General features: G+C 43.2%; 2 protein-coding genes across 6 annotated transcripts; both read right to left on the reverse strand.

Moving 5' to 3' along the window:
* Window positions 1-18,129: 18,129 nt before the first annotated feature.
* Window positions 18,130-116,801, reverse strand: LOC144691756 (sorting nexin-9-like). Of its 4 annotated transcripts, none has more exons than XM_078560187.1 (18): window positions 116,684-116,783; window positions 111,507-111,590; window positions 104,677-104,751; window positions 83,349-83,432; window positions 81,462-81,501; window positions 65,495-65,582; window positions 58,245-58,326; window positions 55,966-56,091; window positions 52,789-52,906; window positions 47,999-48,129; window positions 47,101-47,201; window positions 46,554-46,654; window positions 40,715-40,792; window positions 32,643-32,719; window positions 32,391-32,480; window positions 22,676-22,790; window positions 21,264-21,355; window positions 18,130-18,578 (listed from the first exon to the last, which is right to left on the reverse strand). In XM_078560187.1, exons 1-18 carry the CDS (start codon window positions 116,693-116,695, stop codon window positions 18,534-18,536), a joined length of 1,539 nt encoding a protein of 512 aa, XP_078416313.1. In that variant the 5' UTR covers window positions 116,696-116,783; the 3' UTR covers window positions 18,130-18,533. The 4 variants fall into 4 exon arrangements, with proteins under 4 accessions (XP_078416313.1, XP_078416310.1, XP_078416309.1 ...); XM_078560184.1 differs by lacking the exon at window positions 18,130-18,578 and adding an exon at window positions 19,126-19,877 and having other exon boundaries at window positions 40,715-40,789; XM_078560183.1 differs by lacking the exon at window positions 18,130-18,578 and adding an exon at window positions 19,126-19,877.
* A 4,927-nt stretch (window positions 116,802-121,728) lies between these two features.
* On the reverse strand, window positions 121,729-177,497 carry paxbp1 (PAX3 and PAX7 binding protein 1). 2 transcript variants are annotated; one of them, XM_078560180.1, is made up of 18 exons: window positions 176,895-177,497; window positions 170,161-170,286; window positions 168,224-168,397; window positions 167,509-167,724; window positions 162,279-162,382; window positions 161,353-161,573; window positions 159,339-159,525; window positions 149,588-149,711; window positions 148,395-148,497; window positions 147,427-147,542; window positions 145,792-145,991; window positions 144,391-144,538; window positions 142,966-143,087; window positions 141,801-141,877; window positions 126,330-126,396; window positions 125,339-125,485; window positions 123,243-123,397; window positions 121,729-122,339 (listed from the first exon to the last, which is right to left on the reverse strand). In XM_078560180.1, the coding sequence occupies exons 1-18, from the start codon at window positions 177,343-177,345 to the stop codon at window positions 122,222-122,224; spliced, it is 2,856 nt and encodes a 951-aa protein (XP_078416306.1). In that variant the 5' UTR covers window positions 177,346-177,497; the 3' UTR covers window positions 121,729-122,221. The 2 variants fall into 2 exon arrangements, with proteins under 2 accessions (XP_078416306.1, XP_078416307.1); XM_078560181.1 differs by lacking the exon at window positions 125,339-125,485.
* Window positions 177,498-288,358: the final 110,861 nt, after the last annotated feature.

Consider the following 288,358-nt stretch of genomic DNA (forward strand, 5'->3'; position numbering starts at 1 on the left):
TTTATAGTTTTGTTTTCAGAACTACCAAGGTAGTTCAAAGTAGTCTCACTGATGCTTGAGAGCGTTAATTTTGTCTCCTTGAAATTGCATTTGTCTTTTAAATTTTATCTTACACAGTCAAAGAGTTTAAGTACTTAGCCAACTATTTTATTACATCAAGATATTTTCCAGAGAATTGAAACCAGAATTTAAAAGTTGACATTTTAATTTATGTTTATACCACCACTTTCTGCTGATGTTAGAAGCTTGGATTTTGAAAAAAGAGGGCTTCCCCTTTTACCCTGTATTGTTGCTGTTAAATGCCCCCGAAAAATTTACCCCATGCTGATGAGGTGTAATTCAGTTTGTAACGGCATGCTAAGTCATAACCGCTTTTGAACACTGCAGCAACTCACAAGGGATCTTTCGACAGCACCTTCCAAATCCACAACCTCTATCACCTAAAAGGACAAGGGCACCAGATACATGGGAATGCCACCAACTGCAACTTTCCCTCCAAGGCACCCACCATCCCAACTTGGAACTACATCACCATTCCTTCACTGGGTCAAATTTGGAACATCCTCTAACAGCACTGTGGGTGTACCTACACCACATGGACTGCAGTGATTCAAAAATGCATCTCACCATCAGCTTCTCAAGGGCTGTTAGGGATGGGCAATAAATGCTGGCCTAGCCAGCGACATCTACATCCGTGAAAAAATAAAAAAAGCTGTCTAGGACTGGAAAACTAATTTTAAATTTGTGTAATGTAAAATGTTTCTGTTACGATAAAAAACCCTTTTATCATCTGATAGATTTTTCATGAGGTTTGTTTATGATATTTCAGCATCTAATGTGTATGTCCCAATCTTTATTTCACTCTCCATTTTTATAAATTTATAAAAAGTGTAGGATAATCAGTGCATTTTACTTCCTGATTTGCTGTCTGTTAAGCTGCTTAACCTGCTTGATGACATTACTGTTGCCGGATGCCTGAAGATCCCTTGATTTAGATTAATGTTGGGAAAGGTGGAATCCATGCCCCAGAGATTGTTAAATTTTTATGGGCAGCTTTCTTCGAGGTCAACGGTCAACACCATCACTTCGCCGCTGTCCGTAAAATTCAGACCATTGAGCTTTGAAAGTTATAATTGCTGTGTTTTATTGGTAATGATTGGCTATTTGTGGGCGTGGCCTTTTCTGGCAAACTGAATGTTGAACCATCTTAAAAATCGTGGAAAACACAAATGATAAGTTGTTCTGGGTGCAACTTTTTTAAATCCACATTCTTTTGCACTGATTCAGCTGATTCCTCCCAAATAGCTTAAACAAGTGGAAATTCTTATATTCATCAGCTGACCATGGGTGATGCCATGTGTAATTTAGTGGTCATATAAGTCTATTTTCAGTTGAAAAATTAGTACGTAGAAATAAACTCTTCGCAATTAGGGAGATGCAGGGAAGAATTTCTGTGTTGGCTAATTTTAGCTAAATTCTCAAGAGGTTATTTGAGATTTTGCTTTGACTAGTAAACAGGAGAAACCTTCCCGCATGACTTAAACAAGAGGTTCCAAAACCTCTCTTTATGGTACTGGCAAATGTTGCTGCTTTTAGGAGGATCAGCCCAAACGTCTGGAAAAACCACGTCAGGTACCCAAAAAAAATGGTTCTATTATTACATATGTGTTTATAAGTCATAAAATTCAGAAATCTGATAAATGACAGATAAAAATATGCTAACTTTAGGGACCCCAACGAACCATTTGACAATCTATGGTTTAAACTTTCTCTCACTGCATTACCCGATCTTGACTGTAGGGGACGCATGCAGCCTTGTGTACTGATAGATATGAGAAAGGGACTTTTAACAGCTGTTGTTGTAAAATCTCCAGGAAGCTGGTGAAGCTATGAGGATGCATTTCAATTTGAACATATTCCCATTGTTTCACATAAACATATTGAACTCCATTTTGTTGAAAACTTCCTGAGAGACACAGAACAGATTTAAAATTATTATCTAAAAATTGGTGGGCATTACAACAACAACTTATATTTATATAGCACCTTTAACATATTGTTGAAAGAAAGAGACATGTCTCAGCTTTTCATCTTGCACTCATCAGGACACTCGCAAGAATACCAAAAAAACAAGGAAAACAACAATTTATACTGTATGTGAAGAGAGAGCTGATTGGTTGGCAAGTGGTATTGCCATGGAGAATGCACCACTGATGGTGACTGACAGTTAACTGCCAAGCATTGTTTGAAACTTAAACCAGGCAACTTGACCCTGATTGGTCAAGGCATTGCCCTGAGGAACGAATCAGCAAATGGCTGTCACTTATTCTGTTTAACTGAAATGGGCACAATGTATGTACATGTTCTCTCTGTTTGCAAAGAACAGGGCCCCATTTATTATTATATGTAGCTTCCAGTACACGCAAATGCATCACATTGCGAGTCCGACTGACAATCCTAAATTGGTTGTCAGTGTAATTCTTAGCACATTGATGTTGTCCAGTCACGGATTCACATCTAATGTCCTGATGAATGCAAGATGAAAAGCTTAGAGATGCCTCTTTTTCCAGCAATACTCAAGTTCTGTGCTATCAAATGACTACCTTTAACATAATGAAATGTCCGAAAGGCTCTTCACAGGAACCTCATAAAAGCAAGTATATCATCGAGCTGGAGGTGTTAGGCCAGATGATCAAAAGCTTGGTCAGACATAGCTTTTGAGGAGCATCTTAAAGGAGGAAATCAAAGTAGAGAGGCAGAGAGGTGTAGAGAGGGAATTCCAAAGCTTGGGACCCAAGTAACTGAAAGCACTGCCACCAATGGTGGCTCGACTATAATTGGGAATGCCCAAGAGGCCAGAATTAGAGGAGCACAGTTATCTCAGAGAGTTGTGGGGCTGGAGGCGATTACCAAGATAGGGAGGGTCAAGACCATGGAGGAATTTAAAAACAAGGATGAGAATTAGCACAACAATAAGCCATTTCAGGGGCTCAATTACTCTATCCAAACCTTTAGTTTGAAATTATTAACATCCTGTCAATAAAATTCCTGATTCATTGATATTAGTAATTTATATAAAAAAACGTATTTTATTGAAAGGTTTTAATTATTCGAAACTTTAAAGACCTTAGCAAAATGGAAAGGGGAAAATGAAAAATCATTTGGTGGATTCTGCTCCCTCTTGCTAAACCATTACCGATGTAATCAGTTTGAGTGTCTTGCCTTTGTAAATCCCCTTGGTAAAGGACCAGGGTGGGAGAGAGTGGGAAATCTGGCAAATAGAAATATTCGGGAGAGAGAGTCCAGGGACTTGCGTTCTGGAAGGACGTGACTTGATGACAATGAGCAGTAGGGTTGGGTTGGATGCAATCGGCCACCATGAGCACTGGGATAGGAATCAATGAAGATTAATAAATTCATAAAAGTTGTTGCACAGAAGATGATCGTTCATGCCATCAAACTTTGGGTGTTGCCAATTCTTCAGCTGGAGCTACCCACTTTATCCAATTCATTTCTCTGCTCTCCTCAAATCCTTTTCAGAACTCAGCATCACCATCACCTTTCTCTTTTAGCTTTTCCATGTTACATGGGGTCACCACAATGCTGGTTGATGACCCATCAAATGAACTTTAATTTTTTTGGATTTGGCAGGAGGTTTTGCAGCTGGATGCCCCTCTCGTGGCTAACCTTCCCCATTTATTTGGGCTGGGGACTGGCACCCATACTCGTTGGCTTTCCTGCACCAGTGACCAGGCACTTTTGTGACCAACAAGTCCTAGAGTGGGACACAAACCCAGGACCTTCCAGCTCAGAGTCAGGAGAGCTACCACTCGGGCTCCTAAGAGTTCATTGTTATCCTGGGCGGGACGGTATGCAAGGGGGTGGGAAATCTAGGAAATAGAAATATTTGGGAGAGAGAGTCCAGGGACATGCATTCAGGAATGAGGTGACTTGATGACAATGGGCAGTGGGGTTGGGTTGTGTGCAATCGGGGACTGTGAACACTGGGATAGGAATCATTAAGGTGAGGGTAAGGAAATGAAGCTGAGGCCTCTGCTGAGGACTGATCTTTCAGTGGCCAATATCCACTAAAAATCGACCAATTCCCACAGGTACCCTGCCTACACTTCCTCATACTCTGCTTCCTGTAACAATCTGTTCAGGTGAAACAGTGATTCATTTGGATTTCTTTCAATTTAGCATACTTCATCCCCTGCTCACGATGCAGGCTTCTCCAAGGGGAACAAAAATTAGGCAATCATCGTGTGGAACACTTCTGTTCAGCTCACAAGTGTGGCCCTGAGCTTCGGCTTGCCTCGCAATTAAATTCTCCACCTTGCTCTCACTTGGGACTCTCTGTCCTCGGCCTTCTACTTTTTCCAAAGAAGCTCAACATAAGCTCATGGAACAGAACCTCACCTTTCGATTGGCGACTTTACAGCCTTCTGACCTTAACATTGAGTTCAACAATTTCACACCATAACCCCTGCCTCTTTTGGTTTGGTTTTGGATGGCAGTTATTGATAATGATTCCGCTTTCCCACTTCCACCTTCTCTAGACACAACCTTTGTTTCTTTACTTATCCCATTATCACCCGCTTTTACCTCGCTCCACCATTCCTTTTGTCATTTACTCATACCTGCCTTACACCCTCTCCTTTTCTTTTAGCTTCCCGTACCCCTTTCCCCGCCTTGTTACTTGCTTTAAGCCTGTCACATCTCTAATTTTTTCCAGTTCTCCTGAACAGTTAACTCTCTTTCTCTCTCCTAGATGCTGCCTGACTCTTTCCAGCATTTTCTGTTTTTATTATAAAACATTCCATGTTTAATAACTCCTTAACTTTCTCCAAAATGCAACATCCTATTTACAGTATCATTATTTACTGTACACTTAGCTGTACAGAAATGTTCCAACCTTGAAGAAACAATGTCTTGTACAAATTCAAACATCACTCCCCTGTTCTTTGCTTACATGCCCATATATGTACAAAGGACGAATTTACCACCCCTTCAATGTTCTAGTTCAAGAAACTAAACATTACAAACAAATAATCAAGAAAGGTGACAATAACAATTAAAAGTCAAAATAAAAAAAAGAATTCAGGCTTGCACATTGTGCCAAGCTCTATCCTTGTGCAGTTTTCTGGATGCTTCACTATGGTTTGCAATGTTGCCACCTAATTAGGATTGTTAACAAATTACATTCTTCTTTCTTCAGTATCAATCTTCCTGTGCTTTTCTACGTGTTCATTAATATCATCTCACGGTAGAAACTCATACACAATGGAGGCAAGACTAGTTGGAGCAAAATTTCCTGCTTATTCTTTTTGTCTGTCATTCTACAATCACCTAGCTTAATTCCCATGTTCAAGTTTTTTTAAAATTATGGTTGTGGGGAGTGGTAAGAGGGAGAAGAAGAAATGAGCGCAAGGGGCAGCAATGAGATTAAGGGATGGAGAAGCCTGGAAATATACTGCAAGACCAGATGTAGGAATATAGGATTGCACCAGACTCAACAATAGCTAGCAGTGGAGCAGCAAAGTGCCCAATCAGTGAAGCAGTAGAGACTGGATATAAAAGCAAAATACTGCGGATGCTGGAAATCTAGAACAAAAACAAAAATACCTGGGAAAACTCAGCAGGTCTGACAGCATCTGCGGAGAGGGATACAGTTGATGTTTCGAGTCCGTATGACCTTTCATCAGAACTAAGACATATAGAAATGAGATGAAATATAAGCCGGTAGAGGGGGGATGGGACAGGTAGAGCTCGATAGGGGGCCATAGGGAGACTGGAGCAAAGCAAGATCCAAAGATCAATGGTACCTTGAAGTTAGGGTTGTTATCAAGGGGAAGGGGCAGGTGATATCTGGGTTTTGCAGATAGAATGGAAAACACAGAGAGAGGGGTCTAGGGACAGGATTTTCACCCGGGGATGTTGAAGTGTGGGCGCGCAATTAAGGCCCACCCAGCGTGACGTCCGCACGGAAGTGCTATGCGCTCCCTGTACGGGCAGAGGGGGATTCCCTAAACCTGAGAGTGCGCTCTTTCGCGCATGCACATGAAAGAGCGCACTCACCTCCCTGAGGCTAAGTGCTGCCTCAGGGAGATCGCTGTACAATAAAAAATATTAAAAATAGAAAAAAAAAATCCCTGACATTAGTCAGGGCATGTCCATAACTTTTTAGAAAACTTTAATTAAATTTTTAAAAACCTACATGAAACCTCATCCCACCTGTGGATGAGGTTTTATGTTCTTTCTGAAGCCCGTCAGGGTTCCTGGCCTGCCCACCGACCTTAAGGTTGGATGGACAGGTCCTTTAATTACTTCAATGACTTTGTCAATGGCCTCAATTTGCCATTGACAGGTCGGTGGGCGCACAGCTGATTTTGCTGCGCCCCCGCCTACCTGAAAATTTAAGTGGGGCGCGGTGACGTCATGAGTTCCGCCCAATGTCACCGCGCATCATTTTATGCGTCGGCACCACTCACCGACGGGAAAATCCTGCCTTAGGTGTTAAAGATATCAGAAAAGAGGGAGAGTTAGAAATTCATTGCTTGGCGTTTCGAGCAGAAGGGCAGGTGGACAAAATACAGGACAGAAAGTGACTGACAAGTTCATCAGATTCTAGGGTCAGGTTTTTAGGTATCGCCATTGGAAAAGAAGCTGCACAAACTCTTATTTATTTATTGCACAGAGAAGGGGATTTTGTGAGAAGCAAAATGGTGTCAGGCATAAAGTTCGTTCCTTTCTAGTTGTAACAGACTGTAAACTGAAGTGGCATAAAGCCTTGGAAATATTAGCTGGAAAGCCCATGTAAGAGAAAGCTGCACAGTGCTTTACTCCTGAGGCAGTTTGGCACTTGCCTCCAGGTTGTCCACACAGTTTCAGCATTGGTGTGGCATAGAAAGTTATTGTTGCCTTCTGATTCTCTGGGAATGGGGAGTGAAGCCATCTCACTTGCTTTGTAAGAAGTGATAATGGAAGGCAGCTTAATTAAATATATTTCTCCCATCTAACTCAGGTTTATTTATTTGTGTATAGTTGTTCTTTTTGATTATTACACACAATGAGAATGTGGGCTGTGTTATTTTAAATGTTCTTAGTGGGTTCCAGAGTCTGCTTCCAGATGCTTCCCAGGTTCTGGAAGGGTCTATAATTCTCCCATTCTATTGGGCTGACAGAAGAACCTTAGTCCTTGTCAAGACTTCTATCACCACAACTTCGTGATTGTTTGAACTTATTATTGACTTTAAGCTTGTTTTGAGTATCTAGCTGTACTTAGGTTTATTAGTGTTGCAATGTTGTCATCTTGTGCATGTCATAACGTTGATTGTTTTAGATATTTTTTTTATTGTGCTTTCATTTGGGTTGCTTTCCTCTTATTGTAGTGGCTGCTCTGCAATTCAAAGTTTTCAAAAAAAGAGTTTAAAAAATAGCATACGGAAATGTTTATGATCAGTAATTCTTTTTCCTAAGTTCAAACCTGTCTATTTCGTTTTTGCAAAATGTAATCAGCATCGTAGTTCTGCAGCTTGTGTCAAGTGAAAAATGAATTAAGCTGAGATTGCATAGATGATGGGTGAAAAGGAAATGGATGCTAAAACAGGGATGTCGATATCAAACTGGGGCGTTGTAGCAGAGTGGTTCTGTACCGGACTATTAATCCTTAGACAAACTATCTAGAGGACAGAGGGCTGGATTTCAATTCCAGGATCCTGATCTGGATGTCGGGCTCATATTCGGGTCAGGAACTCGGAAGTGGCTATGGCACAACTCTGGAGGAGATTTTCAAGGAAACAGCCAATTAAGAGGTCGAGGCTTTTGGGTGGGGGGTGGGTAGGCAGACCTACCAGGAGAGGTGCATGCTGCCAATGTGGGTGGGAAAACGAGAGGTCACCTCAAGATGGAGGCACCCTCTGAAGACTTCAGAAAGTTTACAAATAAAATGTGGCCACAGCTATCAGGTCATCATTGTGGAGGTGGTGATGGGGTGGGCACAAGTTGGGGGGGAATTAAAGGAGAAATTGCTGGTTGGTTGGCCTGCCACCGGCAGTCTTCTATCCATCTGCTGGGCTTCAGCCTCAGCGAGGGGCCCATCTGGAAAATTCCAAACGGTGTGTGAAGAGTGGCCACAATTAGCATTTTTAATTGGCATTACTGGCTACTGGCTGCTGGGGGCACCCCTCACCCCCCAGAAGCAGCCTTTAGGAGGGAGGAACATGCCAGCAAAACGCCACACCAACCGAACACCACACCAATACTGCCTCCAAACTTACCACCTTCAGAGAATAAAAATCCAGCTCATAAAATCAAATTCCACCACAACAACTAGGGCATTCAAATTCAGTTAATTAATCTGGAGTAGTGACCATTAAATTACCAAAAAGTCGTAAAAACTCACCTGGCTCACTAAGGGAAGGAAGCTTGCTGTCCTTTACCTGATCTGTCTCATGGGTAACTCCAGACCCACAGCAATCTGGCTGACTCTTAACTGTCCTCGCAAACAGCCAAACAAGTCACGCAGTTGTCTCAGGGGCAATTAGAGATGGCTAATAAATGCTGGCCTGGTTAGCGACACTCATATACCATGAATGAATAATAAAAATGAGCAACACCATCGTTTTTGGCACGCAGTCTGAATATTAAAAAGGAAGTTCCATAAACTTGAATGTTATGGATTATAACAATCTAAAGTAAAGCTGAGAAGTAACAGATATTTTCTTCTGAAGCACAAAGTAATAACAAAAATACTGTAATGTGTAGCAAAAATATAAAACTTTATTAATGATACTCCAAACAAATTACAAACTGTAATATTTTCTGTCTTACTATTCTAGGATCACCAAAACATAGCTGAAATCAACAGAAAATATCACAAACATATTTAATCATTTTTGTTTTGTATGTTAATATTCTTCAAAATATTTACAGTGAAGTACAACCAAGTGGTGAGTAAACAAAGCAACATATCTGGTAATAATAGCAAAAATATTTTAAAATCAGTATTCTTGACTTTACAATGACCAATTTCCCCTTACACGTGAGCATTCTGAGCAGATTTTTTTCCTCCTCCATTAAGTCTCCCAGATTGCGCAGTTCCCCAGATAAAGAGGGAAGAAAGATATTTAATTTCCCACTCATGTTAAACTTCTGGAATGCAAATTGGCTATCAAGTCCCAAAGTGACTCAGAGGCAGAATGGGACAGACATTTCTTATTCCTCTTGGCTTTTGGTCTCAGGTTGGATCCTGATGCCCTATGAAGTCACTTTGCACTAATTCTACATTATTGTGTGAATGCACATTTAGGGCTCTGACTGAACTGCTATGTGACTGAATGTTAAGAGATTTTCCACCCTTTCCCTCTTCCAATGAAGAAGCCCTCTATCTTTATCCATTACAGCTCCATAATTGACTTAAAACCTCACCACCTAGTGGGCAGAATTTTCCATCCCAGGACTAAGTCCCATGGCAGGGGCGGGAACCGAGGTTGTTACCCGCCACGAAAGCTGGTGGGAATTAGCACCATACCGCCTCGTTAATTATGCAGTTGAGGGTTTCTCAATGTTTTTCACGGCGGGGAGTGGGCTGGATGGTGTGTGCCCCACCGTCATATCCAGGCACCATACTTAACAGCTGCCCAGGCATCACACTTATCCACTGCTGAAGGAGGAGATGGCCCGCCGATCACAGGGAGCTCCGGCCCACAGATTCAGTGATGCGTCCTTGGGAGTCCATCTCAATGCAGTGGAGGCCAGGAGGGCTGCCCTGTACCCCGAGGATGGAAGGGGGAGGCGTGACCAATCCAGCATGGGAGGAAGTCTCCAGGGATGTCAGTGCCCAGGGCCTTCACCAGAGGCCTGCCCTGCAATGACGCAAATGGATAAAGGACCTCATCCACTCCGCCAGGATAGGTGAACCCTCAACTGCTCACACTCACCTTACTGAATGGTAGAGACATGTGCCTCAGTGACAAGGGCAGCATCCGTGAGGCCCATGCATAAAAGAGCTACCCAACATTATAAGGTGATGCCTTATAGCTCCATTGCGGTCCATCCAGTCTGCAGGTGAAGAGGCCGCCCCTGACCCTTTGACACACAGAGCTCAGATGCTGTCTGGGAGGGGAGGCGGGGGAGAGGGGATTAGATGTTGAGGGCATCAGCAAGTACTGCTAATTGCACGCCTCTATGAGCCTTATCCTTCTACCTGCATGGGCTCACTGCTCTGGAGGATGCTACCCCAGAACTCTTCTGGACAACCTGCAGTGTATCAATCACATGGCACACAATCCAGTGGGTTATTTTTAAGACTGTAAGCATGAGAAAGATATCTGAAAACCAACTGCTCTCAACCTCATCTTCTCTCTTTGCACAGGAAAAGTTGAGGCACAACAGGAGAGAGAGAGAGAGAGAGAGAGAAAGAGCGTGAGTGCAAGGCGGGCGAGAGAGAGAGAGAGAGACGGCCTGACCTCAAGAACCTCACCGAATCCGAGGAGTGAGCAGCCCAGCTGGCTGGTGAGGAACCAGACTGAGCCTGGGGTGATGGAGAGATTGGTGGGCAGCCTCCATTCAGTAAGGATCCATGCATAATGTAATCACATAGAAACCTAAGGGTCATGTCGAAGGCAGCGCATGCAATTACTCGCTCTCTCCTCTCTCACTTACAGGTGCCAGCAGATTGAGGGCAAGAGAACAAGAGGGGACCCAGTCCAGCAGTTCCTCCAGCCCACAGAAGACTGAGGGCATTGGGGAGGAGGAAGAAAGTGCATCTGTAGAGGCACCACAGCAGTTATCTGCACCCTCCACCAGTGCAGAGACACAACTTAATCAGTTCAGGCCGGGTCTCACATTCTGAACATGAACACGTGTCCACAACAGGAAGAGGCAGAGTCAGCCAAGCTCACTGACAGTTGCAGCACAGCTGGGGAAGAGGCATCTTTGATGTCCAAGTCAGGTGACGTGTGTAATAACTCGATGGAGCAGCAGGTTTGGTGAAGAAAGGATAAACTTTATTTAGGAGACATGTAGAGGTGTTTACACACTAGACACAATCTCGCATTGGAAGCCCCGCCCACAGGATTACCCACACAATAAGCTTATTGGTCGAAGCCCCTGTAATTGCATCGCATGATGAGTGATTAACAGGGGGGAGGGACCATACATTAAATTACTACATTTCCTCTCCCTTTAAGTTTCTTACATTTACAATAAAAAAACTGTCCGGAAAACCAGCAAACATTAATACGGTCTCTGGTGATTACAAAGTCAAGTTTTTGAGGAGCTCTGCATAGACGGTTAGAGCAGCATAGCTCTACCGAAGAAGGTTCCTGAAAAGAATTAATGGGATCTGGAGCTGCACTAGTAGATTCATCATTGGAACTGGGTAGTTCTGTATTTGGAAACTAGATACGTCCAGAATATCAGCTCTAGGACGATCACACTCCTCAGAAGTTGGCGGTGAAACATCAATCACAGGTTGATCTTGTGTTCATTGAGATGTTTCTCTAGCTTTAATATGATCGACGTGTTTACGTACAATTCTATCTTCGACTTGCACTTGAAAAGATAATAGACCAGTCTCTGTAAAGATGGCTCCTGGAGTCCAATAGGGTCCATTTCCAAAATTACACATGTACACAGGATCGCCTACACGGAACGTATGAGCCTTGCTGTCTAGATCGTGGTTCAATTTTTGATTATTCTGACTCTGTTACCTTCCCGTCTAGATTTGGAAACAGCAGGTGTAAATGCGTATGCAAATAGCGTTTCATCAGTAACTCCGATGGTATTGAGCCCGTAGTAGTATGTGCATTGTACAGTAATTTGGGAAAAATCTGGAAAGGTGAGACTCCGGGGTGCCTCCGGATAACTTCTTCATACCAGCTTTGAAAGTCTGGACAGCTCTTTCGGCGAGACCATTGGATGAAGGATGCCAGAGAGCGGGTCTTTATGTGCCGGATGCCGTTCGGGTCTGTGAATCTTTGAAATTCCACACTGGTGAAAGCTGTTCCATTATCCAAAACAATAATCTCAGGTAAACCATGTATACCGAAGGAATGACGCAGCTTTTCAATTGTTGCAGCTGAAGTTGGCATTTTCACTTCATAGACATCAAGCCATTTTGAATGTGCATTGACGATTAATAGGAACATGGTGCCTAGAAACGGTCCCCCATAGTCAATATGCAGTCTAACCTAAGGTCGACCAGGCCATTCCAATGGGTGAAGAGGAGCTGAAACAGGTAGCTTCCGGTGTTGCTGGCAAAGGGAACCGTGTTTAAATATGCTCTCAATGTCACTGTCTATTCCTGGCCACCAGACATAGCTACGTGCCAGCATCTTCATCTTCGATATGCCTGGGTGTGCACTGTGGAGCTCTGCCAAGTGTGACTCTTTATTCTGTGATGGGACCATAACTCTTGAACCCCACAGCAAAATTCTGTCTTGACAACTCAGTTCAGTGTTTCTGGAATAAAATGGTTGTAAGTCATCTGGCACAAGCGTTCTTGGCTATCCTTGTAAAACAAAGTCTTTAACTTTTGACAGTACTGGGTCTCTGTTCGTCCAATTCTTGATCTGTCTGGCACATACAGGTGATGAATCCAAGAAATTTAACAATAATACTAACTCTTGTGGAATAGTTGTATTGACAAGATGACTAAGCGCAGCTTCATTGGCTATATGCGAGCCAAGGTGGTACATGAGTGTGTACTCATAAGCTGATAGCGTCACAGCCCAACGTAGGATTCTCGCTGAAGCTATAGGCAGAATAGCTTCGTCTTCGCTGAACAAACCTGTCAGTGGCTTATGGTCAGACATAATTGTAAAATGTTGCCCGTGCAGGTATTGGTGAAACATCTTGACACCAAATACAACTGACAATCCTTCCTTTTCTAACTGAGAGTGGCCATCGTCAGCTTGGGAAAGTGTTCTAAAATGTTGCCAATGGGTCTTTCTGATCCGTCCTCCATTTGATGTGATAGAACAGCTCCTACACCATAAGGAGAAGCATCACATGTCAACACTAGCTCTTTAGATGGGCCATAATGTACCAACAAGCATGATGACTGAAGCAGTTTCTTCTTCTTGCTATGAACCCCATGACCAGCGGTGGTTCTTCCTCAGCAACAAATGTAGTGGTGCCAGTACAGTGGGTAGATTAGGTAAAAAACGGCTATAGTAATTAATCACACCTAAGAAAGATTTAAGCTTTGTCACATTAGAGGGTGATGGTGCATCTTTAATTGCTTGGATCTTGTCTTTAACAGGACGCAACCTCATGGTGTCCATTCTGTGACCCAGGTAGGTTACCTCAGATGCCTGAAGTGTGCATTTTTCTTGCTTCAAACTCACACCTGATTCCATAAATCTTCTCAGCGCTTCCTCAAGGTTGGCTAAATGTCCAGCTTCGGTCAGTCCAGTGATGAGAACGCGATCTAGTACACAACCACGCGTGGAAGTCCCTGCAAGAGACTATCCATGGTTCACTGAAGAATAGTGCATTCTGACAAAACTCCAAAAGGTAATCAGGTGTACTGGTAGAGGCCTTTATGGGTATTAATTGTCACTTATTCTCTTGACATACTCTCCGATTCAAATTGTTGATAGGCATGACTCAGGTCTGGTTTTGTATATGACTTGCCTCCTGCTAACCTGGCGTACAAATCATTGATTCTAGGAATGGGGTGCTTGTCTAACTTTGCTGCTCTGTTGAGTGTCAGTTTGTAGTCACCGCATAAACGTATAGTCTGGTCTGGCTTGACAACTGGGACTATGGGTGCGGCACACTCAGAAAACTGGAGAGGCTGAATTATTCCCAGGTTTTCCAACCTGAACAACTCTGCTTCCACTTTTTCTTTTAGTGAGTAAGGCACTGGTCTGGCCCTGAAGAAATGTGGTGTTGCCTGGGGATCGATGTGCATTTTAGCTTGCATGCCCTTCAGTTTTCCCAATTCATCTTGAAAAACAGTGTCATATTTCTTGAGCTCTGAAATTCCATCGAACTTCAAATGGAATATTTCTGACCAGTCAAATTTCATTTCCTGCAACCAATCTTGACCCAAAAGACTGGGCCCCTCCTGCTTTATGATTATCACAGGCAGTTGGGCTGTCTGTGGTTTGCAGCAGACTGGGACAGCAGCAATACCTTTGACATGAATGGATTCTCCAGTGTAAGTTCTCAGCTTGGTGGATGTCCGCTCCAATGGCAATGGCTGACTCCCTTCACTGAGGTACTTGAACACGTGCTCCCCAACAACAGTAGCTGAAGCTCTGGCATCCACCTCCATCTGCAGTTGCTTGCCATTCACTTGCACTGTCACTGTAATGGGCTTAGATTTAACAGCAGTCACATGATACAATACATCAGTAGTAGCAGCTTCAGCCTTTGCTGGATCAGTTTGATCAATCAGATTCATTTGTTGTTTTGCCTGTTTGCCTATCCTTTGTTCTGCACTACCTAACCAGGTGTCCTTTCCTGTGGCAATAATTGCATTCTGCCTCTTTGAATCTACAAACGTCTGCTCCATGATTTCCTCCACATCCGTAGCAAATGCGAATCTTATTAGCTGTCGTGTTACCATTAGGTTTCCTAAGTCTTCACATAGTGGGCATAGAATCGCATTTAAAATCTGTTCTGTTTTTCATGCCATGCGCAGGGACAGGTTGCCACCCAATATGGAGTACAGCGCCATTAGCCACATGCTGCTAAGCCTGAGAGTCTTTTGTGGCACTTTTCATAGCGAGAGAAAGTTCCAGGATGCGCTTGAAATCGATGTCGGATTCAGCTAGTAAGCGGTGCTGTATGATGTCGTCCTTGACTCCGCACACAAGTCTTCCCACAGCATATCATTCAAGGCATCCCCAAACTCTCAGTATTCAGTTAACTGTTTCAGATTCACCACAAAAAGTAGGAATGGACTCTCCCAGGGCACGAACTCTCGAATTAAACTTGAAGCGCTGCATGATCACAGACGGTTTGGGTTGAAAGTGTGATTTCACGAGTTCCACTAACTCACTGTATGACTTCAAACTGGGTATGTTCAGGGCAGTCAGGTTTCGAATCACGTTATACATTTTGCTTCCACATGCACTCAGCAGGATAACTTTACGTTTTTCTTCAGCAGTAATCTCATTCACAACAAAATAGAACCCAAATTGCTCGATATGCTGACTCCAATCTTCAATGTCAGCATCGTATGAATCGATTCTTCCAAACAACGGCATGACTGGTAATTATTGTTCAATTTCGTTTTAGTCACATCAACCAGGGTGAAGTATGCAGCAGCAGCAGTTGGTTTTACTCCCGTCACCAAATGTAATAGTTCGATGGAGCAGCAAGTTTGATGAAGAAAAGGCTAAACTTTATTTAGGAGGCATGTAAAGGTGCTTGCACGCTAGAGATGGTCTCCTGTCGGAAGCCCCGTCCACAGGATTACCCACGCAATAAGCTTATTGGTTGAAGCCCCCATAATCGCATCACATGATGAGTGATTGACAGGACAGAGGGACAATACATCTAGTTACTACACCGAGTCTCTGAGATGCACCTTCCATGAGATACTGGGGAAGGGAACATCAGGCAGAGGTGTCAGAGGCCCTCAACAGAGTGGCACGTGAGGCAGAGGAGTTCATCCACCTGCTCTCTGATGAAGCGGTGCTGACATCTGTGTGCATCAAGGTCTCCATGGGGAGGGTGGCAGACATCGTGGAGACCTAGTCCAGCAGAACGCCCAGTTTATGCTGGAGATGTACACAGACCTGCACTCCATCACTGTAGCCATGGGTGAGCTTTAGCAATGGCTATGTGAGAGGGGGACGGGGCACCTCGACCTCCCTCCAGATGCCCCTTACCCTCACTCCAGGTGCCCCTTCCCCCCAAGGAGTCAGGCAAGGGCTCTCAGGCGCACAAAGGATGCAAACAGCTGTTGGACGCCCCTGGGACCTCCACTCCTGACTCTGAGGGTGTCCAGCTCTTCCGAATCCCCCTTGCTTGTGACCCCTTCAGCTTCATCCTCTGTGACCTCAGAGGGAACAGCTGCCCTACAGCAGGAGAGCCAAAGTAAGCCAGGCCTGCAGGCCTCAGGTCTCCATAAGACATCCACCAAGGTCATCCAAGATAACAGGACAAACTGGTCAGCAGGCTGCCTCCACCCCTGCTGTGGATGTTGAGGGGGCACATAGAAGCAGTGATAGGGAATGAAAGATTAAGAAGTTTTGATGTCACATGTGGTTGCATGGGTGCACTATGATTGTTAATTTTATGATATTTTTGTAAATATAGTCCACTTGCACTTCAATGCGATCTGATCTGGTTTATTTGTGATGTAGTCCTTAAGCCTTTGCGTGCCCACCCACCCCCTCTGACCCCACCATCTTCCAAGGGACACCCCAGGCTGGATCTATGTTCCCTGAAGCCATGCATGTGCAGGGAGGCAAAGGTATTTGTGAGCCATGTGCAAGAAGTCTCCCGCGCATGCTGAGCCTATGCCATTCACACGATCAACAGTCCCAAGGCCCAAGCATTGTAAATACTACATGCTGAGGCTCCCCTTCAGTTGTCCAGTTAAGCTGACCTGCATCTTCGCTCATCCCTGATGACCCAACTCCCAAGCAGCATCTTGAGGCCTCCACCACAAGGCTCTGCATAGTTTGAAGCAGCCACGGTTGTCGTGACCTTCAAAGTCAAGTCGAATACATTTACCCCCTCCCCGTCACCTACACCCTCCCAACACCACCCCCCCCCTCCCCCCAATAACCACTAACCCCCCCCGGGTGCAACATTTAACCTTCCAATAGTTACTCTTCAACCCTCACCCATTATCCACCATCACATGCAGGTGAATGCTGAAGTCCCCTATCTTCCCGAGGAACCCACACCCTTGACAATAGATCTGCCCCTCCTCATTCTGCCAACCCCCAGAATCCACTTTTCCTTCCATATCCTCTTAAACAACCCTTAGCTCCCCTTCACCCACCTCATCCTTCCACCCTACCAACTCCCACTGCCCCCTTTAACCCTCACCATCCCTTCCTATCACCACTTCCCTGAGTTTGCCTCCCAGGACTCCCCAATGACACTACAGACCCCTGCCTCTTAACCCTTTTCCTTCCTCACCCCCCCTGCCATGCTCATTCACATCTGCACAACCTCCCCAAGCCCGTTCACACCTGCACAACCCCCCGCCCTCACTCCAACACGATCCCTCCCACTCTCCCACTCCATACCAGCTTACCTATTTAACGCCCTGCAGCATCTCTCTCTTTCCCTTACCACTGCCAGCCCCCCGCCCCCCTCACCTCTTCATTTCTCTCCTCCCAATCTAATCCCACCCCTCCCATCACCCCAATAGAGACCATCAACAGCCAACAGTACCTCCTGCAGCTTTCCACCTGCAGCTTGAAGGTCCACCTCCTGGAAGTTGCTGCAGCTGGAGGATCCACATGGTTGAAGTTTCATCCACCCACTGCTGCATATAGTGTTCCAGGGTCCACGGTCGCTGGAGGCATCCATCCTGATCTCAGCAGGCTGCCTTGGGCATTCTTCAGGTAAGTGCCAACATTTACAACCCACTGGCAGCACGGGTAATTGGGCAGGGAGGGACGATTCCAGTCAGGACTTCACTTACATCCCATTAACGGGATACAAAACGGTTTCACACTGACCTCTGGTGGGAATGGTGACCTGACAGGACGGATGGGAGCGCACGTTTCCACTATCATTCTACGCAGGTGGGAAACCAACTTTTTGGCTCCCGCTGTATTGTTTCCCCACCGCCCCCTCCCCCGTCCACTATTAAACCTGCTGCCAGTGGGGGCTCTGGAAAATTCTGCCCAGTGTTTCAGTTGAGCATGCAGTGGGGTCATTGACAACAAAAGCCTCATCAAGGTGCTGTGACATTCCTGCTATGCCATCAATACAGATTTACACTTGATCACAATTTGGTCAATAGGAACAACTTAAGGTATGCAATTCTTCAGGAAATTCCAAATTTAGCTAAATATTTAAGTTTTAAAAATTGAACTCCTAGCATATAGGGAAGTTACAAAATGTAAGCCTATTGCAGAAAACATACACATCAGAATTAAGTTTTGGGAGTATTTATGAAGATTCTGTGTTGCACACAAAGAGTTCCGTTATAACAAACTTTATTTGTATTTCTCCCAACCCAACTTATTTCTGAAGCCAGCTATTTGCAGTTATGGGCAAGTGGAATGGAACCTTTTGTTTTTGCTTCCCTCACTGTGTGAATTGCTTGGCACTTCTGGTGAAAAGCCTCAGAATATTCGGATCTATTTGTCTGGAAATGTTTTATCAATGCTACAGAGGTTCAATCCGCATTAGGAGAGCAGATAAAGAAATAATTATTGGAGCTGGTATCATAATACTGCAAACAATTCAATCAGTATTAAAATAGAAAATATAAGTTAAGAATAATTGGAGCTGAAAGATGAGAAGGGCCTTGACAGAAAATTCACATACCAAATTACGAGAATAGCATTTTTTGAGAAGGCTAAGGGGTCCCATTGGAACTATTAAAATTCGAAACGAGCATAGGCTTCCCTCAGCTTATCTGTTATCTGAAAAAGAAATAAAAATTCAGATTAGAAATTTATTTGTTACTATTGAGTCTCCTGTTGCATTGCCAGGGGTTAAAATAGTGAATGTAAAATTATCTTCCTCCCACTATGGCTTCTAGTCTTATGTTAATTTTTCTTGCCTTCTTCATTGTGTTTTTGCCTTCCATCCTTTCTGACAAATCCTCCCTCTCTTTGGTATACAATAAAATCTAGGACTTTAATGGCACTGGCAAGGCAATATTTTTATAGTTGCCCGAGGCCATTAAAGATCGGCCATTTAGTATGGGCTGGAGTCACATGGGCACCAGATCATTAGAGATGGCAGGTACTTTTCCTGAAAGACATTAACGAACCAGTTGTGTTTTATGACAATCTGACAGTTGCATTGTATTTTATTTTTTTGGTGTCAGCTCACAAATTCCCACATTTTATTAACTCAAGAACATAAGAAACAAGAGTAGGAGTAGACCATACAGCCCGTTGAGCCTGCTCCACCATTCAATATAGAATTCACCAGCATCTGACATCATGATACAACCCACAAACGAATGGTGGTGTCGAATGATTCAAAAGGATGATCGAGGACAGTCTGAGAGCCAGTATGTCAGAGGGGAAAACGTTTGGACAATCCATTCTTATCCTACTTCACACATTTTAATCCATCCCACACACTCTGATTGGAAAGACTGGTTAAACATATGACAGGTCACATGCTGCTGAACATTCTTAAGTCATCACCACTATCCAACAAGAATGTCAGAGTTAATTCAGAGGAAATTGCTAAAGCATACTTTGACAAGCGAACACACTCAAGGAGACCAAGGTTTTAAGTTGGAGACTGGGTTCGCATCAGATGGCCAAATTGTAACCACAAACTTGCATCATCTCTATCAAGGGCAAAGCAGATCAAATGGTTGCTTGGTACCAACAGTTATCTGTTACATGACAAGCTTGATAGTGACCAGGCCAGAATATTTCGAGGATAGTGATCATGAGGATACATTCCCTTTTCTGATGAGTGACTGCAACGTTGATAATTCTCCTCATCGATCTGATCATGCAGAATGACGACTTCAAATTTGTAGATCTCAGCGCTGTTATCAACAACCTCCAAATCTCAAAGAGTACTTCTGCACTTGGAGAAAACAGATACGCTGAACTCTGAGCTTGATGTTTAGGATAATTGAATTTAAGATAGGGTCTTTTAGTTTTGCAAGGGGGAAAAGATGCAGTATTCAGTTGTTTGGCATTTTGATTGTGTGCATCTGTTAAATGTTCTCTGTGTGCTGTTGGTTGAGCCTAGGTGTGGTTCACAAAGAAACAGAAACTAAACTGAAAGCATGAGGCTGTAAGCATGAGAGCAGACATTTTAAAAGCACTGTAATGATAGGTAATGTTTAGACATAGAAACTAGTGTGTGTTACAGACAAGGGAGGAGACATAAACTAAATCCCCAAATTCCCTTGCCTTCTGTCTGTAGTGAGTTATTGAAAAGCTAGATGTATATTTTTCTAAACCTCCATCAGTGTTAGGTCAGTTTAAAGGTACCAGCAGCAGTCTTTTATGGGTTTACACAAAGACAATTATCTATTCTCACACTTACCCTGAAAGATCTAAACGCTACATCAGTCACACACCACACAGTCAAGGGAGATATAATTAAAGAAGATAGTGCACTTCTACAAGTAGTAAACCAAAAGAATAGTTAACAGTCCATGGGTCTTTGCAAGTCCAGTGAAGAAGGATGCCTTTCCCACTCTTGAATTATAGTTCAGGTAAGTCCAGTTGGCTGAGGGTCAGGTATCAGGATTACTTCTAAGAGAACAATGTTCAGCAGGTCATGAAATCAGGTACCATGGCTGTTTTATCAGGAGGTCCAATTCCTTTACAGGTGGACTCAGAGCTTTGGAATCAGGCTAAGAGGCTTTTGAAAAGACATTTAAGCCCCTTAGTTCTTAAAAGACAAAGATCAAAAAGCCTTTTACTGCAGCTGTTGTCTTATCAGTGTTATTCTGCAGACTGACCCCCAGGTCTCTTCTGAGTGTTGGGATAAAAGAATTTCAATATTAGAAAACCAGTTTTAGTCACATTGTCAATGGCCATTGATGTACAATACAAGGTAGATTATGGTCTTTCACATTTAACATGCAAATAACTGATCTCTTAGCTTTCCTTTGTTACATTGCAAACCTGGAGACAGAGTCTAAGAGTCCTTTGTCTTTGTTTAGGAGTAAGCTTCAAACAATGTCAGGTGTGAATTCCACAAAGGAGTGCTTTGTCCATTCAAGGGGGAGAGCCCCACCCATTATGATTAACTTTGGAACTTTCTGGAAACTGTGCTGGAACTGCAAAGATCACCGACCAGCTTGGCAGCCATCTTAAAAGTTAATCAGTGTCCATTTTTAAATAAACTAAGGCAGTTCCACAAGCTTACATTCGAACACAGTCCAAGTTTAAAGTTATGAATATAACATGTCTTTTTCTGGGCATGACATATGCCATCTCCGCTTATCACCAAAGGTATAAAGCACAACACTGAGTTTGGAAAATAAATGACCCAATATCCCGACTTCTACTTCTCATGGCTGTTTAAGCCCGGAATATATTTCAGTCAATTTAAATACAGAAAGAGATACAAAATGTTCAATAGGACTGAGGAGTAGTCACATAGATTTTGGGGTTTACCTTGTTATACATCTGAACCTGTTCATACAGAAAGTGTTGAATTGTTTCTTTGTAGTCATTAGTAAGTTCATGGTTAAAATGGTTGATTTCAGCTGCAATCACAAAAACAAACAAATGTACAGTTACCGAACTGAAAATTCTCAAATACAGCTATTAACTGAAAATTTCTCATTTATAAATGTGAGTCTGTTAAGAGACAGCACTTGGAAAATGCAAGCATTTATAGCAACAGTCTCTTCTTTCTAGTGGTGCAGTATTCACAAAGAAATGTAGCAACCAATGATTCTTGTATACCGAGGCTAATGTGAAAGGTTAGATCCTTAAAGCGATGATTGATCACTATATTTACATGCAGACAGCTTTTTTTTTTGCCTCCTTTGTGCTTCAAAAGTGATAGTTGCAAACTTCATCAGGCAACATTGCTTGGGAAAATTCCTGCAATAGTCAATCTGATTAATCTGGGGCACATTCATTTGATAGGTTTATCTATGTGTTTGTTCAACTGCCATAAGGTGGTTTTGGGCTTAATAGCTTCTTTTGGGTCTTTATCATCTATTTCTAAGTAAAACAGAGAATTTGCCAATGTAACAGAGAACAATCAGTGCAGTCTCCCAAAGGCAACAGTTAAAATAGGTTTAAATAAAACCAAAGAAAAATGAATTTTTGGAAGGAAATGGATGAAGGAGAGAACTGTCTGGAAGTGCATTATTAATTAAGGTGGACGGGGGACCCTCTGTGGCAATGTCATTAGTGCTTTCTCAGTCGTTTCTATAAGACTGATTTCAACTCTGGGCGAGAAATGGAGGTGTGGGGAAGCTGAAGGAAATGGGGAACCACCTTGTCCACCCTGGAGCAGCCCCCATCTGACCCCACAATGGCTCCTGCCTGAAGCCAGTGGGACTGATGTAACTTCCAGCAGAAGGGAGTCAAAATTGGTGAGTACTCAGGGCGCTGCTGGTGATCCAGAGTAAGGTAAGTAAGGATTTGAGGAGGGTTGTGGTAAACAGGAGAGGCCAAAGGTACTCTTGTAGAGCTAAGAGAAGGACTCTTGTTCTCTTGTTTCTCCTGACCCCAAAAAACCAGTAAAAACAATTAGAAATCACTTGCTCAACTGTTCCCAAGACCAGGATGTCCATTGTCACCATTGGGTCAGTGATTAAAATGGCATGTGAATCACAAATAAAATCAGCGGGAAGCAACTCTACCTTTTGAATTAGGACTTCTAGGTCGGGCAAGTAAAAATGGTGGGGGATGGGAACATGATGCAAAGCCCCCTCCCCACAGTCCCCCACAACCACCAACTTTACCTACCTTCCCACCCGCTCCATTCCTGACAGTTTGATGAGGGGATTAAAATTGGCTCTTAAGAATTAAATTTCAAGAAACCCTAGAAGATTTGAAAGAGCTCATACCCTGTATGGCTGAAGACACGATTCTAGCTTTGAAAACTATGGCTTCTTTCTCTTTCACTGTGACTTTGTTGGCTTGAGAAAGCTTTTCATATTCATGAGCCTTTTCTATTGCTCCCTGTAAAGATAAAATGGCAAAATATTTTTTTTCAATTGAAACAAGTCTGCAAAACAGCTTAGGGTTTTAAAAAGATGTATTCCTTAATTGACCTCATGGTAAAGGTTATAATTTGTGGTACTTAAAAATAGAAAACAATAATTGGCTGCGTTAAAGTCAGGTAACAATAATTTTGAAGATGACGGTAAATCCTAGGGCATTTGTGGAAAGCCAGCCTTTGTCCCTATTAGAAGAAGAGGGTGTAGTAGTGGGCTCCACAGCCTCTCCTGAGATCTGAACTGATCACCAGATAAAAATATTGCCCCAGTCTGAGATCTAAATAAAAATTTCAGGTTTATCTTTAGGGTTCTTCTAACCCTTTTAAGTGATGCTCCTCTTCTTCCTGGACTGCAATAGGCCTCCTGCCAGGAGCCCACCCAACATGCTAAAATAGCCCCAAACCAGGAATCATGGGCCAGGGTTACAGCAGGCCAGGTCAGTGGGTGGAAGTTCTACATACGAACTAGGAGCAGGAGTAGGCCACTCGACCCCTCGAGCTTGCTCCGCCATTCAATAAGATCATGGCTGATCTGAATGTATCCTCAACCCCACAATCCTGACTATCCCTGATAACCTTTCACCCCCTTTTTAATCAAGAATCTATCTAGCTCTGCCTTAAAAATATTCAAAGACCCTGCTTCCACCACTTTTTGAGGAAGAGAGTTCCAAAGGTTCACAACCCTCTGAGAGAAAAACATTCTCCTCATCTCTGTCTTAAATGAGCGACCCCTTATTTTTAAACAGTGACCCCTAGTTCTAGATTTTCCCACAAGAGGAACCATCTGCCCTGTCAAGACCCCTCAAGATCTTAAAGGTTTCAATTAAGTTGCCTCTTACTCTTCTAAATTCCAGTGGATACAAGCCTAACCTGTCCAGCTTTTCCTCATAAGACAACCCGCTCATTCCTGGTATTAGCCTAGTAAACCTTCTCTGAACTGCTTTTAACACATTTACATCTTTCTTTAAATAAAGAGACCGATACTGTACACAATCCTCCAGATGTGGTCTCACCAACTGAAGCATAACCTCTCTACTTTTGTAATCAATTCCCCTCACAATGAATGATAACATTCTATTAACTTTCCGAATTACCTGCTGTACCTGCATTCTAAACTTTTGTGATTCTTAAGTCCTGCCTATCCCTCCTCCTGCCCCAGAGGAAAATCCAGCCCAAGCCTCTTAAGTTTGTCGCATGGCAAAATATACCAGCATTTTGCCTCCAGAAAAGCATAACAGAATTTTACTATAAAAAAAGAACTGGAACCTATGTGGAAAAATTACTAAAATTGACAGAGCTACTAAAAGATTGTGAAGTGTAAAGTAGATAAAATAATAAATAGGTGTATATGAAGTCAACACAAGACTGACAATATGGTGGCCTAAAAATTCAGCCATGTAACACCCATTTCTCAGGAACTATGTGACGTCCCAAAGCCTCCAATATGACGGGTTAAGAGACACATGCTAATTAAGAGCCGGAAAATCAAAACATTGCTAAATGCCGAAAATTATACCTGCACTGTGTACACCTGAAACAGGTAATAGGCCTTAACGGGCCTAATACATGCTTGATTTCCCCACTGCACGATTGGTTTGCCCTGAGAAACCCAGGGCGGAATCATCCCAGAAATCGGCAAAGTCCGATATCGGGCAGGGAAGCGGCATTTGACCTGTTAACGGCAATGGTGGCTTTTTCCGCTGTATTGTGCAGCACTTTGTTTCAAAAATGCAGAGGCCCGGGTTTCACGTCTGATGGCTGGCAGGGCGGCCTCCAATTCGCCCCCCCTGGCCATCACCTCAGGCCTTCAGTAATCCAGGCGCCATATTTAAAGGGCACCCATGCACAGAGCTAGCAATGTCTAAGGCATCGAGGGCTGCTGGAAAGTCATGGCTGCCAAAGGGAGGGAACATGCTGTTCCCCAAATTTAGTGACGCCTCCCTCGAGCACCTACCAGAGGCATTGGAGGCCTGTCGCCAAGTCCTCTACCCCCTCTCTGGATGAAGACCAGCAATTAAGGTTACCAATACAGCATGGGTGGCAGTGCTGGTCAGTGCCAACACCCTGTAAAAGGGGACAACCACCCCATGCGAAAACAGGATGAATGATCTCCTCCTTTCTGCCAGGGTAAGTCACTCTTCTCATCACTCTCAACTCACAAACCCATCACACATCCACAGGGATCTCACTCACTGCCAGTTCAAGGGACATCACCATTCACTCTCTCACACACACCCTCATCAGTCCTGAGGATTGTGTCCTCATCCAGTTCATGGCACCACTCACCACCCACACATGCCAGGCATCCTTCTTATCTGACTTTGCAGGTGTCCTATTTATACTCTCCATTTGTATTCATGTAGGACAAGCTGGCACACAACAAAAGATAGAGGTTGCAGGCTGGTGGAGGAATGCCCAAAATCAAGGTCCTCACAGACTTTGAAAATAGAGCCATCCAGCTGGCTCTGTAGGGTTCATCTTCTCTGTGTGCGGAGGAGGCAGTGCTGCCCCTTGGTCTTGAGGATTTTGTTGCTCCCTCTGTCGAGCCAGGTGCCTCCATCGCATTTTTATCCTTCTTCTCCCCTGCCTATAAGCAATCAGGCAGACAGCGAGATCACCAGGCTCCATGTTCCTGATGGTCTCCTCACTGCAGTATCAAAGAGAGAGACGTAAGGGTCAGCAATTGCCTCCAATGGACCACTCTTGGTCAAGTCATCGTCCGCGGCTGCTTCTCAAGGCCCCTTAATGCAGGAGAGTCCAGGCCACCACATGGATGCCCAAGTGTTTAGTGCACATGTTGCCTCACCATGCCCACACCCAGCACCGCCCCACACCACATGACCGAATGGCAGCAGCTTCGGCCACTCGACTGCATCCTGAACTCTCATCTCAGGCGCAGGCATTTTCCTAACCTGGACTCCGAGACTTCACAGTTTGCTTGGACCACGGAGGTGACTTTTCAATGTCAACTGAAACATAATGCAAGGGACTAGGAGCGCACCCTTCCGTCAGTGTTCGATAGCCGCCTTTCCCAACAGGATCCTCATGTTTGCCCAATTGCGCATAGGTTCCACAGCACCATAGCAAACATTTGAGTTTGAAGTGTGCGCACGAGGGGTTAACAGTAGAGGAGCAATCATTGGCACTAGGATCATCACGAATACTGCACAAAGTTGTGTGCCCTCGACTCCGAGTTGCCCTCAAAGTTGAGGTTGCCAGGTTCACACCTTTTAAAGGCAGTTGCAAATTACACCATCGTGGGATTTAAATTTGACATGTGGGAATGATTCTGGCCTGTGTCCACAATGATTATATGCAATTTGATCCCAATTAAGTTCCTGATGTTCAACAGTGGGAAAGGCGACCTGCCATTGACGGGGGAGGGGACAATCGCATCCTGGATTTACGTCATTGGGAAACTTGACTAGGGCCTTCTCGTGAGATTCTCCAAACAGGGGCGGAAACTCCCAGCCCCAATGTCAGTTCCAGCTATGCTCAGGTAAACCAGATCTGCATGTGACCTAACAGATAGTCCGTTAAGGGATAGTCTGTCAGGTCACCACCAACAAGGCAAGTTTTTTTTCAAATTCTTAGCTGCATATGGAGCCAGGATCCCACATTTAAAGAACAAAGGTCCTTGCCTGCCAGCGCCATCCAGTCCACCAACCCACACCTATGAGACCTGCTCTCTAGCACTCCACCCTCATTGCCATTATCCGCAATCCACCGATTTTCCCCCCTGTCTCCCAACCCACTTGCCTCTTCTTTCTGGCTGCTCTCCCTTCTTCAGTTACCTGAGGGCTGGCAGCAGCCCGATTTTCAATTGCCAAGTCCATGTAAATGAGACCCAATGTCAGAGGCATTTGGAGCCTCAGAATAATTTTTAAGAATCATTTTTTGCAGCTAACAAAAGTGCAAGTGCTAAAAGACATCACAGAATCACAGAATTGTTACGGTGTAGAAGGAGGCCATTCAGCCCATTGTGTCTGCACAGGCTCTCTGAGCATTTTAACTTAGCACCAATCTCCTGCCTTTTCCCCGTAACCCTGCGCATTGTTTCTATTTAACTAATCATCCAAAGTCCTCTTGAATGTCTCAATTGAACCTGCCTCCACCACACTTCCAGGCAGTGCAGTCCAGACCCTAACTACTTACTGTGTGAAAGTTTTTCTTCACCTCACATTATTTTTGCAGAACACTTTAAAACTGTGCCCTCTGGTTCTCGATCCATTTACAAGTGGGTACAGTTTCTCCCTATTTACTCCATCCATACCCTTCATGGTTTTGAAAACTTCTATCAAGTCACCTCTTAGCCTTCTCTCCAAGTAAAACAGTCACGACTTCTCTAATCTTTCCTCACAACTAAGTGTCTCACCCCTGAAACCATTCTCGTAAACCTCTTCTGCGCTCTCTCCAAATTGTTTGCATCCTTTCTATAGTGTGGCACCCAGAACTGTACACAATACTCCAGCTGAGGTCTAACCAGTGTCTTATATAAATTCAGGGGACAATTTCAAAGTTTGTGGGTGACACAATACTTGGGAGAATTGTAAACTATAAGCAGGACAGTGTAGACCTTCAAAAGGACATTGACACATTGGTGGAGTGGGCAGATAGTGGCAAATGAAGTTCAATGCGGAGAAGTGTGAGGTGATACACCTTGGTACAAAGAACATGGAGAGACAGTATAAAATAAAGGATACTATTCTAAAGGTTGTGCAGGAGCAGAGGGACCTGCGTGTATATGTACATAAGTCATTAAAGGTGGCAGGACAGGTAGAGAGAGCTGTTTCTAAAGCATACAGTATTCTAGGCTTCATTAATAGGGGCATAGACTACAAGAGCTTGTACTCTTTTCTGCCTAGCTCCCTAAATTCTGATTGCAGGACCACATCCCCCTTCCTATCTATGTCCAATGTGGACACGACCTCTGGCTGTTCTCCCTCCCCCCGCAGCCGTTCTGTGACATTCTTGACCCTAGCACCAGGGAGGCAACAAACCACCCCAGAGTCACGTTGATGGCTGCAGAAATGCCTGTCTGTCCCCTAACTGAAAAATCCCCTATCAGTACTGTCCTGCTGCTCTTCTTCCTCCCCTCCTGTACAGCTGGGCCACTGGTGCCACAGGCTTGACTCTTGCTGCATTCCTCCAAGGATCCATCACCCTCAACGATATCCAGAATGGAAAATCAGTTAGTCAGCGGGACCTCTGGGGACTCCAGCTAGACCTGCCTGTTTCTCTTGGACTGCCTGACGGTCACTCATTCCTTACCTGCCTGCTTGCCCCTAACTTGTGGTGTTACCACCTCTCTGAACGTGCTATCCACATAGTTCTCTGCCTCATGGATGCACCTCAGTGACTCCAGCCGCTGCTCAAGCTCTGAAACATGGAGCTCAAGCCTGTGCAGCCGGTGACACTTCCTGCACATGGGCTCGTCTGGGTCACGAGAAGTGTCCACAACTCCCCGCATGCCACAGGATGAGCATTCCACTTGGCTGAGCTGTTCCTGCCATGCCTCAACCTTAAACTTTTAAATCACTTTTTTTTAACTTAAACTTTAGTTACTTTTACTTACTTTAATTTTATACTTGTACAATTAACTATAATCTGGAGATGAATAGAAAGTAGAAATTCTTCACCCTTATTCACAAATCAGCACCCTCTCCTGTGCCTATAAATTCTTACCTTCTGTGCACTTGTTTAGAAATTTACATTTCTGTATTTACGCTGTTTTCAATCTCCCAACTGTCTCTCCACTCATGCTGTTTTATCTCCCTGAATTCTCGCTGTTTTATCTCCCTGAATTCCCGCTGTTTTATCTCCCGAGCTCTCACTGGTTTATCTCCCGAACTCTCGCTGTTCTATCTCCCTGAATTCTCGCTGTTTTGTCTCCCGAACTCTTGCTCATTCAGTTCTCAAAAGGGTTAATTTACACCATTTCATTTCAGTGATATGTGGTTGTGGCAAAACACTTACTTTGGCTATTCCTTTCTTATTGCAGTTTGCTGCTGTTGTGACCAGTTTATTCTGAACTTTCTAACTTTTTTTGAACCTGACTGTATGTTAGCAAATCCAGAAATTCTAATCAATGGGCTTGGAGTATGGCAAGATAGAGTGCAACATATTCAGGGCTGCCGTTTCCGATTTGTAGTGAGTGGAGGCACCGTTCTTTGTGTGCCCAAATGGATGCACTCAAATTTCTAGGCCAGCACATCTTCAAAATTCCACCAACACACTGAGCATATATTTCAACAGAGTAAAGGAAATCTACTGTATGGGATTAGCAATTTGTTTTATCAAGGGATCTCAACATATGTATTTATAATAATTTTAGACCTTATTTTTCAAACAAAATGTACTGAATTTTCAACCAAAATGGTGATATGATTGTGACATATAGTGATGTTAGCTTGGAGATATTATTCAAGGGTGAATTCAGTTTTAGTTGGTATGAGATAGAATTATCCTATTTTCAATTGTAGGACATCTGAAAGCAGCTATCTTGAATGAAAGATCATTATTAAATAAGCCAATAAAAGCCGCATCACTTGGTGCCAGGTTTTCATTTATTCAGCGTACGAGCAGTCAGCACTAGAAGTAGGCGGGAAAATTCCAGTTGTGTGTGGGAAGGAGAATTAAAGTGCAAGCATTAAAGTGAAGTGCAACGGAGTGAGTTTAAAGTTATTTTAAATTTTATCTTAAAAGCAAGACTTTTTAAAAAAAATATGGGTGTTTCAAGGAAGAGGATTCCCATTCTGCGCTGGTTGGAACTACTGCTCAGTTTTGCCTGTTTTTTCCTCTTCAGTCTGAAAGGTCCAGTGGATTTTGAATGGACAGCGTTCTGTCTTTTCTGTGCTGTATTGTGCATTACAATGAACAGCACTATTCTCTTCCTGGAGACTGGTGCTAGTAAGGATCAATGTCGTCATCTGTCACATTTCACAGAAGTGGGCATTTTTAGTCTTGCTGTAGCATTCACTACAGGGGCTGCTGTTCAAATTATCACTGCTGTTGAGATGGGTTTGCTGTTGCAACCTGACCAGTATCATTTTAAATCTACTCCAACTTGGCTGCCTGACTTTCACTTTATAGTAATCTCAACTTCATGCATATGCTTTGCTTCTTTACTGTACTGGATGGACCATTATCACCACAGACATTGGATTATGCAACAAGGACTGATTGTTGTTACACCAAAATCTATATATGGAATGAAATTAACATTTTCTTTTATTCTGCTGCTGCTACTGTGGGATTCTGAAGAAAAGGGAATCTTTTCAACGATCTGCTTTTACTTAATAGCTCACATTATTTCTGTATTCAAGGCTGCTACATTTATGGTTCCTTCAGAAGTGTCCAAACTAAAGGTCGGATTAGGAATCCTTTGTGCTAATGTAGTGTTGATCATTGTTCATGGCCAGACCCTGTTACTGTGGCCCGAGCATGTTTTGATGCAATGCAGTAACGAGGTATACGTCAAACTATGCGCTACAAAAGAAACTCACAACCTGTGTATGATTTCCTTTTATAATTTATGTGCTGGAGGAGTTACCTTCACAGTACTATCAAGTATTAATCTCCTACTGCTCATTTATGATTCAATATCCATACTTAATTTTCATAAAACCAATGTAGATAATAGTATCCAAAATGAAACAGCGTAATGCATTCTATTTTAATGTATTCTTGGTGAGTAAATGTAAAAGATTTACTGATTTGGAGAGCCTATCTTACTAAAGAACTTAAAGTTTAAGGTGAAGGAATAGGGTTCTGCTAAGGCAGCAATTATCAGCAGTAGAACAAAAAAATATGGAAAATTATTAATGTGCTCATTAATAATATGACACAATTTAGCACAATTTCAACTACAAAAGAGGGAGTGAAAATGGATGTCCCTAAGAAAGATACTTTTGAAAGATACTATTGAAAAGAAGCTATCAAGAAAATACAACTGACATATAATGCAAAGCAAAACTAATTTTAAAAATAAATCTTAATTTCGGTTTGCAAAACCTAATTTGAGAGTGTTCTATATTTCATTTAACACAAGATTTAATTCATAATGTAAACATTCACTGTTACACTGACCTGGATTTTCCAGGTGAAAATCACCTGATTTCAGGAAGAGTGTAAGGGAAAATGGGGAGGGGGCTTTCTGCTATGTCACTGCCCCAAAGAATGTCTGTCACAATGTCCTTCCTATTGCCTTAGCTGTCAGTACCACCACCCAGCTGCTTATAATCAAAGGTGGAGGGATTTGTCCATCTTCCCTCAGAGATTTGCTAAGTTAACATTCTCGTTGGATATCTTTAAACGCCTCAAAGTATCTTGTGTGACTTCATAATGTATGAGTATTTAGGGTAAAGGAATACACCACTCCTTGATGTGCCAAAAGATTCCCCAACATTTGCTTATTAATGATTTATACAGGATCAGGAAAGAAGCATTTCTTGATTTCGTTTTAGGGAGTGAAGTGTGACATATAACTGAATTGAGTATTTGTGAGAGGCATTTTATAAATAGCAACCACAATATAGTAGGGCTCAATGTGAAATTGTCATTGAAGAAAGACAAGGAAAACTAAACTGTCCTTTGGTCTTTCTCATGGTGGTACTAAATGACTGTATCCAAGGTAAAGTTGACACCCTCCAAAGCTCTAAGCAATGTCCATTCTATCTTCCAATCAGTACTGTTTAAGATCCGCTCTTGAGCTGTGCAGACACACAGTACTTTTTACCTGGAGGCATTTACCACCATATTCCACTGGCTGGCCCATTGCTTATGATAAGAAGTGAACTGCACTCACTCCCCAACTGTCATTCTTTCAAAATACCTGCAACAGAAAATCTGAATCTTTTTAGCACATTAATGAAGGCCTTGAATAGGATGAGTCACAATGGAAAGCTTGCCTCACTTCTCTTTTGAGAGAAATAGGTTCATTGAGTCTCCCGTTTGCTCTCACACAGAATTTGTGCAACACAATCAACCTTGGGAATCTCTGGCTCCTGAGGGTTCCTGCTACTGTTGGTTGCCTAGTGATCTCTGCTGAAATTAGTGGTGTAATTACATTTAAGTCGACCTTTGAAGCCTTGAAAAATCCCTCCAAATACAGGGGTCGCCTTATTTGCCAAGTATAAAAGTGAACCACTAGCATGTTTGTGTGTGTGGCCGCCATTTTGAAATGTCATCGACATCCCGTGCAAAGAGTGGGCGTGTCTTAAGCTCCTACGCATCTTTGCAGCACAGCCTGTATTGCCCGCTTGATTCCTTGTGCCCAGTTATAAGATACAGATAAGTAAAATTCACATTTGTGGGGTAAAACATTGAGGCTGCCTACTAATGCATAGCATGTCATAACTGAAAATGGGTGCTGATTAATGCATCGAGTATACACAAAAACATGATTTTTGGGGCCAGAGAAATAGGGCCATTTTGAACACTGGGTCGACCTACACCGCGATTTACAGTATACTCTAATAACTACATAAATTTCTAGCAATCGTTGTTAACCTCTTTAAGCACACTAGTTTTATAATTCAGAAAAAAATCAACCTGTAACTAACCTTGAGGACGTGTATAATATCAGGGAAACAGGTCAGCAGCCCTTTGTATTCTTTACTGATCTCAAGCAAGCAGTGGACATCTTTCTTTGGCTACAAGACAAACAAGGATCATGCCAGGTACTTATAACATTGCAATTAACTATTTATGAAACCATTCATTTAAAAAAACAGCAGAGTTTAATATGAATCAACAAAGAATCAATAAAATGAGATAACATTTTCAAATAATTACATTTAATTATCCCAATTTACCTGATCAAAATAAAGATTCCCAATATCATCATATGTTTTTCCAACAAATGACAACGCATTTCCAATGGAGCCTTTCCCTTTTGAAAAATAATTTTAAAAAGTTTAATCTGTATTATGCTGATATCAATGACACCTGCAAAGTAGCATTCAGCAGTACTGTTCTTTAGTGCTGCATTTATACCTATCTTGCAATTTTTATTAGTGGTTCTGGTCAAGCAGGATCTCATTTACCTGGCTACAACTTCAATCTCCACTCTCTGAGGTAGATCTACACATGTATAGACGACATGCCTAGAAATTTAATTGCTCAAAAAGCTCTGGATCTGTGTCTACACTCTGTTAGCACTTAAACACTGTGTCTCCTGCCAACGCAACATGGCCATTGATACCAATCTGCACATGTGCACTGGTCCACGCATGCATAGAAATTCAGTAACAGGTTAGAAAATTAGGGCTTCAATGGCTTACTTTAAGAAATAGGCTATTATCATTGGTAAAATATGGGCAATGTATGTATTGATGAGTAATCATTGGATTGTGTACACTTGAGCTGCCAATCCATGTACCCCTGAGTTCCACTGAAATCATTTGAAAGAGAGAGTAAAACGGGTTTCAGATGCACTATCCCTCGATTTACACACACACCCTTAGACCTACCCCACAAACAGCGAATCAGCTTGAAACAGTCTCTAAGCTAGTTGCTTTTACATTGCAATGGCTGCTAGTTATGCCTACTCTGACGCTTGCAATTACGTCATGGAGTAAGACACCAGGACTGGGCATGCATGACGTTGGCAGCAAACACAGCCACACTTACATTAATTGCAGGTTGGCTCAAAATGTGCACAGTGGTCTGAGGGACCTGTTAGACATTGTGTAAATATTATTTGTCACCCTTTTCAAGTTGCATTCCATATGGTGCCAATCCCAAGTGGTGTGAGATCACCTGCTCTTGCACCACTTCTCTCCCAACTCTGGGTTTATATTGATTTGCTCTGCAGGAACAAAGTTGCACCATAACTGTATGTGAAGACTCGACATTCACTGCTAGATGATGCGTGAATTCAACAGAGGAAAAGCGGTTTTAGAATTCCTTTGTTTATTTGTGTTGTTCAGGTTGCTTTCCTAGAGCTACCCATCCGACTGTGTTACAGTTAGAATTGGCAAGTTGACCAGTGAAAAGAGGTCAATAACTATACATTACCAATGTTGCTGTGATAAAAGCAAAATATTCTGGGTGCTGGAAACCTGCATTAAAAACAGGAAATGCTGGAAAAACTCAGCAGGTTTGGCAGCATCTGAGGAGAGAGAAACAGATGGCAGAATTTTCTGTGTCCACTGGCGTCAGGCGTGTTCGGTGGCGTGAGCAGATAATATAGTGAGAAGGCCAAAAATCGATTTCACAACGTTGTGAAACCAGTTTGCGATCGTCCACTCAGCCCATTGGTGGCGGGCTGCGTTTCCTGCCATCAGACATTGGGACCTCATTGTAATACATCAGCATATCATTATAAGGAGAGCCCGCTGGACTCATTCCCCACCCGCTGGATTATCCGCCCACGTTGGCGTAATTGCACACCGATGTGTTTCACAACAGCATATAAAATGTATGCACTTGGCAGGCTGCACTTTGAGGGGAACTCGGAGGTCAGTGCACAGTAACGTTACGGAGTGCTCGCCAGAGACACCTTTTGAACTCCAAGGTTGTTGGGGGGGGCGCCCCCAAGGTTGAAGGTAGCGCATAAGCACGTGTGGGGTGGGGAAGGGGTGGCGAGGGAAGTGGCCATGCATTAGGGACACAATGTACATAGTCACCATTCCTCTGTAGCTGAGACAGTTCAGGTACAGCCACATTGATATGATTGAAGTCGGGCCTCCAGCTTATCTGTCCACTCAAGCAACGCAGAGGCATGAAAGTGCCACCAAGTGCTCCAGAGCTTTTCATCCCTTGGGCACAGACTGTAAACTAATGAGCGTTTTAGTGGACTGCAGAACAGTTGGATGACTGGGCACATTGTACAATCTCCTTGCTAAAGCTGGCCATGGAGCAGTCACTGGTGGAGGTGCTCACAGACCCTTGCAATGTCATCATCCCGGTTTGGACCAGTCTCCCCCATGGTTCAAGCTAACAGTGCAGCCTTGCAGCAGGGGTTAGGAGAATGCCTGTGTCTGAGCTGAGAGCACAGCATGCAGTCCAATGGGCAAAGCTGCTGCCAATCGGTCAGACAGAGTGCGGCGGAAGAGGGTGGGGTTTCAGACAGACATGCAGTGCACTAATGTCTGGCCATCCAAGTGTTGGCCAGTACTCTCCAGAATGCATTAAGGGGCCTTCAGACTTAACCAAGAGAGGTACTCAGTACACTCAAGCTAACTTTCATCCTGCAGGAGGAGTAAATCATGATCGTGGAGCCTGGTGAACTAGCCATATGCCTCATGGCGTACAGAGAGCGAAGACAACGGGGGAGAGCAACTGAGGCACCTGGCTGCAGAGGGAAGAGCAGCACTCTCAGCAAGAAGGGGCGCTGGGGCTCCTGCACATGCCGCTAAAGAGCCACAGCAAGCCGTCGCTGGTCAGCACCTAGCTGGACCCAGGGTCTATAGACGCGTCTTTCATTCCTGCAGATGACCGACAGCCAGTGTTGCCAAAGACTGTGCATGTCTAGGGAACTGGTCGCTCACATCTGCCAGCCTACTGCAAGATTTGGCGCCACGTGGACATGGAGGGCATCCACTGCCAGTGGCTGTGAAAGTGAAGAAGTGAGAAGTAAGAAGCTCAATTTCTATGCCAGTGGCTCCTTTCATGACTCTACAGGTGACCTCTGTAGGATATCAAAAGCCTCCACCCACAAATGCATCCATGAGGTCACGGATATCATCTTTGCGAGGCTACACAACCTTGTGCATTTTGCCTGGGAGCAGGAGAACCAGGATGTAAGAGCGATTGGATTTGCCCAGATCTCAGTTTGCCCACAAGTGGAGAGTGCAATCGACTGCACTCAGGTGGCACTCAAATCTCCATCGCAACATGTGGTCAATTATGTCCAGTGCAAGGGATTCCGTTCGCTGAATGTTCAGCTGGTGTGTGACCACTACAAATGCACCCTGCAGGTTTGCGCATGGTTTCCAGAGAGTGTGCATAACTCTCACATTCTCAGTTGGTCACAGATCCTTGATATCTTCCAGGGTCTACAGAGGCTGCAGGGATGGCTCCTCGGGGACAAGGGCTACCCGTATACGAAGTGGCTGATGACACTCATGCAGCAGCCTCAGACTGCAGCAGAGCGAAGGTATAACGAGGCTCATGCTGGTGGAGCAAACCATCGGGATGATGAAAATGACGTTCTGGTGCCTTCCTGCAATATAGTCCACAGAGGGTGTCACGCGTCGTCATCGCCTGCTGCACTCTTTACAACTTGGAATGCAACAGGGAGAGGAACTGGCTGAGGAGGAGATGGAGGAGCTGGATCCCCTCCGATGAGGAGGAAGTCGACAGTGATGAGGGTGAGGAGGTCCTCAGAGGCGACGATGATGGCGATGAGGCCCTCGCACTGGCCAGATGAGGCAGGCACACTCAGGAGGCCCTCATAGCTTCTAGATTTATGGAGGATGATGACGACATGCAGTGAGGATACACCATAAGATTCTCACATTGCATCTATGAACATTTGACTCCAATCTGGTTTATGGCAGCGCACATACCCTCTGTGACAATGCTCCTGCCATGGAGATGCAGTGGAGGCCCTAACAGTCACTCGATTGCAGGAGGATGATGAAAAAATGCAGTGAGGACACTCCACGGATCTTCACATAACCTCTGAGAATGTCTGACTCCTGTCTGGCTGAGGGCAGCTCGCTTGCACTCTGTGTTCAGGGTCATATCATAGGGACGCAGCCATGAAACTTTAAAAGCATCTGATCCTTTGTCAGCCTTCAGCACCTGATCCCTTCAGGAGCACAACATCAGTGGTCACAGATACTGAAGAGATGGGGACCAGCTGAGAGCACACAGAGAGAATGACGGTACACTGTGATGCCTGCCCACAACACTCTGGCAGCAATGACAAGAACTGTCGAGGTGCAGGCGTCAGCAGTGTGGCCAGGGAGTGAGAGACCGGACCATCACTTTGGTCTGAAGGCTGCACAGAGCACAGGGAAGAGGCCCTGGACTGAGACATCTGCCTTTATCTTGTGCAGAAAGGTTTCACATCCAAATAACACGAACACTGCTCATCAGAACAAGGAGCCATAGGCAGGGAGACATTCTTGGGAGTTTATTGACAATAGTGAACACTATGTACAAGTGATTAACATCCGTGCCCAGGCTGTGCAACTAATTCTCCTTAACTTTTCCTACCCTGCCATTACGTCTTGGAGCTCCACAGACATCCAAGTGGAGGTGGAGGCAGCCTGCTGACCGTGTCGCCCCGTCTGTGATGACCTTGGTGGGCATCCTCTGGAGGGCTGAGACCTGGAGGGCCCAGCCTGCTTTCAGCCTGAAGGCAGATGGACTCCTCCATTGTACCTTGCAATCTGAGGAGTGCAGCGGACATCCCTTCCTGATGTTGCCAAGCTTGCCTTTGCAGCTCCAGCAACTGAGGTATGATCGAGGCTCATCATCTGACTCGGACTCAGCAAATTTCTGGCATCCAGCAGGCCTTCAAGTGCCAGATACCTGGGAAGTCCCTGTTGCCGCCTGCTGTGGATCAGAAAATGTGGTGTGCTCGTCAGATTGTGACCCCGAGGCTATTCTAAAGCTAGGTCTCACTGAGGTGTGTGCCTCAGCGCTGGTGGAGGGTGTGGGTGAGCGCTGTGATGGGATTTCAAGGAGGGTGCCTTCAGATTCCTCATCAGAGGTGTCTTCGGGGCTTGACTGGAGGCCCTGGGTCATGGACTCTCATGGACTCCCTTGGCTGCGGAAGCAAGGGGAGATAATTAGTGCATGGCAGTGGCCTGTGAAACAGGACTCATCACTCACAGCATGGTTGTCTGATGGATGTTGTACTGTTGGACCCTCACTTGGTAGAGCAGTGCCGACCTCACTGTCAGCACAGGAACGATCCAGGTCGTCACCAGCCAGCTGAGTGGCTTTGTTTTCAAATTGGTGAGGACCTTGATCTTAGGCATTTCTCCATTGGTCTGTGACCTCTCTCTCTTGTTGTGTGCCACTTTGTCCTGCATGAATAGAGATGGAGAGAGCATAAGCAGGATGCCTGCCAGGCCAGATGATAAGTATGTTTGGCGTATGTGGGTGGTGAGTGGTCCCATGGATGGGATGAGGACAGTGAAGGTGTGTGTGAGAGAGAGAATGGTGATGTCTCTTGAACTGGCAGTAAGTGAGGGCTCTGTGGATGTGTGATGGATTTGTGAATGTGTGAGTTGAGAGTGATGTGAAAAGTGACTTACCGTGGCTGAACAGAGGAGATCATTCATCCTCTTGTGGCATTGGGTGGCTATCTTCTTTTGCAGGGCATTGGCACTGATCATTGCTGCCACCACCTCCCAAGCTGGATTGGTGATATTGCTGCCCATCCGGCGGCCAGACCGAGGGTAGAGGACATCACGGCGAGCCTTGATGGCATCCAAAATGTGCTCGAGGATGCGTTATTGATCCTGGGTGTTGCAGTCTGTTTGCCTTTCAGGGCCATGTCTTCTTTGCAGCAGCCATGGGCTGGAAGCACTGAGAGGTGTGTGTGCACGGCTGCACTTTAAATAAGGTGCCTGGTGTGATAATGTGGTGAGATGATGGCACGGCGGGCAAATGAGAGCTTGCCCGCCTAGGAAACGGCATGTTTCCCAGGAATGCATAATTACTACAACAGGAGGGAGGATACGCCGTGAAAAGCCGCCATTGCAGCCGGCTAATAAAACGTCATTTTACCCACTCACTACCGCACTTTGTGCGAATCTGGGACAATTCCGCCCAGAGTTAACGTTTCGAGTCTGCATGACTAAGGACTCGAAACATTAACTCTGTTTCTCTCTCCACAGATGCTGCCAGTTCTGCTGAGTTTTTCCAGCATTTTCTGTTTTTATACCAGCGTTGCTGTGTTGTGGTACCCAACACCGAAAATCATCCAATTCTGCTCATGCAGATGTTTTTGAAATCACACATTGGCTGTTGCAAAATGACTGGGCTGGATTTTGCTCTGAGCAGAGCAGATATGGTGCTAGCTATTCATCGCACTTTCCTAGTGGTTCCCCTATCGAGCAGCTGGGACCTGTATGAACTGGGCAAACAACCATGTACCCCCTTAACCAATCAGATCGATGAATCAATAATGAGCAATGCAGAGTCTGAACTGAGAAGTGTCATTTAGAATATTGAACTCAATCTAAAGTCAGGCCCAGGAAGCAAAATAAAGAGGACAAGAAAGACTGGATAAGAAAGAGAGAAAAAAGAGACCGAAAGAAAAAGTAAAAGAAAACAGTTTGAAAAATCTCCACCATTCATTAAAATCTGAAGAAATGAAGCTCCACTTTGGTGAAGGTTAATTTTCAGTGCTAGAGTGCTTTTTTTTGACAGTAATTAATACTTATGTCATTAAAGGGGTATTTCCACTGGAATAGACAAGTCTTAAATTTTTCTAGTGAGTTTAGTTCGTGTCTATGTTGCAAGTACATCAACTTCATGCCATTCAATGTAATTAAGTGTAGAGTTATATGGCAAGATGTTATTTCTGTGAAGCTTTTGGAGGTGATGTTGGATATCGGTCAGCCACTTCTGGAGTTCTGCATTTAGCTATGCACATGCTGTTGCCTGAAGTCGCTGTCCAATTTACAAATAAGTAACAGTGAATACTGTTAGCCTCATTGATATTTCTACAGCAAAATCTGGTCCATAGCTCAATGTAATTTTCTCTTTTCCAAATTTTTGTTAATCACATGGCAAAAATTCCAATTGAATTGGATCTACTTCAATGGTAATTAACACAGTATGAGCTGTTGTGTGTCAATCTGTATGATTCATTACGAAAATTCTGGTGGTTTTGTAGGCAGGGTGGCTTGTTAAATCCAGATGGCAACCTGCCCACTGCCTACCTGCCCCCCACTGCAATTATACCAGTGGCAGGGGGTGGCACTGGGCAGTCCATCCATCAGTGGACCAATTGAGGCCCTTGGGCAATTAATTCCCATTTAAGTGCCTCATCCCTTAAGTGCAACCAGGATTTAACCGACGGCGGGATGCCAAGCGCCAGCCCGGCAGGTTTCCCTGTGCAGACTGGTAGAGGGCAAGGGATTTGGGGAGAGGGGGTGCGGGGGAGGGCTCCCTTCCTTAACAGGCCCCCTGGGTCCACTGAGGGCCCCCCCAAAGTTTTACCACTTCACCAGTTGCCTTCCCCCCATTGGCCTCTCAAAGCCCAGCCCCCCACCACTCTCACTGTAGCCTGTCAGCTCGGCACCCGGTAGAACCCCCAAACATTGGCCCAAATCCTGCTCCAATGCCGCTCGCCTTGGTCCTGAAGTACTGGAGAGCTGCTGGCCACTGACTGGCTGACAGCCCTCTGAGGTGGGACTTATTCCTTTTCCTGTGGGGCAGAAATCCCGCCTCCAGTGTGTTAACAGTCAATTGGCCATTAAGTGGCTCCCCTCGGTGGTTTCCCCCCCGCACCCACTCCCCCACCACCGACTTTTTAGCTGGTGAAGTAGGGAATCCAGCACCTCATAGAGAAAATGGACAAGGCCTAATGTTTGCACTGCAGAAGTGGGAAGAAATAATTTTAGTCATTTTCAAACAAGAAAGTAACATATAAGATATGATGTAACCATTGCACAATGACCAAAATAGGTGTATTATTGAAGAGATATAAAGGTTAATGTTTTCTAGAGTCTTGCTAGCAGCTTGAAAGGCAGTGGAGATCAAAATCAAAGCATCCAAGCTTCATCCAGCGAGTTGGCTACTTGTTAGTAAATGGATGCGTATCACTTGCAGCTTTACTATGACTGATGTACCAAATTGAGACACACAGGGGTTAACTCTTATTTTTCTAAGCAAGGTATTAAAATTGCTGAAACTAGATCCTTGTGCTTATTAATAAGGTAAGGCAGAAATAAAACCCAGCAATGTACTTTACCATGATAGGTGCTTTTCGCAAATGATGCTGAGAAATTGGAGAAGGCCTTTCCTATTTTGAGATATTCTGACTTCACTGCTGGAAAAAGAGGTTTAAAGATGGCATCATAAAATCCATTTTAATAAAATTCAAAGCATGCTGCAGCGACACAGAGAATATCACCATCTTACCAATTTTGCATAAATTATAAAATTAATAATGTAATTTATCTGTACCTTTGAATAACCCAAGTATCCATAGTCATATGTAATTTTTACAAGCTATGGTTACCTGACTATGATGTAACGATTGGTGCAACAATAAGAAATTCTTGATGAAAATTTCCAGTGGTTTAGTGGCCAAGTGCAAAGGGTACTCATTGGTCTGCTTTTTTAAAACTTATTCTTTCACGGGATATGGGCATTGCTGGCTGGACCAGTATTTGTTGCTCACCCCTAACTGCATTTGAGAAGGTGGTGGTGTGCCGCCTTCTTGATCCACTGCAGTCCATGTGTAGGTACAACCACAGTGCTGTTAGGAAGGGATTGCCACAGAATCGCAGGGTTGTTCTGGTGTAGAAGGAGGCCATTTGGCCCATCGTGTCTGCACCGGTTCTCTGAGCATTTTAACTTAATGCCAATCTCCTGCCTTTTCCCCATAACCCTGCACATTGTTTCTATTTAAATAATCATCCAATGCCCTCTTGAATGTCTCAACTGAACCAGCCTTCACCACACTTCCCGGCAGTGCATTCCAAACCCTAACTACTCACTGTGTGAAAAAGTTTTTTCTCACCGCGCATTTGCTTCTTTTGCAAAACACTTTAAAACTGCGCCCTCTGGTTCTTGATCCGTTTACGAGCAGGAACAGTTTCTCCCTATCTACTCTGTCCAGCCCCTCATGATTTTGAAAACTTCTATTAAGTCTCCTCTTAGCCTTCTCCTCCCAAGAGTCCCAACTTCTCCAATCTTTCCTCATAACTGAAGTGTCTCATTCCTGGAACCATTTTCGTAAACCTCTTCTGCACTCTCCCCAATGCGTTCACATCCTTCCTATAGTGCGGCACCCAGAACTGTACACAATACTGCAGCTGAGGTCTAACCTGTGTCTTATATAAGTTCATCATAACCTCCCTGCTCTTGTACTCTTATGCACCTGTATATGAAGCCCAGAATCCTGTGTGCTTTAGAAACAGCTCTCTCTACCTGTCCTGCAACCATTAATGACTTATGTATATATACACCCAGGTCTCTCTGCTCCTGCACACCCTTTAGAATAATATCCTTAATTTTATACTGTCTCTCAATGTTATTTGTACCAAAGTGCATCACTTCACCTCACCTCATGCTTCTCCTAGTAGAGGTTGCAGATTTGGAAGGTGCTGTCGAAGGAGGCTTGACGAGTTGCTGCAGTGCATCTTGTAGATGGTACACACTGCTGCCATTGTGCGTTGGTGGTGGAGTGAATATCTAAGGTGGTGGATGGGCTGCCAGTCAAGCTGCTTTGTCCTGGATGATGTCGAGTTTCTTGAGCATTGTTGGAGCTGCACTCATTCAGGCAACTGGAGAGTATTCCACCACACTCCGGACTTATGCCTTGTAGATGGTGAACAGGGTTTGGAAGTCAAGAGGTCTGTTAGATCCACATGATGGAACCAGTAGGAGGAACAAACTATTTTTTATGGTTGGATCTTATTAAAACAGTCAACAAGCTCCCAGAGTTCAATGGTGGGGGTGGTGCAGTTTGGGGTGGAGGGGGGTGCGGATGGGGAATGTAAAGCCTGGCTGCTGTGCCGTTAAGCCAGAAGCAAACCTTTAATTTCAAGTGGTGGCAGCAACTCGTCACACCCCCTTCAACAGAACCTTCTAAGCCCGCGAACTCCACCACCTAGAAGGACAAGGGCAGCAAACACATGGGAACACCACCACCCGCAAGTTCCTCTCCAAGCAACACACCATCCTCACTTGGAAATATATCGCCGTTCCTTCACTGTTGCTGGGTGGCAGTGAGGGGAGGAGGCAATCCTAGGAGGCCAACTGAGCAACGGGATTGGTGCAAAAGTTTTTTTGTGGGGCCAAGAGAAGCATGAATGTGAGGAACCATTTTGAGTTTCTTGGGGTGGACTGTAGTGAAATGCCCGATAAAAATTGTGTCAGGCTCCTGCAAGCTGATATTGTACCCCAAATTAAATATTTCAACAAGGCTTTTATCTGTTTCGAGCGATTTCATGCCCTGCTCAAAAAATGAAGTCGGGAAAGTCTCAGCTGGGCAGTGGGCGACAGGCGTTTAAAATCTTTTTTCATGTCTGCTTCCCACCCCTTTTCTCAATGTGAACAGGATTTTTCTACCACTGAAATTAATGCAATACTGTTCCATGGCTCATACTATCCTGCTCATGATCTATATTAGTGCTAAGTACCTAGTACACATTTTATTAGTACTGGAAATTCTGGAATCAAACTTGTCCCAGTGGTGCCATCTCTGGACTGTTGTTGGAAGTATACCACAAGACAAGATGATACCTGGAGATAACGATATTATATCAGAAGTGATAGCAGTAAAATATATTCAGTAAGTACAGCAGGCCAACATATTGGGCTTATTTCTACTGAATTCTTTCAAATTCAGTGGACCTAGCAACCTTTTGCCACTCTTTTGGAAACACTTCCACATTAAAATACATTCAACCAATGCTTTAGACAAAGTTGTAATTAAAATTTGCAGAATTGGAATTCCCAACATTTCATGAGTCATTTATGGCACAGGAGGAGGCCTTCTGTCCCATTTATTTTAATATATATCTTTACCAAGTAATTATATACAGAACCTATACTTTGTTTTTATTTGAATGTAATATGCCTTACTAAATACAATAACTGACAAAAATGCAAGAATACATAAGAAAAGTTCCATTATGTTCAGCTGTCTGATTCTTATTTATTGTGGTTAACTAAGTGAAAGATTGTATTTATATAGGGCCTAGTATGCCCTCAAAAACTCCCAAAACATTTTACAGCCAATGAGTTCCTTTTGAAGTGAAGCCACTTCTGTAATGTAGGAAATTAAACGTTCACTCGGTTATGCTTCAATTTCTCTAATCAGGTTCCCGGCCCTGCCATAGTACTGAAGCAGCATTAACAAAGTCACAAATCACATCCTCCGTGATCATGACTATGGTACAATATCCCTTCTTGCCCTTCTCAACTTCTCTGCAGCTTTTGACATGGTTGATCTGGTCCTGATATGATCCTCTAACGCTTCTCCTCAGTTACCAACTCAGTGGGATTGTCCTAGCTTCGGTTCCACTTTTACTTATCCAGTTGTGGTCACAGCATCTCCAGCAAGGACTTCTCTTCCTATTCCTGTACTGTTATATCCAGGGTTCCCAAAGGATTTATCCTTGGCCCTCTCCTCATCCGCATACTGCAACTTGGTGTTATCAATTAAAAGCATTAAGGTCAGTCTTTGCATGTTCACTGATGATACCCAATTCTATTAATCCAGCACCAAGCTTTGCTCAATCATTTTGTCTTTGCTGACCTACAGTGGCTCTAAAATTCTGGAGCTCTTTCCATATCAGCATTGTGAAAGCACCTTCAAAACATGGACTGCAATCTTTCGAGATGAAGGCTCACCATTACCTTCAGAAGGGCAATGAGAGATGGTCAATAAATATTGGTCGACAGTGATGCCCAGATCCCAAACATATTTTTTCTCACGAGGTCATGTTTTCAACTGTCTCGGCCCTTGGATCTGGAATTCCCAATCCAAACCTCTATACCTCTCTACATTAGGGTCCACCTTAAAATTCAGTTTTTAAAAATAAGCTTTAGGCATCCCTAATATTTCCTTCTTTAGGCCACTGGGGGAGAAAATTGTTCACAAAGGGTGGTGCTACACAAACTCACCATTGATCATTGAAGAACAGTGCACAGGCAGGGCAGATAGTGGGTCACAACACTGCCTGCTCCCAAGGAGCTGATCTCATTCTGTGTTGGATGCACCACACAGATAAATTTCTCCCACAATATCTATTGTTGTTTGACCACAGCTCTCCAAAGCACTTTGACATATTATTCTGTGTCAAAGATGCTAAATAAATGCAAGCAGTTACAAACAAACAAAAAATTAAAAACATCTAAAAGAAGCTAATAAGAAATTAAAGTTAATGGTTACACTCAAAATATAAAATAGCACATACAATGTGTGGCACCAGGCATATGAGAATCTGCAATAGATACCCTTAACATAGGACTTAGGAGCAGGAGTGGACCACTTGGCTCTTCAAGTCTGGTCCACCATTCAATAAGATCATGGGTGACCCGGTTGTGGTCTCAGCTTCACTTTCCTGTCTGCCGCCCCCCCCACCCACCCCCGATAAGCCTTGATTCCCTCTACCAAAAATCTGTCTCACTCAGCCTTGAATAAATTCAAAGACCCAGCCTCCACTGCTTTCTGGGAAAAAGAATTCCACAGACTAACAGCCCTCTGAGAGAAAAAAATTCTCCTCATCTCGGTCTTATAAGGTCTTATTATTCTTAAACTATGTCCCCTAATTCTAGTCTCCCCCACAAGTGGAAACAACCTCCCAGTGTCTACCCTATCAAGTCCCCTCAGGATCTTATATGTTTCAATAAGATCACTTCTCATTCTCCTGTACTCCAGTGGGTATAAGCCCAACCAGTTCAACCTTTTGTCATAGGATAAGCCCTTCATCCTAGGTATGAGTTGAGTGAACCTTCTCTAGACTGCTTCTAATGCAATTATATATTTTTTTCAAATAATGAGACCAAAACTGTACTCAGTATCTCAGATGTGGTCTCACCAATGCCCTGTAAAGCCGCAGTAAAACTTCGCTATTTATTTATTCTATTCCCCTTGCAATGAACACCAAAATTCCATTTGCCTTCCTAATAACTTGCTGTACCTGCATACTAACTCTTTATGATTCAAGTACCAGGACACCCAGATCCCTCTGTACCACCGAGTTCTGCAACTTCAAGTAGTGTAATGCTTTTCTATTCTTCCTGCCAAAGTGGACAAGTTTACATTTTCCCATATTATATTCCATCTACCAAATTGTTGTTCACTCATTTAACCTATCTATATTCCTTTGCAGACTTTCTACCTCCTCTTGAATTTACTTTCTTGCCTATCTTAGTGTCATTGGCAAATTTAGTGACCACACATTCGGTCCCTTCATCCAAATAATTGATATAGATTGTAAATAATTGAGGCCCCAGCACTGATACTGTGGCACTCCATTAATTACAGAAAAAGACCCATTTATCCCTACTCTCATTTCCTGTTAGCTAACCAATCCACTATCCATTTTAACATTGAAAGCAATAACAGTGCCATGTATACGTGTGACTAATAATACAGGTTTATAAGGTTACATAAGATTTTCAATGAAACATGTTCTCTAAACACTCTATTTAATATATAATAGATTCTCAATTGTTACTGCATATTTTTTATCCTACTGTGGATGAGACAGACTTGTGCTGGGTTATGGAAAAGGCAAAGCATAAGGCTTAAATATATATATTCATGTCATAGGAATACCATTTGATCGAAATCTACATTGTGTTCACTAATTAGATGTTAGCAAGAGAACAGATTACTTTTTAACCACCAATATCTTTGTCCTAAACTGATGAAATTTAAAACACTTTTACTGATTGGTTGGTTGTCGTGTTTGACATTGAGGATACTGGTAACACAATAATTATTGTTAAATTTTAGTTACAGATATATTAGTGGTCTCAGTACCACTACTGGGGAATACTTGTACCATTGTATTTGGGCTAGTACTGAAGATGCCAGTTTTACTTTTATCAAACATTAATATACATACTTCCAGTGCACCGTGCCATGTGTTCCTCTGTCACTGTTACAAGATTTCTAACGCTTTCTCCCATGCATTTGGCAAAGGTCAAATATTTTTCTGTTTCTTCTCTGCCAATTGAAAGAAAAAAAAGTCAAAAAATAAAAAGACCTGACCAACCACGTTGAACATTTTAACAGACAAATGTTTAAACCTTAATTAATATTTTTACTTTCTTAGCTCGTTATATTTTTGTGCTACAGTATTATTAAAGTGCACTTGGTACCATCCCAGGACAGCATGACAGAGATAGAATCAGCAACTTGTGGTATATGCAACTTAATGTGCCATATAATCAACCTTAATATGTGGACAAAGAGGCACCTTGTTATGCATCAAAGAGGCCCACAAAGCTATGTTTTGCAAACTGCTTTTTTAAACCATGAGAATTTAGATGTATTCATACTTAATAAAAAATCCTGCTTTCTTTAATCCTTGCAGTAGTTTCAGAACTGATAGCTGTTGGAATTTATTGTTGATCAAATAGTTTGTACCTGTACGGAAACAAAACACTTACCCATCCAGCAGCCTAAACTCTGATGATGGCATAATTTCAGAGAATATCATGCCTCCAACAGCTTCATCTTTCTCTGCACTTCTTTTACCAGCTTTCCATTCCTAGAAGGGATTAATGCTACAATTTCATTCAGAAAAATGCACAGCAGTAAGCAAAAACCTGTACAAATTAAGAAACAATGATCACAAAGCATTGCTGGGCTTGATGCTGAACAGTGTGCTGCTACAATCTTTTCAATAGTATTACTGATTTTCTTAAGTTTCTATCTTTTTTGTGAATTGTCACATGAATGAAAGCAGAGGAATTACTTTACCATTGTTACTACCCAATGTCATAATCAAGGACTCTCCAGCCAGGTTTAGCACAGAGAAAATGCAGAGGGTTTATCTGATCTCACATACACGGCAACACACACACATTTCAATTCAGGTATTGGGCGTGTAAAAAAAAATGTGGATCACGTAAACGTAATTCTCCATTCCAACAATCCCCTCTTCTTGGGAAACAGTGCAGACATCACTTCACAAACAGTTTGGATTGGGAACTGAGTCGAGTGGGATTCAACCCTCCAGGGGCCTAGCTCCATTGCACTGAGCAAATGGCGTGCTATTGCCCTCAACAGTGATGGTTTTGTCCACCTCCTAACAAAATGTTCCTGGCTTTGAAAAATTGAGCATCTTTTACCTAAGCTATTTAGATGTATATTAGTCTATTTTAGTTTGGGCTGTCATTGATTATCCCAGCTCAGAATATCAAAAGAGCTTAATAGGGCTAAGTGGGAAAGCTGTGAATAAATATGAAAACAAATATTCAAGGCAGGGTAGGCCACTTCAGAATGATTTTCTACACACAATGGTGGTTTTCGCTCTTTAAAACATTGGTTTAAGTACTCACTCACTTTTTCATCTTTTCTTCTGATAAAGTGTTGAAAGATTTCACTCTGGGAGATAATAGGGTGACGAGATATGCGGCTAATCCAAGCCTGCAAGCCACACATCCGAGCCTGAACAAAATCATCACTATACCTCCCTGCAGATAGCAAGTATTAAAAAGAAAATCATTCAAAAGTATAACATACAGTAACAGTTCAATCAGTCCATGGATAGTAATAAATTGTTTATAGCATCTGAGAATCATATGGCACAGAAGGCAGCCTTTCAGCCCATAGTGCCTATCCTTGTTCCTTGTAAGAGCTTTCCAATTAGTATCTTCTTTATATCTTTCCCCATATCTCAGTAAATCTGTCCTCTTCAAGTATTCATCCAATTCTCATTTGAAAGTTCCCATTGAATCTGCTTTCACCACCCCTTTAGGTATTCCAGGTCATAACAATTTTTATTAGCTGCCAACAACAGAAAAATTTGAATATTAAATAGTTTATTTGCTTTGCTTTTGTCATGGCGATGGACATAACTGAGTGAGATCTACCTATAACTTCACCAGCTAACCACAGACAAATTGAAATGTTTAAAGATGACCTGTTTTTTAAAAAAAAACACAAGTAAAGATACTGATCAAAAGATGGCTGCCACGAGTCACTTGATGGCTGATACTGTAAAATTGACCACTTCTCTGGCAAATCTACGTTAATTGCATTGCAGAACTGTTACATGGAATTTCATACCTGGGGGATGTCAAGGCCCACTTTAAACAGGGACTCTTGAAAGGAAGGCATTAAAATGCAAAGTACTGGACTCTTAATCCACTGAAATTCTATAGAAGACAATGGGACCTGCTACCCAGCAAGTTACACCCTGGACACTCAAAACCTCCTGCGGAGGATGAAATAACCACATCTCCTGCTGATTTATATCTCAAAAATGTGTCAAAAGGTTTCTGAGATGAAAAATCAAAATACTGGGATTACTACAACACTGGATGCAAGACATGCTAATTGGATTCCCTTCTGGGAATACACAGAAATGAATTTAAAAACTGGCTCTGCCAAAAAGCAGAGAGGGGCGCAAGCTGGATGAAAGAAACATGACAGTCATCTAAGAGCTCTGCTGGAAAAGAGCAGGAAAGATCTCTCCATCTCTCTCTTGGAAGCCAAAAAGTAGTATCTTCAACAAAGTATAGACCAGAACAAATTCAACTCCAGGATTCTACCATAAACTACCAAACTTCAACGACCACAACGTTCCATAATCTACCCTTCACGGGCGTGGGTGTGCATCTGTGTGTGTGTGTGTCTATCTTTTCATTTTTTTTTTGGTTTTAGTAACTAATAAACCTGCTCTTTCTTTGACTCAAGAAAACATGGTTTGATTGGCTCCCTGTTAAAAAGTAAATGCATTTGGATTGGAAAAGCTATCTACCAGGCAAAAGAATTTTAAAAAAACCTTTGTTGTGACCAACCAATAAAAGGGGAGCCAGCTCACTCCCCCTCACCCGGTCGTAACAATATCAGCATCAGGCGCTCTCTGATTATATTAACAAACAAGACAGATAGAATCAGAGAATTCTGCAACACAGAAGGGGGCCATTCGGCCCATCTTGTTTGTGCTGTCTTTTTGAAAGAACAATTCTGTTAATCCCATTTCTCAAAAGATTTGTCCCAAGTAATTACCCAATTGTCTTTTGTAAATTACTAATGAACCTGTAACCACACCCTTTCAGCCAGTGCTTTCCGGATCAGAACAACTCACTGTGTGAGAAAAACACTCTCGTCATCCTCCCTCTGATTCCTTTGGCAATTATTTTAAATCTGTGTCCTCTCATTCCTGCCAGTGGAAAATGTTTCTTTCTATTTAATCTATCAAAACCTTAATAATTTTGAACACTTCTATTCAATCTCTCCTTAACTTCTCTGCTTTAAAGGAAAACAATCCCACCTTCTCTATTCTCTCCACATAACTGAAGACCCACATCCCTGGTACTATCCTAAAGTGTGATGTCAAGAATTGGACACATACTGAAGCTGTGGGGCCTAACCAATGTCTTATAAAGGTTCAGCACAGCGTCTTTACTTTTATACTCCATGCCTCTATTTATAAAGCTATAGATCCCATTTAGACTTTTTAAACAGCTTATCAACTATTCACAATGCCTTCAAATATTTGTGTCCATAAATTCCCCAAGCCTCTCTCCCGTTAAAATTGTGCAATTTTGTTTATATTACCTCTCCTCCTCCTGACATTTGCTACTCCTCCTCACTATTTACTACGTTATTAATGTAAATTATTCACATATTTAGAGAATGTTTGGGGGAAGCTTTACAAAAGCAGGAATGCCACCATTTACTACTGAGCAAAAAAACCTCAGCTCTGTTAACGTTGCATTGTCCCCTCAAATACTGCTTTCACAGAGTGGTAAGGGATTGTCATCAAAAGGAAACAATAATCCAATGATTTGGGCTGAATTTCATTAGAATTCATTTCAGGGCCATTTTATGATCCAAAAACTGATTAATCCACAAGTTAGTGGTTAAATGGGAAAGCAGTCAAGCGCGTAATTACAAAAAAAAGGGAAAAATAATATCTAGCTGGGAATGGTTTTGGAGATTATTGGGGTAGATAAAAACAAGGGTCCCCAAGTTGCTGAGGCTGAGAGCGTAGGAGTTTTTTCTAAGCAGGGCAACAGGTCAGCAGCCAATAATGAAGATAGAGTTTCAATGAACATTCTGGAGTTGAGTTTAAAATAGGCAGTGCTTTGAGAATGCATACAGAGTGAATAGCATCACTAGCTTTTGGTGAAGATTTTAAAATATCCACCACCTTTTTACCTTTTGGCCAATAATACAAAACATATTTTGTTAAAACAAGTGCTTATTAAATACAAGTGCCCACAGCTCTGTGACAGATGGAAGCTCTGACCTCCTTAATATCACAGGATTCCATAGAACCATAGAAATTTACAGTTCAGAAATTGGCCATTCAGCTATTTGTCTATACTGGCACTTTGCTACAGCAACCCTTAGCTAGTCCCAAACCCTTGACCCTCTAAATACCTTGCTTTAAAAGTTTAACCAATATTCCCTCAGAAGCCACAAACTCTCCCTGTGGCATTGTGTCCATGCTGCAACAACCATCTATGTAAAATTTCTCCAAACCTCTCTTCTCACAGACCATGACGATTTTACATTGATGATTCCTTATCACTGGCTTGCAAAATACTGAGCACGGGGTGGGGACGGGAGGAGGGTGAACATGGAAGTTTGCGCATACGTGCACTGAAAGCCCCCTGACGCACAGAGCTGCCTCACAGAGCTGAAGATTTTTAAAAACGCAAATAAAGATTTTACAAATGTTAAAAATATGTCCCCTCATGTGACTCTGTCACATGTGCAGGGACATGTTATAAATGATATTTCAACATTTTTATTTTATTTTTAATTCCTGCTGGAAATCTCATCCCGCCCGTGGATGAGGTTTCATAAAAAGTCCAAAAGCTGCCTGGCCGATTCGCCTGCCTGCCAACCGTAAGGTACATTCAATTGTGATTTCAAAGGCCTTAATAGGCCTGTTAATTGTCGGCAGGCACGTGTGGGAGTTGGCGAGTGTGCAATGACGTCAGGACGCTTGCCCAACATCATCGCACGTCATTTTAAACTAGAGCAGGTCGGGCACATGCTCACCCACTCAGCGAAAAATCCTGCCCATGGAGATGGAGATAAGCAAAGAAACATTTACCGGCAGAGAGAAATCTTTTTATGTTGATTATGAGCAATGCCATTGGTGACCAGTTAGTTAAATTGTAATTGCAAAATTTAACATTTTACATCTGGACATTGTTGTAAATCTGGTAACCAAATTTAGTGTTCCAAGTGATTTACTGTGGTTTGGTCATGGACAAAATATCTTAAGCTCATTTAATATATTATGTATTCTGTACTAAATATCTTTATATGTTTCATGCTATTCTGTTTGTCACTTGCAACATTTGATATATATCACTATTTATTTTCGGTTTACTTCTCTAATATCATACTTTTGAAGGGTGTTTTCTTTTGTAGCGAAAAAACACCAGTAAAAACTGTTACTTTATTATTGTAAGTAAATTCCCTGCATTGGTCAAATGATCACCAGCGACCAAGGACAGATGGGATGTGTTTATTATACAAGGGGTGAAATTAGTCAAGGCTGGCAGTGCAGAACAGGTCAAAGTGAACTAGCAGCCTGATTTACACCCCACCCAGTTTTGTTTCGCATGGACTTCAAATGAAATTTTAAAATCAGGCAAGGTGGAGAATTGACTGCCAATAAACTATCGGCCATTTTGCACTGCCATCCAAGATCAGTTTGGTGATTATTGTCCCCATGGTTCAAATACAGCATTCAAAAAAAGCCCAAAAACAACATTCAATAGATTCAACTTTTTAAATCCAATAATGAAGTTGGGTGTTATTATTCCATGTAATGAAAAATATATCATTCTGTTGCAAATGTGGATCTATGTTCCTTTAAGGTCATAAATTGTAATAGCTGTTAAGTAAATGTTTACTCAATTCGAGTTCAATCAGATTAGGTCCATCAAATTAAAGACTGAAATTATCAAACATATACTAAGTATGTATGTAACGTATATGAATGCTAGATATGAGTAGACCTAGTAACTGAAAAATTGTTATGTTTTCTCCTTAATTTGCTAATTCTGTAATTTCAGTTCTATGATAAGCAGGTATTGATGGTGGTAGTCAGCATTAAAACACACAGGATCCATTCATGACATATTTCATTCGGTACTTACATGGAATGTCTTTTTCTGGAAGTAGAGGGATTGGGATTACGGACCCAAACTTCTGTATTAGTCGACAGTATAGCCAGTCAAAATGTTTGTATCGATGGTAAACTGAAACACTTGTGTCCTATAAATGTTGACAAATTAACTTTAAGAACATTCTGAGAGCAAATTATTTTATGCGAAAATATGAAATGAATGTGAATATTAAATCCAGGCATTTTGATTGGCAAAATAGCAACAGTTCAACACAATTTTCAAACATGGCACCAAAATGTCTTCCGGATTACCAAATTCAACATTCATCTGTGTTAAAGCAAAGTTTTTGTGGTAATACATTAAACCCGGCACTTGAACATATGATCCACTTGTGATACATTTGTGCTGTGGATTGCAAGTTCCAAACAAATGTTGATCTGGGAAAAATCTGAAGAGGATGAAACTTGTATAACTGCCTGTTGAGAAACCAAAGAGATCTAACTGTAGCTATTCACTAAGTTGCACAAAGGTTGCCTAGACAATGATTCGAGCTTCTCATATTTTTACTATTCCACTTTTACACCTTTCCTAACTACTTCTTTGTTTTTTCTCGGCAACATATCACAGCTTTGCTGAGATCACAAGATGGTTTGTTTCCAAGCTTCTGCAAATGTCACAATGTAACTAGTAGCTAGAAGATGCGCTTAGTCCCTCTGTTTCATCATCCCTGAAGGTGAAGCTGCAATGAAGGAATCTTACGAACATATGAAATAGGAGCAGAAGTAGGCCTTTTGACCCCTTGAGCCTGCTCCACCATTCAATAAGATTATGGTTGATCTGTTTATGTTTCGAGTTCCACATTCCCATCCACCCCCATTAACCTTTGATTCCCTTGCCGAACAAGAATCTATCTACCTCTGCCTTAAAAATACTCAGTGGCCCACTGCCTGCTGAGGCAGAGAGTTCCAAAGTCGCAAAATCCTCAGAAAAAAATTTCTCCTTATCTCTCTCTGTCCTATAAGAGCGACCCCTAATTTTAAAACAGTGCCCCCTAGTTCTGGACTCACCCACAAGAGGAAACGTCCTTTCCACATCCACCTTGTCAAGACCATTCAGGGTTTTATATACTTCAATCAAGTCACCCCTCACTCTTCTAAACTCCAGTGGAAACAAGCTCAGCCTGTCCAACCTATCCTCATAAGACAACCCGCTCATTCCAGGTATCAATCTAGTAAACCTCCTCTGAACCATTTCCAACGCATTTACATCCTTCCTTAAATAAGGAGACCAAAACTGCAAACAGTATTTGAGATGCGGTCTCACCAATGCCCTGTATAACTGAAGCATAACATCCTTATACTTTCATCTTGAATTCCTCTTGTAATAAAGGATTAACATTCCATTAGCCTTCTTGATTACATGCTGTACCTGCATACTAATTTTTTATGACTCATGCATGAGAACACCTAGGTTCCTCTGCATCTCGGAATTTTGCAGTCGTTCTCTGTTTAAGTAATATTCTACTTTTGTATTCTTCCCGTCAAAGTGAACAACTTCACATTTTCTCACATTTGCTCCATCTGCCAAGTTTTTGCCCACTCACTCAACTTATCTATAAACTCCTTACGTCTTCTTCACAACATACTTTCCTACCTATCTTTGTGTCAAATTTAGCTACCATGCCTTCACTCCCCTCAACTAAGTCATTGATGTGAATTATAAAAGGTTGAGGCCCCAGCACGGATCACTCCATTCGTTACATCTTGCCAATCAGACAAAGACTAATTTATGCATACTCTTTATTTTCTGCCAGCCAGCCAATCTTCTATCCAGACTAATATATTACCCCCTACATCATGAGCTCTTATTTTCCACAATAACCTTTGATGTGGCACCTCATCAAATGCCTTCTGGAAATCCAAGTACACTATGACGTTATCCATAGCGCATGTTACACCTTCAACAAACTCTAAAAAAATTGGTTAAACATGATTTCCCATTCACAAAACCAAGGTGACCCTTCCCAATTATCTTGTGTTTTCCTAAGTGCCCAGCTATAACCTCTTTAATGGTCGACTTTCATACCTTCTCCACGATGGACGTCAAGCTAATCTTGGGCACAAGCTTGTCTGCGAGTGGTCTGTGGCAACACATTGACAATCTAATACACTGTATTGCCCACTTCACCTGCTATTGGACTTTCAGAAGATTAGTAATAACCTGACCTAGAATCATAGAATGGTTACAGCACAGAAGGCCTTTCAGCCCATCGTGTTTGGGCTGGCTCTTGGTAGGAGCGACTCATCTAGAGCCAGTCCCCTACCTTCTTCCTGTAGCCTCCAACTCTTCCTCAATTAAACCTGCCTCCACCAGAATCTCAGGCAGTGCATTCCAGATCTTAACCACTCACTGCGTGATAAAGCTTTTCCTCATGTCACCATTGATTCCTTTGCCAGTTACACCTTAACCAATTAACTCTGGTTTTTGATCCTTCACCATTGTGAACAATTTCTCCTTATCTACTCTGTCCAGTCCCCTCACCAAATCTCCTCTCAATCTTCTCTTCTCCAAGGAGAACAGTCTAAACTTCTCCAATCTATCTAGGTAACCAAAGTTTCTCATCCCTGGAACAATTCTCGTGAATATTTTCTGCACACTCTGTAATGCCTTCACATCCTTCCTAAAGTGTGGCACCAAGAATTAAACATAATACTCCAGTTGAGGCCTAACCAATGTTTTATACAAGATAACTTATTTTCTTTTGTACTCTTATGTCCCTATGGATGAAGCACAGGATACCATATGCTGTATTAACTGCACTCTCAACCTATCCTGCCACCTTCAATGATTTATGCACATATAAATCTAGTAGTTATTGGTATATGAAAATATAACCATGAATTTAGTAGAAATTTTCCAATGCCCTGTTACATAGTTGTTATAGGGAATAATGCACTGCTATAGGGAATAGTGTTTAGGATGAGTTTCAGATTATAATGTAGAAACTACAGAGGGTGAGAATAATGGTTGAAGATTAAAGGCATTCATATGGTATTCTACTCTATTATTTTGATGCTGGTGTTAATATTTTAAATAAGCATGCTAAACTTTCATCCAATCCTGCAATAATTTCCAGCCCAATGATTTGAGCAGTTCATTGTGAACCCCATCACACACCCAACTATATAAAATGTCACTGATACTTACGTTAGGTGTAATTTGATAAGAAATGTATTTCTTCATCCCTGAATATTTAGTTTCTATCTGAGGATTGGCTATCATGCATTCCAATGGTACTATTGGATACACCCAGGATGCACCATTTTCATTGAACTAAGGCAAAAATAGAACAGTGATAATTTAATTCATTTTGGATATAAAATAATCATACAGACAGCATATATGAGCTAAGGCAACCGTCTTACAAATTATCAGTGTGCATATTATTATGAAGCATGATGAGAATATATAAGATGGGTACAACCATGATGAGAATTAATTAAAAGAAACATTTTGAAAATGCTAGCAATTTAAAGGAATGCCTCACCATAATGTTTTGATACTGGAGTTATTGTAATTTTGGGTCCGCCTGATTGTAAAATCAGTGTCTTTTAAAAATAAATGGAGTTATGTAAATTAAAAATGACAACAGTCTCCGATTCTGTAGCCCTCCACTTGATCTCTAATTTGAGGGAGTTTGAGGCACACTCTGGTGATTTCTTGGCATGAAGCCATTTTGAAACCTCCAGTGGTGAAGTTTGTCTTTGGAAAAAACGTGAAAGGAAAATCAGGCATGGCGTAAAACCAGCTGCCGATTCATGAACTCCAGTGTTACATTTTTGGCAAAGACCAATTTCAAACACGATTGTGGCAGCACTAAAAAAAGTATCCAATGGCACTTTTTCAAAGAAAAGCAAGAACTCTCCCAAAGTCCTGGCCAACATTCATCTCTCAACAAACACTACCAAAACAAATTAACTGGTAATTCAGCTCAATGCTTGTGTCTCGGGGTGGAGTGGGTAGTGAGACAAAAATTTAAAAAGCTTCTGGCAATCAGTAAAAGGCATCCCAGTGTAGCGCATCAAAAACATTTGGCAGAGCCGAAGGGGCATGGATGAAAGGAACTGTCGATGCAGGCGTAACCTGTAGGTAACTGAAAATACAGCCCATCATTAGCTAGGCCTTCTCTTTGACAAACGCTGAAGTCTAGGTGGTGCTGCCCAAACAGCTTATCAGGAGGGCTTCCTTGGCAGCACTCTACAGAAACAGCCCATTGGTCAGTGCAGCAGCAGCCCTGCAAAAAGGTGCAATCAAGTCTCCGGCCACAGCTGATGTTTACTATATGCCCATAACAGCAAAATACCATGAGTCACTTCCCCACCCAGCTTTGCATATCACTCACTCCTGCTTTGACTTAGGGTATGAATAGTGCAGAAGCAGTGGGAGTTCCAAAAGGTGGGATGCAGCAGCTGAAATATCTCCCATCAATCTTGCATTAGAAGGGGTGATGCACTGAAGGCTGTAGTCAGAGGACACAGGAAATGATAATGGAGAGATTTGAAAAGTATTTTAAATGCAACACATTTGGAGCCAGGGAAGCAGTGCAGATTAATGAAAATGTATGTGTTAGGTGAGCAGCACGTAGTGTGGAACAGGATACAGGGGTGTATGTTTTGAATGAGCTGGAGTTTATGAAAGGTGGATTGTGGCAAATAGAAGTATGGCAAGGAGGATTTGGAGAAATTAGGTTGAGAGGTGACAGAAGTATGGATAAGGCCATCAGCAGTGGAAGGGGAAGAGAGCAATCTTGATGTTGGTCAAGATGTTGGTGTTTGAAGCCAAGACCTGAGTCAAACAAGATGCTACGGTTTTGCAGAGCTCAATTTAGCCTCAGCATGTGGAAGTGGTGTTATTGAGAGTGAGTGCAACAAGTTTGGAGTTCATGGCAGGGACTGAAGATAATGGGACAGGGGGATTTCAACTTCGGTACAAAATGAGTGGGAGTCAGCAGTATGCTCGTCCAAGGTCACAGTCAGGGGCCCAAACCAGTTCTGGGTGTGGGTGCTATTTGAATATGCAAGTTGAGGTTCACATGTTTTTAGGAATGTCTAACGAACACTTCCACAAGCTGAGTCGTGGTGATTACAACCTAGAGCCAGAAATCACTGAACGTAGAAGTAACAGCATAAGAAAAAAAAATTAACAGATTTTCATTGACATGACCTCCTCTTGGATGCTAGTTATTGTTAAAGTCCATGATATCCTCTTTTTCACTAAATGGGCAAAAGATGATAATATTGAGGAATAAAGAAACTGTACTTCTCCTTTCAATTCATCTCAGTACTCACAGGCCCCCAACAATCTGGCACCATTTCTGAAACATTACTGGCTGCACTAAGTGAACAATTTATATCACAAATTGTACACATGCTAGAATTTAGCATCTAATTTAAAATAACAAACCCAAAGATAAAACTTTTACTTACTGTCAGTTGAATTTTTGTGGTTGTCTTTACAGTTTTTCCTGCTATGAAAGGCTCTGCTTCTGTTTTTGTAAAATGGTACAGTCTACAAACGTCAGGAAAAAGTGCTTAACTTTTCATTCGGAACCAAGCTGAAACCTGCTTTTAATACTGAGTATAATTTTCATATGCGTACAAAATAAGGACAAGGATAGAAAGTTTGTTTCTAATTGCTTTTTTTAAAAAAAAATTATGGCACAGACACAATTTGGAGTTAATTAAGGTGACAGGTAAATCGGCAATAACCTGCATTATTGAGTATCTTATGCTTGAGGCTGTCTTAGGAAAAAGTGGCTACAACCTATATCAAAGAGGAACCTAGGAACCATGGTAAAAGTATCTAGTGGAACATTTCAGTAGATTTGCAAACAGAAGGCATGGCAATGAGAATCACATGGGCCTTGTATCCAAGTAGAAATGCTAATTTGCTATTCCAAACTCCATTCTATCTTGGAATTGAACAGACTGTTTAAAGTATAACCATTTATAAAACCTGCCATTCTTAATAGCTCCCTGTGAGTCTTGGAGACCAAAGCCTGAATTTTTACTCGCAGAGTCAAGACACCTCCTGGCTCCGCAAACCCGACCTGAGAAAAAGTGCCCCGGAAGATCTGATTTTCGGCCTTGTGGGGTCAGGTGAAGATTGAAGTCATGGTGGGTGACTCTGGAATGAATGCGTGGGCTGCCGATTAGGGTGTGGGCTGGGCCTTGGTGCACCGTCACTGCGTCAAAGATTTTTAAAAAAAACAAAATATAAAATAGCCCTCCAGCCCTCACCCCTCATACCCTGTCACTCACCCCACACACTCCCCATGCCCCATGCCAACTCATCTCAACTCATGCCCCCACCCACCTCTCATATCCCACGTGCCAATTTATGTGCCTCTACCCAACCCCATGGGGATTGGTTAGCTCAGATGGCTGGACAGCCAATTTTTGATGTAGAGTGATGCCAACAGCATGGGTTCAATTCCTGTACTGGCTAAGGTCATCCATGAAGGCCCCGCCTTCTCAAACGCACCCCTTGCTTGAGAGATGACGATCCTCAGGTTAAACTCACATTGGTTGTCTCTCTCTCTCAGACAGCAGCCAATGAGAATATGGGGACTTTCAATTTCACCAAACCCCATGGCCCCTCATACCCTCCATGCCAACCTATACCCATGTACCCATCCCCAAGGCACTTTATAGTTCATTTGCCAACCCATGCCCCCAACAACCACCCTTTGCCCTTACATATACCATGCCAACACACCCAGGATCTACCAATGGCAGACCCATGCTGAGATGAGATTAAATAAAGTTCTTAAGTGTCTACTGAAGAATCCACTAATTTAAAAAAAACACTCATTGATAAAAACCCATTCACTACATTTAGCTTCCTTTAATACCTTATAAAAACAAGCTTTGGAATTTATAATCCCACATCAAAGCATATATAACCACCTGGAGCTGTCAATCAAACTCTAAATTGAGGCACCCCACTATGATAATGGCAGTTTGTGAAATCAGTCATGCAGCACTCATCCAATAATGGAAACCTTTAGGATTGAAAAGACAGAGTAAAATAGCAAGCACTGATCTTTTTTAAAGCTGCAGGTATTTTTTTCTCAAATATTTAAAGGAAGGGGTTTTAAATGTCTTGACAGCTTAACAGTTCCTTTTGATAGTTCATTTTGACTGTTCCATTGAGCTTGAAAATTCCAATGAGTTTATACACTTTTTACACAAATTCATGTCTAATTTTAACAATCGTAAAGTGCATCTTACCCCTCCCAAATGTATCCTGGGAACATATTCAAAGGGTACCTTACCTCTCCAAACTGGTACCCCACCTATCTAAGCAACTCCGCAAAGTTCAGATCTGCTTCTACCAGATATAACCTGCACATGTCATGTTTCCCACTCTTAGCTGATGAAAATCTGACATGACTGCAGGCAGCTGCTGTTTTATATGGGCAGCTGCCGAAGCTAACCATGGATGTCCAATTTGGAACCCCACTCACCCCCACCCCCCACCTGTGAAAATAGTTCCAAGTAGGTGTTAAAGTTGTCATCTTTACGAAACTTCAGACCCAACAGTTCTCCCACAGTTAGCACAGCTGCTCTTGCTATTGTCTACAGGTGGGAACATCTAGCACTTTCTTCCCATTAAGACAACTGCACCCTCTGCCCCCCATTGTCTCCATAGCAACCAAGTCACCCAAGCTTGTTGTGGGACAAAATTCAGAACAGGTCACATGATCTCCTTCACTATTCCATTTTAAATTAAAGAAATATTCCTAAAGCATAACCATCTCATAAACTTTGCATTCGTAACAATGGCACAATAGCAATGACAACACCTTGCATATGGTGCCTTTAAAGTAGTAAAAGTGTCCATTGGCATTTCACAGGAAAGCTATCAGACAAAATTTGACACCAAGCCCAAGCCAATGGTGGGTGATGAAAATAAAAAATGCACAAGCGGCAAGAATTGGAGGAGCACTTATATCCTGCAGGACTGTAGGGCTGATGGAAGTTACAGAGATGGGGACAAGGCCATGGTGGAATTTGAACACAGGGTTGAGAACCACCATATTTATCTCATTTTACTCACATGAGTAGCACTTGGGTAGCCCTCACTCTTTGTCCTTGCTTTCATCCTTGCTTTCTCTCAATGGAGACTGAGGATAAATTTTGGCTTGGTGGCATGCTGGCGGTGATGGTTTTCAGTGCTTGATCTCATACAGCCAGTGGCAACACTAAAACAAGCTTGCCATATTTACCGAGGGTGATTGCAGGGAAGACTTTGGGCTGGATTTTCCCATCCTGACACGGTTTTGGTGAGTGGAAATGGAGGCATACATGTTCTGCATGTGGAGCTCCTGCCCTATTCCTATTGCAGCTATTTTGGTTTATTGGGAAAGGGGCAGGTCACGAGCCTGAACACAGCACTCTTGTCCTGGCTGGCTCCATTGTGAGTGTGGCCATTTTAGAGCTCCCACTATCTTCATAGGGTTGTGTCGGATTCTGAATGTGATGTGGTTCACAACAGTTCAGAGGTGTCATGAACCATAGGGAAACCCCGTATTTGGGAACCTTTTGACGGGTAGGTTCAAAAGGTGTTGACAACTTCACAGGTTACAATGCTCTTAGGTAAGTTAAGTATGTTTTTAATGCAGTGATTAATGATAGGGATTTTTTGTTAAAAGATATGAGACCATTAAATTGACCAGCATTGTGAAAATAGAAAAATGTTCAGATGCATTGGAGTACATTATCCAATGGATAAAGTACTCTTCTGCATTGAACAACACTGATATTTAGATATGACTGTCTGTTGTTCCCTGTGATTTAATCTTTTAATTGATTGACAGGTCATACATCTGTTCTCCTTTTTAGTTTGAACAAATGGTTGAGGTCTTTCACTAACTTCAAAGGTTTTATTGTTTTCAGCTCTGAAGGCTTTGTTCATACAGTTGTGCAATGGCATCCAATCATAAATGCTTGAACTACAAACCAAATAGATTCAGCTCAGCAGGAATTATTGACACAACTGTCAAGGGGACTGAGAGTTTATTTACCTTGACAGTTTTATGAGCACTTAAGTAGGTTATGTTTTTTGAAGTGGTTTTTGAATGAGCATTTATCTTAAAAGTTTCATGCACATCTCAAAGACTTATCAATGTTATTAAAGGGCTCAAGAGTTCCGTGCATTGTGGATACGGGTGAGTGGGCTTGGCAGGTTGACGAGGTATGAGGGTTGGGTGAGTGGGCATAGGGATACGGAGGAATAATGGGAGGCATGGAGGTGTGAGGGGAGGAATGGGGGACAAGGGGGTGTTGTTGGGAATTTTCAGTCAGGGAACATGGTTCCTTGGCTGTGTGGTGGTCCCCCCCGACATTAGCTAGACGAAAAGGTATGTAGGGACAACGCCTTGGTGCCGGTGCTCAGACCCCTGCTGCTCGTGAGCCAACCTGGGGCAGTTGAGAACAAAGGTAATAGGCTGAGCTAGTTAATAGCGTAAATCTGTGTAAGATAGGGACAGATGTTGCATGTGTATTTTGTGTGTTTAAAATAATCAGGATCATCTGGGCATTGTGAACCTTGTTACGAGAGGGCAGTTAAAGAGAGATGGATGTCTGTAAGTAGACAATAGTAGACTATCAATATTCATCGGAGTTCACCTCCGATCATTAACAGACTATCAATACTTATCAGAGTTTACCTCTGGCTGCATTGTAACATGAACTTGACTATGTACAATCGTTAATTTGAAATGGGAAGCAACCTCTGTGTATTGTTTACTATCTCCGCTGTATTGTTAGCCATAGCAATGAATGAAGCGGTCTTACTATAAAAACTGAATACATGCTTGTATTCGTTAGATGTGACTTATTGCAATGATAATAAAATCAACTGTGTCTTCGCCTCCAGTTGGGGTTTCGTGGCTTTCTCTTGTTTTCTCTAGGCCGCACTAATTCGACAGGAAGCCCTCAGCAAATGAATAGACCCCAAGAAGTGTAATTGAGAAATCCCACAACAGGGGTGAGGGTGGGTGATGAGATTTGGGAACAAGGGTTAGGGGGCCTCACACTCATCTACAGAGCTGGGCTGATGTCCCAGTGTCCCCTGCTCATCAGCCGCCCATCTCCATTCTTGCCTAAGCCCTGCTTCAGGAGACTGTGGCCCCGACTCCAATCCGCTCCCGACTCTTAGGGGGAAAATATGGTGAGCGGGAATAGCCATTCAGGAGGTGGGATTGTGGCATCAGGAAATGGCCCAACCTGTGATTCCCACGTCAAAGAAGAAAATGTTCATGGCTTCTGGCCTTAGTGATTCCAGCTAATTTATTGTGGAATTCCTGCCAGTTGTCCGAGGTCCACACCATAAGTCATTCACTCCTGCATTCCACAAAATCCAATGTAAAAATAATCATAACATTTTGGATCCATTGCAGCCCAGTAGTCTATGAGTGCAATAGCATTGGCTACAAACGATTTGTTGCATACAGTTTTGGAATTAATTGTAGGTTGGGTTGGAAATGTACAAAATTTGTCAACAAATGTGATTGTTGTACAATTAAATTTACCTGAATTCATCCCCAAAATGATGGGATCAGATCATTCTCAAATGAGAAAATCACAAAAGCAATTTTGCAGCCCTTATTATGTATGGTATAAGCATTGTATTTCTAAATGTAGGAGGTAACAGAAAAATCGTATTACAAAGCTCTCGAGCAGATGCAGTGGGTGGAATTTAATCCAGGCAACAGTCGTTTCACCTGCCAGCTGGAGAGCTGGCAAGAGCTCCGCATTGCCTCCTTGATGAGGGCCTCCTAGACAGGCACAGGCTCCTGGCATCACCCGAGCCTGAAGAAAGCTGCACATAATTCAAGTTTCCACATTTATTTACAGTAGTATTAACTTTTCAGGGACTTAAGTGGCCAGCAGTGGACCTTCTCCAGGATCAAGGACCCTGGGAGGTGGAAACTCCGCTCCTTGAGAGTGTCAGCCAATCAGAGACCAGCAGCTCCTCAATGCCACCGGTGCCACCTGGGGAGAGGCAGTAGCTGCCAGCCATGTGAGCACCAGAGGCCTAGGGCCAATGAAGGTCCAAGGCCATAGGTGAGTGAGGACAGGATGGGGGTCACAGGGAGGAGGTTGCGAGCTGGAGAGTGGGGGTAAGGGGGGGATCAGAAGAAAAGGCAGTGGGGTAGCTCACAACCGGTGCCCCCTTTCCCGATGCTGGGTCTCTCGATCAAGCACTAAATGCCTTTGAACAAGGGACCCCTTCACCCTGGAAGCCCACAAGCAAACATAATTGTCCAGCCTGCCATAGGTTGAATACCAACGGCTTAGATGAGGCCCTTAAGTAGGAATTAATTGTCCATTTGAGGGCTTCAATTGGCATTGGAATGGGAAGGCTGTCCATAGGCCCTCCTACCCAGGACTTAATAGGAGCAGAGGCAGGAAGATGGCGGGGTTCCCACCTGGCATCCTCCCACCCAATTAAATGTCTCCCCCACCGCCAAACTTGCCTTCGGAGAGGGCATTAAATTCCACCTAGTGATATAGGCTGGTGCATACCATGGTACGGTCATATGCTGTTGGCCTCATAGTAAACTATGAGGCTAAACAAAAACTTCTTTCCCTTTATCTTCAATAAAATCCTCACTTGATTGTCTAATGCTGCTATGGCTATATTTGTTTTCAATGATGGTAGAATGTCCCATGACATCAATTTAATATAGCCTTAATTGTGTTTGTAAGCTCAAAGACCCTTGACACAGATGACAATGAGGTATTTATCATAACATATGATAGGGAGTCTGAGCCACACTTACAAACATAGGACATGTTGCCAAGGTTGAGATAATCAATAGAAAAGTGAAGAACTAGAAAGACTGTGGATATGAAGAAGCAAAGTCTTCTGGAGATAACATTCATTGAAATAACATTCATATAAATGTAACAAGCAGCGAGTAACAAACTTCAGCTGGCATGTTATAAATAACTGTAAGTATCCCAATAAAAATAAATAATTCATATTCTTATAACGCTATCACTTCTCGTCCTGTATTATTTGAAGATTACACTATCCTCTTCCTTAGCAATTGATACAGAGTAACAGTAACTGCAAAATCATCATCTCCTGCAATAAATAAAGTAGAAATTCAATAGTACCATCACTCACTCTTAAAAATGCTTCCAATTTTATGAACTGCTTAAATTTTAGCCATATGTTATTGTGTGCTATTTGGTTTTTCTTTACTATGCAACAAAAAACAATTGATCCTTTCTGACTATTTAAAAAAAAAAGTCCCTTGCAAGTTGATTACCAGAACCGGCGTTCATTAGGAAGCTAACCTGTTTGGGTAGTTGATTTTGTATGGCATTTAGGAGCTGCCGGAAGAGACCTTTTGTTTAATTCCAGATAGCCAGACACGAAGGATTGATCTAGAGTCGAGTCTTTACACACACAAGTTTTTATTTGCAGGGACACACACATTAGAAACATAAACCTCCAACGCCAAGCAACACAGTTTCAGTCTGCTCCCATAGCACAAGTGAATGCCCACTTAATCAGAACTGAACGAAGGGTCATCAGCCTGAAACTTTAACTCTGCTTCTCTCCATAGATGCTGCCAGACCTGCTGAGTATGTTAAACATTTTCTGGTTTTATTTCAGATTTCCAGTGTCTGCAGTACTTTGATTTTGTATCTTTTACCTGGATATCCTTTTAGGAGTTGATTCGTTACTGCTTCTCTTGTCCTCTGGCTGAGGGATTATCATCTCATAATCTTGGTCAATTGATTCTGTATGAAAATGGCAAATACTTTCAGGCACATACTGATAACTTCAAATATTGGCATTTGACTCAGCCTTTATTTAGTTCTTTTCCAAGAATTTCTCTTCTGAGACACAATAGCTCATGCTTTTATATGTCGGAACTGTAAAAACTGCAGTTTGAAAATTAGTGTAGGGTATATTTATATACACAAGTCGAGACCATTTTCTTGTCTCTTACCGGTTACAACATGAAGTTATTCATTGTAAGTTAGTTATAGAAAGCTAAAAAATAAAAATATTAATGACTTTACTGTAAAATTGTTCCTCGGCAAGAACATATATAAGGCAATGATGACCTACGTATCAAAGATAAACATAAGAATACAAGAATTAAAGCAAAGAAAAAGGCCATTTGGTCCTTCAAGCCAGTTCTACCATTCAATATCATCATGGCTGATCATCTACCTCAACCTAATTTTCCTGCACTATCCTATTATCCCTTAATTCCCTGGTATCCAAAAATCTATTGATCTCTGCCTTGAATATATTCAATGATTAAGCATCAACAACCCTCTGGTGTAGAGAATTTCAAAGATCCACAATTCGTTGAGTTAAGAAATTTCTCCTCATCTTAGGCCTTATTCTGAGAACATGGCCCTCGTTCCAGATTCTACAGCAGATGAAACATACTCCCAGCATCTATCCTGTCAAGTTCCTTAAAAGTTGTGTATGTTTCAATTAGATCACTTCTCATTCTTCTAAATCCCAGGGAATATAGGCCCAATCTATTCAATTTCTCCTTATAGGACAAACCCTTCATCCCAGGAATCAGTCCAGTGAACCTTTGTTGCATTGATAATTTGAAGGCACAAATAGACAGAGGTAAATGGGTATAACTTAATTGCCATTGGTTAGAAGGTCACCAAGACTGGGAACTGCATATTCAAAGATGTTCGTCATTTAGGCAAAGGATAGGCAAAAAGGAAAAGGAGGCAGGGTAGCACTGTTAATAGGGGATGAGATCAGTACATTGATGATAGAGGATCTTATTTCAAAGGATCAAGATGTAGAATCAATTAGGATGGAGCTAAGAAACAGCAAGGGGGAGAAAACATTGGTGGGAGTTATTTACAGGCCACCAGGCTGGAGTGGTAATGTTGGGAATGGTATAAATTAGGAAATTAGAGCTGCATGTAACATGGATAATACAGTAATAATGGGCGACTTCAAGTTACCTGTCAGTTTGGCGTCAGTAGTAGGGAAAATGTTAGAACCTATTATAAAGGATGTGATAACTGGACACTTAGAAAATAATGATATGATTGGGCAGAATCACCATGGATTTATGAAAGGGAAATCATGTTTGACAAACCTGTTGGAGTTTTTTGAGGATGTTACTTGTAGCATAGATAAAGGAGAACCAGTGGATGTCCTGTATTTGGATTTTCAAAAGGCTTTTGATAAGGTCCCACACAGGAGGTTAGTAAACAAAATTAGAGCATATGGGATTGGGGGTAATATACTGGTATAGATTAAGAATTGGGTAACAGACAAAAAACAGAGAGTAGGAATAAACAGGTTATTCTCATGATTGCAGGCTGTTACTAATGGGGTACAACTACGATCAGTGCTGGAGCCACGGCTGTTCATAATCAATATTAATGATTTGGATGTGGGGAACAAATGTAATATTTCCAAATATGCTGGTGACACAAAACTAGGTGGGAATGTAAGTTGCGAGGACGATGCAAGGAGGCTTCTAGGGGAATTGTATAGGTTAAGTCAGTGGGCAAGAGCATGGCAGATGGAATATAATGTAAATAAGAGTGAAGTTATCTACTTTGGTAGAAAAAACAGAAAGGCATTTCTTAAATGGTGAGAGGTTGGGAAGTGTTGATGCCTAAAAGGACCCAGGTGTCCTTGTTCATGAGTCACTAAAAGAATACCATGAAGCTGCAGCAAGCAATTAGGAAGGCAAATGGTTTGTTAGCTTTCATCACAAGGGGATTTGAGCAGAGGAGTAAAGGTGTCTTGCTGCAATTGTATAGATCCTTTGTGAGACCGCATCTAGAGTATTGCGTACAGTTTTGGTCTCCTTATCTAAGGAAGGATGTACTTGCCATAGAGGGAGTGCAACGAAGGTTCACCAGACTAATCCCTGGGATGGTGGGACTATCTTATGAGGAGAGATTGAGGAAACTATGCCTGTATTCTTCAGAGTTTCAAAGAATGGGAGGTGATATCATTGAAACTTACAAAATTCTTAGAGGACATGACAGGGCAGATGTGGATAGGATGTTTTCCCTGGCTGGTGACACAGTCTCAGAATAAGGGGCAGGCCATTTAAGACTGAGATGAGGAGGAGTTTATTCACTCAGAGGTTGGGGAATCTTTGGAATTCTCTACCCCAGAGGGCTGTGGAAGTTCAATCTTTGAGCATGTTCAAGACAGAAAATGACAGATTTCTGGATACTAATGATATCAAGGGAAATGGGGATAGTGGGGAAAGCTGTTGTAGAGGTAGATGATCAGCCATGATCTGTTTGAATGGCAGAGCAGGCTCTTCAGGTTGAATGGCTGAATCCTGCTCCTATGTTACCTCCAAGACTAGTTTATCCTTCCTTAGGTAAGGAGATCAAAACTGTACACAGTACTCCAGATGAATCCCAACAAGGTCCTATACAATTACAGTAAGATTTCTTCATTCTCATACACTAACCCCTTTGTAATTAAGGCTAACATCCCATTTGCTTTCCTAATTGCTTGCTGTATCTGCATGTTAACTTTCTGTGAATCATGTACAGCGATACCCAGGTCCCACTGAATACCAGCATTTTCCAGTCTCACCATTTAAAAAAATATTGATTTTCTATTTTTTTCTTCCAAAGTGGCAAACTTCACACTTCCCCAAATTATATTCCATCTGTCATGTTCTTGTTCACTCACTTAACCTGTCCATATCTTTTTGCATCCTTCTCACAGCTTATTTTCCCAACTAACCTTGTAGCATCAGCAAACTTAGATAAAATACACTCTGTTCCCTCAGCTATGTTATTGATATCGATTGTAAATAGCTGAGGCCTAAGCACTGATCCTTGCTGGTTACATCCTGTCAACCCAAGATTGGCCCATTTATTCCTACTCTCTGTTTTCTGTCCATTAATCAATCCTCAATTCGTGCTAACATATTATCCTATGACCCCCAATTTTGTCTAATAAATTCTTGTGTGGCATCTTATCGAATGCTTTTTGAAAATCCAAATACACCACATCTATTGGTTCCCTTGATCTACCCAGCTAGTTACAATCTCAAAAAACATGGATAGATTTGTCACCAAAACCATTTCGGTTTCATAAATTGGTGTTGACTCTGCCTAATCACGTTATGATTCTCCAACTACTCTGTTGTCACATTCCTACTAATATTCCATCATTTTCCCTATTATTGATGTTAGCTAGTCTGGCCTATCAGAATCACATAATTGTTGCAGCCATTTGGCACGTTATGTCTGTGGTGGATCTCTAAATGAGCAAAGCACCAAGTGCCACTCCCCCACCTTCTACCCATAATCCTGCACATTCTCCCTCTTGAATGCCTTGATTGAACATGCCTCTATCACACTCTCAGGCAACACGTTCCAGATCTTAACCATTCACTGTGTGAAAAAGTTTTTCCTCATGTCTCCATTGCTTCTTCTGCTAATTAGCTTAAATCTATGCCCTCTCATTCTCAATCTTTCCATCAGTAGGAACACTTTCTCCCTATCTACCCTGTCCAGACCCCTTATGATTTTGAATACCCCTATCAAATCTCCTCTCAACCTTCTCTTCTCCAAGGAAAACAGTCCCAACTTCTCCAATCTATCTATGTAATTGAAGTTCCTCATCCCCGGAACCATTCTCGTGAATATTTTCTGCACTCCCTCTAATGCCTTCACATCTTTCCTGAAGTGTGGCACCCAGAACTGGATGCAATACTCCAGTTGAGGGTGCACCAGTGTTTTATCCATGTTTAGCATAACCTTCTTGCTCTTGTACTCTATGCCCCTATTAATAAAGCCTAGGATACTGTATGCTTTATTAATCACATTCTCAACCTGTCCTGCCCACCTTCAATGACATATGCACATATACACCCAGGTCCCTCTGCTCCTGCACTCCCTTTCAAATTGTACTCTTATATTGTCTCTGTGTTCTTCTTACCAGAATGAATCACTTCACATTTCTCTGTATTGAATTTCATCTGCCACTTGCCTGTCCATTTCACTAACTTGTCTATGTCCTTTTGAAATCTTGCACTATCCTCACAGCTCACAATGCTTCCAAATTTTGTATCATCTGCAAATTTTGAAATTGTGCCCTGTATATTAAGGTCTAGGTCATTATTGTTTATCTGGAAAGGCAAAGGGCCCATCACCGACCCCTGGGGAACTCTGCTACAAACCTTCTTCCAGCCCAAAAAAAAATCCATTAACCGTTATTCTCTGTTTCCTGTAAATCAGCCAGTTTCATATCTATGTTGCTACTGTCCCTTTTATTCCATGAAGTGTAAATTTGTTCCCAATTCTGCCAAGTGGCTGAATTACCTCCTCCTTCACCACGACCTGGACAGCATCTTCTTCCTCGGCAAAGACAGTTGCAAAGTATTCATTTAACAAATGTAACAAATGTATTTTGGAAGTCACGTACACCACATCAACAGCATTACTCTCATCAAACCTCTCTGTTACCTCTACAAAAAACTCCAGCAAGTTAATTAAACAAGATTGTCCCTTAAGAAATCCATGCTGGCTTTCCTTAATTAACCCGCATTTGCCCAATTGACTATTAATTTTGTCCCAACTTATTTTTCTAGTAACCTACCCACCACCGAAGTTAAACTGACTGGCCTATAGTTGCTGGGTTTGTCATTACACCCTTGTTTGAATGAGGGTGTAACATTTCCAATTCTCCAGTTCTCTGTCTGGGTCTCTCCCCTGAGTCTAAGGAAGACTGGAAAATTATGGTCAGTGCCTCTGCAATTTCCAATCTCACTTCCCTCAGTATTTCATGATGCCTCTGGTCCTGGCACTTTATCAACTTTTAAGTACCGACAGCCTATCTAATGCCTCCTCATCAATTTTAAACTATTCAAATAGCTGAATTACCTCCTCCTTCACCACAACCTGGACAGCATCTTGTTCCTCGGTAAAGGCAGATGCAAAGTATTCATTTAACACCTCGGCTGTGCCCTCTGCCTCCATGCATAAATCTCATTTTTGAGCCCTAATTGGCCCTGCTCTTTTTACCACCCCTTTTACTATTTATATACCTATAGAAGGCTTTGGGATTCCCTTTTATGTTAGCTGCCAGTCTCTTTTCATACTCTGTCTTAGCCTCTCTTATTTACTTTATCACTTCCCCTCTGAAACTTCTATATTCAGTCTGGTTCTCGGCTTTATTATCCACCTGACATCATCATTCACCATCTTTGCTCTTCCTTCTTCCTTGATTAGCAGGGTTACATTTGCAACTTTCCAATCCATGTGGTTGCTCCAAAATCTAGGAAATTCTGGAAGATCAAAATCAATACATTCACTATCTCTATTCCCATCTCTTTTAAAATTCTAGGATGCAGGCCATAATGTCCAGGGGATTTGTCAACGTTAGGTCCCATTAATTTCTCCAGTACTATTACTTTATTAATAGTTATTCTCCAAATTCCTCACTTTCACTAGACCTTTGGTTCCTCACCATTTCCGGAATGATTTTGTGTGCTCTTCCATGAAATACAAAGCATTTGCTTAATGCCTCTACTATTTCTTTATTCTCCATTATATTAAAAGGCCAACTTGAAAAAATGTATCTGCAAAATGTGATCAGATGTATGTGAAACAGAAACTTGTGTTTATATAGCACCTTTACTGTAGTTAAATGTCATATGGCAATTATTAAACAAAATTTGACACCAAGAGTGTCTTAAAGGAAGAGAAAAGGACAGAGACGCAGAGATTAAGCCAATAAAAATGACAGAAATATAGTCACATTTGTTGCAATGCACCCTATTTGAATTTTGGATGTCAAGGATTCCTGTTAGGATGCTAACTCCAGGAGCTAACGTCAGCAGAGGTCTCTTCAGAGAGGAGCTGATACATTCAAACCGCAGGATCAGCATTTAAAAGGAAAACTTAATTTTTGGACAGGAATTACGTTCCCAAACCCACATACTTCACTGCATAGTATAACGCAGCAGTAGAAAAACACCACACTGTGCCACTGCACTCCATTATTCATGTATACTATCTGTCGAACATTAATGTAATGCGCATTACTTTGTATATAATCAAAGAGAGAGAGCTTCAGCTGTCAGCTGAGGTCTTCAAAGCTGGCAGACATTTCCTCACATCAAGGCTCCATGTGCTCATCCTCCAGATATGGGGGAAAAAAAGAAGTCCCACCCACCAACTTCAGGAATGCGACAATTGTAACCATCTTCAATGAAGGGTGATAATTATGCTGTGGAAACTATTGAGGTATTTCCCTCTTCCCCCATAACTGGGAAAATCCTGACGCATATTCCCCTGAATCGCCTACTCCCTGCGGCTGAGGTAATCTTTCCAATGACGCAATGTGGCTTTACACCTTCCAGAGGGATCTCCAACATGGTCTTTGTTGCTAGACAAATCCAAGGAAAACATTGAGGACAACACCAGGAATTCTTCATTACATTCATCGACCTGACCAAAGCATTTGACTCAGTAAAATGTGAGGCTCTGTGAAGTGTGTTCCAAAGATTTCGATGCCCAAGAAACCTCATCACAATCCAGCAATTTCTTCATAATGGTAAGACTGCAGCTGTCTCGAGTGGGAGATCTGAATCAGACACCTTTGGAATCTGGATTGGGGTCAAGTGAGGCTGTGTGATAAAGTCCCAATACTATTTATAATTTCTCGGACAGTGGCTATTCGCCTTAACTAAGATGAAATGCCCTCTGGTGTCTGTATCAACACGATCTAGAGTTTGTGAATGACTGCAGTGTTGTTGCCCACTCTACACCAGATTTGCAAGCCACTTTGAATCTCTTCAATTCTGCATATAAGAAACTTGGCGTGCCTTTGACTGTTGTCAAAACAAAACTCATATCAACACATATCTGGCCAGGTAAATATTCCACCTCCCATACATGTTGAAGGAGAGACACTGGAATATGTTGAGCTGTTCCCACACCTTGGCAGCCACCGCAGTGTAAAGGCCACCCTTGACAAGGAAATCCAACACCGGATCAGCTGTAAAAACAGAATTACCTGGAAAAACTCAGCAAGTCTGGCAGCATCGGCGGAGAAGAAATCAGTCAACGTTTCGAGCCCTCATGGCCCTTCAGCAGAACCAGTTCTGCTGAAGGGCCATGAGGGCTCGAAACGTTGACTGATTTCTTCTCCGCCGATGCTGCCAGACTTGCTGAGTTTTTCCAGGTAATTCTGTTTTTATTTTGTTTTGGATTTCCAGCATCCGCAGTAGCTTTTAGCTTTTTGTTTTTAACCGGATCAGCTGTGTCAGCTCAGCCTTCTATAAACTACGGCAGCGAGTGTTTAACAACAAAGGCCTCCGCAAGTCAACAAAAGTTTTAGTGTACAGAGTAATTGTTGTCACCACACTCCTGTACTGCAGTGAGACCTAGACTGTATATCAGCGACCAGGACCCAGGAGAGGGGTTGCCCAAGGTGCAAAACACCAGGGCCCAGGGTCTAGAGGGGCCCAGGCTCATTACCATAAAGTGAGAGCTGATCCAGAGGGATCTGCAGAGCTCTCTGATCACCCAGCGGCCTTGTTGTTATGGTTGGTGCTGCCGCCAGGGTTTCACTGCATGTTGGTATAGAGCGAGCTCAACATTTTTTATTGAAGGAAAGAGAGAGAGGGAGGCTGAGCCTGAGAGAAGCAGGAAAGAAAGCAGATAAAAGCAAATGAGTATAGGGAGGGAGAGAGAGAGAGAGGGAGGGTGTGGGGGGTGTGGAGGAGGAGGAAAGGGGGGACGGTGTAGAAGCAATCAATCTCTGAGTGATCAAAATCCTTCAGAGTGAAGAGCATCTGATTCCCTGTTGGCAAGTAGCATTCTTTTTCTGGGAACTTTGGCCTGCTAAGGGTATTTGCCTATCAGAATGGTAGAGTGCTGCTTCGATTTTCTACTAGCAAGAGAAGGTGCCTTTATTGCATCTTTGCAGACATGTGCCCTCAGACCCAATATTAAAGGCTCCAAACAGTAGTAACCTAAGCCTCGGCTAGAATGGAAATGATTGGGCCATTCCCCCATCAATGACAATCTGCAATTCTGTAAGTAGCTAGGTAGCTATCCTTCACTTATTGCATTTTGTTGGAGAAATAATCCTGTTGCATAGTTACTTTGCTCAATAGTTTGAAGACTCACAAGTTCTGCCCAGCCTCCATCTCGCTAGCTGATACAGCAGAGTCAATGTTCTGTTTGAATATTAAAATGACCACATTCCTGGGTCTTTAAGATCTGGTCAACAGCCTGGGCACCTGGCAGACAAGGGCCTCCCCTCTTCTCACTTCTGGTGGCAGAGTGGTAACCCAGCAAGTCTGGGCACATTTTCATTACTCAAGGCCATAATGCTGCTACATTCTCATCAGTGCAACCAATAAGGATTGAGGATGGAGAGTGCACAGCCTATCAGAAATTGGGAGTATCTCAAGCTGCCACAATGTAGTTTATACAGGTTGAACAAGGATTATCCTCAATGCAGCCATAAGATTTCTGTAGGTTTGAATGAGGGGTCTGGAACATCTCACCCCGATTGAAGTGAGTGAGAATCCAGTACATCAAATATGACAGTGTGGACATAGATGTGTTGGGTAAAGTGCTGAACCCACCCAGGTGCTGATTACAGTTGAAAACAAAACATCCAGGAACTGTCACAGAACCTGGAGTGTGCAAGTATGGAAAGAGACAAGAGAGAATAAGCTGGAGTGGGATCAAAGCAGTGCAGGAGAGGCTCCCAAGGTAGGAGCCTGAAACCTAGGCAGTGGATAGCTCCTGGGAGCTGATCCTGGAGCTGCGGGTCCCCCCACTGCCTTTGTCTGCTTGTGCCAGTGGGAGGGGGAAGCTGTGAGTACAGCACAGGCTGTGGAGTGGGAACCCAGAGCCATTTTGCCCAAGTGGCTGGGGTGGGGAGGGGTGGTCTGTGTATAAAATATATAGTATATTCCCTCAGTGACTCTTCCATTCTTCCTTCCCTCCCCGGCTGGCAGCAGGGTATGGCTCCACCTGGCTGAATAGCTGACTTCTCTCTCTCTATCCTTTTGATCGATGCAACCCCATGCCATCAGCTACATGATGGGGTTGGCGGGTAGGGGCGAAGCTGTGAGTGGCCTCATTGACTGTTCCTGTCCGGAGAGGGAGGAGGGAGCTTAGGCAGCAGCAAGTTAATGGGACCATCCCCGCTCCTCCTCCCATTCCTCCCTCCCTCCCTTCTACAATTCTCCAACAATAAAACAATGCAAGCTACAGCATGGAGATGCTCTTTCTTTTCTATACAGAACGGGTAGTCAAAATATAGAAAACAAAATCTGAAAGGTTTCCTTGCAATCTGTGTTGCATCCTTTCTCTGAAATATGAACAAACTGTTCTGATGAAAGGTCGTCATCCTGAAACACACTGTTTCTCTCCACAGATATTCCTGACCTGCTGAGTTTTCCCAGCAAATTTTGTTTTTATTTCAGATTTCCAGCACCTTTTTTATTCATTCACGGGATGTGGGCTTTGCTGGCTGGGCCAGCATTTATTTCCCATCACTAATTGCCCTCGAGGAGGGAGTGATGAGCTACCTCCTTGAACCGCTGCAGTCCATGTGGTGTAGGTACACCCACAGTGCTGTTAGGGAGCAAATTCCAGGATTTTGACCCAGTGACAGTGAAGGAATGGTGATATATTTCCAAGTCAGGATGGTGAGTTACTTGGGAGGGGAACTTCCAGGTGGTAGTGTTCCCATCTCTCTGCTGCCCTTGTCCTTCTATATGGTAGTGGTCGTGGGTTTGGAAGATGCTATTGAAGGAGCCTTCGCGAATTCCTGCAGTGCATCTTGTAGATGGTACATACTGCTGCTAATGTGCCTCAGTGGTGGAGGGAGTGAATGCTTGTGGATGGGGATGCCAATAAAGTGGGCTGATTTGTCCTGGATGATGTCGAGATTCTTGAATGTTGTGGGAGCTGCACTCATCCAGGCAAGTGGGGAGTATTCCATCACATTTGTGACTCGTGCCTTGTAGATGGTGGACAGGATTTGGGGAGTCAGGAGGTGAGTTACTCGTTGCAGAATTCCTAGCCTTTGACCTGCTCTTATAGCCACTGTAATTGTGTGGCTAGTCCAGTTTAGTTTCTGGTCAATGGTAACCCCCAGGATGTTGAAAGTGGGGGATTCAGTGATGGTAATGCCTTTGAACATCAAGGGGCAATGGTTAGATTCTCTCTTGTTGGAGATGGTCATTGCCTGGCACTTGTGTGGCATGAATGTTACTTGTCACGTGTCAGCCCAAGCCTGGAAATTGTCCAGGCCTTGCTGCATTTGGACATGGATTGCTTATATACTGTAGTTTTTTGTTTACGTATTTACTGTCACTGTGCATGGTGTCACTGTGTATGGAACAGGTTAATGAGGCTGAAATCAGAGTTATCATCTGCACAGTGTGATAAATAGCTAATGGAATATTTTCCTGTCATATTAACAATATTGCACAATGCTGCTAAAGTAAAATTTGTACCCTCTTATTTGTTTAATGCTTGTGGTGCGATCACCTGTAGGGCACACACAAAATAACATTATTGTTGCTGATCTTAATGGCCTATGCGGGATATACATCAGACAATATTTGTAACTGGATGCCAACAATGAGCATTTAACTCGGACCTTTCTGTGATCGTTTGGTGAATTGATTCATGAATAACATGCATGATTGAGGGGGAGAGTTTCAGCTGGAGGAGGAGGTGGGGGGATGTGGAAACAGGAGAAGCACAAAGGTCCATGACTTCTCTTCTTGGCCTTGTCTGCGACATAGAAGAGAAATTCCATCAATAATGCCTCTGCCGTATCCTTTGGATTTAATAGGAGGACCATCAAAAAAATACTAGCGTCCTTCTTGAAGCCAGCTCTGCAAACATTCAGGAAAGACTCCTGCAAAGTTAACTTCAATGGACTGGACAGATGGCTGAAAACCATCTCCCCCATCAGATCCTGTTTGGTTTTGAACACTCAAATGGCCACTGTTCCAGGGGAGAGCAAAGAAAATTCTTCAAAGACACTCTGAAGTTCTCCTTGAAGCGTGGCAGCGTTGGCCGTAACGATTGGGAGGAGCTCGCTACCAATTGTTCAGAATGACGACAACTTGAGTCACAACGTCTTAACAATAAGGCAGAGCGATGGCAGAGATAGAAAGAAAAGGAAGGATTTTTAAAATTTGTTCATGAGATATGTGTGTCGCTGGCTAAGCCAGCACTTATTGCCCATTCCTAATTGCCTTTGAGAAGGTGGTGGTGAGCTGACTTCTTGAATTGCTGCAGTCCATGTGGTGTAGGTACACCCACAGTGCTGTTAGAGAGGGAGTTCCAGGATTTTGACCGAGTGACAGTGAAGGAATGGCGATATATTTCCAAGTCAGAGGGGAGTTTCAGGTGGTGGTGTTCCTGCACTCCGCATCCCACTACCTCATGGGGCGTCCTTCCCCATGTACCCAAAGATCTGGGGACTGGGGTTGGGCTGGGGGCGGGGGGGGGGGGGAGGGGGAATTGGCCTGCCTCAGTCACATGAAAACCCATAGCAGAAACTTGTGACGATGAGTAGATGTCATCCTTGAATCGAGGGACAGCCTATGACTGAATCGAAGTACACTATCCACATATAACAAAAGAAACTTAAGAATAATGATAAAAATTGGCATAACACTCCAGTGTTATTCAGGCTGTGATGCATTGCTTAATGTTTCAGCTATACAAACCCTGGGACAGGCCATTCTTGGAACACTGTGAGCAGTTCTGGGCACCACACCTTAGGAAGGGTATATTTGCCTTGGAGGGAATGCAGCATACATTTATCAGAATGATACTTGGACAACAAACCTTCTGCTGTGGAGGTTGACAAAGCCATCAAACTCATACCGTCAAGGAGATCTTCCAGCTCAGATAGGATCCCAGTGAAATTTACACACCTGGGGGATCCCAGCCAGCTGTCAAAGTCACAAAATTATATTGTAGAATGTGGGATTAACAGACCATTCCCCAGGAGTTCAACGATGCCATGATTGTTCACTTATACAAAATGAAAGGACAAAAATCTGTGTGCGGCAATCCCAGAGGATTCTTGCTGCTTGTGACAGCTGGTAAGATTCTAGCAAAAGTCCTGCTCTACAGACCGGAAGCCTCATAGTAGAAAGGGTACCCTCCTAGAAAATGAAAGTAGGTTCAGGAAAGGCAGAGGCACTTGCGACATGATCTCCACCCTTGGGAAAATACAAGAGAAATGCCACGAAAAACAGATGGGATTCGACTTTTGTTGACCTGGTGAAGGCCGTTGACATGTTAAATAGAGAGACCTTGTGGAGAGTCTTAGTGAAACTTAGGTGTCCTGATAGAGTTGCAAATCAGATGCAGCAATTTCACCATGGAAATACGGCCAGAGTCTGTGACAAATCCACTGACCCCTTTGACATAACAAGTGATGTTAAATAAGGATGTGTCATGGCCCCTGTGCCCTTCAGTACACTCTTTGCTGCCATACTTTGGACATTTGGTGGAAATACTGATGGAATATACATGCAGTTCAGAACAGAAGGCAATCCCTTCAACCTGAGACAACTGAAATCCTCAAATAAGGTACCAGAGATGATGATATGAGAATTGCTGTTTGCCGATGACTGTGCCCTTGTGTCATGCTGTGAGCATGGCCTTCAATGGATCATGGACTGTTTTTCAAAGCAGCTGATGACTTTGGGCTAACCATCAGCTTAAGGAAGGCAAAGATATGTACCAATCACCACCAAATTCTGACTATACTACATCTACTATAATTACCAATGACACAACCCTGAAGGCTGTAGATAACTTTACCTATCTCAGACACTGCCTGAGATAGGCCAATATCAAAGTCCAAGGAACCCTTGAAGACAAACCTCAGGAAGTATGGCACGTCCATCATGGACTGGGAGAAAAAGGAAGAACTACCTTGGGAGTGATCTCAAGTAGTGGTACTGCTTCCTTCGAACAGCAAAGAATACAGATAGCTAACAAAAGGCAAGCTAGAAAGACTGGGCAATCCCAAAAAAAAACAAATCAGACAATTCATCCTTGCTCACAATTTGTGAAGCTGACACAGCATTAGAAATCACAAGAAATCTACGAAGGAATGTGACCCAGAATTGTGTGTGTGCTAACTAGTAGATCTCCCAGGACAATCATTATGATATGTAAGAGAATAGCTAACTTTACAAAGACTATATAATGTAGTGCACAATGTACTGTTCTTCTTCTATCTGCTAAGTGACAGCTGTGTGTAAAGTTACCTGTTCCTTTAAGGCCATAAAGTCCATTTGCTGTAATATCCTACGATACATTAGAGACATGTTACTTTTAGTGATATTCTGCTGGTTTGTAGGTTGGAAGTGGCTGAGTTTACTTTTTTTTTAAACTGAAATGCAGAAATTTGCATAGGCAACAGTGTAACACCTAAAGTGTGACAGTCATACATGAAAACTTTGATTTTAATCAATTTTAGTTCAATGATGTGAGCATCATTTTTCGTTACTGCAAAATGGCCCTATAATATACAGGCTCTTGCACACAAAATTAGTATTCCATCCCTTGAGGGGCCTGGGCAGAGTAACTAGGGAGAAACTGTTCCCATTGGTGTAAGGATCAAGAGCAAGAGGGCACAGATTTAAGGTAATTGGCAAAAAGAGCAGTGGCGACATGAGGAAAAACTTTTTCATGCAGCGAGTGGTTAGGATCTGGAATGCACTGCCTGAAATGTGGTGGAAGCAGGTTCAATTGGGGCATTCAAAAGGAAATTAGGTTATTATCTGAAGCAGAAAAATGTGCAGGGCTACAGGGAAAAGGAGGGGGAATGGCACTAGGTGAATTGTTCCTTCAGACGTGCACAGACATGACAGGCTGAAAGGCCTCCTTCTGTGCTGTAACCATTCTATGATCTGCTGAGCCATACAGCACAGGAAGCTCTTCAGATTGATCTCCTTGCTCTTGCTGAAGTTCGACGACATCAGCCAAGTTGGCAGGAGGACTACTACAGTTGGCCTCAGTGTCCTGGGTTAAGGAGAGGGAAATCCGTCAGGATTCCTACCCTTGATTGCTAATCTCTGACACAAGTTGGAAGTCCATGTTGGTGATCATGAGCTGAGGCCAGAACCAGACTCCGTTATGTTAATTAGTTTTCTGTCTCCCTATCTGTCTAGGCTCACTTCCGAAGAATGGTCACTTGGGTGAGCGGCAAAAGTACAACCAGCTCTTCTAATACCAGACCACATTAAAAGTCAACTTATTCAGAATAGAAAACGTGGACAAGAAGAAATTGATGGAGAAACAAAAGTGCTAAATATCTATGCAAACCTATTGATTCGGGTTTCTCACAAAATTGACAGCTGAAGTTTGCAAGAGAACCATCAACAATTTGATTACAGCCTTTGAAAGGAACTATGTATTGACAATACTCATCCCACAGGCCCAGGACTGATGCCACTCTTCCTGCTTCTTATCCAACATTAAGAATTGGATTAGCCAAAATTCCTAAAGCTAAACATCAGCAAAATCGAAACCCAGAGGTGTGGGGCCTTTTGTCTTGCTAGACCTTAAAGCTCAGCTTATTCCCCCACATCTGATTTATAACAAAGACTGTTTTCTTTCAGTCTTGAAACTTTGCTCAGCTTTACTCTGCTTTTACCTCTCCATCTCTGTCACTGAAAACATAATCCAAGCCTTTATTTTTCAGTGCTATCCTTTCTGGCCTTCCCAATCCTACTCTCCATTAACTGCAAAGCACTGCAGCCTATGTTATCGTCTTGCATTAAGAACATCACCACGTCCTTTAGCCAGAGTACTGATTTTTAAGATTCTCATTGTCACCTTTGGATAATTCTATGGTTTCATCCTCCCTGCTCCTCCTTCCATAAATTCCTACATGCGATCTCCACTCTTCTTATACTGGCTCACACGTTATTTCCTGTTCCCTCCATCCCCACCCTGACCATTCCTACCCTTTGGAATTCTGTCCTTCAGCATCTCTATGTTATCGCTTACCTCACTATATTCAAAAGCATCATAAATTGACTTCTCTTTGAGTAAGCATTTGTTCTCCTCTCATTCTCCTTCCTTCTCAGTGTTAACAGGTTGCCTACTGCCCTGTAAGGTGTTCTGAGATGTGTTTAATTTATGCTTTCATGGAACTTGGGTGTCACTGATAAGGCCAGCATTTGTTGCCCATCTCTGGCTGCCCATGAACTGAGTGGCTTGCTAGGCCATTGCTGAGGGCAGCTAAGAGTCAACCACATTGTGTGGGCCAAACCAGGTAAGGATGGCAGATTTCCTTTCCTGAAGGACGTTAGTGAACCAGATGGGCTTTTACAACAATGATAGTTTCATGGTCATTATGGAGATTAGCTTTCAATTCCAGATTTATTAACTGAATTTAAATTCTACTGGCTGCATAAAGGGGTGTTCTAACAATGTAAGCTGTTACAAGTTATCCAAAATTACTCTCATCAACTCCTAAAACTTGAGTGTAGAGGCTCGGAGACAGGTTGTCTCACAAACTTTGTGGCCCAGGACATAGACCAAGCAATAAATAACTGCAACAATGAGAAAATAAAACTAGATTAAAATAAACTCAGTAATATAAGAATGCAAGGCACATACCAGAAGTGTCCGAATAACTGTTAGAGTTCTTTGATCTGAACTGTTGGAACAGGAAACATTGTAAGAAAAAAAATGTTTGCTATTATCAAGTGAAAGAAACACACTGTGGTCAACCACTGACTTAGTGGAATACAAAGAAATCCACAGTGATTTACACTACTCAGAATGACCATGCTTACATTTCCATTTAAGCATTGAGAGTTCCAGGAATAACAATCCTCACTCAAGAGGGACAGGAGTTCATTTTGTTTGCTTTAGCAGGCAGCTTTATTTGCGATATTAAAAAATTATTTCGACTGTGAAGATTTAGAGGCATAAGACTTATCTCAGGGTTATAGCAAATGAGTCAATGTTGTGAAATTTTATGTTTCCAGTTTAAGATTCCAGAAGCTGGAAAACTACATTTAAGTGGGTATGCCGTGGAGGAGGTGGGGTGGGACCTCCTCAAACAGTAGGACAAAATACCATGGCCCAAGACGTCCTGGTCAGCAGAGAAGGGATGGTGCTCGCCACTTGAGAAACACTATCCTCAAAGATTTAGTGGCCTGCAGAGCATCAATTCCCTCTCCCCCGACATGACTTTAAATCTGGTGCCATCTAAAGGGAATCTGTGGCAGGCTGCAAGAGTGAAGTCATCAGGCAAGCTGATCAGCCAATTAGATAGAAGAACTCTCACAGAGAGCAAAACCTGGAAGAGCAGCGATTATAATTCATTTTTAATCATTTTACAGAAAGGGAAATAAAGATTGAGAGATACACATGGAATTAAGGTAGAAAATGAAATATCATAAATATTATTTTAAAAATGGTGTAATTTTAAAATATTATTCTGAGGGAATGACACTCCACACTTAGATAATTAGCTTTTTGGGGCCAGAGAAGTTGTTCAACAGGGACTATGACCATTAAAAAACTCAGTTAGGCTTCATTCAACATAGCTTAACATTTTCAATTGTTTTTTTAACAGTGAAAATAGTGAATAAAAAGTTGAAGTTCACATCAAATGACTGTTTTGTGTTCATTGCATCTGTGAAGACTACAACAGCGCACCCTGTGGAGAGGCAGGGTATTACTGATAGCAACTTCAGGATTTCAGCATTTAACTGCACAGGTGCAGACGCCAGAAGTTGCTGTCAGTTTTACGTAGCAATGTCGGCAAGGGCTGACAGTCTAACCACAATTAAAGCTGCAAATTCCAGGCCCATATTGTGCATCCTGCATGTGGTCAGGGTTCAAGGGCCCTGAACAAGAGTAATGAGCTGTGTTTAACTTAATGACCCTGAATCATTTGGAGAAATAAAAAGAGAAACATTGTTTCATAATATGGAAAGGAGAAAAGTGAAAAGAAACAAATAACAGAGGACTATAAATAAAACTGTGTGTTATGCTGATGTTTCAGTCTATTCCCTGATAAAAGTTGCGTGTCAAAACTGCAGTATTTACCACTGCCAGGCTTACAGTTTCAATTTGAGAACAGTACTTTCCTTTTGATGCTACTGGGTTGATTCAAAATGAATCCAAGGCTGTGATGGTTCATTTGCTTTACTCAGAATCAATGTTTGTTGAATCTGTTCACAAGCATTTTGCCACAGGTTACTTTAAAGTGAACTAATAGGGGCAACAGGTTCAGTTGTAGGCACGAGCATGCCTGCTGTATTCGCAGCGTCATTCTGCAATGCTGCTACTGATCTGGCATGGAAGACCTATGCACTATCTTGTTACATGCAGTAAAAATATAAGTGCATCAGGACTATATTGATGTGTCCACTGTACATAGCTCCTGTGAGTGTTACAGTAGTGCATCAGGAAAGCCTATTTAACATCTCCCTGATCAAAACAGAAAATGATGTAGCGTCCCCTTAATTGTGTTTTTGCATCTAAACATACCTCAACTACATCTATTTCTTCATAATTTGACTCGGCAGCACATGTTTCTTCAATCTCAACAGCTGGCACAGAGTCCATCACCAACTAGAGAATGGTTTAAAAAAATGACATTTATATGTTAATCATATGAAGTATTGAATAAACAACTACAAGAACAGTACCTACAGATTAATACATTTAGAAAATGGTCGTTTGCTAAAGGAAAGGGCCAAGTAAAGTTGACAAATGTAATTAAGAGGAAGCTAGATAAGTGCACAATGGAGAAAGGAGTAGAAGGATGTACTGATAAGGTTTGATGAATTGGAATGGGAGGAGGCTCATATGGAGCTAAAAACACCGCTTGGGTCAAATGGCACGTTTGAGGAATAAAAACAGAAAATGCTGGAAAAACTCAGCGGGTCTGGTAGTATTTGTGGAGAGAGAAACAGAGTTAACATTTCAAGTCTGTCTGACCTCTTCAGTACTGAAGAGAGGTAGAAATGTGATGGTTTTTATATTGCTGAAGTGGGGTGGAGCAGATGGAGCAAAATAGAAGGTCAGGGATGGGTGGGAGCTCAGGAGAGATTTGACAAAGATGTCATGGAATAAGACAAAGGGAGTGTCAATGGTAGTGTTAAAGACTAAAGAAGGTGCTAATAATGGCATAAAGGTAAGATAGCAGAATGTGTTAATAGCAGGACAAGGGTCAGTGCTCTGTGAAAGCAAAGCATAAGAACAGGTTATAGGTGGCCTTGTGGGGGGAGGGGGTTGGGAAAAGAATTAAAAAGATCAAAATGGAGAACAGAGTTCATGGTCTGAAGTTGTTTAACTCAGTGTTAAGTCCAGAAGGCTGTAAAGTGCCTAATCAGAAGATGAGGTACTCTTCCTCCAGTTTGCGTTGGGCTTCACTGGAACATTGCAACAGGTCAAGGACAGATATGTGGGCATGACAGCAGGATGATGAATTGAAATGGCAAGCGACAGGAGGGCCTGGGTCATGTTTGCGGACTGAGTGAAGGTGTTCTGCAAAGCAGTCATCCAGTCTGCGTTTAGTCTCCCAAGATAGAGACCACCACACTGGCAGCAACAAATACAGTAGACTAAATTGAAGGAGGTGCAAGTGTATTGCTGCTTCACCTGAAAGGACTGTTTGGGACCTTGGACAATGAAGGGGGAGGAGGTAAAGGAGGGAAGGTGCTGTGGGAAGGGGATGAGGTGTTGGGGATGATGGAGGAGTGGATCAGGGCATCACGGAGGGAATGGTCCCTACGGAATGCTGACAGGAGAGGTGAGGGGAAGATGAATTTAGTGGTGGCATCATGCTGGAGTTGGCAGAAATGGTGAAGGATGATCCTTTGATTGTGGAGGCTGGTGGGATGAAAAGTGAGGACAAGGGGCACCCTATCATGGTTCTGGGAGGGAGAAGGGGTGAGGGCAGAGGCGCGGGAGATGGGTTGGGTGCTGTTGAGGGTCCTGTCAACCATAGTTGCGGGGAGATCTTTGGCTCAGGAAAAAGGAAGACATGTCAGAGCTCCATTTTGGAAGGTAGCATCATCGGAATAGGTGCGATGGAGGCAGAGGAACTGGGAGAATGGGATGAAGTCATTTCAGGAAGCAGAGTGTGAGGAGGTGTAGTCAAGGTAGTTGTGGGAGTTGGTGGGCTTGTAATGAATATTGGTAGACAGTCCATTACCAGAAATGATGACAGAGAGGTCAAGGAAGGGAAGGGAAGTGTTGGAGATGGACCATGTGAAGGTGAGAGAGGGGTGGAAATTGGAGGCAAAAAAAAATACCAATACATTTTTCCAGGTCCAGACAAGAGCATGAAGCGGCACCGATACAGTCAGCAATGTACCCAAAAAACAGTTGTAGGAGAGGGCCTGAGTAGGACTGGAACAAGGAATGTTACACATAGCCCACAAAAAGACAGGCGTAGCTGGGACCCATGTGGGCACCCATAGCCACACCTTTTATTTGGAAGAAGTGAGACAAGTTAAAGTGGGCAGCATGTTGGCGCCATGGTTAGCACTGCTGCCTCACAGCTCCAGGGACCCAGGTTCGTTCCTGACCTTTGGTGTCTGTCTGTGTGGAGTTTGCATGTTCTCCCTGTGTCTATGTGGGTTTCCGTCAGGTGCTCTCATTTCCTCCTACCACCCAAAGATGTGCTGGTGGATTGGCTACAGTAAATTGTCCCCCAGTGTGTGCGAGTGTGTACCCTGTGATGTACCCTGCCTAGTGCCCACTGTCTGTCAGGATAGGCTCCGACTCCCTGCGACCCTGAGTTGGATGAAGTGGTTCTGGAAAAAAGTGAGTGAGACAAGTTAAAGGAAAAATTGTTCAGTGAGAGAACATGTTCAGCCAGGCAGAGGAGAATGATGGAGGATGGGGACTGGTTGGGCCTCATTCAAGGAAGAAGCGGAGAGCCCTCAGATCATCCTGGTTGGGGATGGAGGTTTAGAGGGATTGGACGTCCATGGTGAGGAGGAGGCTGTTAGGACCAGGAAACTGGAAATTGTTGATATGATGAAGAATCTCAAATGTAGGTGGGGAGACACAAGGCAGGAAGAAATGAGTTCCGTGGGGCAGGAACAGGCTGACACAATGGGTATACCAGGACCAGGACAATCCTGTTTATGGATTTTGGGAAGGAGATAGAAGCAAGCTGTATAGGGTTGGGAGACTATGAGGCTGGAAGCTGTGGAGGGAAGATCTCCAGAGGATATAGTGACAGCCCCGAAACAACAGCTTGGTGTTCGGTGGTGGGGTCAAGGTCCAGGGGGAGGTACAAAAGGAGTGCTTGATAGTTGGCGCTCAGCCTCTACAAGGTAGAAGTCAGTACACCAGACAACAGCACCACCACCCTTGTCAGCAGGTTTGATAACAAAATCAGGTTTGGACTTGAGAGAGCGGAGTGCAGTACTTCCAGAAAGAGACACGCTGGAGTGGGTGAAGGGAGCAGAGAAATTCAGACGGTCGATGTCACGCCGACAGTTCTCAGTGAAAAGATCGAAAGCAGGCAAGAGGCCAGAGGGAGGGGTCCAGGTAGAGGGAAAATACTGGAGGCGCGTGAGAGGATCTGTTGAATGGAGAGAGGATTCCTGCCCAAAGAAGTGAGCAGGGAGACGAAGGCGACAGAAGAAGAGTTCAGCGTCGTGCTGAGCCCAAAATTAATTGAAGTGAGGGCATAAGGGGGTGAAACTGAGTCCTTTGCTGAGCACTGAATATTCAGCATCAGAGGGAAAGGTCAGAGGGCATAGTGAATACACAGTGAGAGCTGGGAGTAGAAGGGATGGGGTTAGAGGGACAGGACGGATTGGAGGGTCCTGGATGGGTGTTGGTGTCCATAAGCTGTTGGAGCTTGCGTTCCTTAACATCTGAAAGGAAGAGAAAAAGTTTCTTGTTAAGACAAAGAATGAAATAGGACTGGGGACAAGGGCAGCTTTGAGATAGGGTGAGTCGGTGCTGCTGGAGAGAGGTCAAATGTGTACATATGGTGATGCACGGCACTGAGTGTGGACCTCAGGATGCAGCGAGAACAGCAGTCTGAGGAACGTTGTATGTTATATCCCGGAATCCTGGGTGGATTCGAAATATGAAGGATGGAACTTCAGTTGGAATCCACATGAGGTAAGTTGGAGACAGAGACAGTCACTGAGGAAGGAGATGTGGCTGTGAAAAGCAAGTTTTGGTAAACACCTTATCAAACACCAGGAGGGAAATGGAAAGCAATGAAGAAGGAGATATATTGCCATATTTCAAGGCTGTAAATTCTATGTAAACCTATGTATTATATGCACCGGAAAACTTGGGAATGGATTTAGTTACTACAAGATGGATCTGTAAAGGAATGAGAAAAAATTAGCGGTGTTTATGCTCTACATCTTCAGAAAGAAGATTAGGGAGAGACCTCATTGAGTTATATTAAATTATATTATATTCTATGTTGTAACTTCTACATCATAACTAGAAGGACAAGAGCAGCAGATACACTTGGGACTTGGAAATATAATGCCGTTCCTTCACTGTCACTGGGTCAAAATCCTGGAACTCCCTCCCTAACAGCACTGTGGGTGCTACACCACAGGGACTGCAGCAGTTCAAGAAGGCAGCTCACCACCACCTTCTCAAGGGTAGTTAGGGATGGGCAATACATGCTGGCCTAGCCAGTGACACCCACATCCCATGAATGAATAAATAAATAAAAATTTCAACTACACTTTGAAAGTACTTCATTGATAGTAAAGCAATTTGAGATGTCCTGCAATCAATAAAAGTGCTGTATAAATGCAAGTCTTTCTTTTTTTCTTGATATGTTGGGATCACTGTGATTGTCCATACCTAATGTAGAAGGTGGCAGTGGAAACAAAAATTCCTCTCAAAAGCATTCGAGGTACTGTACCTGTTAAAGTTACAATCAAAGATATTAGGGTTGGATGGGATGAAGAAATAAATGGAGAAGCTCTGATAGACTTTTATTCATCCTTGCATTTTGTATATTTCTTATGTAAGTCTGTATTGGAAAATTGCTATTTAAAGATCAGAGGTGAGAAATTCAAGTGTCCTGGATTTTGGGCATGGGAGCTGCAATGTACATTGTGCCTGGCCCAGATTGGGATTAGGTGGGCAGCATGGGAAACTGGTGTACCCAGTTCATTTCCATGACTGTAGCAATGCCCCGAGAGGCTCCTGTGCTGCATTCCCCTCTGCAATGTGGCCAGAGGCCTCTGCACAATGTGGGGGCTGACTAGCATGGAGAGAAAACCACATGCTCCAGGCAGGCTTCCTTTTAACAAGATACAATTCCTGTATAAGGGAAGATGGACTAATTGACTGAAAGCAGCTAGATAATCTTTGGAGCACTCTGGGTGAAGCGAGCTGTTCCAGCATGCGTGGCTCCCCCCTTTCAGCAACACCACCCTGAAAACAATGGTTTGAGAAGTAGAGCCTGCGAGAGAGACCCTGAGAAGGGAATGGGAACGTGTGGCAAGGGCGATTAATGTTGCTCCAGGCCAAGGCAGTGGTGTCAGAAGAAGTTTATTGACCTCACTCCGGTGGTCAAAGCAAGTCTTTTTTGGCTGGGCCAGCGTTTATAGCCCATCCCTAGTTGCTCTTGAGAAGGAGGTGGTGAGCTGCCTTCTTGCAGTCCATGCGGTGTAGGTACACCCACAGTGCTGTTAGGGAGGGAGTTCCGGGATATTGTCCCAGCGACAGTGAAGGAACGGTGATGAATTTTCAAGTCAGGATGGTGAATGACTTGGAGGGGAATTTCCAGGTGATGGTGTTCCCATCTATATGCTGCCCTTGTCCTTCTAGATGGTCGTGGGTTTGGAAGGTGCTGTCTAAGGAGCCTTGGTGAATTCCTGCAGTGCATCTTGTAGATGGTACACACTGCTGCTACTGTATGTTGGTGGTGGAGGGAGTAAATGTTTGTGGATGTAGCACCAATCAAGTGGGCTGTGGTCAGTGTCAAGCTTCTTGAGTGTTATGGGAGCTGCACCCATCCAGGCAAGTGGGGAGTATTCCATCACACTCCTGACTCGTGCCTTGTAGATGGTGGACAGGATTTAGGGAGTCAGGAGGTGAGTTACTCGTCACGGGATTCCTAGCCTCTGACCTGCTGTTGAAGCCACTGTATTTATATGGCTATTTCAGTTCAATTTCTGGTCAATGGTAACCCCCAGGATGTTGATAGTAGGGGGATTCAGTGATGGTAATGCCATTGAACATAAATGGACAATGGTTAGATTCTCTCTTGTTGGAGATGGTCATTGCTGGACACTAGTGTGGCACGAATGTTACTTGCCACTGTCAGCCCAAGCCTGGATATTGCCTGGGTTTTGCTGCATTTGGACATGGACTGCTTCAGTCTCTGAGGAGTCGCGCATGGTGCTGAACATTGTGCAATCATCAGCAAACATCCCCATTCTGACCTTTTGATGGAAGGGAGGTCATTGATGAAGCAGCTGAAGATGGTTGGGCCGAGGATACTACCCTGAGGAACTCCTGCAGTGATGTCCTGGAGCTGAGATGACTGATCTTCACTCAAAACCTTTAGCAGCACACAGCAATGCAAAAAAAAAAGGAACTAATTACCCTTCTGCAGCTGTTTAGTGCCTGCCTTACAGATGCCTATGCACCTAATGCTCCTAATGCTCCGATGCAGCCCCACTCCAGTCACTGCAGCATGACTGTGAGGGTCACTACAGATGGCCTTGTAGAATGACCAGGAGTAGCCCTGGGCGTCCCTGGACTGCACCACCTTGGCATTGGTGACAGCAGCCTGGTTTGCCTAGGAGGCAACTGCAAGGGCACTGACGGAGTTGTAGTCGTGGGAGCACAAATGTCATCCTGGGAGAGGGCAGCAGGTTCTTACATCACGGAGCCACTGCCACTACCACCCCCAACTCCGGAATGGCACCTCTGCAATCCTAGTAATCTGCTGGAGCATAGGTTCCTGGACTGCTGTGGGAGGCTGAATATCTTTTTGAGCACTGGAATGTTCACCCACAATGGTAGCAGTCTGAGCCTGAAAGCAGCAAGCATGGAACTCATGACATCTCGCTGCACTTTCAGTGCATGAGTAAAGCACTGGGGGCCTCCACCTGTGCTGTAATTAACAGTGGCCAGCAGACGTCCTATCATGGGTATGGCCTGGCAACACTGCCATGGAGTTGCCCACAAATTCTACTGTAGAAAGGAAGGCCTCAAAACTCTGCACAAAACCAGCAGCCACACTGGTGCTGGGTTCCTCAATGCTCCCAGCCAGCATCTGGAGGCTATCTAGCAGGCCATGACTGAGGATGCCCCAGTCATCTTGGTGTGCTTCATCATCATCAGCTTTTTCCTGTACCCTGCCCCAACAAGTTTCTCATCTGAAATAAAATCGAAAATGCTGCAAAAACTCAGCAATTCTGGCAACATCTGTGGAGAGAGAAACAGAGTTGATGGGCAGGATGCACTGGCGTGGGGTTGCATCGGTGCATCAGAACAGGCAAAGACGCCTGTAAGATAGGCACTAATCAGTTGCAGAAGGGTAATTAGTTCCTTTTTTTTGCATCGCTGATGCGCTGCTAAAGGTTTTGAGTGAAGGTTTTTGCTTTTGGCCTTTATGAATTGATAGTGACCAACAAGGGCTTTACAATGGAGATTGTCACATACTCCCTTTGGGGACTAATGGTTCCATGTTGGGTTGGGAAGGTCCTTTTAGCTGAAGCGCAGCCTCACAAGATGGTCCCTTTCACTGCATCCTGTTGTATGTGGTCTCAACCCTGCCTCCTCTTTTCCATAGCCAGGTCATATGACAGACCATGAGGTACTGCAACAACTGCCCCTATTCCCGCCTCCCTCATTTCCTCCCTCACTGTCTACAGCAAACATCTCCACATTGCTCCAGCAAGTCAAAACAGGGCTTCCACAAAGCTTGCCTTAGCAAAAGGCGCTCAGATATATCTCTCCTACAATTTGCTGAGCGAGATTTTAAAAGCCCGATGAACAGGGTCCATCTTGCTTTGTGACACTGGCCGTTTCAGGAACAGAATAACTGAGGCGAGTTGCAAATACGTTGCCCAAATTTGGTATCCTAGCACAGCATCATCATGTTTAGATCACTCATGTCATGATAACGTCCGGGGGCTGCACTTGCCTGCACCACTTCAATTCATTAATGCCATGTGGGCTACGCATGAATTGGCCTATGGCGCATTGGAATCCTAAGGGGCACATGAAGGCCATGAGGAGACCAAGCACGCTCGGGCATGCAGCCAGCTGAAGCTGTATTGTGTATAAATGTATGTTATTGTAACTGCTCTTTGAGATGCTTCAGTTCGCTGAAGCATTCCCCTGCATATTTGTCATAAAGATTCCCGAACTTTAACCAACTCCACACTCCAAGTGGCATTTGTCCCACAACAACTTGGCATCATGAATAGGATTCACTCATGGCTCGATTAAAGGAAAGTCCCCGCAGTCAGCAGACACCAGGGTGATTACTGTTTATTTTATACCACCCGTGTATAGTTAGGTCTAACTGGCCGCTGGGACCTCCTTGGAACCTCAGGGATCCCGAACAGTTTAACGGAGTTGGAGTGGATGAAAGTAAGAGGGGGGAAAAGGTAAAGAATAATAAAGTGAGACAATGTTGGGTAGAGTATCGCCGATGGCTGGCAGAAAGCCAGGCGAGGGGGCTTAACAGACACTGAAGTGAGGGACCTCATGACTGTAATGATGCTCTGATCCAGGGATGGGCAGGTGGGAATACTAAATGGTGTTCTCAAAGGTGAAGGGCCTTGTGCATAGGATCGCTGACAGCTGACGTACAGGCTGGAAGAGGGAGGCTTAATGGGTGCCTCTTTGAGGTGAAGAGTCTCGCGACTGTTAGTCACCCCAAAAGGGTTGAGGTGGGAACACTTAACAGGTGCTCCCCAAGGTGAAGAGCCTTGTGCAGGAGAAGAGACAGGTTGCAAGCACTAGACAGGCGAGAGCCAGTCATGCTACAGAACATAACCTGACAGTATGGCAGGAGATGGGCACTCAGGGGCCCCTCACAGAATACCTGCTAGGGAAATTCAGAAAGGTAAAGAACAATATGATAAAGGATGGTTGGGACCTTGGCTGGATCGCAGGCCAACAAAAGGGATAAACTTGTGTAAGTTGCTGTTTGTGTATTTCATGTCCTGAGATTTTCCTGTGTTTGCATGTCAATGTCAAGCATCTACAAGTCTCTGCACTAAAGGTGCACTTTTGTGTTCTGGTCTTCCATGTTGTAGTTTTTTAAGTGGTTGTATTTTAAATTGGTGTAAGTGAAGGAGAATGGATGTTTCAGTTACTGCAGCTTGATATTTCGTTCGGAGTATGTTTTGAGAATATGAAAATTTTGTGAAAATTTACTTTTCATCTTAGTTTCAATTGCAGTGTTATTTGAAGAAAGAAAAATCAAGACCACCTTTCTTAAGTTTTGGGTTGTTAAGACAGATGTCATATGAATGGAGAATGGAAAGTGTGTAATAAAAAATCTGTGTGGATAATGTGTGCGTGTGTGAGCTTCAATGTGTTTTCTTCCCTAAACTGTAATTTTGCATAGGAGTCTCAGCACTTGAGAATGGAGCAGTTTAATGAGTTGGATTAAAGGAAAGCACAATTAAACAAACCAATATTTTATGTTATAAGATTCCAATTGAGATTTATGGTCTTAAATCACAACTCGAATGTGTTGATAAACATGTGGGACTTTTAATCTGGATACTGATTCACACATGTGACAACGGGGCAGTTGAAATATTCCATAGTGTAAATTCGAATTTTGAAACAATTGATCCTGAGTTGGATGGATCTTGGGTTAGAAACTTCTTACAAAGTTTAAAGATTTAAGGTTTGGTTCCTGACAAAGTTCTCAAAAGAGGAAAGGGAATTTTTTTAAAGTTTGGAAACAATTGACATTAATGTAAAATGCTGTGGGTTCCCATGCTGAACTTAATAAAGCAACACAGTTTCTTCCCAAAATATTAAGATAAGCCTGAAGGCTTGAAGAAGTTTGGCAGCAATCCAATTTGAACTTTGCAAAATATGAGAGTTAAAAAAGAACTGTTAAAAATTAAAATTAACGATATGTTTTATTAACTATTTCTTTTAAATATGGTTAAGTGGCGAATATGAGTTGTTAAATTGTTTTAAAGGAGGGAAAGGATAAACTCAAGAGATATTGGGCGGAGTTTTCAGTACCCGCTGGCAGCGGGCATGATAGGAGGCCTACGCGGACATTATGGCCGATCGGTTACACAACGGCGAGAAGGCAGGTCAGCCCACTGGCGGCGGGCCACGTTTCCCACCAACGGTCGTCGGGGAGCTCATTGTAATACATCAACTTATCATGAAAAGGCCATCCTGCCTGATCGCCTGTCCACGTCGGCGGGAAAGCACGTCGGTGTGTGTCACAACTGCACACAGGCTGTGTGCACTTGGCGGCCTTCATTTTGTGGGAACTGAGGTGAGTGAATAGCATCGTTTTCCACAGCTCGCCAGGGTCGCCTGTTGTTTTTCAGGCTTCAGGGGCACGGGGAGGGGGGGTCGGGGTGAAGTGCTGCCCTGCCTCGGAGGCGACTGTTGCAGTTGTCAGGGAGGGGGGTGTTGTCAACTGCTGCCTTGGTGTTGGGTCCCGCGCACAAGAAATCAAGGTAGGGGGCAGGGTAGGTGAGGGAAGTGGCCTTGCAGTAGGGAAACCTGTATAAACTGACCATTCCTCTGCAACTGGGACAGTTCAGGCACAGCCACAGTGACACGTTTGGGGTCGGGCTCCTAGGCTGCCCACCCAAGCAAGCAGTGCGGAGGCACCAAAGGGCCACCAAGCGCTCCAGATCTCCCCCCCCCCCCACCACCCCCCAACCCCTACCCTGGCACAGGCTGCGAGTCCGCGACCACTTTACTGGACCGCGGAGCAGTTGGACTACACACATTGTATAATCGCCTTGACAACACTGGCCATGTAACAGTCACTGCTGGAGACGCTCACAGCCTCTTGCAATCTCAGCATCCCGGTTAGGAGCAGTCTCCCCCATGTCGCAGGTTGACAGGGCAGCCATGCAGCGCACTCATCTCTGGCCATCTGAGGGGTGACCAGCGCTCTCCGGGAAGCATTAAGGGGCGGTCCCACAGGGCCAGGAAAGGTACTAAATTCACCCATGCTAACCGCGTCTTTCTCTCTTTCATGCCGCAGGAGGACCACATCAGGATCATGGATCCTGGTGACCTAGCTGTATGCCTGATGGCCTACAGAAAGCAACGATGATGAAGGAGAGAGGCAACTGAGGCTCCTGGCCGCACAAAAGCAGGAGCAGCAACCTCAGGAAGAAGGGGCAGCTGGGGCTCCTGCACACGCTGCCCAGGAGCGACAGTGAGCCATGGTTGGTCAGTGCCTAGCAACGCCCAGGGTCTATAGACACCGCCTGCCATTCCTGCAGATGACCAAGAACCATTGTCGCCGATGACTGCACATGTCTAGGGACCTAGCTGCTCACATCTGCCACTTACTGCAGGACTTGGTGTCAAGGTGACATGGAAGGCATCCACTGCCAGTGGCTGTGAAAGTGACCGTGGCGCTCAATTTCTATACCAGTTGCTCCTTTCAGGGCTCCACAGGTGACCTCTGTGGGATTTCACAATCCGCCACCCACAAATGCACCCATGAGGTCATGGATGCCATCTTCTCCATGGCACACAACTTTGTGCATTTCGCCTAGGACCAGGGCAGCCAGGATGCAAGAGCCATTGGATTCGCCCTGATCTTGGGCTTCCCACAGCTGCACATGGTGGACTACATCAACTGCAACTCACTGAACGTACAGCTGATGTGCGACCACCAGAAACGCATCCTGCAGGTGTGCACACGGTTTCCAGGAAGTGTGCACAATGCCTGCATCCTTATTTGGTCACAGATCCCTGGAGTCTTCCAGGGTCCACAGAATCTGCAGGGCTGGCTCCTTGGGGACAAGGGCTACCCGCAGAGGCCGTGGCTGATGACACCCGTGCACTGGCCTCAGACTGCAGCAGAGCGACGCTACAATGAGGCTCATGCAGCAGCTCACAACTTGGTGGAGCAGACCATCGGGATGCTGAAGATGAGGTTCCGGTGCCCAGACCGGTCTGGTGAAGCCCTGCAATACAGTCCGCAGAGGGTGTCACGCATCGTCGTCGTCTGCTGCACCCTTTACAACCTGGCACTGCAACGGGGTGAGGAGCTGGCTGAGGAGATGGAGGAGCTGCACATCTCCTCCTCCTCCTCCGAGGATGCCGTTGGGGATGAGGGTGAGGAGATCCTTGGAGGCGACAATGACGGGGATGAGGCCCTCGCACTGGCTAGACGGGGCAGGTGCGCTCGGGAGGCCCTCATAGCTGCTAGATTTGTTGAGGATGGTGACCCCATATATCCTCGCATTGCATCTGTGAATGTTTGACTCCAGTCTGGATTATGGCAACGCGAATATTCTCTGTCAGAATGCTCCTGTCATGGAGATGCAGTGGAGGCCCTAATAGTCACTCAACTGCAGGAGGATGATGACAACATGCAGTGAGGACACTCCATAGATCTTCACATAGCCTCTGAGAATGTCTGACTCTTGTCTGGCCGAGGGTAGTTCGCTTCCACTCCGTGATCATGGTCATTTCATAGAGACGCAGCCATGAAACTTTAGAAGCATCTGATTCTTTGTCTGCCTTCAGCACCTGACCCCTTCAGGAGTGGGGCACAGCATCAGTGATCACAAATGCTGAAGAGATGGGGGCCAGCCCCATCTTAACAGGTGCTGAGAGCATATCGAGAGAATGAGAGAACCCTGTGGTGCCTGCCCACTACATTCTGGTACCAATGACAAGCACCGTTGAAGCAGGCATCAGTAATCTGTCTGGTGAGTGAGAGGCCGGACCATCACTTTGGTCTGGAGGCTGCATAGAGCACAGGGAAGAGGCCCTGGACTGAGACACCTGCCTTTATCTTGTGCAGAAAGGTTTCACATCTGAGTGACAAGAATACTGCTCATCAGAGCAAGGAGTCATAGGTAGGGAGACATTCTTGAGAGTTTATTGACAATAGTGAATTGTACGTGCAAGTGATTAACACCCTTGCACAGGCTGTGCAACCAATTCTCCTTAACTTTCCTAACCCTGCCGCTACATCTTGGTACTCCCCGGACATCCACAGTGAGGGTGGAGGCAGCCTGCTGACTGTGATGCCCCGTCTGTGATGAATTTGGCAGGTGTTCTCTGGAGGGCTGGGACTTGGAGAGCCCCGGACTGCTTTTGGGGTCCTGCTGTGTGGCAGTGGCACCCTCCTCGGCCTGTGGAGCTGGAGCTGCTGAGGTCACAGGAAGAGGGAATTTTGATGGGCCAATCACTCCAGGAGTCACCTGGGTGGATGGGCCCAGAGTGTGCACTTACTGATCCTCCTCCCTATGTGTGCCTGAGGGCCCTTGGCTGACTCATTGAGGGGAAGGAGTAGCTGGAGTGAGACCGAACTGTCCTGCATCCCTCTTGCATACACATTGTTGTAGGCCAACTATGGCATCAGCGATGGAGTTGAGCCCACGCAGCAGTGCAGGAGTAACGTCCTGGACCAAGGTTTCCATGGCGGCTGCGATCCTACCGGTGTTGACCTCAGTGCATTGGCATGCTGGCGCTATCACCTCAGCCTGAAGGCAGGCGGATGGACTCCTCAATCGTGCCTTGCAATCTGAGGAGTGCAGCGGACACACCTTCCTGGTGTTCCTGAGCTTGCCTTTGCAGCTCCAGTAAATGTGACATGACTGAGTCCAGAGGCTCGTCACCTGACGGACTCAGCAAATTTCTGGCCTCCAGCAGTCCTCTGAATGCCAGGGACCTTGGAAGTCCCTGCTGTGGATCAGACAGTGCAATGTGTTCACCAGATTGTGATCCGTGTCTATTCTAAAGCTAGGTCCCACCGAGGTGTGTGTCTCTGCGCTGGTGGAGGGTGTGGGTGAGTGCTGTGATGGGACTTCGAGGAGGGTGCCTCCGGGTTCCTCTTCAGAGGTTTCTTAGGGGCTTGATTGGAGGCCCTGGGTCATGGATCCTGTCGGCTGTTTCCCAGATGTCCCTGCGGAAGCAAGGGGAGATAATTAGTACATGGCAGTGGCCTGTGAAACAGGACACATCACTCACAGCATGGTTGTCTGATGGATGTTGAACAGCTGGGCCCTCACTTGTAGAGCAACACTGACCTCACTGTCAGCACAGGATGGGTCCAGATCCTCACCGGCCAGCTGAGTGGCTTTGTATTCAAAGTCAGCGAGGACCTTGATTTCAGGCATTCCTCCACCGGTCTGTGACCTCTCCCTCTTGTTGTGTGCCAGCTTGTCCTGTATGAATAGAGATGGAGAAACTGTAAGCAGGATGCCTGCCAGGCCAGATGATAAATGTGCCTGGCATGTGTGGGTGGTGAGTGGTCCCATGGATGGGCGGAGGACAATGAAGGTGTGTGTGAAAGAGTGGATGGTGATGTCCCTTGAACTGGCAAAGAGTTAGGGCCCTGTGAATGTGCGTTGGGTTTGTGGGTGTGAGTTGAGAGTGATGAAAAGAATGACTTACCCTGGTGGAATGGAGATCATCATTCATCCTCTAGCGGCACTGGGTGGCTGTCTTCTTCTGAACTGCATTGGCACTGACCACCGTTGCCACCTCCTCCCAAGCAGCATTGGTCATGTTGCTGCCCATCCTGCGGCCAGAGCGGGGGTACAGGACATCCCAACGGGCCTCCACAGCATCCAGCAGTCGCTTGAGGGACCCATCATTAAACTGAGGGCTGCGTTCATTTTTCCTTTGCTGGCCATGTCTCCCGGGCAGCGGTGGTGAGCTGGTGGTGATGAGTGCTGTGCGGACAGCTTCCTGTTAAATATGAATGTGTTTTGTCTGTCTGTTCTTTCCCTTAAACAACACGGCGGGGTGATGATGGGAGGGCAAATGAGAGCCCGCCCGCCATGGAAATGTCGTGTTTCCAGGAATGCATAAATAATGAGGCGGGTCTGGGACGTTACGGCGTGAAAACCCGCCATCGCCGTCGGCGGGTAGGATGCCATTTTGCCTGCTGGCGACTGCACTTGATGCAAATTTGGGAAAATTATGCCCATTGGGTGAGGAACATCTTACAAAATGCTGAAAGATTTCGAATCAATGGAATTTAATCCAAAATTTGGGCAAAGCTGAAGAAAAGGGAACAAAAGAATTAATAAAGCAAATTTAAAATAGAGTTTGGTTTTTGATTGGGGAAGTTATTAAGAAATTAGGTAAAGTGACACAATTCTGTACCAAACTTCCTCCGCCACACACCCCCTCCTCCACCTCCCAGACACACAGCAGAGTTAACCCTTTTGTGCTGACAGCTGTTTCCTTTTCAATTCATCACAACTTTCAGATTACTAAATGTACATTGGGCAATATTAGATCTCAAGTTTCTAAATTTACAGGTATGATTGGACATATGAGCCCATTTGGCTCTTGGTCAAAGCCACAATGGATTGATTGTGCTTTTTTTTAAAAAAAACAGGTGATGATGGTTTCCGGCTCTGAGTGAACCCAAGAGTTTTGTGAAATAAAGCACAGCATAAAGGCTTTGCCCTTCAGAGACTTGGCCTTAACAATTCAGGCTGTTTGTCATCACTTGTTATCTTTCGAGACAAAGTGCTTGAGAACGGGGGTTCTGATGCAAACACACTGATTAATGAGTATCAGACTTTTCAAAACCACCATTTAAAGCCAACAGGCCTGGGTATAATTGTTTCTGAAATTGGAATTGATAAACAACTGGACATGAGTTGCTATTTCAAGCATTCAAAGGGAAATTTACCTAACGTTTAAGGGAAGAAACAAATTCTAACTTTCAAAAAAAGTCTAATAGAAAAACACAGTCTAGGTGGTTTCTTTGTTTCAAAAAGGGGTTTGTTCTTGAGTGAATAAATTGAACACTAACAAAACCCAACACACTGCTATTTCAATTTGGGATAATTTTAAAATGAAAATGTCAGACATAAACTAATGGGTCACTTTTGCGAAAATATATGTTGTTTAAGGAAAAGAACAGACAAGCAAAACACATTAATGCCTGGAACCAAACATAAATGTTTGATTTCTCTTTCAAAGATATTATAAAAACATGTCATTGGACTGTAAAGGCTCTCCAAGCCTCATGAACATGATAAGATGGTAACTATTGGGTGTGTAAACGGTGTGAGGAAATGATTGGGGGTAGGAGATAGAGTTAGAAAAAAGGCCACAACACCAAATAGGAATTGGAATAACTCACCTTGGGTGTCATAGAGTCATAGAGTTATACAGCACAGAAACAGGCCCTTAGAACCATCGTGTCCATGCCGGCCATCAAGTACCTATCTATTCTAATCCCATTTTCCAGCACTTGGCCTGTAGCCCTGTATGCTATGGCGTTTCAAGTTCTCACCTAAATACTTCTTAAATGTTGTGAGGGTGAGTTCAATGGAATATATCAATCTGGTATTGGGATAAAAACGAAAAGCTAAAAGCTACTGCGGATGCTGGAAATCCAAAACAAAAACAGAATTACCTGGAAAAACTCAGCAGGTCTGGCACCTCAGGGTCGTGAGGACTCGAAACGTTAACTGATTTCTTCCCCACCGATGCTGCCAGACCTGCTGAGTTTTTCCAGGTAATTCTGTTTTAATCTGGTATTGGTGTGCGTTCTAGTGAAAGGAAAGTGTGGATGAGATGAATACAGTGACAGCTTTCTCTTGGAGGTATTTATGTCTTTGCCTACGAACTTTTTAAGAGAATTGAATTTGATAATCTGGCCACCACCTGAGACATTGGGACTGCGCAGTGGGGGATAAGCAAAGATAATTTATTTGAGAAGATTACTCGAGAGTCAGGAAGAATTATCGAATGGTGCATCCTTTTAAGACAGTTAAATCCCAGATGAAGTTGGTTGGCAGAATACACAGCACGATCCCTGTAGACCTGATAACCCTTCCACAAATGCAAAATAAGGATTTGTGGGAAAGGTCAGGGAGATTATCACCAAGCATGATGGGTGAAAGGAAGCTTTTCAATCGAAGCTTTAGAGAACATTCCTACAGATTGGGAAATTGTGAAGTTACTAACATGCGAGAGTACATGGTGCAGCTATACTGAAGAATGGGTCCCAGACTTGTTCAGTTGCCTGACAAACAATGTGACATGAAATGGTTAATATGGCTTGAAGAGTAAGAAAACATTTTTAAATGATCAAGGCACTGACACATACTCCATAGAGAAACTGACTGTAAGAGAAACTTAAGATGGTAATGGTCAGAGGAGTAATATATAAGTGAAAGGAATTTTGGGTTGTGACAACTGAAGACAAGGGGATTGGCCACAAGATGGATACAGGTAAAGGGAGCACTGGAGAATCTTTTGAGTCCATGCACAATCTGGTGTTTTAATTACTTATATGACATTACTTATATGGTAATAGCCCAGAGGTTAACAACGATCCTGCAAAGGAATAAGGAATATCACTGAATGAGGTGCTATATGCAGTTGGGGAGTTCCCCTGCCAATGGATCCTGACCAAAGAACCCATGTCACAAGCAACTCCAAGGCATAAAAGCAGAAGTAAAACAGCAGCAAGAAGCTGCTGTCAGGGAGATACAAGGAACTGAGCTTAAACCACATGAGCTTCCTGAGATACGGGACAGGGTAATGGTAAAGTTAGTGCCTTCCGAACTAGGACTGACACCCCTTTGGATAGGGCCTCATGCAGTCCACTGACAGCCAGTGACATTTACGTGTGTTTGGATATGCTAGGGGGAAGTAGATGGAACCACTGGTCTCAGGTTAAACTTTATGACTCACATTCTGTTTCTGCCAACAGGAGGGCCTGCAGCAGATCTCTGAGTTATTTATTTTTAGATAACCACCCACCCCCCCCCAACCCACCCCCCTCCCCCCACCCCACCCCCTCCCCCCACCCCAGTAACCATGGCAGCGTGGGAGGCGCCCACTGTGCACATCAACACAAGCATCTGTCGGCATCCTGGGCAATACGTTGAGGCAGGGGAGGGTGGATAAAGAAACCCAATGTGTGGATATCAGATAAGATCACCTCAAGTTCACACACACAACCCAAACAATTGTAGCATCCAAGGGACCGGATTTGGGTAAGGGAAAAGACATTATAAGAGCCACCCTGCATCAAATGGGCATGGCACTGCGCTTGAGGAACCCCGGCTACAACACAATAGCAAGCAAGGGCAACCCAAAGGAATGGTATTTCTTCCCCCAGACATGTATGGACAGAACCCATGGAATTCAATAGACTCGGGGTGGATTAATTAGCTCCCATTTATTTGGGAGGTGGAACTTGAAGCACAATATTTCCAAGAACTATTTACTGATGTCATCAATCGATTAGGATGTATTGATGCAAGATGTTTTAATTGAACAATTTGCAGTTATCAGAAGCTGACGCAATGTCCCACCACTGTTCACAATTAGGGTAGGGAACCAGAAGACATTGTTGCATGATGTTACTATGGTCACGTTAAAGGTAACATGTAACTCTTCAAGGACAAATGTGGCGATCATACCGAATCAGTTGCTTGGGTAGAACACAAGTTGCAGCAGCTAATCAGTGATTATAAAATTCATATAGCTCCTGGAATAAGGAACCTTAAAAGTAGAAGGAAACCAAGTACATTTGGGGATGTGAGAAGAATAGTCACTAGTACTTATTCAGTCTTGAATTCATGGCAACTCTTGTGTATTAATGACTACATCTCATGGGTGGCGCAAGAATGAGAAGGCCTGCAATTTGCTACCCAAGGAACAGAATATACGTTTTCAGCCGTAGCGCTGCAAGGAAAGGGGTTACTCAAGGGAATGTATAAGCTGGGAGGGGCCAAAATAAAGTCAACTGATTCGCAGTCCAGAGGATGGACCTATGATATATTGGCCCAAGATCTAATTGCTAACGTGGAATTAGATATCGAAGGTATTGGACCTGGAACTGTACCCTCGCATGCACATGGGAAGAGCAGTAGCTTGAGTTCAATTAATCTGGTGCAAGGAAGAGGAGAGCTACTGACAACACAGCTGGCCAGCAGCGGAAAAAATACTTAGATTTCAACTTGTAATGCCACAAGGTACTAAGAATGTACCTAGGGAGAGGTATGAAGTTGAATCTCTAGGAGTGATTGCAGATGGTTAGTCTATAGAATGGGACCATATGGACATATGGTAAAAGAACCTGTTAGCATGTTGCTCATGACCACAGATGAGTGCTGCACCGAATCATAACATTATGTAGTGTGTACCTGTAACATCCTTAAGACCAACAAATGGTCACTCCCCAGTGACAGTCACAGTAGAGCCCTTGAAGAAGGCCTTTTGGACATCTCCGACCCAGCGGCGCTTCCTGACTGCTGAGAATAATTAGCTCTATGAAGGATAGGGCTGTAGGAACAACAATACATTCTGTCTTCAGGGTTCTGACTCCCGGGGAGATTTCCACCTGGCAGGGAGGAGTCTGACAGGTATGGGTTTCAGCCCTTGGTGGTAAAACAAGTTAACTGAGGATAACACATCAGGAAGAGCAGCTCAAGAAGCAGTTAAAAAGGCCCCTAACAGCTACATCGGTCAGAGTTGGCAGTTACGGCAAAGGGGAGAGTGCAAGTTGATTTAACCAAAGGGAAGGCCAGGTTATTAAGGGATTCTGCTCGTGCTAGCACTGTGGCCAGCCGCATTCAATATAATTGGTGAAAATTAGGTAGAATAGCTGCCACTGTCGCTTCAGTGCTCATCCTGATCATCAGCATCTGCATTTGTTGTTACCAAAGGTTGATGATCTCGCACGCTGTGCAAATGGTAATGATATCAAACAGGGGGTACATCCCAGTTGCTGCCTCAGCACCACCTCTAGAGAAGGGATGTCAAGGTGATATTTATAATGTTTAATCTGGCTATTCATGTTCCAATGCTAGGTGGGCATCACTAGGATGACCAGAAAAGTGGTAAGAGAACTGCAAATTGACTCAGGATGTAAATAGGGCCAAGGACTTGATGCCCACAGGAGTCCAGAAGGATTCCTGGACAACCCTGTCGGTTGAGAGTCCATTCAGATGAGTTGTGTCCTCCTGGGTCAGATGTATTCTGACCAGGGGCCAACAGGAGGGATTGATGTGGGGATCAAAGGGTTGATACAATTAATGTGTGTTATAAAGGGAGATATATTCATGAAAGCTGCCTCTTTCACTGTATTTTTCCACCACAACCCTTGCCTACACATCTGCCATTGATTTTCTATATGTGTACAGAAATGAAGTCACTGTAGCTGATAAGCCTGAGCTGTTTTCTGTTTTGCTGGCCTGCTTGCCTGCGAGAATATGAAAGTATGTGTTTGCAAGGTGCACGTGAAGACCATAAGCAGACAAAACACACTCAGGCATATGACCAGCTGAAGCTGTATTGTGTATAAGTGTATGTTATTGTAACTGCTCTTTGAGATGCTTTGGTTTGCTGAAGGATTCCCCTGCATACTTCTGATAAAGATTCCTTAACTTTAACGAACTCCAGACTCTGAGGGGCATGTGTCCCACAACGTGCCAGTCAGCCAATTTCTTAAACCAATCAATAATTTGCCTTCAATTCCATGAGCTTCAACTATAGATAACGGGACTTTATCAAATGCCTTCTGGAAGTCCATATAGATAATATCCAGACTTGCCCCGTCCATTAATTTAATCACCTTATCAGTTTCATCAGGCATCATTTACCCTTTACAAGTCCATGCTGGCTCTCTCTGATCAGCTGAAAATTTTCAAGGTGTTTAGTCACTCTATATTTAATTATAGACTTGAGCAATTTCCTGACAACAGATGTTAGGGTAATTGGTCTATAATTCCATGGTTTCCCTCTCTCCCCTTAGCTAAATAGCAAAGTGCACAATTTTCCAATCTAAAGGAATGGTTCCTGTGTCAATAGCATTTTGGAAGATTATAGTTAAGAATTATATGTTGGCCGCCATCTAGTGTGTGCCTGGGGATCAAAAAGATGACAAAAGAATACAACTTGAATAAATCAGCAAAGGAATGTCTGCTGGAGAAAGACACAGAGAGAGAGAGAGAGTTGAGGATAAACAGAGAAGAAAGGAGACAATGATACTAAGTAAGAAAGAAAGGCATCAGGAATGAGAAAGAGCATTGGAGGCAAAGATACTGACAAATGAGCTTTACAGAGAGAGAAAGGAATGAATGGGAAGACAATTACAGAAATAGAATTCACTCACTAAATTACTGGCCTTAGCTACATTGCTGTGGGGAAGTGGTATGTGGATACTTATGGTTCTCACTTTTATCCTTATTTTAGTTCATAGTCTGCATGAAGACTATTCATGTGATTCTACAGATTATTTATTTAATCACTTTTATAATAAACTGCATTAACAATTATGGGAAATCATCTTGAATGAATTTGTAGACCTTCAATAATTCACTTCTTAATTGTAACTTGTTTCTGCTGAAAAAGTACCTTTTGCAATTTTGGTCTCATATTTTAAAGAACCTACCTAATAATGAAACAACTAGTAGTCCTGTGGTCTGACATGTGCAAATTATTTTACTTTCAATGTCTGCTATTGCTCTACAGAGTTGGAACGATGCACAGATAATGGGATATGCAAAGTATTGAACTATGATTCACTAAAGCAAATGTAAAACTTGGATCAGGAAGACCAGATAATCAGGCAAATTAGAATCAGTACAGTATTTTGGGGTTACTTGCTTGGTTAAGTTTTGTATTTAATCATAATTTATAATAATTGACACTAAATTTTCCTGCTTCTTACCTCAACATTTTGGCCTGGGAACAGTCCACGCTCTCCATTAGAGTTGATACCTTCATACCAACCACTGTCATTATCCTGAAGAAACAATCACATCAGATGTATAGGTATGCCTTGTAAGTTATAATATTCTTTAAAGTTAAGGACATAGTTTTGAAGAACCACCACTTTCTGAAGTGCAAAGTGCATCTAAATAATACGGAAATTGATTTAAAAGTACTTTTACTATATTCATTTGCTGGAATAAAGATTCTGGAGTAGAAATTCAATGCTGTTTTGCTAATTTTTCAACCAACAAAAAGTCATTCAAAATAACAATATCTCGATGGGACGTCCCACCCTGGAAGTGTACCTGAAATGCACTGACCACCATTTTGGTCAACAGGTTCTTTAGGTATCCCTGATGACCGCTTGAAATGAATGCCGAGCACATTAAAATATGAAATAGGGATACTGTGCGTGTTTTAGGACCCCTTTGTGATATTGGTGCCTGGGAACATTTGACCTGATTATTCTTAAGCCTGCCCAGAAAGCATAGTGCAAATATTCAGAAAGCAGGCCACAACTTCAGGGCATCTTCATCTCAATTGAGGCAAGGCTCTGGATAGTCATTTTAGACTGACAGAATTGTAAAACAAATTTTTGGCTCTTCTGGTTGGATTTGGGAAGTTTTTGATATTGCAGAGCTGTTGGAGACCAACTTTTAGCTGCAGATGCATTATTACTTCATTGGCTATAGCAGTGCTAGGAAAAAATTGAAACATTGCTGGAATTGCCATTGTGGCTGCCACATAAAGAATGCAAGGGCACAGGAGGCCTCACAGGATGCAAGTCTTCCGGAACAAAATGTCTTATCAGAAGATAACAGAGGGGCAGTGTATGAGGAGTCTGCGCCTCAGTAGGCAGGCAGCTACTGGCCTATGTAGCAGGAACTTGGAGTCAAACACCAGGGGACACACAGCTGGAAAAGTTGCAAAGGGCTTCAACTCCTACACCACGCAATCACTCATTCGAGGGTACAACAGGTTGGAATCAGCAACTTCAGTCAGTGTTCTGTCCGTAGTGCCATCAGGCAGGTGATAGATGCTCAATTAGCAGGGAAACAATAATACATCATCTTCTCCAGAGAGGCTGCTGATCAGGACGTAGAAGCTCTTGGAGTTCTCATTACTTCCCCCCTCCAAACTCACCGACGAGCTGACCCATTTTCAATGGCCTTAAAACAATCTGTCCTGATCTTCTAGATATTTTTTCTACATCAAACATGTCTCCACTCTTCATTCAATAAATTGGTCTAATTGCTCTTTGAATATAGTGTGGTGGTCAAAATTTATGACACGAATCAGGAACCTAGATTTTCCAATTCAACATAAGTTCAACCAGAAGTTTCCCAGTGTGAGCATTACACCCATTTGACCAGTGGTCTTTTGACCCTATGTGAATTTTTGGGAACAGCCTAATAGCAAATTGGAGAACTGAAAGTCATGTGATAATGCATGGTTTAAAGAACTGCAACAGCTAAAAGGCACCAGCAACCAGAAATTCCAAACCAGGTGTTATGGACAGCAGGGGGATTAATTTAAACAGCCCTGATTTCTCCTCTCACTGCCTGTCCATAAACAGAAAGGCGTTTTTGATTTCTGATTCCTGGCATATTTCCCCACAGCAAACTCGAGATAAGGTAAAATAAGAGGGGTAGTTTATTTTACACACACATGCAGACACACACACGCACACAGGAAGGGGCTTCACAATGTCCACCATTTTGCATTCATACAATAAAAAAAAGAGGGATGAGGGAAAGAAAGGGGTTCAGGACAAAAACCACGCTAAAAGTAAGAATTACAGTTCCACGTGAGTCCAGAATCCAGACTCAAAAGTCCAAGGAAGGATCTTTTAGATGGCTTTGTCTGGCAGAATTCCTGGTCTTGGTTCTAGGAACCCAATTGCAGGCTAAGTCTATTGAAGATGCAGCAAAGTATTCTTATATTAGCTAATTCTGTAGGCAAAATTCTTTCTTAAAATCAGGCTTGGAGAGAGATGGAGGTCAAAGGCAATCTGGAGTCTGGTTCTCTTCAGAGGTTAAACCACAACTGAAGATAAAATTTAAAAGCTGTATAATTAAGGAATTCAGACAGCTCAAGTCTTGGTCATGTGACAAGATGGTTTCAGGTTGAGCTATTCAGCTACCAAGGCACCTGGTTGAAACCCATTGTGCTTTGGAAGCAGGTAACAGTGGGGCCATTAGCACAGCATGGGAGAAACTTAAAGCTAAAACTCATTCCTAACACCTACAAATACAAATATAACTAACTTAAACCATCTCTAGTTTCTAACATCCTCCACTTAAAAGACAGAAAGCTTCACAACAGTGAAGGTTTCTTTACAATGGCCTTACATCCACCACACACAAATTTATCATAAATCTCTAAAAAATACCTTATTACATACTATACAAATACATTTTCTATCTCATTTCACAACTGCACATCACATTGTACAATTACAAAAATGTACTTAAACAAATTCAATAAATGTAACAAGATTAGCAGTGTTTGTACATCATAGCATTATCATAACTCAACCCCTTTGTTTCTTTTTCTTCTTATTCCCAGACTTCAACTCAGCAAAAAATGTTTCATTTAAGTCCATAGCCCGATTGTCCTTTTCATTAGCTGTAAGCATAATTCCATCCCCAAGATCATTTTCCGAGCTCAAATGCGGTAAATTCTCACTTCAATTTAGCAAAGTCAAAATGGCACTTTTGTGCATTAACATCTTTCTTCTCTGATCGAAACCTCTTTTAGCCATTTCAAGGATGTTATTGAGATTCTTTTTACGTTCACACAAAAAGGTTTCGTACTCCTGCTTGGTTTGATCTGTGACCTTGTTGTTTTATCCTAATCCTATTTCAAACTATTTCAAATTTCTCTTCAAGCTACAATGATTTTCTCCCTCTGGAGTTTCACAGTTCATTCCAACCCTTCGACTCTTTTGCATAATCCATGAACTATATCATGCCTCTCCTCTACAGGTTTTGAATGGTCTTTTGCAAACTGTCCACTTGCCTGGATTCCAAATGCTGTATTTTGTGTATTAGTACCAGCAAGCACTTGTAAGTCAGTGTCTCTGGTCATTGATCTGGAAGGGTCATCTTGCACTTTTTGTTGACATTTCTTAATTTCCAATTCTGCAGGCACTTTAGTTGCTTTCACTTTGTCCATTACTGAAGTTGATACATCAGTAATATTACTTGGATCAGTTCTTTGCTCAACTGGACCACAATGTAGCAAGGAGTTTTTATTCACAGGAACAACTTCAGAACTGTGACGCTCCATATCACACACCTCCCCTTTCTCCAATTTGCTTTGAAGTTCAAGAATCTCATTGTTCTTTTCACAATGACGTTCAAACAGTTCATTTGTTTTGGTTTTTAATTCTGCATTCAACCAATTATCCTGAATTACCAACAATTCCTTTTCTTGATCAAGAAATTTTCCACGCTATTTCATAGCAACTTCTGACGCTTGTAAGTTCATCAAGTTTTAACTGAAGATTGACCTTCATTAAAGTTTGCTTCTATGCGTTTATCATTCAGACATTTCAAGCCCTCAGTTAAGTATTCTACTCTCTGTGACTGATTCTCAATTGTTCTCACCAATTCTCATTTTCCATTATTAAACTCCTCTTTTACGCATGAAAATTGGTTTTCCACGTTAATCAGGTTTTCATTCAATTGCTTGTCAACTTCGATGAGAATGTTTCATTTTTGGCCACAGCAATTTTCTGAAGTTGGTTAAGCTCAGCATAATCAACTGCCTGCTGCAATACAGTTGTTGCCACACTACTGTCACCACTAACCAAATCATTACCCAGAATAAAATCTACCCCTTCAATAGGTGATCTAAGAATAATTTCCACCGTTAAATTCTGTTTACAAAGTGACTTTGTAAGTTGACTTTACACAAAGGACCAAGGTTTATAAATTCCATTAATGTTTCTTATTAATATTTTCTCCTTCATAAAATTGCCTGAAACACAAATTGTACTATCAGCCACCATCAGTGATTGATCTGGCCCAGTATCTCTCAAAATTTTGATAAGAATTATGGTTTCAAACGAGTCCAGAATCCAGAATCAATGTCCAAGGAAAGTTCTTTTAGGTGGCTTTGTCTGGCAGAATTCCTGGTCTTGGTCCTAGGAACTCAGTTGTAGGTTGAGTCCATTGAAGATGCAACAAAGTATTCTCGTATCCTGGGTACTAGGTTATTCTAAGTGAAATACAGGGTTCTTCCTTAAAATCAGACTTGGAGAGAAATGGAGGTCAAAGGCAAGCCTGGAGTCCGGTTCTTGTCAGAGGAGGATGTGGTGGCATAGAGGTATGGTCACTGGACTAGTATTCCAGAAACCCAGGGTAATGCTCTGGGGACCTAAGTTCAAATCCCACCATGGCAGATGGTGAAACTTGAATTCGGTAAAAATCTGGAATTTAAAATTTGTTGACGCCCATGATTGAAAGAAATTTGCTGTTCTTACCTGCTCCAGACCCTTAAATGCCCTCTGAACAAATTGCAGTCCATGTGAGCCATGGTGTCCCAGAATAAAAAAAATTGAAGCCAAATTGAATAAAGCTGTATAATTAAAAGAATTCAGACAGTTCAAGTCTCAGTCATGTGACAGGGTGGTTTCAGTGTGAGCTATTCAACTGGTTGAAATCTATTGGGTTGTATATATATATATATATATCTTTTTTCTTCCTATCTCCTGGACAGGACACAGGGAAACTAGCAAGCTTTTACATCAATATGTTTCAAAGGAGTTGAGTAGTTTTGAGTCTTGAGATATAAAGAAGGATGCATTTTAGTCAATATTAAAATGCAACTGAAGGCACAGCGTATTGTTCATTTAAATTGCTTAAAATGCCAACTGATAGTCATACAACCATTATTGGGGCAGAGAAGGAAAACAAGTCAAAATGGAGATGACAAGCCAGCTTTCAAAATTAAAGAATTCATAAGTATCTTCGAAACAAAAGAAACTTATAGTTAGATGGTTGCAAAAGCTAGTAATATTGGGCTCTTAATCAACCAGGGAGAATCACAGCCGTCAGAAATACACCTGTAAGCACTCAGGATGAAAAACGATTATCCATCAAGTTGGGTTGAAGGGCAGTAGTCACTGAACAAGCAGGAAAACAACAAAGTCCTCAGCATTTATAGCATTCCAATCATACTGCTGAAATCTTACCAGCTAAGGTCTAGAAATGTTGGGAGTAATTTGGGAAATGGTTGGAAACGGATGCAGTTTAAGTGCTGTTTCTACATCCCACTGTATTTTACTCTCTACTGAATACAGTGGAATGTAAAATTATGGAAGGTGCAAAATGAAACAACCAAACTGAATATGGACAGCTAGTGGATTAGGTTAAGATGACCCCCGTTATGTCAGAAGAACAAACATGTTTTTGGCATGATGAATCTAATACAGGCTAAATACAAATGATAGTGATGATTTTGCAATCCTGCACTCCAAGAGGGAGCATTCAGGATGCCTCACATCTGGCTCATGTTACTTGCGAGCATACAATCCACGCTGGGAAAATGGAATCACTCCTTAAACGACAAATGCACAAATCAGCACAGGAATTCAATAAGCTTGCCTTCTACTATTCCAGGGCTCTCAAGCCCTCACAAGGGGGAGAACTGCAGATTGCTGCTAGGCAGCGAGGATCAGCCATATGTTCGTTCAATATTACATGAATTGTTCAATGTTATAAATACAAGCACTGGACGAGGTTAGTATCAACACAATATGACAAGAGATCTACCATCATTTAGTGCTCACAATGCTTGAGTAGCAGCCAGCCCTTAGGCTACATACCTCAGTACATTGTAAACAATTTTTACAACAAGAGATCAGGCTCTCTGGTTAGATGCAATGAAAGGAGTCCTTGCCTGATTTGAGTTCAGGGCCAATGCAAGAGTATTAGGTGCCCAAGGCAAACCTTCAGCCTTGCATCCCCCCACAATTAACTTTTGAAAATGAATATTGTGCATTACGAATAAAAATTCTGCACTTATAATCACAGATTTATTTTACATGAAAAAGGAGAATATTAAGATACTAATTGCACATTCTCATTGTTCTACACATTTTACAGGATATGTACTAGAAGAAATGCACATTAATATAGCTCACATGATGTAATACTACCTGCTCCTGCAACACTAGATGATTTTATGCGCAATTTACACAGTTAATAATCATTACGATGGAGTGGGTTAGGTTAAATTACATCCTTTGATATTATTTACTGGTTCACAGTTTTGGAAAAGTCATGTAGATTAAAAAATTTGTAAAACTGTCACATAAACAGATTGAGGAATATAATACAAAATTTTGGGAAAGGTTGCAATGTAAATACATGGAAATCTGTATGTATGTATGTCAGTATATGTGGATGTATAGCAGTAGATCTAGACCTTTCATTCCCACTGCTGAAGCCTGTTTGACTACTTACATAGTTTTATGAATAGTTCATTAAGTTTTTTTTGCCTAAATAAAATCCCCTAAGTTTTGCCGCTCTAGGCAATTGCTTGATGTACAACAGCACAGATATCATCCAGCAGTGATTGTGGAACATAGAGGGTTGTTACAGCTCTTTTTGCTCCAGATGACCATAACCATTTGGAAGAAGAGAGAGGATTAGGCTTAAAAATACCTAGACAATACACAAAATAGGTGTCACACATTGCGCACAATTATGTGTTGACTTTTCATGATAGCTTTCTCATATACATGAATTTATTGTTTGAGTGATGAAGATTCTTTACCTGGTTGGTAACTGTAATAACCTCTCCTGGTATTAGAGTCAGTTCACTCACTTTGCGACGCTTGAAGATGCATCGAACTACTGCCTAAGTAAAGCAAATGAGCTAAGTCAAGTCCAGTTCTTATATCCTGGCCAGTTCCACTGTAGTTTGGCATGAAGATAAGATGGTAATATATTTAATAATTCTGCTTTAATTTTTTGTGTATTGTCATAGGATAACATTTTTTTTATTTTAGGTGCTGATTCAAGAATATTAAAACATAGTAACATAGTCCCTCAAGTCTGATCTGCCATTTAATGAGATCATGGCTGATCTGCAACCTAACTCCATATACATGCCTTTGCCTCATATCCCGTAATATCTTTGATTAGCAAAAATCTCTCAATCTCAGATTTAGAATTAACAATTGACTTCACATCAATTGCTGTTTGCGAGAATGCCAAACTTCTTCATTTCATCCCTGAGAGGTTGGAGTCTAATTTTTGACTACGCTCTCTTTGTTCTAGACTACCCAATCAGCAGAAATAGTGCTTCCTTTTCTACCTTATCAGTTCACCTAAATATCATGAAAACTTAAACCAAATCATCCCTTAAACTTCTAAATATTAGGGAATACAACCCTATCCATGGAAGAAGACATCATCACTATGGCACAAGGTAGCATTCCATTAATGCTTGAGGTGGACTCCTCCAATCTTGCTGGTTGGCAAGCGGCCTTTTCAGTTGTTTGATGATGAATGGGAAGTTCTGAATTGATGGCAACAAATGGCAGGATGTGAAGAGGATGTTTGGCTATTTGCAGGACTGCAGTGTGTTATTGGCATTGCAGGGGGTTGGAGCAAGCCAAAAGTGGCTTTTGTGTGAGGTTGCAAGATTCTTTAGCTGGTTGGTAACTGGTGGAACCTAAGTGAACCTCAAAATAATCAGGCTTCCCAGGCATCAATGCGTGCAGCTGGTGGTGCAGGTCCCTCGTCACCTTTTGCCTTTTCCTCCTCCTCGTCTTCCCCATTTTCATCCTCCTCAGAATTCTCTGAAGAGGCTCTGTGCTTTGGTCCCCCTACTGGTCCACGCCTTGCTGCTGTGCAATGTTGTACAGAGAGAAGCACCCCACGACCAGTCTGGATACAAGGGCTGATTCGTACTGAAGGGTACCGCCAGAAACGCATCTTGAATGTGTCAATGGTTCACTTGATGACAAATCTGCTACTAATAAGGCATTTATTGTAACGTTGGTAGGCTTCATCCCTCAGGTTTCTGAAAGGTGGCATCCTTGTGGTTATCCCTGGTCTCTGAACAGCCAGCCAGTAGCTCTGCCTCCAGGTGTGAAGAAGTTTAGGAGGATGGACTGCCACAAGACAAAAGTATCATGGCAGCTGCCCAGGAATCTATGCAGGTATGTGTAAACGATCTCCCACATTGATGAAATGGAAGCCTTTGCAGTTGATGAACACTCCTGGGTGATCTATGGTTGTGTAATTGCCACATGTATGCAATCCATGACATCCTCTATGACCAGCCAGCAAAAGATGCACAACTGAGCATCCGCTCATTCTGACTGGCCAGGGAAGTTGACATAACAGACAGCTCTGCCCAACAAGCCTTTAGTTACTTCTGTTATGCATCTGTGAGCTACTGAGCGCAAAATCCTTCAAATGTCTCCAACAGAGTGATCCAGAGGCGGAAAATGCTGATGATTGTGGTGACTTTGACAGCTACTGGTAAAGCATGATTATCAAACCCAGCTGGCAGTAGGTCGTGGCCTGGCAGGCTGTATATGTCTGCCCCCACTTGACTAGACACTCTGGGGCTACTGAGACACTGGTGCTCAGGCATGTTGAGGAAGCTTACCCTCTGCTTGTCGACCCTGTGTTACAGATATGCCCTCCTGCGAGCTGCACCTCTCTCTCCTGTGGAGCTACAGGTCTATAATCAGCAGGCTGCTGCTGCTACTGGTCATTGGTCCATATCTGAGATCCAGCCTCAGGCAACACAAGCAGCACCTATCCTGATCTGATCAATTAGGCCTCTGAATTGGTCAGACCTTAAAATCATAGGTGACAGCTCCAAAGTGTTGAAGAAAACTGCAAAAGGTGTAAAGTAAACTCTCAGCACAAGTACTGTGAGCAAAACCTTTCCTACAAACCGGTATGGAAGCAGTTGTAAGTACAAAGAATTGATTGGTGCATTTCCCTGAGATTGCTTCAGCTCCCTCAATTGTCCCTGTGTACTTGTCTAGCTTTCACTAGCAAGTTCCAGAAAGACTGGGAAACCGTTGGACTCAAAGTCAAACTAAAAAATCAATGTCAATATCACACATTTAACATATGTTATGTGGTAACCTTACTTTTCTGGAAGTTACTTGCATGCAGCCTAACGCACTGCCGTAAAAGCTGGAGGTCAGCTGATTGGAGTCGGCTTCCCAACACACTGTCAATTTTGCTGGTCTTACCTCCACACAGCCCCAAACCCACATGCTCTTGTATATTAAAATCCAGCCCAATGTACCTAAAAATCGTGTTGTGAGTGGCCAGGAAGTGCAGTTGAGTTAACTTGGAGGCAGGAACAGAGTGGGGTGGCTGTTTTGAGGTTGGGTTTCCTGCAGGTCCTGCCGAATTTAAAGGCAAGTCCTGATCAGCAATTTGTTTTTCTCTGTTTCTGAGCTGCCAGCCAGGCTGAGAGGCTGCCAGCTGTTGGTGGACAGGCCTGTGGCACCAGGCTGCTGTCAGAGAGCAGAGAGGCACTGGAAAAGATTGGCGAGGCCTAGGGTTGAGGAGAAGGAGATCAGAGTGTGCAGGGGTCACAGCAGGGGGCAATCAAAGGCCAGGGGCAGATCAGAGATTGGTGGGGGGTGGGGGGCGGGGTGGCAGAGGAGATTGGAGGCCAGAGGCCTGCAACTTGGTAAGATCAAGGAGAGGAAATAAGCATACAGAGGCAGGCAACAGGCTACATCAGGGACACCAGGGCCAGGGAGACCAGAGGCAGATCAGACGCACCATGGAGGAGACCAGGAGCCTCATGAAGGAGGTCTCATAGTGGGTTTCCGATGGCGGGGGTGGTGAGTGAAACAGGTATACTGGGTCTAGCAGGGAAGTAGAAAGGCACTTACCTCCTGGATGCAGCAGTGTTCATGTTCCTTTAGCTGACGCACTTTCTGGGCGTTAAATTTAAAACAGGAGGTAATATGAGGCATGTAGCTTCGTCATAATATTGAAATTGCCAACCTGTCTCCTGAGAGGGGATTGATGGCCTGCCCAGTTCCATTTCCATTAATGGACAGATTAGAGGCAGAAAAGGATTCAGATTTTTAACATGTTAACGACCTAAATCTGCCTATTTGGGGGTTTAGAATTCCCCCTGCCTTCCATAGCTTCACATTCCTCATCAGAGAACACACAGAAAAGGTTTATAAGAATGGCTCCAGTGATAAGGGGCTTCAGTTATGTGGATAGATTGGTGAAGCTTCTCCTCAGAGAAGATTAAGAGGAGATTTGATGGAGGTGTTCAAAATAGTGGTGGTGGGGGTGGGGGGGAGGTGTTCAAAATGATGGTGGTGGGGGGTGGGGGGGGTGCGAGATGGACAGAACTGTTTCCATTGGTGGAAACATTAAGAACCAGTGGCTATGCCCATTTATTGTGACTGCCAAAAGAAGTAATGGTGACCATTTTTAGGCATGGAGTGGTTAGGATCCAGAATGCACTGAGAGTGTAGCGGAGGCAGATTCATTCAACAGGGAATTGGATAATTGTGGGGGGGGTAGAATTCAGGGCTTAGGGGAGAAGGTCGGGCAGTGGAACGAGCTAACAAAGCACGGGACAGGCTGAATAGCCTCCTTCTGTTCTGTAACCATTCGATATGATTCTAATGATTTTCCAAGAAGGTGGAGAAAGTCCTTTTGTCTGAATGAAAGTGGGGAGATATTCACAATTATTAATTTATTCTTGTACCTAGAGGAATGATCCAAAATGAATGTACCTTTAAACCATACAATTTAAAAACCATACAACTGGCTGGATGGGCGAGGCAAAGGTGGTTTTGTTGCTAGACTAGTAATCCAGAGACCCAGGGTAATGCTCTGGGGACCAGGGTTCGAATCCTGCCAGGGCAGATGGTGGAATTTGAGTTCAATAAAAATCTGGAAGTAAAAGTCTGATGATGACCATGAAACCATTGTCGATTGTTGTAAAAACCCATCTGGTTCAATAATGTCCGTTAGGGAAGGAAATCTGCCGTCCTTACCTGGTCTGACCTACATGTGACTGCAGACCCACAGCAACGTGGTTGACTCTTAACTGCCCTCTGAGCAAGGGCAATTAGGGATGGGCAATAAATGCTGGCCTAGCCGGCGATGCCCACACCCCATGAATGAATAAACAAAAGATGATGCGCTGACCAAATAACCGTATGAGTACCGAAAACAGCAGGAACTGAGCTGGTCCTTACACAACCCCGCCCTGCGGAAAGCTTTCTCCTTGTCACCCTTTAAATGAAAGGACCAGGGAAAACTCCACGTTTAAACCGGGATTGAAACGTGCAAAGTAAAATACAACATTTTCTATTTTTCTATTTCCGATTCCCAGTGGCCGGAGTACTTGGCCTTGGTTTCAAAACTGTGCTCGTTACGTTGCTGTTAAGAGGGGGAAGGTAAAGGCACAAAGTTAAACCACCAGCTTCATTCCCGAAATTCACCGTGTAACGTCTCGAATGAAATCAATCGCCGTCACGTTTACTTGGCCAGGTCACCTCCTCGATACAAGCAAATCCATTCGGATTTAATACTTGATCGTTACTTTTCGATCTTCCAATAACGAGCAACTCACTACAGCCTGGCACAGAAAACCTCAAAACGTTTCTCAAACCCAATGAAGATAATTTACTCTCCTTATTTACTCCTATTTTTAAAATAGCTTCGTCCTTTCATTAGATTGACAGTCAACTTTAGAGGATAGCCGTCGCTTTCTGTTAAAAAGCAAAACCCTCATTTTGTCCAAGATAAAAGCAAAACACTGCGGATGCTGGAAATCCTCGTTCTGTCCAGCGCCTTTAATTAAAATTCGCCTTTTAAGCCACAGCTGATCTGAACGCATTTCCCCAAAACCAGGGTAGCGAAATGGAAAGTGACATTTTTCCCATTAAATTGTGAGAAAGCTCAATGTGTCCAGATCCGAGAGTCTCCTACCTTGGTGGACATTCTCTCCGGGTATCCCTGAGTGTGACTCGAAACTCTTGATCTTTAAAGGCAACCGCGACAAGCAGCTAAGACGCTGTTCCGAACATCAACGCGCCGTTTGCTCACCCTACAACGTTCACGTCATTGGCTCACGGCGAACTTTCCTGGTGTTCCCCCAAAGGCGATGCTGCCCCTGACATCAACAGGATTTAACACCCCTGCTGGATATCAGCCAGTGCCGTTTGGCAAGAGCCAGGCTGGCCGAATGATAATCGAACTTAGCAAGCGCCTTGCATTCCAAATTGCAGACTCAAAATAACATTTCCAAGCATAAATTACCCACCAATTCCTGCAAAAATACAAGAGAACAACTTAGAAAAACGCCCTCAAACAACTTAAAATTGGTTGTTCTGAACTGCGCAGAACAGATAATAACGCTACTACAGTAATTATAGATATTTTATTTAATGCTACATATAAGAAGCATTGGTCCTACCCCGCCCCCCAGAGAATGGGAAGCCAGGCAGAAAGAGGGAATATTTAGGCTGCATTTGGGAAGAGTTATTCATCATATAGTACAATGTACATGCGGATGGGACACACTTGAAAACACTTGGCCTCATTTTGAGTAGAGCGACTGGCCGAATTGTTCAAAGCAGAATTTACACTTACCAAATGATCTTGTTTGGCATTGATCTCAGGGCAAAATTAAAATAAAACATGCTTTGTCCTCTCTCTCTCACACACAACTTTATTCCTTCCCTTTCTCTCTTTCCTGAAATTGCTCCTCTGTCTCATCTGGAATGTCCTTGCAGGAGCCTGTGGAACTGTACTCTGTTCGATAGACAAGCAAACTGGAAGAAAATTATATTTAAAAAAATCTTGAAGCACTTTTACCACCAACAATCTGACAAATGGGACAATAGGTCTTTTTCTTCCTAGTCCATTATGGTTTTTAAAAATGATTGGTGATGGAGTACCATTAATGTTTTATTGTGGTAGCAACGGCGAATTGCCAGAAGTTTGTGAAATTAAGTAACAAAATCCATGTCAAATGTGTATGAGAGCTTTACTTCCAAATTAAAGGTTGTCTTATATGATGTTTGGGGCGTGAGAATGAAGAGAAATACACTGGCCTTAGTGGTTAATGCAGTTTTAGAATGATTTTTCCATGTACGGTGATTGTGCCTATTTCCTGTCAGGGCCCAGCCCCCAGCTTCTCTCTCGCCATGCATATTGCTTCAACTCGCTTATGTTCTTTGTCTGCCTCATCTGATTTAAAAAAAAAATCTCTGGCTTTAAAAAATACTGATCACCTGGTTTCCAAGGGCTTGAAAAGGCTATGCAGTTCACCTGGCTGATCCTAAACACTAACGATTTTCAATCACCTACTCCATCAAATATGAACCAATCCTCCCTTAAATGTTACACACGAACAGCCTCCACTTCCTCCCATAGTATTGTATTCCGTATATTCACCACCCTATGTGAAAAGCAGTTTCAACTAAACTATTGTTCCTCTTCTAAGCTGGATCTCTAGTCATCTGGTTCTAGTGTTTGTGACAATCTTGAATATGTTCAATTTATTTACTTCCTTAATAATCTTAAACACTTGAATAGTATCTCACCAAGTCTCTTCTCCAGAGAATCAGAGATTTCTCAATTGCTTCATCAACAACTTGTGTTTATATGCCTTTAACAGAGAAAAACATCCCAAAGTAATTCCAAAATGGACACCGTCAAAAGGGATATTAAGAGAAAGCAAAGCTTTGTGGAAGACAAGGATGTTACAGCCTTAAAGGTGAGGCAGCTAGAGAGGTGGTCGGCTAAAGTCACGATCACCAATGGGGGAGGGACTTCATGAGAGATATGTCACAGAAATGGAGAGTTCAAGCGGGTTGTAAAGCTGGAGGATTTCACAAAGGTAGAGAACATCAATGCCATTAATAGATTCAAATAGAACGAGAATAATAAATTTGAGCCATTCTGCAAGATTAGGGGTAACACGTGAACAGGACTTGGTGTGATAGGAGGTAAGCAGTTTTGGATGAAATGAAGTGCGTAGAGAATGGTAGCCTGGCCAGTTGAGTATTGAAATTGCCAAGATTAGTGATGGATAAAGGTTTCAGTGGAGATGGGCTGAGATAGGAGTGAAGGCAGATCATGACAGTAATCGTGGAAATCTTTATGAGGCAGGCAATATGGGGGACAAAAGATCAGCTCAGGTCAAATAGGACAAAAAATTAAGTCTGTTCAAGCTCGCAACAGTGGGCGGAGAGGGAGTTTGAGTAGTTGGCAAATGTACAGAAATTGTGCTGGGGGCTAAATTTTCCCACTCCCAGGTAGCAGGCTTGGAAGTGAAAGGTTGCCAAAAATGACACAGAGCTGCACTGGCATGACACCCCAGCATATTCTCACTACCAGGGAAGTTTCCCAGCAGTGGGTTGGAATACCTATTGGCTGCCCACTGAATGGAGGTAATGTCTCTGGCTCGCCAGCATTTTGCTATCTGTGGTGCCCCCCCCCCCCCCCTCCGCCTCCCCCTCCCCCCGCCATTAGCTCCATTAAGGTAGCAGGTTCAGGTCTTTTGGAGCCAGAGGCTACATTGCACTAATATGGGGCTGCTGGTATCAAGGCCATACCTATTGCCTCCAGAGGGGTTTCCCCTCCTCTCCAAGTAGTCTGCCTACTTGGCCCCTCTGAATTTATAGGTTGTTATGCCTCCGAGGGGTGCCTCAATTTTGCAATACTCTCAAAGTATCCTACCTGCCTCAGCAGCATCCATCTCGCCCTCATTGGGCTAGCGTCTAGAGCCCATCCTGTGTTTTTGAAAAGATAATTAAGCTGCCTCAGTCTGGCTCCTGACAAGTACGGGCTCATGGCCCTTATCTGGTCCGAACATCAGCATCCCAAAGCCAGTGAGAAAATCCAGCCAATGACTTTGGTCTTCCCGATACTTGAGAAAATTTGTGTTGGACATCCATTACTGGATGTTAGACACCACCTGGCAGAGTGCAGAGCTTAATTGAAAGTTATTGAAGAGGTAGAGCTGGATACCATCAGTGCACATGTGGCAATCGACCCTATATTTGTGCATGATTTCTTCACGCAGCAGCATGTAGATGACAAATCAGAGTGTCAAGAAATAGTTACTGTTGCCAATGTTAATAATTTCTTCTAAGAACGCCAGCATACTTATTAGGCAAGGCCCTTCTTTCTGTATATCAATGCTGACCGCCTCTTACCATACAGCCGCTGTTACTAACCCCTCTTTCAGGATGCCTTCAGATGTTTGGTTCACAGGCCTGCATTATCCCAGATTGCTCACTGTTCTAAGATTGGCATATTGTTAGCTACTTTGAAATCCTCTGGCACCATTCCCCAGCTGTGATTTCCTTAAAGATGATACAAGGTCACTGAGTTCACCAATCCTTTAAATGCTTGTGTAAAGTCCACTGCCTTGTCAACCTCAGCCTACCAACGGCCACCTTATCTGATGTTTCTATTTTTCAATATTCAATTTCCAAACTGGTAAGACTAATAATGCTCTTTCCCTTTAGCACAGAGAACGTATGGCCTAGATTTTGCATACAGTGGTGGTGACTATGCTCTCAACCGACCTTGAAGAAAGTAGCCCACAAAGATTAAGTGATCTGTAGCATGGATTTCACCTTTCCCAATATTTTCATTCATTCCAGTGACAGTTCAAGGGGATCTCTGATGTCCAGCAAGTGATGACTATGCAGGTTAAGAGCTAATCACATTGAATAATTCTCAGATAGCAAAGGAAGTTACAACCCATTATCATTCACTGTTTAATCATTTTACAGACAGCAAAATAGATTGCAACACACACATGGGATGAAGGTAAAAGATGACAACAGGTTGCTGCAACTTATTTACAAGTCTAAGAGCCCTGGATTAAAAAAAAAAATTTGCAATTTATTCTAGATTACCAGTTTACAGAAGGAAGTTTATGCTCATCAATTATCTGCCCATTATAACACTGTGTACTAGTAAGAATACAATTTTAATTTGTTCCATTGGTTACCCAAGTCAGAAAACTAATGATTGATCTACAAACAAGCCAAATATTTTCTTTAAGAAATATAAGCCAAGGCCCATAATGCAAAACACATCATGATTGATCGGGAGAGACTAGGCAGATGAGTAATAGTGAATAACATCAAACTGGGACTTCAAACACCTGCAGATTATAGAAGGGAAGATTGAGCAGTTCTAAAGTTTTGTCATCATGGAAAAGGACGAGTTAGAATAGGAGACAGTGCGACGAGTCCTGATAAACAAATAAGGATGCAGTGAGTAGGAAGATTGTGCAGGATCACATATTTAGAGCAATGTGGAAAGTTCAGAGTGATAGCTATAGCAAAAAGAGAGATCAATAGACATTTGTAGATTAGAAGTGGTAAAAATGACTCCATCAGACCCAATAAAGTTCAGTTGCACATCTGACACTGACAATAGCTAGATGTTAAAATCCCTTGTAGAGCATTTTGGCTTTTCATAATTTTCTATTGCTCAAATGCAACAGGAATCTGATGTTACAAATAGTTACTAATTAGAGTTATGAGCTCTGACTTGCATTTTAGCCCTTGTTTTAAAGATATGGCACATCTAAACATATGTAAAATGGTACTAATTATGGCATTTATGAGTTTACATTATTTTCTCAGCATGCATAGAGGAGAGCTGCTGGTCCTAGCATGCATCATCTTCTAGGCTTTTGTAAATTATGCAGAACATTCCAAGGAAGTAAGTCAGTGAGTTATGGCGCATGGCATGGCAGGTTGTGTATATCTGTGAAACAAGTGATGAATGGCCTTTTCTCATTCCATTCTTATATCAAGTATGATGCAATGTGAATATAAAAGAATAACAACTTGGGGGGGGATGTCGGGGGAAGGAGCAGGGTGATGGGTGGGAGAGAAGGGGCGAGGGGAAAGAAAGTGATTTCTATGTAGAAGTCCCTCAATAAACCAAGCAATTCAACTTGTGCCAAATCTGGATTAGCAGACAAAACATCACAATTTCAACACACTGAATAGCCAGTTTATTTTATTATGTTTTTAAAACCATAAAACAAATGCCATTCATCTTCTACTAAATTAAACAAATGCAACCCAGCGAACTTAAACTCTATCTGCAGGTTGGACTTGTATTTTCACAGTTTGTTCCCAGTACTTTGATGTAATCTTCTCTGGTCATTGTCCATAATTAATTGGACAAAAACAACCAAAATCTTGTAAATTCAGTTGCTTTTGATAAGAGAAGTCAGTGGATATTAAAAGGTAGAAATCCAGCCAAAGTTGGATTTTAAAAAATTACATTCTCAGTTTGTTGTGTACAGGTTGCTGGCTGTAGGAGAGTGTTTTTCAGGAGTTTAGCTGTACCTTTGAGCACAAGAGATGGAAAATATTAAATATCAACAAATGTTATTGACGCCATCAATTTTCTTTTACGAAACATCTGTACATATGTACAAAATCATACAAATGGCAGGAATGTTCATGTTTCTGTCCTACAATCTCATTTCCCATCAAGCAATGCCTTGATGTCCTTCACTCCATATTCATTTGCTACAGCTGATGCATGGTCCAAAGCATGGATGATGGCCAGAATTTTAATCACTTGCTTGATATTCTCCCTAAAAAGTATATCAGTTTGAAAAAAGACAAATTACATTCACAAAATAAAAAATACAAATACACACAATTACACACCGCCCTCAGAACACTCCTGTTTAGTTATAGGATATTCAATCTTTCCTCTGCTTTCAAAAGTTTTGGACTAAAACAGACTGCAAAGATACAGCAATTATAAATTTAACAAAATGACAACTTAGCTTTTCAGATTAATTTTGTATTATTTTATACATCAGCAGGACCCTAAATCCAACCTGAACTGCTATCTGACTGTCGACCCCAACTTCAGCAGGCTTTAAGACAAACCATACTGCATTCATTTCAGGAAGCAGAACACCTAATTCTTTAGCTAATGTCAATATGCATTTCCTGCTTTCACGTATGAAATACTTCATGGTGTAGAGGTGAGGCATAAAGGAGAGTTTTAAAGTAATCAGTCCAAATCAGTTTTGAAGGAAAAAAAAGTGCCTGGAACATGAGGCTACAGGGCAAGGTACCAGAGAGCAAAAGAACATGAACCCAGCTGTGTTGTGTGTTGGATCCTTCTTCGCATATAAGGGATCAGAGAGAGGGACAACTACTCTTGGAGATCTTGGAACAGGTCATCCATTTTACTAGCCATGGATAGTGCGGAAAAGGAAGAAAAATCAAATGGGGCTGGTGGGGGGAAAAAGTATAAATACCTAAAAAGGCAGATTTATTCCTAGTCACCTCTCTCAACTAAGGCACATTGCACATTACCACTGCCCTAAAGGCAGCTGCTTTATGGCATCATACAAGTTGTCAAATTATAAACAGGTACCACCATCTAGATACAGAACATAACACCTTTCCCAATAACTGTTTTAGATCCAGACACTATTGTGGGTGGTAAATTAAAACGTATCTTATGTCACCGTATGTACCTTGCTGTACGTTTTTCTACATCAGAGCACCCAAGGCTTAGCCGGTAGATAGTATTGGCCAAGTGAACAAGGTAACAGCAGAAATTTTCCATCTGTGGGATGCTCTTATCTCCTTTTAGGTTGACAAACCAGTGCTTTGGTAAACAGGTGATGAGCTAAAAGGTAAAAGTAGCATCATGAAATTCAGTCTGGTGTCCATCTTTTCTTTTATGTTAAAACCAATATAATTTTTACAGTTATGTCTCTGAAACATAATGAGAGGTATGTATTGCAATTTACATTATGTTGGGTCATGATGCAAGAATAATCAAGCTTTAGAATCTGAGAAACTTAACAGCACAGGAGGCATCCATTTGGCCTGTGCTGTCGGCACTTTGATAGAGCAGTCATGCTTAGTCCCACACCCCCACTTTTTGTCCTGTTATCTCATCAAGTATCTGTCCAATTCCCTTTCAAAATTATTTATGGATCAGTTTTCACCAACTTTTCAGGTAGAAAATTCCAAATCCTGGCAACTCAGTGAAAAAAATTCTCATCTTCCCTCTAGGTCTTTTACCAGTGATTTTGAATCTATGACCTCTAGTTATTGACCAGTCACCAGAGGGAATAATTTTTCTCTTATCTATTCTATCAAAATCTACCTTGAAAATCTCTATTAGGTCACCTCTTAACCTTCTCTGTTCCAACAGAGTTTTTGAAGGGGGCTTTTCCCACCTTCCCGCATAACTGATTTTCATCTCTGAGCACCTCCTGGTAAACCTCCTCTGTACCCTTCTAAGGCCTTTTATCTTTCCTGAAGTGTGGTACCCAGAATTGTTCACAATACTCCAGCTGAGATCTAACCTGTGGTTTACAAAGTTCTAGCATGATCTCCGTTTTTATATTCTATTCTTCTATTCATAAATCCAAGTAACCCACATGCTTTTTTAACCATCTTATAACTGGCTCTAGAATTAAAAGTATAATTAGCATAAATAGGAGAATTTTTTTCCCCTCAGAGGGCCGTGGGTCCTTGGAACTGTCTTTCCCAGAAAGCAGTGGAGGTAGGCTCACTGAATGTTTTTAAGGCTGAGTTAGATAAATTCTTGACTAACAAGGGACTCAGAGGTTAACGGGGGTAGATGGGAAAGTGGAGTTGAGGCCACAATCAGATCAGCCATGATCTTATTGAATAGTGGTGCAGGCTCGACGGGCCGAATGGCCTACTCCTGCTCCTAATTCATATGTTCATAGTCTCATATTAGGATTTTAATTCCATGAAAGAATATGGCTCAAAGTCTGCCTGAATAAATGTAACAGTAAAAATAAAGCACTGAAGAGGTCTGGAGTATTATTAGCTCAAGAACCTGTACCCATTAAGTGAACAAGTTACTTTAGCTTTTACTCAGTGGCAGCACTCTTGCATCGTAGTTGGTCGGTTGTAGGTTCCAGCCCCACTCCATAGATTTAAGCACAAATTCTAGGCTGACACTCCAATGTAGTACTGAAAGAGTTTTATACTGTTAGGTGCCAGCTTTTGGATGAGATATTAAACCCCAAGTACTGTCTCAAGGTCTGATTGCTGGCACTATTTCAAGAGGAGTAGGGGAATTCTACCAGTGTTCTGACCTCCATTTATCCCACAACCTATACCAGCAAAAGTAGATTTCATCATTATCTGTGGGACTTTGCTATGTGCAAATTAGCTGTAGTGCTTTTCTACATTATTTTTAAAATACTCATTGCTGTAGTGGCTTTGAAGTGGTTTAGAAATTCTGAAGAAGCTATTTATATGCTAGCTCTTTCATTAGTAAACATAAGTCTGCAAAGTAATTGTAATGCAGTATTTTAAACGTACTGATGTCAAGAACACGGGAAAGTCAAACCAGGTATAAAGTTGGAACCTAGAATCAACTCATTAGTTCATTGACCTCAGACATTTGACAAGTGCCCATCTGTTGGTGTAAAGTTTGGAGCATTAGCTCTGAAATAAGCAGCAGGGAAACACAATACTACACAAAATTTCAATTTACTGAGATTCCAGATTTTCACAGGTGTTTGGATCTTAATGGCCTGGGAACCTTAAAACTTTTCACCCTGTACCTCAGCTTACTTACACTCTGACATTTCTTCAGGCTGTCATCTCCTGGATCTGAGTTCTGAAGAGCGAGAAGGATGTAGCGATTTAAAAGACTATCCACAGTTAGCTCCTGCAATACTCGATTTGAGATTATGCCAGTCCATTGCAAGATGTTATCCAATAACTGAAAAGGTAGTATAGGGTTTAAGAAAACAATAGCTTTCAGCTGAATTTTAGTAGTAGTAAGGGTTCTACTTGGTTACCTGCATTTATTGTGGGGCAATATTTTCTATTCAAACATATCATACAAGACAGCGCTATTTTCTGCAGCTGATGGAATCCGTAATTAATAAGAAATAGTAGCAGCAGTAGGCCATACGGTCACTCAAGCATTCTCCATTATGCAAAAAGATCATTTAAGAACAATGGAGAAGCTAACTAAACCCCTTCCCTAACACAAATCTACACAAAACATAATGCACTCAGATCATATTAATTTACTGTTTTTTTATCCTAAAGTGGTCCTTTGAAATAAATTAATCTGTGGAATGTTCTGTGAATGAAACATGCTACTGAAACTGATTTAATGAAAATTGTAAGTTATTGAAGAAAATTTATTTGCAAGTTGACTGAAAACTTGCCTTTTTGCAGAATCACGACAGCCTTATGGTTAATGGGCTAAATTATGCAGGCTAAGTTGTTGCCCTTCACTCGAATCAAATAATTCTTAACATGCAACAAATCAGTTTCTCACCCAAAGAAAATTGTAATATAAACTCAAGCATTGCAACTGGCAAAAATAAAATATCCTCAACGGAACACCCAACCCCCGCCCCTTGGATTGGCAGTAATCTATTAGTAGATTCAGATTAATGCAACTTCTGCTGTACACCTTAGAACCCAAAGAGGAATCCAGTTCTTCCCACACTGAAGAATAGCCCTCGAAGTTATATATCACAAAAATGGCAACCAGGTACAGTTAAATGAAAGAACAGTGATATTAAAACAATCCATTTTTAAGCTCTCACCTTAAGTGCTGACCAAAACTGTCGCTGAGAAAACAGGTAGGGTCCCGAGTTCTTGTTCTCCAGCACACTACAATAACACAATAATGAATTACTTAAATCTAAAAATTAATGACATGGCATGAAACATGCAATTAGAAATATATTTAATCAAAATTTCTTTTGGGAGTAGGGTGATGAGGGTATAACACTTGGAGGTGAATCCATGCTAATTAAGGTGAGGAATATGAGCACAAGCAAATGACCATTTCTTCCACTCTGTGCCTAATGCAGCAATTGTTGCCAGGTTAAATATAAAAGTTATTAAAACCAGGACAAAGGGCCAAATCTTCTGGTCTCCGGATTGTCGGAGACTGACCTATGACCAAAGTTGTGTGTCGGGGACCTGCAGAAGTCCTGATGCACTGACCTATGTGAGAATTGCACAGGAAGTTTGAACTTCTGATGAGCCATTCCCCCGCTGCCTGGGACCCTGCGCAAATGTCTACAACTGAAAGTTCTGATGAAGTTCTGATGTGCTTACATGGATGGTTACCTAGGAAATGTTAAACAGATTAAAACCCAGTCTAAAGCCTGATAACTCCAGAACTGACCCTCCCCTACCCACTTACCCATTCACTCATTCATCCATTCACTAACATTCAAAGACTGGACATTTAAAGTTACCATGCGGGGAGGGGGGCATGTCCTGCCTTCCCCAACTCTTCTCTGCTTTAATGGAGTTTCCCTGAGGAGCACTACACTTCACATTTGTGGAAAAGCCGGACTTGGAAGGTCCCAGAAAAAATGAAGGGCAGAGTTGAATTGGTAAATTTGAGTAGAGTGCCAATCCGACTATAACTGCTGCTCTTCAGAAGATCCGGGCCAACATCTCTTCATTGACCTAATCTCCTAATATATCCACCGTGCACTACTCACACCAGTCATCTTTGGAATCTTCACAAGGTAGCTAAAGGTGAGAAAGGAAATTTGACTCCACCTTAGCTTAACTATCCAAAAGACCCTACACATTATTTCTTCACAACTGTTTCTTAAATGATTCTGGCACTTTCACTACCAATACCCTATTGGAAAAAATTGAGCTGTCCGTGAAATGCATTCCATATATTCAGTCTGCTTGTGAAGAATTCCCTGATATCAGAGCTACGTTTGATGCTCACTTGTGTGAACCCATTATCCCTTTTCCAGCTTAATTGTTTATTTTCTTTCAAGTAACATTCCAGATCCATCTTTTCCATACTGTTTTGTGTACCTCCATAAGTATTATAATACAGCCGATGGTAAATGCCGAGCTGTTCAAATTCCAGAGGGAAACTTGAAACAACTGTCACAGCTTATTTTCAATTTGTATAAATTTCAAGATGCATACCTTGAATTCAGTAGTAATAAGACCAAGTCTTATAGGTTTTATAAAACTAGATTAAACATTTATTAATAAGAGAAATTATTTTAAATACATACATACTACCATGATAACTTCTAAATCCCCTACTCCATCTAACTCCCAGTTACACTTTCATTAAGGCAACAGTCAGACACATAGATTTTAGAAGACCCAAGCAAAGAAACACGATACCCAAGTGAGTTCCATGTCGACTTCCAAGTGGGTTTTCTTATCTTCAATCCTTTGAAGACTGCAGCTTGAGGCATAGATGAAGACTTTTCATACTTGTAAGGTCTTAAAAATGCCTTCCCCTACACACAGCCCTTGCTCCTTCTTTATACATATCTTCCTCTTTGAATGCAAATACCCATTGTTTCACTGTCTTTGGACTTTATCTCCCTGATAATAAAACCCTCTCACTGCACTAAGTTTTACCAGTAACCTTTGGGCAAAATAAACAGAGTTTCTAAACCTCACCTGGCTAGGTGACACATTTCACCCCTCATTTGAAAACAATCTAGTCTGGTTTATTTCAAAATGCAAATGTTCCCTTGACACACGTTTCTAAAGTTCCCCATGTTTATCTAATTAACATTTCAAACCTACCCTCTCTTCTTAGATCAAAGCACCCGGACTAGCTGCCTCTAATTCAATTAAATCTCACACACACACACACATCCCACTATTACTCAATTATACAATATTATGAGAATTATTATATCTTCTCCGTATTGTAATTATCATAATTTAAAAAGACGGCTTCATTTTTATTAACCCATCTTATACTATTCTCCTATACTTTTCTATATACTTCCACTATTACATTACCAGATGCATGCATTAACACAACAATATATATATATATATACACAAGCCCTTTGCATCAACAGAAATCATTCCAGTTCAGAGTCCAGGCTTTTAAATGTCCAAATTTCCCTTTAAGCTTCAAACTCTTGATAATCAGATTCTCTCGTCCAGCGACATGTATAATCTGTAGATTAAATGGTGGCAGTGATGAACTCCATCTGAATTGCCTTGCACTTCAGTCTTGAAATTTCTCCAGAAACTTTGAAGGATTGTGGTCTGTACAAACAATTGTTTCTGACGAATTGTTTGCCACAAAATTTCAAAATGCTGCAATGCTAATACCAAACCCAAACCCAAAGGTTACGGGGAGAAGGCGGGAGAATGGGGTTGAGAAACTTATCAGCCATGATTGAATGGCGGAGCAGACTCGATGGGCCGAATGGCTTAATTTCTGCTTCTATGTCTTTTGGCCTCCTTTTCGATCATTGAATATCTTCTCTGTTGTGCATTCAACTGCCGTGAAAAATACCCCATCGGTTTTTCAATTCCAGTGTCATCTTCTTGTAACAGTATGGCCCCAATGTCTATTTCACTTGCGACAACGGCCAACCTAAATTGCTTGGTGTATTTGGCTACTGTCAAACCTAGTGTCGTCATTAATATAGTTTTCCAATGGTTGAATGCCCTCTGACACTCCTGTGTCCATTTAATCTTGTTCTTTTTTAATAGTTCAGTCAATGGAACAACCACACTGCTAAAATTTGGTACAGATTTCCAGTAAAATCCACTCATGTCTAGAAATCTCAAAACTTCTCGTTTTGTTGTAGGCATGTGGAAATCCATAGTAGCTTTGACTTTTACATCTCTCAGAGCCACCTTACCATGTCCAATGGTAGGGTCTAGATATGTAACTTGTGCTTTTGTAAATTCACTTTTAGCCAACTTCATCACCAAATTAGCTCCTTGTAGTCAACTAAATAATTCTTCCAGATGTTGTAAATGCTCCTCCCACATTTGACTGAAAACTATTAAGTTGCCAATTTAAACAGCACAATTGCTCAGTCCTACAATTACTTTGTTTGTCAGTCTTTGACTTGTTTGGGTTGCATTTCTCATACCAAATGGCATGACTTTAAGCTGATATAGTCCATCTGGTGTCACAAAAGTCGATATCTCCTTTGCTTTCTCCGAAAATGGTATTTGCCAATATCCTCTCAGCAAGTCAATCTTTGTGATAAATTTTGATTGTCCCACTTTCTCAATGCACTCTTCCAGCCATGGTGTAGGATACAAATCCACTTTTGTCACTGCATTCACCTTTCGATAGTCCACACACAGTCTTTGTGTTCCATCCGGTTTAAGTATCATCACAATAGGTGAACTTCAATTACTGCAACTAGACTCATTTTGAAGCATGAATTCAATTTCTTTCTGTACTGGTGATAACTTTGCTGGATTTAATCTATAAGGATGTTGCCTTATTGAAGATGAAGCTTCTACACACACATCATGTATAGCTACATTTGACGTTCCCAGCCTGTCCCCACAAATAGCTTTGTATGACTGCAATAGCTTCTCCAAATCACTTTGGCACTTGTCTGGAAGGTAACTCAATATTACATTTAAAATTTCAAATATCCTCTTATCTAATTTGATTAGAGGAAAATCAATTTCAGAATCCTTCATTTCTACCTCTCTCACTTTATTTATCACCACTAATACCTCCTTTTGATCATCTTCCCTGTCAAAGTACTTTTTAAGCTTATTTACATGACGCACCCTGTGCTTCTTCCTTCTATCTGGAGTATTTACTAAATAATTTACTTCACTCAGTTTCTTTTCAATCCTGTAAGGCCTACTAAACTTAATGAGTCACCTAGTACTGGTAACAAAACTAGCACTTTTCCCCCCAGCAACAAAACTACGAACTGTTGCTTTCCTGTCTGCCTTCACTTTCATCACTTGCTGTGATATCTTTAAATGTTCCCCAGCTAACTCACATGCTCTGTCCAATCTTTCTCTGAAGTTTGATACATAATCCAGGAGAGTAGTTTCCAAATTTTGACCTGCCAATTTCTCATGAATCAATTTCAGTGGTCCCCTTACCTCATGACCATAGATTAATTCAAAAGGACTGAATCCAGTTGATGCATTAGGAGCATCATTAATTGCGAATAACAAAAATGGAATTCTCCTATCCCAATCCTGTGGATAGTCCTGACTATATGCCCTCATCATAGTTTTTAAAGTTTGATGCCATCTTTCCGAGGCCCCATGTGATTCAAGATGATAAGCTGTTGACTTAAGCTGTTTTACCCCCAAACTGTTCTTTACTTCCTTAAACAGCTGTGACATAAAATTTGAACCTTGAGCAGATTGTATTTCCTTAGGTAAACCATATCTTGTCAAATAAAAATTAAAGAAATCTGGTAGACATATCCAATATTGTCAGTAAATAAAGATTTCCACTTTTAGTCTTAGGGAGGGGTCCTACACAATCAATCATGACCCTAGTAAAAGGCTCTTCAAATGCTGGAATTGGAATTATAGGTGCCAGCTTAAACACTGCTTGTGGTTTCCCTATCACCAGGTGTGACATGTTCTACAGAATTTGACTACATCCCTATGCAATCCAGGCCAATAAAAATGTTTCTGTACTTCCACCTGTGTCTAATTCCTAAATGTCCCCCCATTGGAATTTCTATACCCTTATGGGATAACAATTTGATGTACCTCCCTTTAACTTTCATTTGCTGAAGCATGATATGGCCTCCATGTTCTCATTAAATTATTACCCTTACGGTAGTAGCATTCTGGAATAAATGTTGTATCTGTTTCTGGGTAAGCTGTCTGATACAAATGTTGTATTTGCAAATCTTTTCTCTGTAACTCTACTGACTGTTTTGAGTTAAATACTTCAGCTAAATGGTCCTTTAGTCTTTCTTTCTGAACAATGTTATCAAACAGAGTGTCAGCTAATTGGATTTCTTTCTTTTTTTGTTTCTTCTTGTTTCAACCCATGAGCCTGTGATCTCATTATCACACAATCTGGAAACAATCAGAATGCTCTCTCTGTAACACTTCTGTTGAAGACACTGCTACAGGCTGTTCAACTACCATAGGCATCACCTACATTTGTAATCCAGCTACATCATTAACCAGAATAAAGTGAACCCCTGCAACGGGCAATTTTACGACTACTCCAACAGTCACTTCGCCGGTTTTCCACTTGCTCTTTAAATTTACCTTCCAGAATGGAATAGTTTTAGCATCTCCATGAACCCTACTTATTATCACCTGTTCCTTCAATACTCCCTCTGAACTACAAATATCACTATCCCACAACATTAAGGATTGACTAGCCCCGTGTCTCTTAAAATGTTAACATCTTTACCTACTCCATCCTGTACACATGGAAAGACTTTCCCTTCACACAGAAAATCTTTAAACATTTCTGCAACCTGCTCTTCCAAATTCTCTAGGGTAAATTGTGAACACATTCCCACTTCTTTACCTATCACTGATTCTCTGTTTTATCTGTAAACAAACCACTGATTTTTCCTGTGCCTGAGCCTCAGAACTCACAATAGTCTTACTTCCAGAACTTTTCTGCACCCCTATAATTCCAACAGATTTCACCTGCAATTTCCAGCACACTGACTTCATGTGTCCAACTTAATTACAATGAAAACACCTCAATTTTTGAATGTCACTTCTACCCTCAGCACCTTCCTTTTCATTCTGAGAAAAAACTTCTTGGGAATTTCCAGCTACTCCTTCTCTTCCCTGACTACCCACCTTCCTTTCACCTTCCCACTTTCTATCCTTATCTAATTTGAAAGGGTGACAAAAAAAAAAGGTTTAGCACTTATGAACTAACTCAATTATCAGCTATCTCTGCTGCTTGTCTTACCGTTTCAACCCTCTGTTCCTCCACGAGTTCTCACTACTGAAGGAATTGAATCTTTAAATTCTTCCAAAAGAATTTTTTTCTAAGGGCTGCATATGCTGTCGCTATTTTTAATGCCCATATCCACCGATCAAATTTACTTTGTTTTACTTTTTCAAACTCATTATAAGTTTGCCTAGGCTGTTTTCTCCTGTTCCTAAATTTCTGCCTGTATGCCTCAGGAATCAACTCATATGCACTCAAAATAGCCTTTTTTTTACCATATCGTAATTCACCGACATTTCTTCTGACAGTGAAGCATAAACCTTATGTGTTCTACCCACCAACCTGGATTGTAACAACAATGCCCAGTTGTCCTGTGGCCATTTCGTCTGTTTAGCTATCTTCTCAAATAAAATAAAGAATGCTTCAACATCTTTTTCCACAACTTTGGAAGAGCTTGTACAAATTTAAACATGTCCCCACTGAGTTTTAGGTTAAAGGTTTTTTCCTCATCAGAGCTTCCCTCATAATCTGAGATTTTTTTTAACTTCCAGCTTTTAAACTGGTATGTCCTTTCTCTTTCCTTCTCTCTTTCCCTCGCCTCTCTTTCTTTTTATCCTTCTCTCTTACCTGAAATTCCAGTTCCAGCTTCTTTTCTTTCTCCCACCTTTCTGCTTGCTCCCTTTGAAATGCCCTTTCTTTTTCTCTTTCTGCCCTTTCCTTTTCTGCTGCCTCTAGCTCAAGTTTTTTTTTCTTTTCCTGTTTGTTCAAGTTCAAGCTTCTTCATTTCTAACTGAAGTCTCACTACCTCCAGCTGTGACTCACTAGTGTCAGGTATCGCTTCCAACTTTAAATGCTGTGCTAAACCTTCATTGATATCTGCTTTCTTAGCTCCTGTAGGTAACCCCAATTGCAATTTATCCTCCAATTCCAGCAGCTTAACTTGTTACCTTTTGTAAACCAGCCAAAGTTATAACTTCAACTCCCAAACAAGTCTGAGCAACTGCCAAAGCCATATTACAGTCTCACCACTACAAAAAAACCGCACACCAGCTCCTGAATTAAAAGGGCTTCTCATACTCATAACATTAAGATTCACCAACTCCAAAAAGAATCAAGGGGTTTCAAATATATCCCGCAAAGAGCATCCAACTATGTTATGACACACCAGATGGCAAATGCCGAGCTGTTATAATTCCACAGGGAAACTTGAAACAGCCAACACAATTAATTTTCAATTTGTATAAATTTTGAGATGCATGTCTTGAATTCAGTAGTAAGACCATCAAGTCTTACTAGGTTGCTATAAAACTAGATTAAACATTTATTAATAAGAGAAATTATTTTAAATACATACATAGGTCTACAAATTACCACTATAACTACTTCTAAAGCCCCTACTCAATCTAACTCCCAGTTACACTTTTGTTAAGGCAACAGTAAGACACAGATTTTAAAACACTCAGGCAAAGAATCCCGATACCTTGAACAAGTCGACTTCCAAGTGAGTTTTCTTAACTTCAGTCCTCTGAAGACAGCAGTTTGAGGCATAGATTTTTTTTTTGTAAAAATATACTTTATTCATAAAATATCTTCAATCACATTCCAAACCATTTCAAAAACACCATTACAAGGGTACAATCCAGGTTAAACTTTTACAAAATGTATCACCAGGTGCATCAGTACAAACAATATTACAATCATTTACAGCCTTTCATTTTGAGCTGTACAGCCCGAGGGGCTCTAAACAGTTCCCAGTCTCTCGGTGCGCTGTGGCAGAAAGGTCTTAGACAGCGACCCTTCCCCATTGCGCCTTTGCGGCAGCTGCCCCAAGCTTTAGTGCGTCCCTCAGCACGTAGTCCTGGACTTTGGATTGTGCCAGTCCGCAACAATCGGTCGGGGACAACTCTTTGTGCTGGAAGACCAACAAGTTTCGGGCAGACCAAAGCGCGTCTTTCACCGAGTTGATGATCCTCCAGCTGCAGTTGATGTTTGTCTCGGTGTGTGTCCCTGGGAACAGCCCGTAGAGCACAGAGTCCTGTGTCACAGAACTGCTCGGGATGAACCTCGACAGCAACCACTGCATCTCTCTCCAGACTTTCTTTGCAAAGGCACAATCCACAAGGAGGTGAACAACGGTCTCTTCCCCACCACAGCCACCTCGAGGGCAACGTGCAGAGGGGGTGAGACTCCTGGCGTGTAGGAAGGATCTGACGGGGAGGGCCTTTCTCACCACCAGCCAAGCTACGTCTTGGTGCTTGTTGGAAAGTTCTGGCGATGAGGCATTCTGCCAAATGACTTTGACAGTCTGCTCGGGGAACCATCCCACAGGGTCCACCCTCTCCTTTTCCCTCAGGGCCTCTAGGACGTTACATGCTGACCACTGCCTGATGGACTTGTGGTCAAAGGTGTTTTTCTGCATAAATTTTTCCACGAGGGACAGGTCCAACTACTTGGAGCGTTCCGTGGCAGCGTGGCCAGACCCATCCTTCGCAACACCGGGGACAGGTAGAACCTCAGCACGTAGTGACACTTGGTGTTTGCGTACTGAGGGTCTACGCACAGCTTGATGCAGCCACACACAAAGGTGGCCATCAGTATGAGGGCGATGTTGGGCACGTTTTTTCCCCCTTTATCTAGAGGCTTGTACATCGCGTCCCTGCGGACACGATCCATTTTCGACCTCCAGTTTGAGGCATAGATGCTGAAGGCTTTTCATACTTGTAAGATCTTAAACATGCCTTCCCCTACACACAGCCCTTGCTCCTTCTTTATACATATCTTCCTCTCTGAATGCAAATACCCATTGTTTCACACTGTCTTTGGACATTATCTCCCTGATAATAAAACCCTCTCACTGCCCTAAGTTTTACCAGTAATCTTTGGGCAAAATAAACACAGTTTCTAAACTTCACCTGGCTAGGTGACACATTTCACCCCTCCTTTGAAAACAATCTAGTCTGGTTTATTTCAAAATGCAAATGTTCCCTTGACTCCCATGTTTCTAAATTTCCCCATGTTTATCTAATTAACATTTCAAACCTATCCTTCTCTTCTTAGATCAAAGCACCCAGACTAGCTTCCTCTAATTCAATTAAATCTCACACACAGACACATCCCATTATTACTCTATTTTACAATAAATTCCAATAACATTGAGAACTATTATATCTTCTTGACAAAGGTTAGCTCTCAGGTGCTACCCTTAAAGTTCGAAAAGACCAAATTCCACCAGTCTTTTCTCATTATTCAGGCCTTCAAAACTTACAATCAATCCGTAACCTCAGTAAATTGCCATCCACCTTTTAATGTGTCTCCTTGACCAAAACTGAACACAGTACTCAAGCTGTGGTCTGACTAGAACACTATATAGTTCTAGCAGGACTTCCTTTGATTTGTACACCACTGGTTTGACTATATAGCTCAGCATTTGCTTTTTTTATTTTTGCTGTTCTGCAATAATAAATAGGGTCAATAATAAGTGGCCAGATATCTTGAGCATTGTGTCTGCTAGAACCTCTTGATGATTGTAAGAAAAGCTCTAGTGTGATAGATCTTGACAGCATTTGACATATTTATGGACAAATAGGTACTACTTAAATTTAAAGCATTGGGGATTCAGAGTCAAGACATATGGCTGGGTTTTATAATTTTCAGCAATCTGAGGGGAGCAGAATGGAAAGTGAGTGGTCCACTCGCACTTGCACCCCTCTGCCACCATCTCAGCACAGCAAATCAAGCATCAGATAGCCCCTTGCTCCCAATCAGGAGTCTAGGCTGCGACACCATGCAGCAGCAAGGTTATGCCGTGAACAGGAAATCGGTCACGACTACAAATTTAAAGGCCCCTTGCCCTCTCAACCTCTCTTTACTTCTTATGCTGAGCTCAAAACAATGAATAAATGAAGATAAAAAAGTATACAAACACTACCATCTTCACCAGCAGACTCAGCTGCTACATTCAGCCATGGTCCCGATAGCAGGCCTTTGCTCCTGCCTTTATGTCACATCCTTATATCTGCCTTAAAGCAATCCTAAACTTTTTCCTATCCAACATCCAAAAAAATGGAGTGGGCAATGAAAAATTGCATACAATTTGACCTTTAACAAACTTAATAGCATGTTAATTGGGTATCTAAAAATTGTAGCTGGGCTTCCAATTTCCACCAAGGGCCGCCCTCACTGACCATGTTTCCAAATGTCCCAATCAAGGACATAACGCTACACAAAATAAAAGTTAGTTTCCTTGAATTCATGTACACCAGTAGCTTGCTCTTAGTTATCCTAGTATGCTTTAGCAGTTGGTCGAGCAGCCAACTTGTGTAAGTGACTATATAGATTAAATTGTAGCAGGAATCATAGTGACTCTCATTCAGGTGATATTGGGCATCTAACCTATTGCTGATCGATATTTTTGCAATACAGGTCAGACTTTTTAATAACAGGGTATTTCTTCAAAGCAAGCTTGAGATCATTCGTCATTCTTCAGTAAAATCTTTTGAAAACATGCAAGTTCTTATCTATAGAACATTAACACTGACATGTAATCCACTGAATGGACTGCTATTTTGCTTGTTTCTGTAGGAATGCTAACATACCTTACAAGTGTGTGGATGAAACTTAAAATATTAGTCAAATTAGTAAACTAGTAAAATTAACCTGGCCAAACTGATTTCCCACTTTACAATACCATTGACACTGCAGAAACTCACCAAGGCTCCTTAGGCAGCACCTTCCAAACCCACAACCATCTAGAAGGGCACATGAGAGCACCACCACGTGGAAGCTCCCCATCAAGCCACTCACCACTCTGACTTGAAAATATATTGCCGTTCCTTCACTATCGCTGGGTAAAAATCCTGGAACTCCCTTCCCAACAGCACTTTGGGTGTACCTACGCCACATGGACTGCAGTGGTTCAAGAGTTTACCATCACCTCCTCAAGGACAATTAGGGATGGGCAATAAATGCTGGCCTAGCCAGCAAAACCCACATTCCATGAATGAAAGAAAAAGCACTAATTTCGTACAGAAAACTGGGAACACAAAAGGCAAATGTAGAAAACAAAAGGAACCTCACATATTCAATAAAACATACTTTTAGGGACAGTATGGCTTACACTTAAAAAATGTTTCATATTTGTTTTGATCTCAGTAGCGATGAATAACTTTTCTTAAAATTTTAAATCCCAGTTATTTGCTAAAAGAACAAAGTCCCAGGATTTCAAAAGTTAAAAAAAAGAATTTACACTATACAAGAGTCAACAAAGCAAACACCAAATACTATATATTCTATATTCTAACATCCAGAATTAACATGAGGTAAACATGAATTATCAGGCAAATGCTGGATGAATATAAACTAAAAATTGCACCTTAAATGGCAGATATAGCCAAGACAACTTTACGAACTGGCTCAGTAGTTCATTCATTTTACTGATCACAAAGTCATTTAAACTATTCCTCATGAGGAATTTCAGCTTCTCTCCTTCAAAGATTTAGTTTCTGATTGCTATTCAACAGCAACTATTCGAAAGCCAGGAGGCTTTCTTGCTTCTTCTGTCTGCAAATATTGTCAGGCAACAGGGCTCAAACTCAGAATTCCCCAGCTGCTCACCGTACAGCTGCTCAATCACTTCTACCAAGACTGTGTCCCACTGAGTTGGCCAGGCTGCACTCCAGCATTTATTCATAGGCGCGATTCCAGCTCCCAAGACGCGCTGAGCTAACAACCACTGCTCACTGGTTTTTATCCCTGCTTTAGCTCTCCAGCCATGCTGAGCCAACAACTGCTGTTCACCCGAATCTAGTCATGTGGGCTAGTTTTCATGCCGCAGCACCACATCACACGGTCATGTTTCGCACCGCTCACCGGGGTCACGTGGTCCCACCTATAGCTCAGCCTCCATTCCAAGGCAGGGTCCACCCCAACACACACAAATTCAGTTTTAAAAAAAACCTGCATATAATTTTTCTGTTTTTCCTCCCTATGATCAAGTGGCTACCTTCTATTTGGTCCACTAAGTGGGTAAGGCTATCAAAGGAGTTATTTTCACAGGAGGGGTTCACCTGGGTCACTGACTATCTGAGCTGATCAACGAACATGGCTTTCAACTAAGAACTTCATGTATGATTTTCCATTACTAAATAAGGGAGTAAAATCTGACAGTAATTGCCATACTGTTTTACTATGTAATCAAAGTATGTTTTTCAAGCAGCAACACATAAAACATTAAAAAAGTGTGCTCGATTTTACCAAATGATGCTAAGTTCAGCCATGACCTATTTGAATGGCGGAGCAGGCTCAATGGGCCGAACGGTCAATTCCTGCTCATATTTCTTACGGTCTTATCAGTAGACGGTGACCAGAGCTTGTGGCTTTGAGATAGCACTCACGAAATGGTGACTGGTGAATGCAGGGCTATGGTGAAAGGACAACTTGGGATGTCTCATCACAGGACCCCTGACAGTGATGATGTTTCATTAAAACCATGCCATCTACATAGAGACACTTCATGTCCAGTGGGGTGATAGGGATTCTGAATTGAAGTGTGTGCAAATGAGGGAGTCACATGGTAATGGCCTTCATTCCCTCATGTGCACGGCCATTGTACACCGGGTCCAGACACATTGATCCCTCATCCCCCTCCTCAAAGGTGGCAGTGCGTTCACTATAGTTGTTCGCTGCCAGTTCAACTTCTCTCTGCTGCACTGGGCTGTGCACACCATCACAATATGGGAGGCCTTTAAAGGGCCATAATGGAAGGTTCTCCGGAATGATCTATGATCTAGGCAGCTCAATGCCATTTTAGAAGGCCAACTGCCTGCTTAATGGTTGCCCTTGTGGTTGTATGCTTCCTCTGCTTTAGCGTTGGTGCTTTTCACTGGTGTGAGCAGTCATGTCTTTAGTGGATAAGCCGTCACCAAGGATTCATCCACAAAGACATTCTGGTGGTGTAAACAATAGAGACACCAGTGATCATCTCAGGATGAACAAGTCATGGCAGCTTCCTGGGAACCTTGCGCATGCCTGGAAGATCCTTGTGCAGCGGTCACAGACAATTTGAACATCGAGGGAATGGAACCCCTTCCTGATCATAAAAGCACCTGGCTGCTCTGAGGGAATCTTGATGACTCCACGTGTGCAGTTTGTGACATCCCCCCTCCAGGATACTGTGTAGTTAGAAACCCACACCTGTCTTGACAAATATGATCTCCTGAGATAAAAGCAAAATAATGCGGATGCTGAAAATCTGAAATAAAAGCAAAAAATGCTGGAAAAACTCAGCAGGTCTGGCAACGTCTGTGGAGAGAGAAACAGAGTTAACGTGAGAGTCCAATATGACTTTTCCTCGGTCTCTTCATGGTCTCCTGAGACACTGGTGCTCCAATATCTCCATGTAGCTTAGCCTCTGCATTCCCTTTGAGCTTTTTTGAACATTCGGCTGCCTTGTGACTCCTATATGCCTTCCACATGCATGTCCCATCACTGCATCGTGCTGCTGGTGCTCCTCTGCCAGCTGCTACCCCTCCCCATGTGGTTGATACAGCTTCTCTCTCTCACCCAATCTCCTCTAGGCTGGAGAGGCAAACCTGGAGTGTAGAGCACCCATTTCTCTTTGACAGCTATATGGTGCAACGGCTCTCAGACCCTTGCATTGCTTGTACAGACTGCAGGGGACCTTTGGAGATACTCTTCCAATAACAACCCTTCACACTGGGAGTCCACTAAGTGATCCCTCTAAAGGTCCCAGCCTTCTAATCTCTCACCTGAAGCTTCCTCTTGTAAACACTGTAAAACTCAATGACTGCTATTTACAGCCAACACTCATCCCCTGCTCAGCTCGCCCCTCCTTTAAGTATTGCTGACCCTCCATGGAACCTGTGTGCCCCATGGAAAATACTAAAAGCGTATAAAATTCTGGTCAATTGACTGCTTAACAGGCTCAACTAGATGTCTGCCACCAGCCTGCTCCATCCTAATCGCACTGCCCCACCACCCTGGGAAATTTGGCAAGTAGCAGGAAAATGGTGGGGATCCGTTCCAATGTGCTCTCCACCATTTTACTGCCTCCAAGCTCATCGCCACGGGGGCCAGTAAAATTCCATCCAATGGGTCAGACTTCACAACAGAAGGCTTTACAAGGGAGTTCAGATGACATCAAAAATTGGAATACTATACTTTAACTGCATCTAATGCACTATATTATTTTCACATGCACAAGGCACAGCACATTCCCACACTGACAAAAAGGTTCAATGGCATAGAATCCATATGTAGAAAGTATGTGGAGAAGGTTAATCCAAAGGCAAAGTATTTCACACATTTTATTCCAGCTCACAAGTGGTATACCCTCACACAAGTAATAGATACAAAAAGATGTGAAGTGTTAAATTAAATCTGATGTTTTAACAGTACACACTCCATGAACACGCTTTCATAATCCCAAGCACTCAAACTCCAAAGTGAACACCATCAATAAACACTTGGCACACCAAGTTCCTACCTTGCATGTGATTTCAAGGGGATGACATTTGAACTGATAAACACTTAAGTTCTTCCTATTCTCTTATGAAAATGTCACAAGTAAATTACCATAAGCAGCAACATACCATAATGTGGATGTCGGGGGCAACAATGATGAACAGAAAATTAAGCCCAAACCAAGTAAACAGCCTGAGTATTAAATATTGTTTAATTGAGAGAAGTGTGTAAAAGGCAGACTCCTGATCATCACTGAAGACAGTCATGCTCCTCACAATGTAATGGGCATGGAGACAAACATGAAGCAGTTAGATTACTCACCGAAGAAATAACCAACAGGCTATGTAATTTCCTCAGTTAAGCTACCAGATGATTTGGTTATCATCTAACTAAATTATCAACTAGGAGCTGCTCACTTCTATGATTGTGTCAACGCAAGTTTGGGGGAACCATATGGTAGCAGGGATTTACTAGAAATCCACAGCACCTTGTTTGCTGCATTTTACAGAATTCAAACTTGCTGGAATAAGTCACTGAAAGCAGGAATATCACGTGGAATCAAAATCTCATCCAAATAATACTGTTGGCTCTATCATCAGAAATTCTGTTACATTCCTGCCAGATAAATTAGTGGATAGTAAAACATTATGGTGATGTTAAGATAAGCAGCTATGCTGGAGAACTCAGTCCACTAGCTGCAAAAATAAGCTTGGAACAATCTTGGTAATTATTAATGTAAGTTTAAATTTGGGAAATAAGTCCATGCCCAAAAATTGATTGGCCTTACTGCAAGAAAGCATGTCATGAAATCCTGTGCTCTATGTATAGCTAAAGATAAGCAAATAACATAGTTGAAATGCATACTGTGTAAGATAAGCAAATAACATTTGAAAACAGAAAACCATACCTTTTTGGATAAAGTGGTACAAACACATCTTCATCCACTGTTTTCCTGATCCTTAAGACAATTGTCTTTAGTAAAGTCTGAGAGAAATTTTGAAGTGTTTTATTCATTTAACAATTGAAAACAACCAGAGACATTTTTATACACGGTAGCATCATACAGTTTTAACAGCAGTTACAAAATAAAAACAAATAATTTCAACAATGGACAAAGGATTAGTATACGTTTAAGCATATATTAAAATTACCAGTCAACGATAACAGGCTAACCTCTGGCTAGAGTTGGGTTCACACTACTCCAGTGACTTCAAAATATAATCTGGATTAAAACTTCAGTGCAGCATGGGCAGATGTGCCATCTTTCAGCTGAGCCATGAAACCAAGATTTGGCCTTGAGGTGGACATAAAAGATCCCATAGCACTATTCAAAGGGAAGTTTTTCTGGTGTCCCAATCAAATTTTTCCACAAGAACTGGGTGTGTGTGAATTGCTATACATCATTAGTTGCTGCTGTCAAATGTGAATTAATCTATTGCAGACTCCATTTCCCACACAGAAACATAATTTCAAATGTTCAAGATTCTCAATGTGTTTTGCTTATTTTAATGGCTGCTATTGAGAGTAGCAGGGTAAACTCGGAGAGAGGCACTGTACTTGGGAGCTTAGGCCACACACAGTCTACCTGGAGAACCAGTGTGCTTCTCTGGGATTACTTCTGAAGCATTTTTAGAAATGTTTGTTTTTGTTCCTGCCCATACATAAATTCATAGATTCATAGAATGAAACAGCACAGGAGGCGGCCATTTGGTCCATCATTTTTTTTTGGTACAGCTATCCAAATATTCCCATACTCCTGCTCATTCCCCCATAATCCTGCATTTTTTCCCTTATTTATTCTTTTTGAAAGTTACTATTAAATCTGCTTCCATCACCCTTTCAAGGCAGTGAATTCCAGATAACAACTCACTGTGTAAAAAAAAACTTGCCTCATGTAGTCTCTGGTTCTTTTGCCAATCAGCTAAAATCTGTGTCTCTTGCCTAACAACCCATCTGTCACTGGAAACAGATTCTCTTCATTTACTCTGAACACCTCTATCAAATTTCCACTTAACCACCTCTGCTCTATAAGGAACAAAAGAGGATGAACAGAAAAGGTAAAAAAGGCATACCTGTGTGTATTTATTTTCTCCATTTACGACTGAAGGATATCCCTCAACTAACTTCAGTATTAATTTGACGAGTCTGGACGTCTGAGATGATGACAAAGGATCCCAAACATTTTCCGCTAGACCTAAGGCAAAGATTTAAAAAGATTTTTTTTTCAGCTTGAGATTTTCTGGTACTCATATAATTATTTAGCCTTGGTAGAAATTGTTTGAAAGAGGGAAGATGGTGGCACAGTGGTAACGTCATTGAACTAGTAATCCAGAGGCCCAGGCTAATGCTCATGGGTTCAAATCCCATCAAGGCAGCTGGTGAAATCTGAATTAAATTAATTAATCTGGAATATAAAAAACTAGTCTCAGTGATGGTGACCATGACAACTATCATCGATTGCTGCAAATATTTATTTGGTTCACTGCTGCCTTTAGGGAAGGAAATCTGCCATCCCTACCCGGTGTGGCCTTCATGTGACTCCAGACCCACAACAATGTGGTTGACCCTCAACTGCCCTCTGAAATGGCCCAGCAAGCCAATCAGTTCAAGGGAAATTAGGAATGGGTGACAAATTCCAGCGACACCCACATCCCATGAAAGAAGGATTATTTGATTCCACCTTTCCTTTTGTCAAAGACAGCTATTTCGAAAAATTACCTGGTCAGGATCACAGGATTGTTATGGTGCAGGAGGAGGCCATTTAGCCCAACGTGTCTGCACCAGCTCTCCGAATGAGCATTATGACTTAGTGCCATTCTCCTGTCTTTTCCCTGTAACCCCGCACATTGTTCCTACTTAAATAATCATCTAACTGTAAATATGGTAGCTCCATTATGGCAAAGGACTGAAACAGAAAGCAGATCTTGAACATGAATATAACTCGCATGCAAATATAATAGTACTCATAAGGACAGCTTACCCGAAATAGTTAGAAGAGTCAGGATCACTTTTTTAAAATAACAATGAGTAACTGAGGGACAATTTTACTTTTCTGTCACTATTCCAATCGATTACTTTTGTAATAATTCTGTACTTCTACAGTGCAACTTTGTATGGCAATTACTAGTAAAGTGAAACTCTGCTTCAGAGGAAGTCTTGCAATCAGTATCTCTTTAAAATCAACCAATTAAAATTAGGAACAACTTTTATATATTTTTTTAATCTCACCATTTCTTGATTTAAAAAAAGTTATACCCCTGCCACCTAAAACAGTTTACATTTCCTGGCCTATTATGCAACATGTGCCAGTAAAATAAAATGTGAAATTGAATTTGTAAAGATTTCTGTAATTTGATCATAATTGTTACCTCAATAAGCAACTGGAAACAAATGAATAAATTATACACAACACTGAAGTGAGGAAATGTTGGGCAAATTAGAGAATGTATTATTTGGATGCATTCTACCATAGGTCTAAGGCATAAAACTTGGATTACCTGTCAGTTTCGGTAAAACCACTTTTTCTACAATTGCAGGTAACAGGTATGTGTCAACATCATCCATCTGTGGATCTTGCCCTTCTTCACATCCATAAAACAGTAAAGATTCGAACCAGAGCATACTTTCAAAGTCACGACAATTTGGCTATTAGAAAAACACACAAAGTGATTTATGCAATGTGTATTTATCTACTACAGTTAACATATAAACAAGATGTAAAACAGAGTAATTAATCTTTATTTCCATGTCCAAAAAATGTTAACTGTTGGGATTTGCACCTTAAAGTAAATACATTTTACCCAGGTCCTGCCTTATGTAAAGGTTATTTTTATTTTCCACTTTACAACAGAAAATATTAGATGAATTTTCAGGATTACTATAAGATTTGCTTTTACAAATAGTGATAAAGAAACTTGACTTCCATCGGGCAGTTTCTACAAAGGAATTCAGAGACTAATCAAATCAGGTTGAAATGTCATGAGCGAGATCATTGAAAGGATGCATTCAGACTTATGTACAGATGGATAGCACAACTACATTCACCAAAAATACAGCAAAACAAATAATTAGTCATGAAACAGAAAAAAAGCTAGAAGTAGTACATCCTGCTCTCAAGGTGGGGAAAGAGGTTGAATCACTCCTGTATATCCTAGCTTGCAGAATATATTAAGTCCATGTTGGAGCTCATGGACACTCCCTTATTTTGGATCTTCGTTCCCTCCCCAAATCATACGGCGACAAGACAATCTTACAGAACATCTTTGCTGAGATAAAAGGTAATCAATGTTTCAAACTTGTTTCAGTGAGTGGTCCATGACCTGAAGCAACAATTATGGCAAAGAATTGAAACAGAAAGGAGATCTTGAACGTGAATAACTCACATCAAATATAATAGTGCTCATAAGGATAGCTTACTTGAAATAGAAGAGTCAGGGTTACATTTAAAAAATACTATAGCTTGGTGCTGCTGCAGATTCAACCCCCATAATTGACATTAGAAGTACTCGCTTTTCATCCTCCTGTCTCCTTCAATTAACAGTATATTTATTTAAATAAACAAAACATACAGAAACATATTTTCAGCTGAAAACAATTCTGTAGAATTTATATCCATTTCACTCTATTCGTCATCAGCTGCACTATTTCCTGTGTCGACCATCTGTTCTCTGCCACTGCTGCTCCCTAACCATCCATGTGAGAATGTTGACAAACATCCCTGTTGATTCACCAAGCAACTTTTTATCCCTCTGGTGGGAAAGTTTGGGGATTTTTCAATTGGGAAAATCACATTCACAAAACCAAGGCAATACTCCACCTAACAATGCTTCCATAAACTCAGAGCACCTCATAGCCATAAGTATACTTTTTCCCCCCACCGAGTAATTGCCAGTTCTCACCTCAAAAGGATTCCATTTGATGAGTTGTAACCGAATAAGTGGATTAAGTAGTTTTGGAAGGCAGAGACCAATATATGCGTCTTTATAATGAGTATAATACATTTTTCGCCAGACTTCAAATCGGGTCTTGATACAGTCAAGTGTGCAGAAATCATCTAAGACGTCTTCAAAAACTTTTCTTGATTCGTTAACAATTCGATCTACAAAAAATTTTGGTATTTTAACTGTTCATTCAAAAATAGTTGCTTCATTATACAAAGTTTAATAGTTGCTTCATTTACACATGCTTAGAGCATGCATTTTTTCTTCTTTATTCTTTCATGGGGTGAGTGTGTTGCTGGCAAGGCCAGCATTTGTTGCCCATCCCAAATTGCCCTTTAACTGAGTGTCTTCCTAGGCCATTTCAGAGGGCAGTTAAGAGTCAACCACAATGTTGTGGATGTGGAGTCACATGTAGGCTAGAGCGGGTAAGGACAACAGATTTCCTTCCCAGGAGAACATTAGTAAACCAGATGGGTTTTTAGCAACAACCAATGATAGTTGTCATGGTCACCATTACTGAGACTAGCTTTCAGTTCCTGATTTATTAATTGAATATAAATTCCACCAGCTGCCCGGTTTCCCCAAAGCATTCCTTTGGATTGCTAATCCAGTGACGTTACCACTATGCCACTGTCTCCCTATAATTGGTATTAATGCAATTAGCCATGAAAATCACTACATAGTGTAGTCTTTTAGACACACCAATAGAAAACAGGAACAGAGAAGGAAACAAACACTAACTGGTATCTAATTCCATCCTTGCTTGTTATTGTAAACAAAATTTATCATGAAAAAGGAGGGACAAAGTGCATTTAAAACAAGGGTTTTCCAATGTTTCCAAATTACCAATAGAAGAATCAGGAGTTGTAAAATCCAGGAAATGAAAGAGGATAGAATTTCTTAAATCTCTATAGCAGTTACTGGTAGCTGAAGCATGGGTGGGATTCCAATTCAGAATGTTGATTGTTAACAATAAGAGATTGTGGGGTCAGGACAGACACAAATGATCCATTGCAGTATGTAAATACAAACATACAAAATTTCTTAAATGCACTGCCTGAAATAGCCAGCAAGCTGAACAATGTAAACAGCGCCATTGCATGTGCCTCTTATGTACTGCTATTTGCTCTATGGGTATTGTTGCCTATGACATTATTTTTAGAACAATTCAAATAGCTAATGTATAATAATTAAATTTAATTAGTTGCAAATATTTCAGCTTGGGGGTTTACATGCAAAATTTGCATTTATTTAAGACCTACATCCACATGTCTCTTTAAAAGGCAAAAGGGCTGTTTCAGACAAATTCAGTTTGTTAATTTATAATTTTACAGCAGATCCTTCAACTCGTTTGCTGAAGCAGCCCTTGGGCAATGTGTCCCACCAAAAAAAAAATTAGAAAAGTCAACCCTGAGTTAACTCAAAGAAGTTCATCCTTTGCATGTGATTATAATTCCTAAATGAAAAGGTGAATTTCCCCAGTCATGTATCCTGCTTCTCAGCCATATATTAAAGTTTACAGTTGTCAAAGCATCTCCTTCCTTGATTTTGCAATTGAGTGTGGCATTTCAGTATATCTTGCATTAGGCATACCATTTTCTATTTTAAAGCTGTTGATATCTGTGGAAGTTTCTTCATCATCACTTGACAGTCCTTCATGGTGTTCAGCCATCTTTCCTGCTTGTTCTCTGGCCAGTCTTCGACGTGCTCTAATTAATTGAAGTCCACAGTTAAAACCTGGCATTTTCATCAGGGCTGTTTTCTTATCCATATCTATTTTCTTCTAAAGCTATAGAACTATAGAAAGTCACAAAAATATATCTACTTCACTCATTTACTAATTTCCTAAATATTCCATATTTCTTTGATTTTTTCTGAACAACAACAGATTAGATACAGAATCTTAGTCATTAGATACTTTTCTACATATGTGCAAAATGTCTTTGGTACTTTTCACTAGCAAACAACAAATCTGTTTCCTCGTAAGGCAACTTCTTCACAGATGGTTCACTAGGCTAATTCCTGGAATGAACTGCTTCCAATGTAAGTATGCCCCTCCTTAAGACAGACCAAACTGTACATAGTACTCTAGGTGCAGTCTCAGCAAGTTGCAGCAAGTTCTTCCTGCTTTTATGCTCCACCCCACCTTGCAATAAAGGCCAACGTTCCATTTGCTTCCCTAACTACTTGCTGTACTTGCGTGCTGAGTTTTTGTGATTCATATACAAGGACACCCAGATCCCTCTGTACTGCAAAGTTCTGCAGTCTGTCTCTAAAAAATATTCTGCTTTTCCCACATTATAGTCCATCTGCCAAATTTCTGCCTACTCACTTAACCTGTCTATACCTCTTTGCAGGCTCTTCGTATCTCCCTCACAACATACTTTCCTACCTATCTTCATATCAGGAAATTTGGCTACAATACAGTCATCCAAGTCATTAATATAGATCAGAAATAGTTGACCACTGATCAACTAGTCTCCCCAATATTTAGTTGGTGGAATTTTCTAGATGTCGAACAAGTCGTTTTAAAATGTAGAATGGTTGATATGCAATCATACCTACGAGCCTCTCTCTCTGCAATCCTTCGCTGTTTGGCATTTTCTTGATACAAAGCACGGTCACGACCAAATGAATCCAGACTTGGTGCCATAACTGTCTTGCCTGCAAATGTAAAGTGGACAAAATTACCAAAAGCTTTCTCAAAATAGTATCAAGTAACAATTAATTAAGTTCAATTTTCATTGACCACAAAATTTAAGCCGACTGAAACCTACACCATTAGGAGCTTGTAAACTGAGTCAGATTGAGTAAGAACTAATACAACTACCATTGAAGCTAAATTGGTTAGAGGTAAGTGAAGAGAAAGAAAGAGTAAAACTACATTTTGGAAATAAAATGCATTCATTGTTAAATTAAAACAATTTAATTCTTGGCAATATACAATTTCACAGGCAATGATGCAATATTCTACCAATTAACGTGTACGCATCTTTTGAGTATTCAAAATTAGAAAGCGCTATGAAATAAGCAAGGATATCTTAAAAGGCTTTGTTGAGAGATCAGCTTTATGACACTCGGAAAACTTGAAGCACAGAACAATCTTTTCCCCTCAGCTCTACCACCAATTAATAGATTTTTATATTTCACACTGAAGTGGGATACTACACAAAAAGCTGTATTAAAAAAAGCAAAGGGAAGGATTCTTTGTATTGTGATACTTCGGTGCTGAAGGAGATCAGCTGGTAAAAGCAGCTGTTCATGCAAGCCTCAGAAAGCCGTTACGCTCCTCTAAGAGTTTACTTTTGTTCAAATCATAACCTGATAAAACAGGGAATAATTCAAGGGTGAAATGAACCCTCAGTGCAAAAAATATCAAGCAATACAAATTATACTTAAAACTATTACTCTCTAGCTGAATAAATTGTTTTTAAAAGTATACTTGCCATGTTATCGGTTTACTAGCTGTATCTAATCCAAAATCAGAACCTAAGTTACCTTTCACGTAATAGTAAGGCAAGTATCCAAACAGCATTTTCCCCATATAATTGGAACACCTTACATCCTCTGAATAAGCTATTTTGTTGCACTTACCCTATCTGTACTAGATATTTTTAAAAAATCGTATCAAACTATTCCCTCAGTAACTTCAACCAGTCTTGTCTGCTGGATTAATATGCATTTTTATTAATCTAATGTATTACAATGAACAAGGCTGTTCAATGAAAAATAAAAACCTTCAAGATGGACTGACTTGAATGGCTTGAATATTCCGATGATTCATCTTTAATATCATCTTGCCGTCTCTGGACAAACCGGGCAGCCCGCTGTTTCAGCAGCTGGTGCATGGCAGATTCAAGGTCATTAACCAGGGGTACCTGAAAAATATAACACACAACGTAATACCTAGGCCCTTTATAATAGGCCCTGGTCTGCGCTAGTTATACCCTGGGTACAGTTTTAGATTCAAGCTAGTCTCTGCAAATCTTCAACTACAGTGGCCAAAGTGATGAAAAATGAAATAAGGTTAAGAAAATAGTTTCACATTTTTTTTACTGAAATAATTTCCATACTTTTAGTCTCCTACATAATATTTACCAAATGTATCTGGAAAATTAATGGCATAGTGATATTTTACAGTATAACTGGAAACCAGAGTAAATGAGCAAAAATGGTTATTTAATTTTTGTCACCAATACCTTTCACAAATAAAAAAGCCGGTACATATATATATATATATATATATAAAATGAGTGCACATCAAAACAAAAAAAACCATTCAAAATATAACGAATCTTCCCATGTTGAATTTCTGATCATCTCTCATCATCTCTCAATATTCCAGAAGGATCTATACACAACACCAGCAGTCATGTACCCTGATACTACAGTTTAATCCAACAATGTATTTTCTGCATTACTGTAAAGTATAGCATTATTAAACAAAAACATTTAAGCGGTGTTTGTGCTGAGCTGCAATATAAAGGCTGAAAACTGTGTGCCATAATGGAAATTTTCTCAGTGTTATAGTCATAGAGTCAGAGGTCTACAGCACAGAAAAAGGCCCTTCGGCCCATCGAGTCTGGGCCGGTCAAACAAGTACCCAACTATCCTAATCCCATTTTCCAGCACTAGGCCCATAGCCTTGTATGCCATAGCATCGCAAGTACACATCCAAATGCTTCTTAAATGTTATGAGAGTTTCTGCCTCTACCATCTTTTCAGGCTGTGAGCTCCAGGTTCCCACCACCCACTGGGTGAAAAAATTCTTCCTCACTTTCCTCTAAACCTCTCGCCCCTTATTTTAAAACTATGCCCCCTGGTTATTGATCCCTCCACCAATGGGAATAGTTCCTTCCTGTCTACCCTATCTATGCCCCTCAAAATTTTATACAGTGGAAAGCAATTTAACAAAAGTCTCTTCCAGGTTTGGCCATTTAAACAAAATTCTAATGCTTTATGTTATAAATGTTTGGAAAATTAAATATCCAGTGAAGGATGCAGAATTGGGCATAGAGTAGTTTAGTCTAAGTGGGTAATGCAGCTCTTCTACATGAAAAAGAAACATTTATCCGTGTTTATTCTTCGTTATTTGAAAACAGACTTCCAAATTCCACTGCCATAATGACTAGTGATATACAAGAAACAAATAAGCTTTATAGTTTCAATGTTTCATAGAAGCAGTACAAATTACACCTTATTTATGGTAATAAGTGCCTCACGTGTAGGTCCTCTGAGCAGCACAAACGTCAAGAAAATGCCAGTTTTCCTTTAGATGAGGCATCTATCGATAACTTGCTTTACTCAGGTTTGTTGTCTGCTTTTCTCCCTATTTCCAATCACTAGATGAAACAGTCTTTTACTTCTGAATATTGTCAATATGGTGAAATTTACACAAAGCGTGTCAAGCTTTTTAAAAATTTATTCATGGGATGTGGGCTTCGCGGGCTAGGCCAGCATTTATTGCCCTTCCCTAATTGCCCTTGAGAAGGTGGTGACGAGCTGCCTTCTTGAACCGCTGCAGTCCATGTGGTGTAGGTACACCCACAGCGGTGTAAGGGAGGGAGTTTCAGGATTTTGACCCAGCAACCGTGAAGGAATGGCGATATATTTCCAAGTCAGGGTGACGAGTGGCCTGGAGGGGAACTTGCAAGTAATGGTGTTCCCATGTGTCTGCTGCCCTTGTAGTGGTCGTGTTTTGGAAGGTGCTGTTGAAGGAGGCTTGGTGAGTTTCTGCAGTGTATCTTGTAGATGGTATAAACTGCTGTCACTGGGCACCGTGGTGGATGGAGTGCCAATCAAGCAGGCTAATTTGTCCTGGATGGTGTCAAGCTTCTTGAGTGTTGTGGGAGCTGCACTCAACAGGCTTTGGGGAGTCAGGAGGTGAGCTACTTGGCACAGGATTCCTAGCTCTGACCTGCTCTTGTAGCCACAGTATTTATATGGCTAGTCCAGTTCAGTTTCTGATCAATTGTAACCCCTGGGATGTTGATGGTGGGGGATTCAGTGATGGTAATGCCACTGAATGTCAAGTGGCGATGGTTAAATTCTCTCTTGTTGGAGATAAGTCATTGCGTGGCACTTGTGTGGCGTGAATGTTACTTGCCACTTGTTAGCCCAAGTCTAGGTATTGTCCAGGTCTTGCTGAACTTGGACATGGACTGCTTCAGTATCTGAGGAGTTGTGAATGGTGCTGAACACTGTGCAATTATCAGCGAACATCCCCACTTCTGACCTTATGATGGAAGGAAGGTCATTGATGAAGCAGCTGAAGATGGTTGGGCCTAGGACACTACCCTGAGGAACTCCTGCAGTGATGTCCTGGAACTGAGATGATTGACCTCCAACAACCACAACCATCTTCCTTTGTGCTAGGTATGACTCCAAGCAGCAGAGAGCTTTCCCCTTTGATTGCCAATGACTTCAGTTTTGCTAGGGTGCCTTGATGCCACATTCGGTCAAATGCTGCCTTGACGTCAAGGGCAGCCACTGTCATCCAACCTCTAGAGGTCAGCTCTTTTGTCCATGTTTGTACCAAGGCTGTGATGAGGTCAGGAGCCAAGTGGTCCTGGCGGATCCCAAACTGAGCCTCAGTGAGCAGGTTATTGCTAAGCAAGTGCCACTTGATAGCACTGTTAATGACCCCTTCCGTCACTTTGACGATAGAGAGTAGACTGATGGGCGGTAATTGGCCGGGTTGGATTGGTCTTGCTTTTTGTGTACAGGACATAACTGGAAATTTTTCACATTGCCAGGTAGATGCCAGTGTTGTAGCTGTTCTGGAACAACTTGGCTAGGGGCGTGGCAAGTTCTGGAGCACAAGTCTTCAGTACTTAACCCAGAACCTACCATTAACTCCTGTCAAATGATTACTTTGGGGCTAAGTTTACGTTCACAATTCTTCTGACTTAATAAAGCTCTTACCCAAAATGCTGACAGGCCTCCACGGCATTTCCAGTATTTTATTTCAGATTTGTGTCATTTCCAGTTTTTAAAAAAATCTACATGTTCATAACTCAGCACAATCTTACAAGATATAAACAACTGAAAAATGTGAAAACTGCCATGAATTATCATCCTTACCTATCACAATAAAATAACTTTCCATTGCAATACATAAACATCCTACATCTGTTAAAGAGCTTTTATAACTTAGAACAACTCTCATCCATTGCAATCTGATTTCCAAATGACAATGAATACACTATCCAGCTGCTTTAGAACAAAGAACAAATTGGCACAGACCACTGTCAGTAAGTAGTCTACTGGCAGAGTGTGAAACAACTAATTGCAATGAAGCTTTTGCTTCAATCTGTTCAACTCAAGATATTTCGTCCCATTCTGGAATTATTGACTGTACATTCTGTGACAAAATGAGTAATTTCACTCAACCAAGAGTCTTTTGACAATCCAACATTGCAATCATAATTTGATATTATCCAAAGGAAAGTGCAGTGTTTCAAAATATATCAATTAGACACAAATTTCAACTTTATGATAAATACTACATACAGAAAAGATAGTCATGTACTTGAAATGAAGCATCACTATGTAAGACTTCACTACAACATTGCAGACTACTGCAAAACCACTCCAAATTCACGGCCAATTATGCAACATGGTTTGAATGATATAAGCAATTCCTCCTATACTATATGATCTTCAAGATAATACAAACAGGAAATTAAAAACATTGACCTGATTGCTCAAATTGTGGACAGCATCATCAAGCATGGCTCACTACCCTTCAGCAAAAACATTAGCTAACAGTATACATAAATCCTGTGATTACAACAAAGTAAAATTGCTTGTGAAGTTCTGGAGAAAAATGTATTTTTATTTTTTCTACAGGGTGGCTTTTAAAGCTAACATCATTTCAATGCTGCATGTTTGCTAATTCATCAGTTTAGTTTTAGACGAACAAAATAAAATGCTGAAAATTGATAAACTATTTAGCAGCATGATCAAGGATTGCAGCATTGTGACAGTACTGCAAGTAATGGCCTCAAGGAGGGGAATACAATAATACGGCAATTTATTTTACAAAAAAGGGGGGGTTTAAACTTACATGTTTTAAACGGCTATCTTTCTCAAAATCAAGATGATAGGTAAATTAACACTAACTATAGCTTTGGAGGTTGAGGACAGATATTGAAAATGAAGGCCAGAAGAGCTCCCCAAAGTTATATATACATGGGTTCATTTTCTGCCCCACCCTCTCCCCAGCCATGCCAAAGGGGAAATAATTTTGTTAAAGGCAGCAAAAGATGAGAAGTGAGGTGAGCATTTTATTTGCTCATTAAAATGAGAATAAGTTTCCATGTATAGGCTACTGGGTAGGATGTATTCTTTCCAGTCAATGGGTGTACATTTCAATTATCCTTCAATCTCTCCAACATGGATGAACATGGGAACAATTTAAGTTTTGTCTCAAATAACCTTTAATTTCTTCTCTGTCTCAACCTCTCTTCCAATTCCTTGATGGGCCAATAGCAAATTCTATTTGCACATGCTGTTGAACGATTAAGAAAGAAGGTCGTCTGTCAAATTAACTTTTACAATACTTTTCCTGTTTACTGGGTCGCCCAACAGTTTTAATTAGCGTTAATTTTTGTTATTGCAATTACTTATGACCTGAACAGGTCCTGGAAACAACAAACTTACATTTATTTAGTGCCATTCACATCCATAGCCAATTAATTGCTTTTGAAGTGTACTCACTTATGTCAGGGTGATCAATTACTTTATATCTGCAGCTACAGTTTATATATACACAATAGTCATATTTCTAAGAAGTGTTATCATCAGTAAATGCCTAGTCAGATAATGCTAGCTATTATTTTACATAATCTTTTTAAGACTAGCAATGCAGCAGTGCACAGCAGTAGTCAGTGGCCATTATGGAGGTAGAAGAAACTTCCTCAGCAGAAAACTAAGCCAGCAGGGAATCTCAATTTATTTAAAATCAAAAAATTAAGTGTGGTCACTCTGAAACCCATATTATTTCGCAACCTTGCAAAAAAAAAAATGCCATTCTTGTCGCTAGTCCATATTCGTAGTTTTAACATGTTTGTTTCCTCCTGCCATAATTAAGGTTAGGGTAAGACATGAGCAATAACTGTTCCATCTTCTAAAAACACTTCATATGGATTTAATTTAGTTATCACATTTTGGTTGTTAGCATTTACTCTCAAATGCGAACATTTAAGTTTCTAACAATTCTATAACTTGTTGGTTCTTTCTCCCAATAATAGTGCTGCATTTTTTTTGATTCGTGGTTCAGGATTTATAGCACAGTCTCATTCAATGGTAAAGTAAATCACACCACAAAATGTGTATGCTCAATAAGCTGAATGTTTTATTTTGTTAATATCCTGGGTTCTCAGAATAGGTATCGGCATTTCTTAGGTTTCAGTAAAAATTTAAGATAGCAGAACTATCCTGTACAGTTTATGGATTACGGGCAATGTGGTAAAATATGGTACGTATTAAGAAAAGAGCAAACTATGTCCATCATAAATTGGCAATCTCCAAATGGAGCAAAGTTACCAAAGTGCATCTATTACAGAATAGCAACTACAATGAGGACATTTCATCAAAGCATTTTGAACCGTGTACTATTGAAGAACTCGTATTTATATAGCATATTCACATCCTCAGTGCTGCCCCACAGCACTTCACAGCAAATTATTTTTGTAATATAGAGGAATACAGTAGCCAGGTTCCACAACCACCATTGACATAAATGGCCAGATAAACTGTTTAAATGGTACTGGCTGAGGGATAAATATTAGTCAGGACACTAGGATAACTCCCCTGCACTTTTTTCAAACAGTGCCATGGAATCTTTTGTCTTTACCCAAGGGAGCAGATTGGGCCTTGTTTTAACAGCTCTCAAAGATGGTACTTCTGATAGTGCAGAGTTACACTAAAGTGTGTATGTGTGTCCAGCAAGTTGATGTGATACTTCTAATGTATGGGTGAAGAACGCTTTCCGCTTTTTGTGTGCTAGTTTGTTTCTCATTTTCAGCCCACACTGGCTAGCAGCAATGCAAAAAAGAGAGCCAAATGTGCAAATCTCTCCTTGTCAATACAATCGCTCCTTCGGCAACTCCTCAGCTGTGTTTCCTCATGGCAATACACAGAAACTGGGTCCCTCATGGACCAGATGTGGACATACTTTGGCACTCATGAACCAAACTCCCAGCCTGGTGGATACCTCGGGAGACTTGAAGGCTAAAAAAACGAGTGGAGTCCAAAGGTGGACTGATGTCTAAATATGTCATCTTTCCAGAAACTCCTGCAACCAAGCCAATGCTAAATGTAGTGTTCTGCATTCCTTTGGGCTTAACTGGGGAGGTTCAGAGGGGGACCCTGACGTTTGAGCAGCCCAGGGTCTCCATGTAGTTTGTCCAGGCTTGCGAGGAGAGCCCGTTCCAGTTTCACTGCAGAGCTATTATAAGTGTTAAACTCAACTTGAATGGCATAAGAGAATGGGTGCTATGGACTGTCTCCGATGGTGAGAGGGACCATCGTGTCCCACTGGTCAGCCACGACCCACCTCAAGTCAGGCAGCCCCAAATAGTAAGGTGCTGACTCCTGGTCTATTTGCTACAATTGAAGATTGGAGTCTCTGTTCAACAAGTGGACAGAATCCATTGCACCAGGCAAACAAACTGACTATTTGGAAGGGCATTGGAAGAAGTGGGCTGAAACCAAAAGCTCAGCTGGCTGAGAAGAAGGTCCAGAGTAAAGAGGCCAGCGAATTGTGCGCCTTCTCAGCCCACTATCTTCCTCTGCCGCAAATGTGGCAGAGACTACAATGTCAGAGTGGAGCTCCTGAGCCATACCAGGTGATGCTTAACACAGTTGACCACCAAGGTGCAAACCATTGTCTTACAAGACAGAAGGCTGCCACACTCAAGTGTCAGCCTCGATACGTGCTCAAGTTTCTGGAATAAAGACACGGAATGCAGCTAGGAAGACTTAACTACACAAAAGTTTCCATTTAAAATATACTTTGGACTCAATATTTAATATTTGGAAAGAAAAATGTGCATACAAATTTGAATAGCAGTCTCTTTCTAATGACATGAAAAAAGACAAATGAACCAGCAACTTGAGAGGTTGGAGGACATTCTCCAATTGCTGGCTTCTACCAAAACACTGCATTAGGCAGTTTTGCTTCACAATATTTACCGAGAAATTAAAAGGTATTCATTTTCTTAGTCAATTATACACTCCAAGATGACCTGTGTTTTCGAGATTGTAAAGGAGATTGACAATGCACATTGTACACTGCTTTCAACTGGGTATAAAAGCTTGGGAAATAAAGAAAGGAACAGATTGGAATAAATAAGGAGAGCTATTCCTGGAGACAAACAGCAGAGGTACGATTCATTGGACTAAATGGTTGTTTTGAATTCCTAGGTATTGTATTTAGGCACAACTCTTGACATATATTGATGAAGAATTAACATCTCCAGAGAATGTGTTATGCTTTAAAAAAATTAGCAGTTTAAATTTAAGAATTTCACTTACTAGAGTTAGTTACCAGATTTCAGATTTGAAAGCTGATGTGCAACCTAAAACTGAAATGGCCACTTATTTCAAGGAACACCATCAACAGAAATGATTGACTAACAATCTAGAAAGTTCCAGTCAAAACTCAAACCAAGTAAGTTGCAAACTCAAAGCGTATCCTGTTTGAAGTTCAAAGCTTAACCTGTCACGTTGACTTCAAGTTTTACCTCAGTGTACATATAGCTGAGTAGTGCCAAGTATAGAAACTATTCTGGGTGGGTAAGGGAAGGGGTACATTATGTTTTGGTTGCTTTATTGCTCTTCCATTTGCATGACATTTCACAGTTCATTTCCTTCAACAAATGTATTGAGAGTTCTCACCACACTACTTACTAGAAAATATATTTTATATTAGTTTATCTGGCAAGTGGCAAGTTTTCAATGCCAGAAGGTATTTTGCTACCTCATGAACTGGAACTCTTAACTGGCTAAGAATTCAACGATGAGTTTAATACAAAAAGAAATCGTGTCCATGCAAAGGTCATGAAGGTTCAGCTTTCAAGCAAACTGCCAATGAATTCACTGAATAAACACTGTTCGTTAGACAATTCATTTTAGAAAAGTGGTGCAGATGACCTAGAACCCAAGATACCCTCCAAACTCATTTAGCTTGAAAGTAGAATTTAATTTCAGTTTAACTCATCCAGATTCCTTTCAAGGTTCAATGGGAGGATTGTAAATTCATCCCGAAATCACAAGAACTCTAGAATCAAACTATTCTGTGACATGGTCTCGGAGGGTTAGATAATGGTTATTAAAATATGAGATTGCCTTGCAGCTCGACAAAATATGTTGATGCAGAAAAACTTAATGGTTAGAAACAAAGATGACAGCAATGATAAGCATTTATCACTTTCCCTCTCTTTGAAGTTATACTTTCCCAAGAAATTGCCTGAAGATCTCCTCAATAAAGCTGACGGCATAATTGGGTACACCTACTTTGCCGCTGCAAAATATATTTGTTGCCCAACATAATGAACTTGTTTTCTGATTTGTAAAATAGTTTTCATTTAGTGGCCATGTCTATTCTCTATTTTTTCCCAGTTACTTTCAACTCTTTTTTTATCCTCACTAAGCCGCCCAGAGGTGCCCAGGCTGCTCGAGTTGACTACTCGGAACCAATGGCAAAACAACCCCTCTTTTTGGAAGCGATTGCTTTCACCACAATAACAATACCCAGTGGACGATAGGCACAAGTCCAAGTTCAACACTTGACAATGTAGTCATTTTTTTTGTGAATGCATCGATTTGATGTTTTGAACAATTCATTAGCTCAGAAACAATCAATTCAAACATCAACACCGGGTGGCAGATATACTAAATAGAAATCTCCTTCAACGCATTATTGATCTGTGCTATTTCAATTCACCAAATACATGAAACACCCTTCAACTACTGTTTTCTCAGGAAACAGAAAATGTTAAAAAGCACAAATAAAAAGGCTAAGTACTTACATTCTAAGTGATTACCTGGATAGTTACATTAGGTTTTAGCAAATACAAAACTTTTAGATGGCTTTTCTAGAATTAGTTATGAACCCTGGTAGTTACCCAATTTCACAAAACATAGGATGATTATGTGAATGGAGATTACAACAGTTTTTTCCTAATGTAGGGAATTACTCTTACTATTCCATTAGTTTCTCCTCTTGCTTTAAAATATTCAGCTACAGCAAACGGTTACCCACCTACCTTTCTCTAGCACTGTTATACTGAAAGGTGCGGTATTCACATTTTTGAAAGGAATCTGGTGGATGGTGGCTGGAATGTCAAGTACCCAAGTACAAGAGGTTGCAGGCAGGGATTACCGTCAGTTTACTTCATCGGTATAGTGGCATCTGTGGTGAGGACCCTTAATACATAGAATGTAATTTTTTTTTTTACTTACAAGCAGGAAGTCCATAAACAATTACTTCAACTTACCTTTTCGTTGAAACACTCAAGCAAGTCTCGGACATACCCTCGCATTTCTTGAAAAAATCTATACCGTCCACTATCATCTGTGATGCCTTCGAGTCTTTCTATTGTTTTAGATGAGTTTTCCAGATCTTCATGAAGTTTGTCAAGCCGTTGCTGATTTGTTTTGTGCACTTCTTTCATTGAATCCAACCTAACAACAACAGCAATCCATGAAAATTATTTTGACCATTGACCTAAAAGACTAAATAGGAATATTTCAATTACCAGTCAAAATTGAAGTATCAAATCTATTCGCTAACCAAACTTTATTACATATCTTCTATGATATAGCATTGTGAATAACCTAATAATTCAACTAAGAAACAATCCCAAGCATCTGTTTACTGTTGAACTTGGTCTCAGAGGTGACAAATATACGTTCAAACCAATGCACAGGGGCCAAGTGCTTTGTGCTGCACCATTAATAAATGCAAATTCTAAGGCTACAGTATTACTGTGCTACTGGTTTGAGACTGCTAGCTGAAAAGTCCAATTTATAGCCGGCAAACCCGGTAGATGAAGGCTCTTTGCATGTGCGTTTACACGTGGAGAGCTCTGGTCCTATTGGTAAAATTTGAATGTTTGAGCATGAAGGTAAGTATATACTGCACTCTTAAGAAAATGAAAATAAACCTGTAGTTTATTTTACAAAGAGCTCACGAGGCCTAATGGATTACTGTACCTAAACACATAAAATCTGGGTCAATACCACTGTGGAGTCAAGGCTTAAGGACAGCGAGAAACAGAAACCATGAAGAAATCACTCTGCAGCAGTATAACTTATCCCGAGTATAATCAGACATTTCCTTTGATTTTTATTTTAAACAAAAACTAATTATAAATGCAATCCCTTCTGAGGCAAAATCTCTTCCTCCTTGTTTTCTATACTGTTCTATTCTTTTTGATTCAGGAGTAGAAACTGACCCAAAAGTATTCACGGATCTACTGACAGCAAGAAATAAAACAAAGCCAAGAGTAGTAACCTTCTGAGTGTAAGGGAATTATCGAGCTACTGCAAAGACTAAAATGATCACTGAATGGAATAATGTCTTCTGTTAGGCTGATCAGGAGAGCAACTGCCATAAGTTTTCACTGATTTGTTTAATTGATGTCAATGAAGAAAATAGTTACATGGTAATAGGTCAGATTGGTCCTAAGATTATCTCAGAAAATAGGTGACCCTTTACTGTTTTTCAAGAATACACATTTCCATGCTCATTTTGAAATAAAATTAAGGACCCAATTAACTGACCCTTAATTGGGTCAAAAAATCTACATCTACTTTAATGATTTCACTGTACCTATACTGTCTGTTACAGATTTCAGCCTCTCAAGACATTCTTCACCACTATTGCCAATACAAATATTCTCCACCCTCACACCCAGCAACATATATTGTAGACTTGCAGCTGCAAAGAACCAAGATGTTTACATACAAATTACCTCTATTTTAGAAAGCTTAGATTTTCCCTTTCTTGGACTTCATGGATAGATGTGAATGGACTTTATAATTCAAGTCAACTGAATCAAAACAGCTGCTGCTTTGAAATAAACTTAATCTCACTGTACTAAAAGTTTCAACTGATTCAGCACAATTGGTCAGATAAACTTCCTCTTTACAGTAGAAATGTGTGATACATTTTCAGTCAATTAAATCTTGCCTTATGTCACACTTGCACAAGACACTCTAAGATCCAATTCTTTATAAGTTATTAGGAACAGTTTCAGAAGTGCAAATATGATATTGCATTCTTAAAACACAAAAGACTGCAGTCACACAGTCATAACCGATGTCGTGTTCCAAGACAACATCGAATACAGTACTGGATGATGTCTTCTTATGTAGAATGTGTGCTGTTTAGTGAATGTCCCACGACACAATTCTGTCACTTCTTCAGCAGGCTGTTTTGTGCCTGAAGGATAAGAAAGCTACAGCACAGGTCTCAGAAGCCTGTTTGAGAGAGCTGGTCTGCCCTACCTGTCTTTAAGGCGTTTCTTTACCAAATCAATAGTAACAGGAGGCATCTCATTAATGGAAGGTTTGAAAGCAATTGCATTATCTGTCTTGATTGGTTTGGACTCTGTTGTTCCATAGGTGCTATATGTATATGGAAGGCTGTAGGAAGAACCATATGGTATAGCCTGGTAGCTGTTCTGGTAGTAAACATTAGCTGGGTCTGTAGGATGGCTGCTTTGCACCTATATAAAAAAGATACAGTATGAGCACATATATTAATTTTTTTTTTTACATCAAGTAGCTAATCTCCCAAAGAGACAATACAAATACTTAGAGCTTTTCTGTATAAAATACACATTTCATTTACACACACACAAGCTTTTCATAGGAGCAACAAAGCAGAAAAAGGAAATTAATTGTAGTAACATCCAACTCTTCAGCATACCCCATACATACACACACCTGTATATGGTGCACATCCCCCTTTCTCATGAACTTTGTAATTTTTTTTTTACACAATGAAAATTCATTAGACACATAGATTTTAATTTTTTAAAAATGCTATACTTTGGGGAACTACAAAAGTTCCAGGATTTAAAAAAATAGTTTGCACTAATTGAACCTTCCATAGTGATTGTGTTTCTTGTAGAAAGTTTGTTCACTATTTGAAGTAGCCAACTGTAAGATGAGATGATGAATAAACGTTTAAAGTTTACTTTAGGATGCAAGGCTATCAGGTTGTTTTCACTACAGAAATATTTTAGTGGTGACTGAAATAATGACTGAAATTGCCATTAATGTTCATGTTAAAACATGTGATTCCATAAACATTTCTAGTGAACTATTTAGAAAACTGAAAAATGAAATTAAATCGAAATTTTCTATCTGAATTACTAACAGCATCACAGTCTACATAAATTAACAGGTTAAATAGAGCAAAATGTCACCTGAGGGACACTAATTCCTTTCCTAATCTGCTCCTGTTCCCACATCTTTAATTCTTCATCCTGTTCTGTTGTATCCAGTGCTTCATCATCACTTCCTTCAATCCCTGTTCGCAAACAGAAGCAAGTAAAGAAGACACTCAATAGAGCACATACCTCCACAACACTGTGTTAACTCAACATTATTACAATTATGCAGCTTTTTAAAAAAAAATGCATTCGTTCACGGGATGCGGGCATCGCTGGCTAGATCAGCATTTATTGCCCATCTCTAACTGCCCTTGAGAAGGTGACAGTGGGCCATCTTCTTGAACTGCAGCAGGCCATGTGGTGTAGGCACACCCCAGTGCTGTTAGGAAGGGAGTTCCAGGATTTTAATCCAGTGACAGCGAAGGAACAGCGATATAGTTCAAAGTCAGGAAGGTTTGTGGCTCGCAGGAGAACTTGAAGGTGGTGGAGTGCCCACGCATCTGCTGCCCTTGTCTTTCTAGGTGGTAGAGGTCATGGGTCTGAGGCTTACAGGGTACAAACTGGACAGGTTACACCTGGGCAGGACCAGGACTGATGTCCTAGAGGGAATATTTGCTAGAGTGGTTGGGGAGGGTTTCAACTAAAATGACAGGGGGATGGGAACCTATGCAAGGAGTCAGAGAAGGGGGAATCAAGGATAAGAACAAAAGACAGAAAGGGGAATAAGAAGTGATAGGCAGAGAAATCAAGGGCAAGAATCAAACAGGACCTCAGTGAAAAATAGTGGGAACGAGACAAGTAATGTTAAAAAGACAAGCCTTAAGGCTTTGTGCCTTAACGCGAGGAGCATTCGCAATAAAGTGGATGAATTAACCACGCAAATAGATGTAAACAGGTATGATATAGTCCGGATTACGGAGACATGGCTGCAGGGTGACCAGGGATGGGAACTGAACATCCAGGGGTATTCAGTATTTAGGAAGGACAGACAAAAAGGAAAAGGCGGTGGAGTTGTATTGCTGGTTAAAGAGGAAATTAACATAATAGTGAGGAAAGATATTAGCTCCGACGATGTGGAATCTGTATGGGTAGAGCTGAGAAACACTAAGGGGCAAAAAACATTAGCGGGGGTTGTATTTAGACCCCTAAATTGTAGTGGTGATGTTGGGAATAGCATTAAACAGGAAATTAGAGATGCATGCAACAAAGGAACATCTGTAATTATGGGTGACTTTAATCTGCATATAGATTGGGCAAATCAAATTAGTAACAATACCACAGAGGAGGAATTCCTAGAGTGTATACAGGATGTTTTTCTGGACCAATACGTTGAGGCACCAACTAGAGAACAGGTCATCCTAGACTGAGTATTGTGTAATGAGAAAGGAATAATTGGCAATCTAGTTGTGCGAGGCCCCTTGGGGATCAGCAACCATAATATGATAGAATTCTTCATCAAGATGGAGAGTGACGTAGTTGATTCTGAGACTAGAATCCTGAATCTTAATAAAGGAAACAACGATGGTATGAGGTGCGAGTTGGCTGTGATGGATTGGGAAACGTTACTCAAAGGGATGACGGTGGATAGGCAATGGCAAACATTCAAATAGCGCATGGGTGAATTGCAACAACTGTTTATTCCTGTCTGGCGCGAAAGTAAAACAGGAAAGGTGGCCAAACCATGGCTTACAAGGGAAATTAGAGATAGTATTAGATGCAAGTAAGAGGCATACAAATTGGCCAGAAAAAACAACAGATTTGAGGATTGGGAGCAGTTTAGAATTCAGTAAAGGAGGACCAAGGGATTGATTAAGAAGGGGAAAATAGAGTACAAGAGTAAGCTTGCGGGGAACATAAAAACTGACTGTAAAAGTTTCTATAGATATGTGAAGAGAAAAAGATTGGTGAAGACAAATGTAGGTCCCTTACGGTCAGAAACAGGGGAATTTATAATGGGGAACAAAGAAATGGCTGACCAACTAAATATATACTTTGGTTCTGTCTTCACAAAGGAGGACACAAATAACATACCAGAAGTGTTGGGGAACACAGGGTTTGCTGAAAGAGAGGAACTGAAAGAACTCAGTATTAGTAGGGAAATGATGTTGGGGAAATTGATGGGATTGAAGGCCAATAAATCCCCAAGGCCTGATAATCTACATCCCAGAGTACTTAAGGAAGTGGCCCTAGAAATAGTGGATGCATTGGTGGTCATTTTCCGAGATTCTATAGACTCTGGACCGGTTCCTACAGATTGGAGGGTAGCTAATGTTTAAAAATTTAAAAAGGGAGGTAGAGAGAAAACAGGGAGTTATTGGCCAGTCAGCCTGACGTCAGTAGTGGGGAAAATTCTAGAGTCCATTATAAAAGATTTAATAGCTGAGCACGTGGAAAACAGTGGCAGAATCGGACAGAGTCAGCATGGATTTACGAAAGGGAAATCATGCTTTACAAATCTACTGGAATTTTTCAAGGATGTAACTAGTAGAGTTGATGAAGGGGAGCCAGTGGATGTGGTTTATTTGGACTTTCAGAAGGCCTTCGACAAAGTACCACATAAGAGATTAGCATGTAAAATTAAAGTGCATGGGGTTGGGAATAGTGTATTGAGATGGACAGAAAACTGGTTGGCAGACAGGAAACAAAGAGTAGGAATAAACGGGTCTTTTTCCGAATGGCAGGCAGTGACTAGTGGGGTACCGCAGGGATCGGTGCTGGGACCCCAGCTATTCACAATATGTATCAATGATTTAGATGAGGGAACTAAATGTAATATCTCCAAATTTGCAGATGACACAAAGCTGGGTGGGAGGTGGAGCTGTGAAGAGGATGCAGAGATGCTTCAGTGTGATTTGAGCAAGCTAAGTGAGTGGGCAAATGCATGGCAGATGTAGTATAAAGTGGATAAATGAGAGATTATCCACTTTGGTAACAAAAACAGGAAGGCAGATTATCTGAATGGCTATAAATTGAAAGGGGGGAATGTGCAACGAGACCTGGGCATCCTCGTAAACCAGTCGCTGAAGGTAAGCATGCAGGTGCAGCAGGCGGTAAAGGCGGCAAATGGTATGTTGGCCTTCATAGCCAGAGGATTCGAGTACAGTACATCGAGTACAGGATGTCTTGCTGCAATTATACAGAGCCTTGGTGTGACCACGCCTGGAATATTGTGTGCAGTTTTGGTCTCCTTATCTGAGGAAGGCTGTTCTTGCTATAGAGGGAGTGCAGCAAAGGTTTATCAGACTGATTCCTGGGATGGCGGGACTGACTTAAGAGGAGAGATTGGGTTGGTTAGGATTATATTCGCCGGAGTTCAGAAGAATGCGGGGCGATTTCATAGAAACCGTTAAAATTCTAACCGGACTAGACAGAGTAGATGCAGGAAGGGTGTTCCCAATGGTGGGAGAGTCCAGAACCAGGGGTCACAGTCTGAGGATACGGAGTAGACCATTTAGGACTGAGATGAGGAGACATTTCTTCACCCAGAGAGTGGTGACCCTGTGGAATTCGCTACCACAGAAAGTAGTTGAGGCCAAAACATTGTATGTTTTCAAGAAGGAGTTAGATATAGCTCTCGAGGCAAAAGGGATCAAAGGATATAAGGAGAAAGAAGGAGCAGGCTATTGAGTTGGATGATCAGCCATGATCATGATGAATGGCGGAACAGGCTCGAAGGGCCTACTTCTGCTCCTATTTTCTATGTTTGAGACTTTTCCCTGACTGTTGATGCTCTGTAACTACAAAGCTGAAAGAAAGAAATCGTTTTATTAAGAGCTTCTATCTCACTGAGGAAGCTTCATCCACATCCAACAACCTGCCCTAAAAACTCTGCTCACGTTTTGTCAGCTATGACAAAATCCACCACAGCAGCTGAAACAATCAACACCATTCTAAAACACTCCACAACATTCTAAAAAAAAAGTTAATTCACCCAATGTTAATGAATGCTTTAAAAATTCCAAGGTCCAGATCTACATCATTGCCAAAAACTAATCAGTTCTTCCTTGGGCCATATCTGATTTGTGTACCAAGTTTCGTTAAAAGCCGGTCATTAGCTTTTGAGACATATTGTTTACAGACAAACAAGTGAAAACATTACCTGCACCTCAAGTGGCAGAGGTAACAATAGTAAACCACTACAAATTTAAAAAATGGTGAATTCCTACAGCTTAAATCAATAACTCTACAATGTATTGCAATACTGTAGTGACCCTAGAGCACTGCTAACATGTCAATGCTAATAATGACACCACAAGCCAAACAGATCTGTACAACGAAACAACGCAGCCATATTGGACATTTGTCTACCTTTGGTTATTTGTTAAAGTAAACTTGGAAGGTCATTTAAAAAAAAAAGTAACTAAATAAACATATTACGGTGTCATTTGAATCCCTGACCTTACTGAAGCATATAGTTGAGGGAAGTAAAACAAGATACGAAACAGATGTAAAGAAATTTAATTCCAAAAAACTATTTTTTAATAATATTCAAAACACCTTGGCTCGGATTATGCAGTAAAAATTACAGTGAAACTATCAGCACTCAGCTGTTAACAAGTAAACTGGGCATCAATTTTCAATCACACACATGCAGCTAAACTTAGAAATCAGTAAGATGTCCAAGTTACCTTGCTCTTCTAGAAGCATCACTAGAATAGTAACTCACCTAAAGACTCGGCATTCAAGTACATGGAAGGGTGTGAACTTTCAAGACTTATGTAAACTCGCCAGAAAATATTAGGACTCGTCCATTCCAGTATAAGAATTTTTTTAATGCCACGCTAAGTTTAATTACTGCCAAACAACCTCTATGGCACTGAAAATTAACTCTTACAATGATGGAGTCTCATTCCTTCAGGTTTTAATTACGGAGATTTTTTAATAAGTGAATTATCTATTGGTCTCAATCCCATCTTTCTTTCAGTCTCTATTTTTCTTTCTATACAGATTTGGCATTGAATAAACCATTCTAACTTAAACTTTTTTACGCTTCCTGGTTCAGACTCTGCATCTCTCAGTAAGGATTCTTCAATATGATTAGCTGAGGAGATACATAATTGTTTCCCCTGTCAACACAGGTTCCAGGTCCCATGGTTAGGGCGCAGGCTGAAATTGATTTCTAATTAGTACATATTCCAGTGCAAAAGCTCATAGAAAGTTTGTGAGCAAATGTACATAATGAATAGGTGGCACAGTCTGTTCATCAAATCCAGGCCATTAAATTATGCTCTACATACTATAGTTGCTCTGAGAAAGTACTGACCTATTTCTTCTGCAATCTTTTGCCTTTGTGTTTTTTCCTTCACCGAAAAAACAATCCTGCGTTTCTCATCATCGTCATCACTAGCGTCATTCTCATCTTCACGTACTAATCGGTTTGTACTTGTCTCAATTTCTACAGCTGGGCAATCCCCAAGTTCACGAGCCATTTGCCTCCTTTTGCGAGCAGCATGAATAAAAGCAGCATCTGGAATTTCACCTAAAAAAATAAGCTGCATTAGCACGCGTTTGAAACTGCATTAGCACGCGTTTGAAACTGCATTATTCCCTTTAAAGTAACACATATGGTTTTTATTTACACCCCTGAAAGTTATATACTGCACACATCTAGACAACTAACTGGTTTCCAATGTCCTTTAAATCTTCAGTATGTGATAGAAAGTCACAAAAGTAGTTTAAAAATACTTAACATAATGGTAATAAAGGGTAACTTCAATTTTATTTCCTAAGAAAAGCAGATTTTGTGTTGCAATATAGAGCAGTTTTATAAAGGGTTGGAACAAAAAGTGATTTGTAGTGAATCATTGCTCAGTTCCCTTCCTAAAATATTTTTACTGTTGCCAGGACATTTCATGGTAAATTTCAGTACAGTGGCAACAAAATGCATTATATGGATTATGTTGAGAAATTTGCAAAATGGTCATCTGGATGTCAAAATGAAATTACTTAAGCTTTTCATGCTTCTATGTATTCCATACCTGGTCGAAGTGCATTCAGTGTAGATAGAGTGTTAGCAAAGGCTCCCACAGTTTTTGCTTTTCCTTCTTCATCCTGCTCATCACTGTCTACCTCCATCTCCTCCTCTCCTTTCTCACTTTGGCCATCATCTTGTACAGGTTCCTTCACCAAAGCAGGTTTCTCTACTGTGACATCTGCCAAGAAAGGATAATGCAGCTGCAGAAATTCTCATAATTGAAAACGTGTTTAAGGGAAAGACCATCGGATACTTGTCAATTCACCATGAAATTTGTATTTCTACAAACAGGAAATTAACCAAAACCAAACTGTAACATTTAGCATATTTTGGCATGTTAAACAGGATTTTTACTGCTCACAATATATAACCTAAAATGAGATAATGCTATCAAGTTGCTAGGATGTTGCCAGTCGCAAGTGTCAACTTTATATTTGTTTTAACAAGCTGAACGATTGTTTTCACTGCAACTCCTGGTTAGGATGAATGAGTTCATCGGGGGGTTGCCTCAGTTTTGGTAGTCACTAAATATAAATTTTTAAAGTTTTCAAGTACAATTAGGAAGTAATATTTTCCAGTACTACAACACTGTCATGAAAAACTTAGCTACGTTAATGGGCATAATCTGCAAACAGTGCACAAAGATGTTAATTCAGGTTTGTTTCCTGTTATTACAGATTATTGTTCAAACTTACTTCTATGCACTGCAGAAATGAAATTGGTTGTATACATTAAATTTTCAAAGCAAATATATGCAAAAGCTATATCAGAAACTGGACTATTCTTCACACAAACGGTTGGTGCAGTAGTAATTGCTTGCTAAATTAAATTATTTTGGAACAATAAGCTTTGGGAGTTATGTTAAATAAATGTTTGTTCAGCATCAATGAACAATTCCATAAGTGAACTTGCATCCCTTATTTGGCAAATGTAACGATTAAACAGAAGGTTTGCCACTATATTTTGGTTCACTTGAATATATCATGTGTCATCACGATTTCCACAACTTTGGTAGATGACAAATATACACTTTTCAAATATACAATTCTCAACTATAAGCTGACAAATTTATTTCACATTAAATGGGTAAATGAACAACATTCATTATAAACAACGTATTTACAGTAATTTACAAACTACACTATCTTCATGGAAATTCCAAAACAATAAACATACTTTCACAATACTATCAACATAAAATCCATCTGCAAAACTTGGTCATTCCCTCCATAAATAGTCATACACCATCATGGCCTAACTCTGCCACCATGCTGGCTTCTTTGACCACTGACTAACAAAGTCGGACATTTTCTTCATTCAACATCTTTGAAGATGTACTGAAACAGGGACATTAAGCAACTGTATTGTATTCTTCAATTACATCTGGTAACAGCCGTCAGTTTTCTAAGATGCTTATCCAGACAACCATCCCCTTATACTGGAAAACCACAGTGCTGGTAATGATAGGGAGGGGCAAGATCACATAGGGATTTGAGCACAAGGAAGAGAATCTTAAGTTTGAGATGCTCCTGGAGTGGAAACCAATATAGGCCAGTGAATACAGCAGTGATGGTTGAACAGGGCTTGGTACAAGTTGAGATACAGGCAGCATTTTTTTTCAATGAGCTCAAGCTCATGAAGGGTGGAAGATGGAAGGCGGAAGGCTGGGCAGGAGAATAGTAGAACTGTTACTAGAAACTATGGGTTGGTTGAAAATGCACAAACTTACTTCGCTCAGAAGTCTAATTTTTTTGTTAACTGGCAGACACTGGATTTAAACTCATATCCTAGAGGTAAAATTCTACAATTCAAGGCCAGCAGTAATGAAAGTAGTAAATAGGAAATATAAAATTAATTTGGTGACAGTTACAACCACCACTATTCTTTACATCAGTAATGAAGAAACATTGAACTGTGCACCTCTGCAATGTTAATACTTACTTGAAACCTGAGAGTTCACATCACTTTTCGCCAAAGATTTTTCAAGATCCTCCTTGTACTCTTTCTTGAGTTTATTTACAATCTTTTTACTATAATTTGATTTCTTGACTTTAAAAACCTCTTCTTCTGTAGAAGGGAAAAGAAAAGGTAAATCAGGATACCTAAACAGCAGGCAATGGGGAATTTACAGCCAGGAATTTTTCTGCTATCAGCAAACATTTTATTTGAAAGTTCAACTTACTTTAAAAAAAAGTAATTTTGATCATCTAAGGAACAGAACAAAAAATAAAATTTCAACAAACTCTAATCATTAATCTCTAACACAAACACTTCTCCCTTTCTCCTTCTACTGATGGCCATTGTTTGATCATAAAAGCTACTATTCTGTGATATCTGTTGCCAGTTAAGTATCTATGAGGTCAATCATGCTTACATTATTAACTCACCTTAATGCTCTTCATTTAAATGTTAATTATAATAAAACATTAATTTTTTGGTCAGACTACTACACATTTCACATTGCAAAATCTAGCCACAAATTGAATTAAATTTTGTTTGATAAAAAAGTCAGCAACTATAGCCTGTACTTTTGCAGAGATGGAAAGCTCAAAATGGCATTGGAGCCCCAATTCCAGAAGTCCAGCCCCCGAACCTGGCACCAACCACCCGTGGTTGAGGGAGGCAGCTGCACATGTAAAAGTGCAGCTGCCTTCAAAGAGATGCAATTTTCATTACTGGGATGTCCAAAACACAACTCGTGGGTCTTAGACATTTGAGGAAAAGGTCTAAAGCTGCCAGAGTTATTTGGAGAAGGTAGGGTATCCTTTGGGAGAGGTCCAGGTGTCCCTTTAGGATTGTTAATGACATGAATGTGCTTAAAAAGTGGATAAGCTCAGTGGAACTGTCAAGCTGTCAAGTCATTTAAATCCCCAAGCCCTTTGATTTTTTTGAACAAAACCTGCCTGCTATGGCTGCTTGCAACTTCAAGAGATGTTTGTTGATATAACCCTGAGGGCTTTCATTATAGAATTAGTGCTGCATGACTGATTCCATAGCCTATCATTGTCCTTGTGGGGGGGCATGTAAGTTCACAGTTTGATTGACAGCTCCAAGTGGTTACAAAGTCTTTGTTGTGGAGGTATGAATGCAGATGTTTATTTTCATAAGGAATTTAAATATATTGAATGGGTTTTTAAGAATGAGTGTTTTTTTAAAATAGTGAATAGAACTTTATTTTATCTCATCTCACCATAGCTTCTGAGGTCTGCCCAAAGTGGATGCTAAATGAGTTGGCCTGGAGGGTGTAAGGGCAAAGGGTTGTGGCTGGGGGAGCATGGGTTGGCACTAAGTTGGCATATGGGACTATAAAGGGCCATGGGGGTAAGTAGAGGGACATAACTTGGCATGGAGGGTCTGGGGGACCATGGGGGTGAGTGGGGTGCATCAGTTCGGATGGATGGGCATGAGGGGGTGTGAGGGGTGAGGGCTATTTTTGTTTTTTTGTTTTTATCATGACTGGGACCAAGTCCCAGAGCACTGAGGTGGGCCTTTTGAACAGGCTGCCTCAGCACCCAGCCTGACTCTTGTTAGCACCTGCCATTGCCCCCCACCAAATGAAAATCCAAAGATCCAGGACACTTTCTCCTGAGTAAGGAACTTTCCCAACTCTGCGCTTCAACTCAGGAGTGGTGAAGGAATTTTAGTATTTTAGTAGAATTTTTGTTCAGTAAAAACTAAACAAACTAAGTGATTTTGGCCTTAATCTTTTCTCAATAACTTGAATTTCTGATGTTGACACTAAGGTTTGCAAACACCAAAAATACTTATTGTTCAATCACATCAATACCGTTTTTTTGTAGTTTGAGTACCTTAAGAATGTTTTTACTCCTAAAATTTGTGATGCAGTTGATATCCTAACGAGAACTATTAGTCTGGCAGTTGGAGATAGCAACCACACTTTATGCCTACAATTCCAAGATGATCCCACTTTTATATAAACAGTTCTCAATACTGCTCCTATACTTTCTTCCTTCCCACATATTTGAAGTATTCATCTACAGGTGTGGTCTAAATTCCTTAATTCTTCTTACCTCAAGAAATACTCAAGCCATCAAAATCAATCCCCTTTCCCCTAAAAATGAAACCTTATAGGTTGGTAAACATTAACCATGATGCTACAAGATGCAAAATTAATCTCCAAGAGACTGAGAATTTATCTGATATATTGACTTCTATTTAGCACTTCTTTTTGACTTCTTTTTACTGTGTTGCCAGAAATACTGAAAGGCACCTGTGTGGGATACACTGGGGATTGAATCAGTAAACAACTAGAAGGAAAACTGTTTTAGCTATTGTGGAGCCACAGAGATAAAGGCTTAAACTAGGTCAATAGCAAACTGCAAGGGTTCAACTTGGGTATGCAATGGACTAAATAAACTTAATTTAAAATGGCAGCAAATCATCCACTGAGGGGGAGCAAGGAAGCATGAAAAGTGATCTTACAAGATAGTTTGACGGATAAAGAAAAAATTGTCCTCCTTTGCATCACAAAATTTATGATCTATGTTAATGCTTACAATAGATATCACCAAAGTTCTGTAAAGATGCAAGAGGTGTTCAAGGCCATAATATATCCTGAGTTTTAGTGACTGTGAATCACTTAAGCTGAAATCAGCTTCAAAAACCCCTCATGAGTTACAAATTATTTTGCAGCATGGTGCATGGTACTTGTGTTACCTTCACGATGTTAATATCAAAAGGAACTGCAACACACAAAGCAATGAAAAGGTAGTCCCAATTTTAACGCCTTCAATTGCAATTTTAAGAGCAACGGTCACAATGATCCCTGCCAGTTTAAAGTCAGCCAATTCTCTTTGCAGAGTGCCAGCTAATCTGGCTTTCTTCTTTCACGTGTTAAAGCTATCCTTGGTTTCTGCTTGCCCAACAAAAAGCAGCCTTTAGTTTCAAGTTGTCTTTGCTCTAATCTACTTCTGCATGTCAACATTTTCAGAGCACTATGACAGCACTAAAGTGTGTACAAATACGCAAAATAGTGCAAGCCTCTTTCAAGAATTCAGAAGATGAAATTTTGCAGCAATGGTCATTTTCAGAAAGGCTTGTCTGTCTGTAAGCAAAAGTCTAAAATGTAGATTTACAAGGTTGTATTAAAGTCTTTAAATGTAAAAAAGGCTTGGCGAGTTATTTTCTAAATTCTGGCAACAGGGAACACTAGAAAATGTAAAGGTCGAATTGGAAAGTGTACAGGTTGAACACCAATTTGGAAATGCTTCACAGATTATTGTTGCACATTTCAATGCCTCCAATTTGATCCTCGGCATCACTTCATGCAAGTTACAAAGTTGAAGCCTTTTGTTAAAAAAGCTGGTAAACGTATGCATTTTTGTAGCAAAATTACAAGTTTCAAAGCTCTCTTGCATCCATTTGTATCTGGTGTTCCTGGTTTTCCTCATCTTTGCCAACAACTATACACGGCTGATGAGTCTTGCTGGGTAGCTTAGTACCACAACACAGAACACGTGCGACAGTAAGGAGGGAAGAGAAGATTTGTATACACTTGCACCATTTTATATTGGAACATGATTGCAAAGCTCAGCTGTTGTATGTGTTATGCATAAGCACATTCTTCAGGAGGTAATTGTACTGTGTGTATGAAACATAACAAGCTATATAAAACTTCTTCTCCTGAACATGTGGTTAGAGATCATTGCAGGCAAGTGTGTATTAAAAGACTAGAGCACATGCAAGACATTCATATAGACAGTTTGAGCTTTGGCAGTTTATTGTAGCACTCTACAAACACAGCAATCTTTTATAGCAAAGATGACAATTTTCAAAGCTCTCAATTATTTCTGATTTTTTCCTCGCCTGTGTCAACAACCAGATATGGTTGTTGAATTTTGCCGAGTAGCTTCACATTGCAACACAGAGTGGATGTGGCCAAGACATTTATAAAGCTGATATTAAACACTTGTGGAGGGGGAAGGAAAAATGAAGCTCAAGCATTTTACAAATCCATTTGAACTCTATACTGAATATGCTATAAGTGACTGTTCTAAAGTTTCTAGAGGTTTCTCCTTCTGAGTTTCGCTATTCAAATTAATTTATAACAGGAGTGTATCAATAGGCTACAACTCACTTCAGTGGTTTGAAGGTCATTATAAATAGTAAGAGCAAAACTTATGTGGCTCAGGCAATCAAACTTTGAGAATGTAATTTAGGTAAGGGATACAGCTTTAGAAGGAAAGGCATTTTTTAGCTTTCTCTACCCCAATGGAAATAGGCCCAAGTCTTTCCTAATAACTGCAGTTATACTGGGAAATGTGTATTGTATATTCACTAGTGTCCTTTCTATAATAGGATATCCAAACCTGCACACAATACTAACTGTGGTCTTACCAGTGCTTTTTATAATTTAAATACTTTACTTCTGCACTCTATGCCAATATTGTTACAAATGCTGGACTCAAGATGGCTATGTTTAAAAATGTCTCCTTTGACTTAAGATAAAATTGGGAATTTTGGAAGAACCCCAGCTCAGAGACATGACTATGTAATCTGGTTGCTATGGGGGTGGAACTCAAAAATAAATCTATTGAAATCAAGTGGCAATCTTTACACCTGTATACAGTACCTCACAGAAAGGGGAGAGCTGCTTTTTGGTACACAGAGGCAAGGTAAATTGTGTGATGAGCAACAGCTATTATGGAGAAGCAAGATCATTTAAGAGTTTTTCTGTTCAAAAGGAAAGGGACAGAACTGACAGGACTTTAAGAGATGTAAGGAACAAGGAGTTGCTGAAGTGGGCCTCACTGGTGGAAGTCGGATATGGAAGACTCAAGCTGAGTGGAATGATTTTTGAAGGACACTTGTAGCTTCAAACTAGCACGGCAGGTTGAAGTGAGACTGCCTGAGGGCTGGGAGAAACTATGGACTTGTTCTTGTAATCTTACACATCTGCCAGAAGTGAGAGGGGTTGTAAGAATATTTCAATTACTGCGAAAGTGCCGTTTCTTTAGCTGGGTGTATTAGTTGCCTGTAATGTTTGATCTGTGTTGATTTTAGTTTGTCTGTTACAGCAAAAGATTTAAAACATGAAATCTTCTCCTTTTGGTTATTTCCGTTATCCATAATTTGGGAAATTCATTTCTTTTTACAAGTCCAGCCTCTATGGGGATTGTAACAATATCTATACAACTAAAATACTGCTACCCTTTTGATAACTTTATATATTGTTATTCTCATTTTCTGGAACTATATATTTAACCACTAATCCCTGGTCTCTGTTTATCCACATCATCTGTTGTATTTTAAGTAAGTGCACGTTTTCAACCTTTGACTTTTTCCAAAAATGTATTACCTCACACTAATCTATCCAAATTATTGATTGACCATTCATTGCATTAACTTATCTACATCTTCTTACAGAGATCTGAATGCCAAGCCTCACTTAAGTACCATTAGACAAATTTGAGATTGTAGTTTACATATATAAAGAACAAAAATAAATACAATAAATATATCCCTGCAGTATACCATTTCCAACCATTCGCTACTCCAAGCAACACACATTCGTCCTACAACAAAATAAAACACAAAATGTTGGGAATACACAGGTCAGACAGCATCTGTGGAGAGAAAGAGAGTTAACATTTCAGATCGTGATGACCCTTCAGCAGTACATTACACATTCACCCTAATTGTTTCTTGTCCATTAGCCAACTTTCTGTCCATGAACTATCAGTTGTGATGAAAAGTCATCAATCTGAAACATTAACTCTTTCTCCATAGATGCTGCCTGACCTGAGTACTACCAGCATTTTCTGCTTTTAGTTCAAGGTTTCCGGCATCTACAGTATTCTGCTTTTCTATCCACATTGCTACATTTCTTGTATCATACATTTCAATTTTTCTAACAAGTCTCTCATTAGACAGCTTATCTAGCACCATCTGAAAAGGTGAGGCTATAGTTACTGCACTCCCTTTACCTTTCTGAGCAGTCACTTCAAAAAAAATTACATTGTCAAAGGTGCCATGCCTTTTGCAAATTAGAGCTGGCTGTCTGATTTTAAATGCTTATTAATGTGATCTGAAATATGGAGCCTAAGAGTGTACAACACAAACATTAAACCGCAGTTTGGTTAACTAGTTTATCCATCCTTCCTTTCTTGAACATTCGCAACACGAAATTATATTGATCATCGACCTAAAACATCCACTCTGTTTCTCTCTCTCTCGGCAGATGCTGAGCGTTTCCAGCATTTTCCGTGGTTAACAATTGAATCTTAAGAGGGTTGAAAGATTGTAGACAGAACCCCTTGCTATATCTCCAACTCCAAATGTCCAGGGTGCGTATTTATCTCACATATATGTATATATATATCTTAATGCTCTGTTCCCCGCCACTTCTCACACTGAGTACACGTTACAATCAAATGATTAACAGTTTGTCCAAGAAGAGAGGGAGAGAGAGAGAACCATGAAATTCACCCCACACAATTTCAAGCCCTGTGGAATAAAATGGAATTAAGGCTCTAATTAATAGTCATAAACTGGTTAAGCAGTGACATGCAAGTTTGACAGCAGTCATTAATTATTTTAACTAGTTACAGGAGTTTATCATTTCAATAATTATTACACATTCCCTGAGAAGCCTCCACCTTCCCCCCCCCTGCACATTAATCCGAGCCCCAGGCTTGCGGCCTCCCCTCACTCACCTTCCTCTTCGTCCTGGAAGCTGAGCAGCGCGGCCCTGGGCGCTTCCTTCTCGCGGCCCCGCTTCTTGTCCTTGGGAGCGAGTTTGGCTGCAGCGATGCCGGGTCCGGGTCGGATGAGATTGAGGCCCGAGGCGGCTTTGGGAGGCCCCAGGCCCGGCACTGGTTTGATAGGCCCAAGAGCGGCGGGCAGGGCATTGACAGGCCCCAGACCCGGTAAGCAGACCGCGGGCCTCGACGGCGCCTGCGGGCCCGGCTCGCTGCAGCCCTGAGGAGGAGGCGGCGGCGGCGGCGGCAGCGGAGGCGGCTCAGCGCTTTTCTCGTGGCTGTTGTTGGTGAGCGGGGCCTCGGCCACCAGGCCCGGCTGAACTCCTTCCTGACTTGCCCCGTCTTCCCGCTCCTCTTCCTCGGAGTCGTTCCGCCGCCTGAAATTCCTCCGCGATTTTTTGAACATGATCGCCCGGGGGGTTGGTGGGGGCAGGGGGGGGAGGTGCGCGGGGCTTGTTGTGGATCCAAAGTCGGCGCCTCCGAACCGACAGCAGAACAGAGCAAACAGTGACGGCGACGGCACCCAGAGTGAAGCCAAGTCACCGCCCGCCCGCCACAGCGCCCCCCAGAGTCACCGCCCGCCCGCCAGCCACAGCGCCACCCAGAGCCACCGCCCGCCCGCCACAGCGCCCCCCAGAGTCACTGCCCGCCCGCCACAGCGCCCCCCTCAGAGTCACCGCCCGCCCGCCACAGCGCCCCCCAGAGTCACCGCCCGCCACAGCGCCCCCCAGAGTCACCGCCCGCCCGCCACAGCACCCCCCAGAGTCACTGCCCGCCCGCCACAGCGCCCCCCTCAGAGTCACCGCCCGCCCGCCACAGCGCCCCCCAGAGTCACCGCCCGCCACAGCGCCCCCCAGAGTCACCGCCCGCCCGCCACAGCGCCCCCCAGTCACTGCCCGCCCGCCACAGCGCCCCCCTCAGAGTCACCGCCCGCCCGCCACAGCGCCCCCCAGAGTCACCGCCCGCCACAGCGCCCCCCAGAGTCACCGCCCACCCGCCACAGCGCCCCCCAGAGTCACCACCCACCCGCCACAGCGCCCCCCCCCCCCAGAGTCACGGCCCGCCCGTCACAGCGCCCCCAGAGTCACCGCCCGCCCGCCACAGGGCCCCCAGAGTCATCGCCCACCCATCACAGGGCCCCTAGAGTCATCGCCCACCCATCACAGCGCCCCCAGAGCCATCGCCCACCCATCACAGCGCCCCCAGAGTCATCGCCCACCCATCACAGGGCCCCAGAGTCATCGCCCACCCATCACAGCGCCCCCAGAGCCATCGCCCGCCGACCCGCCACAACGCCCCCAGAGTCACAGCGCCCCCCCCAGTCACCATCCGCCCGTCGCAGCGGCCCCACAGATGCATCGCCTGTCACAGTGCTACACAGATTCACCGCCCACCCATCACAGCAGCCCCCAGAGTCACCGCCTGCACATCACACTGCCCCTTCTAAGTCACCACCCCTCATAGCGCCCCCAGGATCCCCACTCACCCATCACAGCGCTCCCAAGAATCAGATTCCATCACCCCGCCAGAGTAATAGATATTGAGACCATTGCTTTTCTGGATCTATATTGGTGACCTACATTTATGTGTAGAGGGCACAATTTCAAAATTTGCTGAAGAAAAGACATGGAAGTATTGTAAACTTTGGGGAGGTTGGTGATAGACCTGAAGAGGAAGTGGACAGGCTGGCGGAATGGGCAGACACATGACAGTGGAAATTTGAAGCTGAGAAGAATGAAGCTAAATAAAGGCTGAAAATTCTGGAAAAACTCAGCTGATCTGGCAGCACCTATGGGGAGAAAAGCACAGTTAACAGGCGGAATTTTCTCTGTCTGCTGTCATCAGGCGTCACGGCTGGCGTGAGCGGACAATATGGCGGGAACACCAAAAATCAGTTTCACAATGCTGTGAAACCAATTGGCAATCGTCTGTACTGCCCGTCAAAAGTGGGCCATTTCCGCTGCTTGTCGGAACTTCATTTTAATACATCTGCATGTCATTATAAGCCCAGCTTGCTGGAATCATCCCCCCATGCTGGATCATCCGAGCACTCTGACATGTTTCACAATTGAACATAAGCAACGTGCACCTTAATGAGTTGCATTTCACTCGGGACTTCGAGGTTTGTTTGCCTACCTCGCTTCGGGCAGCACTCATGGTCATCAGCGCCAGGCTTCGCAGGCAGCACCACATCACTTTTAAGGGGGCTCAAGGGCAGATCTCTACCTACCAGACCAGCCATAAGGCAGGGGTGGGTTTTTCAATGGCTGTAGGACTAGGGTTTGCTTGGGGAAGGGGGAAAAGTGTCTTCAAGCAAGGGAAGAAGCTGCAGGGCTAGGACATTACTGAGGAAGGGGGATATCCAAGTATGTGTGTGGGGACACATGTTGATCTGTGCAAGTGGCCTCAAGAGGGTGAGGGCTGAGGAGGCAGTCTCCAGAGGAGACGAGGACAGGTGGAGATGTGAGGGTGTGTGCGAGAGAGCGAGTGCTGGTGTCCCTTGAGCTGGCAGAGTGAGATGCCAGTGAATGTGTGCTGGGCTTGTGAGTGTGTGAGTTTAGAGTGATGAGATGGTTGCCTTACCCGGGATGAGATCATTTATCCTCTTTCTGCACTGGATGTCCAATCTCTTCTGCGCAGCGTTGGCACTAACAACCTCTGCCACCGCCTCCCAAGCTGGAGTGGTGACACTGATGGGCCTCCTATGGCCAGAGCAGGGGTAGTGGACATCGCGTTGGGCTCCAGCAGTGTTGCGAAGGCTTCCCAGGGATGTGCCAATGAATCAGGAGGCTGCAGTCTTCTTGCCTTTCGGGGCCATGTCCTCTGTGCAGCAGCCCTGGGCTGGAAGCACTGAGAGGTGTGTGCGCGGCTGCACTTTACATATGGCTTCTGGCATAAGGGAGCGGCCAGGTGATGGCGTGGTGGGCAAATCAGAGGCCGCCCGCCAGCGAAATAGTGTGTTTCCCAGGAATGCATGATTAATGAGGCGGGATTGGGATGATACGCCGTGAAAAGCTGCCACTGCGGCTGGTGGGTAAAACATTCTTTGTCCCACCCACTACAGCACTTGGTGCAAATCTGGGCCAATTCCACCAAACGTTTTGGGTCCAATATGACTTTTCTTCAGAAGTTGGAAGTGTTACATTTTGGGAGGATCAACAGGGGGAGACAATATAAAATAAAGTGGTGTAGGACCGAGGGACCAGGGGACGTATATGCACAAATCATTGAAGATGGGAGGAGAGATTGAGAAATAAGTTACTAAGGCATAAAGGGATCCAGGGTTTTATAATTAGAGGGATAGAGTTCAAAAACAAGGAAGTTGTTATGTTGAACCTTTCTAAAACACTGGTTTGGAGTATTGTGTCCAGTTCTGAGCATGTCACTTTTGGAAGAACGTGAAGGCAGTGCAAAAAGTGCAGCAGAGATTTACGAGAATGGTTTCAGAGATGAGGGATTTCAGTTATGTGGATAGATCAGGGAACTTGAGAATCAGCCTCCGATTCACCCGCCATAGCATCACCTGGCTGCTTCCTCATGCAAGGTACTATATGTAAAATGCAGCCGTGCGCACACCTCTCAGTGCTTCCAGCCCAGGACTGCTGCACAGAAGGCATGGCCCCGAAAGGCAAGAAGACTGCCACTCCCATGACGCATCCCTCGGACGCCTTCTGGACATGGTTGGAGCCCGCCGTGATGTCCTCCACCCCCAATCTGGCCGCAGGAGGCCCGTCAGTGTCTCCACTCAGCTTGGGAGGTGGTGGCAGAGGTGGTCAGTGCCAACGCTGCACGGGGAAGAGAAGGTTAAAAGAAGATTTAATAGGCATGTTCAAAATCATGAGGATCTGTACAGAGTAGATAGAGAGAAACTGTTCCCATTGGAAGAAGGGTCGAGAACCATAGGACACTGATTTAAGCTGCTTGGCAAAATAACCAGAGGTGACATGAGAAAAAAGCTTCACCTCATGCAGCGATTTGTTAGGAACTAGAATGCACTGCCTGAGAGTGTGGCAGAGGTGGATTCACGTGGTTTTCAAAGGGTATTAGTTAATTATCTCAAGAGAAAAGATTTGCATGGCTATGGGGATAAGGCAGACGAATGGGACAAACTAAGTTGCTCTTGCAGACAGCCAGTACAGGCATAAGGGTTTGAATGGCCTCCTTCTGTGCTGTAACTATTATATGATTCCATAAAGTTGATTTATACTTTAGAAAGGTAGAAAGGTATGGAAATTGAGCGCTGCTGTCACTTTCACGGCCATTGACAGTGGATGCCCTCCATGTCCCTGTGGCACCAAATTCTGCAGTAGCTGGCAGATGTGACTGACCAGTTCCCTCGACATGTGCAGTCTTTGGCAACACTGGTTCTCAGTCATCTGCAGGATGAAAGGCGGCATCTGTAGACCCTGGGTGTCACTAGGCGCTGACCAGCGAGGGCTCACTGTGGCTCTTGGGTGGCGTGTGCGGGAGCCCCAGCTGCCCCTTCTTCCTGAGGTTGCTGCTCCTGCCTCCGCACAGCCAGGAGCCTCAGTCACTCTCTCCTCCGTCTTCTTCCTGCTCTGTAGGTCATCAGGCATAGAGCTAATTCACCAGGCTCCATGATCCTGATGTACTCCTCCTGCAGGATGAAAGAGAGAGACGCGTGGTTAGTATGGGTGTCCTAAGAACCTGTCCTGGTTCAGTGTGAAGGCCCCATAACGCTTCCCGGAGTGCGCTGGCCACCACTTGGATGGCCAGAGAGTAGTGCGCTGCAAGGTTGCCCGAAACCCCACCACCTCCGCCTCACTCCACCTGACTGATTGGCACAGCTCTGCCCACTGGGGACTGCATGCTGTGCTCTCAGCTCAGACGCAGGCATTCTCCTAGCCCGCACTGCAAGCCTGCCCTGTCAGCTTGAACCATGGGGAAAACTGACCCAAACCAGGATGCTGACATTGCAAGAGGCTGTGAGCACCTCCAGCAATGACTGCTCCATAGCCAGCTTCAGTGTGCAGTCGTCCAACTGTTCTGCAGTCCACTAAAATGCTCATGACTTTGCCGGTGGATGGGGGGGGAGGGGTGGTGGGGGGGGTGGGGGGGTGGTGTTGGTGGTGAAAAGCTCTGGAGCACTTGGTGGCATTTTGATGTCTCTGCGTTGCTTGAGTGGACAGATAAGTTAAGAGCCTGCCCCCAATCATATCATTGTAACTGCGCCTGAACTGTCTCAGTTGTGGAAGAGTGGTCACTTTATACAGGTTTCCCTAATGTGTGGCCACTTCCGTCGCCCACCATGAATGCTTGTGCACTATATTCAATGGCTGGGCTGCCCTGTCCCCCCCCACCCACCACAGGTCACCTCAATGGCTGGGCTGCCCTTAACCCTGACCCCGCAATGTCCCTCAAGCTTGAAGTCCAACAGGCGACCCTGGCGAGCGCTGCACAAGGTTACTGTGTACTCACTTCCGAATTCCCCTCAAAGTGCAGCCCGCCAAGTACACGCATTTTCTGTGCTATGGTGAAGCACGTTGGCATGCTTTCCCGCCAACGTGCTCGGACGATCCAGCAAGGGTGCAGGGGAGACGATCCCGGCAGGCTGGCCTGATGATGATATGCTGATGTATTACAATGATGTACCCGACACCTGACGGCGGGGAACCCCGCCCACCATCGGCAGGCTGAGCAGACAATTGCGAACTGGTTTCACACCGTCGTGAAACCGATCGCGCCATATTGTCCGCTCACGCCACTGACCACGCCCGACGCCAGCGGGCACGTAAAACTCCACCCGTTAACTTGTGCGTCGATATAATAATTTGCCTGGGAAATCTTTCTAATCCTCAGATCATCATTTTCTTAATTTTTCATAGTATTGGTCATTAATGAATAGCCATCAGGCTGGAGAAATAACATTGAGTTCACAGTGCCCGCCATTATTAGCCCTTAAAAAAAAGCAATTTGTGATGAAGACGGAAAAGATCACGAGTTCTGATTCCCCACAAATTGCTGGATGGTTTTTGCCACTCTGCTTGACTGACAGCTCTGGCTTCCTGATTTCACAATGTTTATTCACACGAGTTTAAGAGGTTTCAAGGGCTTGCAGTTTCTGTTATTGATGCTTTAGCGTGTCTGAATGATTGATACTTTTATTGCCCTGTAGGGAAATAACTTTTTTTAACATAGTGGTTAGTAATGAATTAATGACTATTTAAAGCTTTTTTTTTAAACACATCCTATCATCACTATAGGCTTCATTGGTTCTATACAGTGTATGGGGTGGGCCAATGGGTATGGAAGTGCTATAACGTGGCACAGGGGGTATGGGGCAATAGTGATTGTTTGGGCATAGGGGCCTTAAGGGGCCCTAGGGAATGGGTGGAGGGGCAGAATTTAACGTGGAGCATGAGGGATAATTGAGGTTGTTTAGGGGGCATGCTTTGGCATGGGGGCATGAGGCAACATGGATGGGGCATGGGGAATGTGTGGAGCTGAGGGAGTGTGAGGGGTGAGGGCCTTTCTGTTTTTACTTTAATTGGGATGAAGGCCTTTTAAACAGCCTGCCTCCACACCTGGCAGCTCCTGTGGCTGCCTCCAACCCTTTGCCGGGGTTGGCTGGCCTGTCTCCAGCTCGCACCCACCACCCCTGGCAATGAAAATCCCGCCTTTGCAGGCACTTTCTCCCGAGGTGGGCGGGCCAAGCTGGGGATCTTCCCACCTCCCACTACCTGCCTCCGTGATGAAAATCCAAGCCCATGGGCTGAATTTTGCCGTCGGTGAGCAAGGGGCGGGGCCTGCTCGCCGATGCGTAAAATGACACCGGGGGGAACCCCCAACATCATCCCGCCCCCATTTAAATTTTCAGGAAGGCGGGGGCGCAGCTAAATCAGCTGCGGGCCCGCCAACCTGTCACTGGCCAATTGAGGCCATTAACAGGATCATTAAAACAATTAAAGGACCTGCCCGTCCAACCTTAAGGCTGGCGGGCAGACCAGGAGCCCCGGTGGGCAATAGAAAAAACATGAAACCCCATTCGCCGGCGGGCTGAGGTTTCATGTAGGGTTTTAAAAAGTTTAATAAACTTATTATGGAAATTATGAACACGTCCCATCACATTGTCACATGAGGGGGACATGTTAGGGAATTTTTTTTTAATAGTTTTCACATTTTTAGAACTGTCAGCGATCTCCCTGAGGCAGCACTTAGCCTCAGGGAGATGTGCGCTCTTTCGTGCGCATACGCAAAAGAGCGCACTCTCGCTTTTGAGCAATTCCTCCCCCCTCCCGCACAGGGAGAGCATAGCGCTTCCCGCCGGACGTCACGCTGGGCGGGCCTTAATTGGCCCACCCACGCAAAATGGCAGCAGGACCCGTTTCTCCGGCAGGGATCGGCTCCCCACCCACCGGCAATTGGGTCAGGCCCACCCGCCCGCCTGGCAGGCAGAAAATCCAAGCCCAAATCTTCACCTCTCTCATTTACCTCATTTCCTCCTTTGCCTTTGGCTCTCAGATGCCCCATGGAGATCAACATGCTTTTACCAACTCACATTTCCATCAATTCGTAGTTCAAAAATAAAATGACCTTAAGGATGAGGTAAAAAAAAATCCAATTTATGACGGTAACCATGAGATGTGGCAGTCCAGCAATTTTTGGGCCATTGTTTATTTTTTTCGTGCTATCTCAATTTTAAGTGGAATCAGTTGAACGCAGAATAAGAATATCTCATCCACTCACGTGAAAGCACAAAGATGTACAGGATATAAAAATAGTAAACCTAGTTGAAAAGTTTGTGGAAACGTGAATTAATCTGTTATTTTGTTCTGTGCTGGGCCCTGGCACCTTGGATGTGTTTCTGACATTGACTGCGGCACTCCTGACTTGCCGCTCTGATCAGTTCTCCAGCAAACGTTGGTGTAAACTTGCCACAGGAGTTGCTGGATCCCGCAATCATCTAATTCAAGACGTCTGGCGTCAACGCCATTGTTCCAGGAAATACCAGGCTATTGTCAATTTCCTGTTTTTATCCTGTTTTTAGTTCCTCCGCCTGCCCTTTTATTCTGATTCGACTAACAAGCTATTTTAGGTTTTACCTTTCAGTGCAGGAGCTGAACTCTCTGCAAAAACTTGTTCTGCCTTTTGTCCCTGGAGCCACTCTTTTTTCCAGGTTTTTATTTTGAACAGCTTCAGCAGGCGTTTGTAACATCAACTCAATACTTTAATGTGTGACTGACCCCACGGGGCTGGGTGGGGGGAGGGGGTGGTTAATTTCAACTCCCACAGGATGAGTGAGAGGAGAGGCTCTGGGGAGGGTGGGGGGGACGGTGGGAATTAAAAATTTTTTAAAAATCAGAAATCTGACCGCAACTCCCCTCCAACATGCCCTCTTCTGGTTTTAATGGAGGTGGTTTGGGGGATTGGATAACTGTCCTGCTTTCCAAAGGTGGGGCCTGAATTTAAATTTTGCAGTGAGGTTGCATGCCTCTGATTTTACTTCTAATTAAATTTTAAGCTGACTGGCCGGATTACCAAGGCCCCGGGAAACCTGACAGCTGAAGGGCTGTGAGGACAAATAGATGGGACAGGCAGGTGACTTTCCAGCACTGCTTGTGGAGCCAGGAGGAACTGAATTGCTTCTCCCTGACTCGCAAAGCTTAGCCTTTAAACCAGCCTGCGATCAGACCTCAACAATTGGCTGAAACCTCCCCCACCGCCCCACCCCACCCCACCCCCATACAGCCCATGATTTAACAACCCACCCCTCATCTGATATCGTCCTCCCAAAATCAGAGTCAAGTGATCAGTCAACTACCATCACTATGATTGGGACCCCCTCCTCATGATTGGGACCCACCCTGATTGGGACCCTCTCCTGACGATTGGGACCCACCCTCCCTCCCTCCCCCAATTGGAACCCCCCCACACCGCACCTTTGCACTGCGATCAACATTCTGATGTCTGCTCCCCTCCTGATGCTTGACCCCAATGTCCAGCTCGCACCTAACATCTGACGATCTCCCAATATCCCAATATCTGCCTACCCACTTCCCCGCACCACAGTTATTATCAGGGCCAGTGTATATAAGGCCTGCATACTTGAAATGAAACAAAATGTTATCTTTCAAGTCCAAACAAAATCAAGTCCAATTTTGCTGCAATTAATGTTCAGCTTCATGCCAATGGCTGTAAAAGATACAACTTACTGAAAAACAATTTGAATTTGTAGAGCTTTATCAACATAAGCTGTGTCCCAAGCTACTTCACAGATGGGCATTAGAACGAATACTGAAGCAGGACGATAAAGAGAGGCTAAAGAAATGATTTTTGAGGAGGGCCTTAAAAGCGGATCAGGGTGGAGAGAGTTTCAGAGAACAGGACCAGTGCAGCTGATGGTTTAAGTACCAATGATGGGACGAAGAGAGTGGGAGGGTGTATTGGGGGCTGGAATCAGAGGAACGTTGCATTTAGGAGAGATGGGAGAGCTTTTAGAAGTCCGGCTGGGCAGCCGCATCCTTGCCTTTAAGTCCCTCACGACCCAGAGGGAGATTTTAAATACGTTGAAGAACAGGGAGTCAGTTAAGATGGGGTGATGGACGAATATGGGACTTAGTGCGGGGCACAATTTGGAGGCTGGGCTTGTGGAGGCACGTTGGAACACTGGGCTCTGACCGAAATTATTCAAACGAGGTTGGCCAGGCTTAATAGCAGGATATACATTTAACATGCAAAGGCAAATCCATTGAGTTTACTCTAGTTTCAGTTGAAGCTGAAATTCCTGGCTATATATAAAGCACCGCTAATTTGTGTAGTACATGCTATTATTGTGCAATGCTATATATGACTCACACCCAGAGTGGTATTATTGTATATGTAGCAGATACCTAGAACTAAATTATCCTTTGTACTTTGTGTTCAGTAGATGAATAGCCAAAGGCTGTAGACTGTGGGAAATGCATTGCACTTGATGGAACTTTCCTTTCCCAAACTGTCCACCTGGTGGCAGTGGAGCTCTATCAGAAAGTGCCTTATTTTCTGGTTTTCTGCCCTTTTCCCTTTTCTCAATTTGTCTTTATCTCACTTTGGCACATGCAATTTTCAGCAAGCATTGTTCCCCCTCTCTGGCCCAGCAACACTGAGGACAAATGCAGAACGCCTCTGCCAGTCTTCACTGAGATCTGTCTAACCTGCTGTCCAAGCTTTAGATACACCAAATTGTACATTAAAGAAAGCATTTAGAAGGCAGTGCACCAAGAGATGGTTCTGTCTGAGCATAAATCTGATCACACTGAGACCAATTTGGGAGGATTTGTGTGAAATTGCACTTTTTGGTTAAAATGTTTTACAATAAGATACCATATATTTCTGTTGTACTAGCCTATAAGTGAGGTAAAAGAAGAAATGACAGTGCACTGAAGTGACTGAACCAAATGGAGTAGACTAAGCTATGAGACAGGCACTCAACTGAGTGGTTCTGAAAATGACTTAAAAATTGATAAGTTTACTAACTTCTGGAAAACTCCAAAAGTGAATTGCTGCTTTAACTGCAGTCATACTCTGCCACTGGCCCAAGAGCTGTGTTCTGCTGGCGTATGGTAAGCAGTGAAAGAGTAATAAGGTCGTGTGAGGGCTTGGCACGAGGCAGTAATAAATGTTTAGCAGGTGGTCAAGCAGTACTTTGTGATAAGTATATTCAGCCATGCACCTTGTAAATGGTACTCTTGGATATCTTTGCCTTGGAAGTTTCCTTGAGATACGCCATCTTTTTCCAGGTGCTATGGATATTCTACACAGCGACGACCCTGGATGTTATTCCCAGAAAAGCATGTTGCACTGTTGTCTTCTCAGGATGCTGCACTGGAGTGTCATATCACCCGATGGTGCAGGGGCCACCCTCACCCAGTGATGTAGTGGCTATTTTAAATGCGGAGATACCTGTATATTTTGTAGATTTATCTTTAGGAGATCCAGCAATATGCCTTCCTCCCAAAAGAATTAAAACCTTATTTTGGTAGATTTTCCAGCATTTTGGACTAGGTTGTTTATCTACACATAATTATTTTATGTGTGTACATAAGAACTTGAGGAAAAAGGGGAAGAATTGTTCAGACAGCACCTCAAACCTGCTCCACCGTTCAATAAGGTCAAGCCCAGCATTTTCTGTTCGGCTTGTGGGGGCGGGGCCCATGTGCTGACACGTAAAATGACGCGCGGTGACATCGAGCGTGTGTCCCGTCATCACCGTGCATCATTCCAATCTTTCGTTTAGTGGGCCCGCACCGGAGTCGGTTGCGCGCCCGCTGAACTGTCAAAGGCCTGTTAAAGCCATTAACACAGCAATTGAACTAATTGACAGGGCTGCCCGATCAACCTTAAGGTTGGCGGGGGGCAGGCGAAGAGCCCAGGCGGCCTTCGCATTTTTCATGAAACCTCATCCATGGGCGGGATGAGGTTTCATGAAGGGTTTATTAAATTAATAAATATTTATTAAACATTTGACAAACATGTCCCAGTTCACGTGACGCTGTCACATGAGGGGAATGTGTAAATGATTTTTAACTTTTTTTATTTTGAAGTGTCAAATTCAACTTAATCTCCCTGAGGCATCTTTGTGCCTCAGGGAGATTTCGGCACCCTTTTGCGTGCACAGGTAGCGCTGAGCGTTACCAGGCGTGTGTCACGCTGGGCAGGCCTTAATTGGCCCGCCCACGTAAAATGGCGGCACGCAGCTGATCGCGGGTGGCCGATGGCGGGGTGAGGTGGGGGGGGTTGAAATTCTCCCCCATGTGTTGATGGGGTTAGATGAGTGGGGGTTGAAGGAGGTTGATTGGGACTGTAAACACCAACATGAACCTATTGTGCTTTGTAGTTACTTTGTAAGGGCTGGTCTTCTATCTTATTTCCACTTTCCCGTCCTATCCCTATATCTTGATTCCCTTAGTGTCCAATAATCTACTGATCTCAGACTTGAATATACTAAATAACTAAACATTCCAACTCTCTGGGGTGGAGAATTCCAAAGATGCGCAGCCCCCTGAGTGAAGAAATCACACCTAATCTCAGTCTTGCATGCCTGACCCTTATGAGACTATGATCTGTAGCTCTAGACACTCCAGCCAGGGGAAACAGCCTGTCAGCATTTACCCTGTCAAGCCCTCATAAGAATTTTACAGAACTTCATCATGTGCAAAACCTACACATGTTTACATTAAATATTAACATCTAATATTAATTAAAATGAATTAATATTAATTATAGACAAAACATGCGAGCTTATCCAATGACTAACTACAGCGTACAAAACAAAAAGCCTGCACAGCTAGTCACCCATCACCGCCAGCCACCTGTGGGAGGGAGGGAGGATGTAGATGCTCAGTCATTGAACATATTTAAGCCCGAGATCGATAGAGTTTTGGATACTAAGGTAATTAAGGGGTGTGGGGATAGTGTGAAATGATGGAATTCAGCCATTATCATATTGAATAGTGGAACAGATTTGAAGACAAAATGGCCTAATCCTGCTTCTATTTCTTCTGCTGTTATGCCAAGGTAGAATGTAATTTCATATCGTTTACCTTGATTCTGATGAGATGTTAAACTGAGGGCTCCCGTTTACCCTCTCAGGTAGATGTAAAAGATCCCATGGCACTACTTCAAAGAGGAGCATGGGAGCTCCCCCCAGTGTCCTGGCTAATATTTATCCCTCAGCCAACATCACTGAAACAGATTGTTCATTATCACATTGCTGTTTGTGGAAACTTGCTGTGTGCAAATTGGCTGTCATATTTCCTTAATTACAACGGTAATTACACTTCGCAAGTACCTTTGTTGGCTGTAAAGGATGTCCTGAGGTGGTGAAACTTGCTAAATAACTGTGGGTTCTTTCTTTTGTTCTTTTATATATCTGGGGGTGATTTCAGTGCCCTAGATGGAAATGGGGGCAGTAACATGATGGGTGTTGCAGCAGAGCACTTAATGCCCCATTCCCACTGCTCCTCCAGACTCCAGCATTTTGGCCAGTGTCTTGAAGTGAGTGACACAGATGTCTACTGCAAATGACCGGGCACCTTATTAACCCCTGCAAATCTGAATCTTTGTCTGTGAACTGAATCCTGATGTGATATTGAAGTACTGGGTGGGTAGTGCAATGTTCTGCGTATGCTCCAGCCAGTGATGCATGGCAGAGGTAGGCATAACCAGTGGTCCTTAATAGTTGGAGGTTGTTCCATAAATCTCACAGGTAAATATTAATTTTTTTGCGGGGGGCGGGGGGGTGCGGTTACCGAGGAGGAACAGTAACAACCCAGGTTTTTTATCCCCTCTGATCAGCAAGTTGCCGATCAGCACTCATTTAGTATTTGTAGCTCATCTATTATATTTAAGTGAGGCCTAAAATGATAATACTTCAGGCTTTTGATCACTTCCATCAGGCAAACTGCAGGCTCATTATACCCACCTCCTGCCCAGTGGAAGCAGCCATGTGAAATATTACTCCATTGTCTCAAAACTGAAAATCAACGTACCTGCTGCATCGTCAACATCGTCATCAGCGACGGTCCCTCAGAATCGAGGATGATGTCCGCCAGGCTTGGTGAGATTTCAGGTGACCGAGGAGCCCAATTCTGGATCCACGTGTTCTTCCACAGTGGGGGGCATGTTGTTGTCCAGGGGAGTGGAAATCGCAGCCCCGGATTGGATTCCCTCTCCTTCCTCTGCCGCCGCCATTCCACCTCGCTGTCGATTCGCTGAGCCTCGAAGTGGCTGGCGCCTCGATGGACCAGGTGGTGCCATGCCAAGCAATCGGCAGCATTCTCCTCCCAGTCAGTGGTGTTAATGCCTCCGTGCTTTAGGGCGACCTTGAGTGTATCCTCACACCTTTTCCTTTGGCTGCCCTTTGAGCGTTGGCCAATGGAGAGCACCTGCCGAGGGAGGCGGTTTGAGGGGCTCTGGATGCAATAGCCTGTCCATCGGAGTTGGTTCCGCAGGAGCAGGGCTTCAATGCTGATAGACGCAGCTTCATGGAGGACACTCGCGCTAGTCTGGTGGTCATCCCATTTGATCCCCAGGATTCGACGCAAGAGCCGCTGCTGGAAGCTCTCAAGGATCATAATGTGGCGACAGTAGACAGTTCATGTTTTGCTGCAGTAGAGAAGGGTGGTCAACACATGGTCTTGTAAACCAAAACCTTTGTTGACTTCCAAAGGTCCCTGTTGCCAAAGACACGTTGGTGCAGCTTGAAGAAGACAGCGCTGGCACAGTTAACCCGGTATTGGACTTCCTCATTGATGGTAGTCCCTTGGGAGAGGTGGCTGCCGAGATAAGGGAAATGCTGCACATACTTCAGAGCTGCCCCATCTATGTGGATGGAGCAGGCGATGGTCACCTGGCCCAGGGAAGGTTGGTGAAGGACCTTCGTCTTGGCGATGTTTAAGGACAGGCCTATCACATAGTTCATCCTGGAAACACAATTGTTGAATATTAGCCTAAATTGACCTTACTAACATTTATGGGGGAGTTTTAACTACCAGGTGGAAAGTCAACAGGCGGGAGCCACCCACCCAAGAGGGAGGACAGGTCAATTTTAACATCCTACTGGCTAGATTCCCACCTGAAATGAGTATCCACAGGCTCCATCCATTGGGTTGGGTTGGGGTCTTAAAATGGGTGGTGCAGGTGCCCTGCTTTAGATTACATAGGAACATAAGAAATAGGAGTGGGAGTAGACCATAAAGCCCATTGAGCCTGGCTGCCATTCAGTACAATTATGGCTGGTCATATGTCTTAACTCTGGTTTCCTGCCCACTCCCCATATTCCTTGATCCCTTGAGAGGCCAACGCTTTGACTATCTCAGTTTTAAATAGAGTCAATTATGGAGCATCTACAACCCTCTGGATAGAGAATTCCAAAGATTCACAAACAATTTGAGTGAAAAAGTTTCTCCTCATCTCAGTCCTAAATGGTTATCCCCCTTACCCTGAGACTGTGCTGCCATGTCCTAGATACCACCCCCCTCAGCCAGGGGAAACAACCTCTACCTTATTAGGTCCCTTCAGAATTTTGTAGGTTTCAATGAGATTAGCTCTCATTCTTCTAAACTCCAGAGAATATGGACAAAATTTACTCAGATTTTCACCATAGGACAACCCTCCCATTCCAGGGATTAATCTAATGAACTTTCACTGCACTGTCTTCAATGCAAGTATGGTACTCAAGGTACAGTTCCACCAAAACCCTGTACAGTTGTAGCAAGGCTTCTTTAATCCTGTACTTCAATCCCCTCACAATAAAGGCCAACATATACCATTTGTTTTCCTAATTGCTTGCTGTACCTGCATTCTAACTTTCTGTGTCCCTTGTACGAGTACACTGAATAATGACTATTGGGCGGCTATCATGCCAGCAGTCAAGTATGTTGTGAAGAGGAGAATTTGAGAGGCTCTTGCAGATGGTAAGTAGGCAAGGGAGCCCATGGAGTGGTTGGGGGGGGGGGGGGGGGGGGGTGCAGCAGCCAAGCTTCCTTATGGGGCTCAGAGGAACATGCAAAGTGAAGCTTTGCTCTTACCCTACAGGCCACCAGTGGATATCCAGCATGTTTAATGGAGAAGCACGTCAAGTCAGGCACTCCACTCAGTGGACAGTTAAAATAGCATAGGGCTCCTATGCAAATAATAGCGTCCCATTTTACAAACGTTTACGAGGCTCCCATCAGCTAAGAAAACAGTGACTAAAATGGCTGCCTTGGGACATAAAAATAATATTAACTCCCGATCCACCAGATGGAAGGAGTTATAATTCCCCCGTTAAACATGGAACCTTGTCATTTCAAACAGGCGCAAAAATAGCATCCTGGAATGACCTGGGAGTCTACTGACTGTAATTTACAAAATTGGGTCCTTGGGGACCTATCACTGCTGGTTTCAAATTACTGCCCATATGATTCCAAATCTAGTATATATTTGGAGGGGGGTGGGGGGGAGGGGGTGGGTCATTGGAAAAAAAGTGTTGAATTAAGAGGGAAGTGCAATAATCACAAGCAGTCAGGTAAATTAATTCCCTCATGTCCGACTTGAAATCAAAGTAACAGGTGTGGTTTTATTATTCCAGGTCCCATCGCTTCTGTAGAGTACTCAGTAATGATCCTAATAGGTTAACCTTCAAATGCTTGTCTTGGCAGCAGTTATAATCAATTTTGGTCTACAAAAATCTTGACTTGTCCAGCAGAATGAGTAAATTACGGAGCTGTTATGATCAATTGGTGAGCAACACAAATGAGCAGTAGTCTATAAGTACGAGGTCCATGCCTTTTGAAGTTGTTTACCTCATTTTATTTCATCTATTACTGTTTTAAAAATGACTAAGCTTCTCTGAGATAACTCATAAAAATAGTCAATAAATTAGAAAGAATGTTTATACTATTCCTTTGATAAAAACACAGTCAAATGCTGTGGGAAAAATCAAACTTCTCCCATATAACCTTTTGAAAATACTCAACCAAAAAATTATTACCTTTGTACAAAGCAGGGGTGGATTTACATACTTACACACCGTGCCATGGCTCAGGGCCCTCAAATGACAGGGGGGCCCCCCAAAGTGAATAAGTTTCAAAACGTTCAAACTGGGTGCGCGAACTGATGCGGCATTTACAAAGTTAAAAAGGGAAGCGCAGAGTAAATGAGTTAATTTTGGGACCGAGTCTCATGCGTGACGGGAATGACAGACATCCAGGGTGGTCTCGACAACATCTCTGCCTCCAATCAGCTACAAAAATGTACCTGAAGAAAACGTCTTTCAGACGTTGAGTTAGCGAATCCTAACCATCATGCCAGTTGGGTGACATCTACTCTGATCCACGCTGGTAATCCTGGATAGACTCTTTTTGAGAAACAAAAACTCAGTAAATTAAACTAAAAAATCAATAAATTAGAGGGGGTGACAGCCTCTGGTGGGCCACTGTAACTAAAACAAGAATGTGAAAGGAAACTTACAAAATTAAATCAAAATGTCATTTTTGGGGGTGATGTTGCACCCCAGCCCCTATGGTTTCACCGATTGCAGAAGGTCTCTAGTGCATCGGTGGAACTGCACGCTCCCTCTCCAGGGATACCTGGCCGCGAACATAGCAGCATAGAGGGGCAGTCAGGCCAGACGACCCCCTCGCGGTAATCCTATATACTTGGACTTTTGGTGAGGACTGGATTAAATGTGATTTTAATAATAGCAAGCTCACACTTGAAGGATGGCTATTTGAGTGAAGTACAAGTAAATTTCAGAGTTAGCTAAATATAGCTATCTAGATGATTAAATAGTTATTGCAGAGTATTGCAGTATGTCATTCAGTACATGACAGCAATATGTCGAGCAAGTTAATTGTTTTGGCTTTTTGGTGTAAATCTTCTCCCATAGGATTGGATTAGATCATGACATTGTAGCTGTGCGTGACACGTTGGAGGGGCTGGATCTAGGGGAAGATTAGCTTTTTCCCATTCCATAGTTTCTTACATTCACATGAATTATGTTGCTTTTAGCTGCAGACTCATACTTACACTGAAAAACCATTGGAGGAGCATTAGTTTAGTCACCCCACAACCGGGAACAGTAGGTAATTGAAGCTGTAAGGTGACTAAAAACACTTTTGGTTGTCAAGTGGGGTAAAATGAAGGGTGTGTTATAATGTATTTATCACTACCTTAATTTATTACTTTCTTTCCTTTTCTCTTGATCTCTTCACATTGTACATCATTCCCAGAAGGATGAATAGGCATGCAATCCACTCCTTGGTTTCTGCCAATGATGCTGTGTGAACTGGCCGCAAGGGTGAACTTGAAGGTCGACCACAACAGCGCAAGTGAATCTGGAATTCATTCTGTGATGAAGCACAGAAGCACCATGCCATTATGCAACCCAAGAAAGGTATATGCTAGTGGAATGCACATCTAACTATGTACCAGAAAAAGGGTCAGCAACAAATAGCAGAAAAGAATTGTTGAATTTTAAAAATGCCAACATTTTCACACAAAATTGGATGCAATCACAGAATGCGTTCCCCAATACATTTGGATAATTTGGACATCCTGCCTGATGAAATCAGGATTTAACTTAGTTAGTTATTGTAAACTAGTGTTCTGTAAGGGTATGAGAGTCCCTTGTGGAGTCTCACTTAGGTTCGGAGCCGTACACTGGATGAACAGGAATGAGTAACTCAATACCAAGCAATGAATGCAAACAACAATCTTTATTAGACAACGATTAAACAATTATAGTGATTAAAAGAAAATGAAAGAAAGATAACTTTATCAAAAAGAAAGGAAGAAAAAACACTAAATATATTAAACGAAAGGAAGAAAGATAACTTTACGTACATACGATATATACTATATTACAAATACATGCTATACATACTATGTTACAAATGTTAACCCCATATTGGTCTGTTCATGACAGCTCCACAAAATGGTGAAATTCCCCTTGGTTCATACATCACCAAGTCTCTGGATAACCTTACACAGGGGCTGGACACTCCAGTCAGTCACTCAATTGATGGTCCTCGGCCTCCTGTAGTCTTAAGTGGTTGACTAATCCATTCTAGCTGCAGCCCCGAATGTTGGATTCTGTGCCCCTTTAAGTACAATCTCTTGCTCCATTTCAGCTTTTCGAGGCTTTACTCAGACTTTCTCAAAACAAGGGTTCTGGGAAGGATTCTGGAGAGGGGATAGGTAGGTTTACAAAGCAAAAGGATATGGCAGCATTGAAGGACATCTGTTCAGGAAATGATACCCAGAGTGTGATAGGAAGAGACAGAGTGTACAAACTTAAAAAAAAGCAGCAAATAAGATCAAAGAGGGAAAAAAATGATAAAAAGGCAAAATTAATGGCTCTTTACTTAAATGCACATAGTATTCGGAACAAAATAAATGAATTAATGGCACAAATAGACGTTAATGGGTATGATCTTATAGCAATTACGGAGACATGGTTACAAGGAGATCAAAGCTGGGAACCAAATATTCAGGGTATGTGACTTTTCGAAAGGAGAGGCAGGAAGGAAAGGGTAGTGGGGTAGCTTTGTTAGTATGAGATGGAATAAGAACGATAGCAAGAAATTATCTTGGATCAGAAGATGTAGAATCCATATGGGTGGAGGTAAGAAATAACAAGGGGAAGAAGACACTGGTGGGATTAGGACAGAGAATAAATCAGGAGATAACGAGGGCATATAGAAAAGGCAGTATATTAATCATGGGTGACTTTAATCTTCATGTAGATTGGGAAAATCAAATTGACAGAGTAGCCGTGAGTATGAATTTAGAGTGTATTCGGGACAGTTTCCTAGAACAATATGTTGTGGATCCAACCAGGGATCAGGCTATTTTGGATCTGGTAATGTGCAATGAGGCAGAGTTAATAAATGATCTCAGAGTAAAAGATCCCCTAGGAAACAGTGACCATGGTGGAATTTAGCATTCAGTTTGAGAGTGAGAAACTTTGTTCAGAAACAACTGTGCTAAACTTAAATAAGTGTAATTACAAAGGAATGAGGGCAGAGTTGGCTGGAGTGGATTGGGAAAGGAGTTTAGCAGGAAAGATGGTTGATGAACAATGGCAGACATTTAAGAAAATAGTTCATGACTCACAACAAAGATATATCCTAGCGAGGAAGAAGGATTCAAGGAAGGGAATAAACCAACCATGGTTAACCAAGGAAATGAAGGATCGTATCAAAGTGAAATAAAAAACATACAATGTGGCAAAGATTAGTGGTAAGCCAGAGGATTGGAAAAGTTTTAAAAACCAACAGAAGATGACCAAAAATATAATAAAGAGGGGGAAAATAAACTTTGAGGGTAAACCAACAAGTAATATAAAAATGGACTGTAAGAGCTTCTTTAAATATATAAGAAGGAAGAGAGAGGCCAAAGTCAATATAGGCCCCTTAGAGAATGAGGCCGGGGAAATAATAATGGGGAGCCAAGAAATGGCAGAGAAGTTGAATAAATACTTTGCATCAGTCTTCACGGTAGAAGACACTAATAGCATTCCAAAAATACTAAATAATCATGGGGCAAAAGAGGGGAGGAAATAAATAAAATAACTATCACTAGAGATAAAGTACTAGGGAAACTAATAGGGCTAAAGGCTGATAAGTTACCTGAACCTGATTGGTTGCATCCTAGGATATTAAGAGATAGTGGATGCACTGGCAGTAACCGACTCCGGTGCACACCTGCCTAACAGAAGGTCGGAATGACGCGCAGTGACGTTGGGACACACGCCCAACGTCACTGCGTGTCATTTTACACTTCGGCGAGCGGGTCCCGCCCCCACACGTCAACCAGAAGATTCAGGCCTCTGTTTTTCCTACTAAAGTGGATAACTTCACACGTATCCATGTCATACTGTTTCTGCCATGTATTTGCCCACTCACCTAACCTGTCTAAATCGCCTTGAAGCCTTATAACGCCCATCTCATCGTTCACATTCCCACCAAGTTTCGTGTCGTCAGCAAACTTGGAAATATTACATTTGGTTCCCTCATCCAAATCATTGATATACATTGTGAATAGCTGGGGCCCAAGCACTGATCCCTGCACTACCCCACTAGTCACCACCTGCCACTCCAAAAAAGACCCATTTATCCCTACTCTCTGTTTCCTGTCTGCTAACCAAATCTCAGTCTGTGCCAATGTATTATCCCCAATCCCATGTACTTTAACTTTTACACAATAACCTCTTCTGTGGGACTTTATCAAAAGCTTTCTGAAAATCCAAATACAGCACATCCACTGGTTCTCCCTCACCTATTCTGCTTGTTGTGTCCTCAAAGTGCTCCGGTCAGTTTATCAAACATGATTTTCCTTTCATAAATTCATGTTGACTTTGTCTAATCCCATTGCCATTTTCTAAGTGTCCTGTTATCACATCCTTTATAATAGACTCTAGCATTTTCCCCACTGCTGAGATTAGGCTAACTGGTCTGTAATTTGCTGTTTTCTCCCTCCCTCCTTTTTAAAATAGTTGGGTTACATTTGCCACCCTCCAACCTGCCGGGACCATTCCAGAATCTGGAAAAGGGAAAACCATGATGGAGATGAAATACATTGGGGAAACACGTCTACAGTTAATAATATCACCACTGATTACTACCGATTATTTTTTTAACTTAATCAAAGCACAATGACACTTAGTTTTAAATCAAGGTCTACAAAGTGACTTCACAAATATCCAACACAGGTTTAAAGTCAAGAGCAAAGCAGAAGTAAAATGCAAAAATACAAAATAGCAAAAATTAGTGGCTGCAGACATCAGGCCTACAGTTCCCAATGAAAAGGGACAAAACCTCTGTAAATTTTACGTGGCAAATTGGATGGAAGCACAGAAGTGACCCCCCAAAACCCTCATAAAAGTGACAGATTCTCACAAAATAAAAATTTGATTTATTCAGCCCTTTAAGCCAGTGACTCCAACAATAACCATTGTCAGTCTGAAAATAACACTTGCATCTTTAAATAAAAACTAAATACTACAGATGTTGGTAATCTGAAATAAAAACCTCTAGTTCTGAAGAAGTGTCATATTCCACTCAAATCATAAACTCTGTTTCTCTCTCCGGAGATGCTGCCAGACCTCCTGAGTATTTTCAGCACTTTGTTTTCAATCTTACATCTTTAATTTCTGACATTTATTTAATTTACCCACATTATTCATTACATGTAATATTCATAAGAAATACGAGGAGTAGGCTATTCAGCCTATCAAGCCTGAAGAACAACCGGCTCAATGGGCTTAAATGCTTACCCCAGCTCTATCATTCAATAAGATCGTGGCAGATCCAATTGTGACCTTAACTCCACTTTCCTGCCTGCACCCTATTACCCTTGACACCCTCGTAGATCAAAAATCTATCTAACTCCACCTTGAAATTATCCAATGACCCAGCCTCCACTGCTCCTTGTGGAAGAGAATTCCAAAGATTAACAACCCTCTGAGAGAAGAAATTTCTCCTCGTCTCTGTCTTAAATGAGAGACCCTTGTTTTTAAACTGTGTCCCCTAGTTCTCTACCATGAGGGGAAATATCCTTTCAGCATCCACCTGTCAAGCCCCCTCAGAATCTTATTTGTTTCAATAAGATCAATAAGATGTAAAAGTGTAAAAGGTAATTATAGATTGAGTAAAGTGCCCTGTAACACAGGAGTTATTAGTAATTGGTGTCACAGGTGAATGAAAAGAAAGAACTGAAGATAATTTGAGATAATCAAGTGCTGGTCGCGTAATGAACTGATTATCACCCTGTTTAGTGGTGTTCATTAGTTATAGTCCTGTATATTTTCCAATTAAAGAATTGGTTCATTGGGAATAAGACACTAACACAGATTAAAACGCTTAATTAGAATGGGGAATGAGTATTCCTCTGGCAAATTTAATTTTTATGACATTAATTATTCTATAACTGTGGTTAAAGTTATTCAAATAATTCAGTTTCAACAGATTAAAGAGGCTGTGTTATCTTCAGAAGTGCATGAGTGACAGGGAGGCTTCAGCATGCAAATACCCAACCACCTGTATGCAGTGTGATCCATGTTGTGGATGTGTTTAAAACTGAGGCAAGTTACTTTATAGCAAGATGACGTAGCTCCCTTAAATAAGATAGATGCGGGGAGCATGGTGATATAGGGCAGAATTTTGACCTCGGATGGCGTGCAGACCCCACCGGCTCGGCAGCGGGTGGCCAGCCAACCCCCGCCACCGAAACAGGGCCCGCCGCCATTTTAAGTGGACGGGTCAATTAAGGCCCACCCAGTGACATCCCCGATGGGGAAGCGCTATGCGCTTTCTGTTCCGGCGGGGGGGAGGGAATCCCCATCTGTCAAAGTGCACTCTTTCACGCATGTGCGCGAGAGAGCCCACTTCTCCCTGAGGCAAAATGCTGCCTCAGGGAGATTCGTTACAGGTAAATTAAGTGTAAAAATAGAAACATTAAAAAATTATTAACATGTCCCCCTCATGTGACAATGTCACACGAGATGGGACATGTTAATAAAAAACACATAAACTTTATTACTTTTTTAAAAAACGGACATGAAACTTCATCCCGCCAGTGGATGAAGTTTCGTGAATAATCTGGAGCCCGCTGGGGCTCCTGGCCTGCCCGCCAGCCTTAAAGTTGGCCGGGCGGGTCTTTAATTACTTTAATTAGCCTGTCAATGGCCTCAATTGTCATCCCGTGTCATTTTCCCCTTGGCGAGCGGGCCCCGCCCCCAAATCGCCAAGGGGAAAATCCATAGTCTGCACTTGTGAATTCCAGATCTTGGAAAAATAATCATCACTCGATTTCATCCAGAGATTATTTCTACTTAAAACCAGCCTCAGCATTGCAAAGGGAAGTCAAGATGTTGGAGCTGAAATGATGTTGTCATTTCTTTTTGGAAAATGCATTAACCCAATTATTTTATTTTGACAGGTTAAATGGCATTTTAAAAATATTAAAAATATAAAAATATTTAAAAATATTAAAAATATAAAAATATTTAAAAATAGAGGAATTTTATTAAAATGTATTAATGTTGCATCGTACCATTTCAATCCAATGTACTTTTCTTTCCATAAAAAGTATACAATTTGTGATATAATGGTATAATTTGATGATGATTTCTGGTGCTGTCCATTAATTTCTTTCAATCCTTAGTTTCAATTTAATTAGGCCAAAATATGAAAACCAAACTCACAAAGGCTGTGGACTATCAGAGAAAACATACCTATACCACACACCCAGCAGGATGACCATGCAGCTGGATTACTGCAGGAGCTGGAGTTTGCAAAAAAAAACTCTCCCAAGGTTTTTGGAAAATGGTAAACCTCTGACGTAATGTCATTATGCACTCATAGATTCAGATGAAGAAGACCCTTCACCCAGAATTGGGCAGCCATAAAGTACTGCCATTAGCAGAAGGAGTATTGTACATCACCATAATCTGTAATTTCATGGCCTGACAGTCCTCACTCCTCCATTATCAGTGAGCTGGGAGACTGATTCTGGTTCAATGGGAACTATAAAAGGGCAAGCCAGAAGTTATACCAAACCTAACATTTTCCTATTAGAAAACTCTTAAATTAATCAATTTTCTGGGATCCATCCACCCTTTCTGGTAAACCCATCCAGTTTTTGATCACTGTCCATACTGAAATCTTTCCTGACTTCTGGCTTAAATTTTCCCTTCAGCACTTGTGTGGTTTTATTGTACTTCTCAGTGGTATTTGTCTTTTTCATTAACTTCATTATGAAACTCTAAAATTCCACTTTGCAATATCACTACCAAACTGACTAGTTCTGCCATATCTAGTGTTATTAATACCTTTTCACAGTGACACTGAAAATTGGTCTTTGTTGCTCTCCTCTGACCTGGATGCCCCTAATTTCATGGTGATCAGAACTGTAGAGAGTTCTGTAAGCATGGCTTGACTAGGACATAATAAAGCTTTGACATGACTTCTGGGAATTTGAGCTGAACTGAATTAACAAGATAACCCAGCATTGTCAAGGGTATAATAAGAGTATAGTAATTTTCATAATATTTTTCTGGTTTATTGTAAAGTAGATTTATGGAGGGATGTGTTGTTCTGTCTGTGTGCATGGTTTAATTACATTTTGTAGCCAAGCATACTTCAAGTTGTAGTTATCAAAAGAAGGTGTAGAAGTGTCTTTAATATGCTAATGAGTAAACATGGTTGTTAGCATGTAAGGTGTAAAGGGAATTTGTATTTTTAGATAGATGATGGGGAATTTGGATTTCAAAGGGACCTCAGTCTGTTTACAAGTAGCCAGACAGGCAAGCTAAGGAATGTGTTTATTTTTCTTAAGGGTTACTGACAGTATATAGTGACAACATGAAAGTTTTTATGTTGTGAGGGAGAGACAGTTTCAAAGACTTATGAAAAACAATTTTACATATTAATAAGCGAGAAACATATATAAAGGAGAATGAGGCTATGTATCAGGGGAAGGCATTGCAAGATCTAACAGAAGTGTGTGAAGCCTCCCGTATTTGTGCATAAGCTTGCTGTCTACAGAAACCGAAGGTGGAGAAAGCCATTTTGAACTCCACTGTCCAGGGTATTGTGTTAATTTGCTGGATCTGTTTAAAATCTAAAATCTATTTTTGGACAATTGCCTTAAAGCGGTTATAACTGGGAGTCAGGTTAATTAGGAATTTTAGGAGTTATTAAAGCAGTAATTTGTAGTCCTATGTATGTGCTTGAACTCTTCCCTTTTGTTAATAAATATTTTAATTTAGTTTTGAAAAAAATCTCTAAGTTTTGGTGGACTTATTTAGTTCTGAATTCAGGGCGTGCATCTCAAAATAAATACAAATTGAAAAACTGTTGTGATAGCGCGATCAAGTTTCCTTCATGGATTTAATCCGCCTGACGCACATCATCTGCTGCGTCATAACAAAGGGTCAGGAAGTTTAGTTCATGCCCCTTTGAAGTGTTTTCACTGTGTAAAGTGTTTACAAATGTTACCTGTGAAATTCACAAATCACATATCTAGAAGTATTTTTAAAGAGAGTATCGCATCACAGTATTGCTGTAGAACATTTCTTTTAATGTCCTTTCAACTCCATGTTCTCATGTGTTTTTTTCTTCATGCTGGGCAGAATTTTCCCACTGGAGTGCGGGGGCGGGCCCCGCACGTCCGCGTTTAAAATGGTGCGTGGTATTTCGCTGGGCGCGCGCGCGCGATGTTGCCCAACGCACACCTGCCATTCATTAACGGGCCACTTAAGGCCCTTGATTCCCCAACTGATGCCGATTTTTCGGTGCCCACGCAATCACTGGGTCGGCACATGGGCGCAATGAGCAGGCGGGTAGGACACATTTGTATTAACCTCATCCACGGGCGGGATAAGAGGGCTCACTGGGGTTGCGAGTGTGCACAGTCAAGCATTTATTTTTGAAAATGTTTGAAACTTGCCTCTGTGATCTGCAATACTTCAAAATGCATACCAGCTGCTTTTTCTGGACTCTTAACCTTCAGGTCAGCACTCTGCAGTATTCTTTTCTGAGTCTGCAGGTTTCAGGGAGCCTTCCCTTAGCCTGGGAATGGGAGCTGAACTCTCCACTGGAGGCACCTCCTCTGAGGAGGAAGGGAGGGCTAGAAGGGGGAGGAGGCCAGGAGTGTACATTCAGCCTCCAGGGGAGCCACCTTTGGGAGGACAGGCGCAGGCACAAGGGGTGCAGGGCCAAGAGGTAGTCCAAGGTGGAAGGGGCTGCAGGAGACGTTGTTATCCTGCTGCCAGGGTTTACAGGCGGCGAAGCAGCTACCTCAATATGTCTGAGGTGCAGTGCCAAAGGAGGATCCGTCTCTCAAGGGAGACAGTCAACTATATCTGTCAAATGATAGGGCCTGAGATCTCCACTAGCTGTGTGGATGGACACCTCATGCCAGTGGCTCTAAAGGTCACAGCTGCCCTCAACCTCTATGCCTCTGGCTTCTTCCAGGAGTCAGTGGGTGATCTTTGTGGTGTCTCCCAATCAGCTGTCCACACTTGTGTTAAGCAGATTACAGACGCTCTGTTCAGGCGTGCTTTGACCTTCATCCACCAACGTTGGGACCAGGCAAGCCAGACACGGTGAGCTAGAGGCTTTGCGGCAATTGCTGGCTTCTCCCACGTCCAGGGTGCAATAGACTGCACACATGTGGCCATCAAGGTGGCAGCAGGTGAGCCCGGTGCCTTTGTCAACAGGAAGGGCTTCCACTCTATGAACGTGCAGATAGTGTGTGATCACAGGATGCTGACTCTACAAGTCTGTGCAAGGTACCCAGTTGGCTCCCACGACGCCTACATCCTCAGACACTCGCAGGTGCCGAGGCTCTTCAGTGCTCCAGCCCGGCTTGATGGATGGCTGCTGGGTGACAAGGGCTATCCCCTCAGAAGGTGGCTCATGACGCCTCTCCGCCATCCAAGAACAGAAGCTGAGCAGCGGCACAATAGGAGCCACGCCTCCACAAGGGCTGTGGTGGAGAGAGCCATCGGTCTTCTCAAGATGCGCTTCCGATGCCTGGACCGCTCAGGGGGCGCACTCCAGTACCCCCCCAGATCGTGTCTCGGTGATAGTGGTTGCATGCTGCACTCTCCACAATCTGGTGCTGAAAAGAGGGACACAGTGGACGATAAAGACGTCAAGGCAGTGGCTGCGGCTGCACATGATGAGTCCAGCAGTGGGTCCGAGGATGAGCATGCACAGGGAAATGCTGAGAGAGTAGACACTGACTCGGGCATACTCCAGGGAGGCAGGGACACCCGGGATGCTTTAATTCAATGAACCTTCAGCTAGCACACCACAGATGGACCAACAGGACAATCCTGGGCTGTAGGCTCGATACTCAACACGTAAGTGCAAAATCTGCCTGCTTAGAAACAGTCACTAAGGGACTTGATAATAAAGCTGAATGTCCAACCTAGCACTCATTACAGTTTTGGAAACCATACACATGCAGAAGAAAAGAGGCACCCTCAGCCATGGTGACATCTCAATTTAATATGTCAAGCAAACCAACTTATTCCAAAAAAAAGACAATAGTGTTACAAATCAAAGCAAATCATAAGGACCTCATCTCGGACAAACACAAAAGCACCAGTGATAAACCCATGGTGTGCCTAAGGTGCCTTATGTTTTTGTTTTCGGGTGCTATGCCTTGGTGCTGCCCCCTTGCTGGGAGTGGCATCTGAGACAGCCCGCTGACTTTGCTGTCCTGTTAGCCTCGATGACCTTGGCGGGTGTCCTCTGGCCCGTGGAGCCTGTGCTGGCCTCGCCTGGGAGGGGACTGCCAGTTCCACAGCTGGCATCTCCCCAGTCGTCACAGCCTCACCGGATGCACTGGGAGGGGGATGGAGGAGCTGCCGCCCTCATCCGGAGCGCCCTGAGAGGTGCCTGCAGAGACGCCAGGCAGCTGCTGCGCCGTCGTGATGTTGCTTCGGACCTCCCTACTCACCGTGGATGGATGAGCACCGAAACTTGATGCCCAAACCATCTCCCACACTGGCACTGACCAGCTGAGGTCAATGCCGATGTGAGGGCTTGCTGGTCAGAGCACATTCCCAGGAAGCCCTGATGGGTCTCCTGGAGTAGCCTCTCCACGAGAGTTGCCACTCTATCCATGGAGGACGCATGGTGCTCGGACATGTGGCTCATTTCTTCGGTGATCCTCTGCATTGACTCCTCCACCACGGAGACCAAGCCAAGCATAGCCTCATGTATCTCCCCCAGATGCTCCCGCACACCCGGCCGCGTTTCCTGCCCCTGCTGCATCGCGGACGACTCCAGAGGCACATCATCAGGCACCGACTGAGCATGTGCCTGCTCCCTGCAGTCCTCCAAATGCTGGCGCCATGGGCACTCTCTGTCTCTGCCAGCTCCTTCAGCGACTCCCTCACCACTGTGCCCCAGGACACTAGCCGATTTTCGAATTCCCAACAAGGTGCTAGTATCTGCGCTGGTGCCTGCCTGGCAGAAATGGTGTGACGCTGGTGAGACTTCAGGCCCCTCAGGTGTGAGAGAGGCCTCTGCTGCTCCTCCTCCCGGCCCTGCTCCACTGATGCTGAAAGGAAGGATGACAGTGGATCAGTTAATGTGGAGACAATGTTAAAGTGCATCCCTGTCCCCGGGATCATTATGCACTCATCCTTCCATAAGCAATGGTCAAGCCATGTTGCAAAATTAAATAAATTAACATTCAGCAGTGCAATGGCTGTTGGGAGAACAATACTGACTTCACTGTTGGACATAAATATCTGGCTGTGGCACCCCAGCCTCACCGACACCAGTGGACCTGGGCGCATGGCGTCTCTCCAGGTCCAGGGCCTCCTGCTTGAAGTGGTTAAGAATGGCGATCTGTGCCTGGCCATCGCCAGTCCTCGCACGCTCTGCCGCGTTATGAGCTTTCTTCTCCTGAAAATGAGAGAAGAGCATTGATTAGTGCAAATTGCACATGGACTCTCTCCGCGCACAGACCACCCCAACCAGAGTGGGACATATCACGGCTCCAGAGCCTCCTCACCCCACTGCTGCCAAACACTCACACAAAGATGCTCGGCCTGTTCCACACCACCCCCAGCACCCCCTTGGCCACATGCTGCCTACATCACATTAGGCATAATTCGGTATATCCTTCCATAGCAAGGAGGCGCAAGCATGTGAAGCGCAGAGCGCAGCAGATGATTTGTTGCCACGCCACCTTGAAGCTCCCCTCCCAGCAGGTCATCACCCTGACTTGGACATGTCCTGGAGTTCAAACACTGTGCCTAGGTGCAGCTCCTCCAGGTTGCCCTCAAACCAGTCATGTGGGACTCAGTAACACATGCTGCAGGGGTAAAACACATCTCTTCATTACCCTCTCAGGCTGACCTCAGCATGGGTAGTATCTGTTGGCCCACCCAGCAATGGATAAATGCCATCAATGATCCAATGCAGCTATTACATTCAGACTTGTCAGGGAGGTGGTGGGCAGCAGGGGGTAAGCCGACCTGCTGGGTTACATGACCAATGCCAACATGGTACTCACCCTGCCAGAGCACAACAAGTCGTTGAAGCGCTTGCGACACTGGATCCAGGTGTGCCTATTGTCATGTGCCTGCCAATACTATTCTGAGCTGGTCCTTGGGCAATCAGGCAACAGAAATAACCAGATACTCTTGATGTAAGGAGGCAACAGAATCCTCCTGACATGAGGGCCCAGATTTTCACTCCCAGGTCGGGTGTGCAGAGATGGGAGAATTCCTGGATCTACAAACCTGACCTTTAAAAATGGCCACCCGAAAGCAGGAGCTGCCTCTGTGCTCCGGCACTGTGTTGAATTAAATAAACAAAATGAATAGAACAAAAATCATCCCTCCAATCCTCTCTCAACCCCCCCACACACTCCCTATGCCCCATCCATTCTAGCCTATGCCGCGTCATGCCCTCCATCCGCCTCCTTGGCCCCTCATTCCCACCTATGTCAACCCATGGCCCCTCTAACCACACCCCATTGCCCATCTACCCCTATTCCACCCATATCCCCATGGCCCTTTATAGTCCTTATGTCAACTCATGCCAACCTATGCCCCCAACCACTACACTTTTCCTTTACCCCCTCCATGCCAACTCACCTCGTATCCTTTGACAGCTCCTTGACATCCTTGATAGCTTTGTCAGTTCCTTGACAGCTGGACAGTTCTATGGCAGCTGGACAGTTCTTTGACAGCTGCACAGTTCTTTGACAGCTTGATGGTTCCAATGAGTTTGTACATGAAAACCGCATAATCATATTCGCTTTTAACGATCCTAAAGGGTGCCTTACTTCTCCCAAAGGGTGCCTCCCTTACCTCCCACAAAGGTGTTCAGGACCAGATCCAAAGGGGTACCCTGGCTACCTAAACAAATCCACCAATTTCAGACCTCCCATTACCTGTTCTAACCTGCACATTTCAAGTTTCACACTCCTGGCCTACCAAAATCAGACTTCAGTGGAGGCAGCTGGTGATTTAAATGGCCAGCTGCCTTCATAAACTGTGCATGTGCAAGCCCCGGCCAGTCTCCACTCCTACCCCTGTGAAAATGGAACATGCCGTGTTCGGGGGCAGGACTTAGAGTTCTCTGCCATTGCTTCTTTTGTCGATCATCTTAAATCAGTGTCCTCTGGGTCTGGATCCTACTGTCAATGTGAACAGTTTCTCTCCATTTACTCTGTCCTGACCCCTCATGGTTTTGAACACATTTTCCCTAATTTTCTCCTCTCCAAGGAAAACAGTGCCAGCTTATTCAATTGTAACTGAAGTTCCTCATCCCTGGAACCATCCTTGTGAATCTTTTCTTCACTCTCTCTAATGCCTTCTCATCTTTCGTAAAGTGTGTTGACCAGAGCAGGACACAATACTCCAGTTGAGGCTGAAACAGTATTTTACACAGGTTTATCATAACTTCTTTGCCTTTGTACTCAATGCCCCTATTTATAAAACCCAGGATCCTGTATGCTTTATTAACCTCTTTCTCAACCTGCTGTGCCATTTCAGTGATTTGTGAACATATACCTCGAGGTCTCTCTGCTCCTGCACTCCCTTTAGAATCATACTCTTTATTTTATATTGCCTTTCCTTAGGCTCTCTACCAAAATGAATCACTTCACACTTCTCTTTATTAAATTTCATCTGCCACTTGCCCGCCCATTCCCCCAGCCTGTCTTTGTCCTTTTGAAGCTTAGCACTTCCCTTCTCCCAATTCACAGTACTAAGTTTTGTGTTATCCGCAAATTTTGAAATTGTGACTTGTACCCCCAAGTTTAGATCATTAATATAGATCAAGAAAAGCAGTAGTCCTATTACCAGCCCGGGGAACCACAGTGTATACCTTCCTCCAGTATAAGAAACAACTGTTCGCCACTATTCTTTGTATCCTGCCATTCAGACAATTTTGTATTCATGTTGCTACTGTCCCTTTTATTCCAAAAGCTCTAACTTTGCTGACAAGCCTATTATGTGGCAGTTTATCAAATGTCTTTTGGAAGCCCATGTACACCACATCAACTGTATTACCCTCATCAACCCTCCCTATTACAAATATTTGTAAGTAAAAGCTAGCAATATTGGGATGTGTGATGGGGTGATATTGCAGCACAGATTGAAGGTAATTTTTGATTTTGGATAATACTATAAAATAGGCAATATCAATTCAGCTTCTCCACATACATTTCCCCTGGTTTTCATTTATTGAGGAAATTGCATAATGATCGATTATATCAATAGTTCCGTTTTACACGATCATTCCAAGATCAAAATTAACCCCATTGAGTTCAAGTTAATGTGTATGCATTATTAAATAAGTTTTTAAACATTTTTTAAATGGCTCACAAAAATCACACTGTGAAATTTATGTAAAAATCTTTTAAACTTCTTCTCAAACTTCTTAAAATCATCTTCAAGACCCTGAAATGAATGACAGTGGTAATTAAAACACAATTAATTAGTTTTTTTTTCACCCAGGCACAGTAGATAATACGCATCAAGGTCCCTGGTTCAATCTGTGAATATGATAAATTATCTGGGATAGCGGAGGAAACGCTGTCACTGGATCAGGCAGATTAGAAACTATCAAGCTCCTAATTTTTATCTCATAAATCCCAACGAAAAGTGCTTATATATATATTATTCCTTGCCCAGAATAATTGAATGGCCTGCTGACATCTACTACCTGTACTAATGTAGCCTGACCATTTAGGCATCAACCATGGAACCTTGGCAAATTCTGGAAGCTACCCTTACATCACACTTGTAGACAGGAACCAATAGTTTTCTTTTGATGCGACTAATTGAGTCTTTCAGTATTTTTAAGGCAGAGCTAGATAGATTTTTGATAAGCAAGGGGCTGAAAGGTTATCGAGGGTAGGTGGGAACGTGAAGTTGAGGTTAGACTCAGATCAGCCATGATTTTATTGAATGGTGGGGCAGGCTCGTGGGGCCGAGTGGCCTACTCCTGCTCCTAGATCATATGTTCGCATGTATGTTCGTAATTATTATCAACTTCTGGGTTCCCCACCAGGTAGAACCTCCAATTCTCATTTCTTTCCTCATGTTTTTAAGGAAGGAGAACATGCATGATGGCCCAATCTTTCAGCGGCAAAATGACAGTAACGAGAACAAAATTTAAAAGAAAAACATGCACTTTGCACCAAAGGTATGCATCCCAATGTTTTTAAATAGGCCTCAATCTAGGCAGTCAATCTTGCCACAGGAAACAGGCAGGAACCTCAGTATGTCATGTAAATCAGAAATGTATGACATTATTAGGATCCCAATTATATTTTTTGAAGTGCAGCATGACCATTACATACAGTAGGAAACAGTCAGGCCTAGCATTACTTTGATCTGCTGCAAGCAGGTCTGAAAAGATTTATAAATGATGAATATGGCAGTTTTGTGGCTTCTGCATTAATTTCATTGCACTTCTTAATCCTTGTTCAAAACCCTTAATGTTAATTCTCTCCATCGCATGCTTCTCCACATCATCCACTACCCCTCAATGGTTCCATGATCCCGCAATGGTCCTACCCCATACCCTTTAACCTGTTGCTGTTGGCCCATGGTTGCTCTGTCCTATCCAATTTTTAGCTCCAGGAATATCAATTATTTATTTATGTAACAGACAATAAGGTTACAGCAATTTTCTGGAGTTACAAGTGATTGCTGTTCACCGAAGCACACCAGAGAAGAGAGAGAGAAGACAAGGAGAAGACCTGATACATCACCCGATGAGCCACATGACAAATCGCAAGGTTCAAATGCCACGCACTTACAACCAACATTATGTCATATGTAATGCATACATCCTGAGCATTATGAAAATACTGCTTTATTGCGCAGAGGGAGATTTTAACCTGGTACATTGGAGTAAAATGGATGCTAGAAAGTTGGCAACCAGTTTTATACCCCCCCAGATTTTTATTTCCATTGACGGAATGTTTTATTATGTTAAATAAATGCTAGTTATTGCTGTTGTTAGTTGTTTATTAAAAGGTAAACCATATAAGGAGTTATATCCATTTTTAAAAATAATTAAGACTACTGACTTACATACATATATGATTGTTGGTGCCTTTTTTCTTTGAACTGTCTATATGACTTCCCCTCCATAAGCAAATTCAAAGTACTGCAATATGGAGTTAACAATCTGCAAACTAATTTGGTGATGCTGAGGGTGAACTATTGCTGTTTAAATGCTGATGGTGTTCCCAAAACAGCACACTCGATGCTAATAAGGGGAAGAAAGCTGCCAAAAATATAGTCTCATCTGTCTGTTGTGCAATGATAAGCATTAACATCAGTGAAAGAATAACAGAAGCTGGGGCTGCTCAGCCTACCACTGACACCTACTCAAGCAATACATCTCCTAATCAAAAGCACAAAGATAATGTACAAGACAAAACTGACTGGATTCCAGCGTGGAAATAATTGTTCAGTGATCAGATGAACAAGTGTCTTCTCAGTCTGAAAAGAAACAACAAACAAGTTTCCTGTTGGCGTGACTTGATTGAATGGCCTCCCTTTGCTTCCCTTCCCTGAAAGACACAGATGCAAACAAAGTCTATGCTTGGTTTGAAACACACACACAAAAAAAGTAATCTGCACTTGTGGGACGTGTAGCTTTTGTCCAAATAATCTGTTTCCTTAATTGTGGTCCTTCTGAAATCCATAGGGTTGTCAGTGCCATCTGTAACATTTAAGGAGGCGGGATATGGTAAGATAGTCTCACTAATGGAATCATTTAATTGGGAAACTAAAAAGATGGGCTTTCCTCACTATTCTGCACTGATTGTTTTGAACACAAGTCTCTGTTGCATGCACATATATCAGGTGCTGTTATCTTGAAACAGGGCATATCTAATTTAAGGGTAGAAGTCCAATACAAAAAAAAACATCCTTTCCATTCACTCAGTTGCATAGAAACCCAAATTCATATCACGGTGTAATTCTGATGTGTCATTTTGCTTTCTTCAACTATTTCCAACAACTAATAATCTATTAATTCATATTAGCTACAAAAGGATAACTGATTATTATTTCCAATAACTAATAATCTATTAATTCATATTAGCTACAAAAAGATAACTGATTTTTATCAGAACAGACTGTGCAATTTCTTCAGTACACCTAAGGGCAGACAAACTAAGGGTTAATCATTTGTTCACCCCATTTTTCGGGCAAAGGGGTCACAATTCACAACCTGCCCACATTGGTTTCAGAGAGGGTAGGCAACACACAAATTTGGTGCTACCACCTCATCCACCTGATAGTAGCATTGGGCCAAGCTGTTCCCGTGCTGCTGGCTGCCTGTGCATCCATCAGGGAGTCAGGGAGCATTGTGCTGATGTCACATGGTGCAGCCAACCTTCTTAAAGGCAGTCCATCCCTCTTAAAGAGATGTCCTGAATTACTGGAGGCTGCTGCTGAATAATATTGTTGCAATCCTAAACAAGGAAATTGGAACATTAGGGCAGACAGAAACCTCCAGGGTCATGGATGCAGCACTGAAAGCCTTAGGGGTTGAGGTGGGAAAAGGGGAAATGCCATGGTTCCGGGGTTGGGGGATGGGCAGGAAGCCCTCAAAGACCATGGTCAGAAGGGAGTGGGAGCAGGTGATGAGGAAGGTCAATTCCCAACATCAGGCCCCGAGGACCTGACAGCAGTGACTCAAGATGTCTAATGACCTCGTATGGGTGGTCAAGGGCAGTTAATGCATCTTCACATGACATTTCCTACCCCAAAACCATCAATGTCTCAGCGCAATGCATCACAACCTCATCCCTCACCCAGCAGCATTTACCTGGCACTCAGGACTCACACTCAACATCCAAATACTACACTTCACCTTCACACACCTACCACTGCTGCCAGCCTCACACCCACCTCTTGATGCCTCCACATACTTCCAGCTATTCAGCAACGGCAGCCACATAATCCAAACGCGGTGCTACACATACACTGATATTCTGCCCTCTCTCCCTTGCAGGATTAGGTGGCACAAAGTAGAAGGAATCAGTGGATGAAAAAGGCACCTGCAAATCATGAGCCGCCCAGAGGAGATGGTTTTCCACACCATGGGGCCAGCTGTGACAGAGCCCATGGCATCTGGCATCACGCAGAACATTGACAATGACGGTATGTTCCTGCCTTATGTCTCTTCTCAGATTCCAGCACATCTGCTATCTGGCATGATGAGCAAGCTTCTGCTGGTGTGACCATGGGCATTTTGCTTTTCACTCCAACCTCCTTCCCTTGGCCCAACTTTCCTCTTCTGACTTTAAGCTTTCATACACCTAAGAACTAGCACCTGCCCAGTCACCGCATCCCCAGGAGGAGATTGGAGAGCTAAAGCACAGCCCTATCAATTGATCTGACACTCACTGCCACCAGCTCAGACATTGGCATTGCAAGTACCTTGGAGGCTAGCATAGATTTTGGATCAGTGCATGGTGAGTTGCCAGGCACAAGTAGGCTGCAGCCAAGACAGAGTGAAGGATGGTTTGCACGCCTCACTGTAGGGTGAGGCCACAGGCTAGTTCTGCTTCAGGACACTCAGATGATGACCTCAATACTGGAGAACACTGATGAGCATTCACAGTGAGATTCTGGATGATTTAGCTAGCCTGTCGGACAACCTCCTGTTGCTGTTGGCAGAGGCCATCGTGCAGAGCTTGCCCTCTCCACAGTCTCTGCTCCATACCTGCTGCAGCCTTGGAAAGGTCACCTGCTCCTTTACCCTCCCTGTGAGGATGCAGCGACAAATCCAGGACTCACCATATCTCCAGAAATGTTCCCCAGTACTTCCAGGCACTTTGCAATAGAAGGTCTACAAATTCACCATCAAGTAGGATGCCTGACCCTTTAAATAGTGGTCGTGCTGTGCCTCTCTTGCAGCTGAGCACTCGATCTTTGTCCGATGTGTGAATCCGTTGGCTGGACCTGCGCGGTCCAAATTAGGACAATGGGTGTCACATCAAGTGGTAGACCTGTGTGACATCTGGATGGTACCGGTTCAGACAGTGGATGCCCAGGCAGGCACCCTTCTGAAGCTGTGTACACCACACTGAAAGAGGTTGGTAACACAGTGTGCACCACCAGGAAGATGATCAGCATTCGTGGTACCACTTTCACTAAACTCCGCAGGCTCAAACTTAAAGCATGAACTCAAGGGGTTTCCAGAACTGATGGAGCCATAAACACTATGATCAGGAGGAGAAAAAGTTGGGGGGGGAGTGGAAAATTATTGGGGGATTGGCCGAGTAGGGGGATATTACATTTTGTATCATTTTACTGCACTGCATTTCAGGCTTCCTTATTTAGTTAATTTGTTATTCCTTAAGGTGAAGTATATTAGAATTTTCCACTGTACCACTAGATACTGCTCATTTCTCTTGCCATCAGCAATCCTGTGTCCTCTCTGAGTAAGATTGCCCAATTCCTCACTCACCTACGACTGAAGCCTCCTACAAACCCCCATAGCCATGCAGACTTTGGAAGGAAATAGGAAGACCCAAAAGGCAAGTAAGTTACAAACTTTACAGAAGCTGAGTTTTTATTAGCCTTTGGGAAAATAGGATCTGAAAAAAAGGGTCTGATTTTAGAATTGACTGATGCAATAATTTTTATTGAGGTTGATCATGATTCCCAAGTATTGCCAATACTCAGGATTGAACAATGCGTGAACAATTAATTGATTCTGTACTTAACACATGGAAATAAAGAAAAAAGGTGAAAGAGATCTATACTTTACTCTTTCCCAGGTAATCTCACAGAAGAGCTTTCTTTATTCATTCATGGGATGTGGCCAGCATTTGTTGCCCTTGAACTGAATGGCTTGCAGAGGGTTAAAAGTCAACCACATTACTGTGGGTCCGGAGTCACATGTAGGCCAGACTGGGTAAGGATGGCAGATTTCCTTCTCTAAAGGCCATTAGTGAACCAGATGAGTTTCAAGACAATCAATGATTCATGGCACCATTACTGATGGTAATCAGTAACTCACTACTGAGAGAGTTACACTACTCACTAGTAACTCACTATTGAGACTAGCTCTCAATTCCAGATTTATTAACTGAATTCAAATTCCACCAGCTGCCATTGTGGGATTAGAACTCATGCCCCCAGGGTATTAGCCTGGGCCTCTGGATTACTAGCCCAGCGACATTACCAACAGACCACCATCTCCCCTTGATAAGGGGAGATGTAAAGTGTGCAAAGAGTGCAAAGTAAATGAACAATGAGCAACATTGCAAGTATTGACAATTTTAGACGCCAAAAGTCTGCTGTAGTTCTGTTGGTAGAACTCTACCCTCTAAGGCTATGGGTTCTAGTACTTAGCCATAAAGAATCAAGACTAATTCTCCAGTGCTGAGTGAGTGCTGCACTGTTGGAGGTGCTATTTTTTGGGTGAGATGTGAAAATGAGGCTGTGCCTGCCCTCTCACTTGGCTTAAAAGATCCCATGACATTATTTCAAAGAAGGGCAGGGGAGTCATCCCTAGCGCCCTGGTTGATTTTTTAGCTCTCAATCAATATCACAAAAACAGATTATCTGGTCATTATTTCTTTGCTGTTTGTGGGAGCTTGATGTGCTCAAATTGGATGCTGCATTTCCTACACTACTACAGGTAGCAATACTTCAAATAGTGTTTCATTGACTGTAAGCGTTTGGAAGATCTAGTGGTCATGAAAGGCAGCATATAAATGTAACTTTTTCCCTTGTTACCGGATTAACATCTGTCATCTGGTAGCTGAATGAATAAAAATACAATGTAAACTTGAATATAAAAATTTTTGGCTGAGAAATGATTGTTAGGGTTTGACTAAAGTCTAAGTGCAGAGTTGTGTTTATTTTGGCAAATGCTGAGAGTAAAAATTCCTTTACCACTGAAGAAATCACAAGCACTTTTGTTTAAAGAATTCATGCTGCTTGCATCTTGCATTGTTTTCAAAAGTTGCCTTTTGATCAGCTTGTGTTAATAAGTTAATATGAAACTGTGGAGGTTAAAAGATTCTGGGCACCATACCGAGCTATCAGCCCGTCGTTTTCCTTTGGAAGCTGCAGTCTGATCCCAGTTCACTGTTTGGAACATTTCCTTGGGAGTGCCAGCTCTGAATTGTTGTACTCATTGAACCGTGGAAACTAATTTGGTTTGACAGCCACCATTTCTACAGATGCTGGCAGTTGAGCCCAGCCAAAGAAGTGGACTTGTACTTTACGAAAAGAAGACACTGTATGATGACCCCCCACAGCTCCAAGCACCATGATATGGGACTTTTCCTTGTGTGTTTCAGTTACGCACATTATGCACTGGGTTACAGCAGGGTATTTGCAATATGCTTCAGCTTGCAGCCCCCGCATTGTACAGTTGGTTAATTAAGGCAGTCTGCATTTGTGACCATCTGCTCGCAGTAAATTGCACCGTTTTACTTAGCATGACCTGAAATTAAAACATGTACGGTCACACACAAATATGAAAGTGCTCTCATTCTGTGCAGATGGATGAGCAATCCACTGGCATTTGCACCCACTGTCTGAATGGCAAGAACTGTTGCTACAGCTTCTAAACAGATGGAACGTTTATTGTTTGATAAATTTATTCCATATTGACATTACAATTTAAACTAGTGTGTCAAAAAAATGTAATCAGATATATGATTTTTACACAGAAGGTCTCCAGCTTTTGGTCGAGTCCTAAAGGACATAGCTGCTAGGTTGTGTCTGCGGCAGGTGGTGAGGGAACTAACAAGAGGGAAAAACCTACTTGACCTCGTCCTCACCAATCTACCTGTCTCAGATACATCTGTCCATGGCAGTATTGCTAGGAGTGACCACCAGAGCAACAGTCCTTGTGGAAACCAAGTTCCATCTTCACATTGAAGATACCCTCCATTGTTGTGTGACACCACCACCATGCCTTTTTTCATTCATTCATGGGACGTGGGCTTCGCTGGCTGGGCTAGCATTTATTGCCCATCCCTAGTTGCCCTTCAGAAGGTGGTGGTGAGCTGCCTTCTTGAACCACTGCAGTCCATGTGGTATGGGTACACCCACAGTGCTGTTAGGAAGGGAGTTCCAGGATTTTGACCCAGCGACAGTGAAGGAACGGCAATATATTTCCAGGTCAGGATGGTGAGTGACTTGGAGGGGAACTCCCAGGTGGTGGTGTTCCCATCTACCTGCTGCCCTTGTCCTTTTATATGGTAGTGGTCGTGGGTGGAAGGAGCTGTCGAATGAGCCTTGGCGAATTCCTGCAGTGCATCTTGTAAGATGGTACACTCTGCTGCTACTGTGCATCAGTGGTAGAGGGCGTGAATGTTTGTGGTGCCAATCAAGTGGACTGCTTTGTCCTGGATGGTGTCCAGCTTCTTGAGTGTTGTGGGAGCTGCTCTCATCCAGGCAAGTGGGGAGTGTTCCATCACACTCCTGACTTGTGCCGTGTAGATGGTTGTCAGGCTTTGGGGAGTTAGGAGGTGGGTTACTCGTTGCACTATTCCTAGCCTCTGGCCTGGTCTTGCAGCCACAGTATTTATATGGCTAGTCCAGTTCAGTTTCTGGTCAACCCCCAGGATGTTGATAGTGGGGGATTCAGTGATGGTAAGGCCATTGAACATCAAGGGGTGATGGTTGGATTCTCTCTTGTTGGAGATGGGCATTGCCTGACACTTGTGTGGCGCAAATGTTACTTGCCACTTGTCAGCCCAAGCCTGGATATTGTCCAGGTCTTGTTGAATTTGGACATAGAATGCTTCAGTATCTGAGGAGTTGCAAATGGTGCTGAACATTGTACAATCGTCAGCGAACATCCCCACTTCTGACTGAAGCAGCTGAAGATGGTTGGGCCTAGGATACTACCCTGAGGAACTCCTGCAGTGATGTCCTGGAGCTGAGATGACTGACCTCCAACAACCACAACCATCTTCCTTTGTGCTACGTATGACTCCAACCAGTGGAGAGTTTTCCCCCTGATTCCCATTGATTTCAATTTTGCCAGGGCTCCTTGATGCCACACTCTGTCAAATGCTACTTTGATGTCAAGGGCAGACACTCTCAGTTCACCTCAGGTGTTCAGCTCTTTTGTCCATGTTTGAACCAAGGCTGTAATGAGGTCAGGAGCTGAGTGGCCCTGGAGTAACCCAAATTGGGTGTCAGTGAACAGGTTATTGCTAAGCAAGTACCGCTTGCACTGTTGATGGCCCCTTCCATTACTTTACTGATGATCAAGAGTAGACTGTTGGGGCGGTAATTGGCCGGGTTGGACTTGTCCTGTTTTTTGTGTACAGGATATACCTGAGCAATTTTCCACTTAGCCGGGTGGATGCCAGTATTGTAGCTGTACTGAAACAGCTTGGCTAGGGGCATGGCAAGTTCTGGAGCACAGATCTTCAGTACTATTGCCAAAATATTGTCAGGGCCCATAGTTTGGACATATCCAGTGCCTTCAGCCATTTCTTGATATCACATGGAGCGAATCGAATTGGCTGAAGACTGGCATCTGTGATGCTGGGGACTTCCGGAGGAGGCTGAGGTGGATCACTCACTTGGCACTTCTGGCTGAAGATTGTGGCAAATGCTTCAGCCTTATCTTTTGCACTGATGTGCTGGGCTCCTCCATCATTGAGGATGGGGATATTTGTGGAGCCTCCTCTTCCAGTGAGTTGTTTAATTGTCCACCACCATTCACGACTGGATGTGGCAGGACTACAGAGCTTAGATATTATCTGTTGCTTGTGGGATCGCTTTGTTCTGTCTATCACTTGCTGCATTTGCTGTTTGGCACGCAAGTAGTCTGTGTTATAGCTTCACTGCTGATGCCTCATTTTTAGGTATGCCTGGTGCTGCTCTAAAAATGAGGTGTCAGCCTGGTGAATGGGATAGAGTTCATACAGATCTAGAAACCAAAAACTGGGCATCCCTGAGGCACTGTGGGCCACCAGCAGCAGCAGAATTGCATTCAACCACTATCTGTAACCTCATGGCTCAGTATATCCCCCACTCTGCCATTACTATCAAGCAAGGGAATCAGCTCTGGTTCAATGAAGAGTGCAAGAGCAGCACCAGGCATACCTAAAAATGAGGTGTCAACCTGGTGAAGCTACAGCACAGGACCACATGCATGCCAAACAGTGGAAGTTGCATGCGAAAGACAGAGCTAAGCAATCCCACAACCAATGGATCAGATCTAAGTTCTGCAGCCCTGCCGCACCCAGTCATGAATGGTGGTGACAATTGAACAATTCACTGGAAGAGGAGGCTCGACAAATATCGCCATCCTCAATGATAGGGAAGCCCAGTACATCGGTACAATAGACAAAACTGAAGCATTGACAACCACCTTCAGTCAGAAGTGCCAAATGGATGATCCATTTCAGCCACCTCCTGAGGTTGCCAACATCACAGATTCCAGTCTTCAGCCAATTCAATTCACTCCACATGAAACAAAAGATGGCTGAAGGCACTGGATACTGCAAACTGCTACAACACTGGCATCTACTTAGCAATGTGGAAAATTGACAGGTATGTCCTGTCCACAAAAAGCAGGACAAATCCAACCCAGTCAATTACCACCCCATCTGTCTACTCTCGATCATCAGCAAAGTGATGGAAGGGGTTGTCAACAATGCTATCAAGGGGCACTTTCAGAGAAAAATACTTTTCACTGATGCTCAGTTTGGTTTCTGCCAGGGCCCCTCAGCTTCTGACCTCATTACAGCCTTGGTCTAAATATGGATAAAAGAGCTGAACTCAAGAGGTGAGATGAGAGTGACTGCCCTTGACATGAAGGCAGCATTTGAACTTCTGTGGCATCAAGGACCCCTAGCAAAACTTGAGTCAATGGGAATCGGGGGACACTCTCTGTTGGTTGGAGTTCTACCTAGCACAAAGGAAGATGGTTGTGGTTGTTGGAGGTCAAACATCTCAGTCCCAGGACATTGCTGCAGGCATTCCTCAGGGTAGTGGCCTTGGCCCAACCATCTTCAACTGTTTCACCAATGACTTTCCCTCCATTATAAGTTCAGAAGTGAGGATGTTTGCTGATGACTGCACACTGTACAGCATCATTCATGACTTCTCAAATACTGAAGCAGTGCGTGCCCATACGCAGCAAGACCTGGACAACATTCAAGCTTGGTGTTATGGAGTTGATTTTCCAGGCAACTTTTCTTGTTGGAAGCATTGAACTTTATTTACAAGACAGCAGTGCATCTAACTCTATAACTAAAGGAGAACTCCCTCCTAGAGCTCCCCGTGCTCTTAACCCATTGGTTTACACAGATCATGTGATCTGACAACACAGGATTATTCTTAAAGCTACAGTCCTACATTTATCAGAACTATAATTACTACATTCCTCCCCCTTTAACCTTTCTGTACATTTTGTATTTACAAAAATATTTATCTCATGACATTACGATACTAACACATATCATGAAATTAAAAGTTCTGTCATTCAGGTGTTTTCCTGATCTGTGTGGAACGTCGCAGCTCCATGACTTCCGATTCTTTTGCAGGAAACACATTCTCTGGAACCACAATAACATCAGGTGCCTCATTAGTCACATGCAGTTCAGCGTCGTCCACTCTGACAGAGACATCGGGCATGTCTATCCTTGGTTGAGCAACTTCAACGGGTTCAAGGTTCAGCAATGGTTACAGGCGGAACATCATTTTGTTGGGGTATCTCCCGTCTTCTTAAATGATCCACATGTTTACGGGTGATCTGTCCCTCCACTTCCACATGGTATGACATTGGTCCGGTCATAGAGCTTACTTTATCAGGTAACCACTTCAGTCCTCCACCAAAATTTCTTACATATGCTGCTTCTCCAACAGTAAATTGTCGCTCACGACTATGCAAGTCATGAGTTACTTTTTGGTTCCCTTGGCCAGGATTTTAAGGTTGTCAGGCGGGCACAGCTGGCGGGCCCGGGAGCTGTCGCGAAAGGGTCCACCACCTGTGATTTCACACTGGCTGGCCAATTAACAGCCAGCCAGCATGGAACGTGCGCTGAGAACCTCAACACTGCCGGGGCGGGGGCGGGAGGAGGGCGAGTGTGGAAGTCTGCGCATGCGCGGGGGAACGCGCGCTGCAAGCTCCCTGAGGGCACAGAGCTGCCTCAGGGAGCTGAAGAATTGGAGAAACAGAAATAAAGATTGTAAAGATGATATAAACATGTCCCCACATGCGATTCAGTCACATGAAGAGGAGCATGTTTAAAATGATGGTCAAAAATATTTAATGGATTTTTATTTACCATTGGAAACGTCAACCCACCTGTGGATGAGGTTTCGCTAAAAATCCAAAGGCTGCCTGGCCTATTCGCCTGCAAAAAATACAAATTAATTAATTGCTTAAGGGCCTTAATAGGCCTCTTAATTGTCCACGGGCACGCTGCCGACTCTCGCACACACCTGCCAACTGAAAGATCGAGAGAGTGCGTGTTGACGTCAGGATGCTTGCCGAACGTCATTACGTGTGATTTTACACCCAATCAGATTGGGCGCCCACCCGCCTGCTGAACATAAAATTCTGTCCCTTGACTTTTCTCAACCTTCCCCTCCAAACTGGGGAGTATCAGGCTTAGTGTTGTTCGAAGACAGTGCCTCATCAGTAACTCTGCAGGTGTTGCACCTGTCGTAGTGTGGGATGTTGTTCTATAGTGAAACAGGAAACGAGCAAGTTTAGTTTCCAACGCTTCACCTGTTAACTTTCTCGTGCCGCCTTTTATTGTCTTTTCAGAAACTTCTTCCTTTTTGGCTTCTTCTTTCTACCACGGAGTTTAGTCTCGGCCTTCTTTTTGACTTCACTGTTGACCAAACTTCTCTCAGGTGAAATCTCAACTTGTCTTAGTTTGGTAGTTGAGCTACCCATGACTTCATTATCTACTCGCATCTTGGAAAGTTCTACGACTTTTGCTTTCAAAGCCTCTTTAGCTTCATTCAGCTGATTCTTCAGCTCTTCTGTCTTCTTGTATCTGTTGGCTTCTCCTGGAACCCTGAACATTGCTGCATCTTCTCTGCCAATTGGCTCTTCAGTTTGTTCAGAGTAACATTAAATTCCTCTTGTTTTCTTCATAATTTTCCTGAGGTACAAACTTTGACCTGAGGGATCCTTATAGTGTGTGAAGGTCTTTCGACAGATTTTCCTTTTCTTTGCGAAACTCACTCGCTTCATCTTGAATTCTGTCATTCAGCAGAATCTCCTTGCGTTTCTTCTGCTGTTCTTCCATGTTGTTGTTTAAGACAGTCTTCATTTCTTCAGGTTGCTGAATGGCAACACACTCCTTTTCATCCAGTTGTGGTCCTTGGACTCTCCAGGCTCTTTCTGAAGTACTTTGCCTTGTCCCTTTTCCAACTCAGGAACTCCTCCAGCTTTCTTTTGAAATCTCACTGGCCAATCAAGGTTAATTTCCCTCAACCAATTTTGACCTAGGAAGCTTGGTCCTCTGCCTTCTAATACCATCACTGGTAGTTGTGCTGATTGGTGTCTATAATAAACAGTTACTCTGGTGATACCTTTTACCTGGATTCCTTCGCCTGTGTACATTTTCAACTTGGCAGAGGTTTGTTCCAAATTTAATTGTTGAGTACTTTTATTCAAATATCTGAAAGTGTGTTCCCCTACGACAGTGGTAGAAGCACCAGTGTCTACTTCCATTTCTAAGGGTTTACCATTCGTTTGCAATGTGACAGTAATTGGCTCTGTCTTCCCAGCTTTCATATTGAATAAGGAATAAATGTCAGAATTGGTTATTTCTGGCTCTTCCACACTATATACTTCATTGGACTTCATTTGTTGCCTGGAAGCCTGTTTTAATCTCACTTTGCAATGTTCCAATTTGTGTCCTCTTTTGTGACAAGAACAGCGCCCCACCTTTTTAAATTGCCAATTGCTAGGAGTGTGATTGTTTCCACATCAATTAAAATTAGTTTTTGAATTTTCTGCTAAGCTGTTTCCTCTAAATTTTTGGTTAGCGGGGGCTGTTTCCCGCTTTGTGATGGGGTCCCAGCTCTTTGTACCACTTTTGGCTGACTGTTCCCACCTAACTAGGAAAATGGCGCCATTTTGCACACCTTGAATCGCTTACAGCACTTTCCATCTCAAGTGCGATTTCTAATGCTTTCTTAAAATCAAGATCCACTTCAGCCAGCAATCTTCGCTGAATAGCATCCTCTTGCATGCCACAGACCAAACGATCCCTGAGGATATCATTCAGGGTTTCACTGAAATCACAATACTCCATTAGTTGTTTTTAATTTTGCCATGTAGGTAACAATGGTCTCCCCCGGGGCTCTATTCCGTGAATTGAACCTGAACCTCTGTATTGTGACTGAGGGCTTGGGTTGAAAATGTCCCTTAATGAGGTCTATTAATTCACTGAAGGTCCTCGAATTGTATTTTCTACCTGACACCTGTCCTTAAGCACACTTTTTCTTCTTTATCTTAATTTCTACCTCCTTTATTACCCAGAGAGCTCTGGATTTGTTTGCCCTACCTTTCCCTTTCGAGGGAATAAACCTTGACTGTGACCGAACCATTTCTTCTTTGAAGGTAGCCCATTGTTCAGCTACAGTTTTCCTGCCAACTTTTGGTTCCAGTCTACCCGGCCCAGCTCCATTCTTGCCCCATTGAAATCGGCTCTCCCTCAGTTAATTATTCTTACTCTGGATTACCCATTGTCCTTTCCTATCATCATCCTAAACCTTATGATACAATGCTCACTGCCTCCTAAATGTTTCCCCAATGTCACTTGATCTACTTGGTCCACCTCATTTCCAAGAACCAGGTCTAGCGGTGCCTCCTTTCTTGTTGGACTGGACGCATACTGCTGTAGGAAATTCTCCTCAACACACTTTAGGAACTCTTGCGCCTCTCTGCTCTTTACACCACCACTATCCCAGTCCATATTCGGGTAATTAACTTGAAATTTGAATATAAATCCTCCGCTGTGGGAAATTAAATGCCAATTTTGCTGAAATTGCCAGCAAGAATCATTCATTGCATTTAGTTAGTGAGCATGTTTAGGATACAAGGACGTTAGGAAAATCTGGAAAAATATGATACGTTAACCCTCCTGATTTAGCGTAAGTATAGTAGCGTGGTATATCAAATACTGGATTAGTAACCCAAAGGCTTTGCAAGTTGTCAATCTAAATTTAACAATTTTGATGATCAGTTCACTGGTTGCTTGGAAAAGAAATTGCCACGAAAGCTGCTAGATTGTTCTAAAACTTCTTTTTGTTCTCCAATTTCCTTCAGGGAAGGGAGCCTCCCACCCTTACAGTATTGTGCCTGGCTGACACTGACACACAACTCCAAACCTTACACTATGTGGTTGAATCTTTAAGAGTCTGAGGTGGCCCAGTGAGTCACTCAGTCACCAAGGCCCATTTCCATCTCCTTCCCATGGCAACAAGGGATGGCCAATAAGTGCAATATTGCCCACAGAATGAGAATACCAACAGGAGAAACAATGAGGAGAAATTTCTTCACCCAGAGAGTGGCGAGCCGGTGGAATTCATTACCACAGAAAGTAGTTGAGACCAAAACATTGTATGCTTTCAAGAAGGAGTTAGATATAGCTCTTGGGGTGAAAGGGATCAAAGGGTATGGGGAGAAAGCGGGAGCAGGCTATAGAGTTGGATGATCAGCCATGAATACGAATAGCCATAATGAATGGTGGAGCAGGCTCGAAGGGCCAAATGGCCTACTCCTGCTCCTAGTTTCTATGTTTCTATGTTTCTAAAACAACTAATCACTTTTACAAAATGTCTTTAATGTAAAAAAAAAATGTATAAAGATGCTTCACAGAAGTGTAAAAGACAAACACTGCAGCCAAAGATAGAGGAGTGACAAAAAATGTGGTCACGGAGATGAGTTTTAAAGAGGATCTGAAAGGCAGAGCAGGAAGTGGGCAGGAGAAGTGGTTTAAAGAGAAAAATTCCAGAGCTTAGGGCCTAGCGGTTGAAGGCACAGTTCCCATTGGTTTGGCAAAGGGAGTAGAGGATGCACAAGAGACCAGAGGTGGAGGAAGGCCGAGTTTTCAGAGAGATTTGCACATTTGGAGGAAGCTATGGAGATGGAAAAGAGAGGCTATGAAGCAATTTAAACACGAGGATGAGATTTTAAATTTGAAGAGCTGGGGGGAACCAGACACAAAGGAGGTCAGTGAGCACAGGGGTAATGAGTGAGTGGGACTTGGTACGGAATGGGATATGAGCAGCAGAGTTTTGGATGAGCTGGAGGTTATGGATGGTAGAGGGTGGAGACAATCCATAAGGGTAAAGCATAGAAGAGGGTTTTGACAGCAGATGGGCAAAGACAGGCAATGTTGCAGAGGTGGACTTTATGGTGGAGAGGAAGTAGGGTCGAAGCTCAACATAAAAAGAATCTAATTTTACTTTGATAGGTGGATGCAATTACACCATGAATACATCTCAAAATCACCTATCAGCACCGCAAAAAAACGGAAAGCAATATTCAGTCAGCTGCAGCCAGTAATGTTTAATTGCAGACAATAATGTTTAATTGTCTTACTTATCCAACACTGAAAGCAAGGGCAATTTGTAAAACATGACAGTTGCACATAAGCCACTGTAATCTGTCAGCAAACTGCCTTTTTAGATAGATGCTATAATTGGCCTTATCTGAGCTCTCTAGGCTCAGGAGGAGAAGGGCAACTGGGGCTTCTGCTCCAACTCTGTTGGAAGTACGTGTGTGGATATTTGGTGAAGGCATGGTTAGAATCTGTTGTAAACCACTCCCTTAGTTAAACAGGCCACCAATAGTCATTAACAAAAAACTACTGCGGATGCTGGAAATCCAAAACAAAAACAGAATTACCTGGAAAAACTCAGCAGGTCTGGCAGCATCGGCGGAGAAGAAAAGAGTTGACGTTTCGAGTCCTCATGACCCTTCAGCAGAACTGAGTATAGTTAAACTATATAGTTAACTATACTCAGTTCTGCTGAAGGGTCATGAGGACTCGAAACGTCAACTCTTTTCTTCTCCGCCGATGCTGCCAGACCTGCTGAGTTTTTCCAGGTAATTCTGTTTTCGTCACCAATAGTCATTGTCTGGATTCACATACAAATGGTGGGAATTAAGGTAAGACACAGAGAGTCATCACTGCCATTGTGAAACTCTACATGAGGTTAGCTAAGGAAGTGAAGCAATGGCAAGTAAATTAAAAGGAAGGGGAAATAAAGGTGCACTGTGCCCTTTGGAATAAAACTTGTTTGAATTCTACTTCATAGAAGTTGCAGGTGGAAGAACTTCACATTATTTTATTTTAAAAAAAAGACATAGCACATGCCTCAGCTGACACAAAACCAAAAACAAATGTTACAAATGCCTGTGGCAGAGGGAATATTAAAGGCAGTAAAATCCAGAATTAAATGAGGCATTTTACTTCAAAGTCCCAACTAGACAAATTATTAAATGTTGCTAGGGTCTGTGAAAAAATGTGCTTATCATGACCAAATTGCTTTAGAACATCAGCACCAAAAATGGCCCATGGTCCCAGTGCACGTTTAACCAGGGGGTAATTTGTTTAAGCTCTCTGTGTATTTTTTTTAGTGTGTACAGGGAGCACTGAGCCATTTTAGGAATCAAAAAGCACAGCGGGCTTTAAAGGGAAGCTTCGTTTCTAGGGTACTGAACCGCCCTTGGTAGAGGCTGACTGCTGGATAAAGGCAATGGCTAGAGGAACGGCAAGAACTGGGTCCTTCACGGGAGAGAGCCTGGAGATCCAGATGGAGGAGGAGATGCTCAGGTAAGTTTCAAATTTTGAAGGAGCGAGAGAGACAATCCTAACTCAGCTACTATACAAGGAGGCAATACAAAAAGTGATCAGTCATGTGAATGCTGTCTTCTCTGTGCTTTGCTCATAGGAGGAAGAATGTGAGGAAACCATGCACTCCAGACAGGCTTCCCTTTTAAAGGTGTAGCCCTGATAACAAGGAAGCTCCAGAAATGCACTGCAGGTGGCTGGGTAACCACTTTGGAACACTCCACACCAATCCAGGGAAAGAGCTCCCTGTTTAGATGAAGCCATCTTGGAGGCATTGGTCAGGCAAGTGGAGGCCCGAAGACACACCATGTTTCCACTGGGGTGCAGGAAGCCTTCCACACAGAGCCTCAGGAGGGAATGGAAAGTGGGTAGCAATGTTAATGCCCAGAGTGTTGCTCCAAGGGCCTGGCAGCAGTGCTGAAAGAAATTTGATGACCTCACTTGGGTGGTCAAAGTGAGGGGATGCATCTGCACATCACATCGTCCACCCACCACATCACCTAACTCTCACTGCTCAATGCATTACACCCCCATCACTCATCCAGCAGTATTCCCTGGTACTCAGGATTTATCCCTATCATCTTTATACTATTATAATAAAAACAAATTCCAGATGCTGGAAATCTGAAATAAAAACATGTCCTCTCTTTTTCAGCATTTTCTGTTTTTATATCTTTATCCTACTCTTCACTCACACACACCTTACATTCATGCTAAGTGTGCACACACCTCTCTGCACCTCTGCAGGCCTTCAGCTATTCAGCTGTGGCAGGCATATGCCCCGGGCACAGTGAAACAAACACTGCCCCCTCTCTTGCACACAACAGCTGGGAAAGCTGCAGAACCAGCAGAGGATCAGTAAAGCTTCATCTCCTTGGCACTCTCAAAGAGATGTTCCATAGAATCATCAGGACCAATGCACACAGCCAGTGGTATCCAGCGTTGCCATGACCACCCTAGGTGATGGTAAGTTGCTGCTGTATGCATTTTCTCCAACTGCCCTTCATCTTCATCCTGAAGGTGCCATGAATACTTCCACTTTCCTCCCCATTTCCCTCCAAGCCCCTTCCCTCAACCCTACCCTCTACTTACACATTTGTGCTTTCAGATAGTCACGAATTGTTGGCTGGTCAGCCTCCAAAGTGCCATGAGGAAGAGAAAGAGCAAGCTAACAACAGTGAAGAGAAGGCAGTGTCACTTCACCTTACACACACAGTTACCAGCTCATTTACTGGCAGTGTGAATATCAAAGGCCAGTTTAGAGTTAGGATCAGCACTTGGTAAGTCACCAGGCACCATTGGCCTGCTGCCAGGGGTTGAGGGCATGGTTACAGATGAGTTCTGCTGCTGGGGACTCAGATGAGGACCTCATTGGCGCAGACTACAGGAAACATGCTGATGATGATGCACACTAAGGCACTTGGTGCATAGGCAGGCCTGTCAAATATTCTCCAGTCACTGGCTAGGAGTATGAAGGTACCTCACTCCAATATGGCACAGGCATCATGCAGAAGTTGGAACCCACCCTTTCCATTGTAGAAGTGGTGGGCAACTCCATGGTAGCACTGATGTACTGACCCATAAGGAACATCTACTGGCTGCTGACTCAGCTTCCACTGCAGCACAAGAGGAGGCTTCCTGATGTCTTAGTGATGCAGTGGAAGCTCAGAAGGGGACCATGCGATCCCTGGCTGCTTGGCATGCAGGCTCAGGCTGCTACCATCATGGATGCAGATCTCAGTTCTCAATGGAACATAGAGGTTCTCTTAGCAGTGCTGGAACCTGTACTCCAGCAGCTTACAAGGATTGTTGAAGCACCACCCTAGGTGAGTGGCACTGGCTCCATGGAGCATGACCCTGCTGCTTTCCCTCAGGATAACAGCAATCGTCCTCCCACCAATGCCTTTCTACCAGTAGCCTTATTGTTGCCTCTCAGTGAGCCAGCCCAGGCTGCTGCTGCCCATCCCACATAAGAGCATAAGAAATAGGAACAGGAGTGGACCATTCGGCCCCTCGAGCCTACTCCACCACTCAATAAGATCATGGTTGATCTTCTTGTGTTTCGATTTCCACATTCCCATCTAACCCCGATAACCTTTGATTCCCTTGCCTAACAAGAATCTATCTACCTCTGCCTTAAAAATATTCAATGACCCCGCCTCCACCGCCTTCTGAGGCAGAGAATTCCAAAGTCCCACAACCCTCTGAGAGAAAAAATTACTCCTCATCTCTGCCCTAAAAGGGCGACCCCTAATTTTAAAACAGTGCCTCCTCACCCACAAGAGGAAACATCCTTTTGACTTCCACCTTGTCAAGGCCATTCAGGATCTTGTATACTTCAACCAAATCACCCCTCACTCTTCTAAACTCCAGTGGAAACAAGCCCTGTCTGTCCAACCTTTCCTCATTACATTATAAACCCCGATCCTTGAGGGCATTCTGCAAGTCCGTTTGCAATCTCCGCATTGTGATTGTTTTTCGATTGAGTTGTTGAGTGAAGGTATTTGCTGTTGGCCTTTATTGAATGATATTGCTCAAGAGGACTTTTTGATGGGCAGTCTGATATAGATGTGATGTTGGACAATAATAGGCCCATGTTGGGTGGGGAAGTTCCTTTCAACTGAAACAAAGCATCACAATGCGGTCCCTCTAACTTTGTCCACGTGGTGGATGTGGTCTCCTATCTGCCTCTTTCTCTTCCCCACCTCCTCCTGAGGTAGCCTTCAGATCCCAGGATGTGCTGGCTGGGCCCTCAGAACTGCAAGGTGGTGGAGGACGCAGCACACCAGCATAAAAATGGACACCTGCTCAGGTACTGTAGTATCTGATCTCCCCCTGAGTGATCTAAGCGATGAAACTGTTGCTGAGGAGCTTGCTGGCTTGCTCCACAGTTTTGTGGATTGCTCCATGGCTTTCACTGAAGATCCTTGCATGGTGGGATGGCAGAAAGGAGTCCTCAGCCCCGTGTAGAGGGGTTAGCTCTTGTCACTCTTGTCCAGCCCAAAGATGCAAGATATTACAGGCTCATGCAGGATAAAATTATCATTGGCGCTGCCAAGATAGCAGGCATTCACTAAGGTGAACTTCTTGGTGTGGTTGCACACCAACTGCCCATTCAGGAGTGGTAGCCCTTTTGGTCACGCGCATGCAGCCAATGACACCCTGCACCTTTGGGTAGCTTGCTATCTTCACAAGCCCACAGGCCCTTTCAACTTGGTGTTCCTTCCCAGGGGGAAGAGGGTGAAACCCCTCTTTTCGCACAGAGTGCCCCGTCACCTCCCTGATCCATCTATGCACAGCAAACTGTGGTATGTTGCTGATGTTGTGTGCTTTGACTTGGAAGTATCCAAAATGTAAGGGTGGTGGTGACCTTCAGAGCCACTTGGAGAGCCACTTTCAACCTGCTTTGAAACTCCAGGTTGTTGTGAAGGAGGTGGCATAACTCTGTGATGACCTCCCCAGGTACTGCTCCCGACTTATGGCTAAGTTGGAGTGGTGCTGCAGGAAGATCCTTTCTGGGCAGGGCCCTCTAAGGACACAACTTCTTCTCCTCCCTCCTCATAGAGCTTGCTGCCTTCTCCTCTCCATGTCCCGTTCATGCTGCAGAACAAGGGGTACCGCATTAGCTACCCCAATACCTATGTAAGGCGCTGGTCTTTCCTCTCTTCGTGTGCTCAGCAGAAACCTCCAAACTGCTGCAGCAACTCATGGCAGTGCTTCCACAAACGTAACCTCAGCAAAAGTTAATCAAAAGAACCTCATTTGCAATTTGTTGAGTGTCCCTTTAAATAGCCCCAAAATGAGGCATCACCCGCTTCATAAGGCTTGTTGTTTCAGGAGTGATTAATTCTGTTTGTACATGCGTTGACCAAACTTGATATCCTGGCATTGCATCATAACTTACATCACAATATTATCCATTCAAAGTCTTTGAGTACACACAGGGAACACGCCTGCATGCACCATTCCAATTCATTAACGCTGCGCAGGCCACACAGGAAGCAGCCAGTGACGCATAGTGCGCGTGGAAACCTCTGGTAGGCCTCTGTAGTACCTGTGAAGAATGCCGTGCTACAGTGGGTTTAAGAAAGGTGGATTTACTAACTCAGTTAATCCTATGATCCGCTGGTGGCATCAACAAAGCTGGTGGAAAGCTGCCCTTCTTCATGTTGGGACACCTGAGATACTTGTGGCCAGTGACTTTGTGAGGATCTGGCTGAAGAATGCCCAGTTGATTTTCTGGCACCAGGAACTGTATTGTTTGAATGCGTGGTGAAGATGCAGATGTGCTGACATCTTGAGGGAAGGCAAAATGTACTCCTGCCATTATCATTTCTGTGGTGCTTCCACACACCTGCAGAAAATGAGTAATTTCTTGAAAGCAGTTTTCTATTCAGTCCTCTAATTTCTCCAAACTGGAGCAGAGCTTGCATTAATTGCTGCCTTTTGAGCATCCAGTAAAGTTGCACAGACTGTTGACAGTAATTTCCATTATGAGGGCCCAGATGCAGTGTCCTTAGAGATGACCACACTCTCCAGAGTAGAGTGCAGAGTGCTGATGCCCTGTAAGATGACAGAATATATACGGGAAACAGATTTTTAAAAATTCATTCACGGGATGTGGACGTTGTTGGCTAGGCCAGCATTTATTGCCCATCCCTAATTGCCCTTGAGAAGGTGGTGGTGAGCTCCTCCTTGACTGCTGCAGTCCATGTGGTGTAGGTACACCCACAGTGCTGTTAGGGAGGGAGTTCCAGGATTTTGACCCAGCAACAGTGAAAGAACGGCGACATATTTCCAAGTCAGGATAGTGAGTGGCTTGGAGAGGAACTTCCAAGTGGCGGTGTTCCCATGCATCTGCTACCCTTGTTCTTCTAGATGGTGGCGATCGTGGGTTTGGAAGGTGCTGTCTAAGGAGCTTTGGTGAGTTCTTGCAGTGTATCTTGTAGACGGTACACACTGCTGCCACTGTTCGTTGGTGGTGGAGGGAGTGAATGTTCATGGATGGGGTGCCAATCAAGCGGGCTGCTTTGTCCTGGATTGTGTCAAGCTTCCTGAGTGTTGTCGGAGCTGCACTCATCCAGGGGTCCTCCACACTTTTAGCCATAGCGCGGAAAATTTCTGGTATGCTTTCCAATACCTGATATCAATGCTTGTAGTTTTATTTAATGACTGGAGCTTTGTGATTCTCATATCTGCCCATCGATTTTTTTTTCTATATTGAAGCCAAATCCTAGGAGTGCTGGCTAGTGACGCTGACTCTATCAGTCATCTCCTATCATGCCTGTACAGCTTTGATTCTAGGAGTGCTTATGCTGCTTGTGGGGAAGGGAATCCCCACCTATTTCCTCTATTCAGACCTCTAGGGAAGCATATGAAGAGCAGGGAGCAGGCCTAATCATCTCAGTAGCAAACTAATGCTCCAGAGTTGGACAAACGAAACCTCAAGCAGAGGGCAGGGCCTGGCTTGAAGAGGTGCCTTCTGACTTTAAATAGTCCTAAGTACTCTTACCAGAAACTGCACGCGGCAAGTGGATGGAGTTTCTGATTCCCAACACGATCATTAGGGAGCCTGTCAATCAAATCAAAATGAGGCCTGGGAATTAAAATTGTCCGGACCTCATAACGGCATAGTCCTTCAAGCCTGGTGTTTGCACTCCGTGGTTAGAACCAGGCTTCACAGTTTGGGTGAACAACTCCTTAATATTACAGTGAAGTTTCTTTCTCCACTTATTAATTACAGAAGGTGATTCCAAAGACAGGAAGGCAATATTCTATTAACTTAATGCCAGTTGTCTTTCAGCTTCTTTGCAGCATGTTAGAATAGAAAATAATCCCTGTACATTGCGCTGAACCATTATGGGGTAGATGCATTCTCATGAAGCAACTTGTAAACCACTGTTGAAATATTAGGCTACTGTTTGCTGTAATCTGGCCAGAAGGCAGCAATGAGCCAAATATAAACAGAAGCATCTGGTCACCCAGCATGGACTGGCAGACCCATGAAGCACAGCAGATGCAGCTTCAGCTGTTATTGGATACAGAACAGCAGCAGCTTAGCCAACGTGTCGCATGAAGGGCCCACATTAACAGTGACAAAACAGTGTCAACCTGCCAGTCATCCGACAATGCAGTCTGACAGATCCAGATACTATACTGACATACACCACTGAGCCCATCTAGTAGGAGTGATTGTACAAATACATTAATATGTGGAACTGTTTATTATGATATTTCTAAATCTTTTAGCCCAATTAATTTGTAGTTAGAGAACCAAAGTATTCAGAAACACAATAGAACTAATTTGGATCATCAAAAATGGCAGGATTTTTAACATCCCTTCCTAATCCTGAATCCTAACTCTGAATGATATCAGTCCAGCTCATTTTCACCAGTTCTCTTTCAGGTTGTATCAGAAGATATTTAACATTAGGATATTATATGGTATCAAAATTGCAGTCTGGTTGTAGTCGATACACGTGACTGAATTCTGTGCTACAATTTTAAGTCGGTACCAATACAGGCGTTAGCTGCAGCAGTTCAGATCTGTTATTTATATTTATCACTGAATCTCCAAAAGGAAGCCTTTTTTTTAATGGGATTCTATTACATACTGGACTTTTCAAGTTGTCTTCTCAAGTCCTACAGATACAGTTTTATAAGATTCATTGGAATTTCTCCCCTCCCATTTTTTTGTTATTCATTCCTTTACAAGTTCCTTTTACAAGGCCTGCATTATGCACCATTCTGCTTCTTAGAAGGCAGGCAACTAATCTCATCCAAGGTCTCTGCCAATGGCATATTTGAGCTGGTTGCTGGGAGAGGTGCACAAGAGAATTACTGATCATTGACACCCAGAATTTTTCTTCTCTCCTTGTGTGGAAAGAAGATCTCTGCCTTTAATCATTATTTCAGCCTACAGCGAGGTTTGGAAACTTGTGAGGGACCACTGCGCAATGGTACAATGTGTATATATGTAATGTGATACATTCTACAAAATGATCAAGGAATGGCTGTCATACAATGTAGGCTGAGTTGACAGGTGATTAGCAGTACAACTTATCATGTTGATGTAGAAGTGAATTCTGTGCCTCAGTGTGACAAGAGCCTTAAAAGTTTTTATGTTATGTGAGACCATGCAAGCACCTTTGGGTTCTGACACAAGGGTGTCTTGCAACCGGCTGCAACCTGAGGGTAAATCGGCCAGATTGCCAGAAAGACCTTTTAGAATCGTAACAAATTCCAACAAGCTCGCCTTTAGTTTGCAGCTGGTTGTGCAAGGCCCATTCATCAGGAATAACGCTGCCTCATGCACCAGGAACTGGTGGTGCTAGCATTGGTCTTACAGAGTATAAGTGCAGCTCGAGCCTCAGTGAATTATGGGCCGGGTTTTGCACTCAGTGGCGAAGTGACAGCACTCACCACTGACATCGCAGAAAGCTACCCACAAAGATCTATTGATCTCTGTGGTGTGGATTTCACCTTTCCCGTTGTTAATTTGACTGTGGTACCAATTCTTAGCAATGTCTGGTATCTGTGAACAATGATAACAGCAAGCAGGCTAAGCAACCAATCGCATTAAAGAATTCTCACAGGTTGTAAACTAGGAAATAAAATGCACTGATTATCCATCATTTATAATAATTTTATGGAGAGTGAAATAAAGATTAGTACATTAACAGGTCATGAAATATTAGGAACTTTCTTTTAAGTATTTCTGAATTAGGACCCCATTAAAAAGATTATTCAACTAGGCATGAACTGTAAAAACTCAGAAAAGTTAAGTAGAGAGTAAAGGTAGAAGTTTACATCAATTCAAGTGATTTCTAAACATTTAAATTTGTGGGGACTTCACCAGTGCACCCTGTGGAGGAGCAGAAAATCACTGACAGCAACTTCTAGATTTCCATCTTTAAAAGTGTATATGCAAATACCAGAAGTTGCTGCCTGTCTCACAGTTTGCAGTGATGGCAAACGCTGACAGTTTAATTGACATTACAATCGCAAGATCCAGGCCATTGCCTTAGTGTGTGACTATCACTTGTATTCAATCGAGATTTACAATGTAATTAGTCAACTGAGATACAAATAGAAAGAAAAAAACTATAAAAGCTGGAAATCAGAAACGGAAATAGAAATTGCTTTAAATACACAGGAGGTCAGTCAGTATAGAAACATTTGAAAATGACGGATAGGTACCAAGCAGCCTGTCCATCATGCCTATCTCACACTGGAGCAGAATTGCTGACACCTTCTTATCTCCAGCAGTCTTGTAATCTCCTGGAACTAGGATAAAACAGAAAAGACGCAGGGCTAATAAGTGAAAAGAATATAGAAAATCCACTCCGACTTCCCCTCCCCACCCCCATCTGACTGTCAGAATCAATCCGTATCTATATTGACTGTATCCACTAGTCTTCTATATGATGTGATCTTTGCCCCAGCCAAGAGCAAACCCCTTCTTGAAATCTTACAGTGAGTCAACTTCCACTGCGCAAGCTGGCAACGCAATGACATGCATGCACAGTAGCAACAGGTCTCTGCTTTGCCGAAAGTATGGGGGGAGAGGTAAGCAGTAAATGTGTAACACGTTGCCCAGCAACACCTTGTGGCATACGTGCTTGGGTCATCTACATAGTGATTGGGTTGGCTTACCCTGGCAGCTTTCTCACAGTTTGCCAACTATTTTGACATCTACTCCTAGGTCTCACAGTCTAGATCTTGGCCACCATCTCCTGCCAGAATGCATACAACCTTCTCATGCAGCAGCAAACCTACCTCACTAACCATCAAAACAAAGATGCTGCACAGCTCTACCGCTGACCACTGGCTCCATTTGCTTCCTCCACATTATTTTATCGGCCATTGTTTTTTGACAGCCAATGTTTGCTCCATACGGCTACATAAAGATTTTTTGTAAAATTTTACACATTTCATGCAATCTTTATGAATAACTTACGCATTTCTATCCCATGTATTTATCTTCTTCATTTTTCCACAGTGTAACATTGCTAATTCCCAGCACCTCTCTGATGAACTCCAACACCAGGTCCCAATGGGCTGGCAGCTCTCCAACATAGGTTAGAGTGCAGAAAATGCCAACCACGGGAAATTCCCTGAAGTCAGCTTTTGACCAAAGCAACGAGAGTAAAGGCCAAGCCCCATCCAATCCCACGCTCTTAACAGCAGAACTAGAGCATGGATTAATTTCCACAATCCTAAACAATTTATTGGAGAGAATGTGTTTTAACGATCAGAGGTGCAGTAAATTAATTTGGTTCCCAGGGATCTGAATTAACTCCAATCTATAGTGTTGATAAGATACTGAAACCTGATTTAAATTATGGATTACTGTTGATAACATATAACTTAGATAACTTAGTACTTAAGGCTCTTTAATTACTATTGGCATAACCTGGTCCATAGCAACACCACCTTAATACATCGCCTCCCCCCAGCTCCCCCCACCATCCAGCAAAATCTATACTTAATTGTCACCTTACTGTAGTCCCTGTACAGTTGTTTAGCAATGCGTGAAAAAGCAAATGCAAGTAAACCAAGGCCTGGCATGGCAACAAGAAGGAGATTCATCACCTGGTGTTATGAAAGGTTCCTTTCCTTGCAAAACAGTCGGTCCCCTGGTAAATAGTTACTGTTACCATTTATCACCTCCCAATACCTCTGTGGAACAAATGTTACCCTGTGCTGCACACACTGCTGCTGGTATGTTCTCAAGTTGTTGCGGTGAGCTGTCCGTATGATGACAATTAGGAGCTGTTAGTGTGCAGATGAGGCTCGTAAGTGGCAGAGACTCAATTAACTAACAGGCGAAAAATCCTTCCTAATGAGACTGGGGCACTGCTGATTTTAAACTGAGGAAGAAAAAATGGTAACAGGTAGTCACCACTAATCAATGTTCATTATAGATTTAGATTCAGGTTAGACATTATATTGAATAATTATAATTCCATTCCATATGTTTTCGTGTGTGTCTACTATATTGAATGCCTTAAATAAAAAAATCCTGAAAATCATTTTACTCCATTTAAATTGCTGTAGTTAATGCAACATGCCTATTTTGCTTGTAAATTTGATTTGATATCATTGCACTTGAGTAATTTTTTGACGATTACTCATTGAATGAACACCTTAATGATACTGGCATAGAATTAGCAAGTACATAAAAAGGAGTCTAAGGACAAAATTTTCCATGCCCGCTGATAGCGGGCATGATAGGTGGCGTGAGCGGACAATATGGCGCGATCGGGTTCACGATGGAGGGAAGGCAGGTGGCGATTGTCCACTCAGCCTGCTGATGGTGTGCCGCATTTCCCACCATTGGTCGTCGGGAACCTCATTGTAATGCATCAGCATATCATTATCAGGCCATCTCGCCAGGCACAGCAATGTTCTGCAGAGCTCGTCAGGGTCGCCTGTTGCTTTGCAGGCTTCAGGGGTGCTGGGGGGCCAGGGTTAAGTGCTGCCCTGCCTCGGAGGCGACTTATGAGGGTGAGGGGGAGCGGGTAGCAAGTGCAGCCTTGCCGTTGAGGTGACTTGTGAGGTGGGTAAGTGCAGCCTTGCTGTTCAAGTGACTGGTGCTGGGGTGGGGGCTGGTGGTTAAGGGCAGCCCTGCCTCTGAGGCGACTGGTGGTGGGGAAGAGGGGGCGGCAAGGACAGCTGTGCTGTTGAATATAGCGCACAAGTATTTGGGGTGGGGGTAGGGTGGGTGAGGGAAGTGGCCACACATTTGGGTAACCTGTAGAAAGTGACCATTCCTCTGCAACTGAGACAGTTCAGGCGCAGCCACATTGATATGATTGGGTTTGGGCTCCTAACTCATCTGCTCACTCAAGCATCAGTGCCACCAAGTTCTCCAGAGCTCCCCCCACCCTCTCCCCTCTGGCACAGACTGCAAATTCACGAGCACTTTAGTGGTCTGCAGAGCAGTTGGACTGCACACATTGTACAATCTCCTCGCTAAAGCTGGCCATGTAACAGTCACTGCTGGAGGCGCTCACAGCCTCTTGCAATATCAGCATCCTGGTTTAGACCAGTCTCTCCATGGTTCAGGCTAACAGGGCAGCCTTGCAGTGCACTAATCTCTGTCCATCCAAGTGGTGGCCAGCGCTCTCCGGGAAGTGTTAAGGGGCCATCACACTGAACCAGGACAGGTTCTTAGGACACTCATGCTAACCACGTGTCTCTCTCTTTCATCCTGCAGGAGGAGTACATCAGGATCATGGAGCCTGGTGAACTAGCTCTATGCCTGATGGCCTACAGAGCGGGAAGAAGACGGAGGAGAGAGTGACTGAGGCTCCTGGCTGCGCGGAGGCAGGAGCAGCAACCTCAGGAAGAAGGGGCAGCTGGGGCTCCTGCATACGCCGCCCAAGAGCCACAGTGAGCCCTCGCTGGTCAGCGCCTAGTGACACCCAGGGTCTACAGACGCCGCCTTTCATTCCTGCAGATGACCAAGAACCAGTCTTGCCAAAGACTGCGAATGTCTAGGAAATTGGTCGCTCACATCTGACACCTGCTGCAGGATTTGGTGCCACGGGGACATGGAGAGCATCCACTGCCAATGGCTGTGAAAGTGACCATGGCGCTCAATTTAAATGCCAATGGCTCCTTTCAGGGCTCCACAGGTGACCTCTGTGCGATCTCTCAATCCTCCACCCACAAATGCATCCATGAGGTTACGGATGCCATCTTCACAAGGGCACACAAGTTTGTGCATTTCTCCCGGGACCAGGACAGCCAGGATGCAAGAGTGAGTGGATTCGCCCAGATCTCGGGTTTCCCACAGGTGCAGGGTGCGAATGATCGCAATCCTGTGGCGCTCAGACCCCTGTCACAACACATGGTGGACTACATCAACCGCAAGGGCTTCCATTCGCTGAATGTGCAGCTGATGTGCGACCACCAGAAAGGCAGGATGTGCGCACGGTTTCCAGGGAGTGTGCACGGTGCCTACATCCTCAGTTGGTCACTGATCCCTGGAGTCGTCCAGGGTCCACAGGAGCTGCAGTGATGGCTCCTCAGGGACAAGGGCTACACGAAGAGGCCATGGCTGATGACACCCACGCGGCGGCCTCAGGCTGCAGCAGAGCGCTGGTATAATGAGGCTCATGCAGCAACTCGCAGCTTGGTGGAGCAAACCATCAGGATGTTGAAGATGAGGTTCCAGTGCCCGGACTGGTCTGGTGGAGCCCTGCAATACAGCCCGAAGCGGGTATCACACATCATCATCATCTGCTGCACCCTTTACAACCTGGCGCTCCAATGAGGGGATGAGCTGGCTGAGGAGGAGATGGAGGAGCTGAATGTCTCCTCCGATGAAGAGGACGACAACAGGGATGACACTGAAGAGGTCCTTGGAGGCAACGATAACAGGGATGAGGCCCTCGCACTGGCTAGACGAGGCAGTCACACTCGGGAGGCCCGCATAGCTGCCAGATTTGTGGAGGATGATGACGACCTGTGAAACTGGAGCTGCTGAAGTCACAGGAAGAGGGGAGTTGGATGTGCCGGACACTGTCACACTGTAGCAGCAGTGTGTACCATTTACAAGATGCACTGCAGGAATTCACCAAGGCTCCTTCTTCCAAACCCATGACCACTACCACCTAGAAGGACAAAGGCAGCAGGCACATGGGAGCACCATCACCTGGAGGTTCCCCTCCAAGTCACTCACCATCCTGACTTGGAAATATATCGCCGTTCCTTCACTGTTGCTGGGTCAAAATCCTGGAACTCCCTTTCTAACAACACTGTGGGTGTACCTACACCACATGGACTGCAGCAGTTCAAGAAGGCAGCTCACCACCACCTTCTCAAGGGTAAGTAGGAATGTGCAATAAATGCTGGCCCAGCCAGCGAAACCCACATCCCGTGAATGAATAAAAGAAAAAATGGATGGGCCCGGAGTTCGCACCTGCTGATCCTCCTCCCTATAGGTGCCCGAAGGCCCCAGGCTGACTCCTTGAGGAGCAGGGGTAGCTGGAGTGAGATTGAGCTGTCTGGCACCCCTTCCACATACACACTGTGGGAGGCCAACTATAGCATCAGCGATGGAGTTGAGCCCACGCAGCAGTGCAGGAGCGAAGTCCTGGACCAAGGTCCCCATGGTGGCTGCCATCCTACCAGTGTTGACCTCGGTACATTGACATGCCAGCACTATCGCCTCAGAGTGGAGGTGGATGGACTGCTCCATCATGCCTTGCAATCTGAGGAGTGCAGTGGACATCCCTTCCTGATGTTCCCGAGCTTGCCTTTGCAGCAAAAACAAAAATTGCTGGAAAAACTCAGCAAGTCTGACAGCATCTGTGGAGAGAAAGACAGAGTTAACATTTCAAGTCCATATGACTCTTCTTCAGAACTAAAGAGAAGTAAAACTGTGGTGAAATATATACTGTTTAAGGGGGGGGCGCGGTTGGGGGGGTGGGGGGTGGGGGGGCGGGGAGACAGGTGAAGCTGGATGGAAGGTCAGTGATAGGTAGAGGCAAAGGAGAGATTGCAAAAGATGTCATAAACAAAAGGTCGAACGGGTGTTGATGGTGATGATACTGGCTAAAGGAGGTGCTAATGGGGACATTAAGAGTAGAAAGCAGGATGAGCAAGTGGCTTAGTTGTAGGAGACAGAGGGTGATGACAGAAGGATGCTTTAGTGATTAGAAGCCAGTGTGCACAGTGGCGTATCACAGGGATCTGTGCTGGGTCCCCTATTATTTGTCATTTATATAAACGACATAGATGATTATGTGGGGGGTAGGATTAGTAAGTTTGCAGATGACACAAAGATTGGCCAGTTGTTAACAGTGAGGTTGAGTGCCTTGGGCTACAGGAAGATATAGATGGGATGGTCAAATGCGCAGATAAGTGGCAGATGGAATTTAACCCTGGAAAGTGTGAGGTGATACACTTTGGAAGGAGTAATTTGACAAGGAAGTATTCAATGAACGGCATGACACTAGGAAGTTCTGAGGAACAAAGGGACCTTGGCGTGTGTGTCCATAGATCTCTGAAGGCGGAGGGGCACGTTAGTGGGGTGGTGAAAAAGGCATATGGGACACTTTCCTTTATCAATCGAGGCTTAGATTACAAAAGTAGGGAGGTCATGTTGGAGTTGTATAGAACTTTGGTGAGACCACAGCTGGAGTACTGGTCGCCACATTATAGGAAGGATGTGATTGCACTGGAGGGGGTGCAGAGGAGATTCACCAGGATGTTGCCTGGGATAAAACATTTAAGTTATGAAGAGAGGTTGAATAGACTTGGGTTGTTTTCGTTGGAGCAGAGAAGACTGAGGGGCAACCTGATCGAGGTGTACAAGATTATGAGGGGCATGGACAGGGTGGATAGGGAGCAGCTGTTCCCCTTAGTTGAAGGGTCAGTCACAAGGGGGCATAAGTTCAAGGTGAGGGGCAGGAGGTTTAAGGGGGAATGTGAGGAAAAATTATTTTACCCAGAGGGTGGTGACAGTCTAGAATGCGCTGCCTGGGAGGTTGGTGGAGGCGGGTTGCCTGACATCCTTTAAAAAATACCTGGATGAGCACTTGGCACGTCATAACATTCAAGGCTATGGGCCAAGTGCTGGTAAATGGGATTAGGTAGGTAGGTCAGGTGTTTCTCACGTGTCGGTGCAGACTCAATGGGCTGAAGGGCCTCTTCTGCACTCTGTGATTCTGTGACAGATGGCCCTGATGGAGGTGGGGTGGGGGGAGAGGATGATGTGGGAGAAAAGATTGAAATAGGCTAAAAGGTGGGGTAAAACAATGAATGGAAATAAATTTTAAAAATAATAATAGAAATAGGTGGGGAAAAAATGTATATTTAAAAAATAATCATTTGAAAAAAGGGGATCAAAAAGTGGTGAGGATGGAGGAGAGGATTCATGATCTGAAGTTGTTGAACTCAGTGTTAAGTCCGGAAGGCTGTAAAGTGCCTAATCGGAAGATGAGGTGCTGTTCCTCCAGTTTGCATTGAGCTTCACTGGAACATTGCAGCAGGCCAAGGATGAACAAGTGGGCATGACAGCAGGGTGGTGTGTTGAAATGGCAAGCGACAGGAAGGTCTGGGTCATGCTTGCAGACAGACAGAAGGTGTTCCGCAAAGCGGTCACCCTGTCTGCGTTTGGCCTCTCCAATGTAGAGGAGACCAACTTTACAGCCTTCCGGACTTAACATTGAGTTCAACATTTTCAGATCATTAACTCTCTCCTCCATCCTCACCCCCTTTTTGATCCCCTTTTTTCAAATATTTATTTTTTAATTTTTATATATATTTTTTTCCCACCTGTTTCTATTATTATTTTTAAAATTTATTTCCATTCATTGTTTTATCCCCATCTTTTAGCCTATTTCGATCTTTTCTCCCACACTGTCCCCTCCCCCCATCCCACCCCCACTAGGGCCATCTGTCACTTGCTCATCCTGCTTTCTACTCTTAATGTCCCCATTAGCACCTCCTTTAGCCAGTATCACCACCATTAACACCTCTTCGACCTTTTGTTTATGACATCTTTTGCAATCTCTCCTTTGCCTACACCTATCACTGACCTTCTATCCAGATTCACCTGTCCCCGCCCCCCTTAAACAGTATATATTTCACCACATTTTTGCTTCTCTTTAGTTCTGAAGAAGAGTCATACAGACTCGAAACGTTAACTCTGTCTTTCCCTCCACAGATGCCATCAGACCTGCTGAGTTTTTCCAGCAGTTTTTGCTTTTGTTTCAGATTTCCAGCATCCGCAGTATTTTGCTTTTGTCTTTGCAGCTCCAGCAACTGTGACATGACCGAGTCCAGAGGCTTGTCATTTAACTCAGTCTCAGCAAATTTCTGGCCTCCAGCAGTCCTCCAAGTGCTGGACATCTGAAAAGTCTCTGCTGTCACCTGCTGTGGATCAGACAGTGCAATGTGCTCACCAGATTGTGATCCCGAGGCTACTCTAAAGCGAGATCTCTATGAGGTGTGTGTCTCTGCGCTGATGGATGGTGTGGTGAGCACTGTGACGGGACGTCAGGGAGGGTGCCACCAGATTCCTCTTCAGAGGTTTCTTTGGGGCTTTATTGGAGGCCCTGGATCATGGACTCTGTTGGCTGTTTGGCAGGTGTGCCTGTGAAAGCAAGGAGAGATAATTAGTTCATGGCAGTGACCTGTGAAAGAGAACACATCACTCACAGCATGGTTGTCTGATGGATGTTGCACTGCTGGATCCTCACTTGGTAGAGCAGCGCCGACCTCACCATCAGCACAGGAACAGTCCCGGTCATCGCCGGCCAGCTGGATGGCCTTGTTTTCAAAGTCCATGAGGACCTTGATTTCGGGCAGTCCGCTACTGGTCTGCAACCTCTCTCTCTTGTTGTGTGCCAGCTTGTCCTGCATAATTAGAGACGGAGAAAGTGTAAGCAAGATGCCTGCCAGGCCAGATTATAAATGTACCTATCCTGTGTGGGTGGTGAGCGGTGCCATGGATGGGCTGAGGTCAATGATGGTGAGTGTGAGAGAGTGAATGGTGATGTCCCTTGAATTGGCAATGAATGAGGGCCCTCTGGATGTGTGCTGGGTTTGAGAGTGTGTGTGAGCTGAGAGTGATGAAAAGAGTGACTTACCCTGGCGGAATGGAGGAGATCATTCATCCTCTTGCGGCACTGGGTGGCTGCCCTCTTCTGGAGGATGTTGGCACAGACCACCACTGCCACTGCCTCCCAAGCCAGATTGGTCACATTGCTGCCCATCCTGCGGCCTGAGTGGGGGTATAGGACATCCTGGTGGGCCTCCACGGCATCCAGCAGTTGCTCGAGGGACCCGTCATTAAACAGTGGGGTTGGGGGGGAGGTGGAGGTGGAGGGCTGCAGTCTTCTTTCCTTTAAGGGCTATGTCTCCTGGGCAGCAGTGGTGAGCTGGAAGCAATGAGTGCTGTGCTTGTGGCTGGCCTTTAAAGATGGCGCCCAGCTTGATGCAACAGCAGGGTGATGGTCATTCACCCGCTGGCCATGGAAATGGTGCATTTCCTGGGAGTGCATAAATAATGAGGTGGGGCTGGGATGATACAGCGTGAAAACCCACCGTCGCCTTTAGCGGACAGCACACTGTTTTGCCCGCCCGCTAGTACAAATTTGGGAAAATTCCACCCTAGATCTTTTAAGTTGTGCTTTCAGCTACCTGGAATTCCCTCCCTAAACCTCTCTGCCTTTCTAACTCTCCATCCATTTTTAAGATGCTCCTTAATACCTACTTCTTTGATCTCATCTTCCCTAATATCTCCTGATGTGATTCAGTGTCAAATTTTGCTTGATAATGCTCCTGTGAAGCACCTTTGGATGATTTTCTATGGTTAAAGGCTTTATATAAATTCAAATTGTTGTTGTTCTATTAAACATCTAAACTAACATTAGAACAACTAGGAAATGGTGCATAAAAACTCAGCTAAAACTTGAGTATCTTGACCAGCAAACATCACATTTGCTGCATCAAAAACATTTCATAATTGTTTTTGTTATTTGCTTATAAATTTAGAATATTAGAATAGCCCCTGTGCATAAATTCGCACCTCTGTTTTCAAATCTGATGAATGTTTTGCAAAATACTTTATCAAATTACCAAAACTACTGCAAATACTGAAAAACATAACAGGTGAAAAGAGACAAGTGGTTTAATGTTTCCCTATGACTTTGAAAGGGGAATGTAGCGCAGCCCCATTATAGGACTGACCAGAGTAAATAGGAGAATGGGGAACAACAGATATTGCTGCATGCAGCCTCTCTACCAATTCAGAGATATGATAGTACAGGTGGTTTATGAGGTAAAGTAAACAGATGGAAGAAACCTGGTGGAAAAATTGGAAGAAGAATATTCAGCTTAAAAAAAAATGTAAAATCATCCTCCAGTTTAATTCCTGAATGGCTAATTTTGGAACTTCCTCATCATGGCTAATTTTTCCAGACCAAAAAGAGCTGCAAGTTGCAGGAAAGTTATTTACATCATTATTCATGCCATGAAAAATGAGAAACATGTACTGAATGAAAGAATATTTTTTGAAAGCTTACAAGAAATGAATGCATGTGTCAGAACAGTGAGTTTGGACATTTACGCTGAGAATATAGATATTTCTGACCCACAGTTTGTGGCCAGGGTTGTGGTGAGGGATTGCTGTCACCTTCTATTTTATTTAATTTCTTCTACATCTGCCCCACCCTCCCCCCACCCTACAAAAAAAGCACATATATTAAGACCTGAACAACGCATTTGCAAAATGATTTTCAGCATAGTATGTAATAATACATTTGGATAAGCAGGAACATCACTAGAAAAGCTATTTAAACAGCGTACTTGTTCATTCTGCTGCTTCAATGCACAGCTTTGAAACCAGTCAAATTACTGAAAGCAATAAAGCTGCGGAATCACAAAAAAATACCCATTGCACATCCACCATCCTGTCTTGTATAAAATTTGTACAAAATGGGAAAAGGAGAAAGAAGAAAGTTCTTTTGAATAGCAGGACCCTATTACATAGAATCATAGAATGGTTACAGCACAGAAGCAGGCCATTCAACCCGTTGTGCCCCTGCCGGCCCTCTGGAAGAGTAACGCAGCTAGTTCCAAGTTGAGAGAGCGGACTCTGACTCAATGGGCCAAATGGCCTCCTTCTGTGTTGTATTATTCTATGATTCTATTTTAAATGCAATCGCCATGTATTTTACAAATGTTTGATTGATAGCTCTTTTTGTGTTTAAAGACATATATTTAAATTTATTTGCCCAACCTTTAGCCAGTCTTATTCAAATTGGGTTATCTGTCTTATAAGGCACCAGAAATAATCCAGTGAGGCTTCATGGACATTTAGCAACAAATCATCAATGTAAAGGTTAATATTCAGGGATCTTGAGACTGGTCCAGTTTACATTGCAAGTTAGTACAACAGATGTTATTTTTCCATCTTCTAAGGAAGCCAATGTAACTACTGTAAATCTGTTGTTTTTCACTGCTTCTATTCACTGTTATTCATGAATAAATCTGGTATTTAAAGCTGTAGTCAAAAGAACTTTTTATTCCATAAAATGTACCAGTAGCTGAAATTCAATAATGAGCATATTCTTTTTGAAAAATATCCCTAATTTTGGGCAGATGAGAGGGAACAAGGACTCACCCTATGAACGATGTCTGAGATGTTGTATTTGAGAAAAACAACTTGAAGTAAAATGGCAATTATATAACAAGTGAGACCTATTATGATTTACCATTGTAGAACTTGGTGTCTCTGTGCATAAAAGACTTAATAATAATGTACATCATCTATACAAAATAAATTTAGTCAAATACTAGATTAACAAAATTTAAACAGAAAAATTGAATTTTAGAGAATATGAAAATGGTTCAGATAATCTAGTCACTGAACACATTCCAGATGTAGCAACCATTGGGATTACTCCTGGATGTGAAGCCCAAATTTTAAAGCTCAACTTGGGCAATTACAGATTTAAATTACCTACGCGGCACATGTTTCTCTACAGTTATCAGACACAGTCATGCCAAGTTTGTCTCCACCACTGCGGTTGTCAGCATCTAGAGATAACTGCAAAGCTAAATGTAAATTTACATATCCTGGAAAATTACATCTGTGAATAGGCCTGGAGCAAGGGAACATAGGAAATAGGAACATAAGAACATAAGAACAAAGGAACAGGAGTAAGCCATTTGGCTCATCAAGCTTTCTCTGCCATTCAATTAGATCATGGCTGATCATCTACCTCAATGTTACTTTCCTGTGCTATCTCCATATCCCTGGTGTCATTAGTATCCAGAAGTCTATCAATTTCCATCTTGAGCGGAGCGGAGCCCTCTGGTATAGAGAATTCCAAAGATTTACAACCTCTGAGTGAAAAAATTTCTCCTCATCTCAGTCTTAAATGGCCCTGGTTCTACACTCATCAGCAAGGAACCTCTAATATCTGTTGCAACAACCTTGAGATCCTGAGAAATGGTAAAATGGAGTTATGAAGAAGAACAAGAGGAAAGTGACTATACAAGTCAATATCCATGGCATTTTGAGGGGTTGGGGGGGGTTGGTGGGAGGGGTGGGGTGAGGTGTCGCAGACAGGAAAAGAGGAAGACAGAAAGTACTGTTCTAGTTGCTGGCTCTTGTCTTGCTCCTTCAGAGTGCCAGTGCAGACACGATGGGATGAGTGGTCTCCTTCTGTGCTGTGACCATTCTGTGATTCGATCTGTTACTTCTTGGATATACATTATCAGGTTTTGAGCTTTATTTGGAAGAAGTTGAATGCTCCTTTCATCCGTGCTATATGTCAATTCGGTAAAGCAAACGACTTTATCAGCTTGCAAGTAACATTGTTATGCTTCAGTATGTTTGTCTCTACAGCTCCAAACTTTTATCACTTGCTTCTTTATTCTTCCATTGCATCTGGTCTCCCTTGGGCTGGTGATCCTTTTCTCCCACCTCCTAGTTCTTTAATTGCACCAAAAATGCATTTGAGCTCTTTCATGAGACTAATTTCTTCTGGTTAAAGCTCAAGTGATAGCTTGGTACAAATAGAAAAGTTAATTTAAATGCCAAGATCTTTAACGGCAAACCAATAGTCCCATCCTGGCACAACCAAATTCCCTAGACTGCCATTGGGTTAACACAACCCAGAGCAGCCCTTGCTAGTTTGATGCACACAGAGGATCAAACATTGACCTAATTATATTTATAATAGGACTAAGTCAATCTTAGATTTCGTGTGCTAAATTGGCTCAAAAAAACTGTAGGCACATCTGGGGCATAATTTTCTGCCTGTCGGGCGGGCAGTGCGGGAGCAGGCGCGGGTGGGCATGAACCTGATCGCCGCCCGCGATCGGGTCCACCCCGCCATTTTACGCAGGCGGGCCAATTAAGACCCACCCAGTGTAAATTGCAGTTCCCGAGGACAGTGGGAGTGGGCGGGCAGCGGTGGATCTGCAATGACCACCGGGTCCAATGGCAATCCGGCGGCCTGTTTTAAAAAGCTGCTGCAGCCTTTCAAAGGCTGTGAATCACGGCCAGTGGAAACGCTCCCCAAAGCGCTGCTGGTGAGCAGACCAGGCAGGGGGGCACTGTGCCCCTCGTTTTTCTGACGATTGCCTTGTTGCCCTCCTCGAGGAGATGGCAGCATGACAGGAGGTGCTCGTGCCCCAGGACGGGAGAAGGACCCCACATGACCAAACGTGCCTGGGAGGAGGTGGCGGAGGTGGTGAGCTCCCGCAACATGGTGCGGCGCACCTGGATCCAGTGTCACAAGCGCTTCAATGAACTGTTGCACTCGGGAAGGGTGAGTACCATGTTGGCATTGGTCACTTAACCCAGCAGGTAGGCTTTCCCCCCTGGCACCCCCACCACCCCCCAACACCCCCCCACACCCCCCGCACCCCAAGCCTAAGTGTAGTGACTGCATTGACTCATTGACGGCATGTGTCCTTCGCTGGGTGGACCAGCAGCTTTTGCCCATGCTGAGGTCACCCTGATAGGGTGGTGAAGAGATGGGTTCTGCACCCACAGCATGTGGTACACTGAGACCCACATTACTGTTTTGGGGGCAACCTGGAGGAGCTGCACCTAGGTGCAGTGCTGAAACTCCAGGACATGTCAAAGTCAGGGTGATGACCTGCTGGGAGGGGAGCTTCAAGGTGGCGTAGCATCGATCGATCTGCTGCCCTCTGCGCTCCACGTGCTTGCGCCTCCTTGCTATGGAAGGTTAGACCATGCGGTGCCTAATGTGATGTATGCAGCATTTGGCCAAGGGGAGGGGGAGTGGGGTACAGGCCTGACATCTTTGTGTGAGTGTTCGACAGCAGCGGGGTGAGGAGGTACTGGAGCCCTGATATGTCCCACTCTGGTTGGGGTGGTCCGTCCTCGAAGAGAATCCAGGTACAAGTAGCACTAATCAATGCTCTTCTCTCCTTTTCAGGAGAAGAATGCACATAATGCCACTGAGTGGGTGAGGACTGGCGGAGGGCCGGCCCAGTTAGCGATTCTCAGCTGCTTCAAGCAGGAGGCCCTAGATTTGGAGGGGTGCCATGCGCCCAGGTCCACCGGTGTCGGTGAGGCTGGGGTGCCACGGGCAGGTATGTCTGCCCAGCACTGAGGTCACCATTGTTCTCCCAACAGCCATGGCAGTGCTGAATGTTCAGTGATTGAAGTTTGCAACATGGCTTGACCATTGTTTATGGAAGGATGAGTGCATAATAATCCGGGGGACAGGGATGCTCATCGACATTGTCTCCACGTTAACTGATCCAATGTCCTTGTTCTTCCTTTCAGCATCAGTGGAGCAGGGCCGGGAGGAGGAGCAGCAGAGGCCTCCTCTCACAGCTGAGGGCTGTGAAGTCATGGACTCACCAGCGTCACACCATCTCTGCCAGGCAGGCACCAGCACAGCTGCTAGCACCTCAGTGGTAATTAGATCATCAGTTAGTGTCCTGGGGCACAGCGGTGATGTCACTTCACAGTCGCTGAAGGAGCTGGCAGAGACAGACAGTGCCCATGGCGCCAGCTGTGAGAGAACTGCAGGGGACCAGGCATGTGCTTAGTTGATGGTTGATGATGTGCTTCTGGAGTCGTCCACGACACAGCAAACGCTGGAGGTCCAGCAGGGTGTACGGGAAATCTGGCGGAGATACATGAGGCTATGCTTGACTTGGTGTCTGTGGTGGAGGAGTCCACGCAGACCATCACCGATGCAATGAGCCTTATGAGCACCATGCACCCTCCATGGAGAGCGTGGTGACTCTCATGGTGAGGCTCCTCCAGGAGACCAATCAGGGCTCCTTGGGGATGCGCTCGAACCAGCAAACCCTCACATCGCCATTGACCTCAGCTTGTCAGTGCCGGTGTGGGAGATGGTCTGGGCACCAAGTTTCTCAGCTCGGTGCCCATCCATCCACGGTGAGCAAGCTGGTCCGAAACGACCTCACATCAGTACAGCAGCTGCCTGTCATCTCTGCGGGCTCCTCTCAGGACGCTCTGGATGAGGGCGGCAGCTCCTCCGCCCCTCTGCCAGTGACGGTTGCATCCGATGAGGCTGCGATGACTGAGGGAATGCCAGCTATGGAACTGGCCGCTCTATCCCAGGCGGGACCAACACAGACTCCACAGGCCAGAGGACGGCTGCCAAGGTCATCGAGGCCAACAGGACAGCAGAGTGAGCAGGCTGTCTCAGATACCACTCCCAGCAAGGGGTCAGCACCAAGATGTAGCACTTGAAAGTATAAACATAAGGCACCGTAGACACCATGGGTTTATCACTGGTCTTTTGTGTTGGTGTTGGCCCGCAATGAGGTCTTTATGAGTTGGTGTGATGTTTAACACCTTTGTCATTTTGTTTTCTTAAGTTCCTTTTGTTATACCATTAAATTCAGACATGTCACCATGGCTGAGGGTGCCTCTTTTCTTCTGCAGGTGGATGGTTACCAATAATGTTATGAGCAATTTGTGGGACATTCAGCTTTATTAACATGGCCCTTGGTTAATGTTCTTATCCAGGCAGGTTTTGCACTTAGGTATCGAGTATGGAACCTGCAGTTCAGGCTTGTCCTGGAGGTCTATATGTGGTGTGCTAGCTGAAGGTTCATTGGATTAAAGCCTCCCAGGTGTCTCTGCCTCCCTGGAGCATGCCCAGGTCAATGTCTAGCCCCTCAGCATTTCCCAGTGTGTGCTCATCCTTGGCCTCACTGTTGGACTCACCATATGCAGCTGCAGCCAAAGCGAGTACATCTTCACCGTCCACAGCGTCCCCTCTTTCCAACTCAAGATTGTGGAGAGCACATCACACAACCACTATCAGCGACACATGATCTGGGGGGTACTGGAGTGCGCCTCCTGAGCGGTCCAGGCATCAGAAGCGCATCTTGAGAAGGCCAATGGCTCTCTCCACCACAGCCCCTGTGGAGGCGTGGCTCCTATCATTCTGTTCTTGGATGGTGGAGAGGCGTCTTGAGCCACCTTCTGAGGGGATAGCCCTTGTCACCCAGCAGCCATCCATCCAGCCGGGCTGGAGCACTGAAGAGCCCCGGCACCTGGGAGTGTCTGAAGATGTAGGCGTCGTGGGAGCTGCCTGGGTACCTTGCACAAACTTGTAGAATCAGCATCCTGTGATCACACACTATCTGCACGTTCATGGAGTGGAAGCACTTCCTGTTGACGAAGGCACTGGGCTCACCTGCTGGCACCTTGATGGCCACATATGTGCAGTCTATTGCACCCTGGATGCGGGGGAAGCCAGCAATGGCCGCAAAGCCTCTGGCTCGCTGTGTCTGGCTTGCCTGGTCCCAGCGGAAGTGGATGAAGGTCAATGCATGCCTGAACAGAGCAACTGTAACCTGCTTGACCCAAGTGTGGACAGCTGATTGGGAGACACCACAAAGATCACCCAATGACCCCTGGAAGGAGCCAGAGGCATAGAAGTTGAGGGCAGCTGTGACCGTTAGAGCCACTGGCATGGGATTTCCACCCATACAGTTCACGGAGAACTCAGGCTCAATCATCTGACAGATATAGTTAGTTGACTGTCTCCCTTGAGAGACAGAACCTCTTTCGGCACTGCACCTCAGACATATTGAGGTAGCTGCTTCGCAGCCTGTATACCCTGGCAGCAGGATAGTGACGCCTTCTGTGGCCCCTTCCACCTTGGACAACCTCTTGGCCCTGCGCCCCTCTCCTCCCAAAGATGGCTCCCCTGGAGGTTGAATGTGCACTCCTGGCCTCCTCCCCCTTCTAGCCCTCCCTTCCTCCTCAGAGAAGGTGCCAGCAGTGGAGAGTTCAGCTCCCACTCCCAGGCTAAGGGAAGGCTTCCTGAAACCTGCAGGCCCAAAAAAGATTCCTCACTGCAGAGTGCTGACCTGAAGGTTGTGAGTCCAGACCAAGCAGCTGGTATGCGTTTTGAAGTATTGCAGATCACACAGGCAAGCATCAGTAACTTTGAAAAATAAATATTTGAAACCAGTTTGCAGTCATCCGCTCAGCCCATTGATGGCAGGCTGCATTTCCCGCCGTCAGACATCGGAAACCTCAATGTGATACATCTGCAGGCCAGTCCTCCAAAATCATCACTCCACGCTGAATCATCCACCCACATCGGCGGGAAAACACGTTGGTGCAGAACATGTCTCGACAACTGTGATGTGCAGAAGTCGGGATTTACCGTCAGGGCCTTGTTCACATCGTGAACATCTGAGGAGCAGAAGATGCTGGAGCCTGACAGCAATGGCACACTGGAGGAACATCCGTGGCATGTTGGGTGGATTCTCATGGACATGGCTCCACTGAAAAGCAGCTCAAGGAATGTGGAGAGTCACAGATGGAGGGTCTGCTCACAACAAGGGAGTGAAGAAGAAGGTCCAGCTATGTTTGGGAAGGAAGATGTACCAGAGGTGGTTTGGGATTGACTGAGAGAAGAAGAGGTGTCAGGGGGTAGTGAGATGGGGGGGTTGGCAAACAAAGGTGTTGCGGGGGGAGTCAGGTTGCATGGGGGGGAACAAAGTTGTCAGGGGGGGACATTGTGGGGGAGGGACTATGTGGAAGAGGGGGTAACGGGGGAGAAGGTGGCAACTGGGGAGGTAGGTGTAACGGGGGAGAAGGTGTAAGGGAAGGAGTTTGGAAGGGGAAAGGAGTTCAGAAAGAGGAAAAGAGGAAGGAGTCAATGGGGAGGAAGGAGTCCCTTGGGGGTGTGGGAGGGGGCAAAGGAGAGCAGAGAGGGAAAGGAGTCTGGGGGAGGTAGGACTGCGGAGAGGGGAAGGAGTCTGGGGAGAGGAAGGGGTAAGGTTGGTGGAAGAAGTAAGGGTGTCTGAAGGAGTCAGGAAGGGGCAAGGACCAAGTGGGGGGGTGCGGGGGGGGTGGGGGTAAGGACTAAAGGGGCAAAGGAGTTCCAAGGGGGGAAGGAGTCTGGACATGGTGGGGTGATGTCCAGGTGAATGTGCAAGGGAGGGCTCTGATGAGTCCATGACTGCCTCCTGGGGAGCAAACTGAGGGTGAGTCTGGTACGGGGGAATGGTAAGAATGACCGAGGGCAGAGTGAGGCGTTAGGGTGGGAGATGAGGGTCCAACGGTATTGGTAGAAGGGACGGCGAGGGTGGTTGGTGGGGTCCTGGAGGCAGACGTGGACCCTGGGGGTAGGAAGGAGGAGGTCGGGGAGGATGAGGGTGAGATTTTCGGGTAGGAAGGGAACTTGCACATTCACCTGGACATCCCCAAAAGAAAAGGGTTGTGGCTGGTAGGTCACGGAGGGAGAGTGGAAGGTGATGCTAGGGGGGGCCGACAGTGATGGGGGAAAAGAATTGGGTAACTGGGGAGGGGACAGGACAGGGAAGCCCAAGAAAAACTTCAGCACTACTATGCTGTCCAAATCGAAAGTGAAATGGAGAGTCGTGGTGGGCGAGATCAGGTGCTGCATGGGAGTGTGGTCATTGGGTGTGTGGAGTGCAGGTCAGCTCAGATGGCAAACTGAAAGCGAACCCCAGCAGGTAGCATTGAAAACGTCCAGGACATTGGGATGAGTGTGTTGCAGGAAGGATCCGCATGTGTTGGAGAGTGCTTACACGAGGCTTTAAAAGGCCCTGCCACACACACACTTCTCCCTCCAGAATCACTCATGGTCCGACTGCGTGCAGCAGAGCTGCTGGTTGGGGGGTTGCAGTGGGCGACTCGCGAAGTCTGTCAATGAAGTTGAAAGACACAATGACACATTATTCAGTGAAAGTGAATATATTTCCAGATTGTAAAGTGACAAAACGTGTTCACCCATGCAACCAATAGTGATCAGAGTTTCTTAACTTTTGAACGCCTTAGACTTCTAGTTGCTGCCCTGACATCCATAGCACAGGTTGAGACAGCCTATGCACTGGTTGACCCTGTTGCCTCTGATGCCTTTGGCATGTGTCCTCTGGAGAACCAAGGCCTTGGGGGCCTTGGCTTGCTCTGGCTGTCCTCCTATGGGCCAGCTGCTCCCTCTCCTGTGACAGAGGATGAGGTTGAGGGGGTCACAGGCAAAGGGGACTCGGAGGAAGTGGACAACCTCTGAAATTCCTGAGTGGATGACCCAGGGATGTCCAGCTGCTGCTACTCCTCCCTTCGGGTTCTCGAGGGCCCTAGCTTGACTCCTTGAGGGGAAGAAACACCTCAGGGGACGTCAAGGTGACCGATTTTCCTCTCGCATCACCACTGCAGGAACTCACCCATGGCTACTGCGAAGGAATGCAGGTCTGCATGCATCTCCGCGTTGTGCTGGACCGCCTGCTCTAAACCTAGGTCCCAGCGAGGTGTGCGCCTCTGTGCTGGTGGAGGGTGTGGGTAGGCACTGTGACTGGTCTTCCAGGCTGTTTATTTCCAGCTTTTCAGTGGAGGAGGAGTCCTCTTGGCTGGAGGTGAGAACATGGATGGAGCTGAGGAACTGGCTGGCTGAGCGCGTCAGTCGCATGGCAGAACCTGTGAACCAAAGTAAAGATAATTAGTGCATGGCAGCAGAATCAAAAGCAGGAGAGAGAGCACTCACACTTGCGTTCAGAGAGGGGTGATGTGCTGCAGGATCCTCATGAGGGTGTTGGCTCCTCAAAGTGAGTGAGGAGCCTAATATGGGCCACTCATCCCTCGATTTGGGACCTCTCCCTGCTGGTGTGAGCCAGCTTCTCCTGACTGAAAACAGATGGAGAGAATGTGAGCAGGACACATGGCTTTGCATGGAATGTTTGTGTGGTGAACGGAGACATTGATAGGATGAAGATACGAGCCCCAGAGGATATAAGCCCGATGGAGATGTGAGGGTGTGTGTCATGAAAATATAATAATTCTCATAATATTATTGTGATTTATTGTAAAAGTAGGTTATTAGTGGGGTTTGGATAGCTTCTCTCTGTGTGTGTGGGATTTAATTGAATTGGAGACAGCTGGTCTGGAGGCTTTTAGTCATCAACAAGAAGCTTGTTTTGAAATGCTAAATACATAAACATGGCTGAAGTTTTAGAATGTGAGGTGTGAGGAAAATTTGCATTTATAGATAAATTAGGATAGTTTGAATTTCAGAGAGATGGTAGGATGTTACACCTAGCTAAAAGAAGCTAAGCCAAACAGTGTGTTTATTTTTCCCAAAGTTACTGATAATATGAGTACAATTAAAATATTTATATTATGAGATAGGTAAGGTCCAAAGACATATCGGAACAATGGAATTTGCATTAAAAAGAGAGAAACATGTATAAAGGTGATGAGGCTGTGTTTCAGAGGAGAAGGCATTCTAAGATCTAAAACAAGTGTGAAAAGCCTCCAGCCTCTGTGCATCAAGTTGCTGTCAACAGGAACCGAAGCTGAGAAAACTCACTTTGAATTTGACTGTCCAGGGTATTGTGTTGCTTTGCCTGGGTCTATTTAAATCTATTTGTTTTTACTGTTGCCTTAATGGAGGTGTAACTGGGAGATAGATTAATTAGGGGCTTTAGGAGTTATTATAGTAGTAATTTGTAGACCTATGTATGTGCTTGAAATCTTTTATTTTGTTAATAAATGTTTAATTTAGTTTTCTAAAAACCTCTGAAGTCAAGGTAGTCTTATTACTTCTGAATTCAGGGCACTCATCACAAAATAAAATACAAATTGCAAAACAGTTGTGACCACGTGATCAAGTTTCCCTCGTGGATTTGATCAACCTGCCACATCATAACAAATTGGGGGCTCGTCAGGGAATACATTTGAAATTTCTTGATTGGTTTGGAGCTGGTGAATCTTAAGGTTGTGAGTACGAGAGGCACTTTGAATTCAGGAGTTGGTGTGAGTTATTTTTAAAGTGGCAAGACTGCAAAAATGGATGTATCCATGGCTAAAACCTTTTGGGAAGTAACGAATATAACTCTGATTGGGTTACAAAAAGTATCTAAGGTAAGTTAACAGAGTTGGTGGATAAGTTGCAGTTGAAGTTACCTGTAGGGGCAAAGAAAGCAGACATGGTTGAAGTGATAGCACAGCATTTGCAGTTGGAAGGGATACCTGAAACTAGTGAGTCACAGCTGGAGGTAGTGAGACTTCAGTTAGAAATGAAGAGGCTTGAATTTGAACAAGCAAAGGAGCTGAGAAAACTTGAATCGGAGGCAAACGAAAAGGAAAAAAAGAATTGGAAATGAAAAAATTGGAACTAGAGGCAGCAGACAAAGGAAAGGAAAGAGAAAGGACATGCCAAAGGGAACAGGCAGAAAGGCAGGAGAAGGAAATAAAAAAAACAGGAAAGGGATCTTGAGATGGTGAAGTTAGAAAAAGACAGAGAATGAAGAAAAGAGACGGAGGGCGGGATTTTCCACATCCGCCCGCGGCCGGGATCTTCCGGTCCCACCGCAAGTCAATGGACTTCTGGCTGGGGTGACGCCTCGCCCTCGGCAGGTCCCACCCACGACGGGGCCGGAAATTCCTGGCCAGAGGGTACCATCTTAAAAAGCTGGGTTTTAAAAGGGAGACATCAGATGTTAAGGAAAGTTCTGATGCTGAGTAAACCTTTAACCTAAATCCTAGTGGGGAGATGTTTAAATTTGTGTAAGCTCTTCTGAAGTTTGAGGAAAGAGATGTTGAAGCATTCTTCATTTCATTTGAGAAGATAGCTAAATAGATGAAATGGCCACGAGAAAACTGGACATTGTTGTTACAATCTAGGTTGGTGGGTAGAGCATATAAGGTTTATGCTTCACTGTCAGAAGAAAGGTCAGTGGACTATGATGTGGTAAAAAAAAGGCTATTTTGAGTGCATATGAGTTGGTTCCTGAGGCATACAGGCAGAAATTTAGGAATATGAGAAAACAGCCTGGGTAAACTTATATTGAGTTTGAGAGAATAAAACAAAGTAATTTTGACCAGTGGATATGAGCATTAAAGATAGAGACAATATATGCAACCCCTAGAGAAGTAATTCTTTTGGAAGAATTTAAAGATTCAATTCCTTCAGTAGTGAGAACTCATGTGGAGGACCAGAGGGTTCAAACGGTAAGACAAGCAGCACAGATAGCTGATGATTCTGAGGTAGTTCATGGATCTAAAACTTTTTTCATTAGCCTTTTAAATCAGAGGATAGAAAGTGGGAAGGTAAAAGGAAGGTGGGTAATCAGGGGAGAGGAGTAGGCAGAAATTCCGAGAAAGTTTTTTCCCAAAATGAAAAGGGAGGTAGAAGTGACTCTCGAAAATTGAGGTGTTTTCATTGTAATAAAGTGGGGCACACAAAGTTGTTGTGTTGGAAATTACAGGGAAAATCTGTTGGGATTATTGGGATGCAGAAAAGTTCTGGAAGTAAAAGTACTGTGGGTTCTGAGGTTCAGGCATAGGAAAAAGCAATGGTTTGTGTACAGATAAAGCAGGAAGAATCAGTGATAGGTAAAGAAGAGGGAATGTGTTCACAATTTACCCAAGGGAGTTCTGAAATGTTTAAAGATTTCATATGTGAAGGAGGAGTCTTCCCATGTGCAGGATGGGGTAGGTAAAGATATTAAAATTTTAAGAGACACAGGGGCTAGTCAATCCTTAATGTTGCGGGATAGTGATATTTGTTGTTCAGGGGGAGTATTGCAGGAAAAAAGTGATAATAAGTCAGGTTCATGCTAAACCTAATTCATTGTGGAAGGTAAATTTAAAGAGTAAGTGGAAAACGGGTGAGGTGATTGTTGGAGTAGTGGAAAAATTGTCCATTGCAGTTGTTCAATTTATTTTAGGTGTAGGGAACTGGTGGATCACATAGCTGGGTCACAGATGTGGGTGATGCCTATGATAGTTGAGCAGCCTTAGAGGTGTTTTCAACAGAACTGTTGCAGAAAGAGCATCCTGGGTTGTTTCCAGATTGTGTAATAACAAGATCACAGGCTGACAGGTTGACAGAGGAAGAACAGGAAGCTGAAAAGCAGGGAGAAGGTGGGGAAGTCTAATTCACTGACACTGTTTTTGATAAGGATGTTCAGGAAGAATGAATGGAGAATAGTGTAGCTGGTGTCTTTAGCTCAAGGCAGTTGGTAGTGTTACAGAAAAAGGATACGCAAATAAGACAGTTATATAAAACCGCTTATTCAGAAACAGAGGCAGATGTATTCCAAATGTTAATACCTTAAGGGTAATGTTTTAATGAGAAAGTAGCAGCTGTAGCATGTTTCAGAAGATGAAAACTGAAGGGAAGTGCATCAGAGTGTTATAATATTTAGATATAGAAATGAGATCCTTATAATAGCTCATGAAATTCCAATGGGGGGACATTTAGGAATTAGAAAGACAGGCAAAAATACAAAAACATTTTATTGACCTGGATTGAATAGAGGTGTGGTCAATTCTGTAGAGTATGTCACACATGTCAGGTGATAGGGAAACCACAAGCAGTGATTAAGCTGGCACTTCTAATTCCAATTCCAGCATTTGAAGAACCTTTTACTAGAGTCATGATTGATTGTGTAGGACCATTGCCCCCATCCCCAACCCCAAGACTAAAAGTGGAAATCAGTATTTACTGACAATAATGGATGTGTCTACAAGGTTTATTGAAGCGATACCTTTGAGAAATATTACAACAAACAGAATTGTGGAAGAGTTTACTAAATGTTTTTACAAGATATGGTGTCCCAAAAGAAATACAATCAGATCAGGGTTCAAATTTCATGTCACAGCTGTTTAAGGAAGTAATGAACAGTTTGGGGATAAAACAGTTTAAGTTAGCAGCTTATCATCCTGAATCACAAGGGGCTTTGGAAAGATGGCATCAAGCTTTAAAAGCTATGATGAGGGCATATAGTCAGGACTATCCACAGGATTGGGATAGCAGAATTCCATTCTTGTTATTTGGTATTAGGGATGCTCCTAATGCATCAACTGGATTTAGTCCTTTCGAATTAGTCTATGGTCATGAGGTAAGGGGACCACTGAAATTGATTCATGAGAAATTGGCGGGTCAAAATTCAGAAACTACTCCCCTGGATAATGTATAAAATTTCAGAGAAAGATTGGATAGAGCATGTGAGTTAGCTGGGGAACGTTTAAAGATGTCATAGCAAGTGATGAAGGTGAAAGCAGACAGGAAATCTACAGTTTGTAGTTTTGTTGCTGGGGGAAAAGTGCTAGTTTTGTTACCAATACTGGGTGACTCATTAAAGGCAAGGTTTAGTGGGCCTTACAGGACTGAAAAGAAACTGAGTGAAGTAAATTATTTAGTAAATACCCTGGATAGAAGGAAGGAGCACAGGGTGTGTCATGTAAATATGCTTAAAAAGTACTTTGACAGGGAAAAGGATCAAAAGGAGGTATTAGTGGTGGTAGATAAAGGGAGAGCGGTAGGACTGAAGGATTCTCAAATTGATTTCCCTCCAACCAAATTGGATAATAAGAGAGTATTTGAAATTTTAAATGTAATATTGAGTTACCTTCCAGACAATTGTCAAATTGATTTGCAGAAGCTATTGCAGTCACACAAAACTATTTGTGGGAATAAGCTGGGGAGGACAAATGTAGCTATACATGATGTGTGTATGTAGAAGCTTCATTTTCCATAAGGCAACACCCTTATAGATTAAATCCAGCAAAGTTATCACCAGTACAGAAAGAAATTGAATTCATGCTCCAAAATGACATCATTGAGTCTAGTTGAAGTAACTGAAGTTCACATAATGTGATGGTACCGAAACCGGCTGGAACACAAGGACTGTGTGTGGACAATCGAAAGGTGAATGCAGTGACAAAAGTGGATTCATATCCTATACCATGGTTGGAAGATTGCACTGAGAAAGTGGGATAATCAAAATTTATCACAAAGATTGACTTGTTGAGAGGATATTGGCAAGTACCGTTATCAGTGAGAGCAAAGTGACTGACTTTTGTGACACCAGATGGACTACATCAGTTTAAAGTCATGCAATTTGGTATGAAAAATGCACCCACAACAATTCAAAGGCTGACAAACAAAGTAATTGCAGGACTGAGCAATTGTGCTGTTTATTTTGACACCTTGATATCTTTCAGTCAAAAGTGGGAGGAGCATTTACAACATCTGGAAGAATTATTGAGTCGACTACAAGGAGCTAATTTGGTGATGAACTTGGCTAAAAGTGAATTTGCAAAAGCACATGTTACATATCTAGATCAAAGCTATCATGATTTTCCCGTGCCTACAATAAAACGAGAAGTTTTGAGATTTCTGGGCATGAATGGATTTTACTGGAAACCTGTACCAATTTAGCAGTGTGATTCTTCCATTGACTGAGCTATAAAAAAAAAGAACAAGAAGTTTCAATGGACACAGGAGTGTCAGGAGGCATTTGACAATTTGAAAACTGTATTGATTATGGCACCAGTTTTGGCAGTACCCAATTTTGCCAAGCAATTTACGTTGGCCATTGACGTAAGAGATATAGGCATTGGGGCCGGACTGTTGCAAGAAGGTGAAACTGGAATTGGGAAACCAATAGGATATTTTTCACCGAAGTCGAATGTACAGCAGAGAAGATATTCAACGATTGACTCTGGGTCTGGTGTTAGCATTGCAACATTTTGAGATTTACGTTGCAAACAATTCGTCAGAAACAATTGTTTATACAGACCACAATCCTTTAAAGTTTCTGGACAAATTTTGAGACCGAAGTGCAAGGTTATTCCGATGGAGTTTATTACTGCAACCATTTAATCTACAGATTATACATGTGGCTAGACGGGAAAATATAATTGCAGATGCATTGTCAAGAGTTAGAAGCTCAAAGGGAAGTTGGACATTTAAAAACTTGGACCCTGCACCGGAATGATTTCGGCTGATATGAAGGATTTGTATATATATTATGTTAAAACAAGCATCTGGCAATGTAGTGGGGTGAGTATATAGATGAGTATGGGAGGTAATGTAAGATGGGTTAAGAAAATGAAGCCGTCTTTTTAAATTATGATAGTTCATTTTCCCATAAGGAAGGGGGTGTCATGAAAATATAATAATTCTCATAGTATTATTGTAATTTATTGTAAAAGTAGGTTATTAGTGGTTTAGATAGCTTCTGTATGTGTGTGTGTGATTTAATTGAATTGGAAACAGCTGGGCCTGGGAGGCTTTGAGTCATCAACAAGAAGCTTGTTTTGAAATGCTAAATATGTAAACATGGCTGAAGTTTTAGAACATGAGGTGTGAGGAAAATGTGCATTTATAGATAAATTAGGATAGTTTGAATTTCAAAGAGATGGTAGGATGTTACACCTAGCTAGAAGAAGCTAAGCCAAAAAGTGTGTTTATTTTTCCCAAAGGTTACTATGATATGAGTACTATGAAAAGGTTTATATTACGAGATAGGTAAAGTTCCAAAGAAGAATCGGAACAACGGAATTTGCATTAAAAAGGGAGAAACATGTATAAAAGAGATGAGGTTATGTGTCAGAAGAGAAGGAATTCTAAGGTCTAACACAAGTTTGAAAAGCCTCCAGCCTCTGTGCATCAAGTTGCTGTCAACAGGAACCGAAGCTGAGAAAACTCACTTTGAATTTGACTGTCCAGGGTATTGTGTAGCTTTGCCTGGGTCTATTTAAATCCATGGGGGAAATCTTGCCCTTGTCAGGCAGGCTCGGCTGGCAGGGGAGTGGGGGGGGTGGATGGGCGGGGGCAGTCGGGAAGCCGACTGCCGCTTGCGGTCAGGGCCGGAAGGCTATTTCAAACTGACTGGCCAATTAAGGCCCATCCAGCGTGAATCGCGAGCAGCAGCGCTCAGCACCGCCTGTGCTAGCGGGGGGGGGGGGGGGGGGGGGGAGGAGTGCGAGCCAGTCAAGCGTGACCTCCATGCGAGTGCGCGCTTCATAGTCTCCCTGAGGCAGATGAAGCACTTTCAAAATAAATGAAGACATAAATAATGTAATGAAACATGTCCCCTCATGTGACTCTGTCACATGAGCAGGAACATGCTATTAATTAAATTTTTAATGTTTTATTTTATTTTTATTTGCTTTGGGAAACCTCATCCCACCCCCATGGGTAGGGTTTCCTAAAAGGTGCAAAGGCCACTTGGCCTTTTCGCCTGCCTGCCAACCATAAGGTTGGATGGGCAGCGATAAATGTCAGTCAATTTTCTTGTTAATGGCCTTAAAGGGCCTTTTAATTGTTGGCAGCGCGCCCGCTGAAAATAATATCGCAAACTGTGCGTTGACGTCAGGATGCTCGCCCGATGTCAACGCACATAATTTTATGCTCAAGCGGGTCGGCCCCGCACCAACCCACCAAGCTAATAATTTTGCTTTATGGCCAGAATTTTGACGTTGGCGTGCGGGAGCGGGCCAGGCACGCCAACGTGTAAAATGATGCGCGGTGACATCGGGCGTGTGCCCCGGCATCATCGTGCATCGTTTAGATATTACGTTCAGCGGGCGAATGCCGGAGGCGACGGCACGCCTGCCGAACTGTCAACTGCCTATTAAAGGCCATTAAAAAACCAATGAAAGTAGTTATCAACACTGCCCATCCAACCTTAAGGCTGGCGGGCAGGCGATGAGCCCAAGTAACCTTCACATTTTTCAGGAAACCTCATCCACGGGCAGGATGAGGTTGCCTGAAAGCTTTATTAAATAAATAAATATTTTTTGCACAATTCGTAAACCTGTCCCAGTTCATGTGACACTGTCACATGAGGGGACATGTCTAAATAATTTTTAATTTTATTATTTATGAACTTTTATTATGTAGTTATTATTCCATTCCGTGCCTCAGGGAGATTTCTGCGCTTCTTCACCTGCATGCGCAAAAGAGCAAAGCCCCGACTCTCTTTCCTCCCCCCGCCAGCACAGGTAATGCTGAGCGCAACCTTAATAGGCTGTTTGCAGTTTGGCAGGCGCACATCACACTGTGCATCACGCCAGGTGGGCCTTAATTGACTTGCCCACATAAAATGGCAGCACGCAGCCAATCGCAGGTGGTGATTGGCTCCACACCTTCTCGCACCCAATCCCAGCCAGCCCGCCCGACATCGGAAAATTCTCCCCTATGTGTTTTTACTGTTGCCTTAACAGAGGTTTAACTGGGAGCTAGATTAACTCGGGGTTTTAGGAATTACTATAGTAGTAATTTGTAGACCTATGTATGTGCTTGAAATCTTTTCTTTTCTTTTGTTTAATTTCGTTTTCTAAAAACCTCTGAAGTCATTTTAGTCTTATTACTTCTAAATTCAGGGCATGAATCTGGAAATAAAATACAAATTGCAAAATAATTGTGACTGCATGATCAAGTTTCCCTTGTGGATTTGATCCACCCGGCACACATCATCTGCCACATTGTAACAGTGTGTGAGAAAGTTAGTGGTGTTGTCCCTTGACCTGTGAGATCCCTGTGGATGTGTGATGGGTTTGTGAGTGTGTGAGTTGAGAGTGATGAGAAGAGTGACTTACCCTGGCAGAATGGATAAGACCCTGTTGCCGCACTGGGTAGCTGTCCTCTTTTGCAGGAGATTGGCGCTGACCACCACTGCCACCGCCTTCCATGCTGGATTAGTGATGTTGCTGCCCCTCCTGCAGCCAGAGCGGGGGTAAAGGACATCACGGCGGGCCTCCACTGTGTCCCAAAGGCGCTCGAGGGAAGCCTCATTAAACCGGGAGCCTGCAGTCTTCTTGCCTTTCGGGACCAAGTCTCCTGGGCAGCAGTCCTGGCCTGGAAGTACTGAGAGGTGTGCACATGGCTGCACTTTAAATGTTGCACCTGGCGTGATAAAGCGGCGAGGTGATGCCATGGCGGGTGAATGACAGCCTGCCCACCATCGGAATGGCGCGTTTCCTGGGAATGCATGATTAATGAAGTGGGGGGGGGGGGTTGGGCTGATACCGTATGAAAAGCCGCCATTGCAGCTGGTGGGTAAAACCTTTTCCCACCCGCTACTGCCCTTAGTGCAAACCTGGGATGATTCCGCCCAGAAAAGTCAATGAAATGATTTTAATTCTTTCAGAAAGAAAAACATTGTTAGAACAAACAGAACATTACACAGAAATAATGGGCAGAGTATTGGCGTGCCGGGGGGTGGGCAATGCGTAAAGTGACACGTGATGACGTCAGGCGTGCGTCCCGATGCCATCGCGCGTCATTTAGATATTTCGTTCGGCGGGCGTGCGCTGGAGGTGGCTCAGGGAGATTGCTGTGCTCTTTCAGGCTCATGCACGAAAGAGCACTGTCCTTGACTCTCCCTCCTCCCCCCCACCAACATAGGTAGCGATGAGCGCTACCGGCCGCACATTACATTGGGCGGGCTGTAATTGGCCCGCCCACGTAAAATGGCGGTACGCAGCCGATTGCGGGCAGTGATTGGCTCTGTGCTCACCCGCCCGCACCTGCTCCCAGACAACTGACCACCATTGGAATTTACTCCAATGTAACAAATGAAGAAAAATTATGAAGATATAATGGAACGGGGAGAAAGGTTAAAAAGTCACAATTCTACCTGAGGCATCCCTCATTCATGGCCTTATCACAGGTATTCCAAACTGGCAACCCAACTAAGATATTCCACTTCACATTCCAGCTCAGTATTTTCCCCAAAACCCAACATGAGGTGAAATGTCTCAACTGAAAATCCACCTGAAACCCCCAGGTAGTTTAGTACTGAAAAACTGTTAGAATTTGAATGCTGATTTGGAGATTCTGTAGTTGCTGCTAGGACTTAAACCAATCATTATAGAGAAATTCGATTACTATTTTTTACTATTACTTTTGCAGACACAAGACAGCTTTAATCTTTGACAAGTTCTATCATCTTTTAGCATGCAAAAATCCATTAGACCACCATATAATAGAGTAACACAGCTACTTTTTATTCAGCTGTCTAGGGTGTGATCATTCACAAAACCTTACAATTAATCACACTTGTCGATGCTAATTTGGTGGATAAATTCATTGGTTAATGACATTTCTGGTTAATTAAGCACATTACAGCAGAAGACACACATTCTGACTTCAGCTTTATTCGCAAGACAATGATCCCTTTCTGAATGATACTCAAGGGACTAAGATATGTTTATCAGTCAAGTACACAGAAATTGTTTACATGCAACCATCTAGCAAACTCTCAAAAGAAGTTAATGAAGCAGAGCAAAGAAATTCCTCTGTGCACTAATTTTATTTTGTTTAAAATGAACAGTTTAATGATTTGTTACGCTAACAATTTGACCCATCAGCTCACAGAGGAATTTTAATGTCATGGCAAGCTGATGTAAGAATGATAGCTATAGCATTTTATCTAAAAAGAAATGGGGTTTTGCTCTGAGACAGTTGAATTTCTGAGAATGTAATGGAACACTCAAGCAATAATGATCCAGAAAGTGCATTACTATCATAGTAAAGAAATGCCATTCAGCATTATGATATGGTCTGGAGCCAAATGAATTTTACAAATTTTTCCCTGATCTTCTATCATTCCTAGTGTATCATATTCAAAATGAAAAGCCATTGAAACTGAACAGGTGATCACATAGAAAGAAAAATCTTCCATTTCTATGCGTTAGCACCTTTCACCACTTCAAGATGTCTAAAAGTGCTTCACAACCAATGAATCAACCCTGAAGTATTGACACTGTTGTAGCAAAGGGAAACGTCGTAGCCAATTTATCTACAACTAGCAATGAGGTAAATGATCAGATAATCTGTTTGGTGACATTGATAAAAAGGATAAATATTAGCCAGGATACCAGAAGTACTCTTCTACTCACGTTCTAATCACAGAATCACAATTTGTTACAATGCTGAAGAAGGCCATTCAGCCCATCATGTCTGCACTGGCTCTCTGAGCATTTCACCTAGTGCGATTCTCCTGCCTTCTTCCCATCACCCTGCAGATGATTATTTGAAAAGAAACAATTTAATTCCCTCTTGAATGCCTCGATTGAACTGGCCTCCACCACACTCTCAGGCAGTGCACTTCCGACCCCGACCACTCTGTGTTGAAAAGTTTTTTCACAGATTACTTTTGCTTCTTTTACCAATTATCTTAAATCTGTGCCCTCTGTTCTCGATCCTTCTGCCAATGGGAACGGTTTCTCCCTAACTATCCTGTCCGGGCCCCTCGTGATCTTGAATGCCTCTATCAAATCTCCTCTCAGCCTTCTTTTCTCCAAGGAAATAAGTCCCAACTTCTCTAATCTATCTTCATAACTGAAGTTTCTCATCATAATGCATCAGGATCTTTCATGTGTACATGTGAGGGAAGTTAGGACTGAGGTCAATGGAAATAAAAATCAGGAAACAAACTGCATATTTTCTATCAGCTGTTATACACTGTTGCATAGATCTATCCCAACTGTCTGCTTTTAATGTTATCTTTAACATACTAGTAAACATTTACATTAAACTCCTGCCAGCCCTATTCTAACTCTATACTGTTGGCTGGGGAGGGTTGCAGGGCCCAACCAGAACAGGAAGAAGCGGAGAAACCTATATTTAAACATAAATATAAAAACAAAGGAGAGCAGGAAAGAGAAAGGGAATCAAAGGATAGATACTTCTCATCACAACACAACCACTGAAAAGATTATGGCAGATTTTCACAATAAGTTGGCAATAATAGAATTGCTTACTTTCCTACATTTTGCAGGGTGACAGTATCCTTAGGTTACTGAAATTAAATTGGAGTTGATTGAAGTTTCCAAATTCTGTGGTGGATAGGACCACCAGGGGGAGCTCTTGTTAATTTTTCAGACTGCAGCACAAATTAGGACCATATTCGTTTTCCACTAGAGTTTTGGGTTATGATAAAGCATCATTATAAAACCAATATTCGAGAAACAAATTAGGATCATCTATCCCTTTATTAAAGTATTATTGATGTGGAGCACTGTATCAGAACGCACCTGAATCCACCTGTATTTTCACTGACAGTGGTGCCTTCAACTGCCAAGGCCTAGGCTACGGAACCCCCTCTGCCCCTCTCTACCCCTCTCCTTCCACTCATTAAGTTAAACAGATTCCATGCGTACATTGCCATCTAACATATATTTGTACTTTTTTTTAAAGAAGAAGAACAGTGCATGACAGAATGCAGCTGTCTGTGACTAGTGGGGCAGGGCCACAATTCATAATTTGACCCCACTTGAGGAGTAGATTCAAGTTTGGAACCTGGAGAAGGAAATGGAGGAAAAGGTGGGTCAGCAAAAACATAGGCCGAATACGGGGCCCGGAAAACATTGATTCCTTCGCAGTCCCACATGCAGGCTCCCATACAACTGCTATGCAATGATGGCTGCTGTCTAATGTCTTAGACTGAAGACATGAGAACTGTAAGAGTTTACAGCATAAAGGGACTCTATTGTCCCACTGCCCTGCACTCTTCTCATAACCTTGTATTTTCTTCTGTTTCAAATCGTTATCCAATTTTCCCTTAAGAGGTGCAATACTCTCTTTCTGAATCATTTCCTGTGGGAAAGCATTCTGTGTTCCAACAACCCTTATATAGAGGAATTTTTCCTAACCTTTTCCTTGGCTTTTTCAGTGATAATTTTAAATCGATGATACCTCACCACTAAATCCCCGAGGCAATCATCTTTCCTTATTCATTCTACCAAAACTCCGCAATTTAAAAAAAAAAAGCCTTCATTAGGTCTTCTTTGGTCTAATGGAAATAGTCCCAGTATCTCAAGTCTCTCTCCTCATAACTATAGTTTTCCAATCTCTGCAGCCTTGTTGTCCTTTCGATAATAGGGCACCCAAAACAGTGATCTTACTGTGGCTTAACCAATTTTTAAAAATAAATTCATCAGTATCTCTTTGTTCTTATACTTTTGTGTCCTATTTCTAACACAGCAAATTCCAATGGCCTTTTTTAACAGCTTCACTCACACTTTCAGAAAATTATTGCTATGGCTGTTCTTCCAAGCGTCCACTGTGACTTTGGCAAGAGAGACGCAAAAAATCCTTTTACACTGTTAAGCTGGGATTTGTGGCCAGACCCAGTTACGCCAGGTCCTGACCGTGTGTGCAAGTCTCCTGAATGGTCTGTTGGGTGCAAAGCCTGCAGTCATCCCAACCATGGCAGGAGAAACTGAGTTATTGCAGTAGCTGTTCACACAATTGGCATACGCTCTGTTTACCGGTAATTCATCCAAACTCTAATTGTAAACAGTGCCACTGAGCTAAGTGCTTGCTGATTATATTATAACAACCAGCTGGAAAGTTCCGTTGGTGCTAGGCAGGCTGAGAGAAGCAGAAGATGGGCATTTTAAAATATGCTGTTGATTAAAATTGTGTTTGTCTCCCATTCGTTCTCTTTGTATAAATCTCCTTCCTTTTATCCCCACTTCTGTATTAGCTCACACACTTTCTCTGCCCCTCGTTGTGTACATATATTTTTCTTACTCATATACTTTCTCTTTTTTCTGTATACACGTATTCCTGGATCTTTCATTACATCTGCTATCTTGTATCCTTCTTATAAACTTTCTCCCCCCTTGTTGTATCAGCTGCGGCTCAGTGAGTAGCACACTCATCCCTGAGTCAGAACGTTGTGGGCTCATGTACTACTCCAGATACTTGACTGGAAAAAACCTAGGCTAAGACTCTAGGGGCAGTACTGAGGTGGTATTGAACTGTCAGAGCTGCTGTCTTCCAAGCGAGATGTTAAACCAAGGCCATGTCTGCCCTTTCAGCTGGATGTAAAAGATCCTCATGGCCCTATTTCAATGAAGTAGAGGGAGTTCTCCCTAGACTCAAAACGTTAACTGTGTTCCTCTCCACAGATGCTGCCAGACCTGCTGAGTTTTTCCAGGTATTTTTATTTTGAGTTCTCCCTAGTGTCTTGACCAATATTTATCCCTCAATCGACATCATTTAAAAGACAGATAATCTGATCATTGTCACATTGCTATTTGTGGAATCTGGTTGTGTGCAAATTGGCTGTTGCGTTTCGTATATTACGACAATGCTTACATTTCAAAACTCTTTCATTGCCTGTAAAGTGCTTTGGGATGTCCTGAGGTTGTGAAAGGTGCTATATAAATGTAAATCTTTCTTTGTTTCCCTTCACACGACTTTCTTTCTCACTCAGTCCCTTTGTCTCTCTCTCTCACTCATACATTGCATTTCTAATTCGTTCACACAGAGCAAGATGGACATTCATACTTGATCACATGGCTTTCAATTATTTGGCTCAAAATTAGGGGAATCAAAGCTCTTTGCCCATTTTTGAGTATGAGCTGATCTTCCAGCATCATTTCCAAACCAGAAATGCTCATCCAAATATAGGTGGTGTATTCAATTAAGAAGGTAATGATTGAATGACAACATATGTAACACTTGACATTATGACCAGTTTAGCAAGGCTGAATGCTGGTAATACCAATTTAACTGTCACCCAGCCTTGCTAGGAAGAGGCTTAAGTTCAAATGGCTCTTAATTTTGTTGGTACGTAAAGTGGGCTCACACTTCTGTCTGTCTGGGTGGCATCCGACTCCTTTAAGCTGCTGGCAGTGGGTTGCCATTTCCTGAGCCACCCTGACACAGGCTGGTGGTTCACCAAGATAATATCCATATGGCTCAATCCTGAAAACTCACTGAGCTCAGATGGTGGGAGTTCTGTTCCACTACACCTCTGGCAGCATTTCTGTTTGGGAAGAAAGTCTTGTCTCCCTTTCTTTGCCTCCATCTCACTCCGTTTGACCCTCGGTTTTTCTCGTGTTTTTTTTTGTCTTTCTGTCCATTGCTCTTATACATTTCTCTCTCTATCGTTAAGCACATGGCCTTGAGAAAGATTTCCTTGTCAAAACTCATCTAAAAAAAAAAATGTTTCTGAAGTCTTTAGAAAAAACAAACACAGAATGACTGAGCCAGCCTAGCCTTATACTTCGACTTGTTTGGAATACCTGCAGACAATTGACACATTCTGACACGATTGCCCACTCACACCACAACATGGCAGAACTTGCTGGAATTGGTTGCCTCTATTTTGTTTTTGAGCTTCTAGTGCTAAATATCGAATTATCGAAAGTTAAGTCTTCAACTTCTCAGGCACAGGCAGAAAATAAACAAAATAGATATCTATAATAATACTCCATCTGACCAGATTGTTTGAATGATCAGTTTAAGGAGCGCATCTGTTGGTAGGGTTTGTTTAGTGGGCGGCGCCGGGCACACATGGAGGCACATGGGCACACGGAGGACTGGAGCAGGTGATGCATGCGCCGCTGCCAACAGTTGGCAGGGGTGGCGGTGGAATTGGGTGGGAGGGGGAAGGAATGGCGGAGAAGAAAAACAAAGTTGCCCTGGCTGGAGAGATTGTTTCTTTGACAGATGGATGGGATTGATGGGAGGGATGGGAATGGCAAGTGCAGGATGGGGATGGCATGGGCGGGGTGGAAAGAATGAGATGGGGATGGTATGAGAGGGGTGGCATGGGAGTGATGTAATTGCATGATTTGGGATGACACGGGAGAGAGGAGATGGTATGGGAGGAGTGGCACGGGAGGGGTGGGTGAGTTGATGCAATTGTTTGAGTGTAGCAAAATGTTGGGGGGGGGGTCAATTATTTGTTATTATTTGAAAGCTATTCTTTGTGCTAAAGATTAAGATTTACCAGATTTAAGTGAAGAAATTGTAGAAAAGCTGCCAAGTGAATTAAAAGAATACATCAACATTGATTCTATAGACAAAGAAGATGATAACGGTCTATACCCTCCAGAGTTTCAGCACAGTCTAACTCCAATGGGCATGCCACTGTAGAAACACAGACTCAATGAAACAGCTACAAAACTTGAATCCTAAACATAGACTTTGTCACGGAAAAAGATTGATAGTTATGAAGCTGTTTTCTTTGATGATAGAGGCTGAAATGATAACAGACAAATTTTAAGATAATAGATTGTTTATCCCTCAAATAACATTAAGTTCACCATATGTAAACCTGCTTTTACAACTCAGGAGAAAATAGTTCCCAATTATTCTTTGCATATAAACATGTCACAAAGCCAGGTTTTTGACAAAATTTGTATTTACATTCCTAGGCCTGTTTTTACACATGGGCAGCTTTCTGTAGCTTTTTCCAGAGTGAGGAGTTTTGATTCTGTTAAAACGTTTAGTGAAAGAATAACTGGGAAGCTTGTGTTTAAAGACGTACTGTTGGAATAAAGGCACTAATTTGACTGCGAACGTTTTGAGGGATCTCCACTTAATATCTACTTAAGTGGTACATCCAAATGGTGGGTGGGATTTTCCAGCCCTGACACCGGCGGGCAATCATCACATGGCAAGATGGGAAAATTTGGAGAGCCGTTAAAAGCCAGCGGCTCTCCAAATTGTCCCTTCCCAACCACACACGACGATGTTCCTGATGTCAGCGGCTGGAAAATCCCGCCTGGTATATCCAGCGCACATTTTGCTGATTTTGTCGCCCTGTACAATTCATGCAAATTTCTAAATCAGGTTTGTACCTGATTAGCTGAAGTTTCCTCTTCATAAGCCAAATTGACAATTCAGTGCCCAAACAAACTGCTCTCGGGGGTGGAGGGTTTCTGTTTCCAATTCAATGTTGCACTCCAGCAGCATAACCATGTTGTCATTAAGCCAAACCACTCACTTCCTCTTGTCAGTGGGCAGCTGAATTTTAGACATTTTCACATAACAGTTCAACTAAGTTCAGTACCGACCTTTAGTTTTCCATCCAATTTGGTCCTTGGCCAGAATTCTCCCAATGACCCCGCTGTAGGGATCAATGGCGGGCGGGGCTGGGGAGAATTCGGCAGCAGGCCCAAAAATCAGTTTCACCCCGGCGTAAATTTTCAGCGGGATCTTCCGATGCTGCCCGCCATGGCAGGTCGGGAACCCTACTGGAGGCCGGCATGAAGCCAGTTTGCATCCCGCTAATATGATGCAAATGAAAGCCCAACCGGCATCACCCCCCCCCACCCCCCCCCACACACCTGACTCTCCATCAAGCCAGTGGAAAAACACTCCGGTTTTGAACACACGTGGACAAGCGTGACGTGCAGAAGTCCGGACTTACCTTTAGAGACTCGCTCTGATCGTGGACATCCGAGGAGAAGAAGATGCTGGAGGCCTATAGCCACTTGGCCCTGGAGGAAAGCATGGCATCGCATGGTGGGTGGATCCTCATGCACATGGCTCCCTTCATGGACTTTGCTGATGCTTCCGACCTGCTTCGGAGCTTCATGGGCATTGCCATGGGCCCACACCATCTTCCATGGTCTCGGTTGATGCCTTGGCCCTGCTTCAGAACTTTATGGACTTTGTCATAGGCTGGTAAGGATGCGGCGAAGGGTGGGGGTAGGTGTAGGAGAGGAAGGTTGAGGTGTGAGTGGGAGAGGAAGACCCTGGGGGGAGCGGGGCGAAGCTGGGAGGAGGAGGGTGACGATATCGGGAGGATGAAGCTGGTGGACGAAATTGTTGGGGGTGAAGATGGGGGAGTGGTGCGAAGCTGCTGAGGGGCTGTATATGGGGGTGAAGGTGTCAAAGGGGTGAAGCTGGGGCTGGTGGCTAAGTTGCCAGAGGTGAAGATGGGAAGGGGGGGCTGGTGAAGATGTCAGCAGGTTGAAGATGGGATGGGAGGTCGCAGCTATCGGGGGGTGAAGATGGGAGAGGGGGGCAAAGGTGTTGGGAGGAGGGGGGTCGGAGGAGGGAATGTGTAACCGGGGGAGAATAGTGCAAGTTGGGAGATAGGTGTAAGGGGGATTAAGGTATAAGGGAGGAGTTCGGGGGTGGGGGAAGACGTCTAGGGGGTGGAGGGAGTATGGGGGGAGGAAGGAGTTTAGAGGAGGGAAGAATGATGCAGGTGAGGAGGTAGGTGTAAGGGGCAGGAAGGTGTAAGGGAGGGAGTTTGGAGGGGGAGTGTATATGGGAGGAGGAGGGAGTGCAGCAGGAGGAGGGAGTGAGGGTGGAGGAAGGAGTAAGGGGGAGAAACGTGTAGGGGGCATGGAATGTCCAGGTGAACATGCAATGGAGGGGTTTGTGGAGTCAATGACTCCTTTCTGGGGAGTGAATGCAGGGTGGACATGGTAGGAGGGAATGGTGAATGTGAGAGGGAGCAGAGGGAGCCAGTAGGGTGGGAGGGTGAAGATGTGTTTGTAGTGGTAGAAGGAGCGGTGAGGGTGGTTGGTGGGGACACGGAGGCAAACACAGACCCTGGGAGTGGGAAGAAGGAGGTCGGGTGTTCAATGTGGATGGGGGTGGGGTTCTCTGGTGGGTAGGGAATGTGCACATTCACCTCAACATCCTGGAATGAGAAAGGTTCGGGCTGGAAGGTGATGGTGGGGAGATCGAATGCTATGCTGGGGGGTGGTCTATTGTTATGGGGGAAAGGACCCGGGAAATGGGTCACTGGGGAAAGGGATATGATGGGGAGCTCAACAGGAACCTGACTACTGCCATCCTTGTGATAGCGAAATTGGGCAGGCACTTGTGTTGGACGGGTACAGGTCCTGCATGGGAGTGTGATCAGTGGGTGGGCGGAGATGCAGGTCAGATCAGATGGACAGCTGAAAGAGACCCCAGCAGGCAGCATTGAAAATGCCCGGGACATTGAGATGAGTGTGATGGATGAAGGCTCCTGCTTACACGAGGCTCCGAAAGACCCTGCCACACACACACGCTTCTCCCTCCAGATTCACTCGTTATCCAGCTGCTTGCAGCTGAACTGCTAGTGTTGGGACAGAGAAGGGGGGGGGTTGGTGGGCGCAGTCTCCCGAAGCCTATACAATGACGCTGAATGACAACAGTAGACATTATTTAGTGAGAGTGAATATATTTGCAGCTAATGCAGTAACATTGTTCACCCGTGAAACCACTTGAGATCAAAATTTCTTGATTTTGCATTGCCTTCTACTTCTTCTAGGTGCTGCCCTGACATCCGCAGCAGGGGTGGAGGCAGCCTGTGGAGTTGTTTGCCCTGTTGCCTTTGATGACTTTAGCCTGGAGGGCCCCAGCTTACTTTGGCTGTCCCCCTGTGGGCCAGCTGCTCCCTCAGCGGTGACAGAGGGCGAGGTTGAGGGGGTCACAGACAAATGGGATTCAGAGGGAGCAACCAACCTCTGAGAGTCCTGAGTGGGTGGCCTAGGACTGTCCAGCTGCCGCTCCTCCTCCGTATTTCTCCCTGAGGGCCCCGGCCTGACTCCTTTAGGGGAAGGAACACCTGGAGGGACATCATGGTGCCCCGTTCCCCTCTCACATTACCACTGCTTGAACTCACCCATGGCAACGGTGATGGAGTGCAGGTTTGCGCACATCTCCAGCAGAAACTGGGCATTCATGGCACCCGCCATCCTGCCCATGGAGACCTCCATGTATTCACATGTGGGCACCATTTAATCAGAGACCAGGCGGAGGGACTCCTCCGACTCGAGTGCCCTGCGTGATGTTCCCCCACCTCTTGCTGACTCTCCACCATGAGTTGGAAGGCCGATTCCAGAGGCTCATCATCTGGCTCGGATCTCACAGATGCCTGTTCCCTGGCAGTCCTCCAAGAACCAGGGTCTCGGCTGAAGCTGCATCCTCCTGCTGCAGACACATGTCCGTGCAGTGAGCAGATTGTGAGATTCTTCCTAAACTAGCACTAATACCCACCGACGTGTGTGTTCCTGAGCTAGGTGGAGGGTGCGAGTAACTGCTGTGATGTCTCGACAGGTATGGCGCTCTCCTCTTCTCTCTCCTGTCTCATCTCAGGGCTGGGGCTGGTGCTGAGGCCTGACATGGAGACCTCCTCCTCCTCGGGCCTTGGTCTCTTTCTGGAAGCACCTGTGAGTGAGATAGAAGAGTGAATGTGGCAGCATCAGCTGCCTCTAACATGGAGGCACATTTGACCCTCAGGTTTGCATTGAATGGATGAATCCTTACTGGGTCGACGCCCAAGGCTGAGCTCCCCATCACCAATGGCTCTGTCCTGCTCCACTCCTGCGAGCTCAGATGCCCTCTTCTCGAATTCCTTCAGAAACCTGAAAAATGGCCGCCCTCCCCACACCCCACCCCCCCACCCGCCTCGTCCTCTCACATTCTCTGCGAACGTGACAGAGCTTCTCCTGTTCAAAGAAGAGAACATGTTTGAGAGGAGTTGCATGTTGCATGGATTGGGTCAGTGGAAATTGGTTCATTTATCATTCCTCCTCTCATAACACCAACCACTTTTGTGGCAGGTCATCACTGGTGCCAATTGGGCAGAAGGGTTGTGGACCAGCTCCCTCCAGGGTGCTGAGCAAAACCACACGCAAGGGGAAGGCTCAGACAGGCATGTGATTTTCGGAGGTAGCTGATTCCTTCTGCGCCTAAGCCTGTTCCCTACTTTCCCCCCACACCCACCCCCCCATTCCCTTCCATGCAGTGTTCCATGTCTGCTGAAGGGTGAGGGACGCACAGTGGGCACTACACCGCAGTATGGGTGCACTGAAGTGGGACTGTGAGGCAGGGCATGCCATTGCCACTGGCCCTTGCACCCTGACATTTTGGAGTCTTTGTGGTTTATGTGACCATCCGATGAGACTTACCCTGGTGGAGCAAATAAGGTCATTCATCCTTTTCCAGAACTGTGCTGCCAACCTCTTGTGCAGCCGCCAGGCACTGACCTGTGCCCATGCGGTGTTGGTTTCCCTGCTTGGCCTCCTCCTCCCATCAGGTGGGCACAGCACATTCCTGCGCACACCAACATGGTCCAGAAGGACGCGCAGGGAGGCATCACGAAATTTCAGAGCTGGCCTGAAGGATGTCCTTGCAGACATCTGTTTTTTGGTCTGACATTGCAGATGTCCGGCTGCCTTTTAAATATGGCACCCGGATATGACGATGGGACCCGAACCATCAAGCCTGCCCCAGAAGACAGCGTGAAACCCCTGGATGCATAATTAGTTACGTCAAGGCCAGAAGGTATGGTATAGTTTCCTGTTGGCCTCTGCAGCGGGAGACAGACATTGCTTCTGCCGCTGACTTAGTCACAGACGGGTGAATTCCTCCCCTTTAGTTTAGAAAGATGGAAGCTGGTGAAGTGCTCTAAAATATTTGTATTAGTTAATCTTTCAACTCAAGATACCATCTCTTTAAAACTTAAACAAATTGTGGAATAAGTTACCAGCGATAGCCACAGAAATAAATAAATGTGTTTGAGGTAACCAGATATGTTCTGAGAGGGAAAGGAATAAAGGACTTGTGGACATATTTTCAAACCTGCATTGCTCCCATGCAAACACTTAACTTTGTACATTCCTCTGTCCACTTCTTTAAACATAGGTATTAACCTGCTTAAAATAAATAGGTGAACATCTGAAAGAAAGAGAGAACTTTAGAGTGATCGTTTGTATGGGAACAGTGTATGTTAGAAACTATACATCAATGTTGAAAAAGGAGTTAGGTGAAATTAAGATCAATCAAAATTGAATATGTTTTCCCTGTTCCTAAATATTCTTGGGTTAGAATTTCCATGGGTGTTCTCCTTGATATCCTGGTGTAAATTTGTTAGAAATTTGATGAAAACCCTGTACACCAAAGAAATCCAAAGATACAGAGAGCGATTGGGAGGGCTCCAACTCTAACCCTTATGCTTTAACATCTGAAAAAAATATACTGGATGGAATTTCCCGGACCCGCCAGCGGTGGTAATTTTGGTTGGCAGGACCGGAAAATTTGGAGTGAGGCCAAAAGTTGGAATACCGCCAGCAGGAAAACAAGTTGCAGCTTTCCCCTCAGCACTGTCATGGCGGTTTTGTGGCCGGTCACCTTCCTCTGCTGATGAACGTCAGGATCACAATTTGCGAGTCATGAATTCTCATTGATGGGGCTACAGACTGAAACCTTGTGCCCCTGTGAAATCTTTCGCCCAGCCAATGGGAAATCAGATCGTTTTGTTTCCCAATCTGCAAACGTGGCCTGCAACCAGTGCAGGAGATCTCTTTAACTCACATGTCTTAACATCGCCATTTGCACTGTGGTTTCTCCCAGATGCTGGCAGTGTATCGCACAGAAGGTGGCATGCACACGAAGTTGGGGGGTGGGGGTGGGGTTGGTGGTCAGGAGGCAAAGACCAGGGTAGGGCCGGGGTAAGGGCAACTCTGCAAGGGTGGGTGGAGTGGCGATGTCTGGGTACCCTTTGAGTATGGCACCCGGACATGACGGCGGGGTGGCTGAATTCCTGCCTGATCTGTCACCAGATTCAGCGTGTCTACCCATTACGCTCTGCGATGGAAGTTCCTCTGACTCCCCGACCCCACCACGGCACTTAGTCCCAGAGCAGTAGATTTCGCCCACTAAGTTTTTAAGTAGTCTTTTAACACTTCAGCAACATACCGACTTCTCTAACTAGCTATCAATAATTCAAGCCTTATGATAAAATGCCTATCAAGCTCTTGTAGAGGCTGCAGATGTGGCCAGGAACAGCAATGACATTTGCAATAATAGTATAGAAGGAGATGATTAAATGCTCCTGAATTGCTGAGATTTTGGAACGCACAATGACAGGCGTGAATAATGTAAGGCTGGATAGGTATCCTGGAGTTCCACTCAATTTTCCTTTGAGGGGGCAGTAGAGGTAAACAGATTCTTTCTGAAGGAGTTTGAATGGCTGCATAATGTCCAGGACAGAGTTGATTGTAAATTGTCTATGGGAAGAATGGTCTTAACGGTAAAGTGATCTTTTCTCGTATCATACATCCCCTTGTTCTTTAGTGAATAATTCATCTTAGCTGTTCCAGTAGCTCAGTAAGTCTATATAGTGAGTAGCTGAAACATCCAGAAAGTTTAATTCCTGAACTGAGCTGAGCTAATTTATCTCAACAGGGTCCATATAATTGGCCTTGATGCCTTGGATTAGCTTTGGCCAAATTGACCATGATCCCTGTCTCTGATTGGGAGTCAGCTCAAGTGGCTGAATAGCCCACTGATAATGACCATCAAGGTTCAGTTGTGAGTAATGGTCACTTTGACGGGTTACAGTATAGTGACTAACATCCAGGGAGCTGTATCCCAGTAAGCAAACAACATCACCAGGGAAGAAGAGAAAATTGGTGGGGAAAATTTTGAGTATATGGTCAACGCTTTATGGCTTTTATTTCCTCAAGTGAAGAAACTGCAGCTTGGATTTTTCACTTCTAAAGTCACCAACCTGAAATTTTCCTTCCATTCAAATGGATGGACAGAAAGTTGCAAGCTCACAAGCACTTAAGTGGAAAATCCAAAATTTACATATTTTGTGTGAAAATGTCACAAGTAAATTGCAGTAGGCATAATTTTGACTTTGGGCAATGGTAAAAACTGGATCAGCCGCTCGTTATAACCATCTCCTGATTCCCAATTGGAAATAAAATTTGGTAACGATGTATAATAGCTGCTGAGTCAATATCGCCCATTTTACACAATCATCCAAAGTCTAAATTACTCCAGTCAGCTTCATAAGTGGGAGCAGATTGCCAACACACTACACGGATCTTTAATTAAGATATTAATTAATAAATATTCCATGGAGAAAGACTTGGTAGTGGAATTCATTAAGAATTAATAATCTCTCTGCAGTCCTTTTAGGTTTAGAACAGCCTCAGTTAAATGTGTACCAGTAAGTGTGCAATACAATTTTCATTACCACATCTTAATTATCACTTAATTATTCCAAAGCATTTGTCTGAAAAAATTACAGTAAATTATAAATGACACAATTCATGTTTTTGTGTGTTGTGTTGCAGGAGCATTATTCTTGCTAAAAGATTACCTGCTTGACGCTTCAGTTGATAAGTACACTGCCTAGTATAGTGAGAGAGTGCTGCACTGTTGGAGGCACCATCTTTTGGATGAGGGGTTAAACTGAGGTCTTGGCTGCCCTCTCACATGGACATAAAATATACCATGCCACTATTTCGAAGAAGAGCGTATACTGTCCTCAGTAACCTGGCCAATATACATATATCCTTCAAAAAACATCACTGAAACTGATGATCTGGTCATTATCCATTGCTGTTTGTGGGAGTTTGCTGTGTGCAAGTTGGCTACCACATATCCTACATCACAACAGTGACTACACTTCAAAGGTCTCTCAAGGCCAATTAGGGATAGGCAGCAAATTCTGGCCTTGCTAGCGATGCCCAGATCCCAATAAAGAATTTTTTAAAGATACTTAATTAGCCATAAAGCACTTGGGGATGTCCTAAGGATGTGAACAGCTCTATATAAATGCAAGTTCTTTCTTACTTAATTTGCTGTAGAATGGAATGATACAAATTGAGAAAGTCCTGGGTTTGCTGCCTGGCCTGTGCTGCATTAGCTGATCTCAGTTTGGGAAGCAGTTATGGTGCTACAATTGGAATCCTGCGCTCAGAGGGTCTAATCTCTATTAAATTCCACCTGCTGGAAAGTGCCAATTGTAGTTGTTGAGCAACAAAAGCACCAGGTTGAGCTGTGACACCCTTCACAATTAAGTAAGATGCCAGCACTGTCTAGCAGGGTGAGTACTTGGGTGATGGTACTGGACTGTGGCCAGCACCAGTGAAATCGAATCGTGTGAGTTAGTGGCTTCAGGAAAAGAGGGGAGAAATTCGGGCAGTGAAGAAATAATTTAAAGCTACTCAACAGAAAGAGTTCTGTGTTTTGGTTAGAATTGATTGATTCACTTTAGATCGAAAAAAAAGGCATAAATGTCTTATTAATTCGGATTTAAATAGTCTTGTCTAAATAGTACTCTTAGTGACCAGATTCAATTGTGCTGGTAACATCTATGTTCCATGATTTCATAGCTTGAGAAGGGTGCTTTATACAGAAGCCAGTTTAGTTGGTTCTGTAGATGCAATCATGGTAATTTATTTTGTCACAGACAATGTTTCACTGTGAAGATATTAGCCAGATGGCCCAGCCATTTGCAACCCAGGAATCAAACAGTATCTTTATTGTAAACGAATAAACAGTATTTATTGTGCATTTTCCATCACACTGTGATGTCCCTCACATTTTACACCAGATAGTTTTCTTTGGCTCCTGTACTGAAGCATTAAAGGACTTTTTTTTTAACACTGTGACCAAATCCAACCTTGACTGGCAAGGAGAAAGCTGCTGACAGGTTTGGGCTCTGTCCAGACCTTTTCTGCAAATTCTGTCAGCCAACTGTTTGACAGTATGCAAATATATGCAAATGCAGGACACTGATGAACACCTGCAGAAAGTGACCATCTCTGATTATAACTGTATCTCTATGTTATCGGTTTAAAATGCTGCTGAAGTTCTGTGCGTCAGTTTTATTATTCATTCGTCAGCATAATGTTAATTCCAAGAAAAAAAGCACTCTCTTTGTCCTGGTGAGCCGCAGAGCACCATGTGGAGCTATAGGTGCCAGCAAAGTGAGATGGCTCTTTTCCAGCCCTTGTGAATCCTTCACACTGTCTGGGCCTCTGCTTGGCATGCAACCCTTTCTGCTAAGCCAGTGCCACCCAATGTAACCCTGAGGCCTGCACTGTTATACCAGCAGCTCCAGGTGCCTGTCTCTGAATACTCTGAATGGCCAGTAAGTCACAGCCACATCAAAGGGAAAGATTTAACTCCTTCACTGGCACCAGGCTACACTTACTTTTGGAACTGAGCTCCTTCTAACCAGTAAGTTTATCTTTTTAATTTAGGACATTCTGATCAGTCAGTGAGAAACTGCATTATATTCTCTATCAGTATGCAACTTAATTGTAGGTTTTATTCATTCATGGGGTGTGGGCATCGCTGGCTAGGGTAGCATTTGTTTCCCATCCCTAATTGCCATTGAGAAGGTGGTGGTGAGCTGCCTTCTTGAACCACTGCAGTCTATGTGGCGTGGGTGCAACCACGAGGGGGTTCCAGGATTTTGACCCCGGGACAGTGAAGGAACAGCAATATATTTCCAAGTCAGGATGGTGAGTGGCTTGGAGGGGAACTTCCAGGTGGTGGTGTTCCCATCTATCTGCTGCCCTTGTCCTTCTAGATGGTAGCAGTCATTGGTTTCAAAGGTGCTGGCTAAGGAGCCTTGGTGAGTTCCTGCAGTGTACCTTGAAGATGGTACACATTGCTGCCACAGTGCGGGTGCCAATTAAGTGGGCTGCTTCTCCTGGATGGTGTCAAGCTTCTTGGGTGTTGTTGGAGCTGCACTTATCCAGGCAAATGGAGAATATTCCATCACACTGCTGACTTGTGCCTTATAGATGGTGGACAGGCTTTGGGGAGCAGCTTCTGACCTGCTGTTGTAGCCACAGTATTTATATGGCTAGTCCAGTCTTGTTTCTGGTCAATATTAACCCCAGGATGTGGGGGATTCAGCAATGATAATGCCTTTGAGTGTCACTTATGAATGTCAATAATGAATATTAGAGGTGAATTGCATATTCACGACACCAAATAAGGACCCATCAGTTCCTTGTGCTGAAATCCAGTTACACCTAACTTTTGCAGTTCGCCAATAATCTCGAAGAAGATGAACCATGTAATGGTTAATGTTAAAATATATTTGTTCCAAAATGTAAGGGAAATTTACAGTTAAAAGAAAATAAATCTGCATTTAGATAGCGCCTTTCACAATCTCAGGTCATTACAGCCCTAATTGAGTATTTTTGAAGAGTAAGTCAGGAAATCGGCCAACCAATTTGCGCACAGCAAGAACCCACAAACAGCAATGTGATAATGACCTGATAACCCTACGGCATCAAAATGGCACCAAAAAGAAACTCATTCACATTGGTGTGGCAGCATAACTGACTTATCTTTAAGATGTCATTATACAGCATGTGTTTTAAATTTTCTAGATGTGGAGAAATAGTCCAGACATGGACAATTATAATTGTTTCCAGTGAATAACCATCCTCTACTTAATTATTGGGCTGAAGTGCAAGAGTAAATGTTGAATATAATATGCCAATGAGTTCAGTATGGCTCGTTCTTAATAACAAAGAACATAATGGTCCATCCCTCATACTTTGTGCAGTGCTATTTCCTCTTGAAAACAAGTAACTTTTATTTATTTGCACCTTTCAAATGCTCAGGATATATCAAAGCAGTTCACCATATTTGAAATGCAGTTGTGATTACTGTTGTAATTTAGGCGAACAAGGAAGTCAACTTGCACACAGCAAAATCCCATAAATAAAACTAAGATGAACAACCAGAAAATCTGAAATAAAAACAGGAAACACTGGAAATATTCAGCAGGTCTGGCAGTGTTTGTGGAGGTCAATACATAAACTCCAACAAAAGAAGGATGCAAAGACCACTTTCAGAACTGTTTGACACCATTGAGCCCAAGAAGGTAGCTATGTCAAAATTGAATCCATAACACTCACCCTATGTTTCCCTTTCATCCTCATTGTAATCACCTCTTAAATCAGTGGTGCTGATCTATGCTTCAAGTGTAGTTGTGATAGTTGGTGTACTGGTAAATGGTGGTCTTTGGATGCACTTTGTTGATCATAGGGATTTCCTTGCTATGTAAAGAGACCAGATGAGAAAACATAAATTCATAACCACACTTATCCTTTCAGCTATTGTATTAAAATAACAGGCACTACTGTGTATTTGTGTACAACACGTGTACATAGAAATGTTGAGATAGTATATGTGGCAAATCCTAGAAACTATGATTTAATATGATGGAAATCATATTAGTTAGTCTTGTACAGCTCTCTGACCTCCAAGAGTTGAACATTTTCCAGAGTTTGTTTCTTGAATCAATCTATTTGTTCATCATGTGCATTAGTTATTTATGCTGATCACGCTGATGGAATCCACCACTTGTTCCCAACTGTGTCTTGCAAGTTTTGTGCCATTTTTGCCATCAAATATAAAACAGCATGGACAGTGTCTTTAGCCCATGGAAAATCCTTCTTCCAGTACATTCTCTTTGCCTTCATGGCATAGGTAACATACCTTAGAGAACCTGCTTTTCTATGCATATTACTTGCTGCATCCTCAATAACGTTTCTCAGTCCGATATTGAGTTAAATTCATGCGCATGTATGCTCTGTGCTGCTACAATATGCTAATATTATTTTCTTACATTTGTGCTCTTCTTTAGAAAAGTGTACTTTTTGCCAAGTGCTCTTTGTGCTTAAGAAGGGGTATCACATTGTCTGTAGCATATTGGTACAGTTATTGCCTTCACACCATGTGGGCTCGTTTCCCTGCACCAAAAGTATCATCATGTTTTCCTTCACACAGATTCTAACGAAACATCAGTGGCCTGAAATGTCAACTCTTTCCATCTCTTCACAGATGCCGCTTGACCCGCTGAGTGTTTCCAGCACTTTCTGGGTTTTTTTTCATTTCAAATTTCCAGCATCTGCAGTATTTTGCCTCTGAACGAGAAAACCTGTTTTAAGTAAGGGATAACGTTGGCTAGGCTACCAGGCACATCTTTAAATATTACCATAGCATCTTTCACATCCATCTGTGAGGGCAGACAGGACTTTAGGTCTTATTTAAAAGATATAAAAACAGCCCAAAATACTGCACTTAAGTGTTCCTATAAATTAGGTATTTAGGTTGTGTCAATGTTCAAATGCATTGCTATAAAAAGGATAACTGAGACTTCAATTACTGTAGCAAATTTAACAAAGCCATCAGTCCTGTCCTGTCCTACCATGACCTCAAGTGCATCTCTGAGAACAAACCAAGAAGCCTATGTTGATTGTACATAATTTTTTTGTTGTTGCTCTGCAGAGCATATGTTCACAGGCCTCTGAGTCCAAGACCTTTTGTTTTATCAAAATTCCACAGTGCAGTAACATAACAAGCAGAAGGGAAAATTTAAGCTTAGCTTCACAGTAAGGATAGAGTGTCAGATGCCGATATTGACTGGTCTGGTCTATTCTGGTACATTTTGGCTTCATTCTACTCAGAAGCCATTATCGGGAGGTCGACAGAAATCCACAGAAATCTGAGTCAAAAGCACTGAGAGATTTGGCCTCAGCGGCTGCAGAAATCTTGGAGCCTTGATGTAGCTAAATGTATTTGGTACCTGTATTTAAAAGGATGAAAATGCAGTGAAAAGTTTCTTTATTCTGGTCTCAGGTTCATAGCACAACACTTGCTTGTTGATTGCTGTTGTAATGCCTTGCCTATCCACAGATTCAACCCAAGACACCTCGGAATACTAAAATAGTTTCTTGAAATACAGTGAAAGGCCTGTAGCAATAGTCACATATTATTTTCAGATGGCAGTAAGAAATCCCTATTGTCATAAAACAGATGCTGCGATTCACAATAGCTAAGCCTGTCAGAATAATAAATCTAGTTAATAAATTTCAAAAGCTAAAAGAGCCCACTATTCTTCTTCAATCATCTAGGTTATCTAAATATGATAGAAAATGTCTCAGCGAACATCTAAATGTTTTGACAAGGTAACATAACATAATACTTTTACCCAACAGCGATTAATGTCAAATGACTCTAACAGAGTAGAGAAATGTAAATTTCCACAGGGTAAAAATATGCAGCAATCAGTCACGATTTTATCAAATGGTTCTGGTAGAAGGCAAAGGAAAAGAAACAAATTAATTCATTAGCAATCATTCAATTGGACTACAAATGCTGTTGATGGGCTACAAAATTATGTGATTTAAGTAACAAAATCAAAGAAAATAACCTTTTTAAATTATAGATTAAAATTTTAACTTCATTATTGGTTGTTTACATAAATATGCCAATTGTATTAATTTCTTGATACTGCCAAGTGCTCTACATAATTTTGGAATTGGATAAATTTATCAACAATTGCAATACTGATTTAGCATTCATTGGTTAAGGATAGACATCAAAACTACCAAATGTTATCATAAACTGGAAAAAACAAAATCAGGAGGAGGAAACAATTCAATAACAATCCAAGCTCAGCCATTGATTCTGAACCTGTTATGACCAGTAAAAGTGCTTATGCTGCCTTCAGTTTGAAGAAAGACAATGGGAACATTTTGTTACACTTCCTCCTCTGCATGGTCACTGAAAAGAAATAATCCAACCATCCCTGAGGTTTGCCTGTCGCTCACCCCAATGACACCCAGCAAAAGTTCAAGAGTTCAGGATTCAGATCTCTGTCCCTATAAGTTTTAGTCCAAATTCAGCATGCAGCAATCTGACTCTGGATGTATTTTTACTATCATGTGCTACATCCACATGGTGTTAGCATAGCACATATTGGTTTAATCTGGAATTTGCAGATAGGATGCTTCTGCAACCCCATTTGCAGTAGTATCATTAAACACATTTAACTTCAGCAAGATCCACCTTTGCCTGACTTTTCAATTATAAATTGATCATTAATGTGCTGTCTATCATGCCTATTTGCACTAATTATAAAACAGATTCTCCATCAACTTCATTTATATCTTTAGAAAATTATTCTTAATATTTGATTATAGCTCAAACACTCCAAGGCATTCAAACCAGTCTATCACTACAGCAGCAAAGGTTTGTATCTATCAGGATATAAAGAAAGTTCCTTCCAATGAGCTATGTATAATAAGAATGGCTTCACTGGTACTGACTGGTAATCCATTCCCAAATATTTGGTAACCTGCTAAAAAATGTTTTACTTAAAAAGAAACAAATTTGTCAAATCACGACCTTTAGAGAAAATTTAGGAAACTGCATCTTATCAGTGAAACAGTCCTTATACAATGAGATTATCTGAATTTCACTAGTATTCTCCTTATTTGACTTTGACCAAATTAAATAACAATGCACTTTTTGTATATTTAATCATATACTCAGTGTATCTTGGAATTGCTAATTCGTTCCAGGCTATTAAATGCAGCTTAATTATTTAGTGCATTTAGTTATGAAGCATTGCTATACCTTTCACAATTGGTTTGTAAAGAACAAGTGTCCAGAAAGAAGTAAGCCACAGCACAGGAAGGTGGTGTAATGAATAAGTACAATGTATTTAAATAGCTATGTCGTCTAGTGTCCTTTACTCAGAACATTACATGGTTATTAGATAGCATTAATGGCCAGTCATATTGCAATTTTTATGCCCATGTTCAATGCAATTGCATTGAAGCAAAAACTGGAATACGTCTGGGGATAGGTTGGCATATTAAAATTTGCAAAGGAGAATACTGCCATTTCAAGGAGCGAATCTCGTACCACATGAGATTCACATTGGTTGCAATATAACTGTAGCAGAAGTGAAGTCATACAAATATGGCATTGCCATATTACCATTGCAGGTACTGCATAATCTTTTGTGCTATATGTCGTTCCAGTTATAAGCTACATTCTTTTGTACATCCCCACCAATTGCTTTCAATACATTTTAGTAATTTATAGCACTATTTGCAACCATGCATTGATACAGGGCGAGGTAACATGCAGCAGTTAATAGGGAGAAATGGCATGTCCTATTATGCTTGTCCAATGATTTTGACCCCACTGTCTCTAAGTGTAAGTAATCTTCCTTCAGCACTTGGAAGAAGCTGTGGTCACTCAGGCAGCATTAACTTTGAAAAAATGACCCATCTACACCCAGACAATAACAGAATCTCCCTTTTTTATGTCGCCAACACCCACTTTATTCTTCTCAGTTCAAGACTCCCCATGTAGATGCAATTGTTTGACCAGCCCTGCTCTGCACAACTTAATTAAGCAAAGAAAAAGTGTCCGTTTCTGCCAACTTGACAAAAACAAAACCACGGGGAGAAGAGCCACGCTGCATTAACCAAAAATCCTGCACCATTCATGGAGAGACAGGAAATCACCATGGTATGGAAATCCGCCAAACAGATCCAAGGGTTTGATTTGACACAGTATTGTGTAAGTCATGTTTTCTTTTACATACAATGGTGTTGAGCCCTAAAGTACTCCTTCCTTGTCCAACTTTCAAAATAGGAAAATGCTTTGTGTGTCTAGCATGCCTTGTGCTTTTTTTATAGCTGCCTTTCTCTTTGCTCCCTTTCGTTAAGAACTAAGGAGAATGGACTGAGGCTAAGAAGGGGGAGGTACAGGCAGTGGGAATTCTACTATGTCCAAGATTTGTATTCTCCTCATTGCCCACCCCCAGCTTAGACAACAGGAGATAACTTTCTACAGAGTAAGATGGATGAGGTGCCACTTCTTGCCCTCAGGCAGGGTACTGCAGTTAGCAACCTGGCAGGGGACTGATGACGTGAACCACACTTGTGGTTAGTTACGCCATCAAACACAGCCAGATATTGACACTATGGGTAAAGCAGCGTGGAGCAAAGATCTCACCCACTATTCTACTGACCTGTCATTCCATAATTAATAAACAACCTTACACTGTTCAAAAACATCAGATGCTTTAATCAAAAACCTGACCCATGCAGTCATCAGCAAAATGAGAGAGGAGGGAGGCCAATTCATGCCTTACTTTGGATTTCAAAATATAGCCAAGGGCTGACATTACCACAGGGGATTACCTGCCTATCTGCCCTCTCCGGTAGGTTGTTGCCTATGACTTGAGAGACCAAGGGAACAGAAGACAAAACAATTTGTTTTAAACAGAAGCAACATAAAAAGTTAAGAAAATATTGTTGGCTAAGTAATAAAAAGTACATTTTTTAAATCTTCATCAGAAACTTTAAATGCAGCTTTTGAAGTAACCCTGGAACAGCATTTACATCTTGAAAAATGGTCATGGTGTGATAATTTAAAAATACAGCCAGTCATGCTTTTTATTCTGCTGGGAGCAGCATTTTAAAAAAAAAACTGTGTTGATGTACTTGCAATATGCCTCAGATTGATGTACCCATGGATCACTAGATCACTGCTGTGCTACTTTGAACACCTTGTGGACCTCTGTTTCACCAACCACTGGATAGAGTAAGATCACCCACTGCCACGCCTACACTCAAGGTCTCCATGTTTCAGGAAAGCCAATTCCTTCCACTAGAAACTGAGCCCCAGTCCCTGGCTATCGCATTAGCTTCAGGCTACCAAAGGGAATTGGAACATTTAACTGTCGCTGTACCAGCTCTTCCAAAGCCTCTACCTATGAGATTACTTACACATGTTTAGTTTGCTCTGTAATGTTAAGGTGCACCTAACCTCCTTTTCTTCTGTGTGGTTTTGTACATGGTCAGACAGCTGCCCATAACTCCCTTGTCAAATCTTTCAAGCCAGTTTCTGCCCTAACCGCAGCACCAATATCAACGTCTCAAATGACATCTCCTGTAACTACAACTTGGTGAGTTGCTTCTCCTTGTCTCTTTGTAAGGTTCAATATGATCAACCATTCCACCTTCTTTTATCTGCTCTCTTCCATGATCACCCTGTTTGAAACCCTTCAAGGTTTCATTCCTGGTCCTTTCTATTTCTTGTTTATATGCCAATCACGGGATTTCTATATACATTTTGACAATTAAATCTTCAATGCTCCACCACCATTCTGTATTCCACACTATCTCTGTTTTCTCTAAGTACCTATCTGACATGAAGTCATGGATGAGCCTAAACTTCCTCCAGTTGACTACTGGCAAAATCAAGTTTTATTCAGTTCCTACCTCATCTCCATCTCACTTCCTGATTGTCTTTTGGTGGTACAGAACTTGAGAGTTGCTAAGAAAAGAGACATGTCGAAGCTCTTCATCTTGCACTCATCAGGATACTTCACAAGAATACCAATATAAGGGGAAAACAACAATTTATATTGTATGTGAAGAGTGTGCTGATTGGGTGGCAAGTGGACTCTGATTGGTAGAGGCAGTATCATGGAGGATGCACCAGTGATTGTGACCGACAGTTAACTATAAAGCATTGTTTGAAACTTAAGCCAGGCAGCTTGACCCTGATTGGTCAAGGCATTACCCTGAGGAATGAATCAACGAATGACTGTCACTTATTTTGTTTATCTGAAATAGGCGCAGTGTGTGTACATGTACTTTCAGTCTGCAAAGAACAGGGCCCTGTGTATTGATATATGTAGCTTCCAGGGCCCTGTTCTTTGCAGACTGAAAGAACATGTACACACACTGTGCCTATTTCAGATAAACAAAATAAGTGACAGTCACTTGTTGATTCATTCCTCAGGTTAATGCCTTGACCAATCAGGGTCAAGCTGCCTGGTTTAAATTTCAAACAATGCTTGGCAGTTAACTGTCAGTCACAATCACTAGTGCATACACCATGGCAACACCTCTACCAATCAAAGTCCACTTGCTAACCAATCAGCACTCTCTTCATATAAAGTATAAATTGTTGTTTTCCCCTTATACCAGTATTCTTGCAAAGTGT

Source organism: Cetorhinus maximus, chromosome 16 (genome assembly GCF_964194155.1).
Source record: "Cetorhinus maximus chromosome 16, sCetMax3.hap1.1, whole genome shotgun sequence".
NCBI classification, from domain to species: domain Eukaryota; kingdom Metazoa; phylum Chordata; class Chondrichthyes; order Lamniformes; family Cetorhinidae; genus Cetorhinus; species Cetorhinus maximus.

Coding starts and splice junctions, on each gene's coding strand:
- LOC144691756 (XM_078560183.1), bottom strand. Junction 83,433..104,676: donor TCCCAGGCCAAAATGTTGAG/GTAAGAAGCAGG, acceptor ACCATTCTCTAG/TTGGTGATGGACTCTGTGCC. Junction 32,720..40,714: donor TGCGAAAAGCACCTATCATG/GTAAAGTACATT, acceptor ATTTTTCAAAAG/GGAAAGGCTCCATTGGAAAT.
- paxbp1 (XM_078560180.1), bottom strand. CDS start 177,345: ATGTTCAAAAAATCGCGGAGGAATTTCAGGCGGCGGAACGACTCCGAG. Junction 168,398..170,160: donor TGTGAACTCTCAGGTTTCAA/GTAAGTATTAAC, acceptor CTTTCTTGGCAG/ATGTCACAGTAGAGAAACCT. Junction 147,543..148,394: donor GCAGAGAGAGAGGCTCGTAG/GTATGATTGCAT, acceptor TCAATTAATTAG/AGCACGTCGAAGACTGGCCA.